Genomic DNA, 247,071 nt, shown 5'->3' with positions numbered 1-247,071 from the left:
GGAGGGCTGGCCCAACTCAGCTGCATCACGTCTCATCCTTCCCTTGGTGGTAAGCACTTAACTCCTGCTACCTACCTGCCCCTGCTGGGGGCTGCCTGTTAAAAACCATAAGGTCCCTGCCTGGGTTAGAGAGACCTGGGGCCTAATCCTGCTCTGCCTGCCTCACTGTGTACTTGGGGTAGGTACCTTCCCTCCCTGAGCCTCAGTTTCCATATCTACAAAATGGGCTGATGATCCCCGTTGGGAGGATTCCAGTGAGGAGCCTGGTAGGCGGGGCCCGGGGAGGAGAGAGAACGATGGGGCCAGTGGGCTTGGTCCTTATCTTGGGCTAGTCATCCACTCTCTCTGAGGCTCTAGGCTCATCTGGAAAATGGGAGGATGGGAGCTAGACCAGGCCGGGGTTGGGGTCTCGGGGGCCTGGGACTCAGGGAGGAATCATGCATTCCTTCACATAGCCAGAATTCGTGGAGGACTGCTGTGCCAGCCAGTGGTAGACAGGGCTGCATGGAGGGTCAGCCCCAGGCTGGGTGTGGGGGCAGTGAGGGCCTGGGAGGCACCCGGCCCGGGCAGGACAGGCGCAGGGTTTCCTGGCTCTGGCCTCAGCCCAGGCCCGTCTTGCGGAGGGGAAGTGGTCCTAGGCTGAGTCACTCACCACCCACCCTCCCTGTGACTCAGAGATGCTACCGGCCCAGTCCCGTCCCGGTGCAGCCTGGATACCTCCGGGCTCCGCACTGAGGCTTGGCCAGACAGGACAGAGGATGAATGGCTTCAGGTGGGTAGGGCCTCCTTGGTCCTCAGGACCCTTCCCCATTCAAGGAGCCCCCTGCCATAGTAGGAGCCTCCTGCAGCGCCCTGGCCCTGGCTCCCGGGCCCTAGGGAATGCTTGGCTTTAGAGTGAGCCTCCCGTCAGATCAGAGCCAGCCCCTGGCGGTTGTGGGGGCAGAGTGGGGGGAATTGGAGCTGTGCTTGACCTGGGGCCACCCAGCATTGAGGTGATTCCCTCAGGGTCAGAGTTAAAGCCCTCCCTACCACCCCTGCCAGCAGTGGGCACAGTGAGCACTGGCCTGGCAGTCAGAAAGCCTGGGTTTGTGTCCTGGCCCCCTTTCTCACCTATCTGACCTGTCTGGTCTCTGCCGGCTTCACAGGGATACTCACAGGAAAGGGCTTATCAGGTGATTCCCATTGACGGCCCTCTGGACTCTGCTTCTTACTTGTTCTGTTTCCTCGTGCGAGACACTTCACCTCCTCAGCCTCCCTCCTTGTGCCCAGTCCCTGCTGGGAAGCGATCTCTGGATAACAGATGTCACCTTCCTTTGGGGGCGGAGGGGATGTCTCTTCCCTACCCTCACCCCTCCCCTGCCCCATGCCAGGCTGGGTTGAAAGCCACAAAGCTCACGCCAGCTCCCTGCACCTCTCCAGGCAGGGCCCTGAGCACATCCCACTCTCAGAACTGCCTGCTCACCGCTGTCTTCCCAGCACCAGCACAGAGCCTGGTGTGGATGGAGTAGGCGGGAGAGAATACCAGTCAAGAGCAGGGGTTGGACCTGGGTTCAAACCCCAGCCCTGGTGTGTCTGAGCTGTGTGACTTTGGGCGGGAGTCTTCCCCTCCTGTGGCTCTGCGTGTTAAGTGGGGGCAGCGGCAGAGCCTCACCCATCTGGCTCTGGGAGGCGGCAGGAGCTAACATACATGCCCAGTGCTTAGTGACAGTGCCTTAAACTTGTGGATGAAAAATTAACCAGTCGATCTAAGAGAGAAACGGAAATTTTATTAGAGCCAATTTTAGGATGATAACCCAGGATGAGCATCTCAGAAAGCTCTGAGAACCGTTCCGCCCATTAGCAGACCAGGCACAGTTATGTAAGGTTTTTTTAAGACAGAGGGCTGTACATCAAATGACATATTATTGACAGTTTACATAATCCAGATCTAAGCATCATCGTGGTGGGTCATGTGACCCCTTACAAGATTAGGAAGGGGTGTTATCTTTTAAGGAGTTGCCTGGATGCTGGAAGAATGTTGCTCTTTATGGTTGACCAGGTATTCCTGCCGATGCGGGAGGTTTGGTCGATGCATAAATGCAGATACACAATGCACAGTGTGGGGAGAGAGGAGGCCAAAAGGCAGAGAAGAATTTTATATGTTTGGGTTTATCCTGTCTTGCCATTAGATATGAATTTTATTTCACAAACCTAACAGGTCCTCGAGCCATGTTAGCAGACTGGCTCACTACAAACGCCTCCCAGTTCCTCTCCCAAGACTTCTCTTGCTGCCCCCACCCCCAGGCTTCCCTTGCACATCGAGGGCCCCAGGGCATGCTCTTGCCCCAGCTCCCACCCCCTCACCCTGCCTTGGAGGAAGCTGGGTCTGTTCTAGGCATCCTGCCATTGTGGATTCAGAACAAAGCTTCTGCCTTGTCTCAGCCCCAGCTGCCAGGGGGCCCCTCCCACCCTCCCCAGGGGGGCCTTGAATTGTCATTCCAGGGGGCCAGGGTAAACAGGGACTCTTGCTCCCAAATCAGCTCAGGGATGCCAGGGACTCCACCATCACACTGTTCCTGCTCAGTTGTAAATACTTCTGAGAAATAACACAAAATACAGTGGACAGCCATGGAAGGTTTTGAGCAGGCAAGGACTGTGATGGAACAACAAATGTTTTTTGATAATGGCCCTTCAGTTTGGTCTGGATCCTACGTGGAGGAGAAATTGAAGGGGCTTGGGACAGGAGGCAGGGAGACAAGGGAAGAACTATTGTTGTGGTCCATTGAGCAGATGACAGTGGGGCCCGTGTCTTGGGCGTGGTGCAGAGTAGCATCACTTGTACTGATTTGGGGTAACAAGTTATCCCCAAACATTATGGCTTAGAGCAATGAATATAAATTATCTCAGTTTCTGTGGATCAGGCATTTGAGAGTGTTGAGTGGAATAGTTCTGACTTAGGGTCTCTCATGAGGTTGCAATCAAATGACAGCAGGGCTGCAGTCATATAAAGGCTTGACTGTGGCTGGCAGGTCCACTTCTAAGATGAGTCATTCACATGGCTGTTGGCAGGAGACCTCAGTTCCTTTGCCATGTGGGCCCTTCCACAGGGCTCCTTGAGTGTACTCATGGCATGGTAGTTGGTTTCCACCAGAGTGAGTGATTCAAGAGAGCAAGAAGCCACAATGTCCTTTTTGATCCAATTTCAAAAGTCACACTCATTTCTCTAATATCTTCATTTATTAATTCAAATTATTGTCATTTCTCTGATGTCCTATTGGTTACAAGTCAACCCTATTCAATGTGGGCCCTCCCACCTTGACTACATAAGGGCATGCACCAGGAGGAGGGGATCATGGAGGTCAGTTGAGATCATTGAGGTCACCTCTGAGGCTGGCTACCACATCAGCTTGTTGAGTGAGTGAGTGAGGACACAGCCTGGGGCCGTGCGGAATGAGTCTGGGAGCTTCCTGCTCCAGGCCGGATCTCTTCAGCTACACTTCTGAATCCTTCCTGACACAGTACTATACAATCCTGGCCCGCAGCAGGCACTCGGCAAATGCTTGTCTCTGTGACGGCTGGAGGCTTCTTCCTCTGGTCCCCACTGCAGACAAGGAGAAGGCCTGGGCTCCTGGGTCTGGTAGGTAAAGCGCTGGTTCTCTGATGTTTCCAAGCCCACTCCCCGTGACCTCTCCAGCTATATGAGGCCACCCCTGCTCCCTGTGCCTGATGGAGCCTTCCAGTACCTAGGCCTCCTTCTGCCCCCTCCTGACTGCCACAACCCTCATGTGCCCCCTCTCTCCCTCTCCAAACACTGCCAGCATCCCAGTGGGTAGATTCTGGCTCAGCAGTACCTGCTGCCTGGGCTGAGCACTTCTCTTTATATGTTTAAACTTTCTTCGGTGGAAGAACCCTTGTCCATGCTTCTTATGCTGGAGCCCGATATCAAATAAGCCAAAGCAGAGTTGCCCTAGATGAACCAGGAACCCCGCACACCTCTGCCAAGTTTCCCAGGTGAAAACCACAGATCTTGTTCAATCCTTATACACATAGAAAACTAAAGCCCAAAGAGATGGCCTTAGTGCACTGGGCTGCTATAACAAAATGCTATAGACTGGGTGGCTTATAAACAATGGAAATTTATTGCTCACAGTTCTGGAGGCTGGAAGTCTGAGATCAGGGTGCAGGCATGGTCGGGTGAGGGCCCTCTTCTGGGTCACAGGCTTCATTTATAAGGGCTTCATTTATAAGGGCATTAATCCTATTCTTGAGGGCTCCACTCTCATGACCTCATCACCTAATTACCTCCCAAAGGCCCCACCTCCCAATACTATCACCTTGGACATTAGGTCTCAACATATGAATTTTAGGAAGACACCAATGTGCGGACCATAGCAGCGATCTTGCACAAAGAGGGAGCAGCAGGGCGAGGTCTTCATCTCCTAATTCTTGGGATTCTGCTGTTCCTTGCTCCCCACTCTGTTGTGAGGAACAGAGCCAGAGTGTGAGGTTATAGGGGTGTGCGGGGTCCGGCCCAGGTTCACAGGGGGTGTCTGCCGGATATTCCCCAGCTCAGTCAGCAAAACATTTTTTTCTTCAGGGGAAAGGCATTATAGATATTTTGCCAAGGGAAGTCTAGAAAGATCTGTGGTAAGAGGCTTTTATGTGTGTTTAAAGCTTTCTGCTTTTGCGTGTCTCTTGGCACCTGTGAGAGGGGGAGTAGGATGGTGTATTAGTCCAGGTCCTCTGAGAAGCAAGCACCAAGATGGGATTAAAAGTGCAAGGATTTTATGAGGGCAAACATTTGTGAGAGAAAATGGGAAGGGGGCTAGGAAGGCTAGGAGAGCCCATCAGACTGTGATGCAAGTGGAGGAGAGAGGGAAGGAAGTTTGGCGGGAAACGTTCTTGACCACACAGCTGACAGCAAGGAAGCCAATCAGAAGAGTCCATGTCTCCCAGGACTGGGCCTGCCTTGGTATCCCTGCTATACTGGGGAATTGGCTAGAAGGAGCCTGAGGGAAGTCTAGTCTCAGTATAAACATGGCGATGGATTTCAGAGTGTCACGGCGGGGCCCTTGTTCAGTATTGCATCCTGTAATCGGAGGCCCGTGGGACACGTTCTATGGCCACCCCAGATGGCATGGTGACTCCCATTTTACAGGCAGAATTCCAGAAAAATTCCAGGGTCTGCCTGAAGTCACAAAGCAGGATGAGAATCCTCACCTCTCGACTCTCATCCCGAGCTCCTTCCTGTGTGACATAAGTCCGCAGTCCAGAGGTGGTTGATGGATTCTTAGTGCATCTGGACTTAGCATCCCAGTAGGTAAGCAGGGCTGTGTGCTTCAGGGTCAAGAGCTACCTGTCCCTAGATTTGTAATGAGATCACCACCTCAACAGAGGTTGTTCAGGAAAATCCTCAGGGCCACCGTTTATCTGGCAGGGTATTATGAACTTCACAGAAACGTCTCACACCAAATTTAATTGACTTTAATTCATCATAAAGAAAGAAAGTGATTCTGTACTTTTGAAGTAGGAAAGTTAAAAGTTCATGAAATCAGAGGCTTGAAATCTCTGCTCCAAGCCAGGCTGTTGGGCCGTGAGGGACATTTCATTCTCCCCTCTTACAGGATTGCGTTAAAACTCCAACATGACAGGAATTCCAATGGTCAGGACTCTGCGCTTCCACTGCAGGGGGGCACAGGTTTGATCCCTGGTCAGGGAACTAAGATCCAGCCTCTCTACCCTGAATCCAGAGGAACAGAGTAGACTGTTTGCAAAAAAGGACTTGGACCCTCTCAAGAGGTCTCAACCTCAACTTCTTCCACTTGGGATGTGAAATGCTGGTCCTGCCATATCCAAATCTGAATATTGAAAGAATAATTTAAAAAGGAGGATCCAAAATTATATTTTCTCAACTATGAACAAAAAAAAAATGCATAGAAAGAAGGAAATATACCACAATACCTAAGTGTTGACTTGGTTACTGCTTGAGGATAGTATTGTAGATGGACCGTATTTATTTTCCTTTTTCCACAAATGAGTATGTAGTTTTAAAAATACATTTCATAGGGTGCCAGTTCTGACTAAGATAGAGTAAACATAGTCTGTCCTTCCCACTGAATGCAAATAAAAACCCTGGGCAGAATGCAGGAAGCAGCTCTCTGAGGACTCTGAAAAAGAAATGGTAGCATGTGGACTGGGAAAGGGAACCAGAACTTGGAGTATAAACAATCTGGTGGCGAGTCTCCGTTTTGCTTTTTGCTCCTGTATCTGCTGGCCTGGTCTCAGAGGCAGCGTGACTCCTGGAACTGTGCAGTGGACATGGAAAGAAAGAATTCCAAGAGCAGCCCTGTCTTTCTGGTCTAAGGAGTAGGAAGGAAGGCCTCTTCAGGACAGAAAGAGTGAGGGAAATCTCTTTTTTTGTTTTTTTTTCTCATATAGTCCTGTCCCCGGGCAAGCCTCATACTGAAGTTGAAACTGGGCAGCAGAAGTAGCAGTAGCAGTGGAAGCTGGGAAAGCACCTAAAACTCGGAGGGGAATCCTTTTGTCTGACCAAAAGAACTGTGGCTTGAAAGGTGTGTGTGCTGGGGAGGAATCCCCTTGCTTTTTTCTCTCTGTTCGTCCTGTCACCTGGTCCTAAAGCAGAACCGGTCACAGAATGTATGCAGGAGAGCAGGGAGACTAAAAGCCCTGATTTCTAGCTGGAGGACCAGGGAAAGGGTGGTCTTGAAAACTGGGATGTGTGGGAGAAACTGTGGAGAGGAGGAAGCTTGAGAAATGGATCCCATAGGCTCACGTGTATGGATCTGACCCTAAACATTACTCCAATGACTTTGAGAATGAAACTACTATGCAGACCACCCAGATTTCAGACTGGGACCTGGGTGGCACAAGCTTAGGGCAGATTTGACTTACGTTGCAAAAGTTTTGAAAACTGATAATTGAACTATGGCCCTGTTAAAAAAAACAAAATTCAACTGCGTAAATTTAAAAAATCTTATTGGCTTTATTCAGTGATTCATGAATTGAGAAGTATCCAATCTAGCAAACATAAAGAGCTCTGAGGAGCTGTACAAAGTGAAAGACTTTTATAGGCAAAAGGGAGCAGAAACAAGGAAGTTATTCTAGGCAGAAAATAGCATTGGTTATTGCAAGGTTACTTTCCTTTAGGGGATGGCAGGGGTCTATCAGGCAGATTACCTAACTAGTGCTGATCAGGTGATTCCTGTTTGACTGGTTTAATATTCCATTTCTGGGTTAGCTGAAACTAGTTAAGTCTCAGTTTGGTGATGTGGGGCTTAGCATAAGTGACTCCATTTGGGGCCTGTTGTCTTGTTTTTAACAGACCACAGGAGGCGGACCAGAGCTGATCCTAAATGGATCAAATGCCTCCTAAAACAAAGACTCAACATTTTCCATAGGATTTAACCAAGACCTAGAGTCTCACAATATAATATTCAAAATGCCCAGGATACAATCCAAAATTACTCTGCATACAAAGAACCAAGAAAATCTAAACACTGAGATGACCCAAATGTTGGACTTATCAGAAAAAGACCTTAGAAATGAAAAGATAGAAAGTCTCAACAGAGAAATAGAAGATATAGAAAATAACCAAATTAAAAATTTTAAACTAAGAAAATACATTAATCAAAATTTGAAAATATATTGGATGGCCTTAGTAGCAGAATGGCAGAGGAAATTCAGCGAACTTGGAGTCAGATCCGTAGAAATTATCTGTAGTGAGCAGAACGTCCACCTCTGCCAAATGCCCTGTTCCCTGGAACATGTGACCGTTACTTTACATGATAAAAGAGAGTTTGCAGATGTAACTGAGGTTATGGACTTTAAAATCCGGACTATCTAGATTATTGGGTGGGCCTAGTCTAATCACATGAATCCTTAAAAGCAGAGATTTTTCTCTGGCTGGATTCGGAGGTGCAGCAGAAGGAAAAGTCCGAGGTATTCAAAGCTTGAGAGGGACTCAACCCACTTTTTTTGGAGGGGCCACATGGAAAGCATTAAAGGAATGTGGGCAGAACAGAGCAGACCCCAGCTGATAGTTAGTAAGGAAGTGAGGTCTTTTTCAACTACAAGGAACTGAATTCAGTCAACGATCTCAATAAGCTTGGAAGCAGAATCTTCCCCAGAGCCTCCAGTAAAAAACACACATGATTTCAGCCTTAGGAAATGCCTTGATTTTGGCCTTGTGAGACCCTAAGCAGAAGACTCAGTCAAGCCCAGCCAGACTTCTGACCTATAGAAATTGTGAAGTAACAAATAGGTGCTGTTTTAAGCCACTAAGTTTGTGGTAATTTGTCATAGCAGCAAGAGAAAACTAATACATTTCCCAATATGAATAGCAGTGAGAAGTAGTAAGATATTAATTTAAGTGGATTATGAAAAGTTATATGTATATTATAATCTCTAGTGCAACCTCTAACAAAAACTATACAGAATTAAAGTGGAATACTTAAAAATATTAATAATTCAAAAGAAGGCAGGAAAAGGGAAATAAAGGAATGAAAAACAGAAAGGACCAATAGAAAACAATAAAATGGTAGACTTAAATCCAAATATCAATATTTTGGGCATAAACATACCAATTAAGAGACAAATTGGATGTATTAAAAAAGACCCAACTACATGCTGTCTACAGGAAACACACTTTAGGTTAAAAACAAATGGATAGGGCTTCCCTGGTGGCGCAGTGGTTGAGAGACCGCCTGCCGATGCAGGGGACACGGGTTCGTGTCCTGGTCCGGGAGGATCCCACATGCCGCGGAGGGGCAGGGCCCGTGAGCCATGGCCGCTGAGCCTGCGCGTCCGGAGCCTGTGCTCCGCAACGGGAGAGGCCACAACGGTGAGAGGCCCGCGTACCGCAAAAAAAACCAAAAAAACAAACAAAAAAAATGGATATAAAAAGATGTATCACGCAAACACTACTTAAAACAAAGCTGGAGTGGTTATATTAATGGCAGACAAAATAGACTTCAAAAAATTAAGAAGGATAAAGAGACAGTGCATATTGATAAAAGGGTCAATTCACCATGAAGACATAACAATCCTAGGTATGTATGCACCTAAAAACAAAGCTTCAAAATACATGAAACAAAAATAATAGAATTGAAAGGAGATGTACACAAATCCACAATTTTCGTTGGATACTTCAACATTCCTCTCTTAGTAATCAATAGAACAAGGAAAAAGAAAACCAGGAAGAGTGTAAAAGAATTGAAACCACCATCAATCAACTGGTCCTAATTGACATTTATTGAACACTCTATCCAAAATAACCTTTTTTCCCCCAAGTGCATATGAAACATTCACCAAGACAGACCATATCCTACGTCATTAAGTAAACATTAACAAATTTAGAAGAAATGAAATCATATAACATATGTTCTCTGACCTTGATGGAATTAAACTAGAAACCAATAACAGAGAGATGGTTGTAAAATTTCCAAATACTTAGAAGTTAAACTACACATTTCTAAATAATACATGGATTAAGGAGGACATTACAAGGGAAATTAGAAAATGTTTTGAAATGGACAAAAATGAAAATGCAGTATATAAAAATTTGTGGGATGCAGGTCTCAAATCAATAATCTAAGTTTCCACCTTAGGAAATCAGAAAAAAGAGCAAAATAAACTCAAAGCAAGCAGAACTATGGAAATAATAAAGAGCAGAAATCAATGAAATAGAAAAGGGAAGAACAATAGAGAAAATTAAAGACACAAGGTAGGTAATTCTTTAAAAAGATTTTTTAAATTGATAAACCTCTAGCCAGACTAACAAAGAAATAGAGAAGACAAATAATCAGTGTGGAGAATGGAAATGTGATGTCCTATAGACCCTGAAGTTAATAAGGATATTAAGGGAATACTATAAACAATTCCACATGCATAAATTTGACAATTAGATGAAATGGACCTATTCCTCGAAAATCACAAACTACCAAAACTCACCAAAGATGAAATAGATAATTTGATTAATCCTTTAACTATGAATGGAATTGAATTCTTTGTTAAATCCTTCTGAAAAAGAAATCTCCAGGCCCAAATAGTTTCACTGCTGAAGTCCAGCAAACATTCAAAGAAGAAATAACACCAATTCACATATCTCTTCCAGAAAATAGAAGAGAGAATACTTTCCAACTCTTCCTTAACCTAATAAAGGGCAACTACAAAAAGGCCTATAGCTAACATCATAGTTAATGGTAAAAGACTGAACACCTTCTAAGATTAGATATAAGGTAAGACTTACTATAAAAGCTACAGTAATCAAGATAGTGTGGTATCGGTAAAGAGACAGACACGTATCAAACAGAATGAAGAGTATGCAAAGGCAGCTCAATGCACAAAGGACAGCCTTCAACAAATGGAGTTGAAACCATTAGACATCCACATGAAAAAATATGAACCTCAAACTAAACCTCACACCTTATACAAAAGGATCATGGAAATAAGTGAAAATTTTAAACTCTCAAACATTAGAGAAAATCTTTGTGATATTAGGTTAGGCAAAGTGTTCTCAGACGTGACACCAAAACAACAATCCATAAAAGGAAAAACTGGTAAGTAGCACTTCATCAAAATTTAAAACTTTTGCTCTGAAAAATACACTTTTAAGAGAAATGAAAAGACAAGCTAGACTGGGGAAAAATATTTACAAATCCATATCTAATAAAGGACTTGTATCCAGAATATACAAAGAATTCTCAATATTCAATAGTGAGAAAACAACTCAATTTAAAAACGGGTAAAAAAGTTGAATAGACACTTCACCAAAGAGGGAATGTGGAAGGCAATTAAACACACAAAAAGATGCTTAGGGCTTCCCTGGTGGCGCAGTGGTTGAGAGTCCACCTGCTGATGCAGGGGACACGGGTTCGTGCCCCGGTCTGGGAAGATCCCACATGTCGCGGAGCGGCTGGGCCCGTGAGCCATGGCCGCTGAGCCTGCGCGTCCTGAGCCTGTGCTCCGCAACGGGAGAGGCCACAACAGTGAGAGGGCCACGTACCGCAAAAAAAAAAAAAAAAGATGCTTAACATCATTACAGAAATGCAAATTAAAACTGCAATAAGCTAATACCACACACCTATCAGAATGGCTGAAATAAAAAATATTGGCAGTTCCAAATACTGGCGAGAAATTGGATCTCTCATAGTGGAAGGCAAAATGGTATTGCCACTCTGGAAATCTGGTAGTTTCTAAAAGTTAAACATAACCTTTACCATACGACTGAGCAATCCCACTCATAAACTTATGTTCACATAAAAACCTATACACAAATATTTGTAGCAGTTTTATTCAAAATCGCCCAAAACTGGAAACAACCCAGATATCCTTCAACGGGTGAAGGTAAAACAAACTGTAGCGCATCCAACAATGGAATACCACTTAGCCATAAAAAGCAATGTGTGTGAATCTCAAAGACAGACAGAAAGTAGCCAGTCTCTAGATGTGACATCCTCTATGATTCTATGTATGTGGCAATGTGGAAAAGGCAAATCTATAGGGAATGGAGAAGAGATAGGTGTTTGCCAGAGGTTGGTGTGGGGCAAAGGTGTGACTGCCAAGGGGCAGCGTAAGGGAATTCTTTGGTTGATGGAACTGCCCTGTGTCCTGATTGTGGAGGTAGTTACACGAATGTGTTAAAACACAGAGAACTCAGGAGAAAGTTAATTTTATGGTATGTTAATTAAAAATTTTTAAAAACTGAAAAAAAAGATATTCAAATAAATTTCTCTTTAAAAATGTTTTCAAAGAAATTTTCCACCTGGGTTTCTTCCTGATGGGTTTCTTCTGCTTTGGGGGGGGCTCTGCCATACCAGCCCTGGTGTTTGTGGTTCTGTTTATTCATCTGTAAAATGAGATCAGTCTTGAGTAGCGATTTTCCTTCTCCCCTGACCCTAAAATTACACCCCTGGCCAGGCCCTTTGTGGAAGTGAGGGTGGGGCAGGTTTGGAGAAAAGGAGCATTTGGCCTCCAGTGGGCTCTGACCCACGAGCAGTTGTGCTCTTGACTGGCCCATGTACTGTTTGTCTGAAAATCTCTAGATTAGAATAGCTGCTCTTGACCCAGATCCACACACACCTCGGGGGTTTGAACAATCCTGGATTTCAGGGCCTACTGGTAGGGCCCACTCATTTATCCCTTTGGCACATACCCCACTGGACCCCAGCGGTCAGCCAGACCAGGGCACTGGCTCTAATGATCAGCAATCTAAACAAGGCCCTTTGGGGGAAGCTGGAAGTGTGCTCCTTGTTCTAGGAGTCCCAGATTGCACATGGATTAAACATTGTGCTTAATCCAATGGGAAGTCTGAAAAGGCTTCGAGGTCTAGGCCTCCTTAAAGGCAGGGTCTGAAAGGACCGAAACCATTTTTCTCCCACACAGGATGACTTCTTGGAAGAGCACTTTCTAAGCAATAAAGGGCTGTGCGCAGGCGGGGAGCTGCTGTTGTGAAGACGACTTGCTGACCCGGGGCAGCAGGGCCAGAGTATCATTCGTGATGAGAGCTGCCAGTTACACCAAGCACCAAGCACCTACCATGTGCCAGGCACCGTGATAAGGAAGCACTGAATCTTCACGACAACCTTGTGAGGAAAGGGCTGTCATCGCCTGGACGAGGAAACTGAGGCTCCAAGAGGCCCCACATCACACAGGCAGGAGGTGACAAGGCTGGGTTCCGGTCCACAGCTCCAGCCTTCTGAGCTGAGGCCTGTGAGAGAAACCTCTGAGCCTGATGTCAGGCCTGCTCTCCACACGTGCCCCGAGATGGAGACTAATACCACCTTTCATCAAAGGCTGGTAGGGGATCTTGCCACGTACAACAGCACTCAAAAAGAAATGTTTTTAAAGAAATTTTATACAATGGAATGCTTCCTTTGAAAACTATCTTATGCGTAAGTCCAATCTAGAAGACCAGGGTTGAAGGTGGAAGCAGGGTTGGCTTGGGGCCCCCAGGGCTCCTGGAGTACCACTTGAAGGCTACTCATCCAGTAGGTTGGCACTTACTGTGAGAAGCATGGGAGGTGCCATGATGCTTAAGGCCGGCTTCGTGTTCAAAAGAATGAGGCGGGATTGTGGCAGACCCATTCCTGGGTTGGTTGGTCGTGGGGAGGGCTGCAGAATACCAAACTTGCCATATGCGCAGGGTGCTGGTCCATTTGGTTCACTCTTCCTCTGGTCAGCAGCCATGAGCTGTCACTCACAGGGTAGGAAACTTATCTTCACCATCTTACATTTAATAAGCTGAATCTTTAAAGTTATGAATTATAAGATTAAGAGCTGCAGTACCCTTCCTTTTTACTTGCCCTTAAAAAAGGCATCATCTGGTTTTTCTGTATCAGTGAAAGTAGAATGTTTTAAGTACAGATCTTGGTGTAGGATCAATGGCAGATCTGTACCTCTGACCCTGGGGCAGGGGCTGGTGGAATGGCTCACAGTGGAATCATCAGACGGACCTCCTTCTCATAGATGTCGGGGATCACTCCCATGGGGGAGCTGACCATGTGCACAGTGTTCTTGCCAAACAGCTGGAACTCATAGTGGATGAGCTGCTCCCAAAAGCCATTGTTGGGCCGGATGATGGGCCGGCATGACTTGGTCCATGTGTGGGCATCCAGCAGAGACATGGCGTGGTATTTCATGAGATAGGCAAGGCAGAGGGCGGCCGAGCGGCTCACGCCGGCGGCACAGTGCAACAGGGTGCGGCCCTGCTTCACCTCCACGCTGTGGATGTGGTCTGCAATGGGGTCGAAGAAGTCACAGAGACGCGACATGGGTGTGTCAGCCACAGGCACCTGCACGTAGTGGATGTCCTCATATAAGGTGTTCACCACCTCCACTGAGACGTTGATGACTGTGGTGATGTGGTTGCTGGAGAGCAAGAGCTTGTTGTTGGCTGCTACCCCGTTGCTGATATACAGGCTGCTGGTGATCTGTGAGAGGCCGCTGACCGAGGGCTGCCGGAACTGAACCGGGAAGGCACACGGAGATGCTGTCATCGGGCTGGTGGGTCAGCGGCCAGTGAGACATAGATGCTGCATCTTCCTGCTAGTCTGTGTCCGTAGAAAACTGCAAGGAGGGAGAAGGGACAAATGAGGAGCCAAAGTTCTGTCCCCCCCCACTTAACATAATTCAGTGGCTGCCCACTGTCACGATGAGATGGAGCCCCTAAGCTTGGCTGTCAAGGCCATTTGTGGCCCAGCTCCTGCCCATCTCTTCAGCCTCCTGTTAACCTTTCCCGCGTTCTGAAGGGCCTTGGCTGGGCTGAGCCACTTACAGTTCCATATGGAGGGTGGTCCTCTCTGGCCCAGGGCCTTTCCTGCTCTCATCCTAGAACCCCCTTTCCTTACAAGCCTGTCAGGTCCTAATCTGTTCCATTCAGCAGAGGACTGTTGAGCATTGGGATCGTAGCCAAGGGTCACTTCCTCAGGGAAACCTTCCAGAACGACACCCCTCCCCCATATTTGATCAAGTCCCAGCTCCAGGCAGGCCCTATGTGCCCAGCTTCCTAACATTTCCTGAAGAAGTGCTTTTGCCATGATCTGTCTGTGAGTTCTCTTGAGATATCACTGTATCTATCTTCACGCCTACTATATCACCAGTGCCCAGTTGCGTGTCCCCACAAGTAGGTACTTAAAAATATTTGCTGAGTGAAGAAATGACTCCAACAACCACAACTCTGCCTCCTGAGAGGTTTTCTGGAAAAGATGAGGTCTCTGGCCATGTTTCTCTAGAACTTTGGGGAGGAGCTGGGTGGAGGTGAGGGTGGTTCTTAGGCTGCTGGAGAGGAAGGCCAAAGGCTGCATCGACATATCCTACCTGCCAGTACCCCAGAGTCCAATGCAATAGGCTCACCCCAGGTAGGGCAGATGGGGTTGGTTTGTTCTAGAAGTCTTGTGAGGGTAGGGGAAAAGACCCACCCCCAACTTCACCCAGTTGGAAGCCTAAATGCTAAGGAATGTTCCAGATCCTCATCATCTGAAAACCCAGAGAGAAGTGGACTGAGGGCCCCCAAAACTAGTACCTAGTGGGCAACAGGAATAGGGGAGACTGTTGTTCATCACAGGGACAAAAACTGTGCAGAGGAGATACTGCTCTGCAAGGTGAGGGTAGTAATGAGAGGAAAGTCATTTTCATACTAGTCAAGAAATATTTATCAGGCACTGTAGTAGGTGCTGGGGATACTGAAATGTACAAGTCAGCCATGCCCCCCCCCTCAGAGCTCAAAGTCTAGTGGGAGAGACAGACATTAAATAGGCAATTATGGGTGCAACAGAGTTGGAAAATAGGGATAACAGTACCTACCTTATAAGAATCTTCTGAGGATTAAATGAGGTAGCCTGGGTAAAGTGTTTAACAACAGGGCCTGGCACATTTATCTACAAATGATAACTACTGTTGCTGTTGTTAGGGAAGTTAAAATGCAGGGCATTATGGGAATGAAGAATAATGGTATTTATTTCAGGCTGGGGCTACGGAGTTGCGAAGATCGCCTGAAGAAATGTCACAAAGATCTGAAGAACGTTTAGCGTGAGGGAGAGGGAGAGGGAGAAAGAGCGACTCGGCAGCATCTCAGTTTCACCATTTTATAGCGTACAAAGCCTTTGGTTCGATCTCCAAAACAGCATAACGAGCCGGTGTCTGGAGTTAATATCTCCATTTTACACACGGGGAAGGTGAGGCGGAGTGGGGAAAAGGACCTGTCTAGGGTCACAAAGCAAGGTTCAAAAGCCGGTCTTTCTGGTCTCATTATGTGTGGGAAAAGTGGGTAAAAACCGCGGAGTTTTCGTTAATACTGGGTTATAAACGTGGAACAAAGTCCAAGGGTTGACGGGAGAAAGGGGCCGCTTCCAGGGGTGAGTCAGGTAGGTTTCCTGGGGAGTTGGCGTTGGAATGGGCTTCTTCGCCCGCTCAGTGTCAAGACCTCGGTGTCTTACCTCTCTCTCGAGGGCGGGAGGGCAGGTTAGTTCAGGAAACAACCTTGGGCGAGGGTCCCCAGGTGAGAGAAGACCGGTCACGACCCAGGAGCCACAATCCCCGCCGGCCCGGTGCTCCAGTTTCCATAGCAGTGGTCCCTCGTCGCGGGGAGGAATGGGCCGTGCTGGGTCTCCGCAGAAACCCAGGCCTCGTCTCCCCGTCCCGGAGCTGCCCCGCCCAGATTCACCCGGTTACCCGCCCTGCGATCACGCGGGGACTACAGCAGTCCCAGTCAAGAAGTAGGGTCTGCTCTGCGCGCTGCAACCGGCAGCATGTCCCCAGCCAGTTTCCATGGCAACGCTCCGGGCCGCACCACGGCAGCCGCCGAGGGACAATCCTGCCGCGTCCGCAGCCTTCGGGGCTTTGCTCACAAGGCCCGCCCCCACCCCCCCCACCCCGGTCCCGCCTTCCTCTCGCGTCTCCCGGGCAACGCGCGGTGTTCAGCGCCTCGCGTCTGCACAGAGGTTCGCTCCGCGTCTACGCCCCTCACAGATCTTGGTTATCGACCGGGCTCCCGTTCCCGAGTCGCTCTCTGAGGTGGAAGGAGAGACTCCTGCAGTTAGCCAGCAGCCCAGGCCCTCCGTCACATGGAACCTAGGCTCGCCCATTGCTTGTGCGGTAGCCCCCCAGGCGACCACCAGTTCTGGCACCAGCCCGGCCTCGGCCTTCTTCCGGCAGAGCCGGAAGGCTCGGCAGCCGCCCCGACAGATCTGCTTCCTGCGGCCGCGGACCGCTCAGTCGCCGGTGCTCTTCAGGTGCGGCCCGGGGGCCCAGAGCGTTCGTCAGAGCCCGGGCCCCCGGGGGGAGCCGAACTCCCTCAGACCCCTGCTCCCTAAGCCGGCCGCGGGGACCTTGGCCCTGGCTCTTCAGAGCCTCGGGCCCCTCAGAGCCCAGCCCTTTCTTAGACCCCAGGAGAGTCTGAATTTCCCAGCCCAGCGCCTCGCCCGCCGTGGAGCCCGAACGCCCTCAGTCCAGACTCCAAGGGAGTCTGGAATTCCCACCTCCAACCCACATATCCTCCGAATCGCGGCGGACCCGGCTTTCTAGTGTTCCAGGTTTGACGTCGTGTATCCCGAGGGTCCCTAGCGCCCTCTGGGCCGAGCCTTGAACTTCCTTAGAGCCTGATGAGGCGCAGGTCCCCTCAGGCCTGACACTCCCCTCCTCAGCCGCTACTTTCCGCAGTGGCCCAGGGAAAGCCCCCAGTTCCCTCAGCCGGGCCCCAATCCCCACAGACCCCAGTTTCTCCTCCCCTCCTCCATTTCACAGCCCCCTCACAGCATCCTCCAGGCTCCCACAGAGACCTTGCTTTGGAAAGCAATTTGGTTCAAAATGATCATTATTTATTACTTGAAAGGGAATATTTCCATAAAACTGCCTTTTCCCCCCTTCCCAGGAATTAATGGCAAATTTGGTGCACCACTGAGTGGGTGAAGACTGTTTCATATGTCTTTAAGTATTTTAGGTCTTTTTTGTTTGTTTTTCTAACGGAATTTGGGAGACTTTTGTGAGCATCTTGATCTCTAAACTAACCTTTTCCAACACCTCATGTCTTTGCTTTCAGAAAAAACGTAAATGGGAGATAAGGGGTGTTTGTTTCTACTAGTTTGTAAATGTAAAAACATTCATAAAACCACAGTTCCAAACTGGCTGAAAATGAATTAGGAAAAATTTTAATCCTTCGAAATGTTTTATCCTTAAAAATTGTCCTATCAAAATAATATACACTTATCATAGAAAAATCAGGCAAGCAAAATGAATGGCTAGAGACAATCACTATTACCATGTTGGTGTATATTGTTCCAGATCTATTCATATATATGTACTGCAACATGCTTACACATTTTTTTTGCGGGGGCTTGGGGGGGTATATGTCACAAAACAGTTTACTATTTTGTAATCTTTTTTCCCCCACCCAATACACTTTGGATGTCTGTTTTATTCACAACTGCATAATATTTTATTGTATGACCTAACCACAATTTATTCATTTGCTTCCCTATTGTATATATAGGTAGTTTCCAAATTTTAGAAAGAAAATATTATGAATAATTATTTTTAAGTGGGAAAAGATATGTAGTTGCAAAACCACTTCACAGTGTCACCAAATTATCAAAAAGTGAAAACTCAAGGCCTGGTATTATCCATTTTTGACCAATTCCTCATTTTGACCAAATTGTTATCTCTAGTTTGGCCTGGAACACCTGGCTCCATTCCATCACACCCCATCCCATACCTCTCACCCTCCAGAGTCTCCTCAAGTCCTTGTCCACCCCAAACTTCCTTCACTTTTCCAGACTTTTCCCAAACCTTTTTCCCTTAGAATTCCCCCATCAACCAACCTAACCTCTGTCCAAACACTTTATTCTCTTTTTTCCTGTTTCCTCTGACCTCCGCCACCCAGATCCCCCTTATACCTAGGCTTGAGCAGTGCCCCCCCACCTCAACCCCCCTCAGATTCATCCCTCTGACTTTGCTTCTTTCATCTAAGATCCTCGCCTCCCATTTCAAACTGTGTTTTCTTAAGATGACTGCTCCTGTGAACAGTTCTGAATCCCTGTTGACACTTCTCTTGTGGATTACTTTGACCTTTCTGCATCCTTCTCAGGATGGTTTTCCCTCTCAGCATCCAAGAAACACCCATTTAGCGCACATTTCCTACAAGAAGAAACCTAGGCCTACTCCCTTGCTCCTCTGACAACTATGACAGGGTGGTGCCTCTCCCAAGAAACTTGGGGAAGCCTCAGCCACTACCCCAGGATCCCATCAGATCAGGTCCTGTCCTAGCCCTGGCCTAGCCATCAAGCCTGTACCACCTTGTCCTCCCTCTCCAGCTTAATGAATTCCAGTGAAGCAGCAGTGAAAAAATTTTTGCCCAAGAGCCACTTTTCTCGGGTGATTATTCGTGACAACCTCAGTGCACAACGAATCTATGAGATGGAGGTAAAGTTGTCACAAGCTTTTGCATTAGAGGGTGTTAGTGACTTGATCCATGTTCATTTCACTCTCCCCAAAACCTTGTGGGGAGATCACAGATCTTAGAGGTGATAGGAAGCCATCGAAGTACTCTAATACAAGCCCGTTTTACAGAGGAGGCAGTTGAGACTCAGGGTTACTGATTTGCCCAAGGTGTCACAGCTGTTCCTGAGCTGAGGGAACCAAGGAGGACTCCATGTCTCTTGGCTCTGGTGGCATTTTTTTTCCTCAAAGTACATTAGCTTTCTGTTTAGGGACTCCCTGAATGGATTCCTACTATCTCCCATAAAAAGAAGTCTTGGCTCTTAGAGCTTGAAGTGGCATTGACAGCATTTGGTCATTTTTTTCCTTCAGGGATTATCCCCCACTTTCCACATGAGAACTGAGGCTCTTCTACTTTTTGTTTATGGACAAGAAGGGTTTGACCTGCTTACCCAGAAGCCCTCGGAAGAAGAGGGGAACCGCAGCAGCATCATCCCACAGACCCTGATTAATTCATTAAATACATCTTTGGGGCCTGCTTGGGACAGGCACTGTTTTGGGCACTAGGAAGAGGCTAGTGAACATGATGGACTCTGAGAATGTACTCGTTTCTTCCAGCGGAGCAGGCAGCCCAGAGTTGAACCGCTGTCCCCTTCTTGACTCTGTTGAACCTCCCTCCATGTTCCAGGACCAAATCTGGATGGCGCATGGGATTCTGACATTGAAAACAGTGGGAAAGATGTAAGAGATAGTGTCAGATCCTCTTAAGGGTCACAGAGACCAAAAGAAGACTGGAGGCCTGGGTGTTTCTCCCTCTGCTAAATTTCCAGTGGCGTGGTGTAGTGGAAATAGGGTGGACTTGGACATGGGCAGGCCAGCTTTGTGTGAACTTGGGGAGTCACTTTTCCTCCAGGACTCTTTTCTCATTTGTAAAACAGGATCTATTGGGATCCTCTCAGTTGCAGGTGACACAAACTGAACTTGAACTCGTTCAAGCAAAATAGGGAATGATGAGTTTACATAATCAAGGGTAGATAGGGCAGGGTCACCAATGTTTGGGATGAGTGATGTCAGGGGCTCCAATGCCATTGGATGTGTCTTCCACTCTCCCTATCAACTCCCCTTCTGCTTCTTTCTGCATGTTGGCATCGTTATCAGGCTGGCTGTCCCTGGGGAGCATGGCCACAGGAAACCCTGGCCTGTAGCCCAGAAAGGAAATGGAGTGCTTCCATTGTTGGTCAAGTTAGACAAATCCTGGAGAAGGACTCCAGTTGGCTCAAGTTGGGTCACGGGCCCATCCATGCCCCAGTTAACTGTGGTCAGGTAGTGTAGGCTACTCTGACTGGCCCAGGATGGGTTGGGGGCCAACCCCTATAACCAGTGGGTTTGGAGATATTGCACCTCTGGTAAGTGGGGTGAGGATCTGTGAGATATAACTGGAAACTCTCTTGAGTTGGCTTTATATGTGCCATCCTCCAGCCATCCAGAAGGTCTCCTTTTGAAGCCGTATTGAACCCTTACATGTTTTGGGTACACAATGTCCATTATGTATTATTACCCCATTTAATAGTTCAGCAAACCGAGGCTCAGAGATGGAGTAACTTCACTAAGGGGTATCGTGGACTTGCAAACCCAGGTCTGACTGACCATGGTGCAGGATGTTCTCCCTAAGGACAGGGACTGTCTTCTCTGTAGACCCAGTGACTTGCTGCAGGCCCAGCTTGTAGGAACTCAGTAGATTTGAGAGGCTTGAGTGGCAGCATGGCAGTCTTTCTCTCTCCCCCGCAAAGCGCTCCCAGCTTTGGCTAGCCACTGGCTTCTCAGGGCCTCCAGGAGGGCAGCTAAGATCTAGTGTCTTGGGAATCCTCTGAGCAACGCTCTGAGAACAGTGGATGATGGCCGGTATCCCTTTATCTATGGCCACAGTTCTCAACCAGGACGGCTTTGCTCCTCAGGGACTCTGGCGCTGTCTGGAGGCCTTTTTGGTAGCACAAGTGAGAGTGGGATGGTGCTACTGGCATTTAGTAGGTGGAGGCCAGGGATGCTAATGCTGCTAAATATCTTACAATGCACAGGCCAGCCCCCTGCCACAAAGAATTACCTGGCCCCATGTCAGTAGTACCAAGGTCAAGAGACCCTGATCCATAGTAAAAGTGCTATCACTCTGTGCCTTGCTTAGAAATACCTGGGCATGTGTCCCACCTTCCTGACTAATGTTGTAGTTGCTGTGAAGACCTGCAGCTGATTTTTCATAGTATCCTCTCCACAGCTAACTCATTGGAATAAGTAAATGAATAAGACAAAGGATATGCCTTCCCAAAGCTAGCAGTCTTCTTGGGGACAGGATAGAAATGGTAGAATAGAATAAATAATTAGAGTTCAGTGTGACATAGGGGGTGTCACCAACAATATGTGGGGGGCACCAAGTGAGTAATAGGGACTGGGTGATAGGAGTTAAGGAAGGGGGTTTACAAGATGCACCCTTTCTCCTCCTCCCCTCCTCTCTCTTTCTCACCACTCTTCAAATAGAGATGTTAGGTCAAAATCAGGCTCTGAGGCTGCAGACTGTCAGAAGGTACCATAGGAGTTACCTAGCTCAATGCCCTCACTTTAAAATAGGGAAACAGAGGCTCCCTGTGAGCCAAGTTATTGATGAAATATTAGGTCCAGCTGGCTCCTTTTCCACCCTCATATCAGGAGCACAGATGCCTCTCTTACTGTGAAGTAGCTTCTTCATCCTAAACTCACCTCTGTTTTTTGTAAGACAAGAGCCTCAGAGAAGACCAAGAACAAGATAGGCCACTTGTATGACCACCTGAAAAAAAAATTCATGACAGACCAGCTCAGAAAGCTGGGGCACTGGCGACGGGAATCCATGAACGTCCGGCAGTACCTGGATAGCATCCGAGTGTACAAGGAGCCTAACAAGAAAGACCAACCACCCTAGTCAAGGCAGAGTGATCTGCCCTGGGGCCATGACGACACTAGGCTGACGGGAGAAGAGCTGGAAGGGAGCCAGTCTACACCACTATAGAACAACAATAAATGAGACTAGTGGACAGTGGAGCACAAAACCCCTCAGCAATTCTAATATTTCTTGCCCTGTCCCATCCCCTCTTTTCTGGTGAAGGTGATTCTGATAGTCCTGTAGCTGCCCAAGTGGAAACGGCTGAATCGAACCAGCTTCCAAGGTTAAGGTATGACTTTTGGTACCCACATGTCTGGTACAATGCCAGGCCAGGTGCACTGGGACAGTGGTACCTTGGATGGGAAGGGCTCGGTAATGCCACTGCCTGGCATTCCAGTGGTAAGGAGTCATGGTGGGGCATCAGGCAGACCTGGGTTAAGGGCTATTTCTGCCATCCATCAGCTGTGTGACTTTGTAACCTCTCTGAGCCTCTGTTTCCTTATCCTAAAGAGTGGGGAAGTAGTGCGGGAACCTACCTCCAAGAACTGGCATGAGGATGTGGAGCGCCTGGCCCGGGGCCTGTCATTCTCAGTGGCTCTCATCACGATGCCTGCAGTTAGGTTCCAGCCTTGTCAGTCCCCACTTCCTGGCCTGCCTGCTGTCCCAGCTATGCCCCAACAGCCCACGACATGCCTTTACTTGCTCAGGCTCCTCATCTAGAATGCCTCTTCAGCCCCTCAGGGCTCTCAGGAAGCTCTGCATCCTTCAAGCCTTATCTCAATGCCATCCCCCCCACCCCACAAGCTTCTCTGACCGTCTTCTGCCTCCTGCCTGCCCCTCCCCCACCCTGCCCAAGCCACGTGGGTTCCCCTCCACTCTGAACTTGGCTTATCTGTGGTGGCTTCACTCTGCCTTCCATGGTAGATGTTGGATATTTGTCCCAGCCCTTGATTAGACTGTACAGTCTTTGACAGTGGGGGCCAAGGATCCCCCAAGATTTAGTTCAGGCCTCTTCCGTGCCATTTCCCCCACCCAGCCCCACCAGAAAAGGCTGCTCCTTCCTGTGCCAACACATCTGTCTGCACTGAGCATGCAGTTGGCCACTTCTTGTTGCTCCCTGTCTCCCTGACCACATTGTGAATGTCTCGATGGCTAGGATGCTGACTCGTTCATCTCTGCAACCACAATGCCCAGTAACATTGAGTAGTTACTCTATGTTTTTTGAATAAATGTTCATTCCTTTGTTTAATTACAGCTTCAGCACAGTGCACAGAGTAAGGGCCTGGTACATATTTTTTAAAGTTAACCAAGTCCTCTCACTTTACAGATGAGGAAACTGAGGCCCAGAGAGGTGACCTGACTTGCCTAAGGTCATGCAGCAAGTCAGTGGCAGAGAACTAGAGAACTAGGTTTCCCGACTGCCGTGGAGTGGTCATTCTGCATCACCACAGTTGCTAGGTAAGGACCTCAGTCCTCTTGGTGGCTTTCAGAAGCCCTCTTCATTCGTCCTCATCCTCATCCAGGTGTGGGGAACCGGATGTCAATGATGCTTTTATTTTCCCTTTTTTTTTTTTGGCCCACTGCTTGGCATGTGGGATCTTATTAGTTCCCCAACCAGGTATCAAACCCACACCCCCCTGCACTGGAAGTGCCAGATTCTTAACCACTGGACCGCCAGGGAAGTCCCCTATTTTCTCTTTTAATGGTCTTCTTTTGAAAACATGATACTTTTCAGTGGGAGCCCAAATAGTCTTTTTCTAGGTTTTTGTCTGTTTTCTTGGCTAAACACAAACTGATTAGAATAATTGACTTTAAATATTTAAATTTTATTATACAAGCAATATGACCACATTTGCCCAAAACAAAAATTCTTCTATTAGATCAACCATTGCTAGCATTTTGATGTGTTTCTTATATTTTGTGTATTCGTTTCATTTCAACAACAGTCTTTTTCCTTGGCACTGTACCTAGAGAAGGGGAAAGGAAGGCTTTGGGGATCTTGGTGTCTTCAGAAGGCCCACAGAGCAGCCCCAGCCCCTCTTTTCTCCAGAATGTCCCCAGGAATTCTCCACCTACTAGATCTTCCCTAATGCAGCCTCTCTGAGACTCACCCCAGTCTAGCCTCTGGCCACATGCACCCTTCTTCCCTAGACGGCTGGCCTTGGCAGAGGGTCTTTGCATCCTCATGCTGTGGCCCAACGGACTGGGGGACCCCTGGGAGTGGGGCAGGTGGGGGAGTTGGCATGTCAACCTAATAAGTCACTTTATAAGCCACTAACTCATCTCAGACTGTGTGGACTTAGTCTTCCCACTTTTGCATGAAAAAACCAGAGGATGTTGTATTTAAGTAAGAAACAAGAAGTGATGAAATTCTGGAGAAGCCGCCTAATTGTTGAGAGAAAAAAAAAATAAAAGGGAAGGAAAATCAGTGAAGGAAGAATGGAGGAGTGTTGGATGGGAAGATATTATTTGAGAAATAGAATCCTGAAGCTAAGGAGGGCCTTAGGGATTCTTTAATCCAGAGGACACACACACACACACACACACACACACACACACACACACAAACAGAACTCTTAGTTCAAATGAAGTCTCACCTGGAAGCCCATTCCAGTAAAACCACTGACATATTCACATTTATTGAGCACTCATATTCCAGGCACAAGGCTCAGCTCTTTTCAGACATGAGTCATTGATTCCTCCCAACAACAAAGTAAGTAATTTTCTTAGCCCCGTTTTATAGATGAGAAACTGAGGCTCAGAGAGCAAGAATCCCACCTAAGATTGGGCAGCTAGTAAGTGACAAAGCCCACCCGAAGCCTGTCTCATCCAAAGACCATCTCCTAAGTGCCATGTGATAAGCTCCCGATCTCTATCACTCTAGTTGGAAGTGGAGGCTAGGGACCCTGAGCCCTCGGGAGCATGAGTTCACAGACGGTGATGTGGAGCCTCAGCTGTGTTGTCAGCTACCTGAGGTTAGGTGTTTCACAGAGAGCTGGACTAAACTCCAGGTCCCCCTTCTACCGGGTAGCTAAGGGGAACTTGTCACCCATTCTGGGATGGACAGACTGTTAGGGAGAGTTAGGCTGCGTTAGCTGTGGATGAGGCACATGCCCACCCAGGAAGTGGAAGAACAGAACACAGGAGTCCTGACCATTGCCCATTAGCTATGTAAAGATGTTTTCAGTTTTGTCCTCAGGAAACCTTTGTGGAATACCCTTTGTGTCTGAAGAACCGTGCTGATGGCAGGGGGCAGATGAATGATGTTCTTTTAATGGGATTGAGTGTTTTGGGTGTACCTTTAATTCTTGCTGAAGACACATTTCCTTCCCTCCTCCCCTTTCACCACATGCACGTCACTCCTTTAGGGTACTTGAAAAGCCTTCCCAGTTTAAAAATCTTGCTAGGTGCACAGTGGACCTAGTTCCTTCTCCAGAGTTCTCCATGACCTGGAACAAAGGGAGGGAACTTCTGTTTACCGAGCACCTGTTACACGCAAGGCATTTTATATCCTACCTCATTCAGTCCTCACAACTGTACTCTTCAGGTATCACGCCCACTTTTAAGGTGAGGAACCCGAGGCACAGAGAGGCTAAGGAACTTACTTGGAGTCGCTAGGTTTGAACCAGGGTGTGAGATGCATAAGGCGTACTCTTTCCACGCCACCCGGCTGCCCCAGTGATGCTCGGCTTCATTGCAAGCACCGCCCTCAGTTTCAGCCATTGTCGGCTGCAGGAACTGCTCTGTGAGGGATGCCCATTCATGGCCCTGGGCCCTGACTTTCCTCCTAGGCTACCACTCTTGGCCATGTGGTCAGTGACATGACAGGGAGGAATTCTTGGGTGAGGAGTCGTTCCCCTCATGGCACGTCCCAGCTCCAGGCTGTCAGGCAGGGGCAGTGGCTTCAGATCCCAGCAGGTGGATGTGGAGCAGCCTATCAAGGGGCTAGGCAGCTAGAATTATAGGGGCAGTTAGTCAGGGAGCAGGGGAGGCAGTTGCAGCTAAGAGTGATCCCAAAGTTCTTACGTATCCACCCCATCCATCTATCCACATACCCATCCACACATCCACTCACTTATCCATCTGTCCATGTGGCACTTCACCCCACAATCAGAACACAAAGGTGGAGAAACTGATTTTCTTGTTTGCTATGACACCTCTCACTTCTCCCAATCATTGTGGGGAAATGGGGTGACCTGCCGACTGGGAGTGCCTCTGCCCTGATTCACTCCAACCTTGGGCAAGTCACATCTCCGCGCTGAGAGTTTGGGGAGCTGGAAAAACCTCAGAGCTACCTCACGCAGGCCCTTTCTCTTATTTCACCAACGGGTGACAGAGGCAGAGAGTGGGGAACTGTCTTGCCAAGGTCAGATAAGGAATTAGTGTTGGATTTGGGACTGGATGCCAGGGCGCTGCCACGCATTTGTAAAGTGGGAATGGGAATCCTGGCTCTCCTCACTTCCTGGGATTGTAGGGAGGACCCCACGAGATAAGTGGTGGCAAAGTGCTTTGAGAAGTGAGGTCACCAGGGCAGAAAGTCCCAGAGGTGCAACCAAGGCCCCAACTGCTGGGCCAGCACAGATCCCACAATGACCACAAGGGGTCGGCAGACGCACATGCACTCAGCTGGGATCTGCTGGAAGGTGCATACCTGTGAGCCAGGGCCTGGCAGGGAGACCAAATCATTTAATTCCTGGAGACCCCTAGCACAAACAAGAGGATGGATGCATCCCAGCCCAGCCCATTGTTGAATCGGGAAGTGTTATTCGGGTATTACAATTCAGAGCCTGGTCCAGCCGCTGACTCGGGAACTCTGCAGGGCTTTGAGGGCTCAGGGGGCTGGGCCAGGAGCAGGCCTTGACTGGGACCCCCTGTCTCCCCCAGTAACCTTTCTCTGGGCTTCAGCTCTCTAACCTGCAACTGTTCCAAGGAGGGTGGTGCTGGTGGCTGATGTCTGCACTTCCTTCTGTTCTCAAGCCTGGGATGTGGCACAGAGCTTTGCACACATAATGCTCCATAAATGTCTGCTGAGTAAATGGGAGCAACTCCTGCCCCGAGCAAAGCCAGAAAAATCCAGGTCAGCTTGTGGCCACAGATACAAATGTAGATGCTGGTTTTTGTCTCCTTTACCCAGGAAAAGAGATGCACAAACTAAGAGGGAGGCAGGGCAGCATGTAGCTAAGAGCACAAATTTGGAAGGAAGGCCTCAGTTCAAATCCCAGGTCAGCTGCTTTCCAGCTCTATGCCCCTTAGCAAGTGCCCTGTAAAATAAGCCGGTGTAGATTTCCTCTGCTGTTATGCAATTAGATCTGGCTTACCTCTTGTCCCTTTGCCGAATGAGAATATCTGGCTGGAAGCTCTGCGTAGGGCAGAATGAGAAATAGCAGAGTCAGGAGGGCTGTGTTCTGTGGTGCCAACATCCACTATGCAAGCCCTTGCTGACCTCAGGTGTTTCATTCAGTTTCTTTAGAGAAGAGACATGTTTTCTGCCTGGGAGAAATGTTACCTGCACTTTGCAAACTTCAGTGTAGAGAGGGGTAGGGCAGTGGGTTGGAGCAGTTATCCTCCCACCTCCCCCCCACCCCCTGCCCCCACCGTCCGTGCTCCAGGTTGTATGTGAGTCTGTTTATTATGCACTGAGCAGATATGAAAGGATATTGGAAAATATGTGTACGGCATACAAATAATACCCATGGGCTCACAAACCTGTTTGAGGAATAAAATCCCCCATTTTAGTTCCCTGTTCTCACTCCTACCCTCTGCCATAACCTGTTGACTTTGAGCCCAAAGCTTCCCTGGATTCTCTCAAGCCAGCTGGCTCCTACCTCCTCTTTAGCTGGCTTAGACAATGTTCTCAGCTGCTGCTTCCACCTGTTTTGCTCATAAGAGTTCTCATCCTCTTTCCATATTCTAAGCACTTGTTGAAATCTCTCATTCATCAGTGATCCGTCTTTCTTTCTTTCTTTTTTTGGCCATGCTGCACAGCGTGCGGGATCTTAGTTCCCCGATCAGGAATCAAACCCGTGCTCCCTGCAGTGGAAGCTCGGAGTCCTAACCACTGGGATGCCAGGGAATTCCCTCAGTGATCCATCTTTATTTAAAATTGAAACACTCCCAACATGGCCTTCCCAAGCCCTCTTAACTGTTCTCTTTTTCTCCATGGCATGTCACCTTCTAAATGATTTATTTGGTATATTTCTGTCTTTTCTTACTAGAATGTAAGCTCCAGGATGGCAGGAATTTTTGTCAGATTTCTTTCACTGCTCAATCATCAGGGCCTAGAAGAAGACTTGGCATATGATATGAATTCAATGAACATTTGTTAAATAAAGTCTTCTTTCTATTTCTATTGCTGTTGAATGCTTAGTACTTTTGGAATTTTTTATACTTTTGTTTCAGTGGGGTCTCTTTGGGTCTCAAGAAAGATGGAAGGCAAACATGGGTTCTTGTCAGATACCCTGAGCTAAAAGTCTCAGTGTCAGTGGTCCTTAATGTGGAGGGATCATGGACCCCTTTAAGATTATGATGAAACCTACCACAAATCGGCACTTACACTTAAAATTTACATATAATTTATGAAAACCATACACTTCATCTTAAGGACCTGTTCTCTTAGAACATTTCTGGAAAGATGTGTAGAAACTATCAACACACTAGCCCCAGAGAGGAGAAAGAGGGGAGCTCTTCTTTCATTATATATCCTGTATAGTTCAGTTCTATATAGTGCAAGCATTACAATTTCAAAGTTTTAGAAACCAGTTAAATATTTTAAAGAAACCTATGTTCTAACCCCTTGGAGTGATCACAAGCTCACATGTGTTCAGGGGCTAGGGAGGTCAGTGCACGTGGCTTTAGGACAATAGGCAGAGGTGGCTAAACAGAGCTTGCACACTCCACCCCAAGATGCTTAAATGCAAATGGCATGAAAAACATGGTGTTGATCAAACTTTTCTGGACTGTTTTTTTTTAATATATTTATTTATATTTATTTTTGCCTGCATTGGGTCTTCATTGCTGCCCGCGGGCTTTCTCTAGTTGCGGAGAGCGGGGGCTACTCTTTGTTGCGGTGCACGGGCTTCTTATTGAGGTGGCTTCTCTTGTTGCAGAGCACCGGCTCTAGGCGCGCGGGCTTCAGTAGTTGTGGCACAAAGGCTCCAGAGTAGTTGTGGCGCACAGGCTTAGTTGCTCTGCAACATGTGGGATCTTCCCACACCAGGGCTCTAACCCGTGTTCCCTGCATTGGCAGGCGGATTCTTAACCACTGCGCCACCAGGGAAGCCCGGGATAGATTCTTTAAAATCAGTGATGTTTAACCTTTCTGGGATCACAGACTCCTTTGGGAATCCCATGGAAACTAGGGACCTTCCCCCAGGAAAATGCACAGACAGGTAAAACTCCACAGGCTACTGCAGCATCTTCACAGACCGCCAGCTAAGGTTACCCAGGCATGTCCAGGAGCTCCAAGAACTTCGCTTTTGGATGCGTTCCTTGTACTAAAACGCTCGGCTTACTAAACTCTTTCTCTATTCCTTTAGAGAGCCTGAACTATGTTGCCACTTGCGGCGAAGTGCCCTGGCCAAAGCAGAGGCCAGCTGGCCCAGGTGGTGGGGCGGTGGCTTCGGGCCCCTGAGCCTGGTGGCAGCGGGAGGGACCCATAGACAGGTAATGGCTGCCATGGGGGGCGGTGGGCGTCCTCCTCAGCTTTTAGCGTCATCCGGCTGGGCCCCTGCGCTTCGGGCGCATGTTCTGGGTTTTGGGGAGCGAACCTGCCCGGGTCAGAGGCGGGGAGCTCCGGCGCGGGGCCCGCGAACAGAGCTGCGCTGGGAGCTGGCGGGCTCCGCATTCATCATTGTTCCCACAGCGCCTGGCACGGGTTGGGGCGCAGGCAGGGATGGTGGTTCAAAGCGCGCCGTCCCTTCCGCGTCGCCCGCTCGCCGAGCTCTCGCCCCACAAGCGTTTCCTGGGCGCCTTCCAAGGGCCAGCCCCGGAGCCGGGAGCTGGCGACGCAAGGGAGGGACGAGGGTCCAAGTCCAGCCCGCTGCACGCCTGCGTGCAAGACCATGCTGGCGAAGGCGGCGCGGGGCGCACTGGCAGCGGAGAGACCCGCGCGCGCCCCTGCCGCGCGCTCGTGACGGTGCCCCCGGCCCCGCCCCAGGCCTCCGCCTCTCGCTTCCCCCCTCCCCCCGGCTCGGCCGCGCTCCGGTCGACGGGCTCCATGGGCAAAGCGGCCGCTCTGTGCCGAGGCGGTGGCTGTGGCGGCCGGTCCCGCGGGATCTCGTCGTTCTTCACGGTTGTCCCCTGCCTGTCCTGCCACACGGCGGCGCCGAGCATGAGCGCTTCCACGCCCGGCTCCGAGCCGGAGCCCAAGCCTCAGCACCAGGCGGTGCCCCAGCCCAAACGGGATCTGGTGTCAGAACAGGTGTCGGAGCCAGTTTCTGAGCCGGTGCCAGGATCGGAGCCTGAGTCCAGGAAGATGTCTGAGCCAAGGCCAGGGTTCAAACAGGAATTGGAACTGCTGCAGGGGTTGGGGACCGGATCAGGTCACCGGGAAGAGTTGGGCTCAAGCCTGGGGGCTGGGCCCTTCACCAAGGCCCCATCCGAGCAGGTGCTGGCGCTGGGGCCAGTAGTGGGGAGCGTGCCCTTGACCAAACTCGAGTCTGGGTTGTTGCCGGCATCAAAGGCTCCGCGACCAGGGCAGGTGAAGACACATCTTGGGGCTCCAGTGCCAGGGAGTGGCTCGCCCTCCGCTCTCCCGATGGTCTCACTTCCTCTGGACAGCTTCAAGGGCTGGCTTCTCAAGTGGACCAACTACCTGAAGGGCTACCAGCGCCGCTGGTTCGTGCTCAGCAACGGCCTCCTGTCTTACTACAGGTATGGAAGTGTCAGGGTGGGTTGGCTGAGTTTGGAGGGTGGTGATGCTGCAGCCATGGTGACAGAGGGCATCCAGAGTTGGAGGGCACTGCCACTGGCCTGGAGATGTTTGGGAACTCGCACTCCAGCAGGAGAAATAATGCCTCTGGCCAACCTTCAAGGGCTGGGGCCCTGACCTCAGGCAGGGGAGCCCCTGTGGACATGACCTCTGGCAAGCTTGGGTCTAGGGAGTGAGCAGTGACGTTGGAGTGAGGGAGTGATTTGGGACCTCGGGACCCCTCTGGTCCTGGTAGTTGTGGGACCTGGAGCAGCCAGCCAGAGTCAGCCCCCAAAGTCCTTGATTCAGGAGCTTTCTGGTTCAGGAGCTAAGATCACTGTATAAGGACTGAGGGGGACAGTAACCTTGTTCAGTCCTTGGGACGCACTCATGGGAAGGGCTCCTGCTCCCTCCTCAGTTGCTCAGACTATTTCCCACTTTTCCTGGTGCCTGCTGGTTGCTGGGCCTTGGCCTGGGGGCACAGCAGGCTCACAGACGCATCAGACATGGCTTCTGCCCTTCAGGAGCCCATCTTGGCATTCCGTGGAGAACCAGGAAGCATCCCACCGTGGCCTTTCTTATTCTAGAAGCAGTGTGGGATTCAACAGTGAAGTCCAGTGGTGTGATAGCTAACACTGTGTTCCATTGAAATGGATTGAAAGGGGGAAAGATCCTGAAGGCTGTCTAGGTATGTTTCCTGGGGATGGTTTAAACTTTGAGATCTCTGATCACTCTATACTATCAATTCTCAAACCTGAGTGAGCACTGGAATTCCCTGAAGGGCTTATTGAAACATCAAGTGCTCAGCCCCCCTGCTGAGTTTCTGCTGCAGTGGGTGTAGGAGGGGTCTGAGATTCAGCTTTTCTAACGAGTTCCCAGGTGATGCTGCTCTGGACCACAGTTTGAGAAGCACAGCTCCATTGTCATTGCAAACAGGAGGGCCCTGCCATTCTGTTTGCTGAAGCTCGGGTCACTTTGCTCACTTCACTCTGCTGGGCAGTATCTCTTCAGGTCAACCACCAGCGCATTTATATGATCCTTCCTCACCTTTTTGGAGCACAGCTTCTAGAGGATAGTTGAATCTGTGATGCCACTGAGAATTTGGGAGCTCCACTGAACTTAAGTGATGGTTCCCACTCAAAGTGGGGATCACTGTCTTTAATTCCTGGCAGGGGAGAAAGCTGACCTGTGTTTCTATAAATTTATTTATTTTATTTTTGTGTTGGGTCTTCATTGCTGCGCGCAGGCTTTCCCTAGTTGCGGTGAGCGGGGGCAACTCTTTGTTGCAGTGTGCGGGTTTCTCACTGCGGTGGCTTCTCTTGTTTCGGAGCACAGACTCTAGGCGCGAGGGCTTTAGTAGTTGCAGCACGAGGGCTCAGTAGTTGTGGCTCGCAGACTGTAGAGCACAGGCTCAGTAGTTGTGGCACACGGGCTTAGTTGCTCCACGGCATGTGGGATCTTCCCGGACCAGGGCTCGAACCCGTGTCTGGTGGATTCCTAACCACTGCACCACCAGGGAAGCCCTGACCTGTGTTTCTAATGTGTTCATCTCATGTGGTGTTGTTGGTGCCCCACGACCCACTTGGCTGCAGCATACAGCTCACAGGACAGAGTGTTCTTAGAATTTGGCAACTGAGCAAAAAGAGATCCTTTTCCAAATGGTGTTTTTATCCCACTTCCCATACTCCGTCAGGTGTGTAAACATTTCACCAAGGCATACAATGATAGGGATCATCATCATGATTTGCTATAAATAAGTGTCACTCTGTCTCATAGGCAAGGGACATAACACATAGGGCATGTCGACTGTGGACCACACTCTCTGCTTTATGTTATGTTCATTTCATCCTTGAAATCACACCGTGAGGTGGGTTCCAGGATTGTACAAATGAGGAGTTCTGAGCTTTGCCAGAAGGATGTGGCTTGTCCAAAGTCACTGGGCAGGGTAGGCAGTAGAGAGAGATTCTCACCTAGGCCCTTTGCACTCCAAAGTCTGTGCCTGTCCCAGATGTGTGTCCTAATGCCTGTTCATCCTTGAGTTCAGCATTTCTGAGTTATCTGCATTTTACCAGGTACTACTAGGGGTCAGTAGTTGAGGTCAAGGTAATGTTTATGAGTCTAGGGTCCCACAGTGGCAGGAAGGCCTAGTTCTAGTGGAAGTAAAATCTGACCTTATGTATTTTTGTTTTATTTTAATTGGAAGAGCAAAAAAGTCCCTCTTTTTTTCTTAAGATAACTATGTATAGACAGCTAGCTTTTCAAGATTATCTCAAAAGTACAGATTCTCTGGGTAATTAAGAAAAATTCTTCTTGCTTGCTGATAAGGTTGTGGGGACAAATACTGGTTTTGGGGGGAGAAGGGGCTGGGGACAAGTTTTCTTGTTGTGTGCTTTCACAGTCCAGCACTATAGTTTCATTTGTGGACATTTCTAGATTCCAGGGTGGGCAGAATTGTTGCTCGACTCACTTGGGTAGGACGAATGATCCCTGACATTTGTACAGCCCTCTCCCTCCTTTAGCCCCACGTGAGGCCGGCCACGAAGATGTCTTCATTCCCATTTTAGAGGAAGGGAAACTGAGGCCGAAGGAGCAAACTTTAGTGGTGTATCCTGAGGCACCCAGCTTGCGGACTGGGCCTCCAGTGCCACAGGAGATGAGTCAGTCTCCAAGTGCAGAAAAAGCCCTTCCGAGGTGGAGCTGGAATCACCACTTCTCCCTGCACTCCAGTTCTGCCTTCTAGAAGACGGCTTTGGTCTGCTCTTCCTCGGGCCTCACAGCACTTCAGATGTTTGACACCACTCTCCTGTCCCTGCTTCTGGTCTGAATCCTGCCTTCCAGACCAGGCCTGGCTGTCCTGCCTGCTGGGCTCAAGGACTGAGCTCCCTTTGGGCCTGCCGCTCCCAGTCCTGACAGCGCAGGTTATCCTGGGTTCCATTTACACCCAGTGCCGGGCATGGGTCACCTCCTCCAACCTGCCCCAGACCCCCAGTTCTCAGTAGTTCTCCAAGTGTGTGTGCTTGGAATAGAGGCAAATTCAGGTGCTCAGAGCTGCAAACAGAATGAGAGAACTTTTATTCATGATCTCCTTTCCTTAGGGGTCAGGTAGAGTCAGCTTTAGTCCTGGGATGACAGCTGGGGAAGGAATCAGAGCTGCTTCTCTTGCTAGCTTCCCTTTTGGAAAGACCACTGTCTAATTTTTTTCTTTTAATTAAGCGAAGTCTGGTGTTTGGAGAAAATGCGGGCACGTGTCTTGTCCTCCCTCCCTGATCCCATCTTCCAGCCTTCCCCGCTCCTAGATAACCATCATCCCAAATCCTGGTCACTGTCCACTTTCTTTTCTTTTTATTTAGTTTTAGCTAACCTATATGCAATTTTTTTAAAAAAACACATTGTTCATTTCAACCATTTGAAACTTTATAAAAAAGCATATTGTACAGCATACGATTTGGGGGGACTAATTTTGACTGCTTTATAACAGCCCAGGACGTGAGCGCAGTTTTTACTTATTCATGCTCCTCTTGATGGGTCACTACAAAAATGCTTGTACACGTGCGGGCGTTCCTCTTGGGTGAAATCACTGGGTTGTGGAGAATGTGAAGGCCAAACTCTTTTCCAAGGCAGTTGTGTCAATTTATAGTCCCACTGGCAAGAAATAAAGAGATTTTTGTGGATCTCTATCCTTTGCAGAACTTGGTATTGTCAGCATTGATTTTGCCAATTAAATGGTTATTGCACTGTAGTCTTGAGCTGCATTTCAATCCCCATTATTTTTACTTTGATAGATAATCAGTGGGGGTTTGGATTAGAATTTCTCCATTAAGTATCGCTTCCTCAAGTGCTTCTGCCCTAGATTTTGCTGGAAAAGCTCATTCGATTGCTCAAGTTTATTCTAAGGGAGAAAGTACATAGTGCCAACAGCTGGGCTTAGTAAATTTATATTATCAAGAATAAAAAGATGCTCTTTGTAAATACTGTCACATATAGAAAGTATTTCTGGGAGGTATGGGTAATTGTTGGTAGGTTTTTACTTCTTTCCAACAATGTGCTAGGAATATAAATACAGGAGACGAGGTTCTTATTCCATTGCCTGGTACTCTTAATCCCATATCTATTTGAATATTTGAATACCAATAAGGGGAATATGGTTTTGCGGGAATATGGTCTTTTTTTTTTTTCTTTTTTGGTTGTTAGTTCCCATTTAAAAAATTTAATCCCCAGTTCTCATCTCCCAGGGAACATGGAAGAATTCATAAATGATGCAGAATTTTCAAAGGTATTAGCCCCAGCAAGTCCTTAAGGAAAGAGTGTTTCAAACATAAGTTTTATCCACATTAATGAGAAGATTGATTTGATTAAACTAAATTCTGTTTTGTTGTATACAAGTTGCCTGTTTGGCGACATTATAAATGACATCTATTTCCCAGGAAATGATTTCAAACAAAATATGAAACAAAAATGTTTTGTTTTAATTTATTATTGTTCAGACTGATATACGGGTAGGAATGGCAAAGCCAGTTAGCAAGGAAGGGCTCAAAGAAATTAGTCTGGGTCTGTAAGAAAGAAGGCTACAGTCAAGTGAAAGTAAGTTTTGAAAGTCCTCTGGCTGAGGAAGCCCACTGAACATATGGTGAGCTGGGCCCACTTTGGGGTGGTGGCCAAGACATCTTTGCCTCTAGAATGGATCAAGTACTCCTTCCTCCAGTGGGGCCAACTGTCAAAGGCAAACTCTCATGGAGACAGTATTTTTTTTTTAAATAAAGTTTTATTGGAACACAGTCATGCCCATTCATTTTGTCTGTGGCTGCTTTTTTTTTTTTTGCCGCATGGCTTGTGGGATCTTAGTTCCCTGACCAGGTATCGAACCTGGACCCCCAGCAGTGAAAGCACAGCGTCTTAACCAGTGGACCACCAGGGAGTATTTTTAATATCAGTTTAGGTGATGCTTGAAGGATGGAGATGGAAAAGACTATCCAGTTGCAAAGTGTCCCTGAAAACATGAAGTTGAAGGTGCACATCTTCAGGTTAAGCCACTGGGGTTTCCACCTCAGAAGGCGGCCTTATTATATTGGATTCAGCTTTAATTTGAAACATCATCCAGTGTTTCATACTATGAGGCCAGATAGGAGGCTGAAAAGGAATGCCCAAGTTGATAATGTGTAAACATTGGTTTGAAGTCCGTTTCTTCAACGTTTAACACAAGGGTGTTGCAAAGAGCCTGTGAGTGGACTGGCAGAGTGTTTTGGAGAAGCACAGTGCATTCTTAGCAAGGTCTAGTGACATGAATTATGATTTCCTCCCACAACCCGCTCCTCTTCCTGACCTTCTTCTTTCTATGAATAGCTGAAAACCTCTGAGTCATGCTTGCTGCCTCCTACCTGCTTCACCCCACATCAGGTGGAACTGCTGAGCCCTGCCTGTCTCCTTCCTATCATCCATCCTTCCTCCCCATTCCTAGCGCCACATCCTGGCTCAGGTCTGCCTTCTGCTGAGCTGGTGCCCCAGCCTTCAGCTGTTGCCCTGGACAGGGTCCCCGGTGTGGTGCCACCTCCCGCCCTGAGGGCCCTGGATTTGCCTGTCTTCTCCAGGCATCTCTTTCAACAGTTCCATCCCCTGTGTTAGCAGTCCCCCACTTTGGGTTTTTCCCATTTGAAATATCTATAGTAGCCCCAGACTGACCTAAGGACTACATCTTCCTCCTTTGGGAGTTTACAGGGTTTGTGTATGGGCATCTCTGCAGACAGCTTTGTGCCAAAGGGGCACCGTGGCCAAGTTTGGTATCTTCTTCGTGTTCTACATGAAGCCTAGCACGGTGCTTTGCCACTGATATGCCCTCAGTAGCTTGGTTAGTCTGAATGGATGAGTGAGTGAATGAATGAGAATTGCTTGCAATTTTATGGGGTTTCAGAAAGCAAGTATGTTAGTGCCAAACTCGGACTTTTCTTAATTTGTTTTCAATTTTGAAAACTTGTTTGCTGAAATAAGATTGGGAAGATGAACTGGAGGTTGCCGGCTTAGCCAGGAGTGCTGGAAAAGTGATAGTTATGAAATGCAGATTATTTGGATATGTTATGTTGACAGATTTGAATGTGTTGAAATAGGCTCCTCCATGAACCAACAGCCTTGTATCTGTGGTCCTCATTTGTATTTCCATAGGGTTACAAGGGTTTGTGCATGTTGTCTCTGTGTTCCTAGGATGATTTGTCACTTCATAAAGTGTGGCAGTGACTGGATGAGTGGGGAGTAAAGATAAAGCTTTTAAAAGGGCTTTTCACAATCCCAGAGCTCTTTAAACTAGTTTCATGTGCACCCGACGGTTTGCTTTGCATGTGTTATATGTGCAGGACCCTGTGGGAAGCAGGCTGTGTGTCAGAGGTGAGGCCTCTGCCCTAAAATGTTAGATCTAACTGGATAACAGGCCCTCACAAACATGGGGTTCTCTGTGATGTCAGAGCGATTTCCAGTTCACGCTTGCGGTGAGGAGTGCAGCCTCTTCCTTATTGTCCTATTACATGGGGGAAGAAGTGGGAACTCGTGGGCAGCACCAACCTACTGACTCAGCAGGTGCTAAGGTGCCCACCCACCTCACATTGGGGAGACTCCTTGCTGGGGTGCCATGTTGGGGTCTCCAAGACTAACCCAGATTCAGTGACCCCCTGGGAGGACTCCCAGCACTCGGCTCGATGTGCGCTTGCAGCCTGCTTTATTACAGTGAAGGGAAGCAAAGCACAAGCAGAAAGGGAAGAGGGGCAATGGATGAAATCTGGGGAAGCGAGGCACAGGCTTCCAGGGCTCCTTTCCCAGTGGAGTCATGCAGGACATGCTAATTCCTCCAGCAGCTTGTTGTGACACATGTGTGAAAGGTTGCCAAGCAGGGATGTTTGGTAGAGACTCACACTCAGGGATTTTATTGGGGGTCTTGTCACGTGGGTACCCTCTGCCTGGCACAGTCCCAGAGTCCAGGCTCCCAGAAGGAAAGCAGGTGTGCAGCATGGACCATACATTGTTTGCACAAGCAGTTTGGGTGTAGTCAGTCACGCTTACCAGTTAGGGGAACCCCGGGGTGTTGCAGGAGCTTGCCAAATCCAGACTCTTAGGGCCAGCTTTGGATGCAGGCCTTGCAAAGGATGAGCAATCTCCGGCTCACCTCCTTCCTCCCTGCAGACTTCAGTGACGTCAGTCAGGTCAGGGCGGGCACTCACTCTGGTTCAAGGAGAGCAAGTGCTTACACTTGGCTCTGAGTGGAGAGGGGCTTCTTGTTTCCTGCCAGGCTTGCAGGGCGTCTCACACAGCTCGTGGTCCACTGCTCTGTGTGCTGAGGGCCTTCTCTTTGGGGCCTCCGCCCACGTGGTTGGCCCTTGATTGCTTCTCAGGCACTTTTCTTACCTAGACCTCCCCTAAGGCCCTTTGGTGGCCCAGGTTTGCTAGTGACAAGGGTACACTCGCCACATGGACCTCCTTCCTCCGCAGGACCTTCCCTTTTGTGCCTTTGGTGGAGTGTCTGGTGTGAGTTTTTCAACTCCTGCTGACCCTTTTACCTTCTTCAGGGAGGGTCTGTTATTCTAAGATTGGGGCCGGCGAGCAGTCTAGCACATTGTGACAGCAAGCGTACAGCAGCTTTGGTTGTATCAGTCATTGAGGGCCAACAATGTACAAGGCAGCTTGGGAGACAAGCACATGTACTGTCATCAGCCCACTGGGTGGAGGAGGAGGAGGAGGAGGGAGGCCTGCATCCATCTTGGCCCGTCAGTAAGAGCCAGCGGGTTCAGGCGCAGTGCCGTGGGGCCTCCCAGGGGCTGGGTATTCAAGCCTGTGGCTTTTACACCTCCTGTAATCTTCTGGGATGCAGTTGGCAAATGATGTCAATAAAGAAAGACAGGCCTGTGAAAAGGATGTGAGGTTCCTTAAACCAAAATCAATATCTCCTTATCCCAGGGGGAAAGAGATACGGAGGAAATGGGCCTGTTTCCTGGAAGACTACTCTGGATACTGACACGTGGAGAGGAGGAGATGGTAGGAAACATCCCTGAACTAATTTGAAATTGGCAGCTTCATGTGTGGTGAGTCATGTGCCAGGTGTCACCCACAGATGTGGCTTTAGGAGGCTCATCACACACACGAAGCAAACTGTCAGTGAGTTTTAGGGTCATGCTGGGTGCTGTATGCTTTTCTTCTTTTACGAACAACTCTTCCCCACGTATGTTTCCGTTTTTAAGTGTTCTCGGAGTCCTGATCACTTAGCTTCACTCCTCTTAGCGCCTCGTCATGTGCTCAGCCACAGCTCTGCACCTCAAATGCTGATTTAACAATCTCGACTCACACCATTTGGTCTGCATTGCTGGGCCGTTGCCTAAACCAAGAAGAGGGCAGGTGGCATTGCTGTGCTTGCATCGGAACCTGCCAGATTGTGTGGTCCTTTGAAGCAGCAGTAGGTGCTGTCTTCCTAAAGTATAAATTATAGTTTGTGGCTTCCCTGGGCTCACCACTCACTGCCCTTCCCAGTCGGATCTCCCCACCCTCCTTCCTGTAGCCTTGACTCTTCTTCTGCCCAACTCGCCTTATTCCCCCTCTGCAAACCACATGCCTTTCACTCTCTCCTCCAGATCCCTGCACCTGCCACCCCCTGCAGCAAGGAGAACCCTCCTCATTGCTGCACACATCCTAGCCGAGCAGTCTAATTCCAGGTCATCTCAGCCTAGACCTGCCTGGATTCCCCTGCCATGAGCTGGGCTGGAAGAACCATCCTTCCTCTGATGCCCCTTTGTGTGTTGTGTCATTTGGCCGTGTACCCCTGTTAGCTGGATGTTGGTCTGTCTCCTCCCCACCAGAGCATGGGGCTGTGTCTTCCCACTGTAGTGTCCCCTGAGGGGCTGGGCATAGCACCTTGTACTTGTAGATTCTCAAATTTCAGTGAGGTTTTTTTTTTCCCCCATGGAAGACACTTTGTAATTTTAATCTTTCTGCATGTTTTAAAGACCATGAACATGCAGCCTGGACTATAGCAGTAGCTCAGGGGGAGTCACTGAATTGCCAGGAAAATGGAGTGACCACGGTGGGCTACACATGGCCCAGCTTTCCAGCTCCTTTTCTGAGGCTTATCCTGATGTGATGACATTGAGAGCTCACTGTTTTCATTTACCTTTAAAACTCTGTGTTATAAAGAATTTAAAACATATATAAGAGTAGCCAATAGTATAATGAGCCCCCATGCACCCGTTATCCAGTTTCAACAGTTATTAACTTCCTGGCCAATCTTGCTTCATCTCAGTGCCCCCACCCCACACCATTTTGAAATGAACCACAAATATCACACATCACCTGTAAATATTTCAATATGTATCTCTAAAGGATGAGGATTTTAAAAAACACATCCACAACACCATTGTTACAACTAAAACAAATTAGCAATAATTCCTTGTTACCATCAAATATCCAGTTAGTGTTCAAAGTTTCAATGGTCTCAAATGTCATAAATTTTAAAAAAATGTTTTATTTTATATTGGAGTACAGTTGATTAGCAATGTTATGTTAGTTTCAGGTGTACAGCAAAGTGATTCAGTTATACATATACAAGTATCTATTCTTTTTCAGATTCTTTTCCCATTTAGGTTATTACAGAATATTGAGCAGAGTTCCCTATGCTATACAGTAGGTCCTTGTTGGTTATCTATTTTAGATATAGCAGTGTGTACAGTACATGTCAATCTCAAACTCCCAATCTATCCCTCCCTCCACCATAAATGGTTTTTTGATACATTTGTTTGTATCAGGACCTAAATAAGGTCTACCTATCGAATGTCCCACAGTCTAGGTTTTGCTGATTGCATCCTCCTGGTGTAGGTTAACATGTTCCTGTGTCCTCTGTAGTTCCTTATTTTGGTAGATAGATCTAGAAACTTGATCAGGTGGTGATGTATTCTTCCATCAGGAGCTCATAATGTCTGGTGACTTCTAGGTCTATGACATTGGCAGGTGGTAACAATCAGTCTTAGATTAACCTAATTCTATCATTCTTCCTCATTTATTAGAAGGAATACTTCTATAAAGAGAAACTTACCCTCATCTACTACTCATTGGTCACTCAGGGATACAGTTCACACAGGAAAGGCAGGATAAATGCCATGTAGCCCTTAATGATGCTCATATCATCCTGCCTTAACTTTGCTTAGTGGAGGCATCTTCAGTTGGCTCTGGAGTCCTCTGGAAAGGACCCTGATGGTATTGATAGCTTCCCACCTCCCGCTTGAAAAGATGTTCTAGGCTCTTCTTGAACTTGTCTTGGCTCAGCCCTGGAGTCAGCCATTTCTGACTATACTCTGACTGGGAGGCTGCCTGGTGCTAGGATGAAGCATATGGAAACAGGAATTGGCCTTGACACCAGCCTACTTTGACTTGCAGGAATCTTTGAAAAGAAGGGAGACAGAGGTATGAAACCTCGCTGTTCTATTTGCCACATGTCCTCTTGAGCTGGGCAGAGGCTGTCCTATCTATATTTAAGGTCTTTGGTTCATCAAAGAAAAATTCAATGCATGAGATGAAAATGGTGATGGAGACCATACCCTGTATTTTTTCTCTGTTCTATCTTAGATTCTAATAATGACCACATTTGAACAGTGCTTAATGGTGTATAAGGTGCTTACACGTGTGTCATCCCACTTGATGACCACCCAGGGAGAAAGGTAGTTATTATGTCCCGATGACAATTGAGAAAGCCAGGGTTTGTCCCACTGCAGTGGCATCGCTTAGTGGGTGGCCTAGCTGAGATCTGAATCCAGCACTTTCTGGAGTTCCACACAACCGGAGCCTGTCCTCTTAGTGTCAGAAGCTCTGACTGTCTTCCCACCCAAACAGGCCATCCCTCCAGCTCTCCCTGGGGTAGATGTGTCCCTGGTCCACTTGGAGACCTGTGAGTGGGCAGCCTCCCTCAAGAAGGGATGGTTGGGGGGCCTTTGCCCCCTCTTGATTCCCCACCTGTTACCTTCATTCAGGAGATACCCTGTCTGGCTCGCCTGTCTTCAGGATTGGGCCCTGCATGTGACCACACAGCAGGATTGCTGGCTCTGGAGGCCTCATGAGAAGCTAGTCTTATCCCATTGTGATCAGGTACTTGCTAAACAGTGAAACTGTTGGCAAGGACAGCTACCCCTGTGCACTAGGCTTATCCGTTATCTATTGCTGCATAACTTGGAGGCTTAAAACAACAACAATGGTTTTATCATCACTCACAGTTTCTCTCAGTTGGGAATTCAGAAAGGGCTTGGCTGTACAATTCTGGCTTGGGCCCTCTCATGGGGCTGCAGTCAGCTGGTGGCTGGGGTCGGAATGGCAGGTTCTGGAGCATCTGGAGACTGGCCGGGCTTCTCTCTCAATCCACAGAGTCTCAGGGCTTCTCCTTGTGCTCTGTCCACATGGCTGGTTTGGGCTTCCTTACTGCATGGTGACTTCAGAGCAGCCAGACTGCTTCCCTGGAGGCTGGCTTGCCTCAGAGGGAGTGTCCCAAGGAAACGGGGCAGACATGCACAGACCTGACCTTATCCAGAGACTACATTTTCAGCAGTACCGCTTTGATCACTGGACCCACAATTGAGGTCAAAGTGGCTTCCTAGTAATTTTTACCCTTCAAATCAATAACATGGGACATATTGAGCCCAGAAATTAAGTCTACAATTGTCTTGATTTCTTAGGCTTTTTGATTGCAAGTAGCAAAAGCTTTCCAGAGCAACTAGAGCGATGTGTGTGTGTGTCTAAAAAAGGCTTTCTTGTGAGACCACAGAATGGTTTTACAAAGCCTGCCTGGCAGTTTGCACACTTTTCTCACTTTCATCACTTCTGATGTCTGCTTTACTTCTTTTTTTTTTTTTTTTTTTTTTTTTTTTTGCGGTATGCGGGCCTCTCACTGTTGTGGCCTCTCCCGTTGCGGAGCACAGGCTCCGGATGCGCAGGCTCCGGATGTGCAGGCTCAGCGGCCATGGCTCACGGGCCCAGCCGCTCTGCGGCATGTGGGATCTTCCCAGACCTGGGCACGAACCCGTGTCCCCTGCATCGGCAGGCGGACTCTCAACCGCTGTGCCACCAGGGAAGCCCTGCTTTACTTCTTATTTTCCTCCCTGTAGTCCAGTCTGTTTTGTTTTTTTGCTCCTTGGGCCATGTGGCAGAAGATGGCTGCTGCCTACAGCTCCTGAGTTCATGAGTTACAGGTATAACCATCAATACAGCAGAGGCTGTCAAACTACCTTAACCCAATTTCTATGAAGGAAAACTGGATTGGTTCCATTTTGGTCAAGTTTAACCAACTGGAGTCTGGGAACAGGTCTGGGTCAAAAATGACTGCTCAGGCCACCTGGGAGTGGGGCTGGGGCAAAGTTCCAACTAGGTTTGTCAGATTTAGCAAATAAAAATATAGAATACCCAGTGAAATATGAATTTCAGATAAATATCAAATTTCAGAATAAATAAATAAAATTTCAGTATAGGTATATCCCATGCAATATTTGGGGTATACTAAAAATTATTTGTTGTTTATTTAAAATTCAATTTTAACTAGGCTTCCCATGGTTTTGTTTTTTTTTAAAATAAATTTATTTATTTTATTTATTTATTTTTGGCTGTGTTGGGTCTTCGTTGCTGGGCGTGGGCTTTCTCTAGTTGTGGCGAGCGGGGGCTACTCTGTTGCGGTGCACGGGCTTCTCATTGCGGTGGCTTCTCTTGTTGCGGAGCACAGGCTCTAGGCGCACGGGCTTCAGTAGTTGTGGCACGCAGGCTCTAGAGTGCAGGCTCAGTAGTTGTGGCGCACAGGTTTAGTTGCTCCGCGGCATGTGGGATCTTCCCAGAGCAGGACTCGAACCCGTGTCCCCTGCATTGGCAGGCGGATTCTTAACCACTGCGCCACCAAGGAAGCCCCTCCCATGTTTTTTTAATTGTACTATGTATTTTAGCTTAGGACTTTGTTTTTTTCATCCTGTATTTTATCTGGCAACCCTATTCTTTCTTTTTTTTTAAATTAATTTATTTATTTTTGGCTACGTTGGATCTTCGTTGCTCCGTGTGGGCTCTCTCTAGTTGCGGCGAGCGGGGGCTACTCTTCGTTGCAGTGTGCGGGTTTCTCAGTGCAGTGGCTTCTCTTGTTGCAGAGCATGGACTCTAGGCGCCTGGGCTTCAGTAGTTGTGGCGCACAGGCTTAGTTGCTCCGCGGCATGTGGGATCTTCATGGACGAGGGCTCGAACCGATGTCCCCTGCATTGGCAGGCGAGTTCTTACCCACAGCGCCACCAGGGAAGTCCCTGGCAACCCTATTCTAAGAAGAGGACAAGGGAAATGCCACATAGTGTCTGCTACAGCCCTTCCTTGCCTGTTCAGAAGCTGTCAACAGTGTAATCTTAAATATGTATCCTTAGAGGGCTTTATTTCTCATAATAACATTTGTCATATTTAATATGTGTCAGGCCCTGTGCAAAGCACTCTGTATGGATTATTTCATTTTATCCTTTGAACGAGCCTAGGGGTTGTTGGTTCTATTATTATTGTCCCTGTTTTACAGATGGAGAAATGGGTCTAGAGATGTTGAAAAGACTTGAAGATTTCACGACTAGTAAGTTGCATAGCCAGATTCAAGTCCAGGCCAGGCTAAGTCCAGAGCAATTGTTCTTAGTTACTTCACTGTCCTGATCCCCTTTTTCCCCAAAAGTTTTGAAAATAGATGTGTTTGAATTAGAGGTCCATGTAGTTTACCCTTTGTCTGTTCTAAGGATCCAGTTGTCTAGCTGCTGGATAGAAAGTGAGAGGAAACACATGAAAGTATCTACTAGGACTCCTCCTGGGTCCCAGGAGTTTTCTCAGTCCCAAATTGTCCAATTCTTAAGTATTAAAATATTTCCATCAGATCATGTATGGAACCACATCTTTCATAATCAGGGTCTAGCTATTGTTAGATTTGATAATCTATAGGCTGTAAAGACAGTGGGAAATCAAGCTCACCCCCAGCCCTGCTGCCTTTTTTGGTCATTAATTAGCAGTGTAATTTTTTAAATTATGGTAAAAACACGTAACATAAAATTTACTATCTTCACCAATTTTAAGTATACAGTTCAATAGTGTTAAGTATATTCACATTGTTGTGAAACAGATCATCAGAGCTTTTTCATCTTGTAAAAATGAAACTCTTTACCTGTTAAACAACTCTCCTTTCCCCTTCTCCCCAGCCCCTGGTAACCACTATTCTACTTTCTGTTTCTATGAATTTGACTACTTTAGATTCCTCATAAAAGTGGAATAATCACAGTATTTGTCGTTTTGTGACTGGCTTAATTCACTTAGCATAATTTCCTCAAGGTTCATCTATGCTGTAGTATGTGACAGGATTTCCTTGCTTTTTAAGGCTGAATAATATTCCGTTGTATGTATAGACCACATTTTGCTTATCCATTCATCTGTCAATGGACATTTGGGTTGCTTCTACCTCTTGGCTATTGTGAATGGAACATGGGTGTGCATCTCTTTGAGACCCTGCTTTCAAGTCTTTTGGATATATCCCCAGAAGTGGGATTGCTGGATCATATGGCAGTTCTATTTTTAATTTTTGAGGAACCTCCATACTGTTTTCCATCATGGTTGCACTATTTTACAGTCCTACCAACAATGCACAAAAGTTCCAGTGTCTTCATATCCTTGCCAACACTTTGTGTTTTCTTAATATTTATTTTATTTATTTATTTATTTATTTTATTTCTTGGCTGCGTTGGGTCTTCATTGCGGTGCACGGGCTTTTCTCTAGTTGTGGCGTGCAGGCTCCAGAGCGCGTGGGCTCTCTCGTTGAGGCACTGGAGCTCAGTAGTTGGGGCATGTGGGCTTAATTGCCCCGTGGCATGTGGGATCTTAGTTCCCCAACCAAGGATCGAGCCCAGGTCCCCTGCATTAGAAGGCGGATTCTTTACCACTGGACTACCAGGGAAGTTCCTGTTTTTCGTTTTTGTTTGTTTGTTTGTTTTTTTAATAATGACCATCGTAATGGATGTGAAATGATATCTCCTTGTGGTTTTGATTTGCATTTCTATGATGATTAGTGATGTTGAGCGCATTTTCATGTGCTTGTTGGCCATTTGTGTATTATCTTTGGAGAAATGTCTAGTCAAGTCATTTGTCCATTTTTTAATCTACTTGATTTTTTTGTTGTTGATTGTAGGAGTTCTCCATATATTCTCATTATTAATCCTTTATCAAATATATGATTTAGAAATATTTTTCTCTTATTCCATAGGTTGCCTTTATACTCTTTTGATTGTGTCATTTTATGTACAAACATTTAAAATTTGACGTAGTCCCAATTGCCAAGTCCAGGGTCATGAAGATTTTCCCCAGTTTTCTTCTAGGAGTTGTATACTTTTAGGTCTTAACATTGAGGTCTTTAATCTATTTTGAGTTAATTTTTGTATACAGTGTAAGTTAAGGGTCCGATTTCATTCATTTGCACGCAGATATCGAGTTTTCCCAGCACCATTTGTTGAAGAGAACTGTCCTTTCCCCATTGAGTGGTCTTGGCACCCCTCTCAAAGATCATTTGACCATATATGTGAAGGTGAAAACCAAACCCTTTTGAAAAACACGGACACTCATTGAATATGACAGCGTGTCATCTTCAAGGTCCAGCTACAACTCTGTCATCTGGGACCATGGGAAGTTAAATCTAAGAAGGCAGACCGCTAAGGCCCCTTCTCACATCTCTAGGCTTCTGTGACTAGCTACAGAGACCTCTACTCACAGAAAGAGTGTTTGCCATAGCCTAAGAGGAGGTGGGTGGAGATCAAGAGCAGACACTTAGGTTGCCAACAAGACTGCTGACAGCCCTCTGCGTTTCGACACTGGAGCCTCCTTTTCCACCTTCCCTTCATCTCATACCTGTACAACCCACCCACCCTCAGGACCAGCCTTATCTCTGCCTCTCCAGGATCATCTCACCTCTTCCTCCACGGTCACACTCTGATGACAGTGGGCTCTGTGACCATCCTGACAGGAGAGGGAGTTAGAACTGGGTCCTCAGCTCACTCTCCTCCTGGATCAGGCAGCTCCAAAACAAATCACCCCCAAACCCAGAGGGTTAAAGCAAAGGAGGATTTATTCTTGCTTGCATATCCGCAGGTGGCCGGGACAGCTCTGCCTCAGGCAGCGGCACCTGGGACCCTCTTCCACCTTGAACAAGTGGGCTGAGTGATATGTCATCTGTGGGCATGTGCAGCTGCTTGAGGGCAGGACCAGTAGATCATATTTCAGTTGTTTCCTCCTAGAAGGCCCACTGCATGTTAGATCAGTGTTCAGTAACTCTTAGCTGGCCACACACTGGACAGACCTGTCATTGGTACCTGGGAAGCTAGTGGTGGGAGAATGTCTAGGTAGGAATGGAACTTAAAGGTCATCTGGTCCAACCATCTGTCTGTTCATTGACTTCTTCCTATAGCATTTCTGGCCCCTCAGCAGGAGCCTTGGGCAAACCTCTCAGGTGACAGAGAATAAAGCTTTATCTCCAAGACAAAATGGTATTCCTGAGATAATTCTGAAAGTTAGAAAATTCTTCCTCTGTTGAGCTGAGATGGGTTTCCAGGCAGCATTTGTCCTGATTAGGGTGTTTTTCTGTCCTGCACAGCTGGACTTATCCCTTCCATGTGACCATACTTTTCATCTTCAGAGAGGCTGGCTCGGTGTCCCTGTGTATTATCTATTGCTGCATGACAAATCACCCAACATTTAGTGGCGTTAAGAATTCATGAGTGAGGGACTTCCCTGGTGGTCCAGTGGTTATGACTCCACGCTCCCAATGCAGGGGGCCCAGGTTCGTTCCCTGGTCAGGAAACTAGGTCCGCGTGCTGCAACTAAAGATCCCGCATGTTGCAACAAAGGTCCTGTGTGCCGCAACTAGACCCAGCACAGCCAAATAAATAAATAAATAAATATTAATTTAAAAAAAAAGAATTCTTGAGCAGGAGTTGGAGGGATTCTGGCTGGGGATGATTTCATGAGGGTGACACTCATCTGAAGGCTTGACTGGGCCTGGAGGCTCCACTTCTAAGGCAGCTCCCTCACTTGCCTGGCCAAGTGGTGCTGGCTGTTGACAGGAGGGCTCCGTTCCTAGCTCTGTGGACCAGTCCAAAGTGTCCTCACAATATGGCAGCTGGCTTTCCCCAGGGGGAGTGATCCAAGAGAGAGCACGCAGGAACCACAATGCCTTTTCTGACCTACCCTCGAAGTCACACTCTGTCATTTCCACTGTGTCCTCTTAGTTATACAAGTCAGCCCTGCCCAGTGGGGGAGGGAGGCTCCAAACCTTTGTGACCTTCACTTTCCTCATCTGTAAATGGACCTACTTGGCTGTCTGAAATAAACCGTGAAGAAGCATTTGGTAAACTCTTTCGTAAGTGAAGGGGATGTTCTGAATGTCAGGGTTTTTCTAACAGTGAATGCGTAACGAGTGAAAACCTCCTGTTGAACCCCACACTCCTGTTTAACCAGTCCAGTCAAGGAAAGCAGGGCTGGATTTGCCAGAGGATGAAGAAGACATACTTGAGGTCTCTTTCAGGGATAGTCACTCCGGGAACTATCTTTCTAGAGTTGAGGAACCGTGTCGGGGGGAGACCCCTCTCTGCTGACAGGGCCCTTCCCTTGTTCAGTCCAAATGTTGGAGGGGAGACAGAAGGCACACTCTTGCTGGATGCTGTGAGGGCCCAGGAGATAAGACTATGCCACAGAGGCCCCGACCTCATCTGTCTTGCTCACTGATCTGACTCCAAGGCCTGCCCTGCCACGTTGACTGAACGAAAGAATGAACGTGCCCCGCAGAGGTGATGGTTGTTTCAAACTCAGCCTCCGTTTGGGAGTCTATGACTGTGCTGTGGGGACTTTGGTTTTGCAGGCTGCTGTCACGGTTTGACAGGAGCTGAGCTGCTGTTTCTGCTTCCGTTGAAGCTTGGTGGGAATCACTTTTACGTAAGATTATTTCATCTAATATTAACATCAGTGCTTATAATACCGGAGCCCATGAAGGGAAGTAGAATTCCTGAATAAATTATGTCTCACCATCAGCTCTGTAAACTCGTATAGTAATATGTGCATTTAAATTTGTAATTGTCCTTAGTGTGTTAAATTTTGACTTCAGTGTCTCCTTAATTGACCTCTAATCCCTGGCATTTCAGTCTTTCTTTTGTCTTGGTAACTGATTTTCTTTTTTAGAGCCTCCTTTGCTAGGTGTAACATTTTTAGGGGGTATGTTTTAGTGCTGCTGAACATTTAAGCTCACAGATCACTTGTAAAAGGAAGAATCTAGGTTGCTGGGACACCCTGTAGATTGAGGCTGCAGCTACAGAGATTGTGTGCTGATTTAAAAAAATCAAATCCGTTCAAGTATCCTGAATATGTAGGCGCAGGACTGTGCTCAAAATAGATCCCCCCCTGTGCCCTAGGGACCCGTCATCTCGTTTCTTGATTCCCGAGACACTCAGCACATAGCCTTGTGCGCTGGCTCACAGGGGCTCGTCACCAAAGTCCTTCATCACTGCTGTTGGCTGTCGCTGTACACAGGGAAGAATTTAAAATGCGATAGATTTTAAATGGATTTTATTTTTTACTGTGGAAAATTTCAAACGCATAAAAGTAGATGATGGCCCATCACCCAGTGTTAGCAAGTCTCACTGTAAGGTCAGTCTATTGCCTCCCCACCCTCAGTTAACTTGAAGTAAGTCGCAGACATCTTTTACTTAATTCTAAGAATTAAGTTAAAAAATAAGTTAGGGCTTCCCTGGTGGCGCAGTGGTTGAGAGTCTGCCTGCTGATGCAGGAGACATGGGTTCATGCCCCGGTCCGGGAGGATCCCACATGCCGCAGAGCGGCTGGGCCCGTGAGCCATGGCCGCTGAGCCTGCGCGTCCAGAGCCTGTTCTCTGCAACGAGAGAGGCCACAACGGTGAGAGGCCCATGTACTGCAAAAAAAAAAAAAAGTTAAAAAATAATTTTAATAATAATGAATATTTGTAAATATTTCATTATGTATCTCTTTAGAGATGAAAGTTTCTTAAATATTAACCTAAATGGCATTAAAATGCCTAAAAATTTAACAATAATTCCTTAATATTATCAAATATCCAGTCAATATTAAAATTTCTCCATTGAGTTCTCTTTAATAAAAAAAATTTTGTAGGCATTCAATAGATATTTATTGAATGAAAGTTTCTTTAAATTCTATAGTGCTTTACAATTTTCAAAATTTTTACATGCATGATTTCATATAATTCCGTAATAAAATTTCCCCATTAGTTTAAAATTTTTTTAGAGTTTCCAGAAATCAGGATCCAAATAGAGTCCATTCATTGCAATTGTTGATATTTCTCCTCAGTTTTTTTTTTTTTTTTTTTTTTTGGTACGCTGTAAACACTGATAAAAAGCTACCATCCAATCCGTGGACCCTGTTCATATTTTGCCAGTTGTCCCAATAATGTCCTCTCGAGGTAGAAGATCCACTCCAGGATCATAGATTGCATTTGGTTGTTGTGTCTTGTCACTTTAGTTTCAGTCTGGAACAGTCTTCCATTTTCCCTTGTCTTTCATGACCTAAACGTTTTTGATAAATTCAGGCCAGTTACTTTGTAGAATCTGCCTCAATTTGGGATTGCCTGGTGTTCCCTTATGTTTAGATTCAAGTCCTGCATTTGTGGCAGAAATACCACAGGATGCATACTCTGTCCTTCACAGTATGTGTCCTGATATGTGCATCATATCAGGAGGCACATGATGTTGATTTGTCCTACCACTAGTGATCATCATTTGGTTAAGATGGTGTTTGCCAGGTTTCGCCACTGTAAAGTTAATTACTAATTAATGACTAATTAGAAAGTATTTTTATGGGGAGACACCTTAAGGCTATGTAAAACCCTGTTCGTCAACAAATCTCCCCACTGATTTTTAAAAAAATATTTATTTATTTATTTGCTTGCACTGGGTCTTAGTTGTGGTAGGCAGGCTCCTTAGTTGTGGCATGCATGTGGGATCTAGTTCCCTGACCAGGGATCAAACCTGGGCCCCCTGCATTGGGAGCTCAGAGTCTTATCTACTGCACCACCAGGGAAGTCCCTTCCAACTGATTTTTACCATCCTTTGGTGATTCTTGCCTGAATCTATTATTACTTTGATGGTTGCCAATTGGTGATTTTCTAATAACATCATTCCTTCTATATTTATTAATAGGCATTGTATTGTAAAGAAGAGCTTTTAATTTATCCATTTATTTATATCAGTGTGAACCCATGGATTTCTAGATTATCCAGTGGGTTGTTATCTGTAATTATCATTTATTTTGACACTCAAATTGTCCTGGTTTTGGGTAAGAGGAGTCCTTTTAAACTGGCTCCTGTGTCCTTTTGACATTCCATATTTGAACCCTCCTTCCTTTTTTTGTACAACGGAATGATCCTGGTTCTTCTGTACTGGAATCTGCCATTTCTCCAATAAGCCCTGGTTCCTTTTAGTGGAAAATGGTATCTAGAAGCCAAACACTGAGTGCTAGGTGGGCTCATTGTCATTGGGACGTTATTGCTTCTAGGCTCTCTTTGTGGATAGAGGTAGTTTTTTCTTGCCTTTCTCTTCCATGTTTCCAACTTCAGACTCTGACAGTAAGAGATCTGGCTCCCATTATCCTCAATATATTTACTTATTTGCTCAGTCCCTTGTATGAAAACACCCTCCTGGTCACGCTGGCCAAATCTCCTCTGTTCCTGTGCAACCAGTCGAGCTGGCTGAGTTATCTCGACGTTGGTATTGCTGATCTTGGTGGCGATCTTGGCCAAACCCCTCTGCCACAGGGCCTAGCTGCACTGTCTGAATCCCCACAGCTTAGTTTCTCCTGGGAAAGGGGAAGGGGCTCCCCAGTCTCTCTTGATTTATGGGTTCTTCTTCTCTCTTTCTCTTTTTCCCCTTGCAATTTATTTGTTGAAGAAACGGGGTCATTTGTTCTGTAGTTTCACACAAACTGGATTTTGCTGATTGCATCTCCATAATGTTATTTATCATACTCTTCTATCTTCTTTATTTCCTGTAAACTGATAGCTAGGGATTCCATCAGAGTAAGATTAAATTATACTGGCAGGATGGTTCATGGATATGTTGAAGAGGGGCATGTATTGGCTGGTTCTTTCTTTCCCCCTTCCTTCCTTCCTTCCTTCCTTCCTTCCTTCCTTCCTTCCTTCCTTCCTTCTTTCCTTCCTTCCTTCCTTCCTTCCTTCCTTCCCCCCTCCCGCCTCCCTCCCTCCCTTCCTTCATTTCTTTCCCTCCCCTTCCCCCTCTCCCTCCTTCTCTCTCTGTCTCTTTCACACACACATATGAGCACAAATATCAGAGGCCATTGTTGACAATTTTCTAGACCCATTAGTTTATTACAGTTTGCAAAATGCTGATATTCTATTATTGCCTTTTTCAGTTATTAGAGGGAATAATTCTATAAAGAGAAACTTCCCCTCATCAACCATTAGGTTACCCAATGGTTTAGTTAATATGGAAATGGTAGGAAAATGCCCCATGCTTTCTTTTTTTTTTTCTTTGCGGTACACGGGCCTGTCACTGCTGTGGCCTCTCCCGTTGCGGAGCACAGGCTCCGGATGCACAGGCTTAGCGGCCATGGCTCACAGGCCCAGCTGCTCCGTGCCATGTGGGATCTTCCCGGACCGGGGCACGAACCTGTGTCCCCTGCATCGGCAGGCGGACTCTCAACCACTGCGCCACCAGGGAAGCCCCCCCATGCTTTCTTTTATTCACCAATTATCAAACAAATAAATGGGTCCCTAGCATCCCTCCAAGGTTACTGATGACTTACTTTTTCAGCTTTATTATGAACTCCTTGACTTGATGTCTTTTAATGTATTATAGCTGTTATTCTTGTTCTAATCTTTGAGAGATAATTCACATACCATGCAAATAATCCATTTAAAGTGTACAACTTAATGGTTTTTAATATATTCACAGATATGTACAACCATCACTAAAGTCAATTTTAGAACGTCTTCATCATCTTCAAAAGAAACCCCATACCCTTTAGCTACTACTCCCGTGCGCCCCCAGCCGTGTGCTCCCAGTCCTAAACAACCACTCCAGTCCTTTCTGTCTCTCTGTATTTCCCTATTCTGGACATTAATATGGATGGAATTATACAATATTTGGAATTTTGTGCCTGGCTTCTTTCACTTAGCATAATGTTCAAGGTTCAACCATGTTGAACCCCATTGTATGAATCTTTTTTTGTCCATTCATTCATTGATGGTATTGTTTCTACCTTTTAGCTGTTATGCATAATGCTATTATAAATGTTTGTGTACAAGTTTTTGTGTGGGCATATGTTTTCACTTCTCTTGGGTGTATACCTCAGAGTGGAATTGTTGGGTCATGTGGTCACCCTATGTTTAATCATTCTTTAGTGTTTTTGAGTATGTCTCTTTGGATAACTTTTTTAGTGGTTCTTCTAAATATTACATTACATATACATGACTTATCACAGTCTGCTGATGTCATTTTACCAGTTTTAGTGAAGTATAGAAACCCTACCTCCTTGTAAGTTCCTTTACACTCCCCCATTTACAGCATAATTGTCTTAAATATTTCCTCTACACACATGTAGAACCACATCAGACAGTGTTTTAATTTTTGCTTCAGCCATTAAAACATTCATCCATTTTCTACTTGACAAGACCTTTTTAGTCTAAATTTGAGATCTAAAGCATTTGCGCAATATTCTGTGACAGGCTTTCCACTTAATAATCTGAAGAACCACCTTAGGTGTCACTGAGTAGTTCATGATATTCTGATACTTTGATGGAACCGCAAAAGGTGTCTAACGGATTTTCCGTCAGTGATGTTGATGGAGTGAGGTGGTGTTACTCCCATTACTCCACCTTTAGCATGTGAGGTTGGCAGAACTTCCGGTGTGGGCCGAGCCTGGATCATCTCCCTGGGTTTGTTCCTCTGCATGTAACACGCATGCATTAATTCACTCTGCCAGCCCAACATCTCTGAGCTCCCACCGTATGTCACGTGTGTGGGGACAAGACAGGCCAGGTCTGTGGCTCACGGAACTTATGTTCTAGCTTGTAAGCGGCAAATACAAACAATGACCGGGTAAAGCAGAACATTTTTTCTGGATGGAAGCCCCAGTTTTCTCCTTGAGAAGAGCCCTGTGCTGGTGGCAGAGAGACTGAGTTCTGGTGCTGGCTTTGTTGTTTACCAGCTCTATGGATGGGGGCACATGATTTACCTTTTTCTGGCCTCCTCTCTTTTCTTGGATATAAAATGAGGCTAATTTCCTCCTACAGGTGACTGCCATATAGAATATACTTGCTAAATATTTGCTGAACAAATCAATGTCTGCTTTGCCCACTTTCTGGACCCTTGCAAGGATCAGAAGACTCATGTTTGTGACAGACTCTTACAGAAAGTGAGGTACTATCTGGATATAAGTTGTCTTGATAAGTGTGCTGTCTTTTATAAATTACTGTCATCCTCTATTTGTGTAAAAATGTAGCCTCGTGAATTTCAGTAACTGGAGGATGGATCCTGAGTCTCCTTTTTAGTTTTTATTCTAAAAATTACACTAGAAATATCCTTCCTGTAGAACTTGTAGCAGCATTTATTTAACATTTCTCAAGGGAAACTCTAAATGGCGAAGAATGAGGCCAGAAGCAAAGTGAAATGGGGTCAGGTCTCGTAGTGATAGTCTTATCTCTGGAAGCAAACACTGCACTGTAGATGCTTCTGTTTGATGGGCCACGTCTGACACTTGCCATGTCGAGCATTTTCTAAATAGAGCCACCAGCTTTGGTGACTTTTGAGAGCACACGTGAAGCCTGGCGGACAAGTCTGTGCGGCCCTGTGGGTAAGAGGCAGGGCTGTGGGTGGGTGGCCTCGCTCTAGTGGCGCGGTCCCCTTTGGGAGCTCCACTGAGCTGCCCACATCTCCGAGGTTCACCCTCCGCGTCTGGAACAGAGAGGTGACATTCCTGCCTTTCTTGTCACATCTTAAATGGCTAACCTGTGTGAGACACTTCTAAGGTAAGCCCTCGGGATGGGGTAGTTAGAACAAACAGCTGAGCTTCATTACTTAGACCTGGAAGGGTCCTAACAGCATCCCCTTGGCCCAAGAGACAAAAGAACCGAACTCTGTTGTTTTCTCCTGCCCACGTCTCTTACAACCTTCCTCACTGCCCTCCCCACCTTCCGACATCCCTTCTGTGGCTGCTGCTCACGTGTACCAGCAAGTTCTTAGTTGAGAATAACAGTAAACCAGCTCTGGATATGTTAAACCAAAAAAAAAAAGGTATTTACTGGAAGGATCTTCATTTGCTCACAGAATCCCTGGAAAGGCAGAACAGAGATCTCAGAGGAGAGGTGAGAAGAAGGCAGACTGGGCAGCCGGATCCAGGCTCAAAGTTGTGTCACAGAACCATCCCAGCAAGGACATTGCCACCGGGGCCCTGCTACCTCTACTGCCGCTGAGAAACAATTGTTGCTGCTGCCACCACTGCCAGCAAAGAATTCTCCCCATTCCTTTTCTTTTCTTTTGGCCACAAGACTTGCGGGATCTTAGTTCCCAGACCACAGACTGAACCCGGGCCTTCGGCAGTGAGAGCACGGAGTCCTAACCACTGGACTGCCAGGGAATTCCCCCCATTCCTGTACTTTTAAATGTAAACTTTTAATAAAGTACAATATACAGAGAGGAAAGTGGGCAAATCACAAAATGAACACACTGAATAAGCTCTGCCCCGCTGAAGAAATAAAACATGACCAGCCCTCCAGGAGTCCCCCCATGTCCCCTTCCAGTCACTGCTCCCCCAAGGGTAACTGCTGTCTGGACTTTTCACCCCAGAGCTTTCTTTTGCCTGTTACTGTACTTTTTATCAGTGGAATCACACAATACGTCCTCTTGGTGTCTGACTTCTGCTCAACATTATGTTTGTGAGGTTATTGCAGGTTGTTATGTGCAGTTCTAATGCTTTCATTCTCATTGCTGTATAATAATACATCACCATTGGACAAACCACCAAACAAATATACCACCATTTGTTTATCTGGTCTAGTGTGGACAGATGTGTGTGTTGTTTTCAGTTCTCAGTTATTAGGAAGATGTTGTGGAAGTTCTGGAACATGTACACGTGTGCACATCCCGAGTGGGGAGCTCTGTAGGAGCAGAATTGCTGGATCGTGGGGCATGTGTATGTTTACTGATAACTGATGACATTGAGCACTGCTTTGTACGTTCGTGAGCCATTTGGATATCCTCTTTTGGGAAGTGCCTGCTTAAATCTTTTGCCCATTTTTAAATTGGGTTGCTGGCCTCTTTATTACTGATTTTAGGAGTTCTTTGTATTTTCTTGACACAGGTTCTTTGTTGGGTACATTTATTGCGAATAACTCTCCCAATCAGTGGCTTGCATTTTCCGAGTGTATGTTTTGCATCTCTAGATCCAGATTTTAAAACCTCTGCAAACACACAGGATTTGCCTGGTTGCTAGGGATCCCAGACAGCAAACATCACACCTTGTTTGCAGTCACAGGATGGCATTCCAAGATGACGTAGCCTCTGGGGAGGTGCCTGGGTCAGGACTCAGCCACGCACAGCAGACATGACTCTGGCTAGTGTGAGCAGAAGGCTGTGCGGCCAGGGGTGGGGTCATTTCCCACTCGCTGGAAGGGCTGGAGGAGCGGGCTGGAAGGAGTCAGGAGCAGTCTGGGCCCCCAGACTCTCACCACCTCTGCTGTGATGGGGTGAACCGCTGATACCACTGCAGGGAGCCCTGGAATCGGGGGCTGCCAGAGCACAAGCCCTCTGTCGCAGTTCCTGCCACCACGATGGGTGCCTTTCCTCTTGCTCACTTCCACATTTAGGTTTTGTGTGAATGCATGTCGTCGGTGGGAACTGATTCCTTGGAATCTTTGATGCAGGTTGTTTTTGGCTGTCTAGCCACTATGGTGTCGGAAGAGGGGAAACCTCCGAGCGGGACGGGCAGCTTTGGGGCAGGGCTGCTCCAGTAAGGAGAGGAGCCGTGCGGGTGCCGTGGTGCTGAGTATTCTAGGCGGGAACTGTGTGGAGGGCAAGGTGCAGCCCTGTGGTTGGTGTGCTCAGCTGATGAACAGGCTCAGCTGCATGTGAGGTTCCAGAAGGTCATTCCTCCACCCATCTGTTCAGCCATTGTGTTTAGGTCCTAGGCTGCTGTGATAAAGCACGAAAAAGTGGGTGGCTTAAAACAAAGGAAATGTATAGTCTCATACTTGTGGAGGCCAGAAGTCTAAAGTGAAGGTGTCAGCAGGGCTGTACTCTCTCTGAAGGCCCTGGAGGAGAGTCTCTCCCAGGCCTGCCTGGCCTCTAATGTTGGCTGGTGATCCTTGGCATTCCCTGGCTTGTAGATGCATCACTCCCATCTCTGCCTCCCTCCTGTTTCTGTGTCTGTTCCTCTTCTTATAAGGACACCAGTCTTATTGGACTACGGCCCACCCTAATGACCTCATCTTAACTTGATTATATCTTCAAAAACCATATTTCCAAATAAGGCCACATTCACAGGTGCTGGGGGTTAGGACTTCAATAAATCTCCCTGGGGGACACAATTTAGTTCACTTTTATGCCCATCATCAACCCAGGCCTTGGCTGGACCCTCTCCTTTGGCTGCTCCGGATCCCTGGGCTTTCCCAGAGCCACAGCCCCCATGCCGCTGCTCTGGGTTAGCCTGACCCTCCTCCTAGTCTGTGCTTGGGCAGAGTCCCTCACTGTTTGAGACACTGCTCCAGTGTACGCCTTGACCCCTCTAGGACAAGAAAGGGTCATTCTGTTTCCTGAGATCTAACCACCGGCAGCTTATCCTTTCATTTTGATTTTAAAGCCAACTTTTAACTGACAACCGATATGTATGTAGCATACAATATATTGTATGTGTGTAACAGACACATAGAAAAATAGGTAAATTACAAGAGTGTAACAATGAATTTTTATAAAGCGAACACCCCTTTGTTTTGAATTTATTTCCCTCTGCTTATTAAATAGTACCTTGCAATTTATGGGCCTGCCTCTTTCACAAAGTGGAATGTTCTCTGAGGCCAGAAAATGTGTCTTATTTACCTTTATATCTACCACCTCTCCAGTTTCTAGCACAATTCCTGTATATGGTAACCCATAGGAAGTACTTGCCAAATTAGAATTTAGAAGATCAGAGAGGAATTTACCAAGTGAATCAGAGTCAGCTTGAGCAAGCATTGAACAGAAGTCTCATACAAGGCTGAGTGCTTTGCTCCAAATTAGTAGCCTTTGTCTTTCTATGTGTCTGAGTTAAAACTTGTTGCCTGTCAATTTTTTTTCTTGCCCGTGGACATTTTTGTGTGTGTGAGAAGGTCCTCCAGAACGCATAGCCCAAGGCAAGGATTAAAGAGTTGACACTTTCCATCGACAGATGAATGGATAAAGAAGATGTGGCACATATATACAATGAAATATTACTCAGCCATAAAAAGAAATGAAATTGAGTTATTTGTAGTGAGGTGGTTGGACCTAGAGTCTGTCATACAGAGTGAAGTAAGTCAGAAAGAGAAAAACAAATACCGTATGCTAACACATATATATGGAATCTAAAAAAAAAAAAAAGTGGTTCTGAAGAACCTAGGGGCAGGACAGGAATAAGGACGCAGATGTAGAGAATGGACTTGAGGACACGGGGAGGGGGAAGGGTAAGCTGGGACGAAGTGAGAGCGTGGCATGGACATATATACACTACCAAATGTAAAATAGATAGCTCGTGGGAAGCAGCCGCGTAGCATAGGGAGATCAGCTTGGTGCTTTGTGACCACCTAGAGGGGTGGGATAGGGAGGGTGTGAGGGAGACGAAAGAGGGAGGAGATATGGGGATATATGTATATGTATAGCGGATTCACTTTGTTATAAAGCAGAAACTAACACACCATTGTAAAGCAATTTACTCCAATAAAGATGTTAAAAAAAAAGAGAGTTGACACTTTGAGAGATGCAGTCGAAGGGCAGTGAAGCAGAAATGGGGAGTGGGAAGATGGAAGTGACAATGATGCAGTGCGTTTCTTTTGCTGGATGTCGCTTCACAGCGAGCGGCAGAGACACAGTGGGCCTGGCGCACATACTCCTCCAGAAGACACACGAGGAGAAAACACACCACTCAGCAGTCCGCAGAGGCGCAAGTGGAGGGAGGATGTATCTGCCCCATTCACTCCCATCTCCCGTTTCCCACTGTCATTTTATGAGAGTCCAGAAGTGGAGGGACAGTTGGGCAAGGAGGAGGCACCGACTGACAGAGAAGGTGGTCGAGGGAATCTGGGGAGGTGCACAAGGTTTGTATCCAGCACGCTCCACACCTTGCGCTACTCAGGTCCGCGCATGCCTTCATTGGTATCTGCTCTCCCACTGCAATGGGGGGACCACCACCCTCTGAGAGAACAAAGACACGTTGACCCGTTCCCTGGGAGGGGACGTGGCGAGTCTAGTCAGCGACAGGGTCCCCTTCCTGGTGGCCAGCTGGGGTCGCCTGGAAGACTGAAGCAAGAAGGTTGTGAAACAGGCTCCTTCGGTGCTGCTGTGGCTGGTCCTGATGCTGTGATCGACATTCATCCTCTTCTTCCTCCACCACCCCTTCTGAACCCTCTTCACTCTCTGCTGGCACCATGCATATTTTCAACTGCACAGGGGGTTGGGTGCTTCTAACCCCTGACGTTGTTCAAGGGTCAACTGCATATCATCTTCCCTAAGGAATGTAAACAAAGCAGGAGAGAATCAGAAACAGTAGTTCAAATGAAAGATAAATGTCTTCCTGAGTGTCAAGTCATCTGACTTTGGAACTGGTAGAAGAGTCAAGGAAGTAATAACAGATGATGAACAGCCAGGGAGTGTAAGTGAGCATTAAAGAGCAGCAGAAGTGCCAAATGAGCTCCGGCACTGGCAGGGTTACGTGCTGACCAGTTGCTCTTCCTTTTCCCACATCCTCTGTGGAAAGAGCTTTGGTACGTCGTGGGGGAGGGTGGGGGAAGAGTGGTGTCTGAATTTCCTTTGAGTGTCTAAAGGAGTGAGTTAAGTAGATCCAGTCATGATAGTTGGATCTCACTTTTCAGACACTGGTCACAGTTGGAAATGGCCCACACTTTAGTCACCTCCGCTTCCCCTTACCTTGGTACCATTAGCTCCATGACCTTGTAACCAGCCAAGGGTCAGTTCCTTGTCGCAAGGGGTACTGTGTCAGCCCAGCCATTGCCTTCATCTCCTGGGGCCAGAGGAGAATGGTGGCATCCTCTGCCACTCTCCCCACTGAGACCCGCCCCCCCAACAAGCCAAGCCCCTACCAGTCAATCCCGAGAGGCCTTATTTCCCATCTCCTGTGCCAGCTCCAAGCGTCTGAGCTTCCAAGGATGTGCCTTGAGGCTTTTATTCAGTCTAGAACTATTGAGTTTGGGAGCCTCACCCCATCCCTTCTCTTGCATCCCACAGAAATCAGGGTGAAATGGCCCACACCTGCCGTGGCACCATCAACCTGTTCACTGCGCACTTTGACACGGAGGACTCTTGCGGTATCGTGCTGACCAGTGGGGGCAGGACCTACCACCTCAAGGCCGGTTCAGAGGTGGAGCGGCAGCAGTGGATCACCGCCCTGGAGCTGGCCAAGGCCAAGGCTGTCCGCTTGATGAGCAGCCAGTCAGGTAGCGAGTGCTTGGTGCAGCGGGAGTACGTGCAGGGTCGTGGGTCTGGAGAGAGTGGGAACTGAAAGTGTTTGGAGGCCAGTGGTGACCAGGCTAGTTCAGACCAACCTCGGAAGGTCAGGGTGCGTGTTTGCCCTTCCCACTCAGCTCCGTGCGTCCTCAACAGTGGGATGTTAGGTGGTCAGGGTGGCTGGCAGTTCTCGGGATGGAAATGTTGAGGTGGGCAGGGCTGTGTGTGTCTTTCTTTGGACAAGTCTGGTTCCTGGGCTTCAGCAGAACTTTCGGTTGCTGCTGTGAGTCAGTTCCAGAAGCAGAGTCAAGGTGGGAGGCCAGGATGGTGCACTTGTGCCTCAGGCCAGACTTTTTTCGAGGTCCATTTGGAGATTGAAAACCATTTAGCCAGAGATGCTGTCTTTGCCAAGATGGAGGGTCAGCTCAGAAGTCCTGAGCAAGACATTTTATTTTTTACTTTAATACATTTTTAAAAATATGTATTGTCTTTATAAGATTCATAAACCAATGGTTTCAAAGCATATGCAGTGAAGTCTGCCCTTGACTCTTATCCCCAGCTACCCACCCTGTTCTCCCACCCAGGGGCAACCAGAGCTACCAGTATCTTATGTGATTACATGTGTATTCAAATAAGTACTTATAGGAAATTCAGTCCCCCACCTTGCTTTTTTTCCATTTGGCAATAGTATATCTTGGAATTTTTTCCTATAAATACATAAAAAGCTTCCTCCTTGTTTTTACAACAGTACAGTACTTCATTGTACGAATGTGCCCTAGTTTATGTAACCTATAGCCTGTTGATGAACATTTAGGTTGTTTCTTTAATTTGCTATGACCTGCCACGCTGCAGTGAGTAACCTTGCATTTCATTTCAGGTGTGTACAAGAATAAATGAAACATACGTCCCAGGAAGGGGGGTTGCTGGGTCGGTGGGACTGTGCATTTCTAATTCTGAGACACTGTCACTCTGCCTCCCACCTGGGTCGTACCAGTAGATGCCTGCGGCCCTGTGTAAGAATGCTGGCCTCCTTAGAGCCTTGCCCGCCCAGAGCAATAGCAGGTTTCTGATGGGTGAAAACTGGGTCCACACATACAGAGGGGAGGACTGGGAAGCTGTGATCCTTTTGAAGTTATAAGCACAAGGTGTGTGTTTATATAGACCTGTGTGGGTTTTTTTTTAATATAAATTAATTTATTTTACTTATTTATTTTAGGCTGTGTTAGGTCTTCATTGCGCGCGGGCTTTCTCTAGTTGCAGTGAGCGGGAGCTACTCTTTGTTACAGGGTGCGGGCTTCTCATTGTGGCGGTTTCTCTCGTTGTGGAGCACGGGCTCTAGGCGCGTGGTCTTCAGTAGTTGCGGCACACGGGATCAGTAGTTGTGGCACATGGGCTCTAGAGCACAGGCTCAGTAGTTGTGGCGCATGGGCTTAGTTGCTCCGCAGCATGTGGGATCTTCCCGGACCAGGGCTCGAACCCATATCCCCTGCATTGGCAGGTGGATTCTCAACCACTGTGCCACCAGGGAATCCTAGACCTGTGTGTTTTTTAAAGAGGCAGGGCCCCAGGTGAGAAGGAGTCACAGCCCCTGTTCTCCAGGATTGTCTCCAAGGCTGGTCCAGGAGATAGTGAGTCCTGTGGAAGGAGCTCTAGCACAAAGCAGGTGGAGGGGCTAGTGACATCAGTCATTGTGCCCCATACTCAGTCTCCCTGCATTGGGGTCTCTCCCCCAGCACTAGCTTCTCAGTGCACATGGAAGGTCATTGACTATCAGTCTGACCTTCTCTTTTAGTCTCACCCATTTGGAGCATGGGTCCCTCCATGATGACTCTTTTTCTTGGGGTCAGCACTCTGTGGCTTGGGTGTGTCAGCAGTGATGCTGAGCTTGGCCAGGGGTCCCCAGGGTACCACTCCATTTCCCAGTGAAGGAGGGTGTTTGGGGGCATCTCAGGTATGGGCTGCATTGAGACCCCCAGCAGGACCTGTGGTCTCAGTTTGGATGCTTGTAGCAAATGATGTAGCTGGTGTTGTGGCTGGACTCGGGACAACCCCATTGGCCAAGTGCAGGGACATTGCTGGTTGTGGAAGAACTAGCTTCCTCTTAGTAGCTTCTAAGTAAAATCAATCAATCAATCAATCATTGCCTCATTTTTAGGAACTTCTTGAAAATAATGTAGCAGGTAGCACCTACTGGATTCATCATTCTGGAACAATTTTCCTGGGACAGCCAGCAGCAGGGGTTTCTTTTGCAGCTGGTACGGAAGTACTGTTAACTCAGCTGACAGTGCTAGGGATTGCTAGCCTGCACTTCCTCTAGGAGAGTCTGGGACCCCTGAGGGAGCAGCCTCAGGCACACATTCCTTCATTTCATGTCCTTTAGGCGTGGTCAGAGGCTAGAGATGCACCACATGTCTTGTGTTCCCAAGAGGTTAGCCGCCTGGGTAAGGTCACAGAACAGACATTCAGGTACAACTCAAAGTAACACATGCTACGTGTCAGTGAGACTTGGTAGGATTCCTCTCCTTTTGGTGTCATGAAGCACAAATAATTTCACTGAAGAGAAGACACAGATGGCAAATAAGCACATGAAAAGGTGTTCATTATCATTAGCTGTTAGAGAAATACAAATTAAGATCACTGTGAGATATCACTACACATTATTAGAACAGCTAAAATTAAAAATAGCGATAATACTAAATGCTGGTGAGGATCCATCATAAGTTACTGGTGGGAACGTAAAATGGTACAGCCACTCTGGAAAACATTTTGGCAGTTTCTTAAAAAACTAAACATGCAATTACTATATGACCCAGGAACTACACCCTTGCATATTTATCCTAGAGAAATGGAAACTTATGTTCACACAAAAACCTGTACACAAATGTTCATAGCAGCATTATTTTTAATTAATTAATTATTGTCTGTGTTGGGTCTTCGTTGCTGTGCTCAGGCTTTCTTTAGTTGCGGCGAGTGGGGGCTACTTTTCGTTGCGGTGCACAGACTTCTCATTGCGGTGGCTTCTCTTGTTGCAGAGCAAGGGCTCTAGGCCCTCGGGCTTCAGCAGTTGTGGCACGTGGGCTCAGTAGTTGTGGCACATAGGCTTAGTTGCTCCGTGGCATGTGGGATCCTCCTGGACCAGGGATTGAACCCACGTTCCCTGCATTGGCAGGCAGACTCTTAACCACTGTGCCACCAGGGAAGTCCCATAGCAGCATTATTTTTAATAGCAAAGTACTAGAAACTTCTCAGATGTCCTTCAGTGGATTGAACAAACCCTGGTACATCCATTGAATGGAACGCTATTCGGCAGTCACAATGAATGAACTATTGATGCGTACAATAACTTGGATGGATCTCAGAGGCATTATGCTGAGTGAAAGAAGCCATTCTCAAAAAGTTGTATGATTCCATTTATATGACACTCTGGAAAAGGCAGAAACTAGAGATGTAGAGCAGGTCAGTGGTTGCCAAGGGTGAGGGGTGAAGGGAGGGAGTGATACAAAGTTGTAGTATGAGGAAGTGTTTTGGGGGTGATGGAATTGTTCTGTGTCCTACGGTGAAGCTGTGTCATGAATCTATACATGCGTTAAAATGCATAGAACTGGCGAATTCCCTAGTGGTCCAGTGGTTTGGACTCGGCCTGCCCTGGCCTGAGTTCAGTCCCTGGTCGGAAAACTAAGATCCCACAAGACGAGAAAAAAAAAAAAAAAAGCATAGAACTGTGCAGCAACAAAAGAATTGCTGTGTGTTCATTTGAAAGTAAAATGCAGTTTTGACTTCTGTCTCTTCTTGGTTCTCCCCGCCCTACAGACCTGTCCAGCTTTCCCTCTCCTCATTGGCACACCGTCTTGCTGTCAGGCTGGCTTGGAAGCTGAGCCTCCTGCTTGCAAACCCTCTTCGTTAGCACCCAGCCCCTTCCCACACCCTGCTTCCCCTTAGGTCTGCTTCCCCTTCAAGGAGAGGCCATTATGGAAACCCTCCCTGAGCTGGCCCCCTGCCTGGGCTAGATGCTTGCTCTCTGCCACCGGGCTCAGCCCCTCATGCGCATGCACAGTGGTGTGCTAGTTAGTGTGAGCATGAGTTCCCGGAGCCTCAGATTCCCTGTCCGTCAGTCCACCAGAGGCTTTGACTGTGTGCCTCCCAACGTCCTTCCAATTCAAAGATTTCTAAGTCAGTGGGAGCCACGTTTCCTGGGTTCAAACCATGGCTTAGTAACTGTGTGACCTTGGGTGAGGTGCTTGCTGTCTGTTGCCTCTTTCTCTCCTCTGTAAAGCAGGCTTAATCATAGAACCACCCCTTAGAGGTGCTGTGAGGACTATCTTAGACAGTGCATGAAACGAACTTAGCACATGACTTGTCAAATGCTCAAGAAAAGTCAGCAGTAGTTATTGATAATAGTCACCTTGGCAACTTTAAAATAATACAGGTTCCCAGGTCTCCCTGCAGGGATAAATCTGAATGAATGAGAGCATTGGGGATGGGGGGGGGGGTGGGGAGCGGGGGGCGGGCACCTGCATTAAAAAAAAATCTTCCTGGATAGGATTGCCAGATTTAGTAAATAAAAGGTCAGGTCACCAACTTTCATTTGCACTTCAAACATACACAGATATTTTAGTGTAAATGTGTCCCATGCAATAGTTGGGACATACTTACACTGAAATTTGTTTATTGTAATTCAGTGTAAAGGGCGTCCTACATTTCATCTACCTGCATTTAGCCGTATCCTGGGGGACTTTGATGCTCAGCCCACTTGGGTGGGTGTGGTCCAAAGTGGAACTTCTGTCAGAAAATAGAGAGTATCCTTTCACTTGACACAGGGGGGAGCTAGAGGGTGGTTTGTTTGCTTTCCTTGCTCCTAAATCAGTGAGTAAGGAAGCACCAGAAGTTCGGCTGGCATGCAACCTACCTCTCAGAATCATTTTCATATCTTCAGGTCCGCCTCCCAGTGGGGGCTCCAGGAGGCTGTGAGCAGTGAACCCAGAGCCGGACACCTCTCTCTCTTGGGCCTTACCTCCAGGGGGGCTAATCCAGCTCCTCAGGGGCTCTCTCTCTCTCCTGCCCTGCTCCCCCAGGCTGACCTGCCCCCACCTTGAGGTCATAGCCCTATTCTGGTATCACAGCCCAGCACTTGGAATTATCCCAGGCAGCCCAGATTCTGCCCTTAGGGCAACCAAGGCGGCGTTTGAGCAGGGGGTGAGGGGGCTGTTTGTGGCTGGTGGCCCTAGGGGCTGACCCTAAAGACCATCTGGGCACCCTGCCATCCTATTGCTTCAAGATGAAAATCCTCTAAAAGTTAGGACTTGGAAGGCTTTCCTGCTGTCCCTATTGGCCATGGTCCCCCAAGGTAGAAATAAGTCCCTGGGGAGTGGTGGGGGGTAATCTAGCTCTGGATCAGCTCCTGGAAAACCTGCTGCCTTTGTGCCTCAGCAGGCAAGTGGCCTGGAGAAATGGTGGTCTTGCCTTGGTCCACTCAGCACTCTTCCCATTCGAAGGAATGGCTACCTAAACTGGGGGTTTCTGACTTGTTGGGGAGAACTGTTCCTTAGTGCTCAGAAAATCCCTGCAAGCACTGAGCCATGACTTCTCCCGTGGTCACCCCCAGAGGCTGGGTGGGGACAGGGGTGTGCTTGTCTCAGGACAAAGGGAAAACATAGCCACATTCAAGCTATTAACCCTTGGACCCCTTAGTCCCAAGGAGGAGGAACCCCATCCACTTAGCTGGTCAGAAGGTATAATGAGGTCTCTTGTAAGCTCATTAAGTTAGTAAAATATTGAGTGGCATGGATTAAACAACACACACACACATGCACACACAAACCCTGAAAAACTTCTCTCTAACTTTGGTGGGCACAAAGGCTGCTGGGGTGAGTGCATTAAAATTCTTAGGGGAGGACCACCAAGATTCTGATGAGATGATCAGATGGTGCCCATTAAAAATGGTCCCGGGCTTCCCTGGTGGCGCAGTGGTTGAGAGTCCGCCTGCCGATGCAGGGGACGCGGGTTCGTGCCCCGGTCTGGGAAGATCCCACATGCCGCGGAGCAGCTGGGCCCGTGAGCCATGGCTGCTGAGGCTGCGCGTCCGGAGCCTGTGCTCCGCAACAGGAGAGGCCACAACAGTGAGAGGCCCGCGTACCGCAAAAAAAAAAAAAAAAAAGGTCCCCATTTTTAATATGCATTTCATACAGCGCTCCTGCTGGCCCCCCATGGATCTCATTTTGAGAAACATGGTCTGCTCAGACTCCTGGATGGCTTGCTGCAGCTGCCTTGCTTCCCCCATTTCCAAATTCTGTGTTTTCCATGGAATGGGTTTAAAAAAATTTTTTTATTGAAATATAGTTGACATTTACAATGTTGTTTTAGTTGGAATGGGGGTTTAATTCTGTTTTACTACCATGTATTTTTTTGGCTGCTTTGGGTCTTCGTTGCTGCACGTGGGCTTTTTCTCTAGTTGCGGCAAGCGGGAGCTACTCTGTTACAATGTGTGAGCTTCTCATTGTGGTGGCTTCTCTTGTTGCGGAGCATGGGCTCTAGGCACGTAGGCTTCAGTAGTTGTGGCTCGCGGGGTCTAGAGCACAGGCTCAGTAGTTGTGGCACATGGGCTTAGTTGCTCCCCGGCATGTGGGATCTTCCCGGACCAGGGATCGAACCCGTGTCCCCTGCCTTGGCAGGCGGATTCTTAACCACTGCGCCACCAAGGAAGTCCCTACCACGTATTTTTTTTTTAAATTCACTGGAACCACAGAGACAAAAGGGATGGTGTGGGGCGTTCACCAGGTGCACTTCTATCTGAATTCTTGTCCCCTTTCTTCTAGGTATAGGTGCAGCCTTTTTCTCCACCTAAGAAGAGGGATTATGTCCGTATTGGGAGTGCTATACCCTTCACTCATCAGAGACTCTCTCTTCATCGTCCTCACCTTGACTGAGAGAGTGGGACAGTGGGTGTGAACTGTTGGTCATTGAAACTGATAGTGGTGAAGGGTGTTGCTGACCAGAGGGGTTGGCTTTTGTTTCTGTGGTGGCCCCGGGATGAACATTTAACGGTACCCCAGGAGGGGAGCCATTGCTCTTTGATGGGTCAGCAGCTCAAGGTGGGAATTCCCTGCTTGCTTTGGCTGTGAATTCGGGGCTCCAAGAGCATGAATGCCACACAGCCCTCTGAACAGATAAACAGATCTATGTCTAGTTTGGAGGAGAAGTCGGTTTCTGGTTTTGAGTCCTTTGGATTAGGCAGTGTCCAGCCTTCAGGTGTTCAGGCCTGGAGCCCTTTGTGATCTCAGCAGTTCCCTCCAAGCTTCTGGCCCAGGTGGGAGGCATGACGTGTCCTGGCCCTTGGTCCTTGGCTCTCAGGTTGCAGGACAGGGGGGTTGACCTCACCCTACCCCTCCAAAACATGGATGGGTCAGCCTCCCTTCCCCTCAGACTCTCCTCTGCCTTGACTCACACCTGGGCCACCTCATCCAGACCAAGGGAGGAATGAGGGGCAGTTAAGATTTCCCCTCAGCGATGCCAGGACAGGGAGCTGAGCTCACTCCATTCCACGTGCCCACCTTGGTGTTTGGAGAGAGAAAAACCTGTGCCCAATTTGAGAAATGAGGCCTTGAGGATTTTGTCAAAATAGAGGACCAGCCTCTGCATCCCGAGAGCTTGTTGCACGCAGGCCAGTGGCTTCTACTTTGCAGCTTCAGCAGTACCTTGTGTGGAGTTGTTGCTCACTAAATGTGTCAGTTGAAAGAGGTCCAGGTAAAATCCTCAGGTAGGACAGTTGGACTCAGGGATGCTACAGAACCCCAAGGATGGGATTTTTTAAAATCCTTTTGTTGTTATGGAAAATTTATGACATAAACAGAAGCGGACAGAAGTCTCAGGAGCCGGCACATACTTGTCACCAGCTATCAGCTCAGTCTTGTTTCTGTGCCTCTACCCTCTTCCCTAATCCTGTGTCATTTTGAATATTCGTCAATATTTCAGGATGCATCTTTAAAAGATAAGGATTCCTTTTTTAAACATTTAATATTTAGTTCAAGGTACTGTTATCACATCTGCAAAATTAACAGTGCAGTGGACTGAAGTTTGTTTAAAGGAAACTTTACTCTCCCTGGTGACTTCGAGGGTGTGAGGGAACTAGAAAAGGGGGTGCAGTGCCTGAGAAAGGGGGACACACATGTGCTTCCAGTAGAGAAGACTGGGCTTTATTCAGAGTCTGAAGGAACCCAGGGGAAAGTTAGCGTCCCTCAGCTGGGAGAGAATTTTGGCCCTTCCTGAAGAAGCGGGGCTTGGCACAGAGCAGGAGGTCCTGGAAGGCTGGAGACCTCTGATGGCTCGGCCTTGCCAGGGAGCCTGCAGGGTGGGGTGGGGGGGTATGAGTTGGAGTCAATTTTTAAGAGTCCACATTAGCAAAGGCAAGAGCCACCAGAAAGGAACTTAGCAAAAGGATGGTATTTTGTTGTGCAAGAGGTGTTGACAGTTTGGACTTAGATGTGATCCTGTGACCCATACAGATGGCAGAGGCTACCCCTGAGGGACTCGTGTAAATCGGTGCTAGTTGAAGAGGCTCAGGGTAACTGGGTCACCAGCGAGTTCAAATGTATGTGCACAGTTTGAGCAGACTGACGCTCAGTTCTCAGAGAAACTGAGTTGGATTTTTGCAGCGAGGGCAGTGTTTGTTCTGACCTCGCCTCTTCCCACAGGGCCCTCTGCCAGCCATTCCAGAGGTGGCCCCCCTATTTCAGTAGAAAAATAAGCATTCTGAAATGTTTGTATTGGAGGTGGTCTTCTTAAGAGGATTAGTAGGTCAGAGTCATTTGACCAAAAAAGTAGACAAAAAAGTCACTTGTCTACATTTGGTACATTCTTACCATTAAGATGCTTTAAGCAAGAGGGAGGAGATATGGGGATATATGTATATGTATAGCTGATTCACTTTGTTATAAAGCAGAAACTAACATACCATTGTAAAGGAATTATACTCCAATAAAGATGTTAAAAAAAAATGCTTTAAGCATCATTTTCCTGCCAGGGCAATTACCCTGCTTCCTTTGTAACTAACCTTTGTAACTATAGCACTTACCTTTGTAATTACCAGATTCAGAAGGCTTATGCTTTGTTGCCATTTAGATGTTAACCTGCTCGAGGATCTGTGGGCATGAGTGCCAAGCCTCTGATGCAGGTGGGGCTGGCAGCTCATTGTGTCACTGGTTCCAAAATACAGCATGTGTCCTGAACCCAAGGTGAGCAGGGCTAGAATATCTTCCTGGGATCCTCCTGCACTTAACTTCGCCAGCTTGAACTTTGATTTGGAGGTAAACTTTGAAAGGTCAAGGCTAGGTATTCTGGGCTGTGGAACTGGAAGGTGGGGCTCTGTTCCCCTCCCCCCCACAACCCTGCCGCCCTGGGCAGTTGCTGAATCTCATTTGCATGATGGTGTGAAGGGGCGTGGCTTAGTAAAAGCAGTGCAAAATTTGGGATCCTGGCTTTGCTTTGAGTCATTGTGTAACTTTTTAAAACAATGTTTTTATTGAAGTATAGTTGATTTACAATGTTGTGTTAGTTTCAGGTGTACAGCAAACTGATGCAGTTATATATATGTATCTATCTATATATATCTGTATATATATAGACATATATGTTCTATTTCAGATTCTTTTCCAGTATATATTATTACAAGATATTGAATGTAGTTCCCTGTCCTGTACAGTAGGCCCTTATTATTTATCTATTTTATATATAGTAGTGTGTATCCGCTAATCCCAAACTCCTAATTTATCCCTCTCCCCCCCATTTGCCCTTTGGTAACCATAACATTGTTTTCTATGTCTGTTTCTGTTTTGTAAATAAATTCATTTATATCTTTTTTTTAGATTACACAAATAAGTGATATCATATGATATTTGCCTTTTTCCATCTGCTTACTTCACTTAGTATGATAATCTCTAGGTCCATGCATGTTGCTGCAAATGGCATTATTTTACTTCTTCATGGCTGAGTAATATTCCATTGCATATGTATTCCACATCTTCTTCATCCATTCCTCTGTCAGTGGACACTTAGATTGCTTCCATGTCTTGGCTATTGTAAATAGTGCTGCTGTGAACATTGGGGTGCATGCATCTTTTTGAATTAGAGTTTTTGTCTTTTCCATTGTGTGACTTCGGATGAGGCCCTCAACCGCTCTAAGCCTTAATTTTTTTGCTCCTCAAAGGGAGGAATAATGCCTATATCCTGAGATGGTGGTAAGGGTAAATAATAACAGCAACAACAACAATAATAAAAAAACCTCAGACCCTGTCCCCACCCCCCACCCACACCTGAAGGGACCAGGGCAGGGCTGGCTATCTGCTCCAAGCTGCCCTGGGAGAGGGACTGTGTGGCACAGCTGAGCAATACCAGTCGTTATTACCACCCACCAACCCTGGCTCTTCAGCTGGCTCCTTAGTCCAGTACTGGTCCGTGGCCTGTTAGGAACCGGGCGGTGAGCAGTGGGCGGGTGAGCGAGAGAAGCTTCATCTGTATTTATAGGGCTCCCCATCGCTCGCATTACTGCCTGAGCTCTGCCTCCTGTCAGATCAGCGGCGGCCTTAGATTCTAATAGGAGCACAAACCCTACTGTGAACTACGCATGCGGGGGATCTAGCTTGCGTGCTCCTTGTGAGAATCTAATGCCTGATGACCTGAGGTGGAGCTGAGGCGGTGATGCTAGCGCTGGGGAGTGGCTGCAGATACAGATTATCATTAGCAGAGAGGTTTCACTGCACAGAGACCATAATAAATCAACTGCTTGCAGACTCGTCTCAAAACCCTATCAGTGAGTGGCAAGTGAAAACAAGCTCAGGGCTCCTACTGATTCTGCATTATGGTGAGTTGTATGATTATTTCATTATATATTACAATGTAATAATAATGGAAATAAAGTGCACAATAAATGTAATGCACTTGAATCATCCCCAAACCATCCCCCCACCCCCACCCCGGTCTGTGGAAATATTGTCTTCCGTGAAACCGGTCCCTGGTGCCAAAAAGGTTGGGGACTGCTGACTTAGTTGACAGTAGGTCTGCCTGCAGTGGTATCATGCCTGTGGGGATGTCTCCTCACTGCACTGGAAACGCCTTTATAGACAGGGACCTGTTTTCTAATTCTTTTCTTTTTTTCATGGTCTTCTATTCAGGGTCAGTTGGTGGCAGGGAACAAAAACCCACTCAGAGTGTCCTCAGTAAAAGTAGAGCTTATGCAGCACCCTACAGGGACTCTCCCATGTCCCCTCTGTTACCGTTCCTTCTATGGACTGGCTTCTTTGTTCCTCTATATCTTCATTCTCCCAGGGGCTCTGACCTGCCCTGGCTGGCTCGGCCTCGTGGCTGCTGTCTCTGTGCCCCAGATTCAAATTCTTGGGCAAGGGAACCCGGAGCGGCTTGGAGCAGGTCTCCAGCCCTGCTCACATCAGGTGCAGCTCGGGGTGGGGGTCATGGCCACACCTGAGGGGCGACCTGAACGTGTTTAATGAGGGAGTGTGAAATCCTGCCCACTCTTCTGGGTCTCCCTGAGATGTGACCTCTTCTCTGAGCACCTCTAACCTCCGTGGAGTGGTCCCTCACTGCCACCCCCAGGAGTTGGCTCAGGAAAGAGAAGGTGAGGGCAAGCAGCAGCTGGATGGGCTGTTCGTGCTCCGCATGCTCTGTGGCTGCTCTCTCCTGTGCCCAGCCCAGGCCAGGGAGCTGTGGAGAGCCAGGACCCAGCTCTGAGGGAGGCGAGGTGGGCAGGCTGGTGTAACAACCACAGATTGTGGAAGGGAATCCTTGGGGGATAAGACACGTCCCCTGGAGGCAGGGGCAGGAAGCACAGAAGCTTCAGAGGCCCCTCACAGGTAGGTGGGGTTGCCAGGGAGGCCCTGTGAGCATAGGAAGAGCTGGGCCCAATGGAGGCTGGTGCCCCGTCCACACACTGGGCACAGAGCACCAGCGACGCAGGGCCTCGGTGTGATGCCTGCACCTGGGGCCAGGCGAGCTGCCACCCTGCTCAGGAGAGGGTGCCGGTGGGTGGGGCTCTGGGCTGGCCTCCTCCCACCGTGTCTGCCCCAGTAGCTTTCCTTGTCCTGTGTCTGCTGGTCTCTTTCAAATAGGTTTGTAGAGAAACCTGTACAAAAGGTTTGAAAACCATTGGTGCAGAGCTTTCACCTGAGATCGGGATTGGCTTTGAAATGGAGGCTGACCTGAGGGTGGCAAGGGCTCGGGCCAAGGCGAGGGTCAGGGCCTGGCCCTTTTTACCATCTCCCCCCTCCCCCACCCCCACCCCCAGACACACACACAAAAGGAAGCCAGTGGGAACAGCTCGCTGGAAGGCTTCCCAGACTCAGCCTGGGTTTGCACTTGACCGTGTTTAGCTGGCATTGCTCTCCAGGGGCCACCACATCCTGGGTCCCTTCTCCTCCCACAGAAAGGACTGAGGCTGTGCCCGTGCACAGGCCCTCTGCGCCTGGAGGCAGAAGGAATATTCCATCCAGTCCCCACGTGTTTGGTGTGCACAGACCATACACTTGTGAGCCACCTCAGTCCAGGTGAGAGTGGGTTAGAGCAAAGCGGGGCCAGCGTGTAGCCACATGCCGAGAGAGCTGGACCCAATGCAGCCACCCAGGCAGGAGTCGGCCTTGGACACCTCCCTCTAGAGCAGGAGGAAATGTTTGTAATGGGTTGGTGCGGGACCAGGGCGGAGACTGCAAGCTGGGCTTCCAGTGGGCGAGTTCTGGTTTTAGATGAAAGTGGTGGGTTTTTCTCTCCCACTGGCACCCACCTTACATTTCTCTTTTCTCTGGAAGACAGTCGGAAACACTGGGTTGCTCGGAGATGAGGTAGCTTCTCTTGAGGAATGGAATTTCCATTTTAATGAGGCTCCTGAGTCAGGGCCTTCTGCCTGCCTGGGGCGAAGTGCCACTACTGTGAGCCCATCTTTCCTCATCTCCGTTAAAGCACGAGGAGTGGGGAGGTTGCACTGGCCCACGGGACGTCTTGTCACTGATGAGGCAGCTGTGTTCGCAGAGAACTCCTCTTCATAGACGTTTTGTGAGCGCAGCCAGAAGTGTCACCTTCAGGACTTGGCCACAGAAACCCTCGAGCCCAGACATCCCGGAGGCAGCCCTGCCGGCTCCGGGCACACCTGTGACTGGTTAGGCCTGGCTTTGAGGCCGTTGTGAGGTCTGGCTCTCCCTCTCTTCCGCTGAGTGACGTCCTCTCTGGACTCAGGTTCCTCTCTGCAGAGGGGAAACGACAAGAGCCCCTGGGCAGGTGGACAGCGGCATGAGCTCTGTGCACTGTGGGGTCTCTCACACTCGATGGCTGTTCTTATGTCATGAAGCCTTTTCTCCAGGACCCCCTCCTGACTCCCCACCCCAGGTCTGCTTCCCACCCGCCGTGGGTGCCCTCCTGGCCCCTGGTGCCTCTCTTTTGAGCATTCACCATCGTGTCGGTATTATTCATGGTGCTCTCATCTGTTTAACGTCTGACTTCCCTGGTCATCCCGCCGCCCAGGCCGGGCTCATCTCAGAGTAGGCACGCAGAACTGTTGGGTGGATGATGGAAGGGATGGAGGGAGGGAAGGAGGGAGAATGAGTGAGAGAATGAGTGTGAGGAGTGGGTGCCTGGTGCTTTGGCCAGGCCTGGTGGCTCCTTTGGTCCGTATGCTCTGGGTGCAGGTAAATTGTGGGGGTCCTCACAGAGCCAAGTTTGGAGAGCGTCCTTCCAAAGGGCATTACCAGGAGCGTGAGAGGTCAGGAGGGACTATGTGTGACTCCAGGCAGCTCAGCCGGAGACACCACCGCGGGAGCAGCTGTGTCCTTCGCAGTGGGCTGTCCAGCAGCAGTCACTGTAGTTATCCCTCCTCTGGCTGATGTTCACGTGATCTGAGTGGCGGCTGGAGACGTTTGGCTGTGTGTGATAATGCAGGGGTCTGAGTTGCACCTGTGCAAGATTATGTGTAGTGGTCTTCGTCTCCCGAGTGGAGGGCCAGCCCCAGGCCCCAGCGCCTGGGTCCTGACCCCCAACAAAGGGTGGCTCCTGGGAGAAGGAAGGGTCCCCTTGGGCTGGTCCTGCCTCGGCTGCTCAGATGTGTGGTGTAGGCAGGCCCCCGGCTTTCGCTTCCTCGTCTGTGAAGTAGGGACGGTCCCAGTCCTGGCCCAGGCGACTTCACAGGGTGGCTGAGAGAGGCCAGATGAACATGTGCAGGAGAAAGAGTTGCAGGAGTCATTGTTGGGGTTGTCATCATTGACAGGGGTGTCCAGGTGGGCCCTCCTCAGCTCCCCCATGGGGAGATGTACACTGCAGAGGGCGTTGCCACTGAGCAAGTACCCAGGTGTCAAGCTAGCCAGGTGGCTTTTGTTAGGAATCTGCCATTTTCCAGGACCATTCTGTGAGAATGCAGGAGGTAAAAAGGGTGTTCTTAAACATTTCTGCCTTTTAAGAAAAAAATCTTTATTGTTTTGTAAAAAGACTGAATGGAAAAAGAAAACTGCAAATCATACTGGAAAATGGACCAAAGGGAGAAAAATCTCAAATTTACTAACCTAGAAATGATCATTGTTAAACCTTTGCTGAACAGCATTCTAAACATTTCTTTATGCGTATATATGCATTTGGATCTAGATATGTAATTTCACACCACTGGGAAAAGTCCCAATATGCAGTTTTGTAACTGGCTCATTAAATTCAACATGTTGTGGGCATTCCATGCAATAAATATGCATCTGTGGCATCACTTTTTATTATGGAAACTTTCTAATGAGCTACATACATGTATATATAACATACTTGTACACATGTAGAGTCCCATGTTCTTATCACTTGCCTTTCAACAATTATCAATCTATGGCCAATCTTATTTCATCACACTCCGTCATCTGGTTCCCTCATTATTATTTTTTCATTGTGGTAAATACACATAACATAAATTCACCATTAGTGACATTTAGCACATTCATAATGTTGTGCAACCATCACCTCTATCTAGTTCTAGAACATTTTCATCACCCCAGAGGAAACCCCATGCCCATTAGCAGCCACTCCCTATTCCCCCCTTCCCTCTGCTCCTGGCGACCACTAATCTGCTTCCCTCTGCCATTATTTTAAACCAAACCCCATCTGCAAACATTTTATGTGTGTCTCTAAAAAACAAGGACTCTTTTTAAAGCATCAATTTGAGACCACTATCACACCTGAAATAATAATTCTTTAATGTTATCACCTGTTTGAATATCTAATTATAATGTCATTTTTAATGGTGCATGATATTCCATCAAATGGATATAGCATAATTTAATGAAACATTTTTTAGCCATTCAGGTTGCTTGCAGTGTTTCCCTATTATCTAGAAAAGCACTGGACAAGCATTTCTGTGCTCATTTTTTTCTTTCTTGTTCTTCTTCTCCTCTTCCCCCTTCTCCTCCTCCTCCTCCTTCCTCTTCTTCCTCTTTTTTTTTTTTTGCCCTGGTGTGATTATTTCCTGACAGTAAATTCTTAGAGAAAGGATTACTGGGTCAAGTGCATGCTTTCCATTTTGATGCTGTTGGCGAGTTATAAAGGTTGTTCCAGTTAACGCTTCCTTAGCAGAAAATGCACGGCGTGGTTAAGGTACGCCCACAAATACTCTCCTGTGAGCCTTTGCCATAACTTATCCAGGAGTGCTGCTGCTCTTCCATTTGTGCAGAAATGCCCCCGTTGCATTGGGCTCAGGGTCTCCCAGATGCGATCACAGCTCAAGGCCATCAACGGATAACCGAATGTGGGAGAAAAACGCCGTGGCACCTACAGTGAGAGCCCACGTGGCCCTTCTGCTGAAGGAGGGCATGGAACTGTCGGGGAGAGTGATGACCGCAGCCTCATGAGCAGGAAGACAGAAGGCCCCGTCAGTGGAGGAGCCAGGCTGGTTCTCAGACACACTCATCAGTCTGGAAACTGGGGAAGCTGTGGGAGGAGATCCATACTGTCTTTTGGAGGGGAGGGAGGAAGAGGGAACCGGTGAGAAAAATCATCCGCCGCTCTTACTTAAACTTGACTTTCTATGCTATTAAAACATTACAGTGATAGCAAAGGCAATTTAGAAGAAGAAATGAAAACATTGCCATGATCCAGCCATTGCCATTCCTTCCCACTCACACCGCACACACCCACACACAGCGGAGAGCCCACCTTCCACTCGGCTTTACAGCATCAGTATTCTGGGCGAATGTTCTGCAGCCTCGCTTGTCATTTTTTATGCTTGGCTTCTGTTCTGTGGAGAGCCTGTGGCCCCAGTTTTCTTACCCTGTCGTCCTTTGGCTGGACGCTCAGGCAGCTTCCAGTTGTGGCCTGTTACAAATGTAACGCCCCATGGACCATGTCATGCATGTAGCTCCCTCTCTTCTCTAGTACCTTCCTAGGAAAAGTTGCATTGGGTAGGGGTGCGATGGTGTTGTGGCTCTTGATTCCACTCTCCTGTAGCCTCGTTGTTTCCAAGAAGGGGATGAGTGCCGGCCCCTCACCCGGAGGGCACATGATCATAAAGCATAAGTCAAGTAGCAGTAGCACAGCATGTGTATGATCTAGAAATAATTATTCATATACTGGGGGTGATCAAACTTTTTCATGGGGCGCATGATCATAGCCGCTTGGTGGTTTGGCTTGTGGGTTCTTTGAGGGCCAACATGACCTTCTACTCACTCTCTGTGCCCGCCACCAGCACATCCCACAGACGTTTGACAGATGCTTCCAAAAGGTGGTCCCAGCCAGCTCTGCCACCTTCCTGCCTCAGCCGCCTGGGCCTCCCTGCGCTTCCAGGGCTGCACTTGCTGCTGTGGGAGCTGGACAGATGTGACTCCAAGTAACGGGAACGCACATACTGCCCTTTCCTAGGAGAGCTGCGGAAAGACAGGCAGCACTTTTTTTAAAAAAGTGTATCCAGTTTCCTTCCAGAATGAAGTAGTGATAGAGCCAAGGGGACAGAGGAGAGTTCAGTCTTGTGCTTGGGGGTTGGGGGCCCTAAGGCAGAAGGACCGTGGCCCCGTTGGTGGTCGGATGCCCTGCCCTGGCCCCCCTGCGCAGTCCTGCCCCTTGCTGCTTATCCGCCTCGCGTTCCCGCCCAGCTCCTCTGTTACACAGAAACCAGCTCATCCCCACGCTTCAGACGTGCCTCTTGCTCTTCAGTATCCCTTGGCTCATGATTTTTCCTCTTACATGTGTATTTCACGTGTGCCAGTCAGATTCTCGTTTAATATGAAGCAAAAACCCTTAATCTGTGTGCAGTCTATTTAAAACCAAATGAAGGTGCCTGAACTGAATGATGGCTCAGGCCGAGCACTCAGTCCTTATGGGCTCATGGCCACTCACGGTGAGAAGAAAGGTGCGGTTATTTAGTGTTATTTAAAAACTGTGAGTCGCCCAGTATCGTTTTTTCTGGATTCCAGTGCCAGTGCTTTGGCAGTAAACATGCCTCAATGATCCGTCTCCTCTCAGAAAATGGCCATGTGATTATCCATTAGCTGGTCCTGGGGACACATTCAGTCACCAGTGGGTGGCATAGCTGCTGAAACTCTCATCAGTGCGTTTTCCTCAGCTCAGCCCCTACCGCGTAACGACCCCATCAGTTGTGAGATGGGAACAAATACCACATGGTTGTGACTGCCATTTTCCACATTCCGCTGCAGTGCACCCAGGCCACTAAAATACCGTTAAACCCTTTTAATTTAATCCCTTTTGTATTTATGGATCTAACTTCTGTCACATCACCACATTTCAAGCAACCCAAAAGTAAATGCCATGTACCAATTTTATTTTAACATTAAAAATGGATTTTTTTTGGTCCCACTAATACATACACGTAGGAAAGGAGGAGTGAAAATAGTGCTAATAATGGAAAACAGTGCCCCACTCTCCCTCACCCCCCAGCCCCTGCCTTCCATGGTTCCTGTGTTTAGTTAATGCCGTGGTCCCTGCCACACACTGAGTCATTTGTCCTTGGGCTCAGACCCCAACTTGAGTTGTGGGTGTGGAGAGGCGGGTCCTGGGGGGGGTCTCTCGGCCAGGGTACCCACCGTTCACCTCTCCACTGGAGCCTGCACTTCCCAGACACACGCTAACTCTTGGTTTCTTTGTGTAAGATGACTGATTGCAAGTGGGTTGAAGCATTCTGACCGGGCCCACTTGGAGGGAAGGAGACCCATTAACGAACATACCCCATTTCCTTTCCCCGCACCCAGATGCTGAGGGTGACCCTGGGCGGTCTGGGTCTGGTGCAGGCACGGCTAAGGCACCGGCTCAATGAGTCGTGAACAGTCCGCTGAGAGGAAGGCACGGACACAGGGGCAACCTCAGCGCCTTGCCTGAGATCACTGTTAGGAAGTGGTGACGCTTTGATCAACATCTGTCCGCTCAACTAGACTGTCGGCTCCGAGCAGAGTGCAGGGTCTGCAACACAGTAGGTGCTCAGGAAATGAATGAGTGAATGAATAGCGGTGCCGAAATTCAAATGTAGACTTTTGCAGCTTCAAAGCTGTGCCTTGCTGCATCCCCTGGATGAGAACACAGTGCAGAGCAAAAACAGGCAAGGATTGTTTTGTTTGTTATCTGGTGGGGGCATCCAGGAACAGGGAGCTTTGCTTAGTTAGAATCTGGCCCTGGAGCATGAAAGAGTTATTGCAGCTTCCCCAGAGCCCAGGCACGCACCTGCCTTCTTAGAACAGCCTCGGTTTTACTGCATTGAACCTCAGGGAGTGGGAAATAGAGCATGTGAGTGGGATTTTTATTGGCCATAGTGCTGGTGTCTCTTTGCCTAAAAGCAGCTAAAGAAGATAATCTGCAATCACAAATTGAATTCTATCTAAAGAACACCTCTGCCTCACGCAACGGTCAGTCCTGGCTGGTTGGGTGGGGATTCCCTGGGGAACGTGAATGTTGGCCATGTGTGGCCATGACCAACGTGGCTGGTACACTGGCCTTGTGTGGGCTGACGGGGGAGTCAGGGTCTGCCCAGTTAGGGAAGGTGGGGCCCAGGGGACAGCTGGGCCTTCAGCAGTGGCATGTGGGAGGTCTGACCACATGGAGGTGACAGGTCTCGTGGCCTTGGTGGCTTGCAGTAGCTGCCCCAGCTGGAGGGTGTGGAGCACAGGGTTTCTCTATGGACAGCCTCTCTCTCTCTCTCTCTCTTTTTGTAATATTTATTTGTTTATTCATTCATTTATTTGGCTGCACCGCGTCTTAGTTGAGGCATGCTGGATCTTCGATGCGGCGTGAGGGATATTTAGCTGCAGCATGCGAACTCTTAGTTGCGGCATGTGGGATCTAGCTCCCTGACCAGGGATCGAACCCGGGCCCTCTGCCTTAGGAGCGCAGGGTCTTAGCCACTAGACAACCAGGGAAGTCCCTCACTTTTTAAAAATTAGCTTTCCTTTTTAAAAATTGAGATATAATTAACATATAACATTGTGTAAATTTAAGGTGTACAGTGTGTTGATTTGACACATTCATTTATTTTATTTTTTTCTAGTTTTATTGAAATATCATTGACATACAGCATTGTATAAGTTTAAGGTATACAGCATCACGGTTTGACCAACAACCATTCTTTTTTGTCTTCAGTGTGTGTGTGTGTGTGTGTGTGTGTGTGTGTGTTTAAAACATTGTTACTGAGCATAATTGACATGCAGTAAACTGCCTATATTTAAAGTGTACAAATTGATAAGGGTTGGCATATGTATGTACCTGTGAAACCACCACCACAGTCAAGATTAGGGACAGTATCCATCATCCCCGTGCCTTTTTGTAAATCCTCTTGAGCTCTTCCCACCTCTACCTCCCCAGGCCACACTAACCTGCTCTCAGGCACAACAGAGTTTGCATTTTCTGGAATTGTATACAAGTGAACTTGTCCAGTATATTTCCTTTCCATTTGACTTCTTTCACCCAGTATAACTGTTTTGAAATCCCCTCATGCTGTGCACACATCACTAATTTTTTCCTTTCATGGTATTCTATCATGGGATGTGCCACAGTTTATCCGTTGCCTGTTGGTGGACAGTTGGGGTGTTGCTGGGTTTTGGCTATTGCAGATAGAGCTGCTATGAACATTTACATCCAAGCGTTTGCATGGACATGTGCTTTCTTTTCTCATGGATAAATAGCTAGGGGTGGAATGCCTGGGTCATAGGGTAAATGGATGTTTAACTTTTTTAATTAAAAAAATTTTTAATTTATTTTATTTTTTTGGCTGCGTCAGGTCTTAGTTGCGGCATGCAGGATTTTTCACTGTGGCACAGGCTTCTAGTTGTGGCATGCGGTTTTTTTTTCTCTCTCCAGTCATGGCACAAGGGCTCCTGGGTGCGTGGACTCTGTAGTTTGTGGCATGTGGGCTGTCTGGTTGAGGCACGCGGGCTCAGTAGTTGCGGCAGACTTAGTTGCCCTGCGGCATGTGGGATCTTAGTTCCCTGACCAGGGATCAAGCCTGCATCCCTTGCATTGGAAGGTGGATTCTTTACCACTGGACCACCAGGGAAGTCCCAATGTTCACCTTTTTAAGCAACTACCAAATTGTCTTCTAAAGTGTTTGCACCATTTTATACCACCACAAGAAGTGTGAGAGAGTCCAGGCTTGGAGAGGCTGAGTCAGCCACCCAGGACAACCTGAGGAAGTGTTGAACACAGGTTTTCTTGGTGAACACACTCATTTTGCATTTTAAAAATGATTGCATGTTTTCTCAGGCATTACAGCGTCTTATATGTCCTCTTTGCTTTAAAGAACAGGGGACCTGTGTACAGGTCGTATTCATCAGTACCCCTGGCATGGGGGGTGGACCACTGAAGGCAGCTCACTGTAGATACAGGTTCTGCCTCTTTTCATTCCCTCGGGGCCTGAAATACCACATCTCAGTGGCAGGGAGGCTTGTTCAGAGATCATATTTCCATCTAAAGGTAAATGAATAACGCTGCAGTACTGCTAATACTGTAGCTCCCAAAATATGACTGATCATGTAAAATCTTTGCCTTTGGGAATGTTTGGAAAAGAATGCAATTTATGGAGATCCGTTACTTTTGGAAATATATAGAAAAACCGTGGCATCTTGATGCAAAATGTGCCTTTTCTCAACCTGGTGTTCCTTGCCAGCATCGCCCCTGGGGCTCAGAAGCTTCCCAGAGCCCTGCCTACTTGGGTCAACCAGGCAGTGATAGAGTGGACAGCTCTGTCTGAGAAATGACCACCATAATCACTCAGGACTGCATTAATTGAAAGTGACCCTCAGAGTGTGAGATCTGCAGAATGACTATTTCCCCTCATGAAGCTGCCTCAGAAGCAGGGACAGCATTTTTAGAATTTGGGTCTGTGGTTGCTTATTTAAATGTTGTAGGTGAAAAGCCTTGGTTTTCATTCTAAAAACCGGAATGCTGTCTCCAGAAATAGATTTATGTACCTATGGGAATTCACTTAGTGATAAAGGTGCCATTTGAATTACTTGGGAAAGAAGGGACTGTTAGCAAGCGTATTTTAAATTATATCCTCTGGAATTTGTTTTTGTGCAAGGTGTGAGGTAGGCATCTAATTTTGTTTTCCAAAAGTATATCTAATGTTCTCAACAGAATTTATTCTGTTTCTGAACACTCTGGTCTCCACTGATCTCTTTGTCAATTCCTGCACCCGTATCCCACAGTTTACTCCCTGTAGCTTTATAGTCTAGTTTGACAGCTGATAGGATAAATCCTTCCTCGTTCTTTAATTTCAAAAATTTATTGGGATTTTCCCCTTCTATGTAAATTTTAGAATCAGCTTACGTTTTTTTTTTTTTATGTTTTATTTATTTATTTTTGGCTGCGTTGGGTCTTCGTTGCTGCATGCAGGCTTTCTCTAGTTGCGACGAGTGGGGGCTACTCTTCGTTGTGGTGCGCAGCCTTCTCATTGCGGTGGCTTCTCTTATTGCAGAGCACGGGCTCTAGGCATGCGGCTCAGTAGCTGTGGCTCGCGGGCTCTAGAGCACAGTCTCAGTAGTTGTGGCACACGGGCTTAGTTGCTCCGCGGCATGTGGGATCTTCCCGGACCAGGGCTCGAACCTGTGTCCCCTGCCTTGGCGGGCAGATTCTTAACCACTGCGCCACCAGGGAAGTCCCTTTGAATAGTTTTAATCATAGATCTGGAGCAGCCAGTGACTTCCACATATTAGTGCTTAATATTTCTGAGTTAGAAAACTTGCTTTCATGCTAAATTTTATGGAGGTTATTATATTTTATTATACAATAAATCCTTACTGCACATCTCTCTGTGCCAGACAGTGTTAGGAGATAAAGATACAGTGGAGGGGCTTCCCTGGTGACACAGTGGTTAAAAATATGCCTGCCAACACAGGGGACACAGGTTCCAGCCCTGGTCTGGGAAGATCTCACATTCTGTGGAACAACTAAACCCGTGCGTCACAACTACTGAGCCTGCGCTCTAGAGCCCATGAGCCACAACTACTGAGCCCGTGTGCCTAGAGCCCCTGCTCCACAACAAGAGAAGCCACCACAATGAGAAGGCTGTGCACTGCAATGAAGAGTAGCCCCCGCTCGGTGCAACGAAGACCCAACACAGCCAAAAATATGTTTATTAAAAAAAACAAAAAAAGATTCAGTGGAAAACAAAATGAGTCTCTGCAGCCAGGGACATTACTGCCTGCTGGGGGGGAGGCAGACAGATCCACAGAAAATCATGGTGGATTGTGTCTGATGCTTCACCCTGGCAAAGGAAGCATGAGGAGGGGAACCTAACCCAGTCTGGATGGTCAGGGAAGGCTCCCTGGAGGAGGTGATACATAAGTTGAGACCCAAAGGGCAAGGAGGAATTATCCTGGTGAAGGTGAGTGGAGTACAGTGAAAGTGAGGCCCAGAGGTGGAGGAGAGCATGGCCGTCCTGAGCTGCAGACAGTTCTCAGGTGGCAGGAGCAGGGAGGGGTGGTGGCGGGAAGGGACGTCCCAAGGTGAGACTGGAGAGACCAGCAGGGACCAGATCATGGATCGTGAAAGGCCTTCCCAGCCGGAATCCCCGCTGGGTCCCAAGGGCTGCCGACTGGGGTCTGGCACTCTCAGCTCTATTCCTCTGGCTGCAGGGTGGAGAATGTGTCAGAGTGACGCTGGACAGTGGCAGAGGGGCCAGTGGATCCAGGTGGCAGGTGGCGCTGGCCAGAGGTGGAGGCAGTGGGGAAGGAGAGAAGTACTGGGATATGAGAGAGCTTCAGGGGGCAGAGCCAGGCTCTGGGTCCTGTTTGTTCCTCATGGTGTCTGTAGTACCAGAACCCAACTGAGCTGGGTTCCCAGCCATGTCACTTTCTAGCCACATGACCTGGGACAAATGATCTAACCCAACCCCCCTTCCCACTCAGCCCCATTCCTTTATTTGAAGAATCGGGCTGTTGTGAGGCTGTGTACAGTGTCAGCACCGTGTGTGGCCCGTGTGGCACCAATACAGGTGACAGTGGTGATGGTGATAGTGGGGACAGTTTGATCAGCCGCAAAGTGTCCTGCGGGTTAGGAAAAGGGAGTGAAAGGAGTGACGCCGGCCCCTTCGATCCTCTGTTTCCCCAGTGCCTCGTCAATCCCTCTGAAATCGCTGCTGAGGCACAAGGTGCAGAATCCCACCGAGTTCCCAGGGAGCCTTTTCCTCCAAGGACCACCTTCAGTAGGGAACCCCCAGCCCTCTGCAGCATGGTGAGCAGGTGGTGGATGGTGTGCTCAGAGCCGGGCCCTGGCCTCTAGGCCACATTCTGCCCCTTTCACTCGGGGGGCTCTCTGTCCGAAGGCTGGATGTGCTCTGGGGTGGCTGACAAACCAGCCAAGGCCTTTGGTATGATTGACTCTGACAGACTCAAAGGGGAGCATAAAATGATTTTGCTATGGCTCAGACTTGCAGAGCTCCTGCAATTACACGTCCCCTTTCATGTAAAATTAGATTAGCACTGCAGCTCTAGTATAATGAGTCTCTAATGCCAGGGACCATGGTAATTAATAAGTTGTAAATGTTGACTTTTGATTCAAGGCTTCTTGGCGGGTAATTAATTTTTAATAGCTTTGGATGAATCTACATGCAATATCATGAAAGGGCGAAAAAATGGCTTGGCATCAGCCCATTTACGGGTATGGAACTGTCTGCTGACCATCTCTGAGTCTGCGCCATAAAGGAAAAGTGAACGTGAAGGGTGTGCTCCTGGTGTTGAGTGGTGACACATCAGCTTCTGATTGTTGTAGCCTCTTGAAAGAGCTGCATTGTTTTTAAACATGAAAGGAGGCTCTTGGAGGGTTTACTGTGCCATCTCTGAGATGCATCCTGGAGATTGCAGGGAGAGGTTCTGGAAGGAAGCCCAACCCTGACCAGAGGGGGAGGGCCTGAGTCTGGCAAGCAGGTGGGGACCACATCCTCTGCAGACACAAAAGCCTGGATTTCTGGGCAGTGAGGTTGGCCCTCTCCTAGAAATGATCTGGCCCATCCTCTTTCCAGATTGCACATCTTTCACTGTTTCCAGGGGCCAGTAGCTAACACAGGTGAAGGAGGTTTCCTTTCCATTGACCCTACCAACTCAGCTCAGATAATTGCAGAGAGAAAAAAGTCAGCCTACAGAGCACACAAAAGTCAGGAAAAAATGGTGAAAGAGCCCTGGGACAACCCAGTGCCTCTCTGGGGGATTCACCACATAGAACAGGCATTTGCTTCGGCTCCCGAGTCCATTGGAGACCCTCAGGGGAGAGAAATGGTGTGAGTGGAGGTGGTTTGGGTCCAGCCCTTCCGGGAGGCAGTCCCAAGGACCGGAAGGTGGGACAGACCTCAGTTCTGGCCCCAAGAGCAGAGTGAAATTTTCTCTCCTTGAGATTCTTTCTCTGTAACAGCTTTGCCACCTCCTCAAGTGGAAACTGTGTTCCCATTTTAGAGTGTAGCTTAATTTGCTTTTGTGCCATGTTGTTTGGGGGTAGGAGGGATGTGAATCTCGGTGAGAACGTGTGTTTCTTGTGCACCTCTCCATACATGGCGACACTGGCTGTCATCTGAAAGAAACAGAGGTGGCGAGGGTGACTCTGTCTCACTGTTTCAGGTGATCGGGCCCCTGGGGTTGACAGACATGTAGTTTTGTTGTAGCCAATGTTGTTTTTGTCCATTGGCTGTGGGCTCCTTGGGCTGTAGGCAGAGGTTGGCTGGGTGACACACAGGGCTTGTTCTCAAGTTTCAGCCTCAGCCTGCAGGCATTCCTGGGTCAGGAAAGACTTTGGTTATGTAGCCCCACGTGACAGTGTGGTTGACCCGCCCCCCCCCCCCCCTTTTTAGGGAGAGAGAAATAGAAGGGATAGAAAAGATTTGACAACTTGAAATGGTGTCACACGCTTTTTAGAGGTTTTGGCTGCTTGTCTAGTTTGCACACACACGTGATCCGTGTGGATGGATTTGGAGGGAGACAGGAAAGAACAAAGCCAGAGGCCCCCTTTTAGTCCTGAGAATTCAAGATCTCAGTTTGGGAGCTGGATTTGGAGTGTGTGTGTGTGTGTGTGTGTGTGTGTGTGTGTGTGTGTGTGTGTTTCCTTCAGTTTCCGCTGCTGCTTGTTCTCATAACCTGTGTGCCTATAGCTTTCAGGCAATATAAAATAGCAAGATTCCAGGCGAAATGCAAAAAGCAACCCTGAAGGGATGCAGCAAAGTGCATTTTTACCAAAGAGAGAGGGAGAGAATTGGGGGAAGACTTGATAGGTTAAATTTTTTTTGTTTTTGTTTTGTTTGAGATGTAGTAACTTTCTGAGAATCCACTGGCAAATGCGGTTAAGGGTCTTTTCAAGACCGATAAACTTTTGGATAAGCCATTTAAAAATCAGTTAAGGGGTGTTTCTTCTGTTATCTCTGTGCTTGCCTCATTGCATCACATGGCTACCCTGAAACTAAAGGGAATAGGATCTAATAATTGGTTTTTAAATTCCATTGCTTGGAAGGACTTTGACAGTCAAGGCCAGTATGATCCCTGTTCCAAATACTGCCCTTACCCGTGTTGCGAGAGCTTACACATATTTGGGGATTCTACATACAATCAGTCCTGTGTCTTTACGATATCTGTTCCACAGTCTTGTGAAATATGTTGTCAATTTCAATTCTACTTTGTGGATAGAGAAAAATGTATGGGTCTTAGCTAGCCCAGAGCAGCGAGACGGAGAAGGTCACAGTCATCTCCCAGGGCTGGTTGCAGGTCAGTGGGGATTTCAGGAGCCTTTGCAGTAAATGGTTCAATTCAGAACCCAGCTAGCCTCCTACTCTGTCCCCAAGTCAATGGGTATATAGATAGATATCACCAAAGTACAGCAAAAGAGTCAGAGGGCTGACGATTAAAAAAAATCCATAAGCATTTATCAAAACAGCAAGAAATTAAGTGTTTAAGAACCATGTACAGAAGCTTCAATCACCATGGTTTGCATGATAAGAAATAGTTTATGAATACAAGTAATCTTTTCATCCACCATCTGCAGTATCGTTTACTGAAGAAACTGAGGTTATAAACCTTCCTGCAGTTGCTTCCTGCAGACATCTACTTGCAAGCCCAAGGATAAAAAAGTTTGCATTTGTATTTTTTAATGAATAGTCTCTCTGGGATTTAATTAGTCATTGTGTCTATGCATGCATCATTCATAATCTGGGTTTGTCACTAGCACATGCAGTTAAAGTCAGATGAACAGAAATAGTATTTTCAAGCAAAATGTAAAATACTCTTTGGCCAATTATCATTGGTTGACAACATGTTTTATAGAGATAACAGTTGATTGGTAGCTGTTATAAGTTTTGGTTTGTCTTCTTGTCTGTTGGGGAGAAAACCAGTACGTAAGCCTCAAGGATCTTCACGGCACTTTGAGGACCCAGAGTCTCTAATGCTCCCCAGCCCGCCTGACATCAGAGAGGCGCCCCGAGCTCGTGAGAATAACGTTAATAATCGCTGCCATGTTCGCCTGCTGTGTGCCTGGCATTTCTACATCCTTTATGTGTAATCCTCCAAGTAACTTGCCCACACTAGTTGGCACTGAGTTAGTATGTGGCAGAGCCTGGCTTTTGGACCCAGGTCTAGCTGACTGCAGGCTTTCTGCTCCATCCTGTCTACCATGTTGTCTGAAAGCTGAAGGTAAGAGTGATTGAGATTGTATTTCAGCTAAAAGGATGATTTAAAAAGTGATTAAAGTTGTACACCAGTATTCGCAGAAGCGTTATTCACAATCACCAAAAGGTGGAAGCAATCCTAGTGTCCATCAATGATGAGTGGAAAAACAAAATGTGATATAGTCACACAATGGAATATTATTCAGTCTTAAAAAGGAAGGAAATTCTTTTGGCTGAGCCACATGGCATGCAAGATCTTAGTTCCCCAACCAGGGATCAAACCCCTGCCCCTTGCATTGGGAGTGCAGTCTTTAACCACTGGACCACCAGGGAAGTCCCAAAAGGAAGGACACATGCTACAACACAGATGGTCCTTCTCTCTCATTTAAAAATTCTTAATCAAGCATTTTTTATGATTTCATTCTTTCCTCTCATTTGTACCTTTTTTCATTCTTTTAATAAAAGAGATTATAATATGAATCTTTGATGTATTATAGTCTACTTTAAATTAGTACATTTACCACTTCCCAAATAATTTAAGAACCTCACAAGTTAAATTCCATTTATCCACTCCCACGCTTCATATTATTGTTTTTTTCAATATACAGACATGTTTATTGACAAAGCAGTAATTCCTTTAAATAATTTGTCAACATAAATATGTCAAATGGGTTTTAAAATCATTTCTCTCTGTGTTCCCCAACAAGAATTACTCTACTGATATGAGCTATATATTGCTGTTCACTTACTGCTAAACCTAAACTAGTGAGATGATAATGGGTAACTGTTATACGGCACATGACAACTAATTTGAGTGGTAATAATGAATGTTTAATGATCCTCCTTTCGGGCATGAACATAGAACTTTTCATGTATACCTTACCAAAATTATAACCATTAACCTAAAAATTATAGTTGCAACTGAAATAGTAGCCAGGAATTATAGATTATAGCCAAGTCAGAATATTACATAAATATTCCATATGAACACAGATACAGGGGGCACATAGGAAGCACCAGCGTCCTGTTTTCATTCAATCCAAATCCTTGTTTTGAAATTTATGAAAGTTGTGATTAGTAGAGAAGATATTTGAGTCCAGATATTAAAAGGCTCTTATTTCTATCAAATAAGTACAATAGTCAAGGTCATTTTCACTTTTCACTAGCTCACAATTTCTAAACAAAAATAGCATGTATATAAAAATGTGTCCCCTATATGGGTAATATTTTTAGAATACTCTATTTAGATCAAGGAAAGAGTGAACATAAAGTTTATCAGAATTGCAGAATTTTTATACCTTAAATTTCATTTTTTATATGTAGATGATTTTCCAATTGTGTCCCTCTATCAGGCTATAAATGTGACATTGTGAAAAGGAAGAAAGAGATCTGAAAAATGAATAAAGTGTTTTAAAATGGTCTTTTTTCACTGACGGAAAATACTTTTGGTTACATTTCCAAGTTATATCATTCCTGATTTTCAATTAAGAGCCTAATTTCATATGCCTGCGATGTTGCAAAGAAACACCTCTGCCTCCTTTCAGGTTGGGTTTGCTTTCCTTGTTACAGGGCAATTGAAAACCAGTGCCACTGCAGTCACAAATACGCAATTTTACATCAAATCCCAGGGCTATTATTTTTTAATTGTTTTAAAAGACACATTGTGCTTATAAAATTCAAGAGAGAAAAAACCCTAATAACATAAAAAAGAGTAGCCAGTAAAATCTGCAGTTTTTCCCAGTTATGATCCTCTTTATCAGAAATTAATGTCCAGTTGAATGGTGCATCATACTGGCACCAGCTCATCAATATGATTCTGCCTCTTTAAAACTCCAGTTTACAGGCCAAGGTGGCATGTGTTGGGTCACATTCTCCAGCTGTGTACATACTCACTGAACACCTTTCTAAATGAGCAGACATTCTTGACTAAAGCTAAGGCAAGATCAAATGAGAAAAGGAATTCCAAACGTCCTTTGTAAACTATAAAGTGCTTCAGAAATATAAGATGGCAGAGTCCCTCCCATCAGGAAACTTGCACAAACCTCTTAGATAGCCTCATCCATCAGAGGGCAGACAGCAGAAGCAAGAACTACAATCCTGCAGCCTGTGGAACAAAAACCACACTCACAGAAAGATAGACAAGATGAAAAGGCAGAGGGCTATGTACCAGATAAAGGAACAAGATAAAGCCCCAGAAAAACAACTAAGTGAAGTGGAGATAGGCAACCTTCCAGAAAAAGAATTCAGAATAATGATAGTGAAGATGATCCAGGACCTCGGAAAAAGAATGGAAGCAAAGATCGAGAAGATGCAAGAAATGTTTAACAAAGACCTAGAAGAATTAAAGAACAAACAAACAGAGATGAACAATACAGTAACTGAAATGAAAAATACACTAGAAGGAATCAATAGCAGAATAACTGAGGCAGAAGAACGGATAAGTGACCTGGAAGACAGAATGGTGGAATTCACTGCTGCGGAACAGAATAAAGAAAAAAGAATGAAAAGAAATGAAGACATCCTAAGAGACCTCTGGGGCAACATTAAACGCAACAACATTTGCATTATAGGTGTCCCAGAAGGAGAAGAGAGAAACAAGAGAGGCTGCGATAGTGAAGAGGCCCGCGCACCGCGATGAAGAGTGGCCCCCGCTTGCTGCAACTAGAGAAAGCCCTCGCACAGAAACGAAGACCCAACACAGCCAAAAATAAATATAAAAATAAATAAATAAATAAAAGATTACTATTAGGGCTTCCCTGGTGGCGCAGTGGTTGAGAATCTTCCTGTTAATGCAGGGGACACGGGTTCGAGCCCTGGTGTGGGAGGATCCCACATGCCGCGGAGCAACTAGGCCCGTGAGCCACAACTACTGAGCCTGCGCGTCTGGAGCCTGTGCTCTGCAACAAGAAAGGCCGCGATAGTGAGAGACCCGCACACCGCAATGAAGAGTGGCCCCCGCTTGCCACAACTAGAGAAAGCCCTCGCACAGAAACGAAGATCCAACACAGCAAAAATAAATAAATAAAAATTAATAAACTCCTACCCCCAACATCTTCTAAAAAAAAATTACTATTAATAAAAAAAAATACCTTTGACTATACATGCAAGGATTTATTTCTGAAAAGCCATTGGGTTTCTAGTGCTAAAAATTGTTCTGTGGATTCTCTGGCAGCCTAGAGCCTCTTTCTCCCCTGCCTGCCATCCCAAGGTCATCTTGACAGGGTGTGGATTGGGGGTGAAGAGGGAGGTGGCGGCGGAGTCGGGGAGAGAGAGAGGGAAAATGTATATGTATTAGCTCAACTTCTAAAGCACATGTAAAATTATGCCATTCTTGGTATTACCTGTGATGGCTTTGCTCATTCAAGAACTATTGAGCACCTCTCAAGAGTATATGAACATTGTGCTAGAAACTGACAGGCTCCCAGAAGACAAAGACTCTTGTAGGCTGTCTGGAGAGGAAGGATACCTGGGCTTAGAGCAGGAGATGGCAGTGTAGGTGGTTGGAATGATTAAGTGTCTGGTATATGGTACTAGCAGGGAGTGCTCTGGGGGCTCAAGGAGGTGGAGGCAGAGGCCACGGTGCGGAGCCATGCCCCAGGACAGTAGGCTTCTGCTTTTCATGTGCCAGATCCAGCACTGGCCACTGAAGCACTTCTGGATTAAGGGCTCTGCAGCTGCAGTGGGTGGGCAGGGAACCTGGATTCCAGGTGAGGGATAGTGGAGCAGAGGCTCAGAGGTGACAAGGGATAGTCAAGGTCGTGAGGCAAAGACTTGAGATATCATGGCCAGAGCGCAGAGCTATCACTAGAGGGACCTGGGAGTTGAGATAAAGAGCGGGTATCTGCCTGGGACCTACAGGGTTAGGCTTGGAAGTTGAACCTTACTTGGTCAGAAGCAGGGCAGTGGCATTTCAGGTTCATAACAGGGGCAGTGACAGTCTGTACTGGGTGTCTTAGGAAGAGTCATGTGGCCAGAGAGGAGGCAGGGCCCAGGCAGGAGGCTGCTGTGGTGGACTGGGGACAGAGGAGGAGGGCTAGGTCCGGGTCCCCAGTAGTGTCAGAAGGAAAGAATGGGCCAAGGGCTGGAGGAGCTGGGGGCAGGCTGGTCGTGGGCGAGGAGGAGGGGATGCACCATGGAAGTTCTTGTGTTTTCAACACACAACAGAGGGAGCAGAGCACAGCTGGGCTGGGAGGGCAGAGGGTGGCTCTGGTTGGGATTTAATAGCAACATCAATAGTAACAGTGGCATTCCAGGCAGGTCAGGTGTGGTTTACTAGTCACAAGCAACAGTGGCAGTCATAGTTTGCCCACCAGGATGAGAGTGTATAGTGAGAAGGTCAAAGAGCGAGGCCTGAGCCATGGGGCAGAGGGAGGAAGAAGATCTGGGGCAAAAGTATCTTCCTGCCTTTGTGGATGAGCATCAGTGGAATGTGTTCCAGTTTTGGGGCTTTTCCAGAACCTGAATAGAAAGTTAAAATCTTGCTGTATGGCTTGGATTGTTTCTGTTAGTTCCAAATCCTGAATCTTCTGGGATCTTCAGTATAAATAACTGTGAGCATGTCATGTCAGTAGAAATTCTGGCCCTTGTGCTAGTGTGCATGTGTGTGTGTGTAGAAATGGCCTTCCCTAGGTATCTTTCACTGGCCTCCCAGAAGGTGAGGATGCAGACATGCTGGTGATTGCTGAATGTGCCATAAGTTAGACAAAGGAATTAAATGGAAGGAATCATCTGTCACAAATTGCTCAAGAAATTCCATTCCAAACAAGGAAATGTACAAAGACTTGAGACTCTCCTCATAAGTGTCAGCATGTCCACTTGGTAAATATTGGGTGTTTGGAAGGCAGCTGGGCACCCCATCCCCCTCATCTGTTGCCTGTGACCATAGCAGCAGTAAGCCCACACAACCCGGTGCTCCTGGTGCCTGACCTGTTTCTTATCTTCGAATTCTGATGGTATGCTACCTTAAGAAAAAAACAAACAAAAAAAAGCTCTTGGAAGTAATTTTCAAAGGAGAACAAAAGATGTTAAGTTAAAAGACTGTAGAGGTGGTGGTTTTGCTTATTTTTTTAAGGCACCACATGTGGATTGTGATTCTTCTTGCTTGATGTGAAAACGGAAGGAGCCCCTCTCCGCCCTCCCCCGCCTTTCCTGAATGGCGATGTCCACTCCTGTTCCCACTGTGTCCTTTGTGAATGTGTCAGCTCCCTGCTGTCTGTGTAGCAGCCATGGTCCATGTATGTTTGAGCAAAGTCCCTTATGCCTGCTTGGACAGCATTTATTAACCTTGACTTGAACTCATTCCATTTGGTTTTCCCCCTTTAAACTGGGGTCTCAACCAAATAGTAAAAATGAAGCTGTCTTTGGACTTGAATTAATGCGACATAAAAAGTTGTTGTTCTAAAAAGAATTAAGGGGCTTCCCTGGTGGCACAGTAGTTAAGAATCTGCCTGCCAATGCAGGGGACACGGGTTTGAGCCCTGGTCCGGGAAGAGCCCACACGCCGCGGAGCAACTAAGCCCGTACGCCACAGCTACTGAGCCTGTGCTCTAGAACCTGTGAGCCACAACTACTGAGCCCGCATGCCACAACTACTGAAGCCCGCGCACCTAGAGCCTGTGCTCCGCAACGAGAGAAGCCACCACGATGAGAAGCCCGCCCACCGCAATGAAGAGTAGTCCCTGCTCACCGCAACTAGAGAAAGCCCGTGCGCAACAAAAGACCCAACACAGCCAAAATAAATAAATAATAAAATAAATAAATTTATATATATATATAAAAGAAACCCCTAGCAAAATAATAATAAAATAAAAACAGTTAAGGCAGGAGTTGCCAGTTTCATCCAGTGAAGAAAAGAGTCACCTCATCTTGGACTCCAGAAAGGCCTGAGGGAGGCCATGAAGTGAGCAGGGCCTGGGGTGACTGTCCAATCTCTGCTGTCCCCTCTGCTTGGCCAGACAGGCCCAGTTATCTCAGACTTGGAACCAGAAGGAACCCCACCCCACCCTCACGTCCCATAGGGAAGCTGAGGCTCACTGAGAGCAGAGGTGAGGGTGGCCACATGGTGGTGATGTTTCTGGTTTGCGGCAGAGGCAAAGTCAGAGCCAGGGCTCCCCCATCGAAGTCTGGGACTTTCCTAGCTGGGGCGAGGAGCAGTGGGAGGGATTTGAACAGAAATGAAAAAACGTGGAAGCGGTTCTGTGTGATGTCACCAGACTCCAAGCAGCCCCATCTGTTGGTTGATTGACATTCTGGCACCAAGGATGTAGGAGAGGGAATTGGATTCCAGGTGGGATGGGACCCCAACAACCTTCCCTCCCCAGGTTCTGAAACAGGCTCTAATTGGTTAACTCCTTACAACCCCAGGGTATATGACAGTGGAGAAATGAGGGACTGAGCCAAGGCTCCCCCCCCCCCATTCCCCCGGGCCAGGTGAAGGGCCAAGCTTCTTTGGCCTCGATCGGTCCCGGATAGCGCCCTCAGTGCCGGCTCGGGTTCCGGGCCATGTGCTCGCGCATTTTAAGAGGCTGAGCTGCGCTTTCCGCCGCCCGCCCGCGTCCCGCCACGGAGAGCTAGCCTTTGTCTAGACTGCTGGGCTGGAGGAGAGCTAATCCCTGCTCGGGACGGGGCTGGAAGAGGCCGCGTTCAGTCCTCCGGGGACTGGCGGGTGGTCTCGGGGGGCGCCCTTCGCTCTTGGAGCGGGGCCTGGGGGGCAGAGGTGGCCTCCTAAGGTTGGTGGGGAGGAGGCTGGAGGAATGAGGACGCGCCGCGCCGCTCCCCTGCTGCGCTCAGGCTGACCGACCGGCGGGCAGAGCGGGGTCTCGGCTTGACTGCGCTCAGAGCGCGCGGGCTGGCCTCTGTCCGCGGTGCTGAAGAGGCGGCCGCGGCGGGGAGGCGGGCCCGGGGCCGCCGGGCAGCACACACCCAATCCGGGGACCGCCCTCCTTCTCCCGTGCTCGGCGCGGCGGTGGAAGCCGGCACTGCACCGAGATGGACTGAGAGCGTGGCAACGGAAAAGCGGCGGCGGCGGCAGCAGCTGCAAGAGCCCCCGCAGCCCCGGGGCCAGACCCACTTCCACACCCAGGAGCCCCTCCCTGGGGTGAGTTGGGGCAGACAGAGCAGGGATGGGGCGGATGGGTCCTGGGGGCATGGGAATTTCTTGGGCTTTAAAAATTTCCTTACCCACTGTAAATTTCTTCCAGCCCTGATCTTGAGTAGCCTACAGGGCTGAGGGCTCAGATCACTGCCCTGGTACTCCCCCAGTCCTGGGATAGAGGGCAGGGAGGTCTGCCCTCACAAGCCAGGGGACAAAGGGTTAATCCAGAAGTCTAAGGATAGTCACAAGGCATGTCCTCCTCCTAACCCTGGGTGCAGCTCACTGCATGGCACTGGGAAGGGCTGTTTGTCCAGGCTGTTTTCAGAGGAACAACACCTTCCCCTCTCTGTGCAGGGGGCTGGGTCTGGGCAGCCTGGCCACTGGAATTCAGCCCAGACAGAGGCCAGCCATCTTTTAGCAGAGAAGACAGGCTTGAGCCTTCACTGGGGCTACAAGTGAGAGGTAAAGTCCTTTCCCTGCCTTCCCCCAGTCTCCTTAGGCACCTGAGCTGCCATGGCCAGGGCTTCAGGGGCCAGTGTCACAGTGCACCAGGCTGTTGTGAGTGAACTGGACTCAGGCAGAGGCGCTCTGGAGTGGATACTGGGCAGCACTTCCTGCTAGAGTGTGTGTGTGTGTGTGTGTGTGTGTGTGTGTGTGTGTGTGTTTTCCCAGCACGCAAAGGGGATTTTAAACTCTGGTGGTGGCTGTCACAGGAAAAGCCCTTCTCCAGCCGGCCTGTGCCTCTGAGTAAGCAGTCTGAGGTCACGCTGGGCAACTTTCTAGTCAGAGGAGCCTTGGGCTTCCTCCGTCGCTAAAGCTGCCCACCTCCTGCCTCAGCCATCCGCTGAAGGGGGAGATGTGTTTAAACTTGATGGGTCACCTCTGCCTTCGATCCCACCAGCATTCGGTTCCCATCTCCATCACCTGGCAAGGTCAGACAGATAGACCTCTTGATTCCTAAAACCTGATGGGCGGGCTGTTGGGGGGCTTTATGGCCTCAACAAAGGACTTTTGGTGTGTTGGGGAGGTGAGGGGCTGGAAAGAAGGGGACCATGTAGAAGTCTAGTTGTGCTGGATTCCAAGCTGTGTGAGGTGCCTGTTCTAACCTGATGGAAGTAAATGAAGCTTCTAAATCTCGACAGACTCATGCTGGAGGACTGAGGTCTGTGTTTTGTTCCGTCTGTCTAGCCTAAGCTGTGGGCATCAGAAATGACTCTAGTGGGCAGCTTCCTTGGATCATCGGGTGCCTGACAGTGCTGATGAAATGAAAGAGAGGTGGAAAAGATGTGTGAGATGATGTGCCGATTTTAGGGTCAGTGTGAGCTGCAGTGGTGCTGCAGTGCTGATGGAAATGCATGCCAAGGATGTGCTAGCATTACTTGCATACGGCAGACCACCCAAGTACCATTTGTCTCTGGCCAGTGTTCTGTAGAGAGGAAAGGTCATAAGGGGGAAAGTATGGTAACTGCACATCTGACATATACTCGACTTACATTATTCTTGATCGCTTTTTTTCCACCCAGAAGCATTTTTGTTTTGGGTAGGTAGGTTTTTTCCTATCATGTAAACATTTTGTATTTTGGCCAGATGAATAAACCTTGATAGAGTGTAATTGTCTGGAAGGATGGCTGACTCATAACTGTACTTTGACATCCTTGTTGACATCCTTGTTTCATTAAAATATGAAGTCCAAAACATATAATGGCAGGCCAGCTACTGTTTTGGGAAAACAGTGTATTTGAGCTTTGCATGTTGTTTGTTTTGAAAATACAGTTATAGCCCCAAAGTTTTCCGTAACTAGATCAAGTTGGGGTATATGTATATTTTTAGCATGCTTCACACCTGTAATGCAATCAGGCTACCTATTTTTATTCATAGTCTGAACAACTTAAAACCTCTTCAATAATTAAGGTGGGCTCAAGTTCTCTGTAACTGAAGAAGATAACATTTGAGGGTTGACTGGATGATGCACAGTCCTAGATTCAGCTCACAGTCTCTGCTCAGAAGTCCTGCACTTGGTTGAACACGTGCAAGCCTGCATCTATGCACAATTGTAAAATGGGCATGAAAAGTAGGAACCGAACCTTTCTGACTGGATTTCTCAAGGCCAAGGCAGAAAGTAAAGATGTAGTGATGAATATTTAGCAATAGATCAAATTTTATTTTGGTGAAAGCAGTTGATCTCGGTTTCCAGGTAGAATGGTGTTAGGGATGGTGTAAGAGCTGTGCTGTGTAAAGAAGTGAAAAGAGGCCCAGCTTTGTAGATTGAGAGATCTGAGTTCAAATTCCCTTTTTCCCTCTTAACTGTATGCCATGATGTGGTCTCTCTGAGCCTCAGTTCTATCATTTGTGAAATAGAGAAAGTAACAGCTCCCTGGTATGTAAACTTAGCATGGGACTATAGGTGCTCCGTGTTATCCTGAATATCTCCTGCCATAGTCTGCCACCACCGGTTATTAGGAGAATGTGAGTGTGTTGAGACAAAATCTCCACACAGTGGTGTTCAGTCTCAAACCATGAGGGCCATGAAAGGCCTCAGTAGTTTGCCTTGGGACAGCCTGGTCCTGCTGGAGGTGGTGTTCCCAAGGTGGGGACTGTCCCTGGGGCTGCTGTCATCCAGGGACATTGGCTGGGCAGTGGTGGAGCTTGGGCAAAAGGACTGTTCTCTCCTGGAGGAATGGAGCCTAAATGCCAAAGGCCGTGAGGGCTCTCTGTTCAGAGAAACCCCTTCCAGGAAAGGGTTTGTGGTTGCTGCTGTTCCCCCGAGGTTCTCTCTCTCTGAGACGCGGTTTTCCTCCAACAACGTGTGTCTTCTCCTCCTGCGTCTGTGCCCCGGGCCCCGTGGTTATAGCAGCTAATACTGGGTGGGAGCTCACTCCAGGCCAGGCTTTCCTGTCCGTCCTCCATCCTCATGACAGCCTGGTGAGATATGAACCATTACCACGCCTGTGATACAAATGAGGAAACCGAGGCCAGGAGAGGTTAGATCACAGGTGCCCAAGGTCTGACTGTGTGGCCCCTGTCTCTCCAGCAGGAGGAGAGGGCCATGGGGGAGCTGATGGCACAGAAAGGGGCAGTCACCCTGATCTCCAGGCTCACAATCCAGTGCTCCCTCCTCACACTGTGGCGACAGCACCCATTGCTGGGCAGCAGGAGGAGGAATGATGAGCAGGGGTTAGGGTCAGCCGGACAGAGTCCCAGTGGGGAGGGGTTAGTGTGCGAGACTTCCCTTCCAGGCCTGCCAGGTTGGCTCATCCTCACACGGGAGTGGGGCTTGGGATCTGGCAACAGGGACAGCAGCACCTCGGCTGTGAGCAGAGCTGGAAGGTGAAGGGTCCTTGGAAATCAACAAGGCTGAGGCCGACCTGTTAGGTTATGAAGAGCCTGAGGCCCTGAGAGGGAATGACTCATCCATGGGAAGGGGGGGTCTTTATTCCATTTCCCAGGGCAAGGGCCCCCCTAATGGACCGCTCCAGCCCTGCCTCTCTGGGGAGCCTGGGATTTGCTGGTGGCTCTGTCAGAAAGGGCTTCCTAAGACCAGGGACCTCTACAATCCCAGAGATGACCCTGAGGTGGGCAGCTCCCTTGGCCCCTGGCTCCCCTGACTGGGAAGCAGCTCCATCTGGCCTCTGCTGGCACATGGGTGCATTTGCAGACTGCACTGATTTCCATTTCCTCGGGTGATGAGGTAATTTAAAGGTTATTCAGTTGAGTTTCTAGTTCCCTTGGCTTGAGGCCTTTCTCTAAAAACACCTGCTGCTAACAGCCTGGGCAACAGGCATCGATATAAAAAGACATGCTTGTCGCCCATAAACTTGAATTATTTAACGAAGTGCGTGGGTCTCTTATAGCTGCTTTGCACACATGCCCCGTCTCAGTGGTTTCTTAGTGAGTGTACCTGTGAGCTTGCTTTTTTAATTGAACGGCTTCATGAGGATAAACCTATCGCAGCCCCTGCGAGCACGCTGCTCTTCCTAGGCTGCCATTTGCAGTCCCTGACCCCCAACCTCTTAAGTCTTCCACCTTGAACCTCAGCCCCCATGAGCTTCGACTCCTTCCTCTCCTTGCCGTCTCAGGCCGTCCTCTGTCTGTTCTCCTACCACACTTTCTCTGGATTCTGTCCCTTCCCTCCGGCCATGCTGCCACTCCTCTGATTCAGTTCCTCGTTATCCGCTGACTTTTTGCCAGGTCCTTTGACCAGCTGCCTCCCTGCTTCAGGCAGCCCCTTTTAGACTTGCCCCAGTGTGCTTCAGGCAGATTAACCTTTCAGGTTCTGCTCTTGTCACTGCTCTCCTGACAAACTTGCCCTGGCCACTTCCTGCCTCCGGCATGAGGGCAGATGCCTCAGCTCGGCCTCAGGCTGGCCCAGCTCCCTGCACTGCAAGTGCAGAGCCAAGGCCTCTTGTGCAGCCCGGCCCTCCTTCCTCTCCTGGGCAGTGCTCCTCCCAACGCCTGGACATGTCCCTTCCGTCTCCCACCTCTTCCAGGCCCAGCTTCAGAGCTGCTCTCCTCCAAGATGCCCTCCCGCCCAGACTTTTCCTCCCCTGCCTGGACCCAGAGCACACTGGCTCAGTCATCCATTTATAGGGGTCAGAAGTGCCTTGCCACAGGTGAGGTTCAGTGCTGGGCACCAGGAATGCCAAAGTGAGTGGGTTGTGGGTTGTATTGTGTCCCCCCGCCCCAAAAGATATGTTGAAGTCCTAACCCCCAATACCTGTGAATGTGACTTTATTTGGTAATAGGGTCTTTGCAGATGTCATCAAGATGAGGTCAAGAGGGTGGTCCCTAATCCAATGTGACTAGTGTCCTTACAAAAAGAGGAAAATATGGACACACACACACACACACAGAGAAGGTCATGTGAAGGCAGACACACGGGGAAAGGCCATGTAAAGATGGAGTTATGCTACCACAAGCCAAAGAATGCCCGAAGAGACAAGGGCTCCCAGAAGCCAGAAGAGAAAAGGAAGGAACCTTCCCTACAGCCTTCAGAGGGGCATGGCTCTACCAACACCTTGGTTGTGGACTTCTAGCCTCCAGAACTGTGAGACAATACATTTCTGTTGTTTGGAGCCTCCCAGTAGAAAAATAATACAGTGAGAACAAGCCCTTCCTGGCCCTAGAGGTGCTGACCGTCTGCAGGGAGACAGACAAGATCCTTCTGAGTCAGTGTGATGAGTGCACAAGAGAGGTACATGGATGTGATGGGAACCCTGAGGAAGGGCCCTCCTCCAAGCAGCTTTCCATCTCCTCTCTGGGGTGACAGTAGTCAGTAAGGTTCCCTTAGGGGGGCCCACACCCCAGTGTCCAGAGGTGACAGGAGCCAACCAAGGTGGGGGACAGGCAGGGCATCCCGGGCCAGGCGAGCAAAAGCATGGGAGGGAAGAGCAGCTGGTGGAGCCGAGGAGTGGGAAGGAGGGGGTTGCTGAGGCCCACAAGGCTTCGCTCCTGTTGGGTTGTGGTTTGCCAAGGAGTTTGAACTTAAACTTGCTGCTGTGGGTATCAGGGAATCATGGAAAGGGAGCAGATAGTGTTTTCAGTAAAAGGTTTCATGGCGGCATGAAGGATGGATCAGAAGGGGTAAAAGAAAAAGCTGAGACCTTGGAAGTGAGCCAAGGCGTGGAGAAGAGCGTATGGATTTGCAAATTAAGCTGAATTTAACATCATCAGGACCTGGGGGCCCTTTGAATGTACGGACTCAAGGAGAGGGAGAGACCCCAGGAGCTGACCCTCAGGTTTCCAGCCTGGTGCCTGAGGGCAGAAAAAAATGTCTGGAGAGGGAAAGGTTGTCATGAGGGAGCAGAGGAGAGATGCTGGGCTCAGCTGGGGACAGGTTGAGTGTGGGGGACATCCAGGTGGCCATGGAGGTCTGGAGCTTGGAGGGGAGGCCTATTCTGATGGTACAGATGGGGAAACATGAACAAGGAGATGGGACACGGCACCCTGGCCATGGACACCATCACCCAGGCCCCAGCATGGAGCGGGAAGAAGAAAGGGGTAAGGACTGAATCCTGCCTGGGAGCTGGGACAGAGGAGGCTGGAGGATAACGGGTGTGTGGCAGCAGGACCAGGAAGCAGGGGGCAGTTGGTGTGACTGGGACCTGCCGCAGTAAGGGCCCCAGGAAGGCATCAGACAGAGCTGCTGTGTTCAGGGATGACTGTTCTGAGCAGCAGTGCATCCGTCACTTCTTGCCTTCCCTGCATCTTCTGTCTACACTGCCTACCACATCTCTCTCCCAGAGCAGGCCTGGTGGGGTAAGTGCAGGTGGGTGCCTGGATACCTACCTGGTGGCCTCTTCTGGGCCTCATCCCCGAGCCACAGCTAGTGTCTGTGGCAGCCTGGTAGCTGGGGTGGGGGGGGCGAGGCCTGCAGCCTGGCTGGATGCCCCCCACGCCTGGTTGCAGCTGTGTCCGTTCTTTGCAGGGCCCGTCACCATGGGCGGCTCTGCTCCTCCGCCTCATGGGGATTGTGCCACGGGTGCGGCAAATGCTCCAGCCCCTCTCTGATTGCTGCCTGCCAGGTTGGTCTGTGTGCACTGATGTGGTGGTTTCTCTGATGTGACTTCTGGGCCCTCCTGCCCCCAGACTCACTCCTTATGTACCTTCTTTGTGCCTGACCTTCCACCATTAGAGAGTCTTCTGTAGGGTCCCATAAGTTTCGACATGAGCAGGAGTTGATTCTGGTGTACTGTTTCCAATGGTAATTTGTTGAGAGATTAGGTTAGGAAACATAAAATTGTAAAACATTTAAATGATTCTAAAATATATGACAAAATGTAGTCGTCTTTCATCACCTCCCTCCATCTCACGCCCTGCTAGAGATACACACACCCATTTGTTAACAGTGGTTCTTTCCCAGATTTCCCCATGCATTTACAAAGCCATGTAAGTCCACAGGCACCCATGCATACATACTTACATGTATATGTGAGATCATTTCATGCATATTGATAAGCAGCTTGCTTTTCCCCTTACCAATATATTTTGGAGATCTTTACATGTCAGTACAAATAGGTGTATCTCATTTCTAAATTAACAGCATGGAATTCTGTAGTGTATCATAATTTGTTCAATCATTTTCCTCTTCATGGATAGTTCCTTTACCTTTTATTACTATTTCAGGGATGCTGTAGTGAACCTTTTTGTATATGCATCTTTGTGAATGTGTGTAAATTTTTCCAAAGCATAGATTCCTAGGAGTGGAATTGCTAAGTTACAAGGGCATGACCATGATACATATCAACAGACACTATCAAATTGTCAGCCCCCCAAAATGCATAGATTTACATCTCCCAACAGTGTGGGTTGTCAACAAAGGCTACCCCATCATTCTTTTTACTCTTTGTTACTCTGATGGGTGAATGAAAAGGCATTTCCTTGCTCTGTTTTGCATTTCCCTTATTACCAATGAGACTGAGTATACTTTTTTCTGTTTATTGACCAATCATATGCATTTTGTGACTTGTATATTCATATTCTTTGCCATTTTACTGTTTTGATGTGTGTATTTTTTTATGCTGATATGTAGGAGCTCATTTTAAGTTATGGTTATCTCTCCTTTGTTGATTATATATTTTGCAAGTATTTTCTCTTTGTTGCTTATCTGTGCCTATGGTGCTATGGAATTTCTAAACGTTTATGTTGTAACATCTGTTAATCAGAGGCTTGTTTTTTAGTAGTGGGGAAAAAGGAGCTTGGAGGTTTAAAATGTTGCATTCTTGACCCTTCTCTGGTCTGTGCTTGCTCTTTGACTTTGAACAAAACCCCTTAACTTCACTAAACTTCCATTTTGCCAGCTGTGTCCCAGTGCTGTCTGTCCTACCCGACCTCACCACAGCTGCCGTGAGGATCATGGGAGAAGCTGTCTTCAGGGCTTCACAGCCATTCTGAACTTCAGTTAAACCAATTCATTGATGGACACTGAGAGCCAATCTTCTGACACAGGCCTCATCTAGGTCAGAGGTTTTCAGGGTTCCAGGACCCTGCCTCTGACTTTTCCCAGGTGTTTTTTGAGTGCCTGCCCTACGTTGGTGATGTCACCCTCATGACTCTGCAGAGGGAAGTGTATTAGTTTGCTCAGGCTGCCATAACCAAATACCACAGACTAGGGGGCTTAAACCACAGAAATGAATTTTCTCACCATTCTGGAGGCCAGAGTCCAAGGTCAGAGTGTCAGCAGGATTGGTTTCATCCTGAGGCCTCTCTCCTTGGCTGTCTTCTCATTGTCTCCTCACATGGTCATCCCTTGATCTGTGTCCTAATCTCTTCTTCTTTTAAGGACACTGATCATATTGGATCAGGGCCCAATGTGTGAACTTTTTGTACCTTAATCACCTCTTTAAAGGCTCTGTCTCCAAACATACTGACATTCTGAGGTACTGAAGGTTTGAGCTTCAACGTATGAATCTGGGGGCACAATTCAGCCCATAACAGGAAGACAGCCCCATGTCTGGATGAGAATCGTGGAGGTGAGGCTCGGAGAGGCTCCTGTACTTGTTTCCAGTCACCCAGTGAGCCGGTTGCAGATCCAAACTCAGCCCCATGCATTAGACCCCTAAAGCCCACGCCTCCCCAGGCAGCTTGACTGATGTTAGGACTGTTTTGGCTTCCACTGCCTTGACTTCCTGCCCACTGGTCACTGGCCTGTGTCCCCGCCATCCTGTGGCCTCAAAACTCATGCTCCCTGGGCAGGGCACCTACTCCCAGCCAACTCTCCTGCACCGCCTTTTTCCCCTCAGGAAAGGGTTTCAAATAATAATTAAATTTTTTGAATATAGCTTGTTCACTTTTTGTTGTTGTTGTGGGAAAGATCACACAGTGAGATAAAGAGCATTTGGAATACAGGAAACTCCCCAGTAACCTCACACCCTCACAAAACTGTTTTTGATTTTTGCACTTTCCCTTCCCTTCCCGCCTCTGCACATACAGTTGTATTTCACAGCTTTGGTATCACATTAAAGAGGGCCCTTCATGCTCTGCTCTTGTCACCCCACATTATCGCTAACAGTTTCCCTGTCTAAAACAATCACTTTAATGGCTGTGTAATATTCCATTGAGTTGAAGTACTCTAATGATTTCAGTCATCCTCCAATTGTTGAGCATTTGAGTTTTCCATTTGCACTATTATAGATAACAATGCAATGAATGTCTTTGAACTGAAAGCTTTTTGCTTCTCTTGAATTGTTTCCTGAGGGAAAATTCCCAGGAGTTGGATTACCGGGTTAAGGGCAGCAGTATCATCATGGTGCGTTGATGACCTAGAAGGTCTCTTTCTGCAAGGAGCCTACGATGCTCCATGCCACCAACAACGAGTGAGCATGCCAGCTTCACTGTACTCTCGCCGGCATTAGGTGTTAATTAAATTCATTTCTGACCATTTTAATATACTTAAAAGAGTACCTATCTCAAGGCGGCTTTAATTTGTACTCCTTAAATAACCAACAAAGAAGGAGGAACATTCTGCAATGGATTTGTATTTTCAATTCTTTTTGTTCACTTTCTTTTTCTTTTTTTTTTTTAAAGGAATAATTGGAGACTAGACAAATGGATATTAATCCCTTGGGAATCCCAGCTCTTCTGTGGTTGTCTTGAGGGATTTGTTGGTAAAAGTAGTATTTAGACTTTGACAAGCAAAAGGCCTTTTGGTCAATAACGGACATAAGCAATGGAGTGGGGCCAGATGGGCCAGCCACTCCGGGGAGCAGAAGTGTCTGAGAAGAGGCCACGTCCTCAGAGCGACCTGTTGTGACCTGACCCTAATTCTCTGGCTGGTCCGAGGGCAGGCCACCCCTTCCTAGCACATGTGCAAGGATGCAGCATAGCCCCTCGCTTGCCCCAAGGCAAAGCCCGGCAGGCTCAGCTCCCAGAGAGGTGGCCCCCATCTCTTCGGCTGCCCCTCGCAGCAGAAGGCACATGTGGGCAGAGTCAGGCCGAGGCACTGTCCCTGGTGGAATCTGTCTCATCGTTACCTTCTTTCAAACTGACTTGAATGGTGCACTCTCCCCCATTCCCTTTTTCTGCTCTAGAATAATCAATGATAAATTGAAAATTTTTTTCCCCTCAGAAGTTTATTTTAATTGCTTAGCAACACATTATCATAAATTTCTCTCAAATTAATTCTTTGCCTTCATTGCAGGATCATTTATTAATGATGATGGCAGTCAGCATCTATGCATGGCTATTCTTAGAACACTGCTGTCTTAAAGGGCTTCATTCATAAGATATCCCCACAAGGAATGTGTGTGCTAGACAGACCCTTGGAGAACTTGATCCTCCAGACAACACAGAGAAGGTCAGCACCTCTCTTCTGGGGGCCTGAGCCCCTCATCAGTGGTGAGCCTGAGGCCCAGAGGGGGAACCAGAGGTCCACGTTGGTATAAAGCAGTGGCCAACTCATGTCAGGTCAGATTTTGCCCCTGCAGGACTCCCAAGCCTGTGCTCACCTCTGCGAGGGTCCAGTCTAGGTCCAGACAAGGGCAGAGGTGCAGAGGGGATGGGACTGCATGGTGTTGTGCATTAGAAATGCCCTGTGTGGGGTCAGGGAGCGGGGTCAGCAGTGGAAGGCTTGGGAGGCAGAAGACAGTATGGGTGTGTAGATTGAGCCAAATAGGGCTCCTATGAGTGATAAAGTTGCTTTCATCGATTGATTCATTGATCAGTTGATTGATCTGTTTATTCCTGGGCTCACTCATTCAGTGCACATCTACTATGTGCTGAGCCCCGCTGGAGGCTGAGAATAGAAAAGACCACAGTCTCTGCCCTCAGGAGTTCACAGTCTGGTGTGGGAAATAGACAAACAAGAACCCACAGCAGAGCATGCTAGGTCCTGGGAAGGAAAGAAGCAGCCCTGGGCATTCTGGGAGCCCAGACTTGAGAAAATTCCCTGTGATCATATTATTTTAACGTTTCCATATATGCCTAGCTTTCACACAATTATAACTATATTGCATGGTTTGCCTTTTTCCTCTCAGCATTTTGTGTTTAAGCACAGTTTCTTATTTCTGCAAAGTCATCACATATATACTGTGTGGTTCCAAATGGTTCCGTGATATTCCGTGAAGTTGATGAGTTAAGCATTCACCTGCCGTTAGGCTCCTCGGCTGCTTCTAGGGTTTTGCAACAAATGGCATTGGATGCAGAGCCTTGTTCTCCTTTCCCCTTGTTCACACTGGGTGGGAGGTGTAGACGTGCTTGTGGTTCTTATAGACCACGGCCACGTGCCCCTCCCCTCCAGTGCCTCACGCCAGTTTCTGGGCGCCTGTTCCTCTATTGCCTTCAGTACTGGGATGAGCAACAGTTGCACCCACCCACCAACACACACGGATACATGTGTATGGATTTTAGTTGAGTGTGTGTGCACCATATTATTGAGCAAAGGAGGAAACATGTCGGAACTTGAGTCTGATGAACAGTGTTCCAGTAGCAAGAGGAAGTGGGGAGGCTGGCTTCTAAGACTTGCCGCTGCCACCCGGGTGGGATGTGATGAGGTAAGTGGTCACCATCAATGTGAGAGCAAACCAAACACTTTATTTATTTACTTATTTTTTTAATATTTATTTATTTGGCTGCACCAGGTCTTAGTTGTAGCACGCAGGATCTTTGTTGCAGTATGCGGGATCTTTTAGTTGCAGCATGAGGGATCTAGTTCCCTGACCAGGGATAGAACCTGGGCCCCCTGCGTTGGGAGCGTGGAGTTTTAACCACTGGATCACCAGGGAAGTCCCAAATCAAAGTCTTTAAAGTGACCAGATAAACTGGTCTTGATGTGGGGTCGGATAGAGCTTAGAGGGAAGGTTGCAGCTGCCTCCAAGGGTTGCCAGCACAGGGTATTTGGGGTGAGTGGACCTCAGGAAGGTCACAGAGTTAGTGGCTTGGTTTTAGAAGGTCACATTTGCGTGTTGGGGACCATACATCTGGAGCTGTTCAGGAGATGCCCTCAATGGGTGAAGTGCAGAGCTGGGGTTCAGCCTCACCTGCACGTGGTCAGGAGGGAAACTTGTCTGGGGCCCAGGGTGGCCAGCAGAATGGATGGAATTACCCACCGGTCATCGTTTGCTTGGTGTCTTGGCCTTCTCACTGCTGGGTCAACTAAGACTTTTCAGCTAATGTATTTCCTTCTTTAAGGACAAATTGGTACCCTCTGAGTACTTGTGAAGCTAGGCTGTAGATTTTTAAGTATTTCACATGAGCAGAATCTGGTCATTGTTTGATGTGACTTACAGTGTAAAAGAACTATGTAGAAAGGAGAAATAGTGCATGTGTTTGCCTTGGTAGGAGTGCATGATTTTCTTCTGTATTTTCCTTTACTATTTTAGTTTCCTCCCCGGGTATGCTTTGTTCCCTATCTTCTCCTGTCGGCCAGACATGGCTTTAGGTGAGGGTGGGTGGACAAAGCAAACAGGGTCACTGACCCCAGTACTCACTCGCTGTGAAGGCAACGCGAGGTCCTCAGCCCCTCTGCCTCCCCCTTTCTCAGCTCTGAGACAGAGGGCATGGCTCTGCATTTGAAAGATTCTTCCAGCTTCCAGAGTCTGGTTCAATATCCTGGGTTTACTGCACATGCCCATCCTATAAAAGTCACCTGTATGTTCATGATGCTCCTGTCTCACCTCATCTTTCCTCATGAGGCCCCTGGGGACCAGGAGCAGCATTCTGCTTAAGGGACCCCGCAGAGCACAGTTCAGGGTGTGGCCTCCAAGGTCAGCCAGAACAGGTCGGCTCCAAGCATGTTGATCCTGCACAAGTCATGGTATGTCAGAGCCTTAGTTTCCGCATCTGTAAAAAGGGTGTTTGAGGAACCTATCCTTGGGGCTTAAATGCAGAAACTCAAGGAATGCAGGTAAAGCTGACAGCCCAGCGCTTGGCACTGGTCAGCACTCTGTCACAGGTGGCCATTTGCACCATTGTTATGCTCTTCATTTTGTAGCCCCAAAACCAAGGCCCAGAGTGGCTAAATGTCTTATCCTCCCCAGGCCAGTGAATCTGACACCATCGCCAAGGATTTATTCTTTAGGTGGAAGAAGTACCAGTTGCTTCAAAGGTCCAGAAGGGAAGTGTAATGACCCCGCACCACCTTCCCTGAGTCTATTGTATGTTATAACAGGAACTTTGTTGTATATTTGAAAACCTTTAAATTGGTGAAAATTGATTGATTTGGTTTCAGTAAATTACACTTGATAAATTCCATGGACTGAGCTCCCAAGAGGTGGCAGTGTTGAGGAGGGCTTGGTTGGGGGTGGGGGAAAATGGTTAGAAAGCAGTCCTAGGGCTTAGTCCAATGGGAGAAACAAGACGGTAGGGCACAGTGAGGTTGGGGCAGAGGCCAACGAGTGGGGCTGGTCGCAGCTTGGACTGCTTTACTGTGTGTTCAAGCCAAGATGTCAGTGTTGCCGGAGCAGAGGGAGGGAGGGGAACTGGATGGGCCTGCTTGGGGACTTGGAGACCTCTGAGGGGAAGAGTGACAGAGTCTGACATATATTGGAATAGGTGTTCTTGGGATGTTACGCTGAGCATAGACGGTGGAGGCCAGAGTGGAAGTGGGAGACCCTCTGGGAGGCTCTGGAAGAGTCCACAGGCAGGATGAGGGTAAGTTAGGCCCAGGTGGCAGCAGCGTGGTGGTGAGAAGGGACAGGATCCTGGCTGTAATCTAAGGGCAGAGTTCTGGGGATGTGCTGACCACGTGGAGGTGGGTCTAAGGTACAGAAGAGTCAAGGATGACTCCAGGGGGGTCTGTCCAGAGCAACTAGGAGGATGGTGCTGCCACTAGCTGAGGTGGGGAGATGGGGAAGGGTGGAGGCACAGGTCTAAGAGTGCCATGGGGAGCTCAGATTTGGACAATTAGGTTTATGATGCCCATCAGACATCGCATGGAGAGGTCCTGCAGGCAGCTGGACAGGCGAGTTGTGTTCAGACAGGTCTGGGTGGAGACATTTATTTGTCCCCAGATACCCACAGCCCTGTGGTAGTAGCGCCAAGGGGGCCGGGCTCCCTGGGGCCCCGCCTGTTGCGTTCCTCCCTGACACTGGACAGGTGGCTGCAGGTGGCGGGATACGGGTGCGCCAGCCTCCACAGCAGGTCTTAGAGGTGACCCCGATTTCCTGGAATCACCATCAGGCCCTGGGCGGGTCATCCCCATTTCCGACTTGCCCCTTGTCTCTCAAGGGCATCTTTACCTTTGAAATAAAGCAACGCCGAGCCCGCTGCTGCAGGGGGCGGCACCTTCGCTCGGGTGTTTGTATTAGAATATGACGTTTAAATGGGGGGCCTGCCCGGCGCCTAGGTCCTAGGTGTCCTGGGAAGGTCGCACGGGCGAACACGCGGCGTGCGGGCGGAGACCGCGCTCCCGGGGAAGGAGAGGGGGCGGCCCTCGCACTGCTCGCGCTGTGTCCGGCTCCCGCGGCGCCTATGGGGTTAACGGGCTCAGCGGGCTCGTGCACCGGGCGGCGGTCGGGCGGCAGTGGTGCATTGTGGTAACGCGGAGCTCGGACCTGTGAGCGTCCGCCGCCTCCGCCGGGCGGCCCGCCGAGCTGTGCGCGCGTCCCTGCGAACTCCCAGGGCGCGGCGCCATGTAGCGCCCGGCTGCTCGGAGGCCGCCCTGCCGCGGGGATGAAGGGACGCGGCTGCTGGGAGACGGCCTCCGTGCGCTCCTTCTGCAGCTCCGGCTGCCTGAATAAATTTAAGAAGGGTTAGTGCTGCCCGGCTTCCGCCCGGAGGCCCGGCTCCCCGCTCACGCCCGCCAGGCGCCCGGCTTGCTGCATGATCAGTCCACGCGAGCCTCTGAAGTCACTCCCTCGCGGCGTGGGGAGCGCGGGGAACCCCAGTCCCCGTACGCCGCCGGCGTGAGCTCCGAACTCGCTTTACGCGCGGGGTATTTTGGAGACGGGGCTTCGGCTAGAGACCTGTGCGTCTGATTAATCTCTGCAAAAACGAACCAAAATATAATCCAGAGCTTTCTGGAAAAAAGGGGGAAGTGGCGGCCTTGTTTAATCCTCCCACCTACCTCTCCTTCTCCAGGGTCGGCTTGGGGTCCGCATGCCCTGGCGCCTAGGCAGAATTGCTGCTTTGCCCGCAAGGGCTTCTTCCCTTCCAGGGGCCACCCTGGGTGTTGGCTATGCTCAGTGCATGACCCAACCCCCTCCCCTTTGCCCTCTGAGCAAGCTGCAACAGATGAGGCGAGTCACTGTAAGTGGCCGCCTAGGTTTGAGCAAGCACGAGCCCTGAAGCTGCTGCCCCCAGGGATGGTGGTCCTGAATGACAGCTCCAGGCTGTGCAGGCGCAACCGCCTGAGAGCCCTTTGTCAGCAGTGGGGGAAAAAATCTTAGCTGTCTTATAGGCTAAAGCCTTGCAAACTCGTTAAGCTCCTTTGTGCAGTTTCTGATGCTTGAACATCATTATTGGAGATTTTGTGTGAGTGAAACTTGCTGCGTTTTCCTTAATGAAAGTTTATGTTATAATTTGAAACTGGAGAAAAATTAGGATTTTTTGTGCCTGTAGACCTGAAAGACACAGATGGAGTTAATTTCACTTAACACCAATTTATTAGAAACTGGCTCCTTTTAGGAATTAACACCCTCTGATCTGTAATAAACCTTGTCATTAACTTTGCCTGCTGACTGGTCACACTAACGGCTTCCGAAGGCCCTGGCCCAGCACCGACTCCAAGCCTCAGTGCCTGAGCCACATTTAACATTGCAGGCTCACCTGAAAACAGCATCAAAGTCGTTGTACACGTTTTAAATTTATTTCATCGGGAACTGATACTACAGCTCTGTCCTAAGGATCCTTTAAAGAAACTTGCAAGTGAACTTTGTCCAAAATATGTCTTCTGGTTTTAGAAGATTGGTCTTAATTTCCAGTTTTTATTTTGGCTATAGTGTCATCTGTAATGCAATTATGTTCTTTATGCAAAGTTTAAATGATGTTCCTGTTATCAATTTGGATGGATTTATTCTGAGGGTGAATTTTGGAGTTAGGAAAAAAACAGAAAAAGTTAGGTGTTAAAATTGTATTTCGTCTACCGGCCTGCCTGATGGTCTTCTTGGTTGCTGTTCTCCAGAAGATTTGCTGCTAACAGGAGCACTGGGCCTGGTATCCACTTGCTTTTTGCTTGGTTGTAGGAGGGATGTTCATCTTTGTCTGGAAGCTCAGGTGACCAGAGCAGCTGTACTTCGAGAGTGGTGACAAGGTAGCCTCTTTGGTTGCCAGAGCCCTGCAGGCCAGGCCTTCCTACTCCTCCTGTCAGTGATTCACTCTGCACGGTGGGTCTGGGGAAGAGGAACTCAGCAGGTGGTGTGTCTGGTACAGTGCTTAGAACAGAGCCTGGAGCAGGACTCGCTGTGCTGGCCAGAGGAGGCCCAGGAGCCCACAGAGCACGCAAGAGCAGCCAGGACTCAGCTCAGCGTCAGAGACCCCATGGGCAGACTGCAGAGTGTCTCCCTTGGGCACCCTGTGTGAAGGTGGGCCTAGGAAGGCCAGAATGGAGTTTTCAGGAGAAACTGGATATCTCTCAGTTTTAAAATATTGGCCAAAAAACGTTTTTTACATACTCTTCAAAGCCAAGCGGTATTTCAGTAGGCAGGAAAATGCCTGTGAACCTTGCTGGCTAAAGAGAGAGGAGCAAGGAGGCAGAGATGGGGGCATTGGGAGGCCTGGTTAGCTGTCAGTCCTGGGAGGTGGGAGCCTCCTGGCCCCTCACACCGTGCGCATGGCAGACACAGGCAGAGGCCCCTCATCCCCAGCTTGCAGACAGGGTGAGACTGGTCTCGCGCCTCCTTTCAGACACATTGAAGGATACTGAAATGAGAGGTCACTCCAGACAAATTTCCGCTACAAAAGGGTTCCAGTGAAATTGCGTCCCTTCCCTGAGCCCATCTTTGTGCAAGTTGAAGGGGAACTGGGCTTGCTGCCTGCCCCGGGGGACTAGGGACTGAGGTCCAAGCAATGATCACTTCAGTGGCAGGACAGCATCTGGGCTTATGGAGGTTTTTCACATGGGTTGTTGTTCTAGGGGTCCCACAGTGTAGCCGGGGGGCCAGGGGACCTGGGTTATTGTCCTGACTCTGCTGCTGGGCTTTGTGACCACAGGCAAATGCCTGCCCCTCTGTGAGCCTCAGTTGTCCCCACCCCTGTCAATGACAGCAGGAGTGGGTTGACAAGGACCTGGGCGTGGGAGGAGGAGCCCGAGAGTCCGTTGACAAGAGGCTGCTCGTCAGCAGGCAGTGTCGTGTTCAAACCCCACCGCTTGCCTGACCTTCAACTAGCTTCTGAGCTGTTTTGATTCTCAATTTCTTCATCTAAAGGATGGCATTAAACTGACTTACCTGGCAAGGTGGCCGGGAGGTTGAAATGAGGTAATATGTGTCTATACCTACTAATCGGTCAGTCTGTCTATTTATCTGTGTCCCTCTCTCTGTGCTTCAAACAGAGCCAGGTGCCTCAAATGCGGAAATGCCCTTTCAGGATCTTTCGTAACATCTGAATTCAGCCCTTGGCGGCTTACTTCTTTGCCTTTGCGTGTGTACGTGTGTGTGTGCAGATGTGTGTAGGATTTCTGCATCTCTTCTGGTTGGAACGCAAAGCTCTGACATTGCAGAAAACAGGGACACCTCGCCCTGGCAAGGTAGACTTAGCAGAGGTCAGGGCCAGGTGGCCTTGTGCGGCCCTGCTCATGAGACTGCTGAGGGGGCCCCACTTTCTCAATTGGGACCTCAGGGAGCCCCTGGGTGCCCACCAGCCAGCCTCCATCTTCTGATCGGCCACACTTTTTGCAGAAAGCTGAACTGAGCTTGGCAAAGACTGGCTGATGTGTCAGGGAAACAGGAAGGGATCACGGATGAGTGCCAGATACTATAGACAGAGAATCTGGACTCCCCAAGAACCTGGCTTGAGTGGAGGCTGCAGCAGGTGGGGCTGGGGGCTCAAGTTCTGGGGCAGAACCCGGTGATTGTAGAATGTGGTGATTTGGGGGGATTCCTTCTTGAAAGAGGCTAAATGCCAGGGGGAAGTTCCAAATGTGTGGTTGCTTTTGAGTCAGAGTGAAGAGCAGTAAACGGTAAGAGAAAACAGAAGCATTTGTCTTTTCTATTTAGCAGAAAATCTGGCCAGTCTTTCACTCTGTGCGAAGAAATGGCCAGCAGCTGTGCAGGACCCACAGTGTCCACAGCCAGGCGACAGGAGTTGAGCCCGGAGGGGCCGGGCATGCTGGAACCCAGCCAGCGTCCTTCTGATCCCTCACACCCGTGCCCCCCCAGGAAGGGACAGACGGTGGGGGACAGCCCTAGCTGGCCAAACTCAGCACAGGAGGAGCCGGAATGCCGTGTAGAGGAGATCTGAGCATACTCACACAGGCTGAGGCACACAGGAGTCCTTGGGCTCTGAGGGAAGGTGCTGTTGGGGGCAGAGAGGTGGGCAGGGCACCCAGCACAGAAGGCCCTCTGTGGGCAGGTAGCTAAGGGGTGGGCTGCATGCAGGCTGGCCCCGGGTGGAGGGAGCATAAGTGTTTGATTCTCTCCTGTTTGGGGGAGAATCAAACACTTGTGCATGTGGGTGTCACTGTGTTGCGGGTGCAGGCCGACAGGTACAGAGGGTGGAGAGCTACTGGCAGGGGGAGGGGAGGAGAGGAGGGAAGGGTAGGGAAGCCTATGCCAGGCTGTGAGGGCTCTAGAGGAAAGAGGGCCACGATCTGGAGTGCCTCTGCCTTGGGGAGGCAGAGAGTAGGAGCTGGTCGTCCGCTTGTGGCCGTTCCCTTGGGTAGCAGGCTGCCAGCGAGGAGGACATTGGCAGCGTGGGGATGACAAGGCTGTGACAGGCTCCAAGCTGCCCCGGCCAGCGTTCTGTTGCCATCGGTGGCCCCATGGAATCTGGGGGATGACGTTTTCTCTCCGGGGAGCTGGTTTGTTTGTCGTTCATGGGTGGGTGTGCAGGGCTGTGATGGCCCACTTGGTGCCCATCTTTAGAAAAAGGCACCCTTTTTTCCTCAAGACCTTTTGCTTCTATGTATCCTGAGATATGTGGAAGAATCAGAATATGTTGTCATATTCTGATTTATCAGAGCAATACTCTTTTCTTTAATTTGCTGGATGTGTGTTATAATAAAAACAAATTCCCAGTGTCTGTGGTGAATGGTGCCTCCTAGAGTTGTGCAGTGCACAACCTGCTCAACCATATGCAACAGCTCTGTTTATATAAACATGTATTAGGAGCAATGTTTGGCTGGTTCTGAGGATAACACAGTGACCTTTGTCGCCAGGCGAAGAGAGAATGAATGGGCTGCCCGGGTGCCAGGCCAAGCCAGGTGACCCTGCATGAGGCCTGGAGGAGGCCAAAGTGGGAGCCAGACTCAGAGTGGCCCTCGGAAGCTGAGTGGGGAGCAAAATGGCGAGAGGGGCCTCCAAGCCACTGTGGAGAGAGGGGCAGCCTGAGACTGGCCGCACGGGGTCAGGCTTGAGCCCCAAGGCCCCTCCTGCCCAAGACTGAGAGGTCTGCTGTGGGTACATCGTCCTCTGACCTCATCCAGGAGCGTCCTAAATCTTGCAGCACTGCCCTCTGTGGACACGAGTCAGTCCCCCGACACCTGGTTTTCCTGTAAAGTGCCAGTCAGCTTAGACCGGCAGCTGCATCTGATCAAATAGATGAGCAGTATGAATAAAGATGAAGTTGTGGGCCTCGGGCTGCCAAAGATAAATTTCCTTTTTTGTCCTGTTTCCCTCTGACGTGTGTGTTGATTTATGCCTGACGCACATCTTCAGGAATAGTAGTTGCTTAGGCTAGGCGATGTGGCAAGGCCGGAGGATGGAACCCCACCTGGGCAGCCCTCTGCGTCCTGGCCTGGCGTGCCCTGCATCCTTGTGGCCATAGGTGGGAGCTGGTTAGAGGACAAATGTTTTTCCTCAGAGGGCAGAACTAACAGCCGGCCAAGCCCCCGGGTACATTCCTCCGCCTGGGATATTTTTACATTAGAAGCAGCACAGTTCCCATGGGGTGGGGTCCCTGGAGCTTGACTCTTAGCTTGTTAACCATCTGGCAGCTGCTTTGCTGCTTCATGAACTCCCCTCCCCAACCTCACCTCCCCCCCGCCCCCAACACACACACACTTTGTTCTTTGCCAAACTCTGAGTTTCATCTGGGCCTGTCCTCTGCATCCTGTACATTCAGTGTTTTTAAGGGTTATTTACCGTTAAGGCAGCAATTCCAGATGTTCAAGATCATGGTGTTTCCATAACTTCATTACCCCTCATGTCACTGTTTTTAGGTCTCTATTTTTAGTCAGTGTTTTTCCTTTATGTGAACATCCTTTTTACATCATTGAGATACAAAAACATCACTGTTGTCACATGGCTGTACATCATAAGCTCTTTCCCATGTTATCACAGACGTAATGTGTGTCCGCTGAATGGCTGTGGAAAGGCTTTTCCTTCTGTTAGACGTTTTGGTTCTTCCCAGATTGTAACCAGAGCCAAGCTGCCGCCTGAGAGTCTTGTGGCATGTGAACATTTTCTCTGCTGTTTCTTTCCGTACACACACCCAGGAGTGCGATCGCTGAGGCAAGGGGTGTGACTGCTTCCCTCTGGCACCCCATCACCCTCAGCCAAAGTGTTCTGGTCCATGATGTTCTCAGGGCTGGGTGTAGAGATCTGCTTCTCTCCACCTCCCCTGCATTCGTATTTTTCTGAGAGTATTTTTTGACCAGGCATAAAATTGTGCCTTGTTAGTCTTTTAATTTGCAATCGACTAACCGAAAAAGGATGAATTTTCCCCACAAGTTTGCTTATTATTTGTTTCTACCCCCCTGCGACTTGCCACCTGCATCTTCTCCTGCCCTTGTGTGGAAACCCAAAGGGAAGCATCGTAAATCTTGTTGGTTTATGTCGGATATAAACCTGTCTGGCTGGAACCCAAGCCAGACAGGACTTCTTGGGACCCTTGCACTGCTCTGCTTTCTTTGGTGGGTGGGATTCAGAAAAATGGTCCCTGGAACTGTCAGCCTCTAGCAGGCTCTGCTGTGTAACCAATGGGGCCCCTGTTCAAAAATTAAGTTTCAAGACGGAGACAGCTGAGCATTAAACCAAGGGAGGGGCCCTTCTGACTTGGGGCCTTATTGTGACTGCACAGGTCATATGCCTGTGACGGCTACCCTGCCCCATGCTCTGGAGTCATCTAGTTGGAAGTGGACAGAGTTTGGAAGTGGCTTGCTTGACTGAGCTGAATCCACCTGTTAGGTTTCCCAAGGGCCACTCCAGACGCAGATCCAGGTATGGGTGGGCTCCTGACATGGGGCCACTTGTGGCCACCTGCAGCCCCTGCTCCTGACCGACACTGGCCATGCACCCCTCCACCCCCTGGCCCCATTCTGGTCCAGTTAGCCCTGGAGTTAGTTGTCCTTTTCTCTGTGGTCATTTATTTTCTTTTCTTTTTAATTAATTAATTAGGCTGTGTTGGGTCTTCATTGCTGCGTGCGGGCTTTCTCTAGTTGTGGCAAGCGGGAGCTACTCTTTGTTGCAGCGCGTGGGCTTCTCATTGCGGCGGCTTCTCTTGTTGTGGGTTCGAATGGGCTCTAGGGCGCACAGGCTTCAGTAGTTGTGGTTCACGGGCTCTAGAGCGCAGGCTTGGTAGTTGTGGTGCATGGGCTTAGTTGCTCCACGGCGTGTGGGATCTTCCCGTGCCAGGGCTTGAACCTGGGTCCCCCGCATTGGCAGGCAGGTTCCCAACCACTGTGCCACCAGGAAAGGCCTCTGTGGTCATTTTTGTGCCGACTTTCACCTCACCCTGACCCCTGGCGGCTCTTTCTGGTGGAGAGCTGGCCCTTCTGCTCACCTTTGCCTGCTTTGGTCATCTCACTGCCCTGAATATTTAACAGTTCCTGCTGTTTTTCCAGCTAGAGCTTTCACTTCTGCCTTACCCACTTCTCTCTTACCTTACCTCCGAAGCCTTCTCCTTGCCATCCTGGGGCTAGGAGGAGCTGCTGCTTATATAGTGAGAAACTGGTAATCCCTGTGGCTGCAGATAACTGCTGATAATCAGTGAGGCTGGTTGCACTTGCTGTTAATTGGAAATGCCAGGCTGTCCCCCAGATCACAGTCCTCATGCTCCCTCCCAAAGAGCAGCAGTTCCTCGGTGGGTGTTAACTCTGCAGGGGACGCTGGGTCTCCATAGGAGGGGAAATGATCCTGTGGGTCATCTGGGAAGTGGCATTCCTTGGGCGATGGGCACCTGGGGCTGGCTGCCCAGCCGGCTGCAGCAGCAGAAGTATCACTCCAGGAGTTACTCCCCCATGAATTGCATAGAGTTTGGAGCTTTCTTAAATGACCCTTGGCTTGATTTAGCTCTTACTCTCGTGGGAAATGTGGCCTTATACTTGTGGGTTTTTTCCACATTTTTCAATGATTGAATCAGGAAGGTGTCGATGTGAGAGTTCTCACATTGAGCTGAGAAACATTCAGTTACCCACACAAAGGAAAATCATGTAGCCATAGAATCCCTGACTGTCACAGTTGGATGAGATTATTGCCATTTGGTGGTTAAAATAATTTTTGACCTTTTTCCCAGATTACAAAGATAATTCATCCTCATTGCAGAAAATTTAGTAAAGAAAAAGCATTTAGAATAAAATTAAAACTGCCTGTAATTCCATTGCATAAAAATAACCTCAAATGACAACCACGGCGCATTGAGAACCTGTGCCATATGCCCACGTGTCTGGGTGATCTTCTCTGTCAGTCTCTTTGATCTCTTTCACCCAGAGCCCCAGGTGGCTTGAGATCCCCCCGCACCCCAGTTTTGCAAGTGTGAGAGCTGAGACCCAGAGACAGACAGAATTTGCCTGGTCACACAGCCTTAGTAAATACTCAAACCCAGTGCTAGTCTCACCACACACCCGCATCAGCATTTAATAGCATTTTGAAACCTGCTGAGAATTGGAAATGGCATCTCATTCTTTAATGGGCATATCTTTGATTTCTAAGGGGGTTGAATCTTTTTCATCAATTTATTAGCCTCTTGCAAGTCAATGATTTCTTTGTCATGCACTAGTTTTGTCTAGTGTTGCATCTGAACCACATTGATATGATTATTGTAGTTGGAAAGTATGTTTCCTGTGGTAGGTCAGTCTTCCCTTATCAGTGTTTCCCCCCACCAACACTTTATTATGAAAAATTGCAAACATAGAGGAAGGTTGAAAGAATTGTGTAGTCAATACCTATACTCCCACTACCTAGATTCTACCATTAACATTCTATTATATTTACTTTATCACCTATGTATCCTTCTGTCCATCCCTCTATCCATCAGCCCATCTTAATTTTTTAAATGCTTTTCAAAGTAAATTGCAGACATCAGTACTCTTTCCCCTCCCAAACACTTCAGCATGTATATCATTAATCAGAGTTCAATATTTCATATCGTGGATTGCACTAATCATCGTTTGAGTTCTGATAAGTGTGTGCACGCACCTTTGCAACCCAGAAGCTGTCAAGATACAGGACATGTCCGTCACCCCAGGGTTTCCTCAGGCCCCTTCCCAGGCAGTCCACACCCCACTGCCAGAAGTACTGCTGTTCTGATTGATTTTACCACGGATTCATTTGGCCTGTCTTAGAACTTCACATAAATTGAATTATGCAATATGTACTCTTCTATGCAAGGCTTCTTTCACTCAGCTTAATGTTTGTGAGGTTCATCCATGTTGTCATGTGCATCATAAGTTTGCTCTTTTTCATTGCTTAGTATATTTATTTTACTGTATGAATATACCATAGTTGATCCATACTCCCATTGATGGCCACTTGAGCTCTTTCCAGTTTGTGAGCTGTTACAAACATCTCTTAACACTAGAACTTGTCACCATCCCTCATGTGACACCAAGCTGTCCAGTTTAGACAGTCCCAGGAACAGCCTCATGCAGAGCCAGAGCACTCAGTGTGGTCCTCAGTTGTGGCACAAGGGGACTGAAAGGTTAAAGTGCCTCTCTTCTAACTTGTATTCCAGTGTTAGGGGTCCCTGGGGGTGTGATCATAAAACACTGAATTCCCTGAGAATAAGAATTAGGTCTGACTCACATCTACAGAATAGTTGAAAAATATAGCAAAACATGAGGAAATAAAAAGGCATAAACCCACAAATATACATTTTGATGTACATTAAGTGTAAGTTTTTTGCAGATCTCTTATCATGTTGGGGAAATTCCCTTTTATTCCTAGTTTGCTGAGAAATTTTATGATGAATGGATGTTGAATTCTGTCAAATACTTTTCCTGCATCTGTTGAAATTATTATCACATGGATTTTTTTTCAGTCTGTTAATGTGATGAATTATATTGGTTTTTTATATTTTGGCCCTCCCCCCAGATTCTTCTGATTCAGTAGGTCCGGGGTAGGGCTTGAAGATTTGCATTTCTAACAAGTTCTCAGATGTTGTAGCATGTATCAGTACTTTATTCCTTTTTGTTGCCAAATAATAATTCCATTGCATGCATATATGGACATTTGGGTTATTTTCACTTTGGGGCCACTAGGAATAATGCTGCTGTGCTATGAACATTCATGTGCAAGTTTTTGTATGGACATATGTTTTCATTTTTCTTGGGTGTATACCCAGGATGGGATTGCTGGGTTATATAATAACTGCCAAACTGTTTTCTAAAGCAGCTGTATCATTTTTTATTCCCATCAGTAGGAAGGTTCCAGTTTTTCTTCATCCTTACCAACATATTATTTTCTGCTTTTTTTTTTTTTTGGCTGCATTGGGTCTTAGTTGTGGCACACAGGATCTTTGTTGCAGTGCGCGGGCTTCTCTCTAGTTGTGGCATGAGGGTTTTTCTCTCTCTAGTTGCGGCGTGCAGGCTCCAGAGCGTCTGGGCTCTGTAGTTTGTGGCACGTGGGCTCTCTAGTTGAGGCACAGTCTTAATAGTTGTGGCGTGCGGGCTCAGTAGTTGTGGTGTGTGGGCCTAGTTGCCCTGCGGCATGTGGAATCTTGTTTCCTCAACCAGGGATCAAACCTGCGTCCTCTGCGTTGGAAGGTGGATTCTTTATCACTGGATCACCGGGGAAGTCCCTATTTTCTGCTTTTTTTTTTTTTTTTAAGGACTAATTATACTAAGCATTTTTTCATGTGCTTATTGGCCATCTGTATATCTTCTTTGGAGGAATGTCTATTCAAATCCCATTTTTTAATTGGGTTGTCTTTCATTGATTGATATTTAAATGTTGAGCCAGCCTTGCATTTCTGGGATAAACTTCACTTACAAGATGTATTACCCTTTTTATGTACTGCTGGATTATATTAATACCTTTCTGAGGATTTTTATGTCTCTGTTCATGAAAGATATTGGTCTATAGTTTTTGTTGTTGTTTTGTTTTTTTGTAATGTCCTAGTCTGGTTCTGTTATCAAATAATACTGGCCTCATAAAATGAATTGGAAAGTATTCCCTCCTCTTTAATTTTCTGACAGAGTCTATGTAGGATCGGTATTGCTTCTTCTTTAAATGTTTGGTAGAATTTGTCAGCAGAGCTGCTTTTTTAAAAAAAATTTATTTATTTATTATTTTTGGCTGTGTTGGGTCTTCGTTTCTGTGCGAGGGCTTTCTCCACTTGCGGCGAGCGGGGGCCACTTTTCATGATGGTGCGCGGGCCTCTCACTGTCGCAGCTTCTTGGTTGCAGAGCATGGCTCCAGACGCGCAGGCTCAGTAGTTGTGGCTCACGGGCCCAGTTGCTCCGCGGCATGTGGGATCCTCCCAGACCAGGGCTCGAACCCGTGTCCCCTGCATCGGCAGGCAGACTCTCAACCACTGCGCCACCAGGGAAGCCCTGCTTTTTTTTTTTAATTGAAGTATAGCTGATTTACAATGTTGTATTAGTTTCTGGTGTACATCAAAGTGATTCAGTTATACACACACACACGTATATTCTTCTTCATTTTTCTTTTCCGTTATAGGTTATTACAAGATACTGAATACAGTTCCCTGCGCTATGCAGTAGGACCTTGTTGTTTATTTTATATATAGTAGTTTGTATCTGCTAATCCCAAACTGCTAATTTATCCTCCACGCCCCCCCCCCACTTCCCCCTTTGGTAACCATAAGTTTGTTTTCTACATCTGTGAGTCTGTTTCTGTTTTGTGAATAAGTTCATTTGTATCATATTTTAGATTCCACATATAAGTGATATCATATGATAATTGTCTTTCTCTGTCTGACTTATTTCACTTAATATGATAATCTCTAAATCAATCCATATTGCTGCAAATGGCATTATTTCATTCATTTTTATGGCTGTATTTTATTTATTTATTTATTTTTCAGTACGCGGGCCTCTCACTGTTGTGGCCTCTCCCGTTGCGGAGCACAGGCTCCGGACGCACAGGCTCAGTGGCCATGGCTCACGGGCCTAGCCGCTCCGCGGCATGTGGGATTTTCCCGGACCAGGGCACAAACCCGCGTCCCCTGCATCGGCAGGCGGACTCTCAACCACTGTGCCACCAGGGAAGCCCCTTATGGCTGTATTTTTATGGTAATATTCCATTGTATACATATACCACATCTTTATCGATTTATCTGTCAATGGACGTTTAGGTTGCTTCCATGTCTTGGCTGTTGTAAATGGTTGTCAGCAGAGCTTCTGAGCCCTAAGTTTTCTTCTTTGTGAGATTTTTAACTAAAAAAGTGAATTTTTTAATAGACCACTCAGGTTATTTTTTTTTTTTTTTTTTTTTTTTTGCGGTACACGAGCCTCTCACAGTTGCGGCCTCTCCCGTTGCGGAGCACAGGCTCCGGACGCGCAGGCTCAGCGGCCATGGCTCACGGGCCCAGCCGCTCCGCGGCATGTGGGATCCTCCCGGACCGGGTCACGAACCCGTGTCCTCTGCATCGGCAGGCAGACTCGCAACCACTGCGCCACCAGGGAAGCCCTCAGGTTATTTTTGTTCACTGAATGAGTTGGGGTAGTTTTGTATTTCAAGAATTTATTTCATCTAAGTTATCAAATTTGTGAGCACAAAGTTTTTAGTGATATTTTCTTATTATCCTTTAATGTCTGTAAGATCTGTAGTGATGTCCCCTCTTTCACTGATGTTATTGGCTATTGATCATATTGATATTTTCAAAGAATCAGATTTTGGTTTTATTGGTTTTATCTACTGTTTTTCTTATCTGCTCTTTAAAAACATATGTAATATAGATATCCTTCAAAAGGCAAATTGAATCATACTGTACATACTGTCGAACTTTTTCATTGACTTTTTCATTGACTATGTCTTAAATTTTTTTTCATATCACACAGAAGTCACATATCTGCGTGTCAGTAGGATACATTACTAGAACTGAATCAGTAGATGGTTATTCTTTTTTCTTTTAAAATCAACTTTATGTATAATTTTAATTTGATAAAATGAACTGATTTTAACTGTTCTGTGAGTTTTTACAAATGTATAGACCTGTATATCCACCAATCCAAATAAGATATAGAACATTTTTATCATCCCCAAAAGTTTCATCATGCCCCTTTTCAGTCAGTGCCCCCCATACCTAGCCCCAGACAACCACTGATCTCCTTTTGGCACTATAGTTTTAATTGTTCTAGAATTTCATATAATGGAATCAAACAGTAGTATGTGTGGCTTTTTCATTCAGTATAATGTTTCCAAGTTTCCTTCTTGTTGTGTGACTACATAATTTGTTCCTTTTTATTGCTGACTTTTTTCCATAGTGTGAATATGCCACAAGTATTCATTCACTTGTTAATGGACATTTGGGCTGTTTCCAATTTGGGGCTACTATGAGCTGTGAAGCTGCTGTGAACATTTAAAATTAATGTATTTTTGTGGCCATAAGTTTTTATTTCTCTTAAGTATACCTAGAAGTGGAATTGTAGGTCGCGTCGTGTTGTAAGTGTATGTTTATCTTTATAAGAAACTGCCAAACGGTTTTCCAGAGTGGCTTTACCATACTACATCCCACCAGCAATGTCTGAGAGTTTGTTGCCCCACATCCTGTCAACCCTTGCTATTGTTAGCCTTTTAAAATTCCCCTATTCTTCTGGGCATGTAATAGTATCTCATTGTAGTTTTAATTTATACTTTTCTAATTACTAATGATGTTGAGCATCTTTTCATGTACTTATTAGCCATTTGTATATATTCTTTTGTAAAGTGCCTTTTCAAATCCTTTTCCTATTTGGTGTAGGGGTAGGAGGTGTATTGTTTACCTTATTAATGAGTTTCAAGTGTTCTTTATATATTCTGAATACAAGTTCTTTTTCAAGAATATGTATTGAGAAAAAATTCTCCTAATCTGTGGTTTACCTTTTCATTTTTTTCAATTAATTTATTTTATTTTATTTTATTTTTTTGGCTGTGTTGGGTCTTTGTTTCTGTGTGAGGGCTTTCTCTAGTTGTGGCAAGCGGGGGTCGCTCTTCATCACGGTGCACGGGCCTCTCACTATCGCGGCCTTTTGTTGCGGAGCACAGGCTCCAGATGTGCAGGCTCAGTAGTTGTGGCTCACGGGCCTAGTAGCTCCGTGGCATGTGGGATCTTCCCAGACCAGGGCTCGAACCCGTGTCCGCTGCATTGGCAGGCAGATTCTCAACCACTGCGCCACCAGGGAAGCCCTACCTTTTCATTTTTAATGGCATCTTTTTAAGAGCATATAATTTTAATTTTGATTAGATCTCTTATTAAGTTCTTCTATGATTAGTGTTTTCTATGTTCTAAGACATTTTTGGCCACCTTAGGATAGTGCTGATTTCTTCTAGATGTTTTATAGTTTTAGCTTTTACATTTAGATTTAAGATCCATTTTCAGTTAATTTTGTGTATGGTGTGAGGTAGTTGTCAAGGTTTTTTTTTTCTCCATGTGGATATTCAGTTGTTTAAGCACCATTTTCTTAAAAAAATAAAGTTTTTCCCTTATTGACTTACCTTGACACCTTTGTTGAAAATCAGTTAATCATACATGTCAGGTCTGTTTCTGAATTCTCTATTATGTTTCATTATAAATCTATACTTATGCCAACACTATACTGTCTTGATTATTATAGCTGTATGGTAGATCATGATAACAGGTTGTATAAGTCCTCCAGCTTTATTATTCTTTTCCAGAACTGTTGGGCTTGCTTTTCCATATAAAATTTAGAACTGGTTTGTCAGTTCCTACAAAAATGTCTGCTGGGATATTGGCAGGATTGCATTGAATCTATAGATCAATTTGTGGAGAATTGATAGCTTAACAGTACTGAAGTTTCCAATCCATGAATATGGTTATTTATTTTTGTTTAATTTCTCTTAGCTATGTGTTTTCATGCACATATTTTACTAAATTTACCTGACAGTATTTACTGGTTTTGATGCTATTTTAAATGGTATTACTTTAAAAAATTTTTATTTTCTAGTTGTTCATTGCTAATATTACAGAAATACAGTTGATTGTTGTATACAACCTTTTATCTTGATATATTCACTTGCTAGTTCTAGTGGCTTTTCTTTAGATTCCTTAGGATTTTCTGTATTTGCTATCATGTTGTCTATAAATAAAGGCTTTTTCCTTCTTCCTTTTAACTTGTGTGCTTTTGATTTCTTTTTCTTGGCTTGTTGCACTGGCTAGGACCTCCAGTATAATAATGAATAGAAGTGGTGAGAGCAGACATGCCTTCTTCCTGATATTAGGGCAAAAAGTTCAACTTTTCATTGTTAAGTATGAAGATAGCTGTAGGATTTTTTTTTTGGCTGCGTTGGGTCTTTGTTGCTGTGCACAGGCTTTCTCTAGTTGCAGCGAGCAGGGGCTACTCTTTGTTGCGGTGTGTGGGCTTCTTATTGCGGTGGCTTCTCTTGTTGTGGAGCATGGGCTCTAGGTGCGCGGGCTGCAGTAGTTGCAGCACGCAGGGTCAGTAGTTGCAGTATGTGGGCCCTAGAGTGCGTGGGCTTCAATAGTTGTGGCATGCAGACTCTAGAGTGCAGGCTCAGTAGTTGTGGTGCATAGGCTTAGTTGCTCTGCAGAATGTGGGATCTTCCCGGACCAGGGATCGAACCTGTGTCCCCTGCATTGGCAGGCAGATTCTTAGCCACTGAGCCATCAGGGAAGTCTCTAGGATTTTTATAGATGCGTTTTATAATAACGAGAAAGGTCCTTTTCTTCCACGTTTTCTGAGTTTTTATCTTGAATGGGTTTTGAGTTTTGTCAAATGCTTTTTCAGTACTTATTGAGTTGATTATGTTTTTTCTTTATACTGTTAATATGAATTGTATTAATTTCAAATGTTAAACCTTGTATTCCTGAGATAAACCCCATTTGTTCATGATGTATTATCCTTTTTAGCTGAATTTTATTGGCTAATAGTTTTTCAAGGCATTTTGCATCTATATTTATGAGTGATCTTGGACTATAGTTTTGTTTTCTTGTAATGTCTTTGCCTGCTTTTGTTATCAGTGTAATACTGGTACGTCTTATGATGAGATAATACTGCCTCATAAGATGATTGTGAATTGTTTCCCCTTCTTCTATTTTTTGACAAAGTTTGTATAACAATTGTGTTATTTCTTCCCTAAATATTTGGTAGAATTCACCAGTGCAGACATTTTTACCTGACCATCTTCTTTGAGGAAAAGGTCTTTAATTTTAAATTCACTTTCATTATAAAGCACTTTTTTTTTTCTTGTGTAATTTTTGGTAATTTGTTCTTTCAAGGAGTGTTCCAGTTCATCAAAGGTGTCAAACTTATTGGCATAACATTGTACATAATATTTTTTAAATATCCCTTTAATGTCTGGGGCTTCCCTGGTGGCGCAGTGGTTGAGAGTCCTCCTGCCAATGCAGGCGACACGGGTTCGTGCCCCAGTCCTGGAAGATCCCACATGCCGCGGAGCGGCTGGGCCTGTGAGCCATGGCCACTGAGCCTGCGCGTCCGGAGCCTGTGTTCCGCAACGGGAGAGGCCACGACAGTGAGAGGCCCACGTACCACAAAATAAATAAATAAATAAATAAATAAATAAATAAATAAATATCCCTTTAATGTCAATAGAGCTGTATGATGTTCCTTTCATTCCTATTATTGGTAATTTGTATTTTCTTTATTTCTTGATTATTCTAGCTAGAGGCTTATCAATTTCATTGATCTTTTCAAAGAAAATCTTTTCAAAGCTTTTAGTTTAATTTTCCCATTGTTACTCTTCTCTATTTCATTGGTTTTTGCTCTTTTTTTAAACCATTTTATTCCTTCTACTCACTTTGATTATAATTTGCTCTTCTTTTTCTATTTTCTTAATGTGGAAGCTTAGATCACTCATTTTAAACCTCTCTTCTTTTTCATAATAAGCTTTAAAGCTATGCATTTCCCTCCAAGCACTGCTTTAGCTGCATCATATAAATTTTTGATATGTTGTATCATTCATTTTAAAGTATTTTCTAATTTTCCTTGTGATTTTTATTTGACCCATTAGTTATTTTAAAGTGTGTTAAATTTTCATGTATTTGGGTGTTTTCCAGGTACCTTTTTGTTATTGCTTTCTAATTTAATTGTGTAGTAGCCAGAGAACATATGCTTTATCATTTTAAATTTGAGACTTGTTTTATGGCATAGCATTGCCGTGTCTTGGTGAATACTTCATGTACTGTTTTAAAGAATGCGTATTCTACCATTGTAGGATGTGGTGTTCTGTAAATGTCATTTAGGTCAAGTTGATTGATAAAGGGTACTTGAAGATTCACATGTTCTAAATCTTTGTTTTGTCTCTACCTTCTAGCAATTGCTAAGAGAGTAGTATTGAATCTCCAACTATAATTGTAGATTCCATTTCTGGCTTTGCTTCATTTACTTTCAAGCTCTCTCATGAGGTACATGCACAATCAGGGTTTGTATCTTCTTAATGAATTGACTTCTTTTGTTGTTATGAAATTTCCCTCTTTATCTCTGTCCTCAAGCCTCTTTTCAGATGTTATTAAGGCCATACAGTTTTCTTGTAATTGCTGTTTGCCTGGTGTTTCTTTTTCTAGTATCTTACTTTTAGCCCATCAATGTCTTTACATTTAAAGTGCGTTTCTTATAGAAAGCATATGGTTGTTTATTTTATCTATGGTTTTATATTGAAAGGGGTTTTATATAGATAGCATATAATGAGTCTTGCTTTTTTATCCAGTCTGATAAAGCCTCTGACTTTTAGAGTGTTAAGACCGTTTTAATTTAATGTAGTTATTGGTATGGTTGGGCTTAAATCTACTATTTTGCTGTTTGTTTGGTCTCATCTATTTTGTTCTTTTTTTCTCTTTCCCTGCCATCTGTGGTATTTTTTTTTTTTTTTTTTTTTGCGGTACATGGGCCTCTCACTGTTGTGGCCTCTCCCGTTGCGGGGCACAGGCTCTGAACGCACAGGCTCAGCAGCCATGGCTCACGGGCCCAGCCGCTCTGCGGCATGTGGGATCTTCCCGGACTGGGGCACGAACCTGCGTCCCATGCATCGGCAGGCGGACTCTCAACGACTACGCCACCAGGGAAGCCCCTGTGGTATTATTTTTAGTATTCATTTTTTTCCTTTTATTAGCTCACAACTGTACATCTATCTTCTCAGTGGCCACTCTAGGGTTTACATTATGCACATTTAACGTATCACAGTCTTCCTTCAAATCATATACCATTTCAGCTATAAGTAAGAACCTTGCAACAATATATTTACTTCTATGGCCCCCACCCTTTCTGCTGTGTCCCATTTTACTTTTGAAGATACACTTTTTTTACTTGCTCTATACAGTTACCTTTAAATGAAATTTTAAAATGAGAAAACCAGCATCTTTTATGTTCACTCACATACTTATTTTTTCTGTTACCAAACCGAACTTGGGTCCACTCACCCACCACACAGCAAAGCCAATCTACTGACACTGGTTTGTGGTGAAGGAAAGTTTGGTGCTTATTTGCAGGGCACCAAGCAAGGAGAACAGTGGCTTATGCTCAAAGACCCAAACAAGAGACAGATGGCTTTCAGGGAATGGTTTTAATTTAAAGGCAACGTTTGGGGTGAGGGCTGCAGGGTGCATGACCTTCTTCAGATTGGTTGGTGGTGAAGTAACAAGGTGATGTTTCCAGAATCTTAATCATCAACCTCCTGGTTCCAACCATTCTGGGGTCTGCATCCTTGTGTTCAGCATATAGCTACCATCCTCCACCTGGGTGAGGGTCACCATCCTGCAGAACTCAAAGATATGTGTCAGATTGTTATGTATATCCCTTGAGGAGGAACTAGGACTCTGTTTTTTTTTTCTTTTTCCTTAAATTTATTTTTATATTTGGCTGCATTTGGGTCTTTGTTGCTGCATGCAGGCTTTCTCTAGTTGCAGTGAGTGGGGGCCACTCCTCACTGTGGTGCTCGGGTTTCTCATTGCGGTGGCTTCTCTTATTGCGGAGCATGGGCTCTAGGCGCACAGGCTTCAGTAGTTGTTGCACGTGGGCTCAGTAGTTGTGGCTCACGGGCTCTAAAGCGCAGGCTCAGTAGTTGTGGTGCATGGGCTTAGTTGCTCCACGGCGTGTGGGATCTTCCCGGACCAGGGCTCGAACCCATGTCCCCTGCATTGGCAGGCAGATTCTTAACCACTGCACCACCAGGGAAGTCCCAGGGCTCTGTTTATGCTGAATATTGTCATTACTTTTCTTGCTTAACTGCTTTTCCTTTGTTTTTACATTCCCCCACCTCCCTAACTAGTAAACGCTTGTGCCTGCTCTTTGGAACTTAAGGAAGTTCTGGGGAACGAAAGCCTTTTTCCTACAAACAAGACTTGGAGGGGCTTTTGTACCTGGAAGTCCCCGCAGGGTCCTGCCTGGTGTCATTTCTAGCCCTCTTCACTCCTTTGTCTGGATCTGAGTTTCCATTTGGTATCATTTCCTCTCAGCTTGAAGAACTTCCTTTAACATTTATTGTAGGTCAGGGAGCCACAAATTCTCTCAGGTTTTATTTGTCTGAACATATCTTTACTTCATCTTTATTTTTGGAGGACATTTTTATGAACTATAAAATTCTAGGTTTTTTTATTTCTCTCTCAGCTCTGTAAGGAAGCTGTTCCTTCTTTGTCTTCTGGCTCATGTGCCCACTGCCCTGGCACATCCCCGTTCATGGCCCCAGCATCCAAATCCCAGAATCAAGCTGCCCATCAGATGACCGGGGGCAGCACCTCGCCTCACAGATCCCCAGCACCCCTGGCACTTAAGGAGGCCAGAAGTGGAGCCCACAGCACAGGGGTGTGGTGACCCGAGTTGGGGCTGCCCGGCAGAGTACTTCGTGAACTGCGGAGTGACTTTGTGTGGCCAGCAAGCAGTGACCCTCTGTTGTTGCCTGAGTCTCTGCCTCAGGCTCACCTGCTCCAGAAAAGGGGTCTTTTGTAGGACACAGCCATTCCATGGCCCCAAGTCCTCCGGCCCTAAACGGCCTGAATATTCCTCAGCTCAGCACAGCCCAAAGGCCTCACGGCCCCCCACTACCTGTTCCATCAGTCCCTCCCCCTTCCAGCCAGGGTGGGCCTAGGACAAGGACACCAGAAAGTTGTCAGCCACAGTGACCTATTTAAGGGGAGCCCCGCCAGGCCAACGTGGAGCCAATCGGAAATGGGTCTCGGGTGGAAACTTGGCCCAAAGATGTTGGATCTCTGCAGACCGTCTGGTTGTAATTCAAGCCCGCCTGGCTGTGGGGTTTCAGACTGTGCAGGACTGTGTTCTGATGCCCTTGCAGACTGCGTGGTACCTTTGGGTGGGTCCAGGTTTCTCCCTCAGCCCCGTGGCCTAAGTGAGAAGCCCCTGGGCTCTGCAGTTGAGGGGAAGGTCTCAGCCAGGCTCTGGGGACCTTGCGTTGCCCGGGCTGTGAGGAGCCTCCCTGCAGGCTCAGGGAGCAGCTGCTGAGCAGGGGTCCCTAGGACTCAGGTAGAGAGCCCGCCGGCACAGCCCCAGGTGGGCAGGTGGCCCTCCTCTAGGGCTTTGCTCTGAGACAAGGTTCTTCCTTCCCCGCTCCCTCACCCTCTTCCCTTGTCTCTGCTGGATTTTCCCTCGCCTGGCCTCACAGTGGCTGTCACTTCCACCATCTCACCCTCCCCACAGTTCCCTGTGGCAGTATTCCCTGCTCCTAGTCACAAAGACTTGGCAGTTGGAAACAGCTCCCTTCTATTTTTAGGGACAATCACTTGCAGTTTCTTTGCAAACACCATCACACGTTGGAATTTCTAATTTCCATTTCTTTTAGAAAACAGAAAACCAATTTCTTGATTTACAGTAAGCAGTGTATCAGCCAAGAGCCTGAGAATGATGCTTGCTGGCCCGGAAGAAAATAGTTCTCCCCTGACAGAGGCTGGGCAAGCAGATGGTCAGAGCCAGGGGCCGTTGGGGAGGCGGGGGCCATGGCTTCATTCCTGCCCTCGGGAGCAAACGGCCAGCAAATCCCACCTCGTCTGTCTTTGGCCAAGCTCCTCGCAAGCAGGTTCCTCCCGAATGTGAATTTTTCTGGGGCCTCACTATTTTCAGATTGATTTTCCTCCTTAGCAATCACTGCTCAAGTAGCTTTTCCCCCTGAGCCAAGCCTTGGAAGCCACCTGCCCACAGTGGTGTCTGCACGGTCCTGCTGGTAGGGCCCCTCGGAGCTGTGAGGGGTGGCTGCCCTCCTTGTCCAGCAGGTGTGGGAACAGGGCTGGGGAGGCGACGGTGGACCTGGGCAGGGGCACAGCTGACTAATGGAGGAACAAGCCGTGCAGAGGGCAGGGGCACTGGTGACCGACGCTCTCGAACCTTTTCCACTTCAGGCCTTTCCTCAGCCCTGTTTCCTTCCCCCGCCTCTGGGTCTGAGCCCCGCTTCTGACTCCCAGATCTGGGCTCTGCCTGCCTGGCTGGGATGCAGTTACTCTCACAATTAGCATTCTGCTCCATCTCACGGTGGCAGGGCCTCCATGGATCCTGGCCTCTGGCCTGGCTCCCAGGGCTTCTTCATAAATGACCAGTTCTGCTGAATCATCACATCCGGGGTGGGGTTGGGGTAGCTTGCTTCGTCACAGGGTTGTTTCTTTCTCCTCCCCATCCCAGAGCACAACTAGCAGAGAAGCCCCCAGGCCCAGGGTCAAATGCACGTACGCATTAAATTCTGCATTAACCATAGCTGGTGGACCTTCTCCGCAGAGCAGTGTGGGTCTGCCCGGTAGAGGCCCTTCCTTTCAGGAGCAAACACTGGGGCCCAGAGAAGGGAGAGACCTGCTCAAAATCACACAGTCTGTTGGTGGCCGAACCAACACTTAAGCTGAGGACCTGCCCACCCACCAGCCTCCCTAGCGACCTGGGAACATAGGAAACACAAAACAGAAGGCTAGACTGGGAATTGGAAAGCGTTGATGTCTTCCGGGTACAGGAATGCCTTCTTCGGCCGCACTGACCCTCATCCCCAGCCTTCCCCTGTCAGTTCTGGGTCGGGGCTCCCAAGGATGTGGGTCATGAAGAGGACTGTCCACTGCCCTCCGTGTCCTCCAGGAGGAATGTTCAGATGCCTGCAAACACAGGGCCTGTGCCAGGCTCCTAGCTGCATGGACAGTGACCCAGAATGAGGAGAGGAACAAAAGGGCCTTTGGAGGAGCCAGACGGCCTCCAAAAATGTCCCTACCTCCTGCCCCTTTCTCTCGGCCTCACTCTGAGCCGGGTCACTTTAAACACATTTTGCCAAGTGTACTCTTCTGGTGTTGCCATCAGAGACTGGCGGCCTTCCCTTCAGGTGACCCTTCAGGTGGCTGCCTCTGCCCACCTGGACCTCAGACTGGCAGGGAGCAGGCAGTCATGGTAACCTGGCTCCAGGTGTGCCTGGATCACAGGGCACACGCCTTTCAAGTGACGAGAGTTCCCATCCACCCTCCTGGCCCCTGAGAGTTCCCTTGCTTGGGTGTTCTTGGTCGCCGGCAGTCATAGAATTGGAACAAGGGACAGTCCCCATTATGGGTAGCATGTGGGAGCGGGCGGGAAGAGATGCCACTGGCATCAGACAGGTTGATGAGGTTATCTTGAGGAGGATTGCTGGTGATTGTTTCTTTGCTACTTTATGCTTTTCTCTACAGGGCTTTTTGACTTTTCTACCTTCAGTGTGGCTCTTTTTTATAGCCAGGTAATAATGGCTGATGTTCGTGGCCTCACTGTGGCAGACACTGTGTTAAGCACATTACAGGCATTGACCCATTTTACAGATGAGGAACTGAAGGTAAAGAAGTTAAGTAGCTGCAAGGTCTCAGGGGTGATAAATAGCAAACTGGGACTTGCAGGTCTGCTTGACTCCTAAAGGGGAGAGCGTCTTACATGGGCATTTAAATGAAAGGGGTGGCTCTGTTCCCTTTCTGTTTAAGACACAACTTGGCCTGTCCACCCTGCATGGAGCAGACTATGAGATTCTACCACCCAGGCAGGGCCTGTGGGTCTCCTCCTCACCCTCCCCACAGAGCTTGGCCCAGGGCCAGGCCCCCACTCACCACCCACAGCAAGAAGCAGCGGGAGGGCACTCTGAGGTCTGCAGGGCGAGAAAGAGGAACTTTGCAGGGACTGGGCAGCCAAAGGGGGTGGGTCATACGGTGAGTGGGTTGTGATTGCTGCCTTCTCTCAAGAGCCAGGGGAAAACCCTGAACCCATCACCGCTCACCTGCACACTGCCCTGGGGTTCACAAAACGCTTCCCACCATCGTCCCTTGTGGCATCCGTTCATTCAACAGGTTTCTGTTTGGCACCTCCTGCATGCAGGCCCAGGAGGTGGAGATCAGCCAGGCAGATGCAGCCCCTGCCCCTCCAGGGCCCGTCGGGCTCCTAGGTGGCGGGACCCCTCTCCCAGCCCTGCCCCACCCCACCCCGCCTCCTCCCCGACCCAGTCACTCTCTGTCATTGACGCCTAGAGGTGGCCACACATGGAAAGCTTGTTAGCGTGATTACGTGGGCGTCCGATGATTTCCAAGGATAAGCAGCTGTGGCTGTCTTCGAGCCAGGAAAATGTAATCTGGCAGTTTCCAGCGAGTGGCTCAACTATGCTGGCGCCGCTGGGGGTGGATCAGTGGGTTCTCGTGTGGGTCGGCAGACCTCGCTTCAGTTCAGTTCCACTTGCTTTGGCTGTGAGACAGGTGTTTGTGCTGAGCAAGATTAAACACTCCCACAGGTGGGGCTCCTTGTTGTTCATTAAATGATCCTTCTCATTGGTCAGGGATCTCTGGACCCACAACGGGAAGCGGAGGGGGTGGGACCGTGGGGTGGGCGCCCTTCTCTGGTGGGGAGAAGTGTGAGGTGGGCTCAGTGGCCTCCGGGGAGCTGTGCTCACGGTTGGGCCAAGGGCAGTGCTTCCCCCTTGCCTACGAGGGCAGAAAGAAGCCGTTCCATGGTGTTCCCGCCACGGCCCCAGCAGCCAGTGCCATGGGGAGGCCACGGCTTGTAACCTGATGGGATCTGGGGCAGCTGCTAACAAGTAACGCCGTCGTGAAGAAACAGGACCAGAGGTGAGACAGCAACACCCAAACTGAAATTGTGTTCTGTGGACAAAGGCTGGCTTTCAACATGGAAACAAGGGCGTTGTTTAATTTCCTAAGCTGGCAAGCCAAGAGAACTTTTTTCCTTTTCTTTGGTTACCCAGAAGGCAGTGTAGGGCCCCGGAGAGAGGGAGCCCCAGGAGCCAGATGCCTGGAGGCCACGTGAGCCCCTCGGCCTTGGTTCCTCAGTCTGCAGAGCTGGGAGGCAGCACCTGGAGGTGGGGTGCAGGGTGTGGGGGACAGATATGGAGCGCTGAGGAAACATGTGGCTGAAGCCTCGGATTATGAGGTGTTAAAGCTTGGTGAGGCCTCGCCAGCATCTAACCCAGCAGTTCTCACCCGGCTGCGGTGTGAAATCTCCTGGAGAAACTTTTAAAAAATACTGATGCCCTTCCCGCCACCAAGGCACCAGGCGGTCCCCCTGACCTGGAGGCTGGGCCTGCAGGAGGCTTTCTGTGAGCCAGGAGTGAGCAGACAGGTGGGATGGAGTTTAGAGGCTTGCAGTGGAGGCTGGGGGAGCATGGCAGCCCCCTGAGGAGGCTCAGTGTTGTCTAGGTGAGGCGGGTGCCTCGGGGAGGATCCACCGTGCTGAGACGCAGGTGGGTTCCTGTCTCGACATCAGCAGGTCGGAGGAAGAGGAGCGTCCGTGCTCCAGCTGCCTCTCTCGTGCCCCTTAAACAAGGGCTCAGGTGAGAGCAGCGGCGCCTCGCCCCCAGTCAGCTGGTACCGGCAGGGGGTGGGCTGCAGCGTCTCCGCCCAAACCCAGCTGGCATGGGGTCCAGCCCTCACGCACCTGCCTCAGGTTGGCTGAGGGGCAGCCCACCTCTGCACCTTGGGACCTTGGGGCAAGACTCAAACCAGGACGGGGCAGATGAGTGAGTCTGGAGGTGGGGGGATGCGTAGGACGCCAGCTCCCTGCAGTGCTGGATCTGGGACGGCACCCCATTCCTTTAGGAGACCCCGTGGAAACCCTGGTTAGGGTGGAAGCTCTGGGTGGGCTGGGCGCTCTGCGGGCTGGAGGGGGCTGTGGGTGGCAGGTTGGCTTCAGCATCTCAGAAGATGCCATAATTGGAGCCTGCGCCTCTATTTTTAGGCTCCATCTCTGCACCAGTGTTTATTTCCCTGGAGTTGGGCCCTGCTCCCAGAGCCGTCCATCATCCTGAGGATGCTGTGTGGCCCCAGGTCACAGCCCTCTGCTGAGGAGGAAGGCACCTGGTTCTGCGGGCGTCCTAGCCGTCGTTTGCATACACTTATTTTTCACCCATCATGTGGCTCGTGGCTCTGACCCTGCGCCCTAGCCCCTTCCAGTGAGAGGAAAGGGGGTTTGTTTCTTTGCTCTCTGAGGTTTTCGCCCAGCCTTCCGCTGCTTTCTGGCCTCTACAGCCAGCCCAGGGGTCCCTGGGGGTGTTTTTCCCTGAGAAGATCAGAGATTCAGTCACCACAGATACTGGCCTACAGATTCGTGTTTGTGGGATGAGGTTCCTGCCTCTGCATCCCCTGTGGACTGGAAGCAAAGCCCGACTTTTGTGTCAGCCCAGGGCACCCATCCCTGGGGCCCCACCTCAGCCTTGTTGATAGCTGTCCAGGTTGGGGTGCCACCCCTGCACCCCTCTCCAGTGGAAGCTGCTGGAGAGCCTGAATGTGGTCTCACCCGGTTCCTGGTGCCCTCAACACACCCCATGCTGATCGCCAGAGAGAGAGGAGGGGCGATGGGCCACAGAGGGCCCACAAAGGTCATATGATGCCGGTGCTCTGGCTTGTGTTTTCCATCTGCCTACCAGGGTTTCACGATTTATTATTTATTATTATCTGATTTTTCCATCAGATTAGATTCCTCCATGCCTTCCGGTATCCTCAAGGCCAAGCTTCTCAGAGCTTTCAGTCACCTGCCTCCTTGGCTGGGAAGGACGTCATTCATCCTATTTTTGGAAGTTTTTTTTTTTAAATCACTGGTTCCTTTTTCTGCAGAACCCCCTGCAGGACTAGTGTCCCACAGAATGTACTTTGGGAAAGACAGATCTGCTTTCCTTCTGGATTTCCCAGTCAGGAAGGACTGGCAGTACCTTGGTGGGGGGGCACTCCCGTTCCCAGGGGCCCCCAGTGGCTCCCTGTCTCGTCTGACCTGGTTCCCGTGCTTCACTCTCCAGCGCTGAGGCCTCCGACCTGCCTCAGGGACTGCACTTCAGGGGTGCTCCTCCTCAGGGCTCTGGCCCCGTGCTCCTGGACCTCATCCCCCTGGAGCAGCACCTCCTCCTGTGTCACCCCTTGCAGGGTGTGCCTGTAAGGCAGTCACCTCCTCCCAAGGCCTCTTGGGACCCCACCCCGGGGCTCCTGTCTGAGCCCTTCTCTGTCAAGACTAGGAGACCTCTCAGCCTCCCTCTCCCCATTGCCTGAGTGGGGCCCTCCTCCAGGGCAAAGGACCACAGGAGCAGCGTCACCCCAGGCAGGGCTCACCTCCCCACTCGCCCAGTCCAGGCCAGGTGGTCACTAGCCAGTACAGGCTTCATCTCGGGCTGGGTGGAGTGAGCTGCTGCAGTCTCTCAGCCTCAGGGCCATGGGAGTGGCAGGGGCCATCAGACTCTTTGTAAAGACCACTCTGCCAATCCCAGCTCCACCACTCAGGAGCCTTGGGTCTTGGGCACAGTCCATAACTCTCCACGCCACCCATTCCTCTCCTGGGTGTGGTTCATGCAGCAAACTGTGTCATAACATGGCGAAGTCATGACCCAAGGAAGCACAGGATAGGCTGTCACTGAGCAACAGGGCTGTAGGGTCTCAGAGCCACCAAAGTCACTTGACCTCGTGGACCTGCCTCAAGGCCTGTTTCTGTTGTCAGCATCCAGCTGATTGGATTCTGCAATTGAATTTGGGCAGCTTAACAAACCTCCCGAAATCTAAATAACAGTCAGCAAACCTGCTGTAATTGAATTTTTGAGATGCTAACACTGCAAATTGGAAGTGGCTGTTTTCTGCCGAGAGTGCAGGGCCCCACGGTTCTCACTTGAAACCAACGCCCGCTGGCTGTGCTTGTCTTCTCAGAGGCCCTGCGGTGGGGGTCTCTGCACAGCCAGACTGCAGGAAAGCGGGAGGCACTCCCTGCTCAAAGTTCTTAGTGTTCAGGCGAGATGAAAGCCCCCCATGGGGTCCTGGGGACCCCAGGGAGGTGTGGCCACTCAGGGTCCCAGACCATGGCTGGAAGGCTGCAGGGCTCGGGGGTTAGGCCTTGTCCCCTCCCTGTCCTGCGGAGAGGGAGGGGAGCAGCGCCTGTCCCCATTAATCCATTTACCATGCTGCTGGGTCAGGGAGCACTGCTGGGTCAGGGCATGATGTCAGCATCGTCAGCTGCCGTTCTAAGTTGGGTCTCAGGCTACGGGCACAGCGGGGCCCACGCTGCACTGATGCAGGCTCCCTGCTATGGTGGAGCAGGGAGCAGGGATCCTTCCCCACCCTCCCTGTGCCCTCTCTTCTGTGGAGTGGCAGGGGGCTGGGACGGGGCCAGCCTGGGGTGAGCAGGCACTCAGACAGCATGTGTCCTGTCCCCTCGCCCCTTCCCCACACCAGCTAGTGGCACTCCTTGGCTGTCTGCTGGCCTCCACCTGCCTTGCGCCACCCACCCATGGATGGCTGTGGGTCCCCTTTTGTGGCTGCCTCCTCCCGTGACTCCTGGCCAATGGGACAAGGCTTCTCTCTTATTCCCCTGGCCCCCTCTGGGCCCTGCCCGGTCAGTGGCCTAGTGCCTGGCTAGCAAGTTTTGTACCTTGTCATCCAAGAAGCCATCACCTTCTTTTTACATTTTTGAATGTTACTCCCATCAGCCAGAGGCAGGTCCAGGGGCAAGTGCTGGGGAGCCCGAGGGCTCAGGGCAGTGCTCAGGTGAAACGATGGGTACTGGGCCTTGGGGAGCAGCCATCTTTTTTTAAAAAATAAATTTATTTTATTTATTTATTATTTTTGGTGGTGTTGGGTCTTCGTTGCTGCGTGTGAGTGGGGGCTACTACTCATTGCGGTGCGCGGGCTTCTCATTGCAGTGGTTTCTCTTGTTGCGGAGCACAGGCTCTAGGTGCGCGGGCTTCAGTAGTTGTGGCGTGTGGACTTAGTTACTCTGTGGCATGTGGGATCTTCCTGGATCAGGGCTCGAACCCGTGTCCCCTGCATTGGCAGGCGGATTCTTAACCACTGGGCCACCAGGGAAGCCCCGGGAGCAGCCATCTGCAGACGGAGGAGAGGAGGAAAGAAATTTGGAGAGTGGCAAGGAGGTGGGAAAGCCACGGGGTCTCCCTGGCACTAGATGGGCTGAAGAGCCAAGAGGAAGCAAGGGCATGGAGCACAGGCAGAGCATGGCCTGGCTGGGCGAGGGCGGGGGTCCCTGGCTTCCTGGCACCTAGAGGTGGATGAGCCATCTGAATGTCCCTCCCTGTTCAGAACCCTGCTGGTGTCCCTGAACTTGTCTCCTCACCTCCATAGGCCTGTCCCCTTCCGCTGCAGTCCTGTCCCTCTGCCAGGACCCATCTAAGCACCACCTCCCCCCAAACCTTGTCCTGCCCAGCGCTGGGTGGAGGTGCAGAGGGAGGCGTGAGTGCTGGGCTTCCCCAGCCTTCACCTCACCTGTCCTGAGGCCCCTCCTCAGCCAGTGCTGCTGTCACTCATCTCCAGCCACAGTGTGTGAGGGGAGGGGGGCCCTGATCATCCTGTGCCTTGACCCCGAGGAGCTTGTGGGCAGGCGAGGGCAAAGCCAGATTCCCCAGAGAAACAAGCAAGAGACAATGCAAAATGGGGCAGCCACAGGGCCCCTGGCTCCCATGTCCCCACCATGTCACCTCCCCCACCTTCCAGACCAATCTGTGCAGCCTTTTGGTTACTTGGTTTCAAAAAGCTGCCTCCCCACCCAGAAACTTGATCCATTTTCCTCAAAGATGGGGGGAAAAAAGCTCCACTTCTAAAAATAGCCCACCTGGCTCTGCTCTGCTGGCTGTTTCCATGGCAACCCACTCCTTCCCAGGAGTTCCAGGTGAAAGAGGGTCCCAGCCCTGGTGCGGGTGCCCAGTGGCTCCTCAGCTGCAGCCGGCTACTGAAGGGTTCAAGGAGACCCCCCAAGCGGGGGTGGGGGCACAGCAGAAACACCGGGGCTCCCTCTGGCTCCAAGCCTCTATGATTTGAAGTAAACTCAAGACTGGTTATGTGCAAAAAGTGAGCTGTGCTGATGAGGGTGACAGGGATATTGGTGGGTGGGGGGCCAGGAAGTCCCAGCTCTGCCCTGGCTGCACGCTGGGGACTTAAATCCTTTTCCAGAGGAGGTATGAATATCCCCAGAGTATGGACAAGCACCCTTAGCCAAGGCCACGTGGGGTTGAAGCAGGACTGCCTGGCCCAGAACCGGGCTCCTCCGCTGTCCCAGGCCACCTCCCTGAGCAGTCAGGGAGGCATGTGTGCCAGGCTTGAGGGGAGAACAGAGAGACCTGTGAGGTCTCTGTGCCCAGGTGGGAGTCTCAGTGCTTATCTAGGGAGCATCCAGGGACCACCCCTCAGGGCAGTAAGTCAGAGTACTGATCAGCTTCTGGTGTTGCTGGCAGTCCTTGGCTTGCAGATGCTTCACTCCAGTCTCTGTGTCATCACGAGTGTTTCTGTGTCTTTGCTTCTCTTCCTGTAAGGAGGTCAGTCATATTAGATTAAGGACCCGCCCTATTCCAATATGACTCATCTTAACTAATTATACCTGCATCAGCCCAAATAAGGTCACATTCTGAAGTTCCAGGAAGGGCATGATTTTGGGGGGACACTAGCCAACCCAGGATAAGGGTTGGAAACTCATGCACTTGGGAAGCTTGCCATGGATGGGAGGCCACTGCCGTACTCTGCTGGCCTGGCCGGGATGGACAGAGAAGTTGTGACTGCTGCCTTGTAAACATGTTGGTAACCCGAGTTTTATGGATTTATTCTCATCTAACAAAAAGGAGAATTCATTCTTGCATTTAGCTGGTGAAAATCAGTTGGTATTTCAGGAGTCGGTGCTTTTCTAGAAATGGTCGTGTCTGAGAACAGGCTTGAGCCCTTTATTCCACGGTCATTTGCTGCATGTGATCCCGCCATCCCCAGAGCTGCCTGCACCTTACCTTGAACCCTGCCCCTGGCTTGGAGACTGGGTTGATTGTTCTTTACATGTTCCACAGTCTGGAGCTGCTGTTTGCTTTTGTCACTTTAGCCAGGGAGGCTCGGGGTGCCACTGGCTGAGGAATGTCAGGCCTGAGTTCCCCAGGAAGTCTTTCTCATTAGAAGGTGCAGGCTCGTTGGTGCAGAGTTGCCTGGGGAAGAAGAGCAGAGTCACCTTCCCCATCTGCCAGGCCCGCTTCCTGGTCTCAGAAGCCACAGTCTTTGCAGCTGGTGGAGCAACTCACTGGGCTCCTGCTGAGTCGCTTTTCTGTGAAGGTTTGATCTGAACGTTAGAAGCACACCCAGAGCAGCAGCGCAAGACAGGCAGGCAGAGCAAGGCCTGGGGAAGCAGGGGTTCAGCACGATGGCCCTGGCAGCTGGGGCCGGGAGGATGGAAGGGCAGAAGCCCCTGCCGCCTGCCCCCTGCCTGGGCCTCCCCTTTGCCCCCTCCAGCTCTCCAGTCCTTCTTCCAGTTTGGCTCCCTGGGGTCACTGTCCTTGGAGGCTGGCCATGCAGGGATGTGGGCTTCTGTTCTCTGGCTGCTGGTGGTCTTGGCCAGATGCTTCCTGCCCTGAACCTCAGCCCTCCCGCTGAGATGAGGGTGTGGGTGGCAGGGTCTGCAGTCCCGCCGCCACCCCCAGTACAGACATTCTGGCTCTGTCCTCTTCCTGGTGAGGCTAACAGTCTCGGGAGGGGTGGGGGAGGAGGGTGAGATGATGTAGGCTAGCAGGGAGAGGGCAGGGTGAGATGCCCCTGTTAGTGACCCCCTCAGTGTGGCCTGTGCTGAGAGACCAGGGGAGGGACCCCAGCCCCACCACTTACTCTCTGTAGGACCCGTCCTGCTCTGATCCTCTGCTTTCTCACCTGTAAAATGAGGGTGCTAAGGGTGCAAAGATTAAGTGAGTTATTTGTCCAGTGCTTTAAGAAGTGCCGGCACCTTGTGTATGCCCTGGCCACTACTGCCACTGTCCATTGCTGCCACCGTCCATTGCTGTGGCTGTTTGCTGCCGGATGCCGCCTTCCCACCCAGCCCTTCACGGCTGAGCAGTAGGAAGCTGCCTCTTCCAGAGCTTGCTTCCCGAGCTGCTGAGACTGGGCTGGGTCTGAGTGCAACTCACGCAGCATTTCCCGGGGCTCACCAGCTGGTGCAGAGCCAGCCAGAGGCCAGCATGAGTGGAGCAAGGCAACTGACCGCAGGGAGCTCGGTGGGGGTGGGTGAGGGGCCCTGCAGGCCAGCGTGTCCCGGGGAGAGCGGGAGAGACGGGCCTTGTGCTCAGGGGTTGAGATTCGGCGTGGAGGATGGCAAACGATCTTCACCAGGCAGAGGGCAGGTGCCATGTGCACTTTGGGCTCCCCTAACCGGCCCCTTGCTCACACCTACTGCCCGGTGAAGGGGATCTCCTGTCCAGTCCTGCCTCCTCCACCCTCGGCCCTGTGCTGGCACCTCCCCACTGCGCAGGGACCGCAGGCTCCTCATGTCAGCGGCTGGGGCAGACGTGTGAGCGCCCCCGCCTGGGGCGGTGCCCCGGAGCTCAAGCCTCTGCTCTCCGACCACCTGATTTTTCCTACACCAGGGGCAGCCTGGAAGCTCCTCCGCATAGCTGCTCTGTGCTGAGTTCTGGCCTTCACATGAGCTTTGAGGCAGGCCAGGGCTCCACCGTGGGTGGATGTGTGGCTTCGATGTGGTCCTAGATTCCAGTTGCTGCTATTCTTGTATTTATATAGTTGCAGAATTCCTGTAGGATTTTTAAGTCCATGGATAGTTCAGTGTCTGCTGTGTTATTGAGATGTGGATTGTTACTTTGTTCCTCTCAGATGCTCACTGTGCCTGAGTTTTATTCCCAGTGGGAGTGGGGACAGTGAAGATGTGTGGGGTCAGAAAAGCCTGAGAACCCCCAAGGCCACAAGCTTGAGAACCACAGCCTAAGCGACTTTGCACGTATGAGTGTTTTCCTTCCTTGGACGACATGCACCACCAGCAGAGCTCCCGTCCGGGGGGCAGGTGGGGGTGTGGGGGGGGCAGTGGAAGCCGAGTAGCCCTTTTCATGGCTCTAGATGGGTAACTGCCAGTTCATCCTTCAGAAAGCACAAGATGAGTTAATGCCATCTATTCTTTTTGCTACTTTGAGGAACGTCACATTGAGTGGTTTCATTTGCATCTCTGATGTTGAGCTTCATCTGTGTGTCCCACATGGATTTACTCCTTGCAAAGACCCCTGACCCTGAACTGAGACCTGGGACTCAGCCTGGCCACAGTTCACCATTTGGGGGCCAGGGTCCCCTTCATTGTTCAGCTTTGCCCTTCAGTCTGTCACCAGCCTCCTCTCATCCATGGACCTCTGCTCAAATGCCCACATACTCCGTTTTGCCAAGGGATGAAGGCCCAGGCTCCTTAGCTGTGCCCTCTCCAGCTAGCTCCTCTGTGCTACTACTCACATCCTTCTCCAGACCCTGCCCTTCTGTGTGTGACCTGCCGCTTCCATGCAGGCCTCCTGGGATGCAGCCAAGATCATTCATCCAGTCACTCCTCCTCTCGCCCCTCCCCCCCCATTCTGATCTCACTGTCCCTCTGAGAGGTACTTTGCCTGCGCATCCCCATAGAACAGACTTTGCTGGTCAGGTGTCTTCCCATCCCTCCCCTAGCAACACAGCCAGCAACTTGGGAGCAGAACAAGCACTTTCCTGTGTCCCTGGCAGCTGGACCTGAACTTGGACCCTAAGAGCTGCTTGCTAAGGTGCGATTACCCACCCTCTGCCCGTCCCGCAGGAAGATGCTCCGAGTTAGGTTGGTCAGTTCTTTCTCAGAGCACAGGGGGTCACTTTCAGGCTGACCCACAGTCAGCATGCCCCCGTGTGCCCCTCCCAGTGCCCAGCAGCAGCTGTGCTGACTGGTTGGTGGCCATTCTGGTTGTTTGACACGTTGAACCTGGAAAGTGAGAGGAGGTTGCGTTGTAACTAAGAGCCTAGGCTCTGAAGCCGGACAGGCCTGGAGGCTCCAGAATTTCCCCGCCTGTGGCCCTGGGCAATTTCAAAGCACCTGTCTGCCCCCTCAAACCTACCTCACTGGGTCATCAACGTGCATTAACCAAGGCAGCGCCCTGCCCAGTGCCTGGCACCCAGGAAGGCAAGATACGCGTCAGCCATTGGAGCCTTTCTAAGGTGATCCAGAGAGAGGAAACAATTCCGTGCAGATCCCCCTGGGTTCAGATCCAGCACTGCCCCCTTGATAACAGGCCCTAAACCGGTGGCTTGGTGTCTCAGAAGCTGCGTTTTCACGCCTGCACTGCTGGTCACTGAGGTTCGGCGTTCACACTGGTCAAGCGAGTGGCCCAGGGCCTGGCCCGGCACGTGTGGTCTCCAGACACTGGGTCATTTCGGGGCTGCAGTTGGGCTGGATGGGGTGGGCGAGCCCTGCCCCCAGCCTGGATGCTGCCCACTGCCACCTCCTCGCTCCAGGCACCCCTCCGAGGCTGGCCAGGCCCTGCCTCCAGCTCAGGGCATGTGCGGAGCAGTGTCTCAGCTGTGGCCACCCCCATGCACCCTGTCTGCCATGGGAGGAAATCTGTTCTCTCACAATGCGTCCTTTTTTCAAAAATTTCTATCTTGGGTTACAGATTTCCTTCACCAAAAAAAAAAAAAGTTGTTAATTATTTCTAAATCAAGGCATCTCAGACACCGCTCAGCAATTACAGCCTCTGGTACTCACAGGCCAGTGTCGAAGTAGCAGCAGGGCCCAGGCCAGCTCCCCACACCACCCCACTCGCCGCAGAGCACCCCGGAGGCTCCCATAGCCCCGCGCCCCTTTGGACACAAGCTGGGCTGGCAGTGGGCCAGGCTCCAAGGTACCTCAGACTCCCAGGAAGGGGTGCCGAGGGCACCTGGGGTCGAGTAAGCAGGGAGGGGGTGGGGCGTGAGCACCTGCCTGGCTCCTCATGGAGGCCCCCAGGCGTGAAGAGGGTGGCTCTGGAGGCAGACACACTAGCCAGGGGGCCTGGGCCAGGGCTTCACCTACCTGAGCTTCATCACCTGTCTGTCCCCTGGGAGTGGTACAGTCCCTACCCTGACAAGGCCATTGAGAGGCCACAGCCAGTGTCTCCACACAAGAGACGCCCATAGGTGAGCATGGCCTTGCTCCTCAGGAGAGACCTGCGGGAGGGGGTCACCGGTCGCAGCGGGGAGGGAGCTGTGACTGTGGCCTGGGGGGTCTTCAGGCCGGCTCTGAAGATGGGGCAGCATTGGGCTGGGCAGGGGTGAGACCTCTGAGGAGCTGGGGGTGGTGAGGAGGTTCCAGGCAGTGGGAACACAGTGGGGATACAGTGGGGACACAGAGGGAAAGGCCCAAAGCACGAGCACTCATTGTTTGCAGGGACCGGGGGTGGGCGGACAGCGGAGAGCAAGGTCAGGTTGGCGGGGGAGGCATGGGTCAGCCCGGGCTGGGCCTGTGACGTGGAGACAGTGCCCGGGCTTCATTCAGGGTCTGCGGGGTCTGGGATGGGAGCCGCTTCCACACAGCCATCTCCACCTCTTCACTCGGACAGCCCACCCCTGCCTGCACATCAGCTTGGGGGGTGCTGGTGCCCCCTGCAAAGCACAGCCCAGGCCCTGTCATTCAAGCTGGTCCCCTCTTCCATCCCCCGCACTGACTCCAGAGGGGCTGTGCAGACACCTCGCCCTGGCCAGGAGCCGGCACCTCCCGGGCCTCTGGGTGTGTGTTGCTCCGTAAGAACCATGGCGACCCCGCGTGTCTCCACAGATGACTCTGGGGACGACGAGGACGAGACTGCCTCCCCAGCTGATAAGAGCGAGCTACACGACACCATCAAGAAGCTCTCCCTGAAGCTGGACGACCTCAGCACATGCAATGAGCTCGTGGCCAAGCACGGCGTGGCACTGCAGCGCTCCCTGAGCGAGCTGGACGGTCTCAGGATCCCCTGTGAGAGTGGCGAGAAGCTGAAGGCGGTCAGCGAGCGGGCCACCCTTTTCCGCATCACTTCAAATGCTATGATCAATGTGAGTGCCGCCGGCCCGGCCCAGGGCCCCAAGGGGGAGGTGGCTCCCCAGTCCCCCAGTGGGTGGCCAGGGTGAGGGACAGGCCAGGGCTCCCTCTTGCTCTCGTCATCCTCCGTGTCATCTCATCCACGCGTCGTCACGGGGTGCGGACACTGCTTTTCATTGTTGGGTGGAGCTTGGAGTTGGGTGTGAGAGCCGGCTAAGCCTGCAGGTGCTTCAGGCCTGGGTGAGGAAGGGAGCGCCCAACCTAAGCAGCCGGCTCAGCACACACAGTAGGGACGCGGCTGCCGCATTTTTCAGCAACAGCTGCTGCTGCTCTTTCCCCCAGTACGTGGCCCAGATGCAGCAGGATTGGGACCTGTAACCATGGGGGGCTTGCATGTGTGGTGGGGGTCCCTCAGTCAGAAGAGCTTTCGAGTTGAGGCCACCACAGCCGTGCCAACCTGATAGTAAGTAGCTGAACGAGGACCCACGTCTGTGGACTGAGGGGTTCAGCCCCAGGAGTTCCCCCTTTCCACGGGTTCTGGGAGCCACACAGCTGTGACCGCGAACCGGGAGGGTCTCTCCGTGGTGGCAGAGAGTTCAAGGCTGAACCGAGCTTCTGGGTCCTTCCTCTTTCTGCCTGATGAGTGTTCCCCAGAGGTGCATGTGCTCCCTCTGGACACAGGTCTGATGTGTCAGAGGAGGCCACAGCCTCCTCCCAAGGACAGCCCCCAGGATGAGCACATCCCAGCTAGGATGGCACCGTGGGAGCTGGGGGCCAGAGCACAGAGGTGTGGGGAGATGGAGGCCGCCTCAGAGGAGGTGGGTCCAGAGAACGCGGTTCAGGCAGGCTGGCCGCAGAGACAGTGGACAGTACCAGTGCCCAGGTGAGCCCCAGCTGGGGGATTCAGCCTCCAAAGCAGGGGGTCAGAGCAGAGACTAGGCTCTCTGTCCAACACCAGGAAACCTGAGGGCAGGGTGGGAAGGTGGAGGCTGGAGCCCACTGCAGGCCAAGAGCCTGTACCCTCTTCCCAGACTCCAGGGAAACACGCACAGGTGCTCGCAGGTGTGGACTTTGTCCATGGCGTTCAGGGGTGCAGTGGCGCCCACGTGCAGAGAGGCTGCTGGACTGCAGCTCTGTGGCCGCCCTGCTGTTTGGCCCTGTCACTGGTCTTCTCTCTCCTTTTCCCGTGTCCACCCTCTGGCCTCCTTACAGCCCCCAGACTCTAGGGGCCTCTGTCACTGTCCTTCTTCCGGTGACAGGCACCGATATCGAGCATTTAAGGCATAATGATGCATTTGTGCTTCCCCGCGGTTTCCCTGGCATGACCTCCCCACATGCGGAGACTAAAGCCGCATCGTCTTGAGTAAGTGGTTTTGGTTTTTCCCAGATAATGCGCTGCTCAGCTGGCGTCTCTAGCGAAAGTATTTTATCAGGCATCAGAGGCTCATCTGTGTTTACGAAGCCATAAAAACAGCTCGCTACCTAAGTGCGTAATGAATTGTTTGATGGGAAGCTCAGGCCCCTGGGGATGATTAGCAAGCCTGTTAGCAGTTCTGGCACCTGGAGTGCTGGACCCAAGTGACGAGCCTGCACCCTGGGCTGGGATCTGCGCCCCCTGCAAACATGAACCTGACGTGAGGGCCTCTCCCATCCACCTCCACTGTGGGGGCACAGAAGTGAGGTGCTGGGAGCCCAGCCTAGTGCAGAGTCCTGCATTTATTCCAGGGACCCTTCCTGACAGCTGCTTCTCACCTGGCAAGAGCCGGCTCAGTTCTGGGAGGCTGTCAGACCCTGAACGCCCAAACCCCCGCTGTGTGCAGAGGGGCCACCTAGGCAAAGCGTCCCCACTCCTGGCCAGGCTTTGGCCTCCACCCCTGTTACTAGGAGGGGTTTGGACCAGGGAGCTGTAACTAAGGCATCCATGTGGCTCCCACCCCCGAGCCCCGAGGGGAGCCCACTCCCATCCAGGACCCCTTACCCCTCCCCACAGCTTCGTTAGTACCGCTAACATCCACGTGGAGACAGAGGCACAGAGAACTCCCTGAGCTGCCCAGGGTCACCAGCTGCTAAGTGGCCAAACTGGACGCAAACCCAAGTCTGTGTAGCGCGCTGCGGGAGTCACGGCCCTCATGACTGTGAGGGTGAGACCCTCAAGGGCTGCAGAGGCCCCCTTCCACTCTGAGGTCAGCACATGGAGGGTGGCCTCGCATCCACCTGGGGCAAACCCCCATTCTCAGGGACCTGAGTCCCTGGTGTGCCTTTTACCTTTAGGCTGCAGCCCTACCAGGGTCTTTCCTGGGAAGGTGGGGACCCAGGATGGGTGGAAGCCACCCCCAGCTGTCCCCAGAAGGCACAAATCCTCATCCCTCAGATCCGCCCAGATCTCAGTGTAAGAAGAGGAAGCTGCTTCCCCCACACTGGCTTCCTACTGCCTCTCCACCATCCCCTCCCTGCCCCCTGCCCTGACTGACGGGAGCCCCTACTGGGGAACTCAGGGAATCTCTCCTCCCACCAGCCGCACAGCCAGGGCAGCCCCCTCCTGTGGATGGTGAATGGCTCTGGGTTTTCCACCTCGTGGGCTCCGATTAAACCTGGGTCATGGAAATGGAGCAGAAAATGGGGGACGGCAGGCCACACAAAGCCCGCAGGCAAACACATCCTGTGGAGGGCCCTGGGCAGGCTGCACTTTCCCCACACAGGGAGATGCACTGCTGCTTCTTCACCTTCCCCCAAGACGGCCAAGAGTCTGGGGTTGTTCAGCCTTCAGGAGAGAAGTAGAGGGAGATTTCTAAACCTTCAGATTCAGGAGAAGGCATCACTATCATTAGCCTTTAGATCCTGAGCTCCCAGCAGGGCAGGGAGGGAGGCTCTCTGGACAGTTTCCAAGATCCCAGGAACCGTGGCTACTGAGGCAGGCCTGTCCCTGTGGCCCTGCTCCCCAAGGGGGCATCTGGCTCTCACCTTGAGGCTGGCCCCTTTTATACGTGTTTCAGGGAACAGGATGTCTGGGGGAGGTTCTGGATCAGGAATACTGAACTGTATTGCCGTTGCCTGCACTGTACCCTCTAGAATACCCCTTCCCCACCCTTCAGATGCCTGGCAGATCCCTTTTTATCCTTCAGAACCCCACATGGACGTCACCACGGCCGGGAGGCTCTCCGAGTTCCCCATCAGGAAGCCGTTCCTCCTGGTTAGATCCCCCAGTGGTCCCAGCCCACTGAGCAGTGTTTAGCCCATTATTTCAACGTCTGATCCCCCACCAGGCTTTGTGCCCCTTGAGGTCAAGCTCAGGTCTTACTCACCTGTGGCCCCAATAGTAGCCCAGTGGGAGTGCCCGATACACTCTGTCTCAATCAAAGTGGGTCTTGTATCTCAGGGGTAAAAGTTCTAAGTGGCCCACATCTCACTTACCTGCTAAGTGACCATTTACAAAGCCATTCTAGCCCCGTTTCCTCACCTGGACGAGGTCAGTGAGAAAGTGCAGGCTCTGAGCAGGGTGCAGAGCTGCTGGTCACTACCCCTCGCCACCCTGGTCACCTGGCCTTGCAGAGAAATGACCCAGCTTGGTTGCTAAGACACAGGAACAGAGCTTTATGAAATCAAGTCATAAACGTGTTTTTTTTTTTTTTCCACGGGAACGTGGTACTGAGCCCCGGCCTCCTTCCCTCCTATTGTGGTTTCGGTTGGCAGGGTTCTTTCTAGCAGGCCTGTGAGGGTGGTGCCTGGTGGGCCTTCAGGAGGCCTCGGGGGGCAGCAGCTGAGCAGGTCAGCGGCCCCATAGTGAACTTGGGGCTCAAGCAGTTAGGAAAGTCCTGCCTGATGGGATTTGAACCCAGACCTGAGTGGCTTCCCACTGATCCTGCCCTGGGCCTTTGCCAGGTAGGGACTCAGCGAGGACCAGGCAGACCCATCCGGCCCCTGAGGATCCAGGGGTCCCAGGGATGGTCCAGGGATCTTCCTTGTGATGCTGAGTCTCACGTGGGCTCAGCAGTACAGCCTTTGGGAGGAGTAGCTAAGCAGGGCAGCAGCTCACACACCCACTGGTGAAGGCCAAGTGTGTAGAGGGCCATGGAAGGGCTGGGGAGTGACCCTCAGTGGCAGGGCGGGGCCTGCAGAGGGAGAGGTAGTGGCCACAGAGTGGGGCCAGAAAGGGTCAGGAGGATTTCTCCCAGGCAGGGAAGGAAAACACTAGCTGTGGACACTTGCTGTGCGCAGGGGGTGCCGAGCTTTTTACACATGGTTCCCTGTAAGCGTTGTGCTGGGACGGCACCCACGCCATCAGGCTCTAAAGCTCCCCCACCCTTTTACCCTTCCTGGGCCTCTGCGGACAGTTCCCCAGTTGTGGTGGCCCCTTGGGCAGGACCTGGTCTTTGGGCGAAGCTCGCTGGCTGTGTGGATGACGGCCTTACCACCCACTGCCCTGGAAATGAGAGCAGACACATCTCCTTCCCACCTGGGAGGAACAGGTGTGGGGTTCACATGACCCCTGACTGTCCCCGGGGGCCCAGCAGCCCCTCCCAGCCTCCTCTCCCACCTGTTCCCCGTCTGCCTCCCATCCCCTGCCAGAGTTGGCCACTCACCTAACCTGAGGAGGCCACAGCCTCTCAGACCCTCCCCACCTATCGCCCCTCAGATGTACATTACCTCTCCTGGGAAGCCCACCCGCAAGCCCACGGCTACTCCCAGGGCCCATCTCACAGTCCACCTGGCTGGGTCGGCCCTGGGTGCCAGGGGCTGGTGGGGCCCTGGCCAGCAGGGAGCCAGGACAGGAGAGAGAATCAACTACCCATGGTCACGTCGCCTGCAAGGCGTTCTGCATGCACCATCTCCCCCCGACCCACTCAGCCGCTTATAGTGGGGAAACTGAGGCAGCTGCTAAGGATAGGAGCCCAGGTCTTCAGGCTCCAGAGCCTTGCGCCTCATAGGAGGGAAATAAACCCATCCCTCCCTTGAGCGGGGGAAGGAGGGTCAGGAACCCCTCCTCTGCCCACCTTTAACCCACTCCCAGCTCCGCATCCCCACCCCACTCTGCTGACTGTCGCCCTGTCTGCAGGTCCACGAGTCTCGTGGGCTTTTCTTTCTTTCTTTTTTAAATAACTTATTTAATTGAAGTATAGTTGACTTACAACGTGGTGTTAATTTCTGCTGTACAGCAGAGTGACTCAGTTATACACATGTATACATTCCTTTTTATATTCTTTTCCATTATGGTTTATCCCAGGATGTTGAGTATAGTTCCCTGTGCTATACAGTAGGACCTTGTTGTTTCATGGGCTTTTCTACCGCAGCAGTGTGCAGACAGGACACGGTCTCCCTGGTGATGCTGGGAGCCCTGGAGCTTCCATGCCTGGCACAGTGTCCAGCATATGGGAGCCTCAGTGAATAAGAGAGAGGAGTTGGTTGTGAAAGAACGTGGGAGCGACTGAGTGAATTGCTTAGTGTCTGGCAAAATTCCCTAGTGGGTGATTTTGTGAGTCTGATCAACGGCAGTGCGGCGGGTCCATGCTTGGATCACCGTCTGGGTAACTGCGTTTGATGCCATTTAGAAGGAACTTCACAGCGCAGTGATCAGCCGTGGTTCAGAGACTGAGCCTCGAAGCACTGCACGTGTGCAGGGCTCCCCCGGCCCTGGTGTGGGGACCGCAAGCGGCACCTCCCTCCCCAAGAACCAGGACGCATGCGGTGTTACAGCATTGGCTCCATCACGAGGTTTGAGGTAGAGAATGGCAGAATTAATACATGTTACCAGCTCAGGCTTTGGGTATTTGTTTCCATAAAGTGAAAAGAACAAACTCCCATTTTCTTCTTTTTTCCCGCAAGTTTGTCTTTGTGGGAAAGCAGAGCGCTTGGAGGCAGGCCTCTGGGATGGTGGCAGTGTGATAGCAGGCGCCCGCCCCAGTTTCCTCCCGTTACTTTGCTTCTCACAACGGCCACGTGAGGTTGGTGTCATTACAGCTTCCTTGTCATCGCTGTCGTTTGTATTATTCACGTGCCACCCCCGAGGCCCAGAGCGGTCATTTTGCCCAAGGGTGGCAGGCCCGGCGGCTACATGAGCACAGAGGGTCACAGCCATTGGTCCTGGGCCATCCCCATTGCTGGCTGCGGGGCTCTGTGCAGAAGGCCAGGGCTGTGTTACCTGTCACTAGGCCCAGCACACCTGGGCTCCCCTGTGGGTTGGCCTTGGGCCCCTGCCCTGGGCAGAAGAGCCCCACAGTGGTGCCACGGTCATTCTGGGGCGAGACTGCCCTGGGCTGGTAGGGTGCACGCTCCCCTCCCTGTGGGGGAAATAGGGTCTGTCCACCTGCCAGGCGGTGGAGCCTGGCAGGGAGAGAGCCGCTTCTGTGACTCTCAGGCAGGCCCGGAGGCAGCCACAGTACCAGCGTGAAGGCGCTGAGCCCCTCCGTCAGCTGGCAGCCTCGGGGCTTGCTCCCCACTTCTGCTTCTGCAGGCCCCCTCCTGACATGGCCCCTACACCTGAGTTGTGAGAGGCCCCTCAGAGTTGGGGGGCCCTTGACCTCAGGAATAGGTTTTGGGCAGCCAGTGGGCAAGCAGAGCTGGATGGTAGGCGAGCCCCACAAAAGACCAAAGACAGTCGAGGTGCAGAAAGCCAGGGGGGGTGTGCTGGCCAACAGAGGGTGGTGCCCACCAGGCCCCCCTCCAAGGGCCCAGTGGGATGGACCCGGCATGCTTTTACCAAGGAAGGTAGTGGCCCACGAGGGACACACCCTGGTGCCCACAATAGAGCTGGCCGGGTGGGATGGGGCGCAGATCCTGAGGGCAGGGGCATGGGGAAGTGGCGGAGGACGCATGCCCAGGACAGCTGGGCCTGGTGGGAGGGGGCTTCAGCTCCAGTTGGAGGAGCTGTGAGAGCATGATGAGGGGGGAGCAGAGGCACTGGGGGCTGGGGGAGGCGGCCGGTGGGAGTGGGAACAGGGGCGCAGGTGAGGATATGTGGGGGAGGCGGGGGGTACATAGACGCAGAGGCAGCAACTCAGGGCACTTGGCCAGGACCTTGGATTTGTGGCATCATAGAAACGGACCAGATCAGAAGGGGCTGTTTACCGCTGGAAATGCTCTGAGGCTTCACTGAGCCCTGTTTGGAGATCATGAGGGGCTCCTCGCACCCACCCAAGCAGAGTGGTGGTGAGAGGCCCCAGAGCCGCCCTCCTCGTCCTTCCGGGGCCCGTGGGCAGGTTGCTGTCCAGCTGACCTCTGTTCTGCCCCTGACAGCTTGCTCACTTCAGGCTTGGGGAGATGAGTAAAAATAGATTCCAGGACGGTCTAAAATCAGTTGGCAAACTGGCAGCCAGATGGTGCTGGTTCCTGTGCACGAGGGGTAAACTATTTTGAATGTGGAAAGGGCTATTTTAAAGTTTGAACTGAAGTGAGAAGCTGACTCCCCAGTGCTGTGAGTGAGTCACATTAAGAAGAAGCCGTGACCATCCCCTCCGTGTCCGAGAGGGGCCGGCCCCTGTATGCGGGGCAACCCGAGCCGAGGGCCACGTGAGAAGGGGGCCCAGCCCTGGGAGCTGCCCAGCCTCCAGGGGCCGGGAGGGTGGTGGATACGGAGCATGGCGGCGTGGCTGAGACTGAGCCAGATGGACCCCCGGGAGAGCCTGGCACCCCCATCGCAGCTCCTGGGGGACCCGCTCTTAGTCTTGGAGCATGAGATGGCTGTGTTTCATCCAGCATGGCTGCCTCCAAGCCAGACAGTCCCAGCCTGAATCTCAGCCCTTTCCCACCGTCGGGAGGTAATGTGCTGAGGCCAGCCTGTTGCTCCTCAGTGGGAGGGGAAGGAGAGACTGTGTTGACCCTGATGTGTCCCTAGTGTGAGCTGCTGGCCATGCAGAGGGGCTCAGGGAACCTGTGATTCTGCACGTTTTTCTTCTGTTCGCCACCTTTATTATTACTACAGACCATTGAGAGGTGGGTCCTAGTGACCTGGCCATGTGAGGATCGATGTGGTGGGGTAGATGGTGGGGCAGCCTCGGCCCTGGCCACCCACTGACCTGGCAGCCCTGCGCCTGAGAGCCATGGCAGGCCAGTCATGTGGCTGTCAGCCCCAGGGCAGGTCCTGGCTGGCTGCAGGTGGAAACGTGGCCCTTTCTCCCTTCCTCCCTGCAAGCAGGGTTATCAGAACCTGCTGTGTGCAGACAGCTGGGGACAGTCACCGAGCTGGCCCTGTCGGCCCAGGGCACCCGCCCAGCCTGGAACCACCAGGCATTTGGCCCTTGTCCCCACCTCCTCTGTGGCTCCGAGGGCTGCCCACCCGACATCCAGCGACTCTCCGGCACCCTCCTCATGGCCCGGCTAGGACGGCAGTGACCTGCAGGAGACTGATGGTTTCCACGTGGCCACTGAAGGCTGGGCCCGAGCGGGGTCCCGGCTCTGCAGACTCTCCTAGAGCTTGAGAGGCTCCTCAGGCCATACACAGGGTGGGCAGGAGACCCAGGCCACTGCCCACATGCCCTGCTCGCCCGCCCGCATTTGAGGAGCAGCGAGGTTGTGGTCGGGATTAGGATTAGGAACAGCAAAAGCGATTAGCGTTCGTCCTCCTTCCTCCCGGGCACAGCTGGGCAAGGTTTCCGGCTCAGACACTCTGCATCTGTCCTGTGCGACACCTGTCGGGGTGACTGGTAGCCACTCCCATTGGGCCCCGACACGCTTCCCCGGGCAGACAGCCCTCATAGCCCCCTTCACGGGCCCGGCTTCTGGGAAGGGAGAGTCCCCGGTGGGTGCCTCCGTGCAGGGGCATGGGGGAGGTGCCGCCATTTCCTTTCTGGGCTTTTGGTTCTCACTCTGCTTTGGGCGTGTCAACAGGCCCCCTGCCTTCCCCACAGAGGTAGAATCGCATTGCCCACAGGACCCTGCACCTCTTCATCTCAGGGACACTCTCGACAGCCATGGGGGTGGGAGGAAGGGGCAGGCCTGGGAGACTGGAACCCAGTTCCCGTCCAGAGGACGATCACCCAGTGGGTCACAGAATCGGGGACTCTGCAGGAGTCCTGGGGTTCAGCCCTCTGTTCACGAGAATACTGAGGTCCAGGAGGTTATGGGCCTGCCCCAGAGTAGGCAGTGAGGTGATGCCGTGAGGGGCCTGGATGCTGGCCCAGTGTGTCTGAGTCGGGGGCTTTGGGGTGGCCTGTGGCTCTGCTCCTGGTCAGGGCGGCGCGTGAGCTCTGAGAGTTGTGGCGGGGCCTCAGGGGAAGTGTGACTGTGTTCAGGGCCAGGGTCAGCTAGGCCCTTCCTGGGCCCCTGGGAGCCACCCCCAGTCACCCGCCCATCGCCAGGCCCCAGGCCTAATCCAGCTTAGCGAGCACACAGCGCACAGCCCAGCTCAGCATTCCAGGGCGGCGGGGCCAGACCGGCACCTGCCTCTGTTCGCGGCTGGCTGGGATGGGGCCTGGAGAAGGTCGGCAGCATCAGAGGAAACCGGCGCAGTTGGGGATGGACACCAGGTAGGCACCTCAGGGCAGAGGGGGCAGGCGGGCTCTCCACAGCCTGCAGGGTGACCAGAGCAGCTCATCAGCTGCAGATGACCCCCGCACCCCGGAGTCAGTGGAAAAGGCCCTGGTCCAGCCACATGAGCCCCTCGATATTGGGGTACAGCAGCCTCCGCCGTGCCCCCCTCTTCAGGCAACTCTGACACGCTCTAATCTTCATCGCCCAGCCCAGCTGCATGTGGCCCCGATGAGGCCCCCGCTGTCCTGGGGATTTGACTTCCTGCCCCTCTGCTGCTCCATATCAGCCTGTCCTGCAGGGACAGCAAGGTGGAGGGCACCCAGGTTATCAGCTGGCAGCCCTGGCTGTGTGGGCAACAGCTTCTGCTGCAGGGACCAGGCATGGCTGGATCCTGTTGCTTGAACAGGGTTATTCCCCAACATCCTTGTTAGCGAGCATCTCCAGGAGCCCAGCCCCACTCCGGGAAGGCCCTGGGACCCCACATCGCCTCAAGGGGCATCCGGATGGGGGTAAGGATCCAGCTTGACAAAATAAACCGTGACAGTGCTGGTTCCACGCCCTGGGAGACTTGGACCCTGGCCCTACACGCATGGCCTGTGGCCTTGATCAAGTCCCTTGGTCTCCCTGAGCCTCCATGTCTTCCTCGGTCACGCTGTTAAAGCAGCCACCTCAGTGCTTGTGAGAGTGCGCCTCCCCTCCTGGCACCGGCAACGACAGCCCTGACCCACAGGGGATGGTGGGTCTGAGGGAGGTGGGGCCAGAGAAGGGGAGGAAGGCACGTGGTCACACAGGAGGGAGAGCGTGGGGCAGGACGGGGCCCCAGGAGCTGAGTGTGGAGAGGGTCTGGGACCAGGTCTGTGAGAGGCTGTCAGCTGTCTCAGAAAATGAAACCAACACTGTTTTCCCTTCCATATCATTCCTATAGTGCTGAGAGCGTCAGGAACATCAAGGGCAGGAGGAAGGGAGCCTAATTCATCTTTGCAGCACAATCATCTTTCCCTCTTTGCTTTTTAAAATTTAATTTTATTTTTTATTGAAGTTGATTTACAATGTTGTGTTAGTTTCAGGTGTACAGCAAAGTGATTCAGTTATTTATTCTTCAGATTCTTTTTCCTTATAGGTTATTACAAGATACTGAGTATAGTTCCCTGTGCTATACAGGGAACTATAAACTTGTTATCTTTCCTTCTTTGCTTTTGCTGCTAGGAAGGTCAGAGGCCATGTAGAGCTCTCTGACATGAGTTTGTAGAATTATTTACCATGACATTTGGCTATTTTATACTGTTATTTGTGGCTCTTTTATAAGCCTTGTTTTATTTTTTTTATATAAATTAATGTATTTATTTTTGGCTGCATTGGTCTTTGTTGCTGAGTGTGGGCTTTCTCTAGTTGCGGCGAGCGGGGGCTACTCTTCATTGCAGTGCGCGGGCTTCTCATTGCGGTGGCTTTTCTTGTTGCAGAGCATGGGGCTCTAAGGCACGCGGGCTTCAGTAGTTGCGACTCATGGGCTGTAGAGCGCAGGCTCAGTAGTTGTGGCGTATGGGTTTAGTTTTTCCACAGAATGTGAGATCTTCCCAGACCAGGGATTGAACCTGTGTCCCCTGCACTGACAGGCGGATTCTTAACCACTGTGCCAACAAGGAAACCCAATAAGCCTTGTTTTAAATGCTGTGAATTATATGAAAGGAAAGTGTCCATCTGTGTTAAAACTCAGCGAGATGACTGCAGGAGCTGTAGAGGGTTGGTGGGGAGTGACAGCGGCAGGTACGACGGAGCAGCGCTAAGGAAAGGCGAGGGCAGAGTCCAGAGGCTCTTGTGCAGCTGCCAAGCTAGTCTGATGGGGCAGGCAACCTGCCACCAGGCAGGGCACCCACAGACCCTAAGAACCAGAAAACGTGAAGCACCCATCGTGTGTCTCACCTGTAACAAGGCTCCATGCATGACACAGCCCGGGCCCCTGCACCTTCTCCCCAAGACAGCCAGGCAAGGGGACCGTGCCTCATGTGGCCTGGGGTCCTGTCCTGTTCGCCCATTGTTGACCTGGGCAGCCCCTCCTCCCTGGGCCTCAGTCTCAGGGGGACAGGAGGATCCAGCAAGGGGCTTCCCTGAAGCGGTGGACCCGGCGCTGCCCAGGTAGACAAGGGCACCCCCACACACACCCGCCAGAGCCAGTCCTCTGGGATGTGTTTCTGACAGCACCGCGCACCTGGCTCGGTGGTCTGAGAGCTGCTGGGGCAGCGGCAGAGTGACGGCGCCCCTGCAGTTAGGACTCCTTCCTTGGTCAGCAAATGGGTGGCTGGAGCCCAGACTAACCTGACTAGGCACTGGGGCCGAGCTTAGGGTCAAGGGAAGCAAGGATGAAGTGGACACAGGCCACTCAGGAGCCCACCTTGGGGGTCCCCAAATTGCATGGTAGTCACTGACTGCAGCTCTGCACCAGTGGGCAAGCATTATAGATCCAGAATAGCCCCAGACCTGCAACAGCCCTGGATGCAGCGTCTCTCACCTCCAGAGCCTGCTAAGTGCATAAGGAGATTTCTTTCCTTCCCCACTAAAGTCTCTCCCTCCCCCTAACCTGTGCCAGGACACCTGTCAGCACAAATCCCTGCCCCTTCTGGAGAAGCGGGTTACAGTGGCATGTGGCTGGGCAGGGACCAGACCTGCAAGGGAGGGCGGGAGGCCCTTGAAGTGCTCCCTCCCCAGAGCCTTGCTGGGGAGCTGCTGGGAACTAAGCCTCAGTTTCCTCATCTGTCAAATAGGGACAATCCCCCTCCTCCCACCTCAAGGATTTTGCTGAGTGAGCTGAGATGGGGCGGGGGGGCTGCAAATGCAGGGTCTGTGGGGCTTTACCATTGTGGCTTATGGACAGGACATGGGCTCAGTGGGGCTGAGTGACCCATGTGGGAACTGGGCCTTCCCAGTCCTGATCATGCGACCTTTTCCACTACACTTTGCTGGTTGCCTTGGGCCTCCGTTTCCACATCTTCAGAAAGGTGGGGTGGCGAGCCCCTGCCCTGCCCACTCTGCATGGTACTGGGGGTGAGATGAGATGGGATGACAGAGGGAAGGTGCCCGGGGAGGGCTTGTTAAGGAGTGACGTGCGGGGCCAGATGAGTGGCCAGCCTTCTGGAGCCCCACGCTGGGGCCCTTTCCACCAGCCAGGCCGCCACTGGGGCTTGGCTCCTTATGGGGCTGGAGAGCCAGCCGAGCCCAGGCAGGGTGAAGGCATGTGCTCGGGCGCCAGCCGTGATGAAGGGGGTGTCCATTGAGTGCCCCTTGGCCCTGAGCTCTGCGTCACCTCCCTGGCTCCTCCTGACAGCCCTTCAGGTAGTGCTGTGCGGTCCCTGTCACAGAGAAGAGGCACCGTGCCTCTCTCCCTCCAGGAATCAAGTCTCTAACCCTCAGCATCAGACCTCATGTGATGTGCGTGGAGCCCAGTGGCCGGTGGTAAGGGGGTGGTGGGGAGTGGCAGCCTGAGATCACTGATGCAGGTTGGGCCGGGAACCATGTCCCTTCCGACCACGTTAGAGGAGTCCAGGAAGGGCAAGTCCAGTGGTGCCCGGCTGGGACCTTGCTGCCCTCCAGGGACAGCTGAAGCCCAGACCCTCTTCTCTACTGTGATGACAGGGGCAAAACAACCATCCCGTTTCCTAAGAGTGTGCTAGAACCACTTATGGACCCGGGAAGCTGAAAAGAATCTGGATGTCATAGTAGGCCACAAGTTTGAAGGGGGAACCTTAAAAGCAGAGTTTATGTGATACAGACTTTGAGGTAACTTGGTAGAAAGTTCGACAAGACCCTTTAGCTCTGAGCCAGGCGGTGTAGCAGAAAGGTGGCTTTCCTTCCTTCTGTGCCAAAGCCAGGGTCTGGCCTGAGCTGCTGTGTTGGTTCCAGTGGGGACAGGGGTTATGACAAACCTAGGCCCAGACCACAGTGAGGATGCAGCAGCTGAGAGCTGGGGCCCCTGACACCAGGAACACGCAGCACCCCAGCTGATAACTGGCGAGGCAGCATGACCAGCAACACCGGGTTTAGTGCTCTCGAATGGCATCTTGACTGTGGGGCACCGACCAGGGCAGATGCCAGGCTGGTTCAGAGAAAGCCAGGGTCCCCATGACCCCACGGAAGCCACAGGGGGCAGCAAAGATGTTTCTGACCCACCTGCGATGGGAGGGGGAGGGGCCACGGCACCCCCGGGCATTCCTCTCTGCCCTGCCTGGCTCACAGGCCATGCCCCCTCGCAGGCCTGCAGGGACTTCCTGGAACTAGCGGAGACGCACAGCCGGAAATGGCAGCGGGCTCTGCAGTATGAGCAGGAGCAGCGCGTCCATCTGGAGGAGACCATTGAGCAGCTGGCCAAGCAGCACAACAGCCTCGAGCGCGCTTTCCGCAGTACCCCCGGCCGGGCCGCCAACCCCACCAAGAGCTTCAGCGAGGGTGAGTGGGCGTCAGTCCATCCATCCAGTCCACCGTCAGTGCCCCCTTTGCCAGCTGGCTCAGCTTACACAGCCCCCCCAAGTTACATACCCCTCAACGCACCTACGTCTGGGCCCGCTTGGCCGGCTCTGGTGCCTGTGTGCCTCTGTATCCCCCACGCCCTCACAGTGGGCACAGTCTCCCCGTGTCTAGTCTCCCAATCTCCAGAGAAGAGCTCAGTGAGTCCAACTGTCCCCTCTGTGGCAGGGCTGCCCGGGTGCCAGGTGGCTGCCCACCTAACCTGGGGCTCAGGGTCACGGGTGCCCTGGGAAGGGGGTCCATCAGAAAGGGAAGCTGGGCCACAGAGAGACTGACCAGCATGTTTAGAGATCAGGGAAAGCTTCCGGAAGGAGGGAGGCTCTGAGCAAGAGGGTGAAAGTGCGTTCCAGGAAAGGGAGCGCGGGCACCACAGCGGGGTGACAGAGGTGGGGAGGGGCCGTGGGCTCTAGACCTCCCTGGGCAGGCGCGACTGTTGAAGTCACAAACTGAGGCAGTGGCTCTGTATGTCTCTAGGAAGCCTCTTAACCACCAAAGGTGAGGACAGTGAGGAAGATGAAGATACCGAGTACTTCGACGCCATGGAAGACTCCACATCCTTCATCACAGTGATCACTGAGCCCAAGGAGGACAGGTGGGCTCGGGGCTGGGCGGCCACCTGGAAGGAACCTCTCCCGGGTCAGCCGTGCCGGCCTGTTCTCGTGCTCCACCTGTTCTTCGCACTTGGGGTTTTCTTTAAGTCTTGCTCCAGACGGTATTTTTGCTTAGATTGGTTCTGTTCTTCCTTAAATCAAAAATACCCAAATAGAGTTTGTATTGGGATTTCATTTTAAATGGACAACAGGTCATTGGCTGCATCCAGTTCCTGCCCCAGAGCCGCACAAGTTCCCAGCCACTCCACCACTGTGTCAGCATTCCAGAGCAGACTGGAGACACAGAAAGCCTCTTTTATTTTCTATTTCAAAGTCTTTGTTTCATTTTTCATAAAAGCTTGCTCTTTCAGGATCTTTCTAAATACACATTAATAGTAAATGAGACAGTTACTAGCACTGAAAGCCACATTGCCACACTCCCTGGGACCCTCGGGAAGCGCCTGTGCTTGTGGACCGAGCTGGCAGGACACATGCGGAGGGAAGCACGTGAGATGGGGTGGGCGGCAGGGCTGTGGTCAGGGGAGCATGCGGGGCTTGAGCACAGATTTTAATATGGTTCGGGGCTCAGTCGTCACCAGGGTTGCTCATTCTTGTCGGGTTGCCTTAGGTCCTGACCCTAGAAGGGTTGGTGTATATGGCAGTGTTTGGGGACATAAAAGTGGCCGATGAGCCCCACAGGGGAAAGAACTGACTGCAGCCTGTGCTGCCCACTGACACCCTCATAACAAGGTGTGTCAGGACCATGTGCTCCTCTGCTCGCCCTCAGGAACTGCATACTTCTCAGCGGCCTCACTCCTACATGTATGCTGTGGCCTGCCCACCCCATGCTGCCTTCCCTGACCCCCCCTGAAGCCCAGCCTGGCCGGGAGGAGGCCGGTGAAAACCTGTGCCTGCTCCTTTTTTGCCTCTGTGGACCAGCGTGTTTCACCACTTCCCTGTCCTGGTTTCTTCCAGGGAAAAGGCATGGTTTGGATTCCTCTTACCCCTCAGGGAGTTTCTGGTCCTATCAGTGGTATATTTCCATTTCCCAATCATATTTTTTATACATATATTTATTTATTTTATTTATTTATTATCATCATCATTTTTGGTTGCATTGCGTCAAGCGGGGGCTACTCTTTTTTTTTTTTTCTGGTACACGGGCCTCTCACTGTTGTGGCGTCTCCTGTTGCGGTGCACAGGCTCCAGACGTGCAGGCTCAGTGGCCATGGCTCACGGGCCTAGCTGCTCCGCGGCATGTGGGATCTTCCCGGACCAGGGCACGAACCCGTGTCCCCTGCATCGGCAGGCGGACTCTCAACCACTGCGCCACCAGGGAAGCCTGGGGCTACTCTTTGTTGCGGAGCACAGGCTTCTCATAGCGGTGGCTTCTCGTTGCGGAGCACGGGCTCTAGGCATGCAGGTTTCAGTAGTTGTGGTGCATGGGCTTAGCTGCTCCGTGGCATGTGGGACCTTCCTGGACTAGGGATCGAACCCGTGTCCCCCGCACTCGCAGGCGGATTCTTAACCACTGTGCCACCAGGAAAGTCCCCCAATAATATTTTTAAAGATTTTTTAATTGAAGTATAGTTGACTTACAATGTTGTGTTTCTGGTGTACAGCAAAGTGATTCAGTTTTACATACATATATATATATATATATATATATATATACACACACACACACACGGCCAAAAAGTTCGTTCAGGTTTTTCTGTAACATCTTTTTGGCCAACCCAATACATATATTCTTTTCCATTATGGTTTACTACAGGATATTGAATATAGTTCCCTGTGCGATACAATAGGACCTTGTTATCTGTTTTATATATAGTAGTTTATATCTGCTAATCCAAAACTGCTAATTTATCCCTCTTCCCCCTTTCATAACCATAAGTTTGTCTTTTGTGTCTGTGAGTCTGTTTCATAAACAAGTTCATTTGTGTCATATTTTAGATTCCACATATAAGTGATATCATATGATACTTGTCTTTCTCTGACTTACTTCACTTAGTATGATAATCTCTAGGTCCATCCACGTTGCTGCAAATGGCAATATTTCATTCTTTTTCATGGCTGAGTAATATTCCATTGTATATATGTACCACATCTTCTTTATCCATTCCTCTGTCAGTGGACACTTAGGTTGCTTCCATGTCTTGGCTATTGTAAATAGTGCTGCTGTGAATGCTGCATTTCCCAATAATATTTAAAAATCGCTTATATTGCTCTCAAAATTAGCACAGCTTAGCTGTTCTGAAATTCCATTATCACCTGGTAGTGGCACCCTTTGGGCTCTGAGGCCAGGGGGGTCCTGCTCAGGTTCCCTCTGGCTCCCTGTCCACTCCCCTATACCTGGAGCCCCCAGGGCCTGGGCTTGCCTCCCGCATGCCCCGCCCTGGCCTCCTTCCATACCTCAGCAACAGCCCAGGCCCCTCTGCTCCCACCCAACCAGCAAGCAGGTGACCCTGTGCTCAGTACTCTTCATTGGCTCCCCTGGCTCCTGGCACAGCCCCCAGTGCTCACGCAGCCCCCCAACTCGTGCTGCAGCTGCACTGGGCAGTGGGCAGATACTCTGCCAGGTGCCCCCTTGTCTGCAGTGCCTTCCCCCTCTCCCCAGGGACCTGGGTGGGTTCTTCCCATCCAAGGCCCTAACTGCCTAGTGCCTGTCCCCTGACCAGGCTGGCCCAGGTCACCCCTCCTGGGAGCTCCCTCAGAGCCTGGGCCCCTCAGCCAGAATGCCCCCTGCTGCTCTGGCCACCATCTCACCACAAGTATTCCTAGGCACAGAGATCCATCCGACCCACTTCCTTCCCTTCCTGAACCCAAGTCGAATGTGGTAATCAGACCAGCACAGTGAGGACACAATGGGGTTTGTCCATGCCAGAGGGGACCCACGGGGCTCCCGGGGGCTCTCCCAGAGGTGCCCATCCCTTGGCTTCTCTGGGTCTTGGTCAGCCAGTCCCCAGGAGGGGCCTGTGTGCAGGGACCCCTGGTGAGAACTTGGCTGGGCGGCTGCTGCCACAGGGCACCAGTGGGTGGGAACCCCTCCAAACTGCTGCCCCAGGTCCCTCAGCCCCACCTGAGTCCTGAACTGGAGACGCTCCCCTTGGAGATGCAAGCTGCCCCTCGGACCTCACTGAGGGGACTGGATAGAAGGGGGCTGGGTCCCCAGGAGGCCTCAGAATTTGTAAATAACTTGCCTTCCCTTTTGTGTTTCCTGCAGAAAAGCCGAGGGTGGGACTACAGGCTCCGTGGAATGGACCTCAGACAATGTGAGTGAGGTGGGACCCCGAAGGGGGGGTGAAGTGAGGAGGCCAGCACTTTGAACTCGGGGCCCCCAGGGGCGGGCCCTGTGCCTGGTGCCTTCATCTGAGCTCAGGCAGAGCCTTCCCCTCCCGCCAGCAACGTCCCAGCGCGGGCCTGGTCCTCAGACCGCCCTGGGCCAGAAGCGAGGGCGAGGCCTGGGGGCCGAGGCGACCAGGCCTCTGCTGACGGGTGCACTCTGCTTCTCTGGTAGGTGCTAGACAGCACCTCACTTGTGCGCCAGGGCCCCCCCAAAGTCAAGAGGCGTGTCCGCATCCCTGACAAGCCCAACTACAGTCTTAATCTTTGGAGCATCATGAAGAACTGCATCGGCCGGGAGCTCTCCAAGATCCCCATGCCGGTAGGGGCCGGGCAGAGCGGCCAGGGGGGCCCTGGGGGCTGTTTTCTTGTGCATGGATGGGAAGTAATGGCCTTTGGAAGTATACGCAGCCCTGGGTGTCATTTTCTTAATGACACTTGAGGAGCATATAACGTGTTATTGAATCGTGTTCTATCCGCACTGCTGAAATTCCCCCAGGGCAGAGGTCTCACGCTTGGAGGTAAGGAGCCAGGAAGGGGCTCTGCATTGATCAGACAGGGGGCCCTCAAAGTGCCTCCCACCCTGGCAGATGGGGAGTGGTAACATTGGGCTGTGTATGGGGCCGGGTGAACCCTCCTCCTCCATGCTGGGCTGCCCCTGGTCCCCACCCCAGCGAGGTCACCAGCAGGCAAAGGGCAGGGCTGGCGCTCTCGTGCTGCTAGATCACAGTGGCATCTCCATGGAGCGGGAGCTGGGGCTGCTCCAGGCCAGACTTGGTTTCCCTCTGTGACCCAGGACAGAAGACTTGCATAATAGCTCAGAATACAAGGTAGACCCACTTCATCCATTCATTCACCTATTCATTCATTCACTCACTCATTCACTGATTTCTATGATTCACTGCCCTGGCATTTACATCCTAGGAGGGGAGACTGACAGTAAATGTAACAGAATTCTGCCAGATGCAGCAGGTCAGAACGTGGTGAGGGCTATGGAGAAAACAGGCAGGAAGGGCGGGGAGGCAGGCCAGTGAGTGGGGCTGTGGCTTTAGACAGGTCCTCAGATGAGCCTCTCTGTGAAGGTGGTCTGAGCAGTGATGTCCCTGAACATCTGAGAAAAGCAAGGCTGCTGTGCCGACAACCGCAGGTCTGTGCTGGGAGCAGTGGACGGTCTGTGCAGACCCCCGACCTGACACCCCGCCCGCAGGTCAACTTTAACGAGCCCCTGTCCATGCTCCAGCGGCTGACGGAGGACCTGGAGTACCACCACCTGCTGGACAAGGCCGTGCACTGCACCAGCTCCGTGGAGCAGATGTGCCTGGTGGCGGCCTTCTCCGTGTCCTCCTACTCCACCACCGTGCACCGCATCGCCAAGCCCTTCAACCCCATGCTGGGTGAGACCTTCGAGCTGGACCGTCTCGATGACATGGGCCTGCGCTCCCTCTGCGAGCAGGTGAGGCCCGCGCACGCTTCAGCCAGGCCTGGGGGTCAGAGCCAGACAAACGGGACACGGCCTCTGACCGAAGGGGCCATCAAGCCAAGGTCCGGTCAGGTAGCTGGGCCTCATGCGGCGGGGACAGGTCAGGGGCGCCCCACGGAGCAGGCCTCCTGGGGACAGTGTGGGCCACGTGGGAGGAGAGCTGGGTGAGGACAGTCAGGTCTGGTGGGGGAGGGGAGGACGCCTCTCTCGGCCAGAAGGCATGGAGCAGTGGGGGAGGGGTGTTTGCTGGACACCATCAGGGATTCGGGTGGGCTAGAGCGTGGGGTCACCACTGAGCTGAAAGGGAGCAGCCCGCGCCCCACGGGGCCGCAGTCAGTGATGGTGGAGGCCGTGAGTGTGAGGGGCCAGAGCTCAGCTCTCCTCCATCCTCTCCATCGCTTCTACAGGCCTTCCCTGCAGGTACTGGTCTCCCCAAGGCGTGGAACCAAAACTGGGCCCCTCGGGCACCTCAGCCCAGCTCTGGTATCCTTGTCTGAAGGGGGTCGATTCTGTTGGTGCTTCACTGAGTGCCAGGAGGACCCAGGCAGGGGCTACATGAAGGCGCCCAGGATAGATTCGGGTCGGGCTGCCGCTGAGTATCTACCATGTGCCAGCCGCTGCTGTGGGCCCAGGGGTTGAGCTCAGAAAGCAGACAGTTTGCAATCCAGTGGCTGGTTTTAAAGGTGTGCTCTGCCTGCTGTGCAGGCCTGTAGGAGGCCAGACCAGGGGAGGTAGGAGGTTGAGCACAGGCACCTTTAAAAAGCAGAGCTAGGGATTTGCCTGGGGAAGGCGGCAAGGATGACCCAGGGTTCCTGGCCTGAACTACTACTGAGTACATTTCTTCGTTGAACATTGCTGATCAAGTAACCCCCTCAGGAGTTGAGGGTGCAGCCAGCTGGGAAGTGGCCTGTTCTCGTGGGCCGGGGGGTGGGGAGCAGGTACTGTGGATGTGGATGGTTCTGACTCTTTTAGGAAGGCCCGGGAGCGGTTTGGCAACAGAGTGAGGGAGAGAGAAGGAGCCGAGGTCAGAGAGAAGGAGGCAGGCGGCAGAAGGCTCTTCTCTGTGTGGGAAGAGTCACGGGAGGGCAGAGGAGGCAGCTTTATGAGGAACCGCCCCCGTCACTGGCTGCTGTGGGGAGAGTGCAGCGCAGGGATAAGGGTGGAGCAGGGAGGCTGGGGAGGCTGGAGGCGGCGTAGGGGAAGGGCAGATTCTGGATGCTGTTTTGAAGAAAGAACAGCCAGGATTTGCTAAGGATTTAGATGGGGAACATGAGAAAGTGGGGCCAGCCATGACTCTAGAGCATTTGGTGTGAGCAGCTGGACCGACTGGATCGTCTGCCCGAGAAGGTGGTGCTGACACTGAGCTCCAGGGCCAGGTCTCTGGGGTCACGTCCCTGAATTTGCTGATGGGTGGGCTTCAGTGGGGGCCCTGGCCACAGGCATCGGGCAGGCTCGGGGACGGCTCACTCATCACCCAGTTGCTGGCAGGTTTGGCCGGTGCCTCTGAGACGTAGGAAGGATGAGGGTGCCTCCTATGGGGACTGTCGGGAGCTCTGGGCCGTCTGCACGGAGGGGTGCAGGGAGGCTGGAGCCCACGGCTGCAGTTCCGGGGCGAGGCTGCGAGACGGGAGGCTGGGAGAGGCTTTGCCCTAACCCTGTGACCAAAGGAGCCACAGAAATGAGGAGGGACAGATGAGGAAAAGTTGATGGCAGTGTCCTGGTGGTGAGACTGTGGTCAGGGTGCCCAGTGCTGGAGAGGACGGGGCGGAGGCACCGGGTGGGCAGAGCAGGCTGCACCGCCATCCAGGCTGGGACGGGACACCAGCTGGACTCCAGCTCTGGAGCCGGGCTGGCCGGGAGGCTTCCCATCCTGGGCCTCCTCAGTGCAATACAGCACAACAGATGCAGCCCCTGCAGGCGATGGGCAGGTTAACTAGAAAGTAGGCCCGAAGCCCCTGGTAGAGCCTAACGCCCTCACTTTATTCACCCTCAGCACAGCTTGTCACAATGTCATCACCCTCATTCCACAGCCCAAGTCAGGCGTGAAAACGCCCCGGCCACTGGCTCAGGCCCACAGTAGTTGGGGTGCCCCAGCCCTGCCCCCGTCCAGTGCCACCCAGGCTGCTCCCCTGGGCATTCCCGTGCTTTCCCACTGGAGCACTGTCCTTTCTGGGGGGCCTAGGCCCTGCCGTGTGTCCTGGTTCCCAGGGCCACAGAGCCATTCATACTGGGCACGGGGCAGGCTGTCCCCCGGCCGGTTGGGGGCAGGCCCAGGCCACGTCCAGCAGACGCTCACGGCCTGTGGGTCTGGTCTCAGGTGAGCCACCACCCGCCATCGGCCGCACACTATGTGTTCTCCAAACACGGCTGGAGCCTCTGGCAGGAGATCACCATCTCCAGCAAGTTCCGGGGGAAATACCTCTCCATCATGCCGCTAGGTGAGCAGGGGCAGAAGGACACTCTGGATGAGGGGGAGGGTTTGCCAACCCAGAAGCCAGCTTGGTGCCTCCAGGGGTGACGTCAGTCCCCCTGCAGACTTCCTGGATGCCCCCCTGACCTGTACCCTATCCTCAGTCTGCACAAATACTGCTTCTGGTTCTCAGGACCCTGGGACCTCGGGATGGTGGGTCAGGCTGGCTGGGACCCAGCATGGCAGGCCATGACCTCTGACCCTATATCTGGCCTCCAGGTGCCATCCACTTAGAATTCCAGGCCAGCGGGAATCACTACGTGTGGAGGAAAAGCACCTCGACTGTGCATAACATCATCGTGGGCAAGCTCTGGATCGACCAGGTCAGGGGATGCTCTCGGGGAGGGGCCGTGTGGCCCAGGGATCGGCCGCTGACCACTCCCCTCCCTTACCAGACAGGGGACGTCGAGATTGTGAACCACAAGACAAAGGACCGGTGCCAGCTAAAGTTTTTACCCTACAGCTATTTCTCCAAAGAGGTGGCCCGGAAGGTAAGCAAGGCCACCTCTCGGAGCCTGTCGGGGGGAACCCCGGAGAGGGGCGTGTGCCTACGCTGGCCCTGCCAATGTCCCCAGGTGACAGGAGTGGTGAGTGACAGCCAGGGCAAGGCCCACTACGTGCTGTCAGGCTCGTGGGATGAACAGATGGAGTGCGCCAAGATCGTGCAAAGCAGCCCCAGCAGCCCCAGCTTGGACGGGAAGCAGAAAACGGTGTACCAGACACTACCGGCCAAGCTGATGTGGAAGAAGTACCCGCTGCCGTGAGTGGGGCTGCGGGGCGAAGAACAGGCAGGGAGCGGGGAGGGGACAAGCCAGACAGGAAGCGAGCGGCGGGCACGGGAGGGTTCAGGCCACGCCTGAGGGGAGCCAGACACCCGACTGTAAATAAGCGTTGACACCATCAGGTGGCAGCACGTCCTGTGCAGAGACTTTAAACAGGCTGATTGATGGGACAAGTCCGCATAGTCCAAGGAATGAAAACCAAACATGAAAATAAGTGCAGGAAACTATAAAAAGTGGCACAGCTGATTCCAAAGAGAATGAAACAGAAATTCTACAAAGGAAACATAAAGTAACTGAAATTGAGAACTCCATGGGAAGGTTTAATAGAGAGAACCCATTGACTGAATATAGGTCAGAAGAAATAATCAAAATCTTCAGATAAACAGACAAAACCTGGAAAAGCCAAGCACCTAGAGAGAGAAGGCTGGCCACCTGGTGACCCAGAGTGAGTCCCTGGAGCAGCCCCACAGGCATCCCCGGAGCCTGGGAGGGTGCAGCGTCAGGACGTGTAGGGCACGTTGAGTTTGAGAGCAGGGTCCAGCAGGCTTCTGGTCAGAGTCCAGAAGCAAGAAACCATCTCAGGAGTCTTATCTGAGGAGAAAACAGCAGAGATTTTCCACATCTAAATCTATACAGTGAAACTGTTGAAACTAGATCAGAGAAAATATTAAGCAGCCAGATTTTTAAAAAGATGTACTTTCTGAGGAACGGCAGACTGACAACCTTCTCCTCATCAGCAATAACGGGAGCTTGAAGACAGATGAAATCTTACACATGCAGAAAGACTCACTGACAGGTGAGAATTAATTACACACCCAGCAAGAACATCTTTACAGAGTAAAGTTGAAATAGACATTTTCAAGCCACTCATTTTGCCACCAGCAGACCAGCACTAATGATAGAGCTCCCAGATAGAAGAACCAAGATGTGTGAAATGAGGAACAAAACCTATGTGAACAGTGAGTAAATAAGAACAGTAATGTCTTGTGGGGTTTAAAATCTAAACATTAAGTGCAACTGCACAATCAGGTAAGTCAGAAAACTGGAAACTTTTCAAAGGCCCTTGTGCTACCCAAGAGGAGGGTCAAGATGCACACTAATTTCTGACTATGTGAACTGTGCATATTGTAATTCCTAGAGTAGCTACTAAATTAATATGTTTAATTGGAATCCCAGAAGGAAAGGAAAGGAAAGAAAGAAAAATAGAAAAGAGAGAGAAATAGTTAAAGAAATGATGGAAATAAATTTCCTCAAACAAACAGATGAAAGACCTTGGGTTGAAAGGGCCCGTTGGAGTTCCAGAGACAGGAAACAAAGAAAAACTTCTGCCTAGACCACAATATACTGAAAATTAAGGACACCAAGGAGAAAATTCTAATAGCTTCCAGAGAGAAAAGATTTCAGTAGAGAATGAAGAATCAGATGGACATCAGATTTTTGGAATAATATTTTCAAAGTAATGAAGAAAATGAAATTAGAAGGTAAAAGTTTCAGTCCAGGGCTTCCCTGGTGGCGCAGTGGTTAAGAATCCGCCTGCCAAAGCAGAGGACATGGGTTCTAACCCTGGTCCGGGAAGATCCCACATGCCGCGGAGCAACTAAGCCCGAGCGCCACAACTACTGAGCCTGCGCTCTAGAGCCTGCGAGCCACAACTACTGAGCACACGTGCCACAACTACTGAAGCCCGCGCGCCTAGAGCCTGTGCTCTGCAACAGGAGAAGCCACCGCAATGAGAAGCCCATGCACCGCAACGAAGAGTAGCCCCCGCTCGCCCCAACTAGAGAAAGCCCGCGTGCAGCAACAAAGGCCCAACACAGCCAAAAATAAATTAAAAAAAAAAAAGTTTCTGTCCAGCTGAGCTATCGTTCAAATATGAGGCTGTGATAAAAAAACAAAATGTTCTCAGGTGAACAGCCTCAGAAGGTTTGCCACACAAAAACCCACAATGAAAACAGTAGTCTAAAAGGGGGAGGGAAAGAATCCAGAAGGTGCTACAGTAGTTATATGAAATAAAAGGTTGTGTGTGGGAGGGATTTTCAAAATAATTACTAAGACCAAAGAAAAGCAGAAAATGTTCCCACAACAGTCCAGAATTAAAGGTGTAGATGATGTTAACACAATGGAGTCTAGGGAGACAGAGGACACCAAGGGATGTGAAGGTAGAGACCAACAGAAGATTTTTAAATCAGTAAAAAATATTAAAAAGACAAATAAAAACAGCAAGTTAACACAGTAGAAATAAGTCCAGGCATAATAACATAAATAGATGAAACTCACTAGTTAAAAAAGCAAAATATTGGGTTGGCCCAAAAGTTTGTTCGGGTTTTCCCTACCATTTATGGAAAAACCTGAACGATCTTTTTGGCCAACCCAATACTAACTGACTGGATTTTTAAAAATCCAGATGCATGCACCTTCTAAGAAAGATCCAAAGCGTAATGATGGGCAAAGGTTGAAAGTAAAAGATAGACATATCATGAAAATACTAACCAAAAAGCTATAACAGCTATATTAATATAAAGTAAAAACAGACTTTAGGACAAAAGCATTATTAGGGATGGAAGAGTTGCTACATGATAAAACGTTGAGTTCTTCGAGAAGATATGAACCGTATGCATGACACAGACATTATGCATGTAGTGAAAGAGCCTCAAAAATACACAAAGCACACATATTGAGAGTAAAGGGAGAAATGGATAAATCCATCACCACACTGCAAGACAGAGATTTCAACACACCCTTCTCACTTGTTGAGAGTCAAATGGGGAAAAGCAACCCAGCAAGATGGAGAGCAAAAAAAACACAGGATATACATATACTTATGGTTGCAACAGAGAACAGGCTTTTTCTCAAGTATACGTGGAATTTATGCAAAAATCAATCGTGTACTAAACCCTAAAGAAAGCCTCAACAAATGTACAGAGGGTAGTACACAGACCACAGCCTACGATAAGACAAATTAGAAGTTATGAACAAGATGTCAAAAAGTCCCCACATATTTGGGAAAAATTTTAAGTTGCTAAATAATTCATGGACAAAATAATAAGTTAGAATGGAAATTTTAAAATGCCTAGAACTGAATGAGAAGAAAAAGATCAAAACTGGCTGGATATACCAAAGGCAAAGCTTCAAAGGAAATGTATTGCCTTAAATAGGTATATAAGCTTATTAAAGCTTTTTCATTCTAAGAAATTAGAGAAAGTGCAACATACAAACTGAAAGAAAGAAGAAAATATACCTTAAAAATAAAAGCAGAGGGACTTTCCTAGTGGCGCAGTGGTTAAGAATCCACCTGCCAATGCAGGGGACACGGGTTCGAGCCCTGGTCCGGGAAGACCCCACATGCCGCCGAGCAACTAAGCCCATGCGCCACAACTACTGAGCCTGTGCTCTAGAGCCCGTGAGCCACAACTACTGAAGCCCATGCGCCTAGAGGCCGTGCTCCGCAAGAGAAGCCACTGCAATGAGAAGCCCATGCACTGCAACGAAGAGTAGCCCCCGCTCGCCACATCTAGAGAAAGCCCGTGCACAGCAACGAAGACCCAACACAGCCAAAAATAAATAAAATAAATTTATTTTAAAAAAAAAACAAGTTTAAAAAGAAGTTGATCTTTGAGGGAAAAAAACGAACAGAAAACTACTGGCAAGACTGATCAAGAGAGAATATAGAAATAAATATTATTAATGTTTTCATTATGTTTATTATATTTAAAGTATAAGATTATTAAAATTCTCATTGGAAGGACAAATTTTTAGAAAAATATAACTTACAAGAACTGAGTCTAGAAGAAAAAAAAAAAGCATGACTAATCCTATAATTAAAGATACTGAAGCAGTAGTTTAAAAATTTCCACAGGGAAAACACAAAGCCCAGGTAGTTTTATAGGTGAATTCTACCAAGTTGTCAAGAAACATATACCTCAATTTTATAGAAAATCTACCAGACCATAGACAAAGAAATACTTTCCTTTCTTATACTGTGAGGCCAGTATAAGATACCTAATACCAAACCAGGCTAAAAGAGTAGTAGGAAAATAAAAGTTCTACCCTCTTTCACTCATGGATAAGCACAATTCCAAAACAAGACATCAGAAAATCCAACAGTATATGAAAAAGATAACATTCTTCAGTCATGTTGAGTTTATCCTGGGTACGCAAGGATGAGTCTGTACTAGAAAATCCATAAATTTGTTACATTAACAGATCTGAACAAAAGGCATCTTAGGTGCCTCAATATAAGATTAATATGCAAAAGTCAGTTGCATTTCTATACACTAAAAGAAAACAACTAGAAAATACAGTTTAAGAGAAGACACCAATTATCATATCAGAGAATATCAAGGACCTTGTAACAAATCTTATAATATATACAAGACCTCTATAGAGAAAATTATAAAACTTTGCTGAGATATCAAGGAAGAGCTAAATGAATGGAGAAAGATACCACGTTCGTGGGTAGAAAGACTAAGTACTATTAATATGTCATGATCTAAAGAGTCGGTAAACCAAACAAAATCCCAATAGTGATTTTCATGGAACTTGATATTATGATTTCTTAATTTATATTGAAGAATAAAGGGCCAGGATATTTCTAAAAAAAAGAGGACTTGCCCTATTAGATACTTATTTTGAAGCTATAGTGAAATAGAATAGTAAGCCTGGAAACTATGCCCTGGATGTGTATATATCTTTGGTATATAACAAAGGTCCCGTATCATAGCACATGGAAAGATGGCACCATCCACTAAAAGGATCTCGGGAAAATGGTTATCCATATAGAAAAACATTAAGTGAATCGTTCCCTTACATTATTATAACAAAAATCAACTCCAAATAAAGGTCTTACAGTAAGTATTAAGTTTGACTTACTGTTAAACAGTAAGTTAAACTCTAAGTAGAGGGACTTCCCTGGTGGCGCAATGGTTAAGAATCCGCTTGCCAGCACAGGGGACAGGGGTTCAATCCTTGGTCCGGGAAGATCCCACATGCTGCAAAGCAACTAAGACACAACTACTGAGCCTGTGCTCTAGAGCCCACGAGCCACAACTACTGAGCCCATGTGCCACAACTACTGAAGCCTGTGCGCCTAGAGCCCGTGCTCCACAACGAGAGAAGCCACCACAATGAGAAGCCCGTGCACCGCAATGAAGAGTAGCCCCCACTTGCCGCTACTAGAGAAAGCCCACACGCAGCAACAAAGACCCAATGCAGCCAATAAATAAATAAATAATGTTCCTTTAAAAAATAAATAAAAAATAAATTCTAGTCTTTCTGTATCCACATACTATTAAAAAGAAACAAAAAACCTCTAAGTAGAAAATATAGATGAGTATCATCTATAACTTACGGAAATATATCTTAAATAAGACAAAAACACTGATGTATTCAATTATATTAAAATGCTTCTGTTCATTAAAAGAAATTTTTCTGGGGCTTCCCTCGTGGCTCAGTGGTTAAGAATCCACCTGCCAATGCAGGGAACATGGCTTCAATCCCTGGTTCGGGAAGATCCCACATGCTGCAGAGCAACTAAGCCCGTGCGCCACAACTACTGAGCCCACGTGCCACACTACTGAAGCCCGAGCGCCTAAAGCCCATGCTATGCAACAAGAGAAGCCACCGCAATGAGCAGAATGAGAAGCCCACGCACTGCAACAAACAGTAGCCCCTGCTCGCTGCAACTAGATAAAGCCCGTGCACAGCAACGAAGACCCAACGCAGCCAAAAACAGATAAATAAATAGGAACAAAAAGAATAACAGACCTTCTAATGAATAAATAAAGCAAAAACAATCCAATGGGAAAGTGCAAGTCATGAACAAGAATTTCACACAAGAAGAAACATGGCCAATCACCATACGAAAATGATAACATCATTGGTAATCAGGGAAATGCAAATCAGAACCACAATAAGATGCAGTTTTACCTTCATTTGATTTGAAAAAATGAACAGTCTGGTAATATCAAGTGTTGAAGAAGATATGGATCCACAGTATCCCTTATACATCACTGGTGGGAACGTGAGCTGGTATGACCATGCTGGAAAGCAGTGTGGCCTTACCTTCTAAAGAAGAACATCACAGACTCTGCAGCCCAGTAATCCCACTTCTAGGTGTATACTCAAGAGAAACTCCTATAAATGTACAACAGGAAACATGAATAAGATTACTCAAAGCAAAACTTGAAAACAACTCAAACTTATTGGATGAAATAATTAGTATATTCACACAGAGCAATATTTACAGTAGTTGAAACAAATGAACCACAGCAACATACAATACAGATAAATCTTAGTAATATAATATTAAGTTTAAAAAAAGCAAGTCCGAGAAGGTTACATACATATTCTTTTTATACAGTTAAAAACAAGTATCTAAAATATATGTATATGAATACACACACAGACATACACACACACTTAAGACTACTTAAAGATGCAATAAAATTATATTAAAAGGAAAGCAAAGGACTGATGAACCCAGGAGTCCTGGTAGTGGCTACCTGAGAGGAGGATGGATTGGTGAGTTTTCCTTATGGTCAGATGTAGGTTTTGTCAGGATTCTACCTTTGGTTTAGGTGGCAAGGTCGCATTAATACAAGCAGGCCGGGGCTTCCCTCGTGTCGCAGTGGTTAAGAATCCACCTGACAATGCAGGGGACATGGGTTCGAGCCCTGGCCCAGGAAGATCCCACATGCCGCTGAGCAACTAAGCCCATGCGCCACAACTACTGAGCCTGTGCTCTAGAGCCTGCGAGCCACAACTACTGAAGCCTGTGTGCCACAACTAGTGAAGCCCACATGCCTAGAGCCAGTGCTCCACAACAAGAGAAGCCACCACAATGAGAAGCCCATGCACGGCAACGAAGAGTAGCCCCCGCTCCCCGCAACTAAAGAAAGCCTTGCGTAGCAACAAAGGCCCAATGCAGCCCAAAATAATTAATTAATTAATTGATTGAAAAAAAATACAAGCAGGCCATGTAAGGACCAACATACCAAGTATTATGACTAATACAAAACTTTCACAGTATCAAAGCAGTATAAAAAGAAAAAAACGAAATAAGATAGATTTAAATCCAACATATTAGTAATTACATTAACTTCCCATAAGCTTTCAGACAAATTTTTAAAAATCAAACTTTATGTGGTTTACAAAAAATACATCTAAATAAAATAAAGACTGGAATAAAAGGATGGAAAAAGATATGTATACATAGAAATACTAACCAAACAAAAGCTGCCTTCAGCTATAGTAACATCACAAAACAGACATCAAAACAAAAGGTCAAAGAGGGACAAAATGATAAAGGTTCAATTTGCCAGGAAGATTTTAAATTTGAATATACCCTGTACCTAATAACAGCCCCAAAATGTATACAGCAAAAGTTGATAGAAATATAAGGAAAAATGGACTAGTTTACAACCAAAGTGGGAGATTTTAACATACTTCTTTTAGTAATGGATAGCAGAAGAAAATGTCTGGAGGACAAGTTTGAACAATAGAACCTTCAGGACAGCTGTAGAACATTGCACTCAACAACTGTGGAAAATGCAATCTCTTTGATTACGTGTGGAACGTTTGCAAAAACTGACCATATACTGGGTCATAAAACAAATTTCAAAGAGATGAAATTATACGAAGTATACTGTCTGACTCCAAAGTGAGTGTGCTAGAAACAAAGATGACTAGAAAAATTACCATATATTTATAAACTTAAGAAATGTACTTCCAACTAATCCATAGGACAAAGAAAGTATAATGAAAATTAGAAAGTATAACTGCATGATAATGAAAATAATACATAACAAAAATGGTAGAATGCAGCTAAAGCAGTAATTGGAGTGAAATGTGTAGCCTTGAAATGCACATATTAGAAAAGAAGAGACATGGGAAAATATTGAGCTAAGCATCCATCCCAGGAAGTTAGAAAAGGAGCAGCAAAAGAAATCCCAACAAAGTAGAAGGAAGACTATACAAGCAAAATCAGTAAAGCAGAAAAACCTAAAATAGGATCAACAAAGTTTCATCTTCCACCAATGAAGAAAACGGACAAACCTCTGACATGACTGGGTAGAGAGAAGGTGCACAGCATCAACATTACAGACGCGAAAGAAGACACTGCTGTCACACACATTAAACGAATAATAATGAGGACATTATGAAACACTTCAGGCTGATATATATGAAAAATTGGACAAGGTGGGCAAGTTCCCAGAGAGGTATAATGTGGCAAAACATGCAGGTCGGTGGAGCCTGAAAGGTGCAGGGAGGAAAGGGCGAGGTGGACACAAGACCAGGTTTGGGGGGTTCAGGGGGTGGACATGCAGGAGGGGAAGCAGAGAGGGGGCCGAGTGTGTCCCGGCAGCTCACCCCATGGGGCCCCGCAGGGACAACGCGGAGAACATGTACTACTTCTCGGAGCTGGCCCTGACCCTCAACGAACACGAGGAGGGCGTGGCGCCCACCGACAGCCGCTTGCGGCCCGACCAGCGGCTGATGGAGAAGGGACACTGGGATGAGGCCAACACGGAGAAGCAGCGGCTGGAGGAGAAGCAGCGCGTGAATCGGCGCCGGAGGCTGGAGGCCTGCTCGCGGGGCTGCGGTGCAGAGGAAGGTGAGGCCAGTGGGGAGGGGGGCCCCCGGGAGTGAGGCCAGCGGGAGAGGGCATGGGGGTCTCCCAGGAACTGGGAGGAGATGAGGGGACTGGAAGAAGCTGAGGGGGAGAGAGGGGATTCCCTGGGGGCAGGGAGGGGTGCTGGAGAAGGGGGCACCCCAGGAGCAAGGAGGAGGGCCAGCAGGAGAGGGGACAGGGAGTGGTTTTCTGGGGCGCTGGGAGGAGGCAGGCTGCCCGCCCGCCTGCCCACTGTGCCGCCCAGCAGAGAAGGAGGCCGAAGTGTACGTGCCGCTGTGGTTTGAGAAGAGGCTGGACCCGGTGACTGGGGAGACGGCCTGCGTGTACAAGGGTGGCTACTGGGAGGCCAAGGAGAAGCAGGACTGGCACATGTGCCCCAACATCTTCTGAGCACCACCCCCCTCCTGCAAATACAGGCGGCTGCACAGCCTGGTCCACCTTCTATTTAATGCACTCAATTTAGTACTCAACTGACCTCCCCACCTTTTCCTTCTTATGTTTTTTAATAACACTTTTTTGGGGCTCCCACCTTGGAAGGAGGAAGTGCTGACCCGGGTTCTTTCCAGCCCCCAGGTGCCCCGGGTCTCCTGTGACCCTTCATCATGGACTTGAGCCCCATCGGGCCCCCCAGCTCCAGTTTCCACACCTCAGGCAGGCTGGCCCGGGCCCTTGGCTGCTCCAGTCACCAGCCCCCCAGGGAGGAACTGGCCCCCTCCCAGGGAGCCACTTTTGACTTTTTTAGAAAAAAAAAGATCTCCATTTCTTTCCAGCCAAGGTATTTAGTAAATATTTTTAGTACAGCACTTGGTGGACAACTTTCTAAGTGTGCTTTCTTGCCACAGAAGTGTCCTGGCAAGAGCCCCTTCTTTTTAAGACATTGGGAAGCCAGATGGACCCCTTTGAGTCGGGAGCATTTTGTAGCTCAAACAGCAAGGCCATGTGTATGCGAGCTGCCCACCCCCCAGGAGCCCAGGACCCCCCAGAGAAGGGAACCAAGGGCCGCCGGGCCCAGGAGAGCACAAGTCAGTTGTCTCTGACTTGCGTGGAGCCAGAGCCCCACGCATGGTGGGGAAGGGGACACTGAGGGACCGCCATGTGGATTTGAGGGCAACAGCCCCTGCCTAGCCCTGGCCATGCTGGGGCTGCTCCCCAGCCCCACAGAGGCCGGGCCTGCAGGCGCTCCTGCCACAGAACCCAGCCCCAAATCAGCAATAAGAACCAACCCTCGGCTCAGCCTGGGTTGGTATCCTGGGCACCAGAGAACCCAGAGTCCCGTCTCTGGGGTGTCCCATCTCAGCACCCCTGAACTCTTTATTTGCCATATATATATATATATATATATATGATATATAAATATATATAAAATAGCTATTTTGCTTAAATTTTTATGATATGTAGAAGTGAAAAAATGATGACGACAGGGTGCTCCTGTCTGAGTTTGGCCCTCCTGTCAGCTGTGCCCTGCCCTCTCCTCAGATTCCCTTCCAGTGGCTTCTGCCAACTGTGGGGGGGGGGGGGGCCTGGGCCACTGTGGCCACTGTCCCAGCCCCTCAGAACTCCTACTCAACCTTTCACACTTCAATTTGGTCCTGAAAGTTCATCACAGGGTTTTACTTTCTACTCCAGGACTGGTTTTGTTTTTATAAAAAAAAAAAAAAAAAGTGAAAACACCAACGTGTGAAATGCCTTAGGGTGCCCACTGGAGGGCGGGTGGGCAGGCACGCAGGCAGCCCCATGAGGCCTGCGGCAGAGCTGTTCAATGTTCCTTTTCTCAGAACTGTGAGTGAGCACCTTCTGACCAGTAATAAAAAATCTTGGAGTTTTCCACGGCCCCATTCCTGAGTCTGTGACTGGGTGGAGCAGGGCTGACACGGGAGAGCAGGCGACAGCCCGCAGGTGGCATGGGGGAGGGGTGTGGGGCGCTATTCTGCTCAGCGCCAGAAGCAGGCAGTGGGAGGTTGGTCTGGATGGGGAGGGGCGGGGATGGAAGACCTGATGGGACAGGGTCTGGGCCAGGAAAGCTGCAGAGGGCTGAGGTGGCACCTACTGGAGGGTCACAGTTTGGCCTGAGGCCAGGCCAAGGCCCTCACCACTCTCCACAGGGAACCCTGGCCCTGGTGAGGTCTAGGGTTGCTCAGTGACCATGACCTGACCTCAAGCAACTTGGATCACTAGCTCCCGGGACCCGAGCAAGGGTGGCTGGTCTGGCCCAGTGGGTCCTCCTCCCACTGCCAGCACTTCCAGGTGACAGGATGGAGTGGGGCAGGGCACCACAGGGGCATCAGAGCCAGGCTCTAGCCACCTGTCCCAACACCCCAATGCTGTGGGATCCAAGGCTGGTACCGTACAACTCCTTCCAAGGCCTTAACTTTCCCATCTGTGGGGAGGCAGGCACTGGTGAGTCCCTGCCGAGGTGCTGGAGGGACAGCCCTCACTGGAGAGAAGGGTGTGGGGTGAGGCAACCCCAGGATAGCCCTGACCCAGGAGGCAGTGGAGGATCTGCCAGGGGAGGGAATGGAATATAAGAATAGAATTTTCATATATCCAAATATGACAACAGCAAATAGAATCCAGCCACATACAAAAAACTGATACCCCAAATTGGTAAACATATGCCCAAGCTGGTTTTACACAGTAATGCAAGAATGGGTCAAAATCGGGAAGCTTTTAGTTGTAAATCATTCATTGTACCAACTAGTTCAAGAGGGACTTCTTCTGGATGGTAGACTAAATGCCTGGATTATCCTTCTTTGTGGAAAACTAGACATGTTGGATAAAATTTTAAAACACCTTAAATGCATCCATGAGCTGTAATGGATATAAGGAATCCTCAGGCCAAAAATTAAGTGGATGTGGAAACCTGGGGAGATAAGAGCTCTGAAGTCTGCTTCTCACTGGCATTTACTGAGCCCACTGAGCCTAAGTTTTCACTGCCTCAAATGACCTGCCTGATATAGGGCATCCAGTTTGAGATAATCTCCCTCAAGCTGGGCCCCCAAAGGGCTATACCTTCAATATACCTTCAATATAATGGTGAATCAAGAATAATACAAGGAAAATTGCTTGTCTTAAAGGTTAGTCATAAGCAGAGCAGAAAAAAAAAAAATCCCCTAAGAATTTGTAATCAGGAGCAGACCCTCACTTGGCTTCACAGCCCAAATACATGCTATCAGGATGATCCAATAAAACCTCTAGTAGAGAATACAGCACGGTCCCAAATTGGCAATGTCCCCCGTCACATGAGAGAAACAAATCCTCTCTAGAGGTTCTCCCCTTCATTCCAGACCTTATGGAACCCCAGATGTGAAGATGAAAGGAAAACGAGCAGCTCACAGTATAACATCTCCAAACACACAAGGAAATACAACATACACTGGCATAAGCAATGGCCGACAGAAATAACAGCAGAATCAGACATAACAAAACTACTCAATATAGTAAAATTAACAGACACATATAAAATAAGCATGTTTAATATATCTCTAGGAACAGAAAGGTGGCTTGAAAATGAGTAAAAAGCATTCAAAAATACTAAAGAACTTGCAGAAATTGAAAAAAATCACTAAAAACAATGAATAATTTTATAGCAGATTACACATGAAGAGAGTATTGGTGACATGGAAGTGAGATCTGTGGAAATTATCCAGAAAGCAACACAGACACACAAAGAGGTGAAAAGTGTAAAAATGAAATTAAGAGACATGGAGGATAAAGTGAGAAGATCCCACATGTGTCCAATCAAAATGGAACAGAAGCAATCTTTTAAGAGTTAATGACTAAAAAATTAACTTTTGACAAGAAACACCAATATACAGAGTCAATTCCAACAAATCCTTGTCAGGGTAAATAAAAAGACATCCACAGCTAAATACAATATAGTGAAATTGCAAGACCTTTAAAACAACAAAATTTTAAAAGGAGCCAAACTTGGGTGGGGGATACCTTGAAAGAGCATTGATTAGAGAGTTCACTGTCTTCTGACCACCAAAGAAAGTCAGAAGACAATGAAGTGATATCTCCAAAGTAGAAGAGAAAATGTTAGTATTCCTAGTGAAAATATCTTTCAGGAACCAAAGGAAAATACGACATTAACAAAATGTCTTATTAAAACAATACTGGGACTTCCCTGGTGGTCCAGTGGCTAAGACTCCATGCTCCCAATGCAGTGGGCCTGGGTTTGATCCCTGGGCAGGGAAGTAGATCCCACATGCATGCCGCAACTAAGAGTCCACAGGCTGCAACTAAGAGACCACATGCCGCAACTAAGAGGCCGCCTGCCACAACCAAAAGATCCCACATGCCGCAACGAAGATCCTGCACACAGCAACGAAGATCCCACGTGCCGCAACTAAGACCTGGCACAGCCAAACAAATAAATATTAAAAAAAATTAAATGGCTTATGGAGTTAGACTTTGATAAGTATTGGACTGGTCATTCGGATTTTCCCACATCTTACTGAAAAACCCAAACGAACTTTTTGGCCAACCCAATATTATGTAAAACATATAGAGGAATAGGAATACTAAATTTCAAAAACTGAGGAAAAACACCGTATGTGGGAGAGAAATTTTCAGTCAATCTAAAAGAAAGCAGGAAAGGAGAGGAAAAAGGAATGCAGATAAGCTGGAATAAAAATTTAAAAATAAGAAGATGGAAATAAGTTAACCAATATATCAATAATTACACAAAATTTAAACAAATGCTTTGGGTAAGAACAAAAAATATCAAATAAAAACAAAATCCCACTATATGCTAGTTACAAGAAAACACCTAAAACATAAGTACACAGACAAGACAGACTTTGAGACAAAAAATATCACCAGATGTCAACTTTCAGAAAATAAAAAAAGCAATCACTTCTTGGCCTTTTGGCTATGATCAAGGGTAGAAAATTTAAAAAGCCACTTTATAATGATAAAACGTAAAATTCATAGAGTTCTAAAACTCACAGGCACCTAGTAATATCTCAAAATAAAGTAAAATGGACACAATCAGAAGGAGAAATAGATAAATCCACAATCATAATGGAAGATTTTAACATCTCTCTCCCAGTAATGAGAGCTCAGACAGACCAAAAATATCAGCAAGGGTTCAAACAACACAATTAACATCTGGTAACAGGCACATACAGGGAATTACACATAACTGCAAAATACATATTTTTGAAATGCATACAGAACATTTATGAATATTAGCCACATACTTGGGCCAGTTTTCAAGCCTCAGCAAATTTCAAAGGACTGGCATACAGACCACATTCTCAGATCACAATGAAAGTTCAAAATCAATAACGAAAAGATAATTAGAAAAAGCAACCACGTTTGAACATTAAGAAATATGCTTTTAGGGCTTCCCTGGTGGCACAGTGGTTGAGAGTCCGCCTACCAATGCAGGGGACATGGGTTCGTGCCCTGGTCCAGGAGGATCCCACATGCCACGGAGCAGCTGGGCCCGTGAGCCATAGCTGCTGAGCCTGCACGTCCGGAGCCTCTGCTCTGCAGCAGGAGAGGCCACAATGGTGAGAGGCCCGCGTAATGCAAAAAAAAAAAAAAGATATATGCTTTTAAAATAACTCATGGATCAAAGAAGAAATCAAAAATCAGAAAATACAATTAAAAATTAAAATATTATATACCTAAACTTATAGGACATAGATAAAGCTGTACTTAGAAGGAAATTTATAGCCTAAAAGCTCATGTTGTAAAAGAATAAAGGCTAAATAATGAGCTAAACATCCAATTTGAGTAGGAAAATGAACATTAGGATAAACCCAAAGGACACATAAGGAAATGAAGATCAGAAATTAATGAAAGAGAAAACAAACATAATAGAAAGGACCAAGAAAGCTGAGGTTGATTCTTGGAAAAACTGACAAACTTTAATGATAAGGAAAATGGAAGGAGGAAATGGATGAACCCAAAAAACAATATTTGGAATGAAAAGAGGACATAGAGATGCTACAGATATTTTAAGGGTATTGTGAATAACTCTGTAACAACATCTTTGAAAACTGAGATAAAATTCTAGAAAAATAAAACTTAAAACTGACTCAAAAATTAGAAAAACCTGAATAGTATTATAACCTTTTAAAAATTCAGTCAGTTAAAAAATCTCCCCACACATATACACACAAAACTCCAGACACAACTGACCAAGGACTAACCAACCTTACAGAAACTATCACAAGAGGGATACTCCCCAACTCATTTCTTGAGGCTAGTATAACCTGGTCACCAAAACCTAACAAGGACAGTATAAGAAAGGAAAATCACAAACTAGTGTCACTCACATGCTGGTACAATTCAAAACAAAATATTAACGAATTAGCAATATAGAAAAATTATAATCACTCCAGAAGTGCAAGGTTTAGCCTATGAAAAACTAACCAATGTAATTCACCATGTTAACAAATTAAAGGAGAACACTGAATGGTCATCTCAATGGATGCAGAAAACACTTGAGAAAAAATTCAACATGCATCAATGATATTTAAAAGGAAAAAAATGCTTAAAAATAGGAATAGAAAGAAACTTCCTTAATCTGATGAATGATATCTACCAAAGGGGAAAAAAGCTTTCTCTGTGAGATAGAGAACAAAAGATACCCATTTTTACCCTTTACATTCAACACTGTATTGGCAGTCCTAGCCAATGCAACAAGGCAAGAAAAATATATGAGGTATGAGAACTGGCAAAATTATCATTGCTCCCAGATGATGTATCATAGAAAATCCAAAAGAATCTAAAGATAAAATAGAATCATCAATATATAAAAATCAATTACATTTTTATTTACTAGCAACAAACTGTGAGGAAATAAAGTTTTAAAAACTATTATTTACAGTAGCATCAAAAATCATCAGATACCTAGGATATACCATAGGTACATACATAGTAACAAAGGACATACAAGACTTCTGAAGGGAAAATCACAATACTTTCTTGAAAGACACTAAAGAAAGATCTAAATTAATGGAGAGTTATACCATCTTCATGGTTTGGAAGGCTTATAAAGATATCAATTCTTCTCAAACTGATGACATACAATCAATTCCAATGAAACCCCTATAGCTTTTCTCATGGAGCTTGATAAAATGATTCTAAAATTTATACGGAAATGCAAAGGACCAAGAATAGTCAAGACACTCTTGAAGCAGAAAAAGTGGCAAGACCAGCTCTATTAGATATCAAAACTTATTGTAAAACTATAATAAATAAATCAGTGTGGTATTGGCATAGAGAAACAACAAATGTAACTGAATAAAAATTCAGAAACAGATTCATACATATATGAACATTCGATATACAAGAGAGGTTGCACTGTAGATTAATGAGAAAGGTAAGACTTTTCAATAAGGGGTGTAAGGACAATCAGGAAGGAACTGGAGCTCTACCTCATACCATACACAAAAGGCAATTTCAGGTGGATTAAAAGTCTATATGTGAAAGACAAAACTATAAACACTTTAGAAGACAATACAAAACAGTATCGTCATGACCTCAGGATAGGGAAGGATTTCTTAAATAAGTTACAAAAAATGCAAACAGTAAAAGACTGATAAATTAGTCTATATTAAAATTAAGAGGGACTTCCCTGGTGGCACAGTGGATAAGATTCTGTGCTCCGGGGGCCCATGTTCGATCCCTGCTCGGGGAACTAGATCCCACATGCATGCTGAACCTAAGAGTTTGCATGCCACAACTAAGGAGCCAGTGAGCCTCAACTAAGGAGCCCATGTGTCACAACTAAGGAGCCCACATGCTACAGCTAAGGAGCCTACAAGCTGCAACTAATGAACCCACGTGCCACAACTAAGGAGCCCGCCTGCCACAACTAAGGAGCTCGCCTGCCACAACTAAGGAGCTCACCTGCCACAACTAAGAGACCTCATTCAAGAAAATTTAAAAAAAAAATTAAGAACGTCTCATCAAAGGACTATAAAAAGAGAGTTAAAAAAAAGTATGCCAAAGAGTGGAAGATTTTTGCAACACAGATAACTTACAAGGATCTTGTATCTAGAATATACAAAAATACAAATCAATAAAAAGACGAGTAGAAAAATGGGAAAAAGTATTGAACAAACACTTTATCAAAGAAGAAATTCAAACAGTCAATAGACATGAAAAGATGCTCAACCACATTAGACATCAGGTTAATGCAAATTAAACCATAATGAGATAACACTACACACCCTTCAGACTGGCAAAAAACAAATCAAGTCTAGCAATATCAAGTGTAGGTGAGGAAGTAGAGGAACGAAGCACTTAGTGCCAATGGGCATGTAAATTGATACAACTGCTTCTGAAAAGAATTTGGCATTATCTAGTAAAGTTGAAATGGGCATGGCCTATGATGCAGCAAGTCTCCAAGGATTATGCATGTAACAGGAGACATAAACATGAATGTCCACAGATGTACTGTAATAGCAAAAAGCTAGAAACAACCCAAATGCCAGTCATAGAGACATGGATTTTTAAAACTGTGGTATGTTCCATTGTAGGTGTAATTTGTTTTTATTACTGTATAATATTCAGCACTACGATACACTAGTGAAGATGAATAAATTACAGCTACACTCAACAACATGAGTAAATTTCTGGAACATAATATTGAAAAGAAAACAAATTGCAGAATAGTAAATAAAATGTTATGTCCGGGACTTCCTGGTGGCAGAGTGGTAACGAATCCGCCTGCCAATGCAGGCGACACGGGTTGGAGCCCTGGTCCGGGAAGATTCCACATGCCACAGAGCAACTAAGCCCGTGCGCCACAACTTCCGAACCTGTGCTCTAGAGCTCGCGAACCACAACTACTGAGCCCCTGCGTGCCACAACTATTGAAGCCTGCGTGCCTAGAGCCTGTGCTCCACAACAAAGACAAGCCATCGCCATGAGAAGCCCACTCACCGCAACTAGAGAAAGCCCGCGTGCAACAACAAAGACGCAACGCAGCCAAAACTAAATAAATAATGTATTTTTTTAAAAAAGTTATGTCCATTTAAGTTCAAAAACAGGGCTTCCCTGGTGGCGCAGTGGTTGAGAGTCCGCCTGCCGATGCAGGGGACACGGGTTCGTGCCCCAGTCCGGAAAGATCCCACATGCCGCGGAGCGGCTGGGCCCGTGAGCCATGGCCACTGAGCCTGCGTGTACGGAGCCTGTGCTCCGCGACGGGAGAGGCCACAGCAGTGAGAGGCCCGCGTGCTGGGGAAAAAAAAAAAAAAACAGGCAAAACAAAGCAATTATTTAGAAATACAAATCAACATGGTAGAAGTATAAGAAGAGCAAAGAAAAGATAAACACAGAATTCAGGTTTGTGGTTACCGCTGAGCAAGGAAGAAAGGGGAAAGGACCCAGGAGGGGCACACAGGGATTATAAACTAATAATAATGTGTTTTCTTAAACCAGGTGATGGATGTACACTGCATATTTTTCTTACCATATATATATATATATATATATATTTTTTTTTTTTTTTTTTTTTGCGGTACGCAGGCCTCTCACTGCTGTGGCCTCTCCCGTTGCGGAGCACAGGCTCCGGACGCGCAGGCTCAGCGGCCATGGCTCACGGGTCCAGCCGATCCAGCTCCGCGTCATGTGGGATCTTCCCGGACCGGGGCACGAACCCGTGTCCCCTGCATCAGCAGGTGGACTCTCAACCACTGCGCCACCAGGGGAGCCCCCTTATAAATATTTTATACAGTATTCTTTTGTAGCTGCTCAATGCCTAATAAGAATAATCGCTAAAACAGTAGCTTAAAGGAGAAAAACCCCATATGATTTTATCAATAGATGCTGAAAGGCATTTGATGATGGGAGATGGGGATGGGGGCCTCACAACCCACATTTCATTCTGTGTAACTGGTGCCCCCTGGTGCTCAACTCAGACAAGACTGGCAGCCACGGCTTCATCCCAGAAGCCCCAAGTTTAAAAAACAAGACAACAGCATCAACAAAAACAGAAAAAACTCTTTCCACACTTTAAAGACCAGTCACCAAAACCAACAGACAATATTCTGCTCAACCCTAACATGTGGATTTCCATCCTCATCAGAAAAAAGACCTGGATAATTAATTACTCAACACTGTTTCAGAGGTTCGGCAATTAAAACTAGCATACTGGCAAATTTGCACATTTTATCTAAAAATACAAGTTTATTTTGAAAACTACCAGAGTTTATAAGATAGAAAATAAATTATATTAAACAATTTGCTTTTCTATATATTAATAATCAGGAATAGAGATGGGGGGAAAATTCCATTCACAATAGTGACAAATAACATAAAACAGGAATAAAATGAGAAAGTTACATAACCCATATGAAGAAATAAAATCTTATTGGAAGATCTAAAAGGAGTCAAACAAATGGAAAACCATTTTGTATCGTCTAGGGAGATTTAAAATCATAAAAATGTCAACTCTCCCATAACTTACATCTAAATTTAATGCAATTATAATTTAAATCCCAATGGAACTTGTTGTGGAGGCGGGCAGGGACGGGAGAGAATTGGATTACGTGATTTTAAATTTCATGAGAGAAGAAATTCTAAGAATAGCCTGGAAAACTATTTTAATAAGAAAAACAGCGAGGGAGATTGATCCATCTAGATGCTAATGACGCCCCCAAAGTAGTTTCAGCTAGGACCTCACCCCTCGCGTCGGAATCGCCTGTCCAGCTGGTAACAGACTGTCTCCCTTGACATATGTAAGGGTCATCTCAAGCCCAACAGGTCCAAAACCAAATAGAATGAATATAAATAATGACCTAGGTGGTTCGTTTAAGAAACGGAGGTGGCATAAGTGAATTTCCATCTGGAAAAACCAAAACCAAAGTCTGACTCCTGCCTAACCGCAGATACTAAAATATTTCCCACAGGGAGTGGAGGTTGACACAAAAAACTTTAATACAGTGCAACAAAATGCAAGAGAATGTTTGCAGGTGAGTAGAGGGGGAAGGACTTTCTTAAACATGATAGGAAACCCCAAAACCTTTCAAGAAACACCATAAACCAGGCCAAGGACAGACAAACCAGCAGAAAAGCAAGTTGTGAGCCGAGGTCGTGAAACGCAAGAGGCCTCAGGTCCCGAGAGTCAGAGGTCTGGACCTTCAGGGGAAATTACCTGGAAAGGGTATTTCAAAATGTAAATCATGCAGCTTCGGGCTTCCCTGGTGGCGCAGTGGTTGAGAGTCCGCCTGCCGATGCAGGGGATACGGGTTTGTGCCCCGGTCCGGGAGGATCCCACATGCCGCGGAGCGGCTGGGCCCGTGAGCCATGGCCGCTGAGCCTGCGCTTCTGGAGCCTGTGCTCCGCAACGCGAGAGGCCACAGCTGTGAGAGGCCCGCGTACCGCAAAAAAAACCAAAAAACAAAAAAACACATGCAGCTTCCTTCCCAGGTCCTCTATCTTGCAGACGTAAAAGCACCACACCATCAAGGACATCTATACCAAAAAGTCTCCTGTAGTGACCACAAAAAGTTGGAAAACTACCGGGTAAAAGGTTTCACCTGTGCCCGGGCTTAATACGCAGACTCCAGCGGAAAAAATTCCCCACTTCTCTGCTTGGGGTCTGAGCCGGACACTGGATCCCCTAGGCCTTCCCTCCGCTGGCCCTAGGATGTGGGACCCTCGAGGCCTCCGTCCCCAAGCGGGGCCCCGGGCGGGCCTTGTACAGGCGGGTTTGCTCACAACTCCCTACCCTCACGCCGTCTGAGGCTCGGACGCCCGCCCACCCGGGCTCGGGCACGCAGGCAGGCTCGTGACGTTCCCAGGCGCATGCGCTGGGCGCAGAACACGTGCCAGGCCGCTGCACCGCGCAGGCGCCATTGAGCGCCTGCCTTGAGGGTCTGGAGGAGGGTGGGAGGGGTGCTCTCCGCCTCCCGCAACCGTTGGCGACCTGGGAGAAGGCAGGCGCCCGGATGGGACTGAGCGTTGGACACCCCCAGAGCCTCTGGAGAGAGAGGGCCGAGGGCCGGGTCCTGGACGTGTCCTCTGGGCCAGGTGAGAGTTTGCAGCCAGTCCCCGGGCTTGTGCTGTGTTATGGTAGCTGATGATTTAGCGTAAGGAACTCAAAACTCTTCCTTCTGACAATTAGGGGTTCTCGCATCGCAGCGCCCCCAAACCCGGCTAGTGCCAGACTGGCTTAAATGGTGGGGAACTGGGTAGGGGAGTGAGAACCCAGAGCTTAAACAGAGTAAGAAGTGGGGAAGAAAGGACCGTAAATTCAAAGTTGTGGGTTAGAGCTGCCCACAGCTTCCCGAGAACTGCAGTTGCTCGGGCAGGAAGTGGCCCCAGAGAGTCCCGTGGAAGCATCTCAGCAGAGTCCAGAGGAGACAAGAAAGGAGGGATGTGTCTGTCAGACCCTTCCCCTGTCCCTGGTCCAGGTTGGCCTCAGTGGCATGGGCTTCCCTATCTCCAGGCCCTGGCTGGAAGCTGAGAAAGCCCGAGCCCCAAGAAGTAGCAGGGGCAACCTGCTTTGCGGACCGAAGATGGCTGGATGGAAGACCCGCCCTCCTCACCTCGGAGGCCAAAAGGCCATAGGGTAACACCCCACAAGGGCCAATGAGTAGGTCGTGGAAGGCCTACAGGCAGCAGGTGGGGCCAGTGAATCTTGTAAGCAAAGATAAGGGGTCAGGGCAGCAAGGGCTTTGGGGCCCCATTCCAACCGTCTATATGGGCCTCCGGATAAATTTCTGGTGGAGAACTACAACTTAGTAAGCCAGAAAACCTCTACTGTCATCCAGCGCCTTTATTTTAGAGGAAGAAAAGGGGACCCAGGATGGGCAGTGATTTGTCTGAAGCCTTGTGAGCTGAAAAAAGGAAATTTATGCAGGATCCACCAGGGGTCCTAGTTGGGCCTGGCACATTCCAAGTTACTGCCATGAAAACTGCCAGACTGAAAAACAGGCTTGGCAACATTTGGGCTCATTCCTGAGTGGGATTGTCCCTCGCCAGGCCCTTCCTCTGTCCAGTCTGTGTCTTGCTCACTATGGAGAGGGTGCCCCCAGCAGTGCTGAGGACAGTTGGAGGCCTCAAACATGGCAGCAGAGAACGCATGTTCTTTTGTAGCTCTGCCTCCCGTGGCCAAGCTGGCTGTCCACCTTCTCAGGAACCAAGAGCAATGTGGCCATTCCAAAGGAAGCCTCAGAGGTTCCATCTCCAGCAAAGGGCAGAATCCTCCAGTGGAATTTTGAGGATGTTTCAGGCATCTAGGCAACTGCCAGCGGGTCCCTTACAGCCTGGCCCAGATGCAGGACAGCCTTACATCGGGGACGAGTAGCCAGTGGAGGCACGGCCCGCTCAGACCAAATCTTGTGTTCTGTGTAAAAGGGAAAGAAGTTTGAGCTCTATCAGTCTTAACACAGATTGGTCTGTAGAGCTGTGAGTGCTTGCCCAGTGCTGCTTGAACCACGGGTCTAAAAGACAGTCATGTCTTTCAAGGGGAACTAGACCCAACAAGAGGAGCCAAAAAGCAGTGCCACTCACAGGAGGAAGCAGAGAAGTTTCTCTCAGCCTATTAACCTATGCCTTCCTTTGGTAAACAATGTCAAACCCTTGTCCTGACCTAGTAATACAGTATTGATGTGGGGTTTGTAATGCTAAATCCATGGGACACTTAGGGGCTGAGGGGTGATATAAGGTGAACATTTCCCTGAGGACTTGCCCCTTGTTTTTCATCTGATTTACAAAGTCCCTACCCCAAGACTCAGAACTACAGCTGTGTCCCAGAGAGAAACACAACCGGCCAACAAAGATGTTCAATCTCACGTAAATTAATTCAAACCAACTCAAAAATCCATCACTTTTCACCTTTCAGATTAGTAAACAGTTCAGATGGAAGAGACTACAGCCAGGCAAGTGGGGGTGGGGGGCAAGGAATATACTGTTGGTGGGAGTTGAAATTGGGAAGTCTTTTCTGGAATGTATCTTAGAATTTTTAATGCATCCACCATCTAACAGCCGTTTCTCTCTTTGGATCTTAACCCTGTATAAACCCAGATCTGAGTTAACGATTAAGTACACATGTATACCCACACACACTCATCACAGCACTTTTCATAAACATTAAAAACCAAAATCTCTATAAATGGGACCACTAAATGACAGTACATCCAAGACGATGAAATGCTATGTGGTTGTTCAGGAGAATAAAGTAGATCCATGTGAGCGCTTCAGAAACAAGTCCCAAGATTTACTAAGTGAGAAACAGGCAGAAACAGACAGTAGATGTGTAGTGTGCTCAGGACGGATACTCCTTCCAGGGAAAGTGAGCATTGGGGGGTGGGGGGGTGGGGAGGAGGGAGCCTTGCTTTTCATGGTCCAGCCTTTCGTACTGTTTGAATTTTTACCATATGCATGTATCACTTGGAGAAAAAAAACAAAACACGAAAGTCCCCATCCCTCCCACTCCTTAAAAACAAGGGTCGCTGCACTCATTCACCTTCTTGCCGCCTTGAACTCAGGACCTTCCTGCCACAGCCCCACCAGACCATCTTCTTCTCCCAAGTTTTAGACAATTTCAAGCAGGTTAGTTATCCAGGACAAGGAAGGGGGAGGAACCCCTGCATCTTATCTTCCCACCCAGAATGGAAGGAGCTCTGCCTGGAAGCAGGCTGCATTCAGCACAGCTGTGGTTGGATTTAAACAGCAAAGTGGGAACGCCCAGAAGTTGAAGCTAAAATGTTTAAGAAATTCAGTATTTCAGTTTCTATGGGTGTCCAGGAGAGTGAAGACATAAGACAAGGTGGTGGAGATGAGGAAGAATCTGAAGACAGTTTAAAGCCACAGTGGTGGAAAGAATGAAGAGGAGGAAGGTGCTGGATTTTACTAAGAGAAGAAAACAGACAGTTCAGGAGTCTCACCAGTGAAAGTTTATAGTATTGCATTTCGATTACAGGTATGTAAATAAAAAACTTGAGTATTACCCTCTAGTAAAAATGCAGAACCAGCTTGCACTTAGATTAAAACAGCAGGTTTGGGGACAAAAATGGACCATATGCTGCCTGTGATGAAAAGAGCGAGCTGGACAGGAGAGGAACCACCAGCTCAAGAAGCCCTAAGACTCTTCGCGAATCTTCAGAGGAAGAGGTCAGGGCCTCTCTGAGTAGTATTTCCCCCAAAGAGCCCTTGCCCAGGGATGTGGTTTGGAGAAGTCCCAAACCCACAAGTCACAGGTGCTTCTGGCCACGTGCACAAGTGGGTAAAGACCTCCGATTCCCATGGGGCCTGCCTCCCTCGCCAGCACTTCCCAGGCTACTGGAGTCTTCACAGGGCAGCATGTGGCCACTGCTGACCAGAGGTGGGTAGATGCTGGAAACACACCGAGAGGTCTGAATTGCAGACCAGTGGCACAAGACCATAGTTCTTGTGCCTTCAGAAAACCCAGTCCCCAAATAAAGGGGGATGAAGAGAGTTGGGAGAAATCAAACCAGAATTTTTCCAATGGCCATTAAAGAGAAAATTCAGCAACTCTTGCCTTTGTCTTTGACCCTGAGAAGTTGAGGGACACAGCTGTATGAGGCTGTGACCAGGCGGGAAGGAAGACATGGTGTGCTTCCTGCAGAGCCACCTCTGGAGTCCCTGTGGCTCAGTGACCCCCTCCTCCCATCTGCCCCAAAGCAGGGACCTTGACTGGGCCTGGTGGGGCCAGACAGGGGGGACGCAGTAAGAGAAAAAGCAGCGCCAGGCTCTCCAGATGGCCGGGACCATTGAGGAAGGTGTGCTCCCTAGGACCCTGCCACACCCACAGACGAGGCCGCCACCAACCAGCACAGGGGCTCCTTCACACACATGGTCCTTTCGTAAAAGGAATCCTTTGGAATTCAAACATTCAGTGTGTTACCCGGGTCAGCAGTCTGACCAGAGTCGGATCTGTCCACTCAAGTTTTTGAGGCAGGAAACCTCATTGTCCACTGTTAGTTCTCCAGCAGGGAGAACTTAGGTGGTGGATGGGGAAGTTGAACAGGAGGATCTTTCTTCCCCAAGCTGTCTGGATGGTGCCACAGCCAAGACGGACCACTTGGGCCACCACTCACATCCCCAACCTGAAGGAGCAGCCACGAGACAGGGAGCTGCTCAGCGCTGAGCCTCCTCCTGACCATGGCCCTGTGGGGATCCCCTGGATTGGAGATCCTGGGGAAGCACCAGCCTGGGGGGCCCTGCCCCTCCCCCAGTCTTGCCCCTGGAGCCTCCCCAACTTCCAAACAGCACTGGATTCACCACATCTTGAGGAGCCAGGAGCCAAGAGAAGCAGCTCAGACTTGGCATCCTGCTTCTGTTCTCTGCCCAAGAGTCACCAAAAAAAATGTATGGTCTCACAGCAGGCACAGCATCTTGTTTCTTTTAAAAAATAAATATTTATAAACGTAGGGAGGAAGATTCAAAGAATCAGAGTCTCTTTCCCTCCAAAAGCACAAATATCCCATGTGAGTCAAACCAAGGTAAGTCCATCAACCCATAAATGAAACTCCACCCCCAGGAGCTCTGCCTTGAGGGGCAGGGGAGCTGATCTCTGGCTCCAGGCCTCTTAGTCCCCCTTGGTGATCAGGTCCTCGATGTAGGCATCCAGCTCGTCATCTGTGTTAATGTCTATATCCTGGAACAGAGCAGTGCAGGGTCAGCCGGGGGCCACAAGGTGGTGGGGGGCCCGCCTCCCCATCCTTTTTGCAGCCCGTGCCCCTTCCTCTCGCCCCTCCACCCTGGCTGTCAGGCCTTGTCCCTTCTTATCATCCGCCCACTCCCTCCTCTGTGCACAGATGACGCCCAGATTTCTTGCTCCTACCCTGCCTCTACCCCAAGTTCCCGGCTTGCCTTAGCCATGCTGCAGGCTTCTCAGACTCAAAACATCCAACAGCTCAACGGCACCACCCACCCCGAGTTGCTCCATCTTGGTACAGGCCACCACCGCCTCCCCTCCACCCAGGGGCTCAGACAAACCACAACCATCACCCTTGTTTCCTCCCCTTCCCTCAAGACGTTACAACAAATCTGCCCACTTCTCTCCCTCCTCACTGTCACCATCCAAGGTTCAGGCTGCCAGAATCTCTCACCCAGACAACTGTGGGAACCTCCTCACTGGAGTCCCGGATTCTAACCTCCGCCCCCTCCAGGCCCTCCTACAACCAACCAGAGTAAATGTCTTAGATTGCAAACGTCTTAGTGCCACACCCTCCAGAGACTTCCCACCTGGTACAGGGCCCTGCTTCTTCTATCGCCCACATCTCCCTGCCTTGGGCCTCAGGCCCTGCTCTTCCCTCTCCCCAGAGCTCTCACATCCCACTCCTGTGTGACTGGTTCTGCCCTCAGCTCAAGTACCTCCTCAGAGAGGCTTCCCCTGCACACCCTAGTAAAGCGGCATCCCTGTTTTCTGTCTCTCTCATATTTACTTCACAGCACTTCCCGCCAACAGTAGTTCTGTCTCCTCCACTTGTTGGGCTATGAGAGCAGGACCCCTATCTTGCCTGTCTGCTTCACCAAAGGTCCCCAGGACAGGCACAGAGCAGTTGTCCTCAATGTTTACTGCCTGGATAAAGGGCTGAGACCCTACAGGGCGCTCCCTGCTTCTGGGCTACCTAATCCCATCTGGGCGTCATCTGGAAAATTGAGAATGTTTTTCTGTTTTATGACTTGGAGGGTTCTCAAACCAGGTTGTATATCAGAATGTCTAAACAAGGGCAAAAGTCTGATACCGTGGGTCTGGCTGGGATGAGGCCCAGGCAGCCGCACCACCTCCAGCCCTCCTGGTCAGGATGCTGTGCAGCCAGGGTTGGAACCACAGATTCCTGTGAGTGGGGAGAAGGGAGCAGGAGGTGCCCAAGCCCCCACCCCGAGACACCAGGTGGTCCGCTACAATGAGAGGGCTGCCTGGCTCACCTCCTGCACCTTTTGCAGGAGTGCCACGATGTTGGTCCTCAGCTTCTGCAGCTTCTCCTCTGTCTCGCGGAGCTTTCTCTCGGAGGTACGCAGGCTCTCCTCGGAGGCCTTGGCCCGCGAGTCGGCGCGGCTCTGGTAGGAATGGCACAGGTTCTGGAGCCCCACTTCATACTGCTTGAAGTACTCTTTCTGTTGGGAGAGGAGCTGGTGGGTGAGTGCATGAGCTCACGAGGGTCCCCAGTGCCCTTCTAGATGGGCACTGGTGTCCCCAACTGGCTCAGCACAAGGAAGCTCAGTCTGAAGGGATGCCGGACCCAGAAGCAAGTGATCTCTCTAGCTCCAGAGAAGAAAGACCTCGACGTCCACCTCACAGGGCTGCCACGAGGACGAAGACAGGATCACACATGAAGCACGTACCAAAGTGCTCTGGCAGACTGCCAGCCGGGAGTAAATGTGAGGGATGATTCTCACCATTCACCTTTCTAAGTGCACAACAGCACTTTGAGCAAACCACTTCCAAGTCACAACCAACAATGTCAAGATCAAAAGTTCTCTTCCACAAGTATTTTATCAAGCACCTATCAACAACAGATTCCTCCAGGTTTGTGTAGTATGTTTATACAGCATCAGAGCTTTTCACCATCTTCCCTGAGTACCTGAAACTTCCCGGGGGTGGGGCAGTAATGTTAACTAGCACTTTCTCTAGACATGGGGCTTTATCAAACTTTTAGAAAGTAGCAGAACACTTGTTTCAAATGAAAGTTACATGGAATCTTAGTATAAAAAACAATCTGGGTAATAACTCTTTATGTTTAATTTCAAAGTTATAACATTATGATTTACTCATAAATCACCAACGTGAATGATGAGGCCATGCTGATGAACACAAACCCATGACCAGCAGGTCCTGGCTAACAACTGCAGTCTCGCCAACTCTAGCATTTATTTACTTCTGTGAAGATGTATGAACTACCTAGCACTGAACGGCTAAAAACTGCTGTTTTTAAAACGTGTTAGAACTATTTAATTGTTTACAATCTAGAATACTATCCCAGTAAATCAAGATGGCAACAGAAACTTCAAATTCTGCACAAAAAATAATTATCACTTGGCACCGCAAAAATAAATGTTCAAGCAGGTGCCAAAAGTATTAAAATGTAATACACAATGTCTTAAGCCTAACTATGATTTGTATTCATTTTAATTTTTTTTCCACTTTTAGGCCATTAAAGATTCACAGGCAGTTACGTTACTTTTAAAGTGTATATATATATATATATATATATATATATATGTTTTTTTTTTTTAATCTAGTATTTGCAGGACCCCTGACGGTCTGGAACTCCTAGTCCAGCATGATGAGCAAAAGGACGGTCATTTACAAACTGACAAGGATACAATGAACATTAGACTCTTGTTGTGTCCCGAACGTTAAAAAAAATTAAAGTTTGAGTTATTTTAGGCATTTCACTTAGGTGGCTATTAAAATGATGCATTAGTGGTACACCTCCCTTTACAGGCATAAGCCAACAGACTATTTTAGGCTCAGATGCTCCTACTGACTGTGCTTTGGTCTGAGCGGTCAGGGCCACTGCAAAGATCCCACTGCACCCAGGCTTTACTCTGACTTTGGCAACAACTTTAAGCCAAAAGCAACAAACATACCAGGCCAATCAGCTGTTTGTTCCTGGGATCTGCAGAGGATGCCTGCAGCCTGAACAAGGGTAAGCGCTGAGGTGTAGCAGCTTTCTGTGAAGCCACCATGAGTTCTGCACCTTCTAGCTTCCCCAGGGTGCAGTGCCCCCTCATCTCGCAGGGGAGCAAGACCCTTGGCCTAACAAGTTGTTCTGGGTTCAAATCTGGGCTCTATTAAGACAGACTGTTCACCTCTCTGCCCCTGGGTTTCTTCAGCTCCTAGCCTCATTTCCCTTTTTTAAAGTAGAATGGAGACAAAACTCCATGTTTTCCTCTCTGGCAAACTTTATCAAGCATACAACTGCTCACGAGGGCCTGCCATCTTAAACATATTAATCCTGCAGTTTCAATTCCAGTTGTCCTCTCCAGAAACTCCTCCCTAGAAAACCTAAGCTATTCCTACAGCAGAAACATCCTCTTGATGTGGATGACTCCCAATCCCCATCTCCAGCCCTGCCCTTCCCGCCCCTCCCAAGTGCCAGCCCCAATCTCCAGTGTCCTATCCACTGGACATCACCAGAAATGAAGTGCTGGTACTTCCAGCCCAAGTCAAATCACAACTCGTCTTCCTCACCCTCACCCTGCTTCTCTCCCAGTTAACAGCTTTGTCATCAACCTCCAATTCCCACAGGCCTGAGAGACAGGGAAGCACGTGACCTCTGCCTCCTCACCATCACCTGCCTTCAGTCAAAGAAGGACCCCTGACACGGCCCCTTCACCTGTCAGAGCTCCCATCCCCCCTCCCTGACCTATTACCATTAGACCAGCTTCCCTGTCCCTGTGTCTCCCATCCACCCTCCTTCCCAGAACCAGAGTTACCCTCTTAGGGGCAGGGTCAACAGACTACTCACTGCCTGTGACCAAATCAGCCTGCCACCTGTTTTTGTAAACAAAGCATTACTAGACCTCAGCCACGTCCATTCCTTTGCATATGGTCTTATGGCAGCTTCCACACTGTAACGGCAGAGCTGAATAGTTGCCACAGAGACCTTACAGCCCATAAAGCTGAAAATACTTGCTAACTGGCCTCTACAGAATAAGCCTCTTGACCCCTGCCCCAGACATGGTTCAAGTCGACAATTCCATCCGCTCAAACCTTTAGCTGGGCCTCCATTTCATACAAAGTTTAAGCCACTGCACCTCAGGGGGGTGCCCCCGATGCCTCCTATCCTGGCTCTGAGGGCCCTTCTCCCTGAGTGCTCACCACAGAGACCACTGCCCTGGCCCCCACCTGCCCTTGCATCCCTGAGCCTTTGTTCACAACAGTCCCTCTGCCTCAAACACTTCCCGTCACTTCTACAAACACTCGCCCAAACCCACATTTTCTTTAGCCCTGGTCACTCTCTCCCCCTCCCAGAGGCTGCCCCAGCCCTCCCACCCACCTTGCAGAGCACTTACTGCTCTCAGCCTCATGTCTAGGTACCTGCTAAAAATTCAGTCTCTACTGACTCTTAAGCCACTTGGAGGCTCCAGCACTGAGGCACTGCATCTGCATTTGCTAAATAAGATCCCACGCTTATCTCCACACACCACGAGCTTCCCTATACCTCGGAGCTTCCCTATACCTCCGAGAGTCACGTTTCCGGCACTTTGAACCTAAGCTCTTTACTGTTTCCTGCCTTGACAGAGGAAAAGGGACATACTCCACACAAGTCACACCGGGCCTGTCCCTAAGCGAGGATTCCACTCCACCCCAGCATCTCACCAGCTGCACACCAGTCTTCCGGCTGAGCAGCTTCTTTTTCCACAATGTAAAGTCCCCTCTTCCCTTCCCTCAGCAGATGAAAGGGAAGCTGGCCAAGCGGGGAAGGGCGCACACAGCTGAGAGCTGACAATCACAACAAGCACCAAGGGGGGCGTGCAGAGTCAAAAACCAAAGGCTGGGCAGACTCACCAGAGGAAACGATATTAGCTCATCTGAATTCATAGCACTCAGCTCCTTCTTAGAGATGGGGAAACTCGGAGGCAGGAAGTACCGTAAACAATTCCTAAACAAGAAAGAAGGTGGAGACTGGAAATCAGAATGGCACAGAGCTAGTGGAGAACCAGCGCTGACCCCGGAGCAGGACGACAACGCACCGAAGGATCTGGACGAGGAGGTCAATGGTCTCGTGGTTGGTGCTCGGGGCGGTGGTGTCGGGCTCAATGCGAATGCAGTCTGAGGTGGAGGGTTCTGCCATGGCTACAGCCTGCTGAGCCACTGCCGCCTCCTCCTCCTCCTCCCCGCCCTCCTGCTGCGTGTCCGGGCTCTGATACTCCGGGGAAGGGGGCTTCATCAACCGCACATCCTCACTGCCTTTCTCCACCCTAGGGAGGACCCAGTGTTTGTGTCACGTGTCCCAGGCTCCCAGGATGGGCTGCCTGCCCCTGCCCAACTCTGTCAACCCAGCCTCCTAGAAGGGGCATTACCAGCGGTCTCTTGGTGTCGTGTCCGTGGGCACATAGTCAAACTTCACCTTCCACCGCACCACGTTCTTGCCCAACTCCACGGCTGTGACACGGCCTGTGTACCACTCCCTGTTCACACGCACCTCCACGTGCAGCCCTTTAGCTGAGAGTGCAGATGGAGTTAGAAAACTAGACTAGAGCCCCCGACCCAGCCAGGGCCACCTTGAGAAAGGTCATCCCAGGTTCACAGGGACAAGAACCCCTAGGAGCTTGACACCACTATGCCAGGGACATGGAGCCCAGCCACTCTGGTCTCCTTCCCCAACTGTCATGAGAGTGCCGCAGAGCAGCATGGTAACTGCCAGCGGTGAACACCAAGGAACTGATACTAAAAATAAACACGAGGGCGTGCTAGCCTCAGCATTCTTCTCAGAATTAGACTTGAAACCACTGTTGCTTGAGAGCCAGGAGCCAGGAAAGCCTCCATGGGCCTTCGGAATACGGTGCTGCTGGCAAGGGGCCCCCTTCCCACTTCCCCACAGGCTCTGGGCACCTCCCTAAACTCACCTTTCTGAGCGCTCTTGAGGTCAGCTGGGTCCTCTTCCCCAGCACTGTCTGAGAGCTGCAAGAACAGAGTCTGTGAGAGGCACCGCCAGTGCCCCTAAAGAACAGACTGTCCACCCAGGGTCATAAGCCATCGCCTCATGTTGTCTTGTGCGGCTGTTTAAATCCCCAGGCCTCACTGAGAGCCACTCTCTCAACCATTATCTCAGTACGTACACACCTGCCTCCAAAAACGTCAGAAAACAAGAGAGCAGGCATAGGGGCAGAATGTCACAGACACGGAAGTACATCTGTGTCGGTGTCACCTCAAGCCTGTGAGTAGAGCCACAAGCCAGTCTCACTCAAGATCCTACCAGGTACCGTGTTTCTAGTCGTCTGTGTGACTGAGTGTCCTTCAGAGATGGACTAGGCTTCTGAAAGGCTCGTGTCACAGACTGCAGGTGGCGGGTGGAGACCCTGGGGAGGGAGAATGCTGAGAACCTACCTCATTCAAGTCCTTTTTTTCCTCCTTCACGGCAAACTTGCCCCGCTTGGACCTCTCTTTCCTCCTCTCAGCCTCTTCCTCGGCTTCTTCCTCATCAGAGACCCCAAGACTCCGCTTCCGACCAGGAGTGGCCTACAGCAAGAGGAGCGGGAACATGAGGGACCCTGGCAGACCCTCAGGTGCTGGAAGATCCCATCTGGCCTAAAGGAGCCATTCAGAAAGGGGTCTGTGGGTCTCAGTCCCCGCCAGGGCTGGGCTCCCAACGGTACTAGGGACACAGCAACCCCCGGCCTCTACGCCCACGAGGACCTTTGCTCAGAGCTGTCACAGGGGAGCCTCTCAGTTCATTCCCCACTGAACCACGCCAACCACTGCTGCAGCCCACCAAGGCTGTCACCAGATTGCAACCTCTGCCCACCGCGTGAGAAGCCAGTGAAGGCGACTCAAGTCTGTGGAGGACCAAACCTTGGTGGGGGCACCAAAGAGCTCCCTGGACAGGGAACCAGCAAGCTCTGTGCCCCCCATGAGTGCCTTCAGCTATCAGACTCCTCCTCTGCAGGGGCAGCACGGAAGGCTGATCTCCACTGAGGCTTCTCCACCCCCCCCTGCCCCCCATGCAGTCAACGCTGCCCCCTCCATTCCTATACCACTGTGGGCAGGGCTGGAGAAGGAGGAGCATCTCACCAGGGAGAGTTTACTGGGCGGCTCTGGCTTCTTGACCACTGGAGTCTTGATGGCTCGGGGGGCAGGGACCTCCCGAGGGCTCTTGGAGTTGGGCAGCAGAGATGGTGATGGTGGCTGCACGGGAGGGGCGGGCCGGGATGCAGTCTTGACTGGAGTGTTGGCAGGCTTTCGGGGCACCTCAGGAGGCTGGAGCAGCCTGGAAGTACTGGCCTCCTCCCGTGCTGTCGAGGCAGGAGGCTTTGGGACACTGCTAATAATAGGAGCTTTTCGGGGCTGGCTGGCTGGTCTGGGAGCCTGCAGGGAAGGGGGTCTGCTCGGGGCATTCCTGATCACAGCAGGTAAAGGAGGTGACCGAGGACGCTGAGGTCTACGTGCAGGTTCCTGAAAGAGGCCCAGAGAGAGTGACAACATGGATCCCAGCATGAGACACCTGAGGAAAAGCCCTGCCCCTATCCCTGGGCTTTACCTCAGTGGAAGGTCTGGTGGTCACTTCCAAGGGCAATTTCTTCAGGTCAGCTTGGGAGCGGATGGGTGTGGTTTTCTGCAGGGTAAACATGATGAGGAGGTCGTTTGCGTATCTGGTACATTCAAGCAAACTCTTTTTGGAGCCCCACAGTCTGGGACAGTGGGCAAATAAAAAAGAACCCCTGGGCCACAGTCCTACTATTACAAGCCTCCCATTCTCACTGAGAAGACAAAAATTCAAAACACTAAACTACCAGCAAATTACAGGATTCTATATGATTAATCCAGCAATTGAGAGACTGGGGAAAAGTGTCAGTAGACTAAATTCCTATAAAACAAGCCAAAAAGGTTGGAGATCCCTAAAGGCCAAAGCTGGAAAGGACAGGTGGGAATTGGCAGACAGGGAGGCATGCATACAATGAGAGCATCTGCCTGTGCAGAAGTCAGAAAGGGAAAGGCTTTTGTAATAAATACGATAAACGGTTGATACCACACATATATCTAAAAAAACCTGACTAGTCAATTAAGAAAAAAATTTAAAACAACAGTAATATAAGAGAACAATAAGCAGTTCTAAAAGAAACACACGAAAAAGTTGTTCAATTTTAGAAATATGAAATTCAAATTTAAGATGTGTATCTTTGCTTATCAAATTTGCAAAAACATTTAAAAATAAATGTACTGCTAGTAAAAAACAAAACATAATACATCTTCTGGAGAATAATTTGGAAATAGTTATTTAAAGAAAACATAGAATTTTAAAAATCCTTTTACTCTTTCAAATTCACTTCTGGAAAACTAGCCCAAGAAAATAGTTATGCACTAATAAAAAAAAGTATGTGTGTGTGATATGACACAAGTAAGTCATGATCTCTATTTCTAATAAAAAATATATGTATTTATGTGTATGTAGAGGTCATAAAAAGTTGGAAGGATGTGCAGTTAATGGTGGTTACCTCTAAGACAGGATATGTACTTTCTGGAGTTTCAAAACATTCTAAATGAATCGGACCTCTTTGTAATATATAAACAAAATTTTTTTTTTTTAAAGAATGATCAAGGCATACTGGAGAACCAGTGTGCCTGGAGGTTGGGGTTGGGAAGCTTGGGCAGCACTCATGGGTGACAGAAGGATGAAACTGAGCCTGAGGGAACAGAGGAGACACTGAGGGGTCCTGCCCATGTGCCCACTGCCCATGACCCACACACCTGCAGGGCCTCCAGCTTCTCTTGCTGCTGGCGAATTTTCTCTGTCAGTTGCTTCTGCTTCTCTTCCTGTGTCTTCAGATCCTTTCTGAACGTCCCCAGGGGAACCTTCTGCTTCTGTTCAGAAGCCTCACACCTGTAGAGAGAAAGTGCTAGGAAGGGTGTGGCAAGATAGCTCCAGGTAGGGCAGGGTCCTTCCTCCTCAGCCAACCCATGCTCCCTCTCACCAGAGCAACCTCAGACTTCCCAAATGCACAGAATTAATACTCATTGCAGGATACACTTCTATTATTTCCAGGCATTTATTATACACAGCAAGACAGAGATGTAAGGATATGAGCACTGACCTCAAGAAGCATAGTGGAAGAGTGGAAAAAGCACGGGGGGAGGTGGGGACGCCCACAAACTCCTTGTTAGAAAAAGTGCTCACCGGTCCTGCTCAGGATCAGGGTTCATGGAGCAAACCCAAGTGTCAGGGTAATCTTTTTCCACAGAACTCAGCTGGAAGGGGAGGGTCCGCCACTTCAGACACAAATCTGTGACACAGAACATACCCCCAACAAAACATCAGCCATGCCCACCAACAATAACCAGGCTCCTCCCAGCCAGGCCCAAGGCAGAGATGCCCCCGACTTTCTATGCAAAGATCCTCAGTCTGGCTCCAACTCTGCCTTCCTTACAGAACAGTCACTCTTCTCAGGGACAGTGATTCCAGCAACGATGGAAACTTTATACCACGGACCCTCAGCGGCCCCAACCCCTCTCCCTCCTCCAGCAAAATCCTGACTCAGTCATCACTCACACTTCTACCGATGTGGTACCAAACCTTGTGAGACCCGGCAGGGTAGATGACCTCCTGCCTCATTTAGAAGGAACAGGTGGGCACAGCACAGTCCCAAGACTGAGCTCCCAGGGCCATCACCAAACAGACTCATATCCCTAGTGGGACATACGTCCCTGAATGTCAGTGCATTCAGGAGGCCAGCACGGTGACTATGATGGAAAGGAGTCAGGAGGAGGTGCCGACCCCCAACTCACCACACTGGATGGTGGTTGGGATTTCCATAGCTCTCCGCCGTTTGTAACGCAGCTCACTGGATGGAGGCTGGTTCCAGTTGGCAGAGAGGTAGCCGAACTCATCCCAGAACTTGATGATTCCCCGCTGGGCTGGAAGACAAGCACCCACACATCGCGTGAGGAGTCAGCCCCCTGAGGCAGCGAGAGGATCTCAAGGCTGGAGGTGAAGCGAAAGGGCATTACCAATGGCGATGTCCTTCCAGTACTGCGCCAGGTGCTCCCCCATCGCCCGCAGCAGGTGCCGGTACTCCTTGGCATCAGCAAAGTCCTGCTTGTTGTGTGTAGGCTCCAGGACCAGGTAGGGCACATCTACAACCCCAACGACCCCGCCACATGCCCTGCAGGAGGAGGTAGACACGGCTCTGTCACCCCACTGACCAAACCTCTCCCGCCAACCATCCTGGGCTGAAGCTCTCCTCAGGCAGCACTCACATGCCCCCTTCCAGCTGTGGGCCCACTTTCTCATACATCTTGATCAGGCGGCTACAGTTGTAGATGAACATGCCGTCCAGGTCCCGGTGTTCGATGTTGACCCCAAAAACAAAGTTCAGTTCCTTGGGTTCTTTAAGCGCTCTGAGAAGACAAAAGATAAATTCAAACAGATCAACCCATTAACACACAAATACCATGGTGTTTAAGATGTATTAAGCTTAAGCTGAAACTTGAGACACTTAAGTTTTGCCTTTGCATTCAATATGCAACCTGTAGACTTGACAAGGATACTCACTGTGCAGTCACTCTAAGCTCCCTAATTAAAAGCATATGACTTTAGCTTTTGGTATCAAACGGGGATGTATTTAGTATGAATGGGATTCTGTGAAGCTGTTGCAAATCTCTGCTAAGATGCTTATTTAGTAGAATAAACACAAGGTCATCTGCATAACCATTCCACTAATGTGACAGTGATTAATTTTAAAAAGACAAAAATTCACAAGAACAATAAACATGTGAGAGAAGAAATGATCATGGGATAAATGTCAACAAAATCGTGGAAACTGAAAAGCAGATAGATGATCAGTGGACAGACTCACGGGGCAGATACCCGAAACCTAGGCCTGTGGTGAGGAGGCCAAGAAGTAAGCAAGGACTCAGGCCCAGAGCCTGCAGAGGCTCCAGACATGGTGGGGGACATGGAGATCATGTAATGAGCCAGGACAAATGCCCAGTCTAGATTAAAAGGAACAAACTCAATCTATAGCATTATTAAGAGTACATATCACCAGGTGGGAGAAGTATAAGGGAGTTTACAGCTGTATTTCTTAAATAGTCTGTATTTTACAAGTTGTATACTACAAGCATTTTATACATCCTTTAAATGAAAAGAAAAAAAAAGAAAAAGGAAAGGAAGAGGGAAAGGATGGGCAAGGTGGGGAGAGAATGGAGGAGAGAGAAAAGGGGAGAAAGGAAGGGAGGGAGCGGGGAGGGAAGGTGAGAGCGCTGCCAGTGAGGACAGGTTGGTGTTCAACTCAAGGTGCTGGCTCTGCCCACCTTGTCCTGGCTCAGGGGAGAACTGAGCTGGGTAACCTCTCCTGTGGTGGGCATGTGACAAACGTCTGGGAATCACAACATTAATGGCTTTCTCAAAGCAATCTGCATGTGACAGAATAGCAACCTTGTGGGGTGGAGAGGGATTCCTCAAGCTCTTTCTTTGTCAATAATCCATACAAAAGCTACATAATTTTAAAAGACCCAAGGCCAGCTGGGCACTCACCGCTGCTTGGCCTCCTTGATCCGCTTCTTGACATCAGCTTCTCTGCGAAGGGTAATGGCCGTGTTCTGGACCTGTCGCAACATCACCTAGAAACACACGCCAGCACCAAGTAAGGAGAGGAAGTGCTATGGGCCACAGCTGGTAATATCATTAACAACACATCTGAAACTTCTCACTTTAAATCACATGGACGCAAAAACAGACCTAGAAATTTACTTCCTTTCCACAGAAAAGGGCCCTAGCTAGGGACAAACACAAAAGCTGTGCTTCACTTGACCAGACTTGCTGACACAGAGGAGGAAACACCCCCAACTGAAACAACAGTCTGAAGAGGTGTGTGTGTCGCAGGGGAGGGGTGGAGAACTGCTGACCCTTACTGCTGTGTGTGACCTGAGGGAAGTGACCCTCTTCCATTTCTTTCTATAAACTGAGGATACTAACAGTGTCCACCTCACATGGTTGCCAAGATCCTGCCATACAGTGTGTTCAATAGTGACTATGGAAACATCATCACATCCCATTTTGCAGCTCTAGGGCAAGGGGTTCATGACTGGCGGTAGACAGAGCCAGGCGAGCTCTGGGATCCTAAGGGCAGCAACGCTGGAGAAGAGCTGCTGGTCTGGGGCCTCACCCTGGAGTCCCGTGTCAGGTCTCCGCCCAGGCGCACTTCTAATGTCCGAGCTTTGCTCTCCGCCTCCCTTGCCTTCTCTTCAGCTGAAACCCAGAAGAAACCATGATAAGAATTCAAAAGGTCAAAACTCTTAGCTATCCCTCCTGGACCCCATAGTGCAGTCCCTGCCGTATGAGACATTCGTACACTGTCAGGGAACAGGTGAGCTGGGAGAGCAGCCTCCTTGCTTGGAAAGTCAAGGAGGCCCCAAGGAAAACAGACACCTTTTCCAACTTTACAAATGAATCAGAACAGGTCAAGCACTGCCCAAGGCAACCAGAGTTAAACCCTCAGCAGGAGCTGGAAGTTACCAACAGTCCTCAGCCAACCACTCTCCTTGAGCAGCCAAGAAGCTTTGTCAGCAAGAGAGACCTTGAGATTTTTGCCCTGGAGTCAAGAAAACCAATTTCACAAGTATTTGTGCCAGAGGACAGTGTGGGACTCTTCACTCTGGGCAGGCAAGCTTTAGATAACAGCCTGTAAATGGCTGAAGGAGTAGCCTGGAAAGAAAAATTGCTGAGGGAGAGGTGGGAGAGAAACTGGACCAGTGGTTCAGGAAAGCCCACCCCTGGGTGTTGCATGGAGCTTTTGCCTGGATCCTGCTTTTGCCGCAAGCAACATCCCCCAGACGACCCTCCTGCCCAGGGGGTCATTACCAATCCGTGCCACGTGCTCAGCTTTCTTCACCTCCTGCTCCGCGCGAGTCTTGAACCGGCTTGACGTGTACTTGTACATCCTGGGGGGGCGGGGGGCGAGTAACCAGAGGGCCTGAGCATCAGAGGTGCAGGGCAGGCAACTATCTTGGCCCTCCGATGAGTCAAAGCCAAGCTTATTTTAGCAAAAAGACTCAATTCCCTACTCCACTTGCCCCCTGCCATCCTGCTCCATCTTTGAAAAGCAACCTCACTACTCTCCGAGTGTGTCATTAATCCCACAGTAGAAACCAACCTCAGCAACGAGCAGGGCCTCTGCTTCCCTGTGTACTGTCTAAAGGGCCATTGGCCCTGCAACCAGAGGCTCAGACAGCTCACCGTGTCAGGCTGAGCACCCTCCACCTCACAGAAGGCACACTCAACAAACCTCACCAGCCACCTCTGCCCCTCCCTCAGGACCCAGTAGTTTGTCTGCAGTTAATCAAGCAGCTTAAAGACCCAAACGCAGTCAACACTGTCAGAGCCGCTGATCCACCATCACTTCAAAGATGCCCCAGAGACACATGGCCAGGCCCCATTCTTGGCCCAAAGGAAACAGCAGGCCAGGGTGGGCAGGCCCCTACCTGGGCTTGTAGAGGCAGCAGGAAAGCCTCTTGGTCTGCACCTTGTGCCCGTGGATGAAGATCCGCATCCGGGGATCAATGTAGAGCACAGCAGCATAGGCGCGGAAGGAGCGGCGCTCTGGCTTCCTGGAGGCAGCAGAATGGAGGGTGCTGTCACCCTCCCACCACCAGCCCAACCGAAGGCCTGGGTGGACAGCCTCTCTGCAGGCTCTCCACCTTTCCACCTCCCATCTCGGCTTCTCTTGCTGCCCTGAGGGGTGCTTCCTCTGTGTGGGCACCACATCCCACCTCCTCTCACGTCCCTGGCACAGACACCTAAACTGGCCCCACCATCCCAGCACGGACCTGGCAATTCCTCTCCCCTCTCTAGGCCTTGGTCTCTTTCTCATTCAAGTTAAGGAGCTGGGGCAAGGATCTGGATTAGCTGTTCTATTCATCCCTTCTATTCATCCCTTCTGCCTTGTGGCAGGAAGACATTGAGTTCTCAGCTTTACCAACTCTAAAACTGGGGAATTCAGGGAACAAGCTCACCCCTCTCAACCTCAAGTCACCTCCCTTTTCCTCCCTACCCAGCCACACTCACGTGCCCTCCGGAGAAGTCTCTGCCATCTGGATATCTCTTGGATTTGAGATTATGTCCAGCTCTGGCTCTCCGTTATCCATGAGTTTGAGATTGAAGATGATCACCAGCGTTCCTAGGGAATAGAAATCCTGTTGTTCTACCAGGCACCCCCAGCCAATCCCCATACTGCTCCTGGCTCTGGAGCTCCCTGATGCTAGAGGCCGCAGGCCTACTTACCACTGTCCCCAGGAATCTTCATGAACTGAGTCATCACTTCCTCTTCATTGCGGAAGGGAGAATACTTATAGATGAGTTCCGTCTCGATGGCAAACTTCTCCACGTTGTCTGTAACAGGTTCCCGGGTCCGAGCATTCCAGGTGGGCAATGGGACTATCACCTTTGGAGGAAGCACAAGCAGATGCTTGAAGGAAGCCCCAGAACAGCCTTCCCCCCGCAAATGTGCATCCATCTTTTCCCTCCCCACAGCAGCTCCACACTGCCCCAAGGGGAGGCCCAAGCCCCCCAGCCTGGCACCAGTGGCTCTAGCTTCTGCCCCTTCCCAAGACTCTGCCTCACACTGCTAGGTCCTCTGGGGTATGCTGCCTTATGGCCTGGGGGTCTTTGCATGAGCAGTTCCCTGCTTGGGATATCCCTGGTCATTTTCCCTATCTGGTAATAAGTTATTATTTCCACTAAGCAAAACATATTTGTGATGACCTAGTGAATCTAAAGACACACACAAACATAACTTATAACTCAGCAATTCTACTCCCAGGTATATATCCTAGGAGAAATAAAATCTAAAAACAAAACGCTATAGTATGAGTCCATTTATATAAAATTCATAAATAAGCAAAAAATAAACTATTATTCAAGAATGCATACACAGGTGACAAAATTATAAAGAAAAACAAGGAAATGACTGATCATCACCAAGGCAGTTCCTTAAGAGGTGCGATAAGGAATATGATTGGTGAGGGACACATGGGGACTTCTAGCATCAGTCTACGGTGGTGGCTACGTGGGTATTTGCTTTATAATTACTCTCAACTGTACGTAGGTTATTTTTTTTAATTTTATTGAAGTCTAGTTGATTTACAATGTTGTGTTAATTTCTGCTGTACAGCAAAGTGATTCAGTTATACATATATATATACATAGATTTTAATACACTCTTCCATATGTGTAAAATTTAATCTTACATCTACGTAATCTTCTAGAAAATCCTACCCTTGTCAATTATACCTCAATAAAGCTGGGAGAAAAATCCTACTCATTCTTCAAAAACCCTACTAAAACGCCACTTCCCCGGAGACATCAACATGCATCTCTCCCCCACGCCCCCACCCCTCTCCCAGGTGCCGGGGAGCCCTGTAGCCTGGGATTCCCTCTGCAGAGCAAACCACTCCAGGCACCTCAGAGGTTCAAAATGGCTGGCTGGCCCACCCTGCAGAAAAGGGGATTCTGTATTTTAACAAGCTCTGTGGTGATAAACTGTTAAGAGTTCTGAGGCACTTTACTGGTTTCTAAGAAGCTACAGTATTCAGCCCTGGGGCTGGTCTGGACACATTCCCACCCAGCTAAAAGTGATCTTATTTTGAAATCTTGGCTGAGTTCACACTAGAGTACAATCCAAAACAGTGACCTTCTAGCTCCAAGTAAGGAAAAAATTTCAACCTAGCTTTTTCACCGGGGGAATTGAATTCCATGTGTGTTCTGAGAATTGGTACCTCCTTTACACCTCCCAATCTTCACAGCAGTCCCAGGTGACAACGGCATTACTTTAACCTCTGGGCACTCACCTCATTTGACACCCACCCACCATTGGAATATTCCTCCTTTACTTTCAGGGTCACCACTCACCTGGCTTTCCTCCTACCCCTCTGGCCGCTCCTGCCTCCTTTGCTGCTTTCCCCTTCTCCTTGGCCTTTACATGTGGGTGGGCATGCCTAAGACCCCAGGCCCTCTTCTCCAACACGCTCTTTTAGGTGAGCCCATTCACTACGAAGATTCCTTGGAGTCTAAGCCTCCCCCGAGCTCCAGACCCAGACTTAACTTCGCGTGTCCAGGACAAAACGTACACGCTTCCCCTCCAAACTGCCCCTCTTCCATCCTTCCCCAGCTCCAGACAGCCCACCCCCAAGTACCACACCAGGACCTCAGCCATCTACAACCCCCCCTTCCCATTTCCCCTTTCCAACTGATTAAACACCAAATCTGCGGCCACTCCTATTTCTCTCACCTCCCTGCTGGAGTCCTGTAGACAGCCAGGGCCTCTGACACCAACACCCCAATCTTTCCAATCCAGGCACCACACAATAACCAAACTGATCATTTCAAAGAGGATCTAATACATTGCTTAGATTCCCTTTCCTGGATGCTTTTAATAAAGTCCCACACACTCCCCAAGGCCCAGAGGTCAGGCCCGACCTACCCTCTCTGCTCTCCAGAGGCCACCACCTCTCGTCAGGTGGCCCCTCTGCCCTTCCCACAGCCCCCACCAGCTCTCAGGCCAGGAACAGACCGTTTCTATTGACGCGCAGCCCCTGCTCGCACCACCCTCAGTCCACCAGGAAGCAGTCCTGAAAAGCCCAGCTGGGGCCAAATCCTCCTGCCCCACCTTTCCCGGGAGTGCTTGCCAGCTGCAGCACTTCTCTCACTCACCAAAAAGGCAAACAAACCCAGTGGCTCACGAAGTAAAGACGGCAGAAAAAGAGCCTTTCGTTCCCAGCATGAACTGATTTGCTATGATTTAGGCTCACATCTAAACAAGGCCAGTACCAATTTACTCACAGCCAACCAACACAGATGAGTTAGACTGACACTGACCGCATTTCACCTGTTTAAGTGACAGGAGTGGATTTCTCTCTGCAGACCCTCTTGGCCCCCTCTCAAGCTCTGGCCTCCATTTCTCACACAGGAAAGGAGTTAAGAGTCCAGTCTGAGGCTAGGCAGGCCAAGGCCTTCCCTGATCCTCCCATGAGCGGGCGCAGACCTCACCAAACCAGCTCTGCAGATATGAGCCACCAGGCCCAAAGAGAATCAGCTGTGCATGTGTTTAACTTACACAGTTAATTACCAAAAGGTTTCAAAATCAGAATATTCTAGAGTCATTAGGCCTTCCTTCCAGCATAACAATAATCAGCTGAGGCTGTGTGTCAGCTGCCACTTACTGAAAAACTTAAATGACTTTCCATGTGTTCACCTGCTTCACTACCTGTCCAGGCCCTGCAGGTATCAGACTTGTTTGTAGCTTCTGATATAAATGGTTAGAGTAACACATTTCCTCAAAAGGAAAATGCACTCACAGCACATTCCACAAAATCACCATCATATGGGAAAGACAGTGCTGTTCCTATTATTATCACCAGCTGTGGTCTCCACCCATAGTCAGGGAAGCCCCAAATACTCCCCCTGATAAAACAGCTCTCCCCAGTGACAACCCCTACCCCAGGACTGAATTCAAGCTGCAGATCTACGAGACCTACAAATCCAACTCTTGGTTCCTGACACTTGAAGGCCTCATTCTCAGAACCGGGACATCTCTTCTCTGAAGCTGTGAGATTTTACTTCCTCTCCCATTAAGACACCTGCCTTGGGCTTCCCTGGTGGCGTGGTGGTTGGGAGTCCGCCTGCCGATGCAGGGGACGTGGGTTCGTGCCCCGGTCTGGGAGGATCCCGCGTGCCGCGGAGCGCCTGGACCCATGGGCCATGGCCGCTGGGCCTGCGCGTCCGGAGCCTGTGCTCTACGGTGGGAGAGGCCACGTCAGTGAGAAGCCCGCGTACAGAAAAAAAAAAAAAAAAGACACCTGCCTTAACCCCTCAACCAGTTCATCCAACCAACCAGCTAATCCCCTAACAGGGGATGTGGCTGCAATCCTGCAACGCCAATAAGCCCAGCATGCAAATGACCTATGAAAACAGCCTGGGCAGAACTAGGAAGTAGAATGGTGACTGGGAGAACGAGGATGGGACCTACTTCATCAATGCCTTCCTCCTCGTGAAAGGTACGCGACAGGAAGAGACAGGTCATGGTCTCTTCCTTCTTGGTGAAGAGGATAAAATCCTTCCCAATGCGCATTGAGCCCCTGAAATGGAAGCAGAAATGGGTTATTCTCCTAGGGATTCAAAAGCTCATCTGAAGAAGGAGCAAATCCCCGCTCTGGACGTGATGAGACTGCCTTTGGAGGGCTCCCCTAAAGGCCTCCCTGGGACCCAGGACCCTGAGCTGAGCTCCACAGCACTCGCTCCCTCTCCTCCCCGCCCCCCACCTCCCGACACTCCTCCTCCTGCTCTTCCGTGGGCCTCAGTTTCTCCTCATCACCTTCTCAACCACATTTTCCCAGCATGCAGGGTTCTCTCACCACCAAGCATCAGCCCCAGGGGAGTCTCACCCCAGCTTGTCGCTGCCTGTGCTCTGGTTTCTTCCCAGCCACACAGGGCTGCTGTGGCCTAACTGTGAGCCACCAGGTTTCACTCCAGTAACACCTCCAACACACACATCATCTTCCACACTGAGCACATCCAGGTCTCACCCTGTCCTTCCTTCACTGACACAAACTCCCCTCCCATCCACTCATCAAACGGCAGCACCATCAAGGGAAGAGCCCACTGCCTATGCTCACAAGTCCTCAAAAAACCAGGATGGCCCCAAGGCTCAGCCAAACACAGAGCTAACCAAAGTATCACTGCTGAACACAGTTCCAAGGAGGCCTACAATTGGCTCATGTCCTGTAACCACAACCATCTTGTGTCTTGAATTGTTTTGTCACCTCATTAAGCCACAGGTCCCTGCTTTAGGAAGCAACTGGTTTCTGAAAAATGTGCCTCCAGGCTGACTTCCACAAGGCAAAAGTCTGAACGGAATCAACTGCTCCTTCCTCTATTTGGCTGAGTTAATCCTTCTGAGGAGCAGGCAAGGACAGGCCTTTCCGGGAAACACTGAACAGGGCAAAAGTGTGAAGCACCAGTGGGAACAGGACCCACTGATCTGTCTTCTGAGCAGCTTCTGGCTTTATGGCTATTACCTCATTAGTCCTCCTAATACCCCAGGGAGGTGACAGCGGCGGGAAGCCTTATTACTCCCTTCTATGTAAATACAAATACAAACTGGGCCAGTGTGCCAAGTATGCAAATGAACGCCATGCCCCATTTCCCCGAATGTTCAGGAAAACTCCAGGACACTATCCAGAGATGCCCCGGTGGCTGCCAAGTTGTTTTTCTCCTCCTCCAGTTCCCGAGGTGCTGGCAATGCTCCCTCCCCAGACAATCTCACAGTCCTCCTCCTGCCTCCCTGAAACTTACCGGTGGCAAAACGAGGCAAATTAGCTTACCTTCTGCCAAAGCTTGCTCTTACCCTAATTTTGCAAAACCTCTCACTTTGTGCCTCTTCCCTGTCTTTGATCCTGACCTTGGAGGGTAAATAGCAACAACCCAGAAACGCCACTTCTCTGCTGGCTTCTCTGCTTCACAGCCCTATTCTCACCACAAATCACTTCCTCCTGAAACTCTTTCAACTTCTACACTGGTTTCAAAATGAATTCACTCTGAACACTAGAGGGCTCCTTCTCAATGGCGCCTTCTCAAAAGTCGTTCTACCAGAATATGCTGATGGCAACACTCTCAACTTCGGTATGCTTTCCTTCCTGGTCTTCTAAGCACTTCCAGAATCACATTTCATTTGCTCCTGAAGCTTCCTCAGTAAGGAAGAATGTCAGCATTTAGAAGCCCATTTTCTACAGTAGGAAACAGATACTCAGAGAAGGTGAAATGGCTTGTCTGAAGTCACAGAGCTGATAAAACCAGGAAGGGGTTTTATCTATAATCCAGAAGGGAAGTCAGGGTTTCTTACATCTGACTCTAGGAGAACTCAGTTGTTGGAAACTTAGATCACCACACCAGAATCACCTGGGCCCTACCCCAGGCCCACCAAATCAGGCCCAAAATCTACCATGGAAAGATCAAAGGAGAGATGAAGTAAGAAGGGAGAAACTAGGCTAGGGCTCTCACAGTAATGATAGATTCTTAACCTACTCATATGTGTTATAATCTCAATTTACAAAGGAGGAGGCTGAGGCTCACAGAAGCAATTAAGCGGCTGATGTCAGATTTGAACTTTGGTTTGACTGAAGTGAGACGGACAGCAGCTCCGGCCTTGCAGTCAGAAAGACGTGGTGCATATCTCAGCTCTACACTTGGGCATTTTCACACCTTTGGGCAAGTCACATCACCCCTATAAACCTCAATTTTCTCATCTGAAGATGAGAATCATAGTACATATACCTCACAGGGCTATGGTGAGGATTAAACGAAATCATCCAAGTAAAGTTTTTAGCACAGTGCCCAGCACATGGTAAGTGCTTGTTATTGAGAGACAAGTGGGAGATCCAGGTACCAGGTCCTTGCCATCATGGGAAGCACTCTCTCTCTTCCCCATACATCCAAGCTGGTTGCATGGAGGGACAACTGATGCTGCTGCCCAACCAAACACCACCCTCAAATAAAACAACACATTTCCATAGCAAGACTAGAAACATGACTCAGAATTCCATTTGTAGAAACTCCAATCCCACTAAATCTTATTCCATCCAAAGGTATGTACAACTGGAAGTGAGCATTTCAGAAATAGAAATCTTTCTCTTGGGGCTTCACTCAAAACCAGAACACCACATTCCAAATGCCAAACAAGTGGGAACCAAGGGCTGAGAAAGAAGTCTCAAGGGATGGGGAGACATTAGGTAGGTCCCTGCTACAGGGCCTGGCAGGACATGTGAGTAGCAACCAGGTCCTTTGGTGGTGTTGTGGGGGGGTGTTTTGGGTCTCTCACTAACTCACCCTGGATCCCCAGTGCCTGGCACAAAGTGTGACAGGTGCTCAGGGGACACACGGCACCACGGAGTGACCCCCTCACCATCTCATAAGCAACCCAAGCCCACAAAACAGCCACTTGCATCTTCAACCACAAGGTAAAAATAAGAATTTTCAGTAGGAGGAGAGGTGCTGTTCCAGAGCACAGTACCAAGAGAAACCTACAGCTTCTCCCACCTCAATGATTTTGGATGTTCATACTCTTTGATCTGTGACGTAGGCTGGACATCAGCTGCTAAGTCCCCAAACCACAACTCCTTCCCGACTCTCCTCCTGTTCCAGAATTACAGTGATGGACGGACAAGGACGAGGAACATTTTCATTGGACAGAAGCAGGAGGGCATTGCTCGATTTTGTTTTGAGTCCTGGGACAGGCTTCTAGTATACTTACGATTTTAACCCATTCCCGTACTGCCCAATCTGGGTGGACTCAGGCGTTCGCTTGGCTGACTTCCCAAACTGGATCACGCTAGCAGCATCACCTGAAGTGGCGGACACAAGACAAAGTGAAAAGTTTGCTTTTCTTTCCCAGACTCTCAAAAATCAAAGGTCTGAGCCTTGTTAAATCCAAGCAGGGCTGTCTGTCTACTGAAAACCTCTGTCCAAGGAAATTCACAACCATGAGGCAAATGGAGGAAACCTCTGACTGGCCTGTCAGTACTGCCATCACTGGGCCCTTGTTCTGTTACCAGAACGTGGTAATAAGGCTGGGAGAGGCCACCACAGTTCCAGCTCCAGGATGTTACACAAGCTGATAAATACAATGTCAAGAGACAGGTAATCTGACGGACTTCAGGCTGCCATTCAGATCCTATCTCCCATGCTAGAATAAAACCCAGCAAATCTGTGAGTGGAATTAAGCCTGAGATGTTGCAAGAGACCTCCCTCTCCCTTCTAGTCACAAGAGTGAGGCAGAAAAACAAGTTAACACAATAAGCATTTTGTAAAAATGGTTACTTCCTCCCCAAAAGAAGCAATCAGCCCAACACTTACTTGGATCCATTCCTGCTCCATCATCCAAAAAACAAAGCATAAATCCTCCGCGAAGGTCCTCTCGCCTTTCTGTAAAAGAAGGAGCTGCCATTACTGGGCAGTTACCCACCAGAGGGCGGCAACCTGTTTGTGATCGGAAGGTGGATCGATGTGAAGCTTAGTCCAAAAAGGCCTTCTCCTTCTAACAGTCCTAGCTAGTGTGAGTTAAATGTCAGGGCCCTTGATGGTAGGAATTTCCATCAAAGGCTCTCCAATGCATTCTAGTCCACGACAAAGCATAAGAGAATGTATAAGGAAGGGACAGAGAATACCTAGTCCAGCATCTAGCCACAGCCAGGGCCACTGAACATGCACGGATTTCATACACACCTCAACCATCCTTCTGCCTCTCTGCACCTGGATTTTTTCCACCTCTGCCTTCTGCTGTGGACACTAAAGTACTCCAACTACTACATGCTGTACCTTATCAACAGTGCTCAAATTCAACAGGGCACCTCGTTTGTGGGTTAAGTTCGGGGTAGCCTTCAGATAAAGTGATGGAGCCAGACGTGCTATGGACACAGTGGTAGCAGCTGCTATCTAGAAGGTGAATTACTAAGTCAGTATGTGACTAGCCCCAGGCCAACCATAGTTTCTGGGCCATCAGTATTCATCATCACATCCCCTCCTTGCTATGGGTCCTTCAAATAGCTCCCCATCCCAGAAGTGAGATGGCACAGAGTATAGTGAGAGCTGCCTGGTTTCCAACTGGACCTGCTCGACTGGAGAGAGGAACAGTCCTTCGACAATAAGAGACAGAGCAGCTGTGGCAGGGCATCCTGACCGACAGGAAGGAAATGTATGAGACTAAGGCTGCCATTCCAGTGGCTAGAAGAACCCCTTCCTTCAGCAGCTGTCTCTACAGCAGCAAGTGGTCACTCAGAGCAGTCTGGGTCCAAGCACATCAGAGACACTGGAGAAGAGATTCCCAAACAGGGAAGGGAACCACACTAGAGTTTCCAAGGTGCCTTTTGACCCCAGTGATGAGGACTAGGCAGGCAAAGGAGGAACGGCACAGGCCTTGGAATCAGGAGAGCATTTGTACTAAAAAGGAAGAAGGTCAGTTTAAGGTACTACAGGGATAAGCCCAAGGCTGCCTTGGAGTCTATTCCCTAATTGAGGACATTTTTGTCTCCCCCAAGCTGCAGTTCACCAACTTCACCCAACTATCTAAGCAGTGGAACCTCAGTTTAAAATGCTCTTTGTCCTCCCCTCAAGTTAAATACTCAAGTAAGTCATAACCACCTCTGTTAAATGGACTAGTTAATGTAATTTAAAATGCTATTTCAGAAGTACTATAAGCCACAGAGATTTTCAAGTATCATTCGATGTTCAGGAAGCTGAACTTTGCTGAAACATTAATCACAGGTGCTTCCTGAAAGTTCGAGAATAAGGACCTTCTTGGAAGTACTACTGGTAGATAAGAAAATTTTTCCTGTGGCAGTGCCTTTTATCAGTCTGGAGAACCCAAATGAGATCTAGTAAGCAGAAGCAAGGGCAAAAAAGGTGCAAAAATTTCTCAAAGTTTCCTTCTGGAGGAAGCAAAGTGTCATATGGAGACTCAAACTGGGTCAGGAACAGAGCGTGGTAAAGAAAGTGTTCTAAATCTAGCCAAGAGCCATTTGCTGTATGCTTTAGCCATAAAATGTACACGAAGACTCTGCTTTGGGATCTAGAAATTGGTTCAAGCCAAGTGTATCTGAAAAACCTCCAAGGATTGATTACTGGCATTTCTTGAACACTACCTAGGAATTACTTCTAGGTCCTTATGTTTGGTAGAACAGGACTCACGGGCCGTTTTCTTTTTTTTTTAATTTTGATGCTTTTTAAAAAAAATTTATTCATGTCTGGCTGCGTTGGGTCTTCGTTGCTGCGCGCGGGCTTTCTCTAGTTGCAGCAAGCGGGGGTTACTCTTCGCTGCCGTGCGCAGGCTTCTCATTGCAGTGGCTTCTCTTATTGTGGAGCATGAGCTCAAGGCGCACGGGCTTCAGTAGTTGTGGCACACAGGCTCGGTAGTTGTGGCTCGCGGGCTCTAGAGCACAGGCTCAGTAGTTGTGGCGCACGGGCTTAGTTGCTCCACACACAGCATGTGGGATCTTCCCGGACCAGAGCTTGAACCCGTGTGCCCTACACTTGCAGGCGGATTCTTAACCACTGCGCCACCAGGGAAGTCCACACAGGCTGTTTTAACACACAATCATCACTTAACAGTGGGTCTGAGATCCCTTTCTTGCCCAAGGACTTCATTTTAAAGCTTTTTCATATGTTTATGAGAGTAAGAGACCCACCTATGGAGGGTCCTCCTGGCCACACAGTGACCAACAGTAAGTAAGCAGCTAGCAGTGCTCAGGTCCACAGTCACGTGTGGCACTGCCTCAGGGCCAAAAGAGACTAGGTGACACAGCAGTAACTCCTTCAACTTTGTAAGGAGGCAGTATGGCATCTTCACTTGGCTAAAATGCTTATCCCTATCACTCAGTTATTCAATGTGCCTGGCTCTGTGATGAAGATAATAGCCGAGAATAATGCGGATGTGATCACTGCCTTCAGGGAGCTTACAATTCATAGGATAGCTACTCCCTGTAGCAGATCAGTAAGCAGGAGGGTTTAAGCAGAAGGAGACTGAGAAGAGTGTCAGCTAGAGCAAAGGCAGTGTGCATAAGGATCACCTGAAGAGCCTGTTAAAATACAGATTCGGGGCTCCACCCTGCAGAGTCTAGTAGTGTGGGTCGGAGGTGGTACCTGAGAATTTGCATTTCTAACAAGCTCCCAGGTGATGCCAATACTGTCCACCACTGGTCCACTCTTTGAGAAGCAGAGAGCTAGAGCTAGCAAGAACTAGAAGGCCTCTCTGCTTGAACCTATCTCCCCAGACATTCCAGCAGTTAGAGATACATTCCTAGCACATTCTATTCACTTTAGTCAGTCAATTGAGTGCTATCTAAAGCCTCTAAGCAAAGGATTTTTATGAAGATGGGGGAGTTCTGGACAGAAGGGAGTCTAGGCAGCTGGAGGTTGTCTGCTCCCCGTCCCAACATACATCTCAGAAGCAAGACAAGGAGGGCAAAGCCAAACTACCTTCTTTGCAGTTGTGCTTCAGGCCCTGGTAGCAGCTATGTACAATCACAGACCCAGTGTGGAAGGCTGCACATCTAAGTTTCCCCCAACATGACCAAGTCTGGCCTCTCCAAGTTAGCCCAACGTTCCTCCATCCAACTCCCATTGGGGAGAACAGGAAAAAGAAAGAAGCTGGAAAGGAGATGTGAAATGGAGCTATAAGTCAAAAGTCAGAGGCGACAAAATGATGTTGTCCTCAGCGGAGGCTGTAACAGAACAACACTCAAGTTCCTCGTACTTTGCAATGTGTTTGAGCAGTATTTGTTTCAGCTACATTTGCTCTAATTTTCCATTTACTAACCATTGACCTGGCATCACAAAAGGGATCTTTCTTTGAGGCATGGCAGTCCCTATCCAAGGAAGTCCAGAAGATCAATAAAAATACACTCTACTTCTGACAGGCACGTTATGGTCTGGCCCCACCTAACAGGAATGCTTTGGGTACGGGAGTCTGATTCCTTTCTCACCCTTCTTTAAATTACAATGTGAATGTGTGGCGAATTCAAACCACATCTGATGTTGGGGGAGATTTCCGAGTTCAGTTATCAATCTAGTTTCAGAATGGGAGACAGGAAGATACTTTCCCCAATATAGTAAGAACAAAAACTTTATATTACTAATTCTATTTATTCTACTTGTAAAATGAGGTTGCTTTTATTCCTCCTGTTGAATGTGTTAATACGGCACTGAAGTAGAAAAGTGTGAAGTTAGGGGCACCTCAGTCAAGATTCCCAATCTCAAGGTACTTGAGAGTAAATCAAGTCTTTCTCCAAAATGCTACAGTGCTTAGCGCTTCTATCACACCATTTAATCTTTAACTACCTTGACAGTTCCCTCAAGATCAAGTTATTGTTCTCTAATCATCTGTAGAGTGCTGTCTCTCCAATTAGTGACTAAGCTGTCTAATGAGAATTTAGCAAAGGCCCCATCTCATGCTCTCTCGACTCCTCCCAAAACACAACAGCAGTAACACTGAGCACAGAATGAATGCACACTGGGCCCTTTTCATTTAAAGTGAAATCCAACTGTTTGTTCTGCTGCATTCTAAGGGTAAAGCACTAAATTTCCTTGCTGAAATTCACCCACCAAAGGTAGTAAGAAGGAGCAGGGATGATCTCTTTTAAAAAGCTTCTTCCAGTAATTCCCTGGAGGTCCAGTGGTTAGGCGCTCTCACTGCTGGGGCCTCGGATTCAATCCCTGATCTGGGGACTAAACTCCCATAGGCTGCGTGGCGCAGCCAAAATAAAAAAAAAGCTTCTTCCAAATAGATTTGGCTATGATGATTTGTCCCTTCAACATCACTTGGAGTGGAGACCCATTCTGTGCTTTGCCATCTGTGCAATGATTAAAACAGCCACCATTTCTTTCAGAGGTAGCGGTTACTACTCCTCACTAAAGCACACTAAGATGTAAGACATACTGTGGCTTGGGAATGATGCCTCCATCTGGCCTGAGGGTTTAGTAACCATCTTCTAACATTCTGCTGCTATGCCCCCTTTTCTTGTTATTTTCTTCTAAAAATAAAAGTAGTCTTATTTTCACCACTTTGGCAGAGCCTTCTGAACAGAAGGCTTTAGAATTTAAGCAGTATAGCTGACTTTTAGCTGTTCTGAATATTTTCTTTGCTCCAAAGAAAGGAATAAGAAATTCGTATCTAGGGAGATTCTTTATAATTATATGGCATTGGAAATTCTAAGAATTACTTCCTATTGTGTGATTATCCCCATTTATCAAACAGGTCTGTGAAGAAAAAGAGGGATTATTTGATAACCATATATTCCCATAAAAACACTCAAGTTTTCTCAAAAGCTAGACAATGCTACCCAAATTGGATTTAAAAGCCATCTTCCTCTGTTCCACTTCCAGATTTTTAGCATTCAAACGACCAAAAAATGTGCTGGTGCAAACACTGAACAGGCAAAAAGCAAGCTATTTATCAAATAATAAATAAATAAATAAATAATAATGACTAAGATTTCTTCCACTGTTGTACCCACTCCATAAAAAAAAAAAAAAGGATCTTGCTGCCAAAGAGCAGAGCCAATTAGGCAAAATAGTAGATGCTGTCAATATCTTTAAATTCGAAGCAAAGCAGCCCTTCTTCCTACATAACTTCTCTGCCTGAGAACATCTCTGCAGACCTCAGTGTCAACCTGGTTACACAACTGTTTTATACAACTGACACCAGCAACTCTCCAAGTTGGGACTTGTCCTCACCAAGGCTGCAGAGGGAGAAGATGGCCTTCAACAAGATCTCTCTTTGGCTGCAGGAACCACAAACCTGGTCACCTGCTAACTCCAATCAGGACAATCAGTGGTACTTGGTCATTTCACTCCCCATCACCCCCATAAATCTCCTAGCGGATTTATTTAAATAGATCTATAGATCTGGGCACCCTGTGTTAGTTCCTTTACACCAATATTCTTGATTTCTATTACATGCCTGACGAGGGCTGCCCTGTTTCTCCTTAAGACCTGTAGTAATCAGGCTGTCTACCCACGCTCCAAAAACCAGTTTTTTCCCACTCATTTCTTCTTAGGCACAGCAATAAATGCTTTCGGGAACTGGGCATTAGAAGAAAGGACTGATGTCTGTCTTACCTGCATAAATATCGATTCTGGTGGCATCAGCATCTCTGCAAAGTTAAAAGAAAAAAAAAATCAAGATTCAAATGAGAATATGAAAATATCAACCATCAAGATGCACAATATTTTGAGGGGGATATGTACTATTTTGAATCTATCTTCAGGAAGTCATAAAGAAATTCTATATACATTAAAGATATACTTTTACATTTGGTAACACAATTTTCCTTACATGTCTATGAAACACATCTGGAGCTCCAAATTATTTAAAATAATCACAGGATACACAGGACCTAGATACACTTTTTTAATAAAAATTTCACAGTGAAACATCTAAAAAGAACATTTTTTAGATGTTTAAAAACATCTAAAAAATGTTTTATCCTTTTTTAGAGGATAAAAAAGAACATTTCTTTTACACACTAGGAAATGACTCCAATCACTCATTTGATTGCAATCATAAACAATGTTCCAATAACTTGTCCATTTTTTCTTCTCACCAAGATTTGAGAAAAAAGAAAACAACAACTGGCCACAAAGCCTAAGAAAAATCAGGTCTCATGGTATACACACTATAGTCAGCAGACTGATTCATAAGCCCATAATCTGATCCTCCCTAAACTTGAAAGGAAGTTGGGACAGTCCATTAGACTCCAGCCATCAGCTGAAATAAAAGTTCAGTTATCAATGAAGTCTTCCATAAAGGCTTGAAAGTAATCTAGTCCAGTTCTGCCAACTGTAGACAAGGAAAATGAGGCACAGAGTTTCATTGGTTTTAAATGTGAAAAATCCACTCAAATCCATACAACTCTACATGTGCCTATTCTCAAAGACATAAAAACATTTTCAAAAATAAAAAAGATTGGCAAAATGTGTGCATGAGCAGGAACATACATTCCCAGACAATCTCCAGTTCACCGTATGATATACAAAACAGCAGTCTGACAAAACACATTACAGTCTCACTAAACTAACAAGTGGGAAATTCAAACACAGTTCCATTAAGCTACAACATTTTTAAATTGAATATAAAAATTATAAGTCAACCAGGATTGAAACAATTGAAAACACTGAAAATGGGAGCTTTCTAGTTAAACAACTTGTTAACCAGCACACTTCCATAAGCAGTCCAGTGAATAATAACAATAAAAGTAATAATAGTATAAGTTTATAGCATGGACATAGGTAGACATAATTATTATTATGTCATTAACTGGAGATCTGTTTAGAAAGTACTCCTGTCAACTCTTATCCTCTTCTTCCTTCATTAGTCATCAACACTTGGTCAATAAACGCCGTGTCTGAATTTTATGTTTGCATTCAGAAACAAGACTGAGATAATATTTTAGTGATATAATTATAAAAAGACTTCTGATTTGGACTTTGCTATTTATCTCTGAACCAACCCAAACTTTTCAGTCTTGCTCAGTAACATTTATAGGCTTCTTAAATAAAAGTGCTTAGCGCTTCTAAGCACAATTGCTAACAATGGAAGATGCTTTGATCAACCTGAGTCATCTGACAATAAAATACAGTCACTCCTCCGTATCTGCAGGGGATTGGTTCCAGGACCACCCAGGAATACCAAAATCTGCAGATGCTCAACTCCCTTATATAAAATAGTATAGTACTTGCATATAACCTATGCACATCCTCACGTCTACTTAAAATCATCTCTAGCTACTTATGATAACTAATACAATGTAAATGCTATGTAAATAGTTGCCAGCATGCAACAAATTCAAGTTTTACTTTTTTGGAACTTTCTGGAACTTTCAAATACTTTCGATCATGGTTCATTGAATCACAGATGCAGAACTTGCAGATACAGAGGGCTGATTATACATTTTGGGAAGACACAGAACTCTGACATAATTTTAAAGACATTAGATAGTGTACTGTCCTGGTAGCACAAATTAAAACAGAGCTTGTCTGTCCTAGTAATTAGCTAACTAAATTTTTATCTTAATTCCCTGTTTTTCACTACAATTATCTTGCTCTAATACACAAGGGAAGGTAGCTTTGGAGGTCATAAATTCACTATTTTTAGGCTGGAGCACAGCAATGAATGAATTAAGGTATCAACTAATGTGCTATTAAAAATACTTTTTGGGTAAGAGGCTTCTTAGGAATGAGTCACATTTGCAACAGAATTGCCCTTCTCCCAAGTCTTCAGAGAGCAAAGGTCACACGACCCAAAAAGTTTTCACGCAGAGACTGTATGCTTGAAGACTACATACCTTGCATTATCAACTAGTTCAGCAAGAGCACCAAACAAGAATTCATGAGTGGTTCTGAAATGATAAATATTGAGAGTCAGGAAAAGAATTATGGAATTAAACTATGATTCCTAATAAAAAGTCAAGGTTATAAAATAAAGTTTTTGGGAAAAAAAAACCTAAAATTGTCATTTGCATCATCAATTTACATTACTGAAGTTTAAATTTCCCCACAATTCAAGTCTTTCCAGAGCTCACTAGTAGTCCTCTAGTGTTAACCTGTCAAGTTCTGCTATCTACTCAAAAATGTTTATTCTTACTATTTTGAGTAGAGGAACCCACTCTAAAACATTCAAAGATTCCTATGTGTACTACTTCTAAAACAGTGTTTTTCACTATTCGTATTCTACCCTGAAAAATGCCTATATTTCATTTTTCATTGCCTTAACCAGCTGTCAGTTTCTGCATATCTCTTAAGAATTCTCAAAGGACAAATTGCTAGCATTCAGCTTTACCAATACCTTTGTGTGATTTACTGGTGAAAACCCATTCAGTTTTGTGCAATTTATAAGCAAAAATACTCCATTTGAAAGTGGGGAGAAAGAAAATAATCCATTTCTTGACATTCCCTGATTTTGGCCAAAAACAAAACTTTCTCCACATTAAAGAAAGGAATCCAAGACACTCTTAAACAATTCCTCCTTATCCTAAGAGGATAAGGGCTTGGTGTGGCCTCCTAGGGCCCTTGTTCAAGTTAGCCCTTTCAAGGAGGGTAGCCAATGGTCATCTCCTCCTCTAGGAGGCTGCTCAAAATGTGAGTGGGATAAGTTCACAATTACCATGTTATTCAGAACTCAATAAAGATGATGTTTATGTGTAAGATGTCTCCTTACATTTCTTCCTCCATTTATACCTTCTTTAATTTGTGCTGTTTCCCATAATAGTCCTCGTTAGATATAAAAGTAGATGTGTCTACCTAGAACCACCTAGAAACTCTGACATATTTCTTCTTTGGCCACACCTTGTGGCATGTGGGACCCTAGTTCCTTGACCAGGGATGGAACCTGTGCCCCCTGCAGTGGAAGTACGGAGACTTAACAACTGGACCTCCAGGGGAGTCCTGAAACTCTGACTTTTGATTAAAGAAAATATAAAAGCATTAACCCACATATTACCATCATCAATTTTTCAAAAATAACCATGTTATTCCAGTTGATTTTTTTGTATGTAAAGTTTCAGCCAATAGATAAAGTGAAAATTTCTAAAAATTGAGAATGAAATATATCAATACTAAATAAGCAGTGTCTAGGATCTATGAGCACTTACTATATTGTTCAAAACAAATTGTAAAACGCTTGTTTATAAAATAAATACCCAAATTTCAAGTGTCCAGGAACACTGGTTTTTCCTCAAATAAATCTTCAAATTTTTACAAATGCAAATTTTTAATTAAAACTACCAGTTCTTGGAATTTTAGGAAGAACTTTTCCCCATGAGATCAGTGAATATATCTGCTGCTGATCCAAAGGCAGTACCATGATGTATTAACAAAATGTAGAAAATTTATCTCCAAGTCCCCTAACAGAGCTCAAATTCTTCTGACTAAAATCCAATTCTTAATTATTTTACATGAAAAACCCCCCCCCACAATTTTGCAAGGAAAAACACCTGCAAGAAACATCCATATCTTTATTTATTTTAAAAATGTGTCTCCAAGGGCTTCTCTGGTGGCACAGTGGTTAAGAATCCACCTGTCAGAACACTCTATGACATAAATCACAGCAAGATCCTTTTTGACCCACTTCCTACAGAAATGGAAATAAAAACAAAAATAAACAAATGGGACCTAATGAAACTCAAAAGCTTTTGCACAGCAAAGGAAACCATAAACAAGACAAAAAGACAACCCTCAGAATGGGAGAAAATATTTGCAAATGGAGCCACTGACAAAGGATTAATCTCCAAAATTTACAAGCAGCTCATGCAGCTCAGTATCAAAAAAACAAACAACCCAATCCAAAACTGGGCAGAAGACCTACATAGACATTTCTCCAAAGAAGATATACAGATTGCCAACAAACACATGAAAGGATGCTCAACATCATTAATCATTAGAGAAATGCAAATCAAAATTACAATGAGGTATCACCTCACACCAGTGAGAATGGCCATCATCAAAAAATCTACAAACAATAAATGCTGGAGAGGGTGTGGAGAAAAGGGAACCCTCTTGCACTGTTGGTGGGAATGTAAATTGATACAGCCACTATGGAGAACAGTATGGAGGTTCCTTAAAAACTAAAAATAGCACTACCATACAACCCAGCAATCCGACTACTGGGCATATACCCTGAGAAAACCATAATTCAAAAGGAGTCATGTACCACAATGTTCACTGCAGCTCTATTTACAACAGCCAGGACATGGAAGCAACCTAAGTGTCCATCGACAGATGAATGGATAAAGAAGATGTGGCACATATATATGGTGGAATATTACTCAGCCATTAAAAGAAATGAAACTGAGTTATTTGTAGTGAGGTGGATGCACCTGAAGTCTGTCATACAGAGTGAAGTCAGTTAGAAAGAGAAAAACAAATACCGTATGCTAACACATATATATGGAATCTAAAAAAAAAAAAAAAAAAAAGGTCATGAAGAACCTAGGGGCAGGACAGGAATAAAGACACAGACCTACTAGAGAATGGACTTGAGAACACGGGGAGGGGGAAGGGTAAGCTGGGACAAACTGAGGGAGTGGCATAGACATATATGCACTACCAAATGTAAAACCAATAGCTGGTGGGAAGCAGCTGCATAGCACAGGGAGATCAGCTCGGTGCTTTGTGACCACCTAGAGGGGTGGGATAGGGAGGGTGGGAGGGAGGGAGACGCAAGAGGGAAGAGATATGGGGATATATGTATATGTATAGCTGATTCACTCTGTTATACAGCAGAAACTAACACACCACTGTAAAGCAATTATACTCCAATAAAGATGCTAAAAAATAAATAAATTTTAAAATAATTTTTAAAATATTAAAAAAAAAACAGAATCCACCTGCCAATGCAGGGGACACAGGTTCAAGCCCTGGTCCAGGAAGATGCCACATGTCACGGAGCAAATAAGCCCATGCGCCACAACTACTGAGCCTGCACTCTAGAGCCCACAAGCCACAACTACTGAAACCCACGTGCCTAGAATCCTTGCTCCACAACAAGAGAAGCCACTGCAATGAGAAACCCGTGCACCACAACCAGGAGTAACCACAGCTCGCCACAACTAGAGAAAGCCTGTAGGCAGCAATGAAGACCCAACACAGCCAAAAATAAATTAATTAATTTAAATAAATAAATAAAAGACAAACTCATTAAAAAAAAATTTGTCTCTAAAATCATCACCTTAAATTCTTCAAATTATCAATGGAAGAAACAAAAAAATATTCTGATTACTTCAACTAATTAAATAGGGAAAATAAGCTGGAAAATTAAAGTGATTTGATGATGGTAATATAAGTTAAAAGTAAATCTTTGTTTTCAAGCTTTCAACCAATCATTTTCCTGTCTGACTAAGCAATGACTAAGAAACTTATAAAGTTAATTAGTTTTCTATACTCTAAATTTTCTTTTTAATTTTTTTTTTTTTTTTTTGCGGTATGCAAAAAACAGTGAGAGGGGGCCTCTCACTGTTGTGGCCTCTCCCGCTGCGGAGCACAGGCTCCAGACGCGCAGGCTCAGCGGCCATGGCTCACGGGCCCAGCCTCTCTGCCGCATGTGGGATCTTCCCGGACCAGGGCACGAACCCGTGTCCCCTGCATTGGCAGGTGGACTCAACCACTGCGCCACCAGGGAAGCCCCCTAAATTTTCTTTTTAATTTTGAAGGCTAAAATGTAAAGTAACAAATTCTACTGCAATATTTCTCATTTCAAAAAGAATTTGTACTTGAAGTCAAGGAATATCAGAAATATAGCTCCTGGAAAAAAAACAAGAGTACAATCTTAGTAAGAATGAGACTACAATTTGTATGTAGAAATCTTTGGGATTATCTGGCCTTTGGTAGTGACAATGGTGAATATCAATAATCTGGAAAACTAATTCTGATACCTTTGCCATCAGGGCAAAGAAATCAAAAACAGAAACAGCAATTGCTTCTCACCAATACATATTTCTGATTGTTTCACATGAAAATTAAAGACATTTAGAATTCAATAATATCTCAAAAGGGCAAGCACAAAGAGCACTTCCGGCTAAGTTTTTAGTGCTTTCTACACAATGCTTAGAAAAGTGTCTTGTACATTTAGAATCTAAAGAAAACATTCCAAATGTCTTCGTTGTTCCGCACAGTATCAATGCTGTTCCACAATACATATTTCAGATAAGTTAACAGATACTTTAAAATGTAGCTAAGGGGTGCTTTTGTGATGTGTGCTGACACATCATAAAAGGAGCCTTTTGTGACAACTGTTGGTAAGGTCAAAGACAACACTCGGATTCTTCTCCAAACCTCCAAGTGAATAACTGATCCTACTAACAAATGCTAAAGCCAAAGTTCTAAGTATCTCTTAAATTCATAAGAACCAAAAACGTACCAACTGTGTAAGCTCTCCCCTTTTTTTCAAATAACATTCAAAGAGGTGTACTCATTGCTAGCTGGCAGTTGAGATAGAGATATCTGTATAAGTATCAAAGGAAATTATTTTCTTCACAGACCTAAAGATTCTTTGCATGTGATCCAAGAAAGATCAACCATCTGGAAAAAGACAAAGATTTTTAACAACCTCTTTCACTTTCAACTGATTGTGGCTTTTATACCATTTGTGCTACGATCAAAATAACTTTGCAGCTCAGCATTTCCAGTGACAAATTCAAGTGTAAATCTACTCATTATGTAAGGAAAATGGTCTATTTATATTCAGCCTGAATTTAAAGCCATAGATTATCCATAACCCCATCACACAGTGATAGCTTCTGCTGAATTCTTGGATATGCTGTTAAGAGTTAATTGCCTTAACTGCTAGAAAATAAAGATAAAAATTCTAGAGCAACCATTTTACATTCTAATGGCTTTAACATAGTCAGAGTGTGAACCCACATTTCAACAGGATTATAAATTATAAGATATATGGTCTCTAGAGATGAAAGGTTCCTTTACATTCACTTCACATACCAAGAAAGCAACCCAAAAATATATGGCCAAGATAATAAGTTATTAAATGTGCAGACACGAAGAGACATAGAAAACAGGCATCTTATACTTAAGCACCCTGCTCTATCAGAGCACTTAGCAATACTGCATACAGAGTGATTTAAGATACGCCCCTTATGCCAAAGGAACATCACTACCATCGCTACATCTGGTATCTGGCCCTTGACTACTCATGAACATTTTAGTAGCAGTCACAAAATCCATCACCAAAGAGCAGTAACAGCATAAAACTACATTTAGTAGTTCATTGACTGAAGTTAATTCTAACTTCAATCATTTCATATGAGCAACATGCAATATTAAAGCAAATTAGCCTAAGACCTTCATGTTAGAATTTCCCAGGCCTGCTTCAAACCTTAATGCTGATATAATCAAGAGAATAACCATCAACAGTTACTGTAGACCTAACACACAAAAAATTTTTTAATTTAAGGCAGGGGTTTATCATCTCCAACAGATGCTCCAGAATTTACTAAAAATTAATCTGCCTAATGACTACCACCAAACAGCAAGTAGCTACCACACTGACCAACTTTTGGTTTATATGAGGTAATATTATAAATAAAACAAATAACTGTCACCATTTATTCAATATTTACTGTGAACCATATGGGAACTAATTACCTTATAAACATTATTTTACATAATTCTCATAAACATTGTCAGATTAGCCCCATTTTGTACATGAAGAAACTGAGGCTCAGATAAGTTGACCTACCCAAGGGCACAGCCAGGAAGCAGTCAAACATAAGTTTGGCTGGCTCCCAAGCCCATGCTCTTTTTACTGCACCACACTGATTTCTATCCTGGACTCTGCTAAATGGGAGATAAAGGGTCACTTTTTTCACAATTCAATATGGCAATATTGTAGATGTCAGACACCCTAAAATGGTCTTTTTTTTTTTTTTTAATTAGAATAAAGCAGAAGGCAAGTCCTCCCTTCTCCAAAGGTAACACTGCATCATTTAACCCAGAGGAGATATATCTACCTTCATTACGATTAACAAGTCACATTTTATGAAAATTAAAAATCTGTTTCCTCTAGAAATGAACTTCCAGTCAAGTCACAATAAAGAAAGGTCCTGAAATTGGCTACAAACCAAAAACTTATCTAGGTGTTCGGGGGTTCATATTTTCTTCTGGCAGGACTGGACCATTCAGAAGTAAACAACTTCTAAGGTGTGATCCAGGTAATAAATTCCAGAGTTTCCAAAATGATACATCCAACCCTCAAAATGCTTATGCAAGCAAGTGGTTCCAATTCAACACGATAAGTCAAATTCCCAGAAAATTCTCCAATTTCAAACAAGTGACTCAACTGAGGTTCAATTCTTTGCCTTTGCAAACTATAAAATAGCAAAAGAAATACAGAGAAATATCCCAGAATCCTCAAATAAAAGGTTCGAGATAAACTAAAATTGAAGACTTTTAAAGTGGTAAGTAAACCCTCTGCTGTATAGACAAGGAAACAAAGTAAAACTGACTACAGTAGGAGGTCTTGCCTAATGGTTAAAAGCACTAACCATGTGGCCAGATAAATCTTACTGCCTTCAATCTTGGTGCCTTACATCTGCCACTTAGCAGCTGTGTAACCTTTCGCATGTAACTTAATCTCTTTGAGCCTCAGTCTCCTCAAATGCAAAATAGGAATAACCCTTATTCCAGTAGGGCTGCTATAAAGATTACTTTAGACCATGTTTAAAAGTGACTGGCATGAAGCAATTAACTGTTGTTACTATCATTTTATCATCAAATAAAGTCTTTGGGGAAGCTGGAACAACCTAGTTTCTGAACTCTCGTTATGGTCTTCCAAGAATATCAGTGTTTTGGCCCCTCATTCCAAAATTCACAACTGAATTTAACAAACACAAGCATCTGTGAACATCTAAGTGGCCTTCCACTACTTGTTCTTAACGTGGCAGTTCAAATACACAAAAGGATACTAAAGGATACTGCCCTTGGCTATACTATGAGCTAGATGGGTATAACCTTTGATCAGAGACCTTATCTAGCTGGATTTCAGATTCATTATCCACAGCTTGAGAATTCACCTAGGTGACTCTGCAATACCTACTTAAACACTCTAGTTCAGTAAGAATCTTCCTAAACAAAACCAGGTTCTCATTTGGCAACTCGCTTCACTACTCAGAAAATTTTGATTTCCTCTATAGGAAAAACAGCAAACAAAAAAATTACAGACGTCCTTTCCAACAGTGATGGCCTCCCCACAAGATCATGCCTCTCACAAAGGATCTCCTTCATCCCTCTCCAGAAAAGAGGAAACACAAGACGAAACACCTGGTGCAGAGCCTCAATTCCTATTTCATGGACGTGAAATGCCCAGGATGCTATAAAATCACCATCTTTAGCCATGCACAAACAGTAGTTTTGTGTGTCGGCTACTCTACTGTCCTCTGTCAGCCTACAGGAGGAAAAGCAAGGCTTACGGAAGAATGCTCCTTCAGACGGAAGCGGCACTAAAAGCCCCCAGAATCAAGATGAATGGGAAACCATCCCAATAAACATATTTTGGATTAAAAAAAAAAATTACAGATTATTATCACAAATATGTGGTTCTTTCCCGTAAAAGGCTAAGTTATTGTACTATTACTAGATAACTGAAGTCTATGTTCTCAACCCTGAAGGTGGTTCTTCCGAACTCTGGGCCATTCATTTAGCTGCTCGCCACCTCTCCAGGCACCAAAATGAGAAAATACTTACCTTCATCTCCAAAGTGCCAAATGAATGTAGTAAAGGAGTAAATAGTTATACCCCCCACTGCATCACTTCCAAAAGAGTGGGCATAAGGATTAACCCTAAAACATTCCAGACCAATGTGGAGTGATGGTAATCTCCTCACAAACTCAAGAACTATGAACACAGTATGTGTCCAATGATTTGCATACATTTTGGGGAAAGGCTATTTAAATCACGGGTTTAACCAAGTGATCACTTCCTGCTTAGCATAAAAAACTACAGTGGATGAGGATGAATTTCCCAGAAAAATAAAACCAACTGTTTTCTGGGGAAAAAATTTCTTCTCACAAGTTGCCATTTAAACGTCTTCATTCCTTTTTTTTTTTCTTTTTTCCTTCTTAGAAAGAAAAGACTTGTTAGAAGCCAACTGTTTTGGCTGTTGTCACCAAAGAGAAGAAGGAGTTGATACTAGAATAGTCCAACTTTTGGCGATCCAAAGAACAGTACTTGTTGGATTCCTATCAAACACTTGAATGAAACAACTCAATATACTGACTTCAAGGAGCTAGCTTGCATTTGATCAAATAAATTTTGATCCAATAAAGGAAGATCATATTCTTCTGGATTAGCAACAAACATTTCACTGATCTCAGTTCTTCCATAAAGAGTTCAAGACTCATCCAGTGACACATCCCAAAAAGTAAAAATGCAAAATTTTCTGGGAAAAGGATTTCCATATTAATATCAAGCAACGAGTTATCAGTGATCTCAGTGGCACCTATAGGATACTTACGAATTTGTGTGTAGATAGTCAAACGTTAGCTGAGCTCGATTCAGACTGCTGTAATTTGTGAAAGCCATGAGTGCAATGAGGTCTCCAGTTCTTTACCCACTAACTGGGAACTATAAGCTTACAATGGAACAGATTTTTCAGGATTCCTTCCAGTAAAGGTTTGGTAAATCTGTGCTCCTTAGTTAAACAAGGTTACCTAGTATTTAACCAAGATATATTCAAAAAGATGTCTAAAACAAAAATCGATTTCTCCTTTACATTTTTTTTAATCTTCTCAATGACTATGATGTAATATCTTGGAACTACGTCATAAACGTGTAGTCTTAAGGAGCTTCAGCGTTAATTTGCGACAGTTCACGGAGTGGAATGTGGTTGGTCCTTGAGTAGATGATACTGGAGTTGGTGTTTCAATTACTGCTCCATCTTCATGTTCTTCGAGCCTTTTTTGTTGTTGTTCCTCTAAATTTCCTGTGAGGAAATTTACCAATCCGGAAATTTAGCAACTTCAGTCATAAAACTGGACAACCACCCATGTCTTCGCCATCAATGATCCCAGGATCCTTAAATTAGCCCCAGACTGGTGACCACGATGTTGATGAAGTGCATATGGCGTTAGTTCCGGCTTCACCACCTCCTAACTGAAAGATCTCCTAAGCGCTGAAGACCGATTTCTGTTTTCAAAGCCCGGACCAAACCTAGCTTGCTGTGTGCCCCAATTTCGTCAGGGTAGTGGGTCAAATTACCTCACAATGACCCACTAAGTAGCCACAGAATTGACCCGCCCAAATTAACTCAGGCGGGCCGCGCCCCTCCCCCACTTCCCTCAGACACCGGCCTCAGCCTCTAAGGCCCTGACTGGGCCTCGGTCCCGTGGTCTCCTCCTCACGGAGGAGTTAGTCCCAGCTTTCAAGGCCCGGATCGAGGACAGTGGCGAGCGCACCACCCGACCGGGCGTTGCCCGGCGCTCACAGCTGCCTTTGTCCCTCCCCACGGAATTGGAACCAAACAACCGCAGCGCGCTCTTGGAACCATGTGCTGCCGCCGCCTCCGCCTCCGCCGCTGCCGCCGCCGCCGCGAAACCAGCCGCCCGCGCGCCGCTTTGGATGAGATGGTGATTGGACTCAGCACCACAAACTTCGGCGTTTAGGGCTGCTCCGCCGCCGCTGCCGCTGCCGCCTCTGCCACCTCAGCCACCGCTTTGTCTCCGCCAGTGCACACAACCCGGGCCGCCTCGCGCACTCCCCGACGCCCCAAGCCCCCGAGGCCTCCGCGGCGCACTCGGCCAATCACAGAGCCGCCCCTCCTCCCGCCCCCGCCCTGATGCGAAGCCTCCTGATTGGTGGGTAGCGTGTCTCCACGTGACCGGATTTTGTTAGCCGGGCACTCCCCTGTCACGTGAGTGCGCGCGCCTCTCTTCCTGCTTTCTTGACCCTCTCCGCCATTTAAAGAAACAGTACCGGGGGCGGGCCGAGCGACGCAGCCGGGACGGCAGCTGCGGCGCGGACCGGAGGAGCCATCTTGTCTCGTCGCCGGGGAGTCAGGCCCCTAACTCGAAGAAGCCCTGGCGCGCCCTCCCCCCCTTCCCGGTCTGGTAGGGCGAAGGAGCGGGCGCGCGGTCGATCGAGCGATCGGTTGGCGGCTCTTTCTCCTGCTCTGGCATCCAGCTCTTGGGGCGCAGGCCCGGCCGCCGCGGCGCGCGCCCGGTGGCCGTTGGCGCTCGCGCCGCGTCTTTCTTCTTGTACGCAGAACTCGGGCGGCGGCCTATGCGTTTGCGATTCGACGAGGAGTCGTCCGGGTGGTCGGCGGTGGCGGGCAGCTGCTCCGCCCCGCTCCCGGGGAGGCGGCGGGATTTGGCGCGGCCGGGGAAGCTGGGGTGGCCGGGGCCGGCCTGGAGGCCTGGCGCCACCCTTCGGGGCCTGCAAGGACCCAGTTGGGCGGGCAGGAGGGGGCCGGGGGATGGTTGGTGGTGGGCTTCCTACTTTGCCTTTTTCTCCTTATGCCGCCTTAGTGAGGGGCGGGAGCTCTGGCGGCAGCTCCGGGGTGGAGAGACAAGCTCCGGAGTCGGAAGAGCTGGGTTTGCTTCCGGGCCTAGCCACCAGCTGGCCGAGTGACCTTAGGCAAGTCACTTGGTAATTTGTCTGCGCCTCAGTTTCCTCCTCTATCAACGTTTGTGGGGTTGAAAGCGCTTTGTAAACTATAAAGCGTCGGTGAATGTAAGGGATGATTATTGTTCGTAATGGTTGGCTTTTTTGTTTGTTTGTTTTGAGTTGTAAGAAAACTTAGCAATTGTCCAATCCTTGGATTTTGAACCTGGGAACCTTGGATTGGAGTTGGATATTCCCAAATTCCCTGAAATCGTGTGCAAAAATTAGTGGGAATATGTATTTTAGGGGAATGAGGATCCATCGGCAGCAAGTTTTCAGAGGGGGCTGTGACCCAGAATAGTTAAGAACCACAATTCACTTGCCACAAGGAGGAAACTGAGGCCTAGATGTCATTCGGGACCCGTCACAACCAATTTGAAGCCCCTGTTGAATCCCTGGGATATGTGAGCTGTTCTATGCATAGTGGGTATTCGGGGTTAGACCACTCCACTGCTTGGCTTCTATTCTGAGTCTTTTCACCATGGGTTGCCTGAAAGGTGGCTGACGCATATGGTACAGTGGCACCCAATATAAAGCAGCTAAAAGTAGGAGTGGATGTGTTCTCTAGTATCAAGAAGCCTGTTTAATCTTTGGCCCAACAACTTTTTATTTTCTGGTGCCTGACTACCTTTCTGTTTCATTGACCATTTTCCATGACCATGGCTGCCATCCGTTACTTGCTCCTATTTTATATTCTTAGTTTGTGTGGTTGGTAGTGAGCAGGCTTATTTTTAAATGGTGCTGCCAAGTCCAGCTAATTAATGGTGCAGGTGGATTTTTAGCAAGCTGGCTGACTGGAACAAACTGAACCAGGCATGGAATTCCTGAAGATGTTTGGGGGTTTGTCTTTATTAATTGAAGGTTAACATTCTCTGAAAAGTTTTGTTAGAACGTCTGCTGAACCTCAAAATCAGTAGATTGCAAGTGTTTCAAACCTACCTTTCCCCCCTGCTTCCGGCCTGCTTTGTATTCTCTTTGCTTGCAAGTGTGTTACTAAGATGGCCAAAATGCCAGTTTTTGCTTCTTTGTTAATTGTCAGCTGCTTTTATCAAATTCCAGGCCATTATCCAGCAAACACTATAGAAATGTTTGAACACTTGGATTTCAAACATTTTCAATTTGTGGAGTGGTGCTTACCAGTGGTACAGTTCTAAGCAAGCAAACACAAACCCACTTAAGTGTTTTGTTTGTTAGGTGTTAGCCGGTTCTGCTATTTAATACAAACATCTGGGAAAAAAATCAATTGACTATTACCTTTACCTAGAGGGCAGAGACAAAGGATCTCAATTCCAGAGGAGTGACTGTTTTGGAGAAAGATGTGTTGGTCTTTTAGCTCTTTTGTAATTAAATCTGGATGTACCTCAAAAGAATCTTAAGACTGTGGTGATAAGATGCTTTCCTCAGGAGAAAGGAGGAAAAAAACAACTGGAACTCAAAGCTTGAAATTCTGTGACAAAACATGAGCTGTCCAGGATAGGAGGTTGAAAGTGTTTCACTACAGCGTTCTGCTCTTGCTGGAACAGATGTCCTTCGGTGTAGTCACGGCGTGGACTCCAGATTTCCAGATTTTCAAGAACTGGATCTGGGACCTGGAAGAGATTATCAAGATGTGACAGGAACTTGGGAGCTGGATTTTTTTATTTTTGAATTTGGGGACTGTTTTCCTCGCTTAGAGAAAAGAGACAATGACTGAGCAAACACTGCCACCAGCGCTATTACTGGGAATTCGGAGACCTGAATTTTCGCCACACTCTCAGTGCAAACTCTGGCGATGCTCCACCCACAGTGAACTACGGTACTTGCCATTTTCCAAAATGCCTTATTCTTTACCATCTCTGCACTTTTGTTTGTGCTCTCTTCTCTACCCTGGAATGCCTTCCTCCGCTTCTTCACCTATCAAAACTGCCATTTATTCAGTATCCAACTCAGATGCTCTTTCCTTCATGAATTTCCTAACTTTAGGCAGAAATGATCTTTTTTAAGTTTTATAATGTGCTGTTATATATCTTTTATCTATATTTGTATACAAGTAGCTTATAAAGTCCTTTCTTGCATGCATTAGCTCTCTCCAGATAGCAAGCCCCGTGAAAGCAAGGGCTTTGTCTTGGGAATCTTTGCCCAGACATTACCACATATGATGAAGCATTAGTAAAAAGAAGGAATTTAGAGAACAGGCGATCTCAGAATAAGCACTCAATAAATGTTTGCTTAGTTGCTGTGTGATAACCTAATTACTCCTGATTAGGGAAAAAGTCACTAGTTTTGGGCCATGTCTCTTCCTTTATTTCATACTTTATTATTTTTTAATTCTAACTTTAAAAAGACTTAGGAAGGGGCTTCCCTGGTGGTGCGGTGGTTGGGAGTCCGCCTGCCAATGCAGGGGACACGGGTTCGTGCCCCAGTCCAGGAAGATCCCACGTGCCACGGAGCAGCTGGGCCTGTGAGCCATGGCCGCTGAGCCTGCATGTCCAGAGCCTGTGCTTCGCAATGGGAGAGGCCACAACAGTGAGAGGCCCGTGTACCGCAAAAAAAAAAAAAAAAGACTTAGGGAGCCCTCAAATATAAAGAGAAACTGCTCTGCTGCATAGGGTATTACAGAGGGGTGCAAGGGCCAGGGCCTTATTCCCTGCGTACCTTATTCTCTTGCACTCAAGATGGAATCTTATGAAAATGTAATTAAGGATAGCTTTTACAAATACAAGACCATAAGACAATTTGTGAAAGGTATTGGAAAGGAAGAACAACAGTATCTCCTTTGCTTTGCTTTGGTGTTGGTATATAAAATTAAATCCAGTTCTCATACCACCTTTGGAGCCACTTCTTTCTCCACCAACCACTGCCCAGCAACCTGAATACAATCAAATTACTACCCCAAAGTATGAGACTTGGGGCAGTTCCTATTTGCTGCTTCCCAAGACAGTTTGTCCTCAAGAGTCAGGAAACAGTCTTTACCAGAGAACTCTTTCTGTTCTTATCATCACTGATCGTTAATCATAAGGCTTTTTTCCCCCATTTATCATCTGTCAGCTTCTAAGCCATGCTTGTCAAGAATTAGTATCCGTCAAGCAGCTGATGTGCTGACAGCAGCCCCACCCCAGTGTTAGAGTCCTTTCTTTGTAATTCCAAGCATTTGTTATCTTATATGTTTTGTCCCTCTCCCCTCCAGTCCTGTGCCTCCTGGTTGCCGAGTGTTCACCTGGACCGTCTGACCACCTTTGTGCTATTCCATCAGCCTACAGATCTGGTACCTGGATTTTTGCCCATGGTGATTCTACCACCTTACTACTGAAGAAGACATCATTCCAGTGGACCACTGTGACCCAGGAGGCATCCAGCAAATCATCATGATGTGGCCTTCACCTCCACTCCTGTCCTGTTCTACCGAGATTCAACACAGCCCTTTGTAGTGAAGTCAAACTCCTCAAGCCAAATAGCTGAAGCTATTTTATCACAACAAAGGCTGTTTGTTCCATGAGTGTGCATTTCGTTTCTTCAGTTAAAGCCTTCAGAGACACATAATAAATTTGGACCAGGGGATTTTTAGTTATCAGCACTGTCTGAAGAATGGCAACATCTTTTTGAGAACCACATTGGACCATGCCCCACTATCTTAAATGATTGAAATTCAGGAAGTATCTAATCTGGACCCCATTCTTTTTCCATGTCAAATGTGTAGTAACCTACTGAATGAGCAAGCAGATATTCTGACCCATTGGGATTAAAACAAAGGCACAGTGAACTCACAGCATCTTCTTTGGGATTACTCAGGAACCAGAACTTTTCACACAAATGTAAGAAATTCTACCAAGGAATCCCTTTACCTAACAGCATCTCACAAAGCTCCAATCAGATTCCAGAAAAGGCCTCTTGATACATCCAGGTAGAACCTATATGGTAATCCCTTATGTTTATATAGCACTTTACAGTTTCAAAGCACTTTTACATGCATTAATCTCAATTATCAAATAACACAAATTATAATCCCTTTTTGCAAATGAGGAAATGGAAATTTAAAAGGTTATCCAAGGTGACACAGCTACAAAGTGGTAGAGGCCAGGCCTTCTGACTCCTAGTCCAGTTCTCTCCTTGGAATTAACTTAGCCTCTGTTTTACCCAGTGTTAAAATAACTGGAGAGTGGGAACCCCAGAAAAGTTTCCAACTTCCTGATCTGGTGCCCTCAATCAGTCAGGATGTCATATATGTAATCTTGTGATAGCTGTACCTAGACCAGAATTCCAATACAGCATCTCTGACGTTTAGGAGTAGACTGTTTCCATGGTGGTAGACTGTCCAGTCAACAAAGAAAATGTTTATTTGACAGCAAGATTACCCATTATGAAACACAGAGGTGCTTTTGGATCTTTCATCCATCTTCATGGTCTTCCCAAAGACGGCCTAGTTGATTGGAGATCCCTGTTTATATCATGTCTTTTTTTTTTTTTTTTAATTCTTACTAATATTCCTGGACACCAAGATCTACCTGTGGTCCTCTATCCCCAAACTAATATTTACATAGAATGAGCCATCAATTTTTTTAGAACAGTACTGTTCATATATATGTGTGTGTGTATGTATATATTTGATATACACATATAATATATATCATAGAGCTTCTGTAGTCCAGTAAGGTGGTAAAATACTGTAAATGTGTCCCCTTCCCTGATTCATAATGCAGTGTAGTGTATTAAAGGATCTCAGAAGGCTTGCTGTAAAGAGCCTCATTTAGCTGTTTGGTCCAGTGTGTCCTAAGTTTAATCAAGCACAGAAAGTTATTTTTGCAGCATTCCTTTTAGTGGAATGGGAAAACTGCTCTAAAGCAGTATAGCCAGTGCTTCCTGACTGCCAACAGATTACCCTGGAGACCCAGGAATAAACAGCATCTTTGAAACCCCCCCCTTTTTATGCCTTGTCAATAACTACTTGAATTAGTATGTCTTCCTCATCTGAGAGCCCCACATCTTGACAGTTACCTTTATTTTCTGTCAAAGAAACCTCTAGAAGATTTGTGGGGATACATGGGATGGGGATGAGGGAGTTAATTCTGCCACAAAATTAGATGAATTCCATGACATTCAGCAATATACTTTTCTGTCCTTAGAATTGTGCTGTAAATCTAGTTTAAGGGAATTGCATCTCAGGTGGGTGAGGAGACTGGGAAGGGAAGGGAGGAGGAGAATAGAGAAAAGGGGGAGGAGGGGTGAGAAGGAGATATTTTCTTAGGATTTGAGTGTGGCCCACTGAGATCTTATTAATACTTGAAGAGAAGTCATCCAGCCAGGGAATTTTTGAAATAATATTAACAAAGAAATGAATGCATTTTGCAGCTGTATGCTGACTGCAAAACCCCCAGCACTATTGTCACTTAAAACCAATAGCCTTGTTCTCTGATAGTCACTTACAAGCCCAATTTCAGGCAATCTGAATTTGTAGCAGACTTGAATGTTAACTTCATTTTGTAATGTGGCCCACATTAGGGAAAGAATAAATAGGAAAACACCTTGGCTTACCACAGGCTTTGCTCACACAGTTTCTGGTTTCTGTGACCTATTTTTTGTATTTCAGCATTTTGTGAACAACTTATTCTTAGATCATTGGTTTTCCAAAGGCTTTGTGGCCATGAAGCCCTTTGAATGAAAACTTTATGGAAGCCCAGAGTAAAAGTGAAGCTGCTCTGGAGGAAGCAGAAGTGGGGGCCCTGAAACCTGCCACAAGCATCTTACTTTACCACCATGGTGACACCTAAGGAGACTTCTTTACAACAACTAGAATTCTTCAGAACACAGTTTGAAAACCACTGCCCTAGACAACAGTATGTTCAACCTGAATGGCATTCTGTTCTGTACCTCTACCCAACACCATCCATGTTCAGTTGATGCTGAACACTCTTAGGAATACTACCGTGGGCAAACTCAGAAAAGTACAAGAAGATGGGCATATCTTTGCCCCCCAGAGTAGTCATATGGGCCGAAAGTGGTATCAAATGGACCTAGAGTAATAGCCCTCTACCTACAGATGGACTTCCAGTGATTCCTGGATTTGATATAGCCAGAGAGCAATTCATACATACTCTACACTGACAAACCCCCTTACCCAGCTTCTTTCACAAACACCAGATGCTCTAGTGGTACTTGAAATACATGACCTTGAAGTCATGTGCCAGGTATTGAAGCTGATGCTGAAGTTGATGTCTCATTGAGGCCATATTAGAGCAACTGTACATTGGACCGCCCATCCTCAGCCATGGTACTCTACTTCATGTGCAAGGGATAACTATAAACTGAAAGCAGAATTCAAAGACTGGCAACATTACCTAAAAGGGTACCTGGTTATTATTCATCTTCTCAGACTATGTCACTATCACTCAGCCAGTGGCAGTTACACTACTTCTTGGTTTTTATTCAGTTTAACTGCTCTTTCCAGGATAAATGAGCTAATAACCTTTGAAAAATCGCTAAAACAATTCCTCAGTCACTGGCACATCTGCCTAGCCTCCAAAATTAAGAATGCTCAGCTCTAACTACATGTAATATCTGATCCACAAGGGACAATCTCTGAACATCCTTTCTCATCTGTGTGATTTAAAATGTGACCATTTCGAAAATTTTCTTCCAGCCAAGAGAGATTTTAAGATGGGTGTTTTGATGTCTGGTACCATCAGCTGTTGATGTTAATGATGTGCGGAGGTAGGCCTTTTGACCAGGCCATGATAGCTTACTTGGTGGGCATCTCAAATTGCATATCATCTACCTTTTGCTGGAAATGTAGACTGACTTGAAATCTCCAAAGCCTGCAGCTAAAGATTTTATCAATAGACTCAAGAGCTTCCTGCTGCTTCTTCCTAATGTCACAAGACCACAGTCCCCTGTCCTTGTGGATGTTTTCATGGAATTTCATCTGTCTCAGTACTATTGTTTTACACTGAATCAGAGTGGCTGACTTCATTCCTTGTCATGAAATACTCTCAGGTATTAAGACAACTTACCTGTTCAGGAGGGATTTGATTCATGAACTCCTCCCAGACCAGATCATGTAGAACAAGTAGACTTTGATTTGTGCCATGAGAAAAGTCTCATTTCTTCAGAGTCAACTTAAGGGCCCGCTGTCCTCAGCTACTTTAACGAATGCACTGGTTAAATGTTGGAAATGTTTCTTTATATCTTTTGTCTCTTATCCTCTAGACTAATTGTGATTATGAGTCAGTCTACAAATCATCAAACAAGGCCTAAGTCTGGTTACTCTATACTGCTCACCCTCAACAAATAAAATCTGATGACTGGCGTGCTTGTATATACAACTGTTATCTGTAAAGAAGAAATTATCTACAAGCTTAGATTTTCTATTGCCTTCAAAATGTCAGCTCGATTTTCTTTTTCTCCTGTACTTGACCGAAAAAGACATTGATCTACACTGGCAGTCATTCCCTTTAATCCTGTCAAAATGAGGGACTAAAGGTAAAGATGATCATCTGTTCAAGAGTCTGATGTACACTGTGTATAAGAATTGATGGTGGAAAAAGCGTAAAACTCAAACCTAGTATCTTACTATCTCCATGCCTCAGATCTCATCTTTCAGCAGTACCATTCAACCAGTCTGAGGCCTTGACTTGTTGATAAGATGATTCTCAGAGATGGGCTGAGTTACAGAAGATGGAGACTTGATTACCAAAGAAAGTAGGGCCAACCTTGATGAACCTGGCTCTCCCAACCCTATCACTCCCAGATGTAGCATAGACTCCTAAACAGAACCTCAAGTCTGGATTAAGGAGATAGCCTTCTGAGCTGAAAGTTCTTGGGCAGATGAGCAGGAAAATGAAAGTTGCTGTACCTGACTGGCCCTTTAAGATCAGAAAATTGTATCCAGAATAAATGCTGTGGATTAACCCTGGAATACTCAGGGTTAAAACTAATGTACAGAGTTTTGATATTAAACTGCCTGTTCTTCTAGATCATAGCCTGGCTATTGATATGGCTGGCCCTGCTGAAAGTACCTTACTTGCCTATTTACCTGACACAGCCCTTGCCTGCTTTTTTGACATATTGCTGCAATCAGACTGGCTGTCCTTGAGAAGACTATAGCTGATCTCGGTCTACCTTATACCCAGTTCCACCAAGAGGTTTTGAACAGAAGCAGCCTGCACCTCACCCACCAGGACTTAATGTTCACAACAGGAAGGACCATGCTGTATACTCTTTGACCAGCAGCTTTTTTTTTTTTTTTTTAACTGCAGAGTCAGCCTCTATGCCTATATATATTAGCTCATTTTCAGCACTTGGGACCCTTTCTACCAGATCTGAAAAAGCAGAGCAGATTGAAGTCACTGTCCATTGCTCTGTTCTACGGTAATACAGAGATGAATCTGATTTGCCGGTACTCACAGAAATGTACCAGTTCAACCTGGCAAAAGACTTAAAGGAACATAAGAACACTTTTCCACTGAGCTTAAAATTTACCACTGACTTGATGAGCGTCACAGAACTATTTGCCAGTGGGAGGCTGGTTGTCCTGCTTCATGTCAGCAAGACAGTTGGGCTCTCAAACTCACGACCACTGAGTTTACTTACATTGAAACTCTATTGTATCATCCAGAGTGTGCTATTGGACATGATTATTCCATTCAAATGGATTACAAGCCTCCTGAGTAGAAGACAAACTTACTCCTCATGATTTTTAGAAGACAAACTTACTCCTCATGATTTTTTCCAGAATACATTTATTGTCAAGGAAGGAACAATGCCAGCTGTTACCATACAATTTTATGAGCAGAGATTAAACTTTTTCAGTATCTGGTCTTACTATTGACATCAGTTGTTTTTGATTGACCAGCATCAATTCCATCCCTTTGCAACAACTCCCTGATGTTTCTTGGAACCTCCTCTCCTTCTTTTCAGTCCATGTGGTTCAATCTGACCTAATCTTAGGTTTCATGGGTGGACATGTAATTCAGACCTGATCAATCAGCACAGTCCATCTCCTTGGCCATAGTGATTGGTTCAGGAATGGTCGTTTGATTCAAGCTGGTCCAGTGATACCCAACCCTAAGAGTTTAGTGAACTGTGGAGGAGAAGCTCAGAAGCTCTACTGAGGTTGCTTAGCTCTGTAGGATGAAAAGCTCAGACCAACAGGGCCCACCATATCAAATGAGCCAGTCAAAGAATGAAGCCAGTACAGAGGAAAGCAGAGCCAAATGTTGGAGAGACTTGAGTCCTGATGACAATGTTTGTGCCCCTGGATCCAACCGTGCCTGAAGCAAGTATATCCCCTGGACTTTTCAGTTATGTGAACCAATAAATGCCCTTCTTTGCTTAAGTTACTTTGAGTTGGGTTTCTATTACTTGAAATTGAGTCCTAATATTACTACTATCTACCAATAGCAAAACTTGACAGATCCAAATGCTAAACTACAGGTCAAGGCCACACTGAAATTATTTTCCAATCCAGAATATAAAATGGAACAGGAACTGACAATGTTTAGGTTATTACAGAAGCATAAAAATTAATTACATGGTAGAAAAATATACAAAGAAAAACTATCAGCAAAGAATTGATTACATAATACATGGTTCAGCCATATAAGAAAATCTACATGTCTGTTAAAATAAATAAAATACATTTATTGTGTATGGGCATGGAAAAATGGCCATGATTCACTAAGTGAAACAAACCATTGCTAGAAAAATGTGTACTATGAACTCATTTTAAAATTTGTGTTTATGTTCATAATGCATAGAAAAATCTATTAATGGCTTTCTTTAAACAGTGTAGATTACATGAGACTTTATACATTTCTGTATTTGAATATTTTACACTACTCACATTAAACTTTATTTTAAACTTTATTTTAAAATAAAGAGTTTTAAAAATTAAATTTAGTGCTTACTGTTTGACCTTGGCAAGTTACTCAACACTGAGCCTGTTTTGTTAAATAATTTTAAAGACCTGCCTTTATATTTGTGAATATTTAGATAAATATATTCATCCAGTACTCAAACTGATAGACTGTTGCATCTTTCAGAGCTCAGTAATTTTTCCTTAATTTTTAATGTCTGAGCATATTTGGCTTATGAACTTTATAGTTTCAGTGTTCATGAAAGATTTTTCCAGTTCTCAACCAACATTAATCTCTTTAAGACCTCTACTGCAGGTTCACACTAGGCAGAGAGAAGGAAAAAGTCTCATTTTCTTTGAAATCTTTGAGTATTCTGATCTCGCTGCAGTCAAGGTCAATAGTGGCCTTTTATTGTTAAGTCCATTACATAAACATCATATCTGAACTTTCAGCAGCACAAACAACTGCCACCAGCATCTTGGCATACTCTTCAAGTGTAATTTTCTTCCTACCTTCCTGGCTGTTGCTCCATTGTAGGTTTAGTTCTTCTCATTTAAATATTGGCATAGCAGACATCCATTGATTTTTGTCTCCCCCCCAAAATCATTTCCCCATTTTTTTAGTGATAGATCTCCACTTTTCCTTTGGAATGCTACTCCTTCCCATTCTGTGGGAATACCATAAATGACAGTATTCTTGCATCATGCTCCCTGGCTGACAGGTTGGATTGTGTGATCCAAGCTTGTACAGTCTAAATTCCCCTCCCACCAGGACTTTGAGTCTTGAGAGAGGTGACACAAAATTATAGGAGCTGAGTCCTTCTGATGGTAGTGTCCCAAGGAAACCATATAAGAGTTCATGCAATGACATCCCCAAAGGTGCCCTAGTTTCTGTTGTCAAGGCCTAGTTATCCAGATTTTCCTTTGTTTCTCAGACCACCATATATCTTCGTTGTGTTCCCTTTTTATTTGTCAGCCAAAGTGGGTTTCTCTTGCTTGCAACCAAATGACTGGTTTCTGTTGCTTTAACAGTTAAATAGTAGGCGTCAAACCCTCAGGAACATGGGGGATCTGGAATTGATTACTGCACTGAGACTGAAAGGCAGCAGGAACACTTCCTCTGTGTGGGGGTAGGAGGACAATGAGCAATTTGCAATGGCAAAACAGCTAGTAAAGATGCTCCCCCTTGTCATTTGGAATCATGTACCTATTGAGGCAACATTTGGATAACCAGTTAGCTGTTGACAATAGGACAATTTGAAGTGGATAAGGAAGGCCAAGACCATTGAGTTAGGAATGTATAATTGTAAATTATTGCAATAGAACTTGGAGATTGATTCCACAAGTTGCAGAATTATGATGCTGATTGAATTTGCTGCATTGGTAAGATCTTTTGTGAAAATTAAGGCAATCAGAAAAGAGACTGACTTATGGAGCACTGATATCTGGGAAGATTCAAAAGACTTGGAAAATTTCAACCCCCAAATACTTTAGGAATAAAAGTTTGGGTGTTCCCATTAGTCAAATACCTTTGGCTAAAGAAGACATATAGTGTATAGTGAAGGAGAAAGAGATAAGCACAGTCGGCTCTCCATAACCACAGGTTCTGCACCTGGATTCAACCAACGTGGATCAAAATCCATAGCTGAATCTGGGGATGTGGAACCCACAGATAGAGGGGGCCAACTGTGGTATGCCATTTTATATAAGGGACTTAAGCATCCTCAGATTTTGGTGTCCACTGGGGTCCTAAAACCAGTCCCCCATGCATACCAAGGGACAACTACCAGCTCCAGCCCTGTGACTTGTGGAAATAAGATCTATATAGCCTCTACCCATATTTCCTAGCTTACCTTTTTATCCCTCTCCTTTCTCTCCATTTCAGTACTTTACCGCTCATATTTCCTGGCTGAAGTTTGAGCATGATCCAAGTTAGCCCAGTCAGACTTCCCCTCCATTGGAACTGAGCTATTCTGCTGGCAGTGTCCCCAGACTAATATATATGGGTGTGTTGGTAAATCCAACAGTAAATCCATAAGTTGTAGATTGTCAAGACAGGGGGTTAAGATCTAGAGAAGAATGACTATCACCCAGAAATCTAGACTTGACACTGGAAATTATTTTAGGTTATCTCCCCTGGGGAGAAGATGAATTCATTTTCTACAGTATGTTGAATGGAGTCATTTATAAAATTGTTCTTAAAGAATGCATGTACTGGGCAGCCAAGGGATAGAACAGCAGACAGCTGCATTTACCTACTCTATTTTTCCCCCTTTTTTGAGAGTAGCACCTCACCTTTCCTTCAGAAAGCTAGCCCTCTCCCATGCTGCCAGAAGGTAATACATAAGAGGCGTGTAAGTTCCTGTTACTGAGATTTCCTCAGTTGCCCAGGTTCCTGATTTTCTTGAATGTTAAGCTTCTCTAATTTTTGTGAACTTCCTCATATCCTTCCAATAAATTACTTACGGCTGCACAAGGTATCCCCTGTACAACCATATGCAGAGGCCCAGTAGCCAGAGTTGATTTTTTTTTGCTTACAGTCAGAGCACCCCAACTGAATCAGTATCCCTCCTATGTCTTAGGCCTTCTTGCCCTATAGATGCTCTGAAAAATCTCATCCAGTTCCATGGCTTTGTGGTTTCCAACTGTATGTTGATAACTTCCAGATTCCTATCTTAAGCCCAGGCATATATCCTGAGCTCCAGATCTGAATGACCACCTGTTATCTGGATATTCCCCCACTTAATTAACACAGATAACTTACACTAACCCCACCATTTTCCCCTCAAAATCTGCTCTTCTTCCACTGTTTCCTTTTCTTGATAAATGGCACTATCCTCCACCCTGTTTCTCAAACCAGAACATGGGCGTTATTCTTGACATTTCCCTCTCTTCTTTCTCACCCCAGACATCTCTATTAGTCATTAAATTCTCTTGGTGTGTCATGTAAATATACCCCAAAACCATCTCCATTTCTGTCACCCTTGTCCAAGGGAACAGTATCTGTTGCTAGGACTTGTGTGATGCCCGTCATACTTCAGTCCATTCTTTGCAGAGCTGATTGTGTCACTCCTCTGTCTAAAATCTTTTAATTGTTCCCCCCATTATTTCAGAATAAAATCTAAACTTTTATTATAAAACTTTATCCTTGTTTACAAGGCTCTTCATTATCTTACTCAACTTTGTTACTTTGTTATCTTTCACCATGTCAAACAGTAATAGCCAATTTTGTATGTTGGAGTTTCCTGTAATATTTCATGTGAAAAAAGAAGGGGAAGAGTCCATTAAGAGAAAAAAAAAATCCATTAATATTTAGAACTACCCAATTACTTACTGCTATAAATACTATATTTTCTTCCAAATTTCTCTTTTCATGAAGTTTCTAAATTAAATCTGACGTGTAACTACTACATAAATAGAGCTCCAGTAAGGTGCATGGAGAACAATCAAATCCCTACCTCACATCATACACACACACACACACACACACACACACACACACACACACACACAATACCAGAAGAACTACAAATTTAAATGTTAAAATGAAATACTTGAAGAATTTTTAGGAGACTATTTTTATAATATTGTGATGGGAGATCATAAGCAAAACAGGAAACCTATAAACTCTAAAGGAAATTACAGACATATTTGACTACATAAACAGAAATTTTGGGAAAACAAATCTTGTATCTATAAAAGACGCATGATAGATGGAGGAAATATTTCCAACATAAGTGACAGATTGAGATTAATATGGCTAATATACAAAGAGTTCCCACAAACTGATCACTACAAAACAATCACACCAGTAGAGAACACCCAATAGGTAAGAAATCTAAAAGATCAACAGTAATAGTCACTAACCATTTATTTAGTACTTGATATGTGCTGGATAGAGTTTCGGGTACTTTACAAGTATTATGTCTTTTAATCCTCACAACTTACCCTATGAAATAGATAATATCCCTGTTTTTCAGCTAAGGAAACGGGCTCAGAGGAATGAAGTAACTTGCCCAAGTCATACAATAGGTGGTCACACATCTTGAGCCAGGACACAAACTCAGATGGAATGACTCCAGAGTCTTTAAACCATTATGCTTTTCTGCTTTTCAATAAGCATATGAAAGAAGATCATGTGTACATGTGGTCAGTAAGATGTAAATCAAAGCAACAAGATACCATTGGTCAACTATCAATCAGACAGCAATGACGTATCAGAAGAGTAATGACCTTTGGTACTGGCAAGAATTAGGGTAAATGAAAACTTTCATACATTGTGGGTGGGAAAGTGGATTGTTCCAATCTTTTTTAGAAGGTAATCTGACCATATTGATTACAAATTTTAAATGTACCTTTTAACCCAACAGTCCTACTTCAAAGACCCCATCTCAAA

At 48.2% G+C, this 247,071-nt stretch overlaps 6 protein-coding genes across 24 annotated transcripts; 4 read left to right on the top strand and 2 right to left on the bottom strand.

The window, feature by feature from the left end:
- Positions 1 to 5,447: 5,447 nt before the first annotated feature.
- On the bottom strand, positions 5,448 to 16,331 carry DUSP18 (dual specificity phosphatase 18). The gene is made up of 2 exons (XM_067700246.1): positions 15,933 to 16,331; positions 5,448 to 14,064 (listed from the first exon to the last, which is right to left on the bottom strand). The coding sequence occupies exon 2, from the start codon at positions 13,992 to 13,994 to the stop codon at positions 13,428 to 13,430; it is 567 nt and encodes a 188-aa protein (XP_067556347.1). The 5' UTR covers positions 13,995 to 14,064; positions 15,933 to 16,331; the 3' UTR covers positions 5,448 to 13,427.
- On the top strand, positions 12,205 to 177,206 carry OSBP2 (oxysterol binding protein 2). 5 transcript variants are annotated; one of them, XM_067700241.1, is made up of 14 exons: positions 12,205 to 12,890; positions 60,248 to 60,456; positions 144,023 to 144,279; positions 157,972 to 158,164; positions 158,717 to 158,834; positions 162,059 to 162,107; positions 162,353 to 162,499; positions 163,385 to 163,630; positions 165,975 to 166,095; positions 166,347 to 166,450; positions 166,523 to 166,618; positions 166,703 to 166,887; positions 175,294 to 175,520; positions 175,783 to 177,206. In XM_067700241.1, the coding sequence occupies exons 2-14, from the start codon at positions 60,261 to 60,263 to the stop codon at positions 175,926 to 175,928; spliced, it is 2,085 nt and encodes a 694-aa protein (XP_067556342.1). In that variant the 5' UTR covers positions 12,205 to 12,890; positions 60,248 to 60,260; the 3' UTR covers positions 175,929 to 177,206. The 5 variants fall into 5 exon arrangements, with proteins under 5 accessions (XP_067556342.1, XP_067556340.1, XP_067556341.1 ...); XM_067700239.1 differs by lacking the exon at positions 12,205 to 12,890 and adding an exon at positions 29,992 to 30,706; XM_067700240.1 differs by lacking the exon at positions 12,205 to 12,890 and adding an exon at positions 29,996 to 30,706 and having other exon boundaries at positions 175,786 to 177,206.
- Positions 16,264 to 28,124, top strand: C12H5orf52 (chromosome 12 C5orf52 homolog). The gene is made up of 3 exons (XM_067701390.1): positions 16,264 to 16,727; positions 18,804 to 18,917; positions 21,697 to 28,124. Exons 1-3 carry the CDS (start codon positions 16,264 to 16,266, stop codon positions 21,872 to 21,874), a joined length of 756 nt encoding a protein of 251 aa, XP_067557491.1. The 3' UTR covers positions 21,875 to 28,124.
- On the bottom strand, positions 167,200 to 231,979 carry MORC2 (MORC family CW-type zinc finger 2). 15 transcript variants are annotated; one of them, XR_010933221.1, is made up of 29 exons: positions 230,706 to 231,979; positions 222,031 to 222,084; positions 219,806 to 219,840; positions 217,166 to 217,336; positions 214,049 to 214,117; positions 213,447 to 213,537; positions 210,168 to 210,276; positions 206,426 to 206,585; positions 206,210 to 206,321; positions 205,627 to 205,752; positions 205,007 to 205,086; positions 204,312 to 204,394; positions 203,681 to 203,766; positions 202,402 to 202,542; positions 202,153 to 202,307; positions 201,931 to 202,059; positions 201,323 to 201,428; positions 200,896 to 201,028; positions 199,688 to 199,762; positions 199,222 to 199,602; positions 198,538 to 198,669; positions 198,057 to 198,111; positions 197,511 to 197,652; positions 197,181 to 197,408; positions 196,996 to 197,089; positions 193,407 to 193,595; positions 173,410 to 188,853; positions 172,835 to 173,041; positions 167,200 to 167,500 (listed from the first exon to the last, which is right to left on the bottom strand). XR_010933221.1 is itself a non-coding variant. In XM_067700231.1 (29 exons), exons 2-29 carry the CDS (start codon positions 226,734 to 226,736, stop codon positions 192,061 to 192,063), a joined length of 3,315 nt encoding a protein of 1,104 aa, XP_067556332.1. In that variant the 5' UTR covers positions 226,737 to 226,759; positions 230,706 to 231,978; the 3' UTR covers positions 191,868 to 192,060. The 15 variants fall into 15 exon arrangements, 11 of the variants coding, with proteins under 11 accessions (XP_067556332.1, XP_067556328.1, XP_067556329.1 ...); XR_010933222.1 differs by having other exon boundaries at positions 193,416 to 193,595; XM_067700231.1 differs by lacking the exons at positions 167,200 to 167,500; positions 172,835 to 173,041; positions 173,410 to 188,853 and adding exons at positions 191,868 to 192,129; positions 193,223 to 193,315; positions 226,720 to 226,759 and having other exon boundaries at positions 230,706 to 231,978.
- On the top strand, positions 229,451 to 229,730 carry LOC137203653 (small ribosomal subunit protein eS27-like). The gene has a single exon (XM_067700247.1). The coding sequence runs from the start codon at positions 229,451 to 229,453 to the stop codon at positions 229,694 to 229,696; it is 246 nt and encodes an 81-aa protein (XP_067556348.1). The 3' UTR covers positions 229,697 to 229,730.
- On the top strand, positions 231,295 to 242,160 carry TUG1 (taurine up-regulated 1). Its single transcript, XM_067701389.1, has 5 exons — positions 231,295 to 231,316; positions 231,546 to 231,816; positions 231,917 to 232,044; positions 232,253 to 234,644; positions 236,016 to 242,160. The coding sequence occupies exons 1-4, from the start codon at positions 231,295 to 231,297 to the stop codon at positions 232,711 to 232,713; spliced, it is 882 nt and encodes a 293-aa protein (XP_067557490.1). The 3' UTR covers positions 232,714 to 234,644; positions 236,016 to 242,160.
- Positions 242,161 to 247,071: the final 4,911 nt, after the last annotated feature.

Source organism: Pseudorca crassidens, chromosome 12 (assembly GCF_039906515.1).
Source record: "Pseudorca crassidens isolate mPseCra1 chromosome 12, mPseCra1.hap1, whole genome shotgun sequence".
In the NCBI taxonomy this organism is placed as follows: domain Eukaryota; kingdom Metazoa; phylum Chordata; class Mammalia; order Artiodactyla; family Delphinidae; genus Pseudorca; species Pseudorca crassidens.
Note: the sequence above shows the minus strand (reverse complement) of the source record. Positions and strands in the feature narration are given on the sequence as shown.

Bases quoted from the DNA above. Each gene is read 5' to 3' on its own strand.
- C12H5orf52 (XM_067701390.1), top strand. From the start codon at position 16,264: ATGGCAACGCTCCGGGCCGCACCACGGCAGCCGCCGAGGGACAATCCT. The intron at 16,728-18,803 runs GTGCGGCCCGGG...CTCCCTCTCCAG, and splicing joins CAGTCGCCGGTGCTCTTCAG to CTTAATGAATTCCAGTGAAG. The intron at 18,918-21,696 runs GTTGTCACAAGC...TTGTAAGACAAG, and splicing joins ATCTATGAGATGGAGGTAAA to AGCCTCAGAGAAGACCAAGA.
- TUG1 (XM_067701389.1), top strand. From the start codon at position 231,295: ATGTTGATGAAGTGCATATGGC. The intron at 231,317-231,545 runs GTTAGTTCCGGC...CACCGGCCTCAG, and splicing joins GTTGATGAAGTGCATATGGC to CCTCTAAGGCCCTGACTGGG. The intron at 232,045-232,252 runs GTGGGTAGCGTG...AGTCAGGCCCCT, and splicing joins GATGCGAAGCCTCCTGATTG to AACTCGAAGAAGCCCTGGCG.
- DUSP18 (XM_067700246.1), bottom strand. From the start codon at position 13,994: ATGACAGCATCTCCGTGTGCCTTCCCGGTTCAGTTCCGGCAGCCCTCG.
- OSBP2 (XM_067700239.1), top strand. From the start codon at position 30,051: ATGGGCAAAGCGGCCGCTCTGTGCCGAGGCGGTGGCTGTGGCGGCCGG. The intron at 60,457-144,022 runs GTAGCGAGTGCT...GTGTCTCCACAG, and splicing joins CTTGATGAGCAGCCAGTCAG to ATGACTCTGGGGACGACGAG. The intron at 163,631-165,974 runs GTGAGGCCCGCG...GTCTGGTCTCAG, and splicing joins TGCGCTCCCTCTGCGAGCAG to GTGAGCCACCACCCGCCATC.
- LOC137203653 (XM_067700247.1), top strand. From the start codon at position 229,451: ATGCCTCTCACAAAGGATCTCCTTCATCCCTCTCCAGAAAAGAGGAAA.
- MORC2 (XM_067700227.1), bottom strand. From the start codon at position 230,773: ATGGCTTTCACAAATTACAGCAGTCTGAATCGAGCTCAGCTAACGTTT. The intron at 199,763-200,895 runs GTGTGTGGGTCA...TTTACCCTGCAG, and splicing joins AGAAGCTGGAGGCCCTGCAG to AAAACCACACCCATCCGCTC. The intron at 198,112-198,537 runs GTAGGTTCTCAG...CTGTTCTTGCAG, and splicing joins AAAAAAAGGACTTGAATGAG to CTCTCAGACAGTGCTGGGGA.